The following is a 288,358-nucleotide window of genomic DNA, read 5'->3' as shown; positions in this document are numbered from 1 at the left end:
CCCAAAAAGCAGAGAATATTCACTGTTGATAAATGCACACTGGAAAACATAATCCCAACTATACATACAAGATGATGTGGTCTAAGTTACCTGTTACCACTCAAGAAAGATCTCAGAGTCATTGTGGGTAGTTCTCTGAAAACATCCACTCAATGTACAGCAGCAGTCAAAAAAGCTAACAGAATGTTAGGAACCATTAGGAAAGGGATAAGACAGATCATATCATAGTGCTACTATATGAAGCCATAGTATGCCCACAACTTGAATACTGCATATAGTTCTGGTTGTTCTATCTCAAAAAAGATATATTGGAATTGGAAAAGGTGCAGAAAAGGGCAACAAAAATTATTAGGGGTCTGGAACAGCTTCCATATGAGGGGAGATTAAAAAAGCTGGGACTGTTCAGCTTGGAAAAAGGATGATTAACGGGGGATATGATAGAAGTCTATAAAATCATGAATGGTGTGGAGAAAGTGAATAAGGAAGTGTGATTAACCCCTTCACATAAGCACAAATCAGGGTTCACTCAATAAAATATAGGCAACAAGTTCAAAACAAACATAAGGAAATGCTTAGTCACACTTGGAATTTGTGGAATTTGTTACCACAGTATGTTGTGAAGGCCAAAAGTATAAGTAGGTTCAAAAAATAATTTGATAAGTTCATGGAGGATAGGTCCATCAGTGGCTACTGGCCAAGATGGTCAGGGATGCAGTCCCATGACTTCTAGAAGCTGGGCCTGGGTGATGGAGGGTAGATTCCTCGATGCATTGCCCTGTCCTTTTCACACTGTCTGAAGCATCTGGCACGGTCAGAAGAAAGGATACTGGGCTAGATGGTCCATTGGTCTGACCCAGTATGGCCTTTTTTTTTGTTCTTCAGTTCTTACAAGAGGGGACATTGAGAGCAGAGAAGAAATGGTCTCCTTGCTTTCAGTTCCAATGTCCAGCCCTGGCCTGGTCTACAGCAGCAATTGCAAAGAAAATCCTGCTCAGTCCCCTGCAGCCTTGGGCTGGACTGGAGCATACACAGTGGAGATGGAATCTTTGGAGATTTTAGCTGTTGAACTTTAGCAAGTATCTAATGAGCATGTGCAAACTGCTATTTTTCAAAGGTTTATAGCTTGTCCAAATTCGGGCAGATTTTCACAAGGACAACAAAAACAAACAAACAAACAAAAACCCTACATCCCTGTCAAATTTCACATCCCTGCTCCAAAGCATGAGAACATTAGAGGTTTTCAAATAAATGGTTGACAGAAATTGTTAAAGTCTCATTCTTGGAACCATTTTTGCTGAAATTCAAACAAACATCCTGAAGCAGACATCTGGCATAGGAAATTTCAACCAAAACAGTTAGACTGGCAAAGTTTTAGGCAGCTGAAAACCGGGTCTTACAATGGGACATGTCAGGCATCCTTAATAATAGGCAGCACTATCAGCTCCACCTATAACAACATACACTTTTTTTTTTTAAACTATGTCTCACTATACTTTGCAATTTAAAGCTCTTGCATGGTTGCCTAATTTTAGACCAAAGCATGTTAACAATTCAAAATCAGGTAATGCATTTAACCAGTTGGAACCCAGATCATTTTCAGAGTGGAAGGAGAGGGAATTGTTTTATTTGTTGTTTATGATGCTGTCTGTTTCTGACCACTCTAATGCTCGGCCTCCTCCCCTTAGGCCCCACCCCCACTCCACTCCCATTCTGCCTCATCCCTGCTCCAACTCATGCCCTGCCCTTGCTCCGCCTCCACTCAGCCCTGGCCCCCACTTGGCCCCTCCCACCCACCATCACTCCTCTCCTCTGCTGCGGAGGACAGGAGCAAGCAGGGGACCTCAGGGGAGCGGAGGTGGAAGAGAGGAGTGACTCGGCAAACAGCAGGTGGTGCGCCCTTCAGGGGAAAAGGGATGGGAAGGGGCAGAGCAAGGACAGGCCTTGGGGGGGGAAGAGAAGTAGCGTGGGTGGGAAGAGATGCAGCGTGGGTGAGGCCAAGGGGAAGAGCAGGAGTGGGCCCTTGGGGCAGAGCGCAGGAGGGGCCCCGGCCCAGGCATCTGCACTCGCAAAGGTGATGGGTCAGCAGCTGTTTGTGAAGGTTTAGCCTCCTTCCCTGGCCTATTATATCCCCTGCCCATGATTAAAGGGAGGAAAGGAAGAAAGAGTGGTGGGAGAAACCAGAGCCTGTGACAGAGTTTACAGGCTGAACTAGGAAGGAAGGTTAGCAAAAATAAGGAAAGAACAAGTTAAAAATTACTTCCACAAGTTAGATATCTTAAGTCTCCAGGGCCTGATGAAATACATCTTAGAATACTCAATTTGCTGACTGAGGAGATATCTGAGTCCTTAGTGATTATCTTTGAAAAGTTATGGAAGATGGGAGAGATTCCAAAGGACTGGGAAAGGGCAAATGTAGTGCCAATCTATAGAAAGGGAAATAAGGACAACCCAGGGAATTACAGACCAGTCAGCTTAACTTTAGTACCCAGAAAGATAATGGAGCAAATAATTAAGCAATCAGTTTGCAAACACCTAGAAGATAAGGTGATAAGTAACCATCAGCATAGATTTGTCAAGAACAAGGTTGTGTCAAACCAACCTAATAGCTTTCTGACAGGGTAACAAGCCTTATGGATGGGGGGAAGTGGTAGATGTGGTATATCTTGACTTTAGTAAGGTTTTTGATACTGTCTTGCATGCTCTTCTCATAAACAAATTAGGGAAATACAACCTAGATGGAGCTACTTATTGTAAGGTGGGTGCAAATCATTCCCAGAGAGTAATTATCAGTGGTTCACAGTCAAGCTGGAAGGGCATATCAAGTGGGGTCCCGCAGGAATCCGTTCTAGGTCCGGTTCTGTTCAATATCTTCATCAATGATTTAGAGAATGGCATAGAGAGTACACTTATAAAGTTTGTGGATGGTACCAAGCTTGGAGAGGTTGAAGTGATTTGGGGGATAGGATTAAAATTCAAAATGATCTGGACAAACTGAAGAAATGGTCTGAAGTAAATAGGATGAAATTCAATAAGGACAAATGCAAAGTACTCCACTTAGGAAGGAACAATCAGTTGCACACATAAAAAATGGGAAATTACTTCCTAGGAAGGAGTACTGCAGAAAGGGATCTGGGGGTTATAGTGGATCTTGCAAATCCTGGAAAAATGCACTTGGGAAGTTTTCTCTGAGGCTCCTCAGCTTTTCTACCTCTCCCTCAGGGAAGCTGAGAAGAAAACAAACAAAAGGGAAACCCAGCTGTTGCCACCAGCTAATTGAAAAATATATGCACAGACCTTTTAAGCCACAAAACCAATCAGGTTCTTAAAAAAGATAAATTTTATTAAAAACTAAAAGAAATAAAATACATCTGGAACTTAGGCTTTTGCTAGATTTTAAAAGAGCAATTCCAAAAATTAAGCACCCAAAATGGCTTTCTTGGGGGTTCATCTTAAAGGTTACAGACAATCAAAAGCATCTGGGGTTAACACAGAGGAGTCCTCAAGTCTTACAGAAAATAAAGAAAATAACCTAATTGCATCTATCTAAACATTCCCTGTCCCAATTAATCCTTCTAGGTATGGAAGACAAATTTTCATACCTGGTCCAAACTTTACACAGCATTACAGCTGCACCCATCTCTTTAGCCCAGAGAGACAAAGGGAAAGGTTTTTCCCCCCATTTTAAAAAGTTCTAGCCTTCCCATTGGCTCTTTTGGTCAGGTGCCCACTCCTTTTTCTTTACCTGGGGGACTCTGTTAACCCTTTACAGGTAAAGCAAGCAGAGAACAGCCACCAGGGACTTTATAGCTAACTAGCTGTCTGGGCATCCATAAAGGGAGCTACCCCCCTTCCCCTTCATTTATCACACCATCACTGGAGATTTTTAAGAACAGGTTAGACAAACATCTATCAGGGATAGTCTAGATAATACTTAGTCCTGCCATGAGTGCAGAGGACTGGACTGGATGACCCCTTGAGGTCTCTTCCCATCCTATGTTTCTATGGGTATGTCTACACTACCCGCCAGATCGGCGGGTAGCGATCGATCTATTGGGGATCGATTTATCGCATGTAGTGTAGACGCAATAAATTGATCCCCGATTGCTCTCCCGTCGACTGCTGAACTCCAGCAGTGCGAGAGGTGGAAGCAAAGTCGACGGGGGAGCCGTGGCTGTTGATCCAGCGCAGCGAGGACACGAAGCAAGTAATTTTAATTCCATCTAAGATACGTCAACTTTAGCTACGCTATTCTCGTAGCTGAAGTTGCGTATCTTAGATCGATTTCCCCCCTCCCCCCCAGTGTAGACCAGGCCTATGATTCTATGACTCAAGAAGTGAAAGAGTCAGGGAGTTGACAAATCCAATGTTCAGGAATGTAGGAAGGATAGGAAGGGAGAGAAATGCAGCAGAATATTCTAAAGGATGGAGAGAGCTAGGAACAGTGGGGGAAAGTGAAGAGATGAAATAAAAGAGACAACATGGAGGGAAAAGACTGACATGGAAAGAATAAGGGAACTGGTAACAAGCACTAGTAGTGTTCCAGAAGCTTAGCCATAGAGGATGCTATCAGAGCCAGTAAACTATGAGTAAAAGGCTCAACTGCCACCTTTCAATTACATTGTTACTCTCTGGATAAAAGGTGGGATGAGGAGCAGGGGGTTGTATTTCACCACAAGTCTGAAATCTCTGCTCCTTTTTTGTTTAAAGCTGAATTTTTGTAAGTTTCATGTTCTGTCAAGAATGTGCTCCTGTGCCGCCTCCCAGTCCTTGGGGTCTTGGTGACTGCCTCTGTGCTCTGCATGTGCATTCTGCTGGAGAGTCCTATGGCATGGATTGTAGGAGTTTTTGGTGGAGGGTCTTTAGAGCTTGAATTTGCTTCATCCTACGGTCCACCAAAACTTAACTTTCATGAGTTTTAGCATGTAGCAAGATGCATCAATTTAATCTGGCTTTTTCTTAATTTAATCCCATCGCCAGAGGGTTTCCATCATCTACATGCATGAGTGAGAAAGACTGGGGTGAATGTGATTAGTGCCAAATGTTAGCAAGAGTTGTTCATTCACTTTAACTTCACCCGGTGCCCAGCTGTCACAATGATAGGTGCCCCACATCTGAATAGAAGAACATGATGAGACTTGCTGTGGATGTGTCTCATGACAGTCAAACTCAAAGGACGCGGACATGGATGCCTCACAGCAGGTGGGCAGAGTGTAAAAAAAAGCAACAGCATATTAAGAAATAGTTTTACCATCAAAAGCTGTAGTAAGTACAAAGACTTGTACATCATATAAATGCATTGCTTTTGCAAGGTGCTCCGAATCTCAGATAACACTGTTTCATGTACCAGAAAATGGTGCGCACCAATTCTTTGTCCATGACAATGCAAAAAGGAAAAATTTCTCCTGAAAATTTCACACTCACTGCAGGATCAGAAGAGAAGAGCCACATCAATACTGTCTGTGACTGTACTTGTGGGCATAGACAGATGGAGGCTTGGGGGCACTTCTGTTTCCTCAAAAATTAGGGATTGCATTAACAGTAATGGAAATAGAATCAGGGGGTAGCCGTGTTAGTCTGTATCTACAAAAACAACAAGGAGTCTGGTTCTCCACTTGTGAAGTAACTCCCTGCTCTCCATGTGTCAGTATATAATGCCTGCATCTGTAACTTTCACTCTATGCATCCGAAGAAGTGAGGTTTTTACTCACGAAAGCTTATGCCCAAATAAATCTGTTAGTCTTTAAGGTGCCACCAGACTCCTTGTTGTTTTAGTAATGGAAATAGAGTCTGGAACAGAAGCTCCTTTATCTCATTTTTTTAAAAGTAGACAAATTTGGTCACGGTACTGAACTATTTATCAAGCGTTACTTTTTAAAACATGAGGGGGAAAAACAACAATAACAAAAAAACCCACAATTTACAAATCTGAAAAAGTTTCAGTGACCTTTACCCTAGGTTTCTTTAAATGAATTCTTCTGCAACATCTGTAACTTCTAAGTCCCCAGTCATACATCAGTTGAGATGTGTTTATCCCATTGTGGATCAAAGGCATGGTTTATACGCTATAGAGCACTAAAACTATGCTCATTTACAGCACTTGTTGTTGGTACCACCAAAATCAATTGTATCAACTTCAGCACTATGGAAAATAGCTGATATTCGGTTTAGCTGAATTAACTGAGATATTTCTGAATTGAGTTCATTGATCTTTCTGTAAGCTGACAGTTGACTTGCAACAGATAAAGCTGAGTAATCAGTGGATCAGATCATGGTTGAAATCAGATCCATACACTTGAAACACATCTTGAACTTGCATTTCTGTTGTGTTTGGAGTTATGAAAGTTTCAAGATTTTGAATAACTTTGTAGCCTTTCTGTTCAAAGCTTGATTGAATTCTGGTAAAGTCAATTACCTTGAAGTAGATGTACTTTTAAAATTGCTTTGCTGAATATGGGTAGCTGGGTTCACCTGTCCCTGTATGTGTTTTCTTGGGAACTTTTCTCTTCCTTGGAAGCCCAGGCATTCTCACTGTCTCCAACTTTAAACTTCTCTGGCGGATTTGCTCCCAGAATACATTGTAGCTGTCATCTGGATGCGTGGACTGACATGGAATTAAGTGTTGTCATAAGAGATTGGCCTTCTGTTGAAACATCTGACCCTGGCAGAGTTTTGGACAGATTATCTACCATGTTTAGGATTTTTGATCTAGTTCAATACCAAAGAAAAAAATTACACTTTTCCATTTAAGCTGCTCTGCCACCAATTCAAGCTCTGCTTTCAGGATCTTTCATTGCATCCTTTCCAAATTCCCAAGTTGCACACAGGTAATTCTCAGAAACGGAAGCCAATGCTTCTGCCTAAAGAGGTCATGCTATGATGGTGCTGTTAATACAGCAAGACTAGTATCAAGTGTGGTAACCAGAATGACACAGGAGGAAACATGAGCTGTGTACACGCATTGCAATGGGTGTTTCCTCCTGTGTCATTCTGGTTACCACACTTGATACTAGTCTTGCTGTATTAGCACCATCATAGCATTGTCCATGACAGTTGTTGATCCTCTGATTTAAATTCAATAACATATCTTTAATTACTGATAGGATTACCTTCATTGCTGTACAGGCTACATTGTCCAATAAACTCTTCATGAAACACTCATGTCATTATCCACAGATAACAGGCAAAAAAACAACCAAACAAAAAACTAAAACTAAGAAACCCCCAAACCCACTTGCCATTTGTTGGAGATCTCTGCTTCATCTACCATAGATAAATACCACTTTCCAGAAATTTTCTCCAAAATATCCTGACTTTAAGACCCATGATTTCCATTACCTCAGCCTAGATCAATCCACACAAGCGGTCCATTTCCTGGACACTACTGTGCTAATAAGCGATGGTCACATAAATACCACCCTATACCGGAAACCTACTGACCGCTACACTTACCTACATGCCTCCAGCTTCCATCCAGGACACACCACATGATCCATTGTCTACAGCCAAGCTCTAAGATATAATCGCATTTGCTCCAATCCCTCAGATAGAGACAAGCACCTACAAGATCTCTATCAAGCATTCTTAAAACTACAATACCCACCTGCTGAAGTGAAAAAACAGATTGACAGAGCCAGATGAGTACCCAGAAGTCACCTCCTACAAGACAGGCCCAACAAAGAAAATAACAGAACACCACTAGCTGTCACCTTCAGCCCCCAACTAAAACCTCTCCAGCGCATCATCAGAGATCTACAACCTATCCTGAAAGATGATCCTTTACTCTCACAGATCTTGGGAGACAGACCTGTCCTCGCTTACAGACAACCCCCCAACCTAAAGCAAATACTCACCAGCAACCACACATCACTGAACAAAACCACTGACCCAGGAACCTATCCTTGTAACAAAGCCCGATGCCAACTCTGTCCACATATCTATTCAAGTGACATCATCATAGGACCTAATCACATCAGCCATACCATCAGGGGCTCGTTCACCTGAACATCTACCAATGTGATATATGCCATCATGTGCCAGCAATGCCCCTCTGCCATGTACATTGGCCAAACCGGACAGTCTCTCCGCAAAAGAATTAATGGACACAAATCTGACATCAGGAATCATAATACTCAATACCAGTGGGAGAACACTTTAACCTGTCTGGTTATTCAGTGACAGACCTGCGGGTGGCTATATTACGACAGAAAAACTTCAAAAACAGACTCCAACGAGAGACTGCTGAGCTGGAATTGATATGCAAACTAGACACAATCAACTCAGGATTGAATAAGGACTGGGAATGGCTGAGCCATTACAAACATTGAATCTATCTCCCCTTGTAAGTATTCTCACACTTCTTATCAAACTGTCTGTACTGGGCTAGCTTGATTATCACTTCAAAAGTTTTTTTTCTCTTACTTAATTGGCCTCTCAGAGTTGGTAAGACAACTCCCACCTGTTTATGCTCTCTGTATGTGTGTATATATATCTCCTCAATATTTATTCCACTCTGTATGCATCCGAAGAAGTGGGCTGTAGTCCACAAAAGCTTATGCTCTAATAAATTTGTTAGTCTCTAAGGTGCCACAAGTACTCCTGTTCTTTTTACGGATACAGACTAACACGGCTGCTACTCTGAAACTTGGTCACAATGTTGCTTTGTTGCTGTCTGGGGTCACAGGAAATAGTAAGTCTCAAAATGGCATCTTGCAGGCAAAAAGTTTGGGAATCCGTGCTCTATTGGCTGGCCCAGAAAGGGTGACAATCTACTATTGTTAGCTCAAGTTGCAAAGGTCAGGACAGTGAATCATAAGGTGCTAACCTTGCTGGTGGCCCATTTCTGAGTCAGTATGATTCCACATGATGGAATTTTGTTTTTTCAGTTTGCTTTTTTAATAAGCTAGGAAATTATCTATAAAAAACTAAACTAAAAGAAGATTAAGGTTGGAAAGTCAAGCACTCAAAAGTTAGGAAATGTCAGAATTAAGATTGCCCGTACAGCCATCCCCTGCAAAAACCAGGTCCTAGGCATCCAAAATTAGTGTACTCTTGACATTAATCTTTGTGTCTCCACTTCTCATCTGTAAAACGGAACAGTAATTCCACTTTAGCTCACAGAGGTATTGTGAAAATAATATAACTGATGTTTGTGAAACATTCAGATACTATCGTGATGAACGTCATGGAACAGCCCATGAAGAAATTAATAATTGAGGGTTTGAACAGTGTGTAGGAAATAATGCCTGGGGCCACACATTGAATGAGTAGGGTAATACAAAATATCGAACAGCTCTTATTGAGTGACCACTGTTTCATCCTGTGCACTAAATGAGGGGAGGGTTCTGTGGAAGAATGGTATGAGATCAATGTAAGACTGCATCATACATTTGCACAAGGGGCTAAACGAAGGTTGCACAGGCAGTTCCAAACATTTGAGTGCTTGATTTGCAGTCTTAATGCTCTTTTCATGTCATGGTTACAGGTATGTAATATTGAGATATAGGCCAGGATGCTATGCTATCAGCACAGGCCTTCTCTGATGTGCTTTCTCCCAGTCTGGGTCCACCTTTCAGAAGTTCAAGCAAGTGCCTTTCCAATGCAGTATCTGTCCCCTGAAGACAACCCTTCATCACAATACAGAATCTTCTCACTTTTCCCAGGATTCTCCAGTCCTGGTGTACCTTCCTACCCAATGCATATCTATTCCAGACCCCTGATCATCCACTTTTCTAGTGCAGACGATGGTTGGCGGTGGTAGGTGCTGTTTGTACAGATGCTACTGCTGTGTTTCACTCTGTTATAAATCTAATTGCTTCAATGGTAGATGCTTTCCTTTCCTCTCTTCCTGAATTCTGTGAAATTACTTCAGATTTGTACCAGAGAGGAAAAACTTGTTTTTCTTCCACAGTAAATTGAACCAAACCACCGCCAACAAAAATAGTCAAATTGCAAGATAATCTCAAAAACAATGTTTATCATTGTGACAGACCAACAGTACCCTGAACAAAGCTTATGGAATTAAGATAAACTTTATTCAATTAAATTAAGCATTAACTCTAATTAAGTAGCACCTTTTGGGGTACATTACATTAAAAATAGAATCGTGTATGTCTTGTGGCATTGTATGTACCTTCTCTAGTAGGAAGGGGATTGCTAATGTAATTCCTCCTTTGTTAGCCCTTTGAAATCACCCCTCTGGGGAGAAATGCACGTTAGCACAAACTGGATTCTCCAGAGTCCAACAAACAAAGAAAGGATTTTGAGATAAATAGCCTGGTGTTAAACTGCCCCTTGGTTGGTGTGTGTGTGTGTGTGTGTGTGGGTTGAAGGACTGCTCCTGCCGGAATCCATGTTGGGTGATCTCTAGTAAGCTAATGAACATGTGTTTAGGTTCTTCTATTCATTTGAATATGTTTTCTATGTAATGCTTTTATCTTAACAATATAGTAGGCTTGTTTAGGAAGTACTGTGTGGTACCTAATAACTATAGTAGTTATACCTATTACCCGCCCTGAAGAGAAAGCAAGCAGGCATGCTTGGGTAGCCTGTCTCAGCTGGGAATAGAATCATAGAATATCAGGGTTGTAAGGGACCTCAGGAGGTCATCTAGTCCAACCCCCAGCTCAAAGCAGGATTTTTGCCCCAGATCCCTAAATGGCCTCCTCAAGGATTGAACTCACAACCTGGGTTTAGCAGGCCAATGCTTTTAACACAGCAAAGGCAGGGAACCTTGCAGCCTGGAAATACCCCAGTCAAAGAGAAATACCCCAGTCACCTAAAACAGGCAACGGCTGGGGAGCTGGAAGTCTAAGAATTGGTGCCATTGCTGGACCACTGGTGGGGGAATACAGGATTTGTGTATTCCCCCACCTTCATATTTGTGTAAATGGTTCATCTTGTTCTCTTTTTTTCCAGCTGTGCGCAGTAGGACACCCCAGAGTGCACTGTCCCGTGAGCTGCTGCTGCCACTCTGTGGGTGTCCATCTTCTGGAGCATGCTGTCCTCTGCCAGGACGCTGTGATGTAGCCACCTAGGCTTTCCCAGAATGCACTGATGCAAACACAGTTAGGCTTCATGGCAGGTGCTGATGCACAAATATGGTTGTACTGACTGAAAAGCTGCTGTCTGTGTTTGTTGCTTGTCATTGTGTAAAATGACTGGCCCCTTAACCAGATCCACAATGACAGATAAAAGCTGTAGTGTGGACAGCAGCTTGCTGCTCAGTTTCCTCTGTATAATTGAGTCTTCCCAAATGTCTTTCCAAGGTTCAGAAAGAAATAAATCCCTCAAGAACTCAGGGATAGATCATCCACATTTAAGGAAGAACATTTATTGGGGGTAGAGGCTCACGGAGAACAGATGGAAAACTGGAAGAGACCACAGTGAGTATAAATACCCACCTTAGACAGAACAGTAGCGGGAGCTGAAGATGGGGGATTTTGTTTTCTAATAAAAATAGAGATGGCTTCAGTTCTTTCCTCTCACCCGCTGTGTTCTTGCTGTCTGGGGTGTTTCATATCTATCGCTGTGTCACATGGGGAAGAAGTGTGCTGTGCTGAACTCTGAATCGTTGGATTCCTGTTGAACTCGCTGAGATCTGACAAAGGACATTTTGTTACAATATGTTTACCTTGAAAGTAGACATGCAGCTAAGCTACCAAGTTCCCAGCAAAAGGCTCCTTCATCCTTCTTTAACGTTCTGTCCAAGTGGACAGGATCACTGGCACGTCATCCCTAGAAGCCAGATTTTTAAAGGTAGTTTCTAGGTTTTTGTTTTATTCCATAACAGATTGAGCACTGAGCTACAATTGACTTATTGTTCTCACACCAGCTTAAATGTTAACCTGCAGTTTTTGGTGGGGGCATAAGACTTACAATGTATTTACAGCATCACATGGAGCAAAACAAGAGTTAGGAGATAACTTAAGTGTAGCTATATTTCCTAGTATTGTATCATAGCCAAAAACTGTGTGCTGCTAAACTACAGTGCCATTGTGGTATGAAGAATAGATCCATGTGATCAGATTACTACCTTACAAGGCAAACCTTAATGACATAAAACCCACATCCTCCAGCATTAGCAATTTCATGTTATGAAATATTCACTGTATGTCGTTTTTCACAGCAGCTTTTTATAAAAGCACATGACATGCTATAATTAAGTGCACTGATCCTCTTTCTATGGAGTAATTATTGTACGTATGGATGAGAGATCAGTTTTTCATATGTGTTTATATGAATTGCAGTCAGGGCTTCTGCCCAGAAAACGATGTCAATGCAACATTGTGGATTTTGTTTAGGTTCTTGTACATCCCACATCATCATGGTATCTGAACATCTTTCAAGAGTTTATTAAATGACATGGCTAGTATCTGTTACATGTGGTTCTTTCTTCCCCCCTCTCTTTCCCCAAGGATACATTTCATGTTCCTTATATTTTTAAAATACAATTTTAAAAATGTAGTACATTATCTATAAACTGTGCTCTGTTCCTTTTTATGTGCCTCACACTTAGCGTGGAAGGTGCTGAGATTTGAGGTGGAGCTTGATTCCTTTGGGAGTTCATTGCACTGGCCCCAGAAAAAAATTGTCTCCTGCACAGATGAGCTCTACCCTGGATGCGGACAATTCAATTGTGCCTGAGGAGTGGAGCTGTCGTCTGCGGCCCTTGTCCTGGAGCTGTAGGTGATCATCTATGTTATCCTGGATCTGAGCCACTGAGTGCCTTTAAAAATAAGGATGAGATCTTGAACATGAGACTGTATTCTAGGCACAGTTGCCAAGCTGGGCACAAAAGGTTACCAAACTCAGCAATGCTTCTCACAGCAATTGTAACCTGGCCCCTTAGACATCTTCAGGGGCTGATTTTCTGATATGCTATGATCTCCTGGGCTAAAGGAAGCTGGATGTAGGTTAGAGCAACTATGATGGGGACCCAAAATTGGGGAGATACAAAGGTGGAATAATGTGACCTTTCTACCCAACTCATCCCCATCCTTTTCAGCTTTTCTAGTAGTGAGGACCAGTTCCTAGGTAACAAATTTAGTGTGTAAATATTGAAGTGGTGTCTGATCCACACCACAGCCATGAGAATTTTCCAGATCTCTTAGACTAGATGCTGCTGTTGTTTTTTCTGCGATTGGCTATTGCTTTGGAACTGAAATTACCTGCAGCCTTCTCATTAGCAGGAGTGGACTGGAAAACATTCTGATCAAACTTGGAAAAAAAGTTTGTAAATGTATTTCTTTTGCTGTTTGCTTGGTACTTCCTGCTGCTGTTGATCCATAATACCATCTCCTGCCAAGGGAAGAGCTGGCCATTTGAAATGACTCCATCTCCATTGAGCAGCTGTGCCATTAGGTTTTATTTCTGCAGTGAGTTATCAACTGGATGTAATTCAATCCCCTCTTTCCTCCCACCAACAACAGTCTTCTCATTTTGTGTACAAACAGCAATGGAATTAGACCTCCAGCAGTTCGGAAGGCTAGCTTTCTGTGTGCTAAATTTAATGCAACATGTGTACAACATGTGCAAGAGGTGGGCCAACATTTCTGAATTTCTGCAGCATAGCATAGAAGCCACAATCTATTTCTTCCTTCTCTACAAATCACAATGACCCTAATTCCAATTTAAATAGGGCAGAGGGGAGAAAAAGAGAAGAGCTGCCTATACTAAACTTGGATGCTGGAGTTTGGGTGGGGGGCAGGATACTCCCCCCTAGAAAGTATTTTTAAAACTCCCAAAGCATTGGATCTTGGAGAGGCTGTGTGCGAAGAAGCAGCAGGAGGCCTGAATATTGGGGGTCAAAGATGAAGCTAAGATTACAGGGCAGACAGGGAGGATGGTTTTTTGTTCACCATGATAGAGCAACCTGGGAGAAAACCTTTGTTGCAACAGGGCCAAATCTACAGCCACCAAAGAGCCAGGACTTGGGCTTTCATATATACTGCACAGTCAGGCCCACTGGAGGTGAAACCTTTAATGTGTTCTCAGTGAAGCACTGGCCTGCTGTAGTATAGGGTTACCATTCGTCCGGATTTACCCGGACATGTCCTCCTTTTCGCGCTAAAAATAGCGTCCGGGGGGAATTTGTAAAGCACTCACAATGTCCGGGATTTCCCCCTCCCCCGGCAGAGCGAGCGGCTGGGAGGGCTGCAGAAAAATCCCAGGCTGGACTCCTGAGCAGCTGTAGAGGAGCCGGAGCCGCCCTGCATTCTGAGTTGGCCTCTCCTGCAACCCGGTCCGGCAGCACTGTGCAGGGCCAGGGACCGGGTTTTGTTGTGCAGGGCCAGGGACCGGGTTTTGTTGTGCTGGGGAGCGCAGCCAGGTGTCCGGCTCGGCTCGCACAGAGCCCAACACCCTGTTCTGAGCAGCAGGGTAAGGGGGACCGGGGGCAGGAAGGTTCTGGAGGGGGCAGTCAAGAAACGGGGGGGGGCTTTTGGGGAGGGGTGGAGAAAGTTTTGGGCAGTCAGGGTACAGGTAGGGGGTAGGGTCCTGGGGGGCAGTTGGGGGGGTCTTAGGAGGGGGCAGTTAGGGGACAAGGAACAGGGAGGCTTAGGGGTGGGGTTCTGGAGGGCAGTTAGGAGCAGGGGTCCCAGGAAGGGGCAGTCAGGGGACAAGGAGCAGGGGGGTGGGGAGCTGGGAGTTCTGGGGGGGGGGCTGTCAGGGGGCAGGAGTGGGGAGAGGGATCGGAGCAGTCAGGGGACAGGGAGCAGAGAGGTTTAGATGGGTTGGGAGTTCTGGGGGGGGCTGTCAGGGGGCAGGAGTGCGGAGAGGGATCGGAGCAGTCAGGGGACAGGGAGCAGAGGGGTTTAGATGGGTTGGGAGTTCGGGGGGGGGCTGTCAGGGGGTGGGGAGTGGTTGGATGGGGCGTGGGAGTCCCAGGGGTCTGTCTGGGGGTGGGGGTGTGGATAAGGGTTGGGGCAGTCAGGGGACAAGAGGCAGGGAGGCTTAGATAGGGAGTGGAGTCCTGGGGGGCAGTTAGGGGCAGGGGTCCCAGGAGGGGGCAGTCAGGGGACAAGGAACGGGGGGAGGGTTGGGGGTTCTGGGGGGGCGGGAAGTGGGCGGGGCTAGGGCGGGGCTCCTCCCGTCCTCTTTTTTGCTTGCTGAAATATGGTAACCCTACTGTAGTACTGCCATGCAGATGTGGTCCCTGTTGAGATAGACTTCAAGGCCTGGAGTCTGCCTAGGAGATGAGTAGAAAGGAGCTCTTGGACACCTTCCCTCACTGTGCCCACCTGCAGTTATGCAAGGTCACAACCCCACTCCTGACTGACTGACTGAGCACAGGAAGGATCTGTAGGTAGAGATGGTTCACCTATGTTGTGTGAACAGTTTGTTTGATGAATATATCCCCTTTTTTTCCTGTTTGGCAAGAGTTTGCAAACCAATTTCACATGTTTAAAATAGATGATAAATAGCTTTTACAAATATGCTTTATAGTATTGTGAACCTCATGCATTCAGAAATCAAGAGTCAGGCCCTTCAAAATCATGAGATTGAAATTTTTTTTAACAAGCATGAAAACAATTTGAGGGCTTGTCTTTTTTATTTGTCCTCTGGTTTCAGAGACTTTGGTGTGCACTCGAATCACATTTCCAAGACTGTCTGCAGTCATCATGGCTAGAAGCCTACTTTTTTAAAATGAAAGTTGAAATTCTCACAAAATAACATGATTCCAGGACCTTAGGCTTCCAGAAAAATACCAAGTATCATGAGATGTATGATAAAATCATGAGAGTTGGCGTCTCTGCATTTGATCATTTGATTGTATGCAGTTTCTGTTTGAGCTTGTGATTGGCTGTAAGAGGCATGGTATTGTTTCTGTCCTCTTATTGGATGATCTGATTTTTATAAACTACTTCAACTTTCAGCCCCCAATTGATTTTGAAATTTGCTGTTTTAGCAAAATGTCATAAGAACAAAACTTAGGCCATATGAATATTTGTGAGCAGCTAACAGTGAAGGAGTAAGTATGAAAAGGCCACCTGAAACCTGGTTTCTAATTCAGTGACCTCTGTTTCAAAAATATTTTCACGTTATTTAATCAATTCCAAAACTGGCAACCTCCTTCTGGAAACAAAACAACTCAATTTTTAATACGCTTCTATGGCTAGCCCTGAATTTGACATCTGGCTCCAAAGTCTGTGGTACTTGCTTATGCCTATGAAAAACTCTGGACCTCAATTAGCCGAACACTTTACAAACATGGACACCAGAACCTTGCCAGTGGAGAGCTCCCACTGCTAAATGATACCTTAGCTAGGGTGACAGAGTGTGTCCGTGGAAAGGGGCTTGCCACACAACCCCAGAGGATGCACACTGTTAAAATAAAATATAAGGAAAACAGGAACACGTCAAGAACGGCAGCCTGTGTATTTCAGAGGCAACAAGCAATGCCAAGAAAAACATTGTCCTTGTGCTTCCCAGTTTAAAACAACATTGGAAAAGCAGTTGAAGAAGCTTTCCACTCTGGCTGTAATTCAGCGCCAGTGTGGGTTGAAGGCTTGTATAATTTTTTTTTTAAACTAGACATACTAAAGAAAATACATCTTTTTTTAAAACAAAGGCACAGAGAATTATAGCTTTTGAAGATCAAAACACATTTGTTATCCAGCCCGAAAACAATTCCTGGATGTGGGAAAATCCTGGAAGAAAGCAACAGGAAAATTGTGGCAGCAAAAATACTATTGTAGGTGAGCTAATAACTGATAGATTCATCAGGCTAACATTAGTTGTAAACCTAAATAAGGGCATGTCTACAATTGCAGCGGCACAGCTGCATCGGTGTAGCTGCACTGCTGCAGCGTGTCTGGTGAAGATGCTCTATGCTGCTGGGAGAGAGCTCTCCTGTGAGTATAATAAAACCACCTCTGTCAGCGGCAGAAGCTCTCCCGCTGATGTAGTGCTGTCCACACCAGCTCTTATGTTGGTGTAACGTATGTCGCTCGAGGTGGTTTATTCACATCACTGAGCGACATAACTTCTGCTGACATAAGTTGTAGTGTAGACATAGCCTGAAGTATTAATCTTCCCAGGAGTGATATCTTCGTCCTTGTAGCTGTCAAATGGAGCGCTGGAGACAGAAACCCTTGTTTTACAAAAAGAAGAACAGGAGTACTTGTGGCACCTTAGAGACTTGTTTTACAGTTATCTAAGTGATATCATGACAGTCTTACTGCAGCAGAACAAATACTGTCCCTTTAATGAAGTTATATGGTGTTTTTGCCTTTTACGTATTGCCTAGGGGGATTAGCTCCCCAAAGAACACCGTCCGTTGCAACAGTCATTAACAGCCTAGAAGTGGTACAGTGTTGGAAAAATAGATTTGTTTTTTCAAAACACTGTAATTTTTAGTTCAGATGGAGAAGAGGTGAAAGCTGGTTTGAACTCTAAAGAGCATAAGCCTGGAACAGTAAAAGATTTAGGAGTAAAGCAAGCATCCCTGGCAAAGTGTGTTATCTAGCAAGTTGAGCTGACCTGGAAAGGGAAGAGCAGCAAATAGGCTGGACTGAATGGTGGTAAGAAGGGAGAACTGCAGAACACTGGAATGAGGAGTTAAGGATCATAGGAATTATTGGAATGAAGAGAAGTAACCTAGACCAGAGTCAGCAACAAAATGGAAAGGAAAGGGGAAAGGAGGGAAGCTGAACACCCATCCCACCCCCAAAATGTACTGTATACTGCTTGGCTTTCCAGACCTGCCCTGTTTTCACTTTTCTTCCTTTTCCACTGTGGCAGAGTTTATTTATCTTGGGACAGCACATCCTGTGTGCGCGTTTTCTTTTTTCTTCTTCTTCCTCTTCTTTGTCTGTCTGACAGACATGAGCTGAGCTACAAAGTTCTAATCTGGTTCCAGATGTTCCCAAAGTTTGGAGGAGTTCAGATCCAGGAACAAGGTTCTGGCACTCTTCAAAGCAAGGAGAAACCAGAATGGAGCAGCTGTGGCTGTGTGCCCGGCACCTCTGTTTCATGGAAAAGGATTCACCTCAACCAGCTACATCAAGGTAAAACTTGTGTGCTAGTTACCTAATTGTAAAAATATAACTTGAAACCTGGAATTCTGAAATTAAACAAAACAAAATAATTTTTTTTTCTGAAATGGAACAAAAATTTGAAAGGTCAGATTTTCCTGCAGAATGGGAATTCAGAAATGTTGTTTTGACCATGTAGCAAGGTTTCAGAGGTAGCCTGGAGTCACGGCAGTTTCTCAGGCAGGGAGCTGAGCAGGATGTCGAGGAATGGGGGAGCTGCAGAGCTGAGAACGACTTTTTGCCAAAATTGAAATTTTTCTTCAGAGAATGTTGAATTTGCAGACAGTGAATTTTCCATGGGTAAATCACTGTAACAGAAAATTCCCAACCTGCTCTACTGAGTATTTTTCCTAAAATAGACATGGCCTAGTTAGCACCCATTGAGATGAATGGTGCAGATCATACCTCTCAGAGCTGTTGTTTCAGGTTCCGTACTTTTGCGGGTGTAGCTGATGTTGCTTGGGGGAGCTGGAGTAAGCTATACTGGCGGAAGCACAGTTTTGTTGATATAGCTGTGTCTCCACTGGGAGCACTTTGATGGTATAGCTATAGGTAGATATAGGCCTGCTAGGTATAGCTAGACTGACAAAGCCTGCTAGTGTAAACATAGCTCAAGTCACTTAGGAGCCTAAGTCTTATTGACTTTCAATAACATGTAGAAGCCAAGGTTAAGTGACAAAGTCTCTTCTGAAAATGGGACTTAGGTGCTTTTGAAACTTTACCTCAGAACTAGAGACTTTTTTTTATTATTATTATTATTTTGAATGACCGCTCTGATTCTGCAGACGAAGAAGGCAGCATGACAGACGTGCTGGTTCACTGTACTGGCTGAACCCAAGCCCTGGCTGAAGGAGTGGAGGAAAGAGTTCATGTTTCGGCTTTGGCTGCTGCTCTCCCCTTACCCGCAGTGCTCTGCTCTGCACGTAATGGCAGGATCATTTGGGTGAGGAAGACCTTTGCGGGAAAGGGGGGAAAGTCCTGTTCCTCTTGTCTCTGAGGAGCCGTCGTCCATTGATACAAAAGATTTTGGAGGAGGGGAAGGGTGTTTAATCCTGTTCTAGAATCTACCAGTCCTGGTGCTGCTCCCCTTCCCTCACAATGACAGCCACTCAGCTGCTGCTCCCTGCTTCTCACCCTGGGTTATAACTGCCAGTAGCCCCTTGGAGTTCCTTTGTAAAGGGACTGGGCTTACTTTGCTTTGGGGACAAGTACTCTGCGAGGCAGTAAAGGCCCTCAAAACCCCTTAAAATCTTATCAGTTAAAAAAATGTAAAACCTACATAGAGCGGTTGCTGGTCTCATCCCTCACTGCTTTGCAGAGTCGTCCAGGGACCTATTGAGTGTAGCTGCCTGTTAAAGATCTGCTTAAAAGTTGATCTAATAGGAGAATAATCATGACATGTGTAGACTGTTCGTAACTCACATTGCTCTTCAGGAAAAAATGGACAATTCTGAGATGTTATTGATCCAATAAATAATGTACAATATGAAGACTATAGGGGTAATAAGGTATCACACTGTCTATATTATATTAATAGAAAGGAACTAATGTTAACCATACATAAATTACCTAACTGCTCCTATTAATGACTAGAAAATAATTTCTCCTTGTATTTCATTTCCAAGTGTAATCTGTCATTCCCTTTATTTTACTGAACTGTCCTTACATAGCTAGTGAGCACAGCTGCAGGGTATTTTGAAGGCAAGAAATAAAAGTTTTTTTGCCACTGCCACATCCTAATCACAAGACCAAAGCTTGATGATTGGGCCTTGTCGTCAGAGGCTCCAAATAGTTACATAGTAGGAAATGGCACTTCATAAATTTAAATATCAAGCTGTGCTGTTATCTACATTCAAGGCAGTTTTATGATTATTATTTATCCATTGTGACTACAGTGTGCTAGGAGCTTTGCAGTATGTACTGCTGGACTCATTCCCTGCCCTGTAATACTGACATTTTGGAATTATCACGAGAATGAATGGCTTCTGATCTACTCTTGAAGTTTGTCAGATATTACTCCTATTTATCTTTCTAAAATGAGAAACCAAAATCCTACTTATAATGGGCCCATCTCCAGGGTACATGAGCATCCACAAAATTATACAAACATCTGAAAAACTGTAATACTCCTTCTTCTGCTAATTTTATTCTGGTAGTGTGCGTAGATTTTATTAGTGGAGTTGTCATCTTCAGGTACAGTGATTCTCCCCCACTGTTGAGGATTATTACTGCAGGAAAGCTATTGCCAGGAGATGAATCTTACATTTTTTTTCACGGCAGTGAATCTGGTCAGTGGCCACAGACAATCATGAATAGTGTAATGTGCTTATTACTGTACATGTGCATTACCTCCCTTTAGTGGATGGAATCAGCTTTTCAGGAGTGTGTCACAAGCCCTGCTTCAGAGGAGTGTCCCCACGGCACAGTGCCCCCCTCCCTCCCCGGGCAGTGTAGTTTACACATCATCCTTTGCCCAAGACTGTTCTTAAAGGAGCAATTTAGCCTATTGTAGTCAATGACCTTTGAGTCACATACAATGAATGTCTAGTATTTTTAAACATTGTTGAAGCAAATTACATGGCAAATGAATTATAGGTGACTTGAGTCTGAGTGGATGCCTTACACTTATTTTAGTTTCCTGTCTCCTACTGTCTATTAAGAATGTTCTACTGCAGATTAAAGGCTCACCAAATTTTATTCTTGTAATCATTAGGTATTAATTATTTACAATAACACCCCCCGTGTGCGAGCTGCTTTCCTAACCCTGAAGAAAGATATTTCTCATTCCACGGAGGTCAGACTGTAAGGACAGACAAGCAGAGAGACAAATAAATGGGGGTCACAGGAAAGGAAAAGTGAATGGGAACAATAGACAGATCATATAGAATTGATATACAGGTCAAGTTGATTCACTGGCAGAAATGGGTCTTTTTAAAAGGGGCTTAAACATGGATAGAATAGGGATAGAGTAGGGAAGTGGCAGATAGCCTCATGGAAATCAGATCATCCCCAGGGATTCGTGTGGAAGAAAGCACCGAAGTTGACTTTGGAGAGACAAGCCAGGAGCGCTGACAGAGTGGAGAGGACGGGAGCAACGTGAAGCTTTATGAGGTAGAGGAAGAGTCATGCTAGGGCTTTGAAGGTGGTGACAAACTTAAATGTGGGGTGACAGCAGAGGCAGAGCCAGAGGAAGGATTCAAAGAGAGGAGTTTCATGATCAAATAGACTGGCAAAGAAGATGAGCTTACAGGCTGCATTTTGCACACTTTGACAATGATATCCAAGAACTGAAGACCTAACTACTTTGCTTGGTTTCTATCCTGCAATACATTTTACATTCTCTAGAGTTCCAACAATACACATTCTATTTAATATCTAAAAACGTTTGCTGATTTATTCCTTAACCCAGTGGTTCCCAAACTTGTTCCGCCGCTTGTGCAGGGAAATCCCCTGGCGGGCAGGGGCCAGTTTGTTTACTCGCCGTGTCCGCAGGTTCGGCCAATCGCGGCTCCCAGTGGCCGTGGTTCACTGTTCCAGGCCAATGGGAGCTACTGGAAGCGGTGGCCAGTACGTCCCTCGGCCCGCCACTTCCAGCAGCTCCCATTGGCCTGGAGCAGCGAACTGCGGCCACTGGGGGCTGCGATCAGCCGAACCTGCGGATGCGGCAGGTAAACAAATTGGCCCGGCCCGCCAGGGGCTTTCCCTGCACAAGCGGCGGAACAAGTTTGGGAACCACTGCCTTAACCTATCATGAAGGCCAAACTCTCTTGACTTTCTCTTGAAAGGACTGGAACCACCCAGGTGATGAAGGTGAGCAGGATTTGGTTCTATATTTATATCCTGGGAACAGATGATCCCAGCTTCTATTGGACAAATCGTACCAACCTAAATATGTCACTCCTAAATGTTGTGTATTAAGTCCTACCATAAGACTTACCATAAGGTAGACGCTACATCAAGGAAGCCTCCTGGTACATTGTTTTCATACATCTTACATGCTGAAGGATAGATGGTTGTATATGATTTTAGGCAAGACTGCCGATTTGCAGCTTCTTCAGGAAATTGTAGTGTTCACTCAGACAATATTCTTAGTCTGAAGAGGTGAAACTCATTGCCAAAATGACGGCCACAATTAAAGTTAATTATACAGTTGCTGGAAACAATCAGGGAAAAGATGATTTTTTCACTGTAGACAGTCCACCCACTCCTGGGGTCAGCTAGCCCCACATCCTTGCCATCTCGTACCACAGACCAGAAGGGATTACTTGCTTCCTACCAACCTCTTTCTTTTCTTTTCTTTTCTTTTCTTTTCTTTTCTTTTCTTTTCTTTTCTTTTCTTTTCTTTTGAGGTGGGCAGGGGACATGGAGACAGGAGCCATGGGCAGTAATAAAATAACGTTTAGCACTTACCTTCAAAGTACCTTACAAGCACTATTTCATACCTTCCTTCTGAGAAGTAGGTAAGTGTGTATTATTATCCTCAGTGTACTGAAACTGAGACAGAGAGGTTATGAGGGAACAGTTGTCGGGACTTTCTGGCTCCTGGATCTGTGTTCAGTCCACTAGAATGCACTTCCCTGTCTCGTGGGAGGATATTTTCAGGATGACGGACTGTATTACAAATGCTTTTCACTGAAACTGAATGAGAAAATTACAGAGCATCCCAAGCCCTTTTTTCCTTTCCTCTGAGATGCACTAGGGATGCAGAGCAAGCTGCCAGTAGGGATCCTGGCTCATCAAGCTTCAGGGCTGGGGGAAGGTGAGATGATGAAGATTCATCTACTCCTTGTTGCTGAAGAGTGCAAAGGTTCTAGTGTTTGGTGTTTTGAAGGGATAACACCAGGCTTGTGTGGTTTTGTGGGAGAGTTATCCACCAGGTGTAAGAATACCAACCTCTCACCTCAGACCTGACAAACTCATTACACCAAACATATGTCTTGCAGGATATGTGTCCATAAAGAGTAATGTGTAAGGATTCTACAGAAAGCTTGTAAGTTGTCAAGATTCATAATCATTTCAAGATGTATGGATGGGTAATAGTTAAGGAATAATATATTAATATTTAAAGTATGCTTTATGGACTTGGAGTGAAAAGTAAAGATTAGTTACCAGGTTGTCTTTGGTAATGGCCCACTTGGGCAAGGGGGAGTTGTCACCCTACCCTGTCCAGCTGGCGATGCAATGCAAGGCTCAATTGTTCAGCTTTGTGCAATTCTAAGGCTATGTCTACACTTGCACTTTTGTCGGTAAAACTTTTGTTGGTCAGGGGTGTGGCTAACATAAGTTTCACCAACAAAAGTGCCAGTATGTCAGCGGGAGACGTTCTCCCACCGATAAAGCTACTGCCGCTTGTTGGGGAAGGTTTAATTATGCCAAGGGGAGACCTCTCTCCAGTCGCGGAGGCTTTACAGCGGTACAGCTGTGCTGCTGTAAGGTCTGTAGTGTAGATATAGCCTAAGAGTTTGAATGGGAAACCATCAGAGGCGATGACAGTCTAAACCACTTTACAACAAGACCAGGGTTTGGCCTATCTCTGATTAGAAACAAAAGACTATTTTCAGTATAACAGAGTGAAGAGAAGAAGACTTTGCAAGGGAGCATTCATGAATGCATGGATCCTGGTTTGTTTGAAACCAGCCAGCTCTGCTAAATACTGACCTTTTGGGGGGAAATCTACTCTGTATAGGAAAGGTAATTATTAATAAGTGTAGACCCAGGACTGTATTTTATATTTTGTTCTGTATTGTAACCACTTGTTTCCACCACTCTCTCTTGTTTCTAGTTAAATCTTTATTTTTTCTTAAATAAACCTACTTTTGTTTTATTAGAAATGCCCACAAGTGCTGTGTGCTTTACAGGAACAGTGGTTTAAGGTAAACCTGGTAAGTTGGGGTACACAGCACTTTGGGTGCAGAGGATCTGGAAATTCTGTGAGTAGCTAATGTTGGGACTGAAGATCACCGGGGAATGATTTAGTGTTAACCTGCAAGGTGAGGTTAGGGCTGACACAGCCCAGTGGAGAGTTCTTGAGTGGCTGAAGACTGGTGTTGCCAGGAAGCTCACAGCCAGCTACCATAAGAAAGACTCCCTCTCACTCATGGCAGGGGCTACCATCTGTGAGAGGATGTTCAGGAAGTTTTCCTCCTTCAGAACCTGTTGCTGTGAAGTTTTCTATGGGAGGGAATGATTTAAGCCAAAGAATGAAACCCATTAACTTGTTTTTCCAGCATGTTCTTCCCAAGCCATGCAACTGGTAGGAGTTTCTTGGACTCTGCACACTTTTAATGTGTGTTTTTAAATACTCTACAGCAGTGGTGGGCAATCTGCGGCCCGTGAGCCACACGCGGCCCATCAGGATAATCCACTGGCGGGCCGCGAGACAGTTTGTTTACATTGACCACCTGCAGGCACTGCTGCTCGCAGCTCCAAGTGGTTGCGGTTCACCATTCCTGGGAAGCAGCGGCCTGCATGTCCCCGCTGCCTGCGCCACTTCCCGCAGCTCCCATGGGCCAGGAATGGTGAACCCTGACAGGCTGCCTGCGGCCCGCGGGGCACAGGTTGCCCACCACTGCTCCACAGTGCCTGTGGGTGGCCTATGCTACTTGTCTTTAGTACATAATGGTCAAAGCTTTTCAGCCAAATTGTCAGTGTCCCTATGCAGGTGAGTTAGAGAGGGGAGAGCCTGCATTCCAATCATCTACCTTGGTGTAACATGTGGATGATATTATTTACCTATATTTACAATTTGGAAAGTGCTTTTAAAGATGAAAATCCTGATCCAGCCAAGCACTTCAGCACATGCTTAACTGTGAGTAAATGAAGTCAATGGGACTAATCATGTGCTTAAAGTTAAGCATGTGCTGAAGTGCTTTGCTGGATTAGGGTCAAAAAGCACTGGAAAGAATTGTGTACCGTAACAGACAAACCCAAGAAAAATTCTGTGAGATGTGGGATGCTTTCCTGGAAGTATCTGAATGATCCTATTAAATGCATGGGTCCCCCCTTGCCTCTGTCTCCTCTGTATCCATGTCCTTTCTTCCCCAACTCTATACCCCCGGCTGTCTTTTGCATCTATTCTTTATCTTATCTTAATAAGTTTTCTTTAATTAGTTAGACTTTTATAAACAAATTTGTCTGTTTGTAAATTGTGTAATGCAAATAACTGATTTATTTTTTAACCATTCATATTACATGATAATTAAGCATTTCAAGTATAGCTAAAGTTGAGTAGAAAATGCTTAATATATTGTGAGAAGTTTATGTATTATGAGAATTATATTTATAGTTTATTTTTTCTGTATATATAAAATACAAAATTAATAAAAAAGGACAAAGTCTAAAATATGACATTTTCTGTGGCTCATGTTCCTTGAATATCATTGAGACAAATTTTCCCAATATTTTAAGTGAGTCTCTAGTCCTATGTCATGTTAGTTAAATGTTAAAGAGGATGAGACTTTCATGGGTTAGTCGCTCTTCTCCTCCCACCCTCCCAAAATATCTGCTGTGGGGTTCTTCAACTTTCCTCTGAGGTATCTGCTGCTGGCCACTGTCAGAGAGAAGATGGATTTAATGGACACAAGTCTGGGCCAGTATGGAAATTCCTATGTTCCTTTGTAAATTGTAGTGGTTCCACATGAATAAATTCTCTTTGCTAATTCCTTTTGGAGATGATTGTTAATGAATGGAGGTCTGAAAATCCAGTTGACTTTTCATTATACATGAACACCTTCCTGTGGTGGATAATGTTTCACACTATATTGTCTCTGAAACTAACACTGTTGTTACCCATCTACTTCTCCCTCAGCGATCCACAGAGAGCTCAAAGATTCCACTGCTCTGTGCTCTGCAGTAAAGGAAGACAACAGGGGTGGGCAGGCTCTTACAATGGAAAAAATCACCCTCTCATCAAACCAAGGGCAGGTTAACAAGGATTCTAGCTCAGTTAAAGGCTGCAGTGTCTTTGCCAAGCATAAGAAACAGAATGGTGATAGTCTCAGAGGACCTTGTGGTTCTCTTCACTTGCACATGTATTTTCCACTCTGTGTTGTCCCTGAATTTGACAGATTGGTAGGAAAAGTAGGGAACCTCCTGACTGGAAGTTGTGAGCTGTGGAGTTAATTTAAGTCGTGTATGTTTAATATTTAAGAATCAGCTTGCTAAACTTATGAAGACATAAAGAAAAAGAAGGCAAGGAATGCTCCCTCCCTCTTCTAGAAGCAGAATGATTGGAAAACTTATAATTAATAATCCTGTACTGATCTCAGAACACAGGTATTGGTTTGCGCTTGTTGGAATTTAGCCTGTGCCTTAACAAGTTTCAAAAATATGAGCTCTCCTATAGGCTCATAATGTATGTGTGTATGTATGTATGTATGTATTTATTTATTTTTCTCTTACACACATACACACATCCCTGAGCTGACTAAAAATATACTTATCTATTATTCAGTAATCTCTTCATCTTTCACCCTGCTACTGGGTTGCTTTGTAAAACTTTAACAATAAACACATTTGATTGTAATGAAGATAAACAGCTAGCTCATAAATATAGATTCCTGCTGGAGTACAGATTGTGGAACCCATATATATTTGATCTGAATGGTTGCTTTAAACTCTTTTTAAAGAACGTAACTCTATGAAAATAAGTCACTGCTTGGATTTCACGGGCATTTCGAGTATATAATATAGAACAAATTATTCTTCTAGCCTTACTATAAAACAAAACAAACAAAAGTTATATTGCTAAACAATCGACTAGAAACTAAGTACTCTGGAATAGCAAACAAATCACTCACTAGTACTGAGCAATGAACTGAGTAGAGTTGATTTGACCATTTTTGCCAGAAATGTATGTTCATCATCATAGGTTGTTTAGTCAAAGTCAAAATGATTTCAACAGAGTTTTGGACAGGAAGGTTTCTGAGAGAGACCTGAATTGAAAACTTGACCTTTCTGATCCGAAAAAAGAATATTTTGACAATATTCCATTTTGTGAAAACGTTCTAAAGGTTTTGTTTTCATTCAAAGGTGGAACAAAATCAAATTTCAAAAGTTGTCACAAAATGGAATTGTCCTCCAGTCAGCTCCACTTCTAAGTATTCTGAACACTGACATTATGTAATACTTTTCTTGTAGAGGTACTGTCCAGTAGCACCATTTGTGTAAACAACACTGGTCTACAATTTTTGAGAAGTCGTCTACTTCAGAGATAAAATGTGCTATTTATTATGTATTTTGATGTGCTGAATTCAAATATGACAATTAAAACAACTGATTGGCTACTGTTACTAAGATATTTAAGTTTTTACATTTTATGTCTATGTATATTGTGTAGATAGTAGAGTTTTAATCATAAATTGTAAACCTAGGTCTTTTCATGTGTTTATGGTTGCTTTACATGATAATATTTCACCTGTCCTGTTTATGTAACAATTTAAAAATCATCAAAAGGGTTATATAAATAAAATGTATTATGAAACAAAAGGCAAAAAACTATTATGTACATAGTTTAGTCCTATTCAGTGTCTACTCGGTGCTTCTTGGCTTGTTTCTTGTATTCATTAAATGGAGCATCTCTTGTCACTGTCCAGCAATAGTCTGCAAGCATTGATGGGCTCCATTTGCCCTGATAGCGTTTCTCCATTGTTGCAATGTCCTGGTGAAATCGCTCGCCGTGCTCGTCGCTCACTGCTCCGCAGTTCGGTGGAAAAAAATCTAGATGAGAGTGCAAAAAATGTATCTTTAGTGACATGGTGCAACCAAGGCTTTTGTGTGCCTTGAGGAGGTTTTCCACCAACAACCTGTAGTTGTCTGCCTTGTTGTTTCCAAGAAAATTTATTGCCACTAACTGGAAGGCTTTCCATGCCGTCTTTTCCTTGCCACGCAGTGCATGGTCAAATGCATCATCTCGAAGAAGTTCACAAATCTGAGGACCAACAAAGACACCTTCCTTTATCTTAGCTTCACTTAACCTTGGAAATTTTCCACGGAGGTACTTGAAAGCTGCTTGTGTTTTGTCAATGGCCTTGACCAAGTTCTTCATCAGACCCAGCTTGATGTGTAAGGGTGGTAACAAAATCTTCCTTGATTCAACAAGTGGTGGATGCTGAACACTTTTCCTCCCAGGCTCCAATGACTGTTGGAATGGCCAATCTTTCTTGATGTAGTGGGAATCTATTGCACGACTATCCCATTCACAGAGAAAACAGCTGTACTTTGTGTATCCAGTCTGCAGACCAAGCAAGAGAGCAACAACCTTCAAATCACCACAAAGCTGCCACTGATGTTGGTCATAGTTTATGCACCTCAAAAGTTGTTTCATGTTGTCATAGGTTTCCTTCATATGGACTGCATGACCAACTGGAATTGATAGCAAAACATTGCCATTATGCAGTAAAACAGCTTTAAGACTCGTCTTCAATGAATCAATGAACAGTCTCTACTCATCTGGATCATGAACGATGTTGAGGGCTGCCATCACACCATCGGTGTTGTTGCAGGCTACAAGATCACCTTCCATGAAGAAGAATGGGACAAGATCCTTTTGACGGTCACGGAACATGGAAACCCTAACATCACCTGCCAGGAGTTTCCACTGCTGTAGTCTGGAGCCCAACAGCTCTGCCTTACTCTTGGGTAGTTCCAAATCCCTGACAAGGTCATTCAGTTCACCTTGTGTTATGAGGTATGGTTCAGAGGAGGAGGATGGGAGAAAATGTGGGTCCTGTGACATTGATGGTTCAGGACCAGAAGTTTCATCCTCTTCCTCTTCCTCGTCTGACTCAAGTGAGAATGATTCTGGTGCATCAGGAACCGGCAGTCCTTCTCTGTGGGGTACTGGGCGTATAGCTGATGGAATGTTTGGATAATGCACAGTCCACTTTTTCTTCTTTGACACACCTTTCCCAACTGGAGGCACCATGCAGAAGTCACAATTGCTGGTATGATCTGTTGGCTCTCTCCAAATCATTGGCACTGCAAAAGGCAAAGATTTCCTTTTCCTGTTCAACCACTGGTGAAGATTTGTTGCACAAGTGTTGCAGCATATGTGTGGGGCCCACCTCTTGTCCTGATCTCCAATTTTGCAGCCAAAATAAAGGTGATAGGCTTTCTTAACCATAGTGGTTATACTGCGCTTTTGTGATGCAAAAGTCACTTCACCACAAACATAGCAGAAGTTATCTGCAGTGTTCACACAAGTACGAGGCATCTCTGCTCACTTTGGCTAAACAGAAATGTGTCCCTTTGCAAAATCAATCACTGACAAATAAGAGAGCACGACACTGTATGATTTCTAGAGCTGATATAGGGCAATTTGTTCAGCAGAGTGATGTAAGCTTCGCTATGATTGCATCATCCATGACTTCTAGGAATAACATGATGCAATTCATATCATGTATGAGGTCATACCAGTTTCAGATTGCATCATTCATTGTTTTGCCTAAAAAGCAAGTACTATCTAAACCCAGTCATAGATTTATTCATAGATCAAGTCAAAGATGTATTTTAGTCATTTCTGGTTTAAATTGAGATCCCTTCCCTTTATAACTCACTTATCTTCCGCCATTCCCAAGTCAAGGGTCGTATATACTGATCCAATAGCATATCTTGAAAACTAGAGCCAATCAACAACTTTAAGCATCATTTTCATTCTCAGTGACCCAGAATTAGTAAAGTTTGTCTACATTTATTTCAGAAGCATTTTGGCTGTAGAGCAGTGAATTAAATCTATGGCAGTGTCCACTCTCAGAAAGAATATCCTTAGCTACATGAGGGAATTGCCCAGGTCTCCCCCCAACAACAAAACAAAACAAACAGAAAAACCCTCACACCACATCACTCCTATAGTAGAACTGGAGGGAGCCCTAATGTAGACAAGGCTCTGGCAGCTTCTGATGTGTTATCCACCGTGATAATCAGATTTAACTAACTCTGGTGGCTTCCAGCATTGTTACCACAAAATCTTGTTCACACTAGTGTCCCTCCAGTTCTGCTATGTAAATATGGCCAAAGCGCAAACCATCCGTACTCCCTGTGTCATTGAGTCCCCAGTATTGGAAGTTTAAAATAAATAAATATATAAAAAACCCCAAATGTTCTCATTCATGCTCTTAAGCCTTGTCTATCCTGGGAAAATTCATTGGATTAGAAAATGTGTTACTTAACAGTGATAAGCATGATTTTGCTTTCAGTGTGGAAAAGGACAGTTGTGTTTAATAATGTGCTAGCTGGTTATATGCCACTGGCCTTGCCTGCCCTAACGACAAAACAAGTTTGACCATTGTTAGTTAAAATGTATGAGTTACAATGTTTTCTAACACTGTGTTTTCCCAGTACAGTGAAGGCCTTAGTTTTTCTAGTTTTATCTCCAGTTCCAGATTCCTAATTTTATTGTTGTGGCTGTTTCTCCCGCAGGGAATTTGGAAATGAGATTCAGCATTTACGAAGACCTTAGCTGTAACAGATTTTTAATAATGAAATCAGTGAAACCAATATCTCTAACTATGAATCCTGAATAGTTTAACATAGCTACACAAAATGCGGTTAGTATTTGTTTACTGCTAAATCCCCATCCCAGCCCCTCCTCCCCCGGATTTAACCACTTAGTTGTCCAAAGATGTTCAGTGCAGGTCTAGAAAATACCACTCAGAAGGTCCTATGGATGGCATATGCCACACATTTCATTGAAGCTTTGTGAGGTGCAGTAGATATCACAGGAAACTTTGTGGATCCTGACTGTCCAAGCAGTGGTAAAACAGGTTCAAGCTCTGTAGCCAGTATGAGATTATGATGCTATATCCAAGAGCATATGCTTATTGTTAATTAGGATCAGATGTTTCCTTGGCTGAGACAGCAATAGATGCAATTTCCCTTTAATTGTGTGAAGCGATCTCTCAGTCAAGGCCCAAGAAACAAAGGAAAAACTAGGAGGAGGCGCAAGGGGGTTGATTGTGGGAGAACTCTGTGAAGCAAGAGTTCAGCATCACATGAGTGGGTTCCTGAGAGGTTTTGGAGGGCAGGAGGACCATCTATAGAGAGTCCTTGTGCCTCTGCGTTGACCCTGAAAGTGCCTCTGACTCCCCAGCAGTGTTGTTTGAACTATTCATGTTATTTGACGTTAGTAGGAATTTGCCTAAGTAAGAGCTTCAACATTTGTTTAGGATCCAGCTACTCCAGTGCACATCTCCCTCCCTGCACCATGGTGACAGTTGAAAAGAGCTAATGAAGTCAATAAGTTTTAGAGAAATCAAGAGGCGCACACTTATAAACCTCTCTTGAGTTACGTGTCTGTACATTACATTACCCAAATAGGATAATATGCTTAAAAAAAGTAGTGTCATTTCCTGGGTCTTGTTTGCCAACTATCAGCCTGGAGCAAAATTTTACAGCTGAGTTACAAATGCCTGATAACAGTGTTTATTACGGAAACGCTGCCAGCCACTTAATGACAGTGACACACTAGTCACTTAGTCATTGTAAGACATTGTTGTTAAAATGATTACTACTTTTGCAAATGTGGATACATTTGGTGACTGTGTCTCAGTGATTCTAAGAGTAAAGGGCTAAATGCTGGTTCAGGGCTAGCCAGCTGGCAGTTACTGTGGACAAGCTTCCCCATAAGGTTCTGCCAACAATAATGCCTAATTCGTACATATGCAGTGTAGTTGTAATTACATCGGTCCCAGGATATTAGAGAGACAAGGTGGGTGAGGTAATATGTTTTATGGGACCCCAAAGCTTGTCTCTCTCATCAACAGAAGTTGGTCCAATAAAAGATATTATCTCGTCCATCTTGTCTCTCTAATACTGACATAGGACTTTTCATCTTCAAAGTGCTTTACAGACATTGGGTGAAATCCTACCCTTAAGAACAGTGGCTACTGGTGGCTGTGCATCTGGACCTAGAGTTATCCTGCTGGCTCAGGGAAGGTTGGGTCAAGTCTATTTGTGTGGGGACATTGTTAAATGCCGCTTCAGAAAAGAGCATCATGTGCAGTGGATGCTGTCATACGGCACAACACAGCACACATACTAACTGAATGTGGGTTTGGTTATTTTGTCTGTTCAGCACCTTACACCCCTGTGGAGTTAGGCTGCGGTCATTGATGGGCGTAATAGCCAAGGGCTGCCTTCCTGGGTGAGAAACATGCCGCTATTGAGTGGGTGCACTACTGCTCTTAAACCCTCTCCTCGGCCTAACACATCTGCCGCTGGATTTGGCCCTTTAATGCCATTACATCAGTCACTTCTGACATGCTATCCCAGCCCTGGAGCTCTTCAGAGTAAAGATTGCCAAATCATTGTAGTACTTTTGCAATGTGGATAAATGTCCACCAAGCACTAGACTGAAACCATTCAATCCTTTATCATTTCATAGCAAACTTACAGTAGGGGCAGCCCAATAACAGATAATTTTTGTTTTTTTGGAACTGAGTGGTAACATTTTAATTTAATTTAATAGCCCCTTGGGAGATACTGAGAAAATTCTAGTCTTGCAGATTCAGTATGGATAGCAGCTACTTGGAATTTAGAAAAGAATGAAAATATATTTGCTGGAACAGTCTCTGGTGACACGATGACTCAAAACTCTCCAGGGTAATGTGTTCGGTGCCATTGGCCTGATTTGAGCAGCAGCATATTTTCAGCTAATTTTCAGTCATATAAAAGACCGAAAACCCATTGAAATGTCATGCTTAGCAGTATGTAGCCACTTTTACTTGCCTTAATGAATGCATACAAATAATATTGCAAATTGTGTATTCATACTGTACTGATAAAAGGAATGTGTTCCCAGTTTCCATAAAGCTGCTGAGACACATCACTGTGTTGAAGATAGTCCTCATGCAATCTCTCTTTAATGTTGTAGCAGGGGAAAAAGACAAAGCAATGTATATCAAAGGGTGAAACATGTTATGTTTTCCAGTAAGGAACAGCTGTTCCATGCCATTAACACAATAATGCCGCATCCTGTAGTACCTAGAAATCAGAGGACTTAAAGTGACTTTTGCTTTTAATGCTGAATTACTTGTTTCTTAATTATTGCAAACTTAAGAACTTCTCCTGCTCCGCTGGAAGGCAATGATAAATTACCCATTCAAAGACCTTCCTGTAAGCAGAGGAGTGCCCTTAGTAAAGTTTTTGATGTGAGACTATTTTATCCCAATGTATTAGTTTTTGCAGAAAGGTAAATCACCTAGTGCACACTCTATGTGTTCATAGAAGAAAATGCAGTAGATTCAACAGTTGGATTAATTTCCTGCATACCTGCAAGTCAATTATACACCCAATTTTTTGCATCCACATTGATTTGGTAGAGTGATAATTAGTTAATCAGATCATCAAATGGTACTACGTAAACACCTTACAGAAGTTATTAAATAAAAACATTCAATTTTTATTAAACTTTTGATCTCAAAGAATGGTATAGAGTTTGTTTGACAAGACCTATTTTCCATGAAACTTCTTGGGCCCATCTGTAAAATTAGAATAATAAAAATTACTTTCTCCTACCGTCTTTTCTATTTATACTGTAAGCTCTTCAGGACAGGGACTTTTACTACATATTTGTGTTGTAGCACAATGGGACCCAGATCTAAACTGGATCTTGTGATGGGGCATACTCCCCACACTGGCCCCGAGAGGGCAGAATTAGGCTATGTGGGCCCAATCAGCCCAAAAGGCTGCAAATAGGTCAGATTTAAGCTGGAGGAAGCTAATTAGAAGAAGGCTCACCTAAAGGAATAGGTAGGACTTCTACAAAGCCAGTATATGATCATGCAGTTAAAGACTGTATCATAATTATATGCACAAGGGGGATAAGTTAAGGTTGCATGGGCAATATTAATTTTGGCATTTCCTAACATATGAGTGCTTGACTTTGCAACTTTAATTTTTTTAATGTAGTGTGTGTATGTGAGAGACTTACACACACAGACACAGACACACACACACACACGATGATTTTAACCATGAAGAGCTTGATTTTGCAATGTGCTGATAGCTCTGCATAGTGCTAAGTGCCCCGAACACTTGTTGAACTTGGTAAGCACTGAGGTTGCTCAGCACCTCACTTGACTCCTGACATTTCCATTCTTCGCCTGTTGCTTTCATTTTTGACAGTGCTGTGGCTTAGGGCAGAAAGCTCTTGTCATGCAGGAAGAAAAAAAGAGGACTTGTGCCCTCTATAGGCTTTTCTGCTTATTGCGTGAGTTAATTGACTAGATGTAAATACCTTTAATGGGGGGCATGGATCAGCATTCACATCACACTCCCCATCGGTACCAGGCCTACGTGGACCAAATTCGGTGATGAATCCTGGTCACATGCCACCTGAGGCACATTGCGCATACGCTAAGAAGAAGATACCTTTAGTTAAATCAACACGCAGGCTTGGGAGGCCATGAAAATCTCTTTTCTAAGTAATGCCCCTACTGTAAGTGTTTTCAAAACGTAAAGATTTTATTTTTGTAGCTATTATTTCTCCAAAAGTCATACATGGAACGCTTTTATGGTTTGTTTTTTTAGTGTTATGGATTATTTTCATTTAAATCTATGTATTTTCCTCTTTTGTGTATGTATAGGGTGACCAGATGTCCTGATTTTATAGGGACAGTCCTGATTTTTGGTTCTTTTTTTTATATAGGCTCCTATTACCCCCCACCCTCGTCCTGATTTTTCACATTTGCTGTCTGGTCACCCTGTGTATGTATCTGAATTTAGCACTCATAAGAGGGACCAGACTGACTGTAGACTGAAGCCCTCTATCTGCAGTACAAGTACAGTGTAAGCAGTTTGCCAATGTATCTTAACTTTAACGTGAAGGTCAATGGGGGGGATCAGTTTATATGTCAGTAACCCGTAAAGTAACACTTCAGGGAAGTAATAGGCAATAGAGACTTGGACTTATAAGAAATTGCTCCTCAAGGCAGATTTTGCACTAACAATCGTAAATGTCTTTTCAGGGTGTCATTAGACACTGATAATTAATCCAGATTAATGATAACTTTTTAATATAGGTGGCACAGGTAGGGACACTTGTATCTAAGGGTACCTGATACTTTCTGCTATAAGATCCTGGGTTTAGTTGCTTGCAATTATATCAAACTTGTAATTGTTTAGGCTGAAATTTTCCATATTGGGTGTCTGCCTCAGTTCAAATTTTCTGGGAAAGATTCAGTTAAAATAGTTCAGCCATTTCTAAGAACAAGATTAGGGAAAAAATGTTGTTTCAGCCATTTAAAAAAAATTCTTACAGCTATTTTGTTGATGAATTATATTTAGGGCCCTATGAAATTCATGGTCCATTTTGGTCAATTTTATGGTCATAGGATTTGTAAAATAATAAATTTCATGATTTCAGCTAATTAAATTTGAAATTTCCCGGTGTTGTAATTGCACGGGTCCTGACCCAAAAGGGGTTCGTGGGGGGATCACAAGGTTATTGTAGCAGGGGTTGCGGTACTGCTACCCTTACTTCTGCGCTGCTGCTGGCAGCAGCACTGTCTTCGCAGCTGGGAAGCTGGAGAGCGGCGACTGCTGGCTGGGAGCCCAGCTCTGAAGGCAGAGCCGCCGCCAGCAGCAGCGCAGAATTAAGGATTGCATGTATGGTATTGCCACCTTTACTTTTGCCCTGCTGCCTGCAGAGCTGGGCCCTCAGTCAGCAGCTGCCACTCGCCAGCTGCCCAGCTCTGAAGGCAGCAGCGCAGAAGTAAGGGTGACATGGTATGGTATTGCCACCCTTACTTCTATGCTGCTGCTGGCGGGGTGCTGCCTTCAGAGCTGGGTGCCCAGCCAACATCCGCCACTCTCCGGCCGCCCAGCTCAGAAGACAGCGCAGAAGTAAGGGTGGCAATACTGCGATGCCCCTAAAATAACCCTTATGTACCCCGTGCAACTCCCTTTTGGGCCAGGACCCCCATTTTGAGAAATGCTGGTCTCCCCTGTGAAATCTGTATAGTACAGGGTAAAAGCACACACAAGACCAGATTTCATGGGGGGAGACCAGATTTCATGATCCTTTACACATTTTTCCTGGCCGTGAATTTGGTAGGGCCCTAATTATATTGCACTGTCAGTACTGTGTTCTCTGCTTTCTTTACAATGTATGAAAGAGTTTGTTCCATGCTCCACATTACAGTGCTCTATTGTAGTAAAGGTTGTGTTTATTATGAATTGAAGATATAAATAAATTGCTTAAACTTAAACACACCCCTGCCGAAGATGACAAATACAAGTGCCAAAGGATAGTGCATCAGATAAATAACTGTAATGATTCATGTAGCTTTGAAGCTATGGTAACTGGGGTAAGACGAAACAAGGTGAGTTTCAATAATATCTTGCATATGTATTTGATAATATGTTCAATTTTTATTTTTACGAAGCTGCTCATTAAGTCAGTATTACATGACATAATAAATATTTATACTTATAGTTTCTGATGCACAATACATGGTATGAATCAGATTAATTAAATAGGAGAATTTGGAAAATACATCATTTTCAGGATTTTGGACATCTGTTACATTGGCCAAGAGTGACCACATGAAATACTATGCAGTGAATTGTGTACAATGCCATTCATACAATTTTGTCACAGTGCACTCCTGTTACAGCAATAGAAATGTTTCAATAAAGGTGATGAGGATTAAAGCTGATCAGGTTTTTTTTCAAAATACTTTTTCAGCATAAAATGGCTTTTTGACCAAAGATAACATTTTTGTAGAATATTTTTATTTTGGTCAATGTGCTCTGTTTTTTGACTCTGACTCCCCATCCAAAAACTAAAACCCGAACTATTTTTGGCAAAATATTCGGTTTTCAGATTGTAAAAACTAACTTCTACTGTTTTTTTCTGACAAAACAAATACTTTTAATGACAATTTTAAAAAAATCAAATTTTTAAAATGTTCTGTGGAAAAATAATTGGCACTTTCAAGGAGCTCAAGTTGAGACAACATTTATATACATATATTTACAATAACAGGGCACCTTGAACAGGCATCATTTAACATAATTAATAACACTTCAAATAAAATACTAGCAATACTAAAGCAATAACTTTGAAAGGAACACAGCCAGGAAAACACCTATAGAGACTCCCTTCAACCCCTTCATCATTATGGGAAGCAAACCCTCAGCCCTCTCCAATAGACAAAAAGAAATAGGTAGTGAGTCAGGTAATAATCACCAAGTCAACAGGTTATAGGAAGATTTTGGATTAAACCATGTTTCAAGAAAAGGTGAGGAATTGGTGAGACAGAGGAAGATGAGGGAGTCATTTTTCTATAGAAGGCTGGCCTGTGGCAGCAAAGGATCAATCTATGGCAGGAGAGGATGCCAGAATTAGCATAGCAGAAGGACTGAGGGGGAGTATAGGGACAGATGAGATCACAGCATGGAGTAGATTGGGGTCGGCACCTATGGCATACGTGCCAAACACGGCATGCAAGTCGATTTTGAATGGCATGCGGCTGCCTGCCGCGGTCCCGGCCCCCAGCCCCACTCAGCCCCCCCGCCCACCGCTCTCCCCTGCGGGGGCAGGAGGCAGAAGCTTGGTCCTGCGGCAGCCAAGCTTCCCCACTCCCACGCTTCTTCCCCCAGCGTGGTGCTTTCCTTCCCCTCCTCCTCTCCTTCCCTACGCCGATCGCTGATGGCCCTTGCGAGGGGGAGGGGGATAAATGGCAGCGTGCTTGCTGCTCCGGAGAGGAGGCAGAGAAGAGGTAGGGATGGGGCCGTGGGGAAGGGAGTGGAACAGGGCATATCCCTTCCAGCCCCCTGGCATGAGCCACTCAGGGCAGGGGGCTGGGAGCACCCCAACGGGCCGAGCACCCCAGCCCTCTGCCCTGACCCCTGAAACGCCCCCCCACACACCCAGCCTTCTGCCCTGCACCTCCACACACACCCAGCCCTCTGCCCTGACCCCTGAACTCACCCCCCACATCCAGCCTTCTGCCCTGCACCCCTCAACACCCCCAGCCCTCTGCCCTGACCTCTGAACCCCCGCACACACCCAGCCTTCAGCCATGCACTCTCCACACCCTCCAGCCCTCTGCCCTGACCCCTGAGCCCTCCCACACCCAGCCTTCTGCCCTGCACCCCCCACACCCTCCAGCCCTCTGCTCTGACCCCTGAACCCCCCCCCACACACACACCCAGCCCTCTGCCCTTACCCCTGAAAACACCCCCCCCCCGGTCTGGGGTCCCAGCTGCCGGCCCCTTGCCAGCCGGTGTCCTGGCTGTAGGCCCCGCTCAGCCCGCTGCTGGCCTAGGTGAACAGAACCCGAGGCTGGCAGTGGGCTAAGCAGGCTGGTGGCGTAAGATCAGCATTTTAATTTAATTTTAAATGAAGCTTCTTAAACATTTTGAAAACCTTGTTTACTTTACATACAACAATAGTTTAGTTATATAATATAGACTTATAGAGAGAAACCTTCTAAAAACATTAAAATGTATTACCAGCACGCGAAACTTTAAATTAAAGGGAATAAATGAAGACTCGGCACACCACTTCTGAAAGGTTGCCTACCCCTGGAGTAGATGGTGTAGCCAGAAAAGGGAGATGCAGTTTTTCAGTGGCTAGGATGAGGTGGTTGTGTTTTGTGTGTAAGGATACTATAGCTAGACTTACATAGTTTAGTTCTTTATAATGAAGCCAGAAATCTGCTGTATGTCTCAATACCGGCAGTTGTTGCCAGTTTCTGGAGCACAATGTGTCTAGGAGATTATGATATGAGGCCGTCGTTAGAACTGCAAAACGTTTTGCACATAAAGCCAAACCTTCAGAGAAACAGAGAAAAGATGCTTGGTGAGGCTCTAAAGATCACCCTCCATGTTGGAATGCAGGATTCTGAGACTGCAGAGCAGAACAGCTCCTGCTAACAGCTGGCTCTGGTTTCTGTGGTGTTAGAGTTATGTGAAGTATAACATAAAATTATTTGATTATTAAATGTAAAGGTTTCCTTGCCTTATAGTGAAGAAAACCACTGGTTTTCGACCAGCAACAAAAGTAGCCAGCTCTTCGTCTCCTGTTTTTCTCTATGACAATTGACAAGAGTAGTAAGGCATTGACTAATTTTTCTGGCTCCTAAATATGACCAAAAAGTCTTCTCTCCCCAGTTATTAGCTAGCAAATGAGTTGCCTCTTTTTAGTGCATACCATGCATGACTGCATTGTTAAAACCATTCTTAATCACCCAACGAGATCGATTCTATTGATCACTTCCGCCTTTTAGTGATGTGCATTAAATGTCAACCGTAGCAGTTATGAGTCAGTCTCAGGTCATGTGCTGTGGCAGAATGGGTACATTCTTGACCTTAGTTACAGGAACACTTTGGCTGTTGCTCTCTGTGTCTTCCTAGCAGACCTATAACAAAGATTTTTTTTTTATTTCCTGGCTTTGTGTTTAACTGGAAATCACCATTTTGCAATTGAACTGAGACCAATTCTTGCACATGGCCTCAAAGGGGAGAAAACTATGATGACTGGATGAGTGGCTTTCAACAGAGAATAGAGTAAAGCAATTCCTACTGGCTCAGCAGGAGGGAGACTTTCCTTCTAGAATGCTGTGAGTCATGAGGGCCTCCCTTGATTTCTGCACTAGAGTTGGGCACACTATCCATACCACAAATTCAGCTACTGGGTCTGCTCTGATTTTCTAGAATTCTTTGGGTGTGTCAACAACACAGTGGATGAAGGAGAAATAGATGAGAAAGTAACTTAGAGTTTTAAAAAGCCTTTGACAAAGGCCCTAAAAAGAGGCAGCAGAGTCATGAGGTGATAAGTAAAGTCTCTCATTGCTTACAAACTGCCTAAGGGACAGAAAACAAAGAGAAGGGATAAATGATCAGTTTTCAACTTGGCACAAGTAGGTTGCCACATTTCATGCTCATGCTGAAATAAGGTTCCAGGATTGTCTCTGTGTGTGCCACTCTGAAGTCTAGAATGTCTCTTGAATTTGTGTGAAGTGATGGAAACAGCGACAGGCATGGTTGAGAGCTCTTGTTGATCAGAATATCACCAGGTTCAATTACTGGGATTCACTGTCTGTTACCAGCCTATGTTTAAGTTCTCAGCCATTTTGACTTTATGAATTACAGCCGTGCAACAGCAAGGGCTTTCATCTACACTAAGCATGTATCTATGCTATGCCAAGAGTCTTAGACCATTGTGATATCAGCCACTCTTACTCCACAGCTAATTTGCATGCAACAATTTCATTGGTTGTATGAGGCAGACTGCACAGGTGGATTACTTGGCCCTACTGCCACACCCAAGCAACAGCAGGGGCTTTCGATTACTAGTATAATTATTAACTACATACATATGTTTAATGTTTACGGTTGCAAGTTCAAGCATTAAAAGGTAGGAAGTACCAGAAGTAAAGTTGCCTGTGCAGCATTAATTCAGTCCTTTTGTGCATATGAATTATGATCTAGTTTGTTTACTTTATTACATACTCTTTGTTTTGACTGGCTGAGGTTTGTACAGTTGTACATACTGTACAAACACATAGGAAGATAGGATCCCTTGGTGTAAGAACAGACATATTAGCAAAGCGTCAATACGTTTCTTGTTTGTTATGTTTTCTAGTATTTCCCCCCAAATATCCCCTTCTACCATACCATCACTCTTTCTAGGTACCTCTATCAAAGTGCTTGTCCACGGCTGCCACACTGTGCCTTTTTGCCACCCTGCAACCTCACAGAAATAGATTTAGGGTCAGTGGGGGTGGAGGGTGGAAAGAAAAGCTGCCAGTCAAATGTTGCTTGTGTTGCAGTAACTAAAAGGGCTTGTCTATATTACAACAATTTACTGAATTGCATCTGAAGAAGTGAGGCTTTTTACCCATGAAAGCTTATGCCCAAATAAATCTATTAGTCTTTAAGGTGCCACTGGACTCCTTGTTGAACAATTGACTGTGTTTTGAACAAGGCTGTGAACAAACTAATTAAATGACACAATGCTGACCTCACTGAGTGGTCAGTGTAGATCAAGTCGAATTGTGTTCAGGGTTTAATCACATGATGCTGACCATGATGTGTCCTGATCTATACTGTCAGATAAGTTGTGGTCAGTATCACATCATCTAGTTCAGTTGTTCAGTTTCATTCAAACACTATAAAGTTTTGTAAGATAGATAAGCCCAAAGTATGAAATCCTGGTTCCACTGACTATGGCAAAACTTCCATTGACTTCAGTGGAGCTAGGATTTCACTCAAAATGTCTAAAGGCCTCTTCTGCCTCTTTGCAGTCCTTACTGGCAGCTGGAGCTGCATTCCCCCAAGGGGAAGGTTAGGGAGTAGGGAATCTCCCACCTTGCCTCTGGGGTTCCCCTGAGCTGGGACCAAGCCTCAGCATGTTGCTGCTTTTTTGTTGTTGTTGTTGTAACTTTAGAGGCAGGCAATAAATATTTTTAGTTGACTCTAGAAAGCTCCCCCACAAAAAAATAATTGTATATTATACCGTGAAGCCATTATTTGCCTTGTGTAAGGCAAATAGCTTAAGTTTACAGGGGTGAGCAGACATAGGTACCTGCACATAAATGAAATTACTAAATATAGCAGATGAACAGGAAGCATTGCTTAGGAAGGCACCACTAAGCATCATATTTGAGCCACACTTTGAAATTGTACAGGTTTTAGATTCTCTTTCAAGTGCAGTTATAGACAGAAAAGTGACTGTAAAAATGACACAGAGGGGTTCTATATTTTCACAATGATTTCTAGAACAAATTTGCTTAATATATAAGTCAAAAGATTATTTTTGTATATTGCTAACTCTTCACCTGGAGTAGGGTAGTTGACCTTTCTGCCTCTTAACGTTGTCATTGGTGGAGCTTGCCAACAACCAATTTTTTTTTTTGGTTTGGCCATGGAACTGAAAAAAAATCATTTCAGGTCATTGTGAAACAATAATTTTCAAATTTTTCAGCAAACCAAAGAAAAGTTTCAGGCTGAATGAAACATTTTCTTTGGTTTTGAGGATTTTTTACTTTCTAAAAAAAAGTAAGTCAAATCCTAAATTTGCAAAATGTTTCAGTTGTCCCTAAGCTACATTTTTTGACCAAAAAAAAGTTGTCTGAAAAATTTTGCCCAGCTCTAATCATTAGTAGTAAAGAATTTGCAGTCACATATCGGACTCAGAAATATCCTGCAGAGCAAGGGAAAGTTGTGGCATTTCTGTTAAACAGGGCAATTTTTCTTCAAAGCCCATTCTTCATGTTTGATGCTTCTGGGTGCTGGGAAAGGACAGCATCTGGGGCATGGCACCTTTCTGTGGAATCACCCTCACACTAAAGCGTGGGGATTTCCCTGCATAAGGTACTGCTGGACTATATGGGCATAAAGTCATATGGGGCTCTGCTTGTTCTGTGAATTTTCCATGAGGACATTTTGGGAGTGGTATAAGTAGGGAACGAATAAGAGCACAGATAATGAGGGAACCATGGTGGAGGGCATCCCTGGAAAGTAATGCAGAGATTCTGGACTTCTGCTCAAATAGGTACCCAGGCATCCAGAGGTGTTTCAGTTTCTATTTCCTCTGGGGTCTTGAGACATCTGATAAACTGAGATGCAAATCCCAACCACCTCTGGATGTTCAATGATCAATAGGAAAGCCCCAAAGTTGAAACTTAGCAGCATTTCCTGGCCTTCACATGGGTTTCTTTTGGCTGGGGAGTGATCTGGCCCTCAGCAGATAATGGGATTAAAGATGCATGAGTCCAAACAGTGTGCAGCTGTCTCTTCTATAGCTGTACTGGCCCTGCAGAGAAGTAGTAGCAAAAACTTCTTTTTGTAAGTAAAGTAAACTCACGTGGTTCAAAGATGCACCAGGAAGCAGATATGTTGAGTAACAAGGTATTATTTTACAGGGGCTTTTCTGAGAGTAGCCATGCTCCAAAATAGGTTTTAACTGGGTTTCTGGATAGACACCTTCTTCAGGGGTTAGTTGTGCCTTTAAGATAAAGTCCATAATAAGTGGTGGTGTGGAACCAAAGCGACACAAGGGGAGCATCAGGAGGCATCCTTTATAGGGTGTAGCTTATCCTTGCTTGCGTGCCAGTTGGAGGCTGTGGCCCCAATCCTCCTCCTTGCCTGACTCCCCTTCCCCTCCTTCAGGCTCTGTGTGCTCCTAGGGAAGTATGGTGGAATCAGGCCTTAGGATTCTGCCAGTATTTGACCGAATATTTTAACTTTTGCCTTCTTATTTGGGTTTGCTAGAAACTTGTGAACTATATTCTCAATTGTAAATCAGCATAGTTCCAATACAAACTTCATAGAGCTATGCTGTTTATACCAGCTGAGGATATGTCCAGTATATGCTAACCTAAACAGGAATAATAGGGCCTGATTCTGATCTATATTACTTTTAAACCAGTGTGTAACTCATTTGACTTTGGTGCACTTACTCCTGATTTATATCAGCATAACTGAAATCAGAATCTGGCCCATGGTTTTTAATGTCATGATTACTAGAAGATGAAAAGAAAATAATTAAACAACATTATTAATGAAATAATTAAACAAACCTTCAACATTTCCACAATCATTCACTTTTCTAGCTTGTGCATCTGCTCAACATGATGTTACCAGCAGTGGCAGCAGCCCTACATGATATGTTCCCAAGAAGACAGAAAACTACACAGGCTGGCCCAGTGCAGAGGAAGAAGCTACCAGGAATCTGGTATTTAATTGCTGTTTGTTCTAAGGTGTTTTAAAAAACCATTCAACATCTGGGAGGATGAAATTTTGGCCCCATTGAAGTCAATAGGAGTTTTGTCACTGATGTCAGTGGGGTCAGGATTTGGAAGTATGAAAAACCAACACTCCAGTCAACATTTGTAACATTTTATTGCACATGATTGGGCAAGGCTTTTTTAGTTCAACCTGACTTTTATTTATCAGATATCATTAAAGGTTCAATCCTGAAATGTCTAGTCAAGCAAAACGGCCTCTGATTTTAGTTACAGATGGGGGCAAAGAACAAATTTAAATCTAGATCCAAACTTCCTCAGGGTTTAAGACGGTTTGGACCTTGTGTTCTGATTTGAACCCATCTCTGATTTCAGTGGGCATTTTCACTGAAAAAGGACTACAGAAATGGGCCCTAAAACATATCTTTTCTTTGTGATTGTACTGAGTCATCTATGGAGACAATCCAAGAATGTCTGTATTTTTAAATAAATTGTAGGGCACCTAATTACTACTGTTTATAGGTGTAGGGAAAACTAGTAAATAAGTAAATTAAAACAAATGATTCATGCCCCACTGTCTGTTTTTCTTAGTGTTTTCATGTTAAATTACTATGTTTTGGAGGTGGACAACTTGGCTATAAATAAGCACACCAATGTGAAGCTTAGAATACAAGCTCTTAAACCAGACTGACTTTTTTTTTTTTTTATAAATTTTGGTTTGGACCAATTTGTCTGTTTTAAAAATAACAATAAGGAAAAGAGCAAAACAGAAGTTTTCTGGTAACAGGTGACTCTCTTTTTCATACTTCACCAACCCCTAACAAACTTATGGCCTGCTTTTGCATTCCTTCTCATCACCCAAATCTCCCAGGGAAGTCAGCAGAAGATTTGGCTGCCAGGGTTGTCCATCCAACTTCGGAGTCCAAGGCCAGCACCAGCGGTAACACCACTATAGCACTTAGTGGGGAGGTAAGGAAGCATGCACCTAAGCGTGGCAGTAAGTCTTCCTCTAGGCCTAAGAAAGGAGAGATTCCTTCCTTGAGTTCCAGTCATGAGGATGGAGCACGCCCTAAAGCGCACAAACACGAAAAGAAGCTGCACAAATCGATGGATCCACTGGTACTGAGTACTGATCTGAAAACACAGTCACCATTGGCGTCCCTCATAGCTAGAGAGCCATCCGTTCTGGGAAAAACCATTGCTCCCTATGATGGGGTGTATCAGCCCCGCACTGGTACACAGGGGTTAACCCTTCTCTCTTAGCCGAGGAGGCCCCACTCCCCCAGCTCTGCTGGGCATGCTCCAGCTGGAAGCAGGATATAAAAGCCAGCAGAGCAACTCAGTCTGGGCTGACCGCCGGCAGGGAAGGAGGTGTGTCGCTAGCCCCTGAGGGAGCCTTCTATATCATGGCAGTATCCTCCACTCCAGCTGCCATGGAGCCACCGTTTTCCTGCACCACTCAGCACTCCCCATATCTGTCATGCTGGGCCTACTGGGGATCCTGGCCCCAGTGCCCTCCCTTGGAACCTGTCCCTTCCACCAGGGAGGCTTTGCCTATTTCACCATCTCTGGCGCCTTCGAGTAGATGCCCAGAACCACCATGGAAGATAAGCCATGTCTGGCTCCGATGGTACTGCTGGAACAGGAGAGATTCCTGTTATCCTCACCTGATGTGGCAGTGACTTCAACATTCCCCTCCCCCCACCTCCTCCTGATGACTACTACCAATTCCAGGATCTCCTGTGTAGACTGACTGGAGAGCTTCACATCCCCCTGGAGGAGATCCAAGACACTCAGCATAAGTTGCCGGATAATCATTGGTGCTAAGCAGAGTCACTCCTACCAATCAATGATGCCATCCTCGAGCCAGCTCGTACAGTTGGGCATACATCAGCCTCATGTATGCCTACCCCAAAGGGGGCAGAAAAAAATATTATGTACCAGCCAAGCGGTCTGAGTTTCTGTTCTCACGCCTGACCCCCCAGATTCACTTGTGGTCCAGGCAGCGATGGAACGGGCTAGGCAACAGCATCCATGCTCCATCCCATCTGACACGGAGGGCAAGTGACTGGACCTTTCAGGCTGCAGTCTTCTCTTCATCCAGACTTCAGTTCAGGACTTCAGATTATCAGGCAAGTAATGTATTCTCACCATTTATAACCTATTCAAATGAATTACTAATGCAACACATGTACACAGCAACTACCAACAAAGCCAACATTTATTATGTCTGCTCTCACACAACCCATGAAGAAATAAATGCATTAATATTCATAGAGAGAGGGGACAGTGTTTTGAATCACAGGCATATGAACTTTCATACATTTAGAAAGAACTTCTTCTTATATTTGTTCAGATATGCATTGAAAACATCCAAGGACTCTCCTCTCTTCTGAAAATTACTCAAAAGGATGACTTTTCAGAGAAATTCACTGAACTCCAGTACCATTAAATCCTCACACACATTGAAAATGTATTTTGTTAATTATTACTCAGAGTGCCAAAACGCTAAGTGATTTAAATGACTCGATTGTATATACGTACGACACTCAGATGCCTAGATATTGTGTATATATAATAAAGGGTCCCCTGCTTATCTTTCTGGAATTATAACATTCTCTTGGGAGCTGTTTGGATGATACCTGCAATTGCCTAAACAGTGAGTGGAAGGAGATGACGAAGGAAGAGCTCTTTATAAGATCTGAAACACAGACTAATTATATGGAGGTTAAAAGTGAACAGGTAATAAAATATAGCTATTTTTAACTGCCTACAGCTTGTTCTGCAATGGAATGTTATAAATACTCTTTCTCCGTTTGCCCTTTTTCAGTGCCACTTATGCTAGCGTACATATGAAGACTCTTTAGCACAAGGCAACTCTTTGGAGTAAGAGAGGATTAGAGTGGCGATGTGATAGGTGGGATCAGTGGCAGTTCTTCATAGTGGAATTTGGGCAGAGGAACCTATTGGTTGAAGGCCTTGGCAAGGGATGGGCTAAATGACTCAATAGATCTTTTCCATCTTTAACTCCTATGATATAAATATCTGGACTTATTTTTCACATGAACTGGTGAAAGTTTGGGTTTTTTTTTTTTTTGTCATTGCTCTCTCACATGCTAGCCCTACTAAACTTCTGTCAGTTTTATGCACATCTCTTAAACCACTGCAGCAGAGATACATCTAGTAGAAGTTTGAGCATTCCCAGGAAGTTTGTTCCAGGCTACAAACATTTGTGGTTTCCCCTAGACTGAATCTAAAAAGAGGCTAAAGTGAAAAAAAAATGAAATTCTGGGAGTTCAGACTCACTTAAAAGCAAGATAAATGTAGTCATTGTAATAGTTAATATTAATTATCCTGTGTTAAACTTTAAAATATAGTGCTGCAAGTATGTTAAATTAAATAATCGATGTAGATTTTCATATTTTGGCAAAGTCTTTTCTTTTCACACTAATGATGAGAACTTTTCCATTTGCTCCTAATTGGGCATTATTTTGGTTCCACTGTGGATTTAGTACAGATGAGGGATGATGTACTTTGCAAGTCCTGTGAGCTCTGTCATACAGTGTGGGTTTTTTTTACTTTGTATTAAATGGCCAGCTAGTTCACTAGTATGTTAATATATGTGTGGCCTAAGTCATTGTAATGCACACAAACTAAAGTTAGACCTGTGTACAACTCCTGTGTAGACCTGCCCCTTGTCTTCACGAGACTACAAAAGTTGTGACTGAAACAAAATTAAACTAGAATTTTCTGAAGTCAGATATCTTGTCCACCTTTCTTGTGATTTTCACTTTTATGTTTCTCATTTAAAGCTATTTTAATTGAGGTTCTGTGCATCTTATTAGTATCATACCCTAGCTACTAATGCTTATTTCCTCTGATTTTCAGTCATGTCTATTATTTCTGTTTCTTGTATTGAACTGATTTCTGCCATTGGCCTCTCCAGACTTGGGGATCATGAAAATAGAAATGGTGATGTCTGCAAGAATGGCAAGTTTCTATTCCATTTTCTTGATTAAATGACTGTATATGCTCCCGAGTTGTACTCTATGTAATTTATCAGCCAATATGTATGAACGGTGTATTTAGAGACAAAGAGGACCTATAGCTGAAATCCTCTAGTCATGGCAGTTTTTTCCTTCCTAAATTTGTGTCAATCTAGTTCTTCCTAATTTATATCAGATCAAAGAAATGATTTTAAACTCATGAGATGGGATCTTCAAAAGTTCTTAAGTGATTTAGGAGCACAAGTCCCATTGACTTTCAATAGGGCTTCCACTCCTAAACCACTTAGGGGCTTTTGAATATCCCATCTCATGAATATTTTCTATGTATTTTAGTGCTGTGGTAACTTGTATTGCATGACTACTGATTATGATCTTTAATTTGTTTCTTTTTCTAGTCACTACTTGACCTACTTGAGCTTGTTTATGAAATTTTGGCAATCATGTATTCTTCATTTGCCAAGTCATCTAATGAGTAGTTTAGGTAATCCCTTTTACTATTGTAATTCTATTTTTTTAGAATCCAGTTTCTAGAAGATGTGTTTCTTAATCCATGAGGAGTTCACTGTAGATGATGATCCATGAAGGTTTCTCTGCTGTCCCTTTGGCTGCTATTTCATAAGCACATAGTTGATGTAATAATTTTATAAACATTTGCAAGAGTTAATGTCTTAACTGTGCTGATCTTAGCATGAAGAATGTTAATACTTACATAGAAGCCTTGTTAAGGTCAATAACTCTATATGCTAAATTGTATGATTTCTTGTATTTTTTTAGATGTGGAAAGGGGAAGAAACCTTGATTTGACTGAAAGTACACCTGTTTTATTACTTTATGGAAATCCAGTATTGCAGTTCTTTTTGTTTGTGTGAGGAAAAAATATTTTTTGCATCCTTTTGATCTTTGTTGCATGCTGCATATGGTAGTTTAAAATCTTTACTGTTTTAAATCTTCTATTCTTTCTCTTTTATAGTGGGCAATCCATTTAAACTAGAGGTTTATCTATTTAGCTTAGATTCCTGGGTTGTAAATTAAGTGTACACAGTCAAGAAAAAGAAACTAGAGGTAATTGAAAACAGCTTGATGAAAATATCTGCTAAATATACAGCGACAGTCAAAAGAGCAAGAAAAATGTGAGGGTTTATAAAGAAAGGGTTAGAAAACAAAACCCAAAATATGTTGGCTTTATATAAATCAATAGTATATCCTCATCTGGAATATTGTGTTCAGTGCTGGTGCCAACTCAAAAATACAAGAGAAATATAATGGGTCCAAAAACCAGACAATGAAATGTATTTGAGGCAGGAAGAGACTCCACTGAAGAGAGACTGAAAGGAATAGGACTCTTCAATTTAAAGAGATGATTGGGGACGTTTTAGAGACATGTAAAATAATGTATGGTATAGTGAAGGTCAGTTGCGCATATCTGATTACCCTTTCTCATAGTACAAGACCAAATCATGACGAAAAGGGCATTCAAAGAAACTGACAGGTAACAAATTTATATCTGATAAACTAAATACATTTTTTAACACAACAAATACTTAACCTGTGGAACTTGTTGCCATAAAATGTTGAGGCCAAGAGCTTAGTATGATTAAAACAAAGTATTAGAAATTTAAATGGATAATGAGAACCTCCATGGTTCTATATGGTAGGATAAAAATGAAAGATGACAAACTCCGTTGCATCCAGGCATGCACCAAACAGTAAGGTCCAAATCCACAAAAGGTATTTAGGCTCCCAACATCCACTGTTTTTTGTACAGCACTTAACACAATGGGTTCCTGTTCCATGACTGGGACTTACAGGTGCTGCTGCAATACAGATGATGATGATGATGAATAACTAATTAGGAAATCTGCCTCCTCCGCAGGCAGATTATTCCATAATTGTCAATTATGGGGTTTCTTTCATCTTCCTTTGAAGCACCTGGTATATTGGCTGTAGTTGGAGACATAATACTTGACTATGAGGTGGACTACTGATTTGATCTGGTATGGCAAAACCTGTGTTTCAATCAGTTGTTCCTGCTGAACTATTTGGCAATGAGAGCTGGGCTTTAAAGTGTATATGATGTCAAGTAAATGATCACAGATCACCTAACTAATTAGCTTTGGTTAGTAAATATTTATTACACTAAACCTAATTATTAGTTAAATACAGTTTTATTGTGTCAGTAGTTTATTTGTATCCTTTTTATGTTGTGTTCTAGATGGAAAAATGATAGCTTTAGAACAGATAAGGGTATTGGTTGATGCTGAATAATTTATCCTGTGTTACATTGCTGTTTCAGGGGATCCTTTGACAGCAGGACCCTATGTGCGTTTTGCCTCAGCATTAGTAAATACACTTTCTTTCTACTTGTTGTTCTTTTTGGCCTCATTGTTCGAAAGAAAGGGAAAAATTGTTACAAATTGTGGCCTGTGTTACAGAGGTCAGATTAGGTTATCATAATTTCTCTTCTGGCCTGAAAATCTATGAAAAAATGTAAATAAGAGGCACAGGTGCCAACTTTCCATTGTGCCGGGAGGTACTTGACCCCTGGCCCCTCCCCAGGCCCTGCTCCCACCCCACCCTTCCCTTAAGATCACACCCCAGCTCTGCCCCACCTCTTCCCACCCTGTTCCGCCCCGTCCCCTGAGCCTGCCTCGTACTTGCTTCTCCCCTCACCCCTTCCAGCCTCCTGCACACCGCAAAACAGCTGATTGCGGTGGGCGGGAGGCATGGGGAGGGAGGCGCTGATCTGCGGGGCCCACTGGCAGGCAGAAGGCGCTGGGGGGGCAGGTGCTGATGGTGGGTGCTCAGCACCCACAATTTTTTTTCCCATGGGTGCTCATAGCCCCAGAGTCGGCGCCTATGATAAGAGGCATCATGTATGTTGATGATTATGGATCAAAGTGTACCTGAGAGGAAAAAAGAACTTGTTCTGAGTGTTTTGAAAACCTGATGGTATTTTGCAATGTAGAATTTTCAGTTGAATGCTCAATTAAGTGTGCAATTGCTCATGCAAATTTCCATTTCCAGTAGTACTAGTTCTTATTGAAATTACTCATGCAAAAATATTTTTATTTGAGCATGCAACTGCTCAAGCATCTGTACCATATTTAGTGCTTAAAATACAGCCTTGCTATCTTTCACACCAACAGTTTCTTATTTAACAAAACCAGTAGGGAATGAGTTAAATTTATTTTTTCTCTTACATAGCATGTCTCATCCACATGATGGGAACATTTCCCACAGGAGGTGCCACAGAGTCATATGTAGTACTTGCTTGTAGAAGTTTGTGGGGAAAGTCCCACCCTCTTCCAATCCTCTTCTGATGGGGCAAAAGTGCTGACGAAGTTAGAACCCACAACTAGATTTTTTTGGAATCTTGAAACTTATCACAGGCTAAAGAGCTGCCTGTTGCGTACTGTTGAAGATAAATAGACCAATCAGACACAGGTGAGGATGGCCATTCTGGGGGCAAAGGGTGTGTTGTGCCTCCTGGTTAGATGCACAGACCTGGTGCTGTGATTTAAAAAAAAAGTTTCTTGAAGAGGAAATAAAGTATTAGAAGTAAACAATATTAGAAAATGAGAGGGAAGAAAGTACTGTACTACAAGTAAAAGAGAATTGTCACTATACGTTAGGGACAGATCTTTGTGCATCCAAAACTTCATTTGAAGCCAATTTGCCTAAGTAAGGACCACAAGATTTGCCCTAAGAAAATTAGAAATAGGATGGAATTGAGTGGGTTTAATACAGATCTTCTCCATGAAAAAGAAAGGGAGGCTGTGAAGGATTGTTTGTAGGCAGGACCTTTTATATGCTCAGTTTCTATAGTGTTTACAGATAGGTGAAGCAAGCGGTCTCCAATTACTAGTGACAGTTTGGTGGCATGCGAATCCAGGCATGTGACTGTGAATCTGCCAAGGCAATATATGCAGAAAACCCAGGCTGGTGAGTAAATTTAAAAATTAAGTTTGAGAATGTGTTTACAAGGTTGAGCTGAAAGACTGCATCAAAGGGAAGACCACAACACACAATGGGAAAGTGTCTGAATAAGAAATAGATTTAAATTTGATTTTTTTTCTTTCTGTGGCCTGGACTTGGTTTGGATGAGAGAGTACTTTTTATTTCAATTTCTTGAATTCTTAAGTTGAGATCAATGCTATCTGTAAAAAACCCTAAACTATCCTGAGAAGTAGAAGCCTGATCCAGCAAGATGCTGGAGTCCTCCTCTGTAAGCTCAACATCCTCAGCTCTCTCTAACATCAATGGGAGTTAAGAGTGTTTAGGGCAGTGGTGGGCAGGCACGGCTGCCCGCAGCTCCCATTAGCCAAGAACGGTGAACCGCTGCCACTGGAAGCTGTGGGTGGCCGTTCCTGCGGACGGTCAATGTAAAACTGTCTCACGGCCCACCAGTGGATTACCCTGACAGGCCACAGGTTACCCACCACTGGTTTAAGGTGACCATATTTCCCAAAGAGAAAATGGGACACCCCCAGCTGCTCACCCAAGGCCCCCCACAATGCTGTTGCTGCTCACTGGAACCCTGTAGGCCCCTCCCCGATGCAAGGCTGTTGCGCATGGCTGGAACACTGTGGGGGCCCCTGCATGCTGGAACGCTTCCTCTCCCTCCCAGCCCTGCCTCTCCCGCTGCAGGGGGCCGGTAACTCTGCTTGCCCCCTGCACGTTCTTCCGCACCACACCCTACTTTTTTGACAAAAGTGAGCCCATTTGCTCTTGCCAACTGATCAAATCAGCAAGAGCAAACCAGACAAATGCCTCCTTTTGAAAAAAAGTCGGGATGGCTGGGACAGGGCTTAAAAAAGGGACTGTCTTGGCCAAAATGGGATGTATGGTCACCCTAGTGTTCAGTACTATGCAGGATTGGGCCCAAGGAGACGTGACCATGACACAGAATATTCTAGACTTCCCTCCCACTCCCATCTGTGACATCATGGAATGCCACAGCATTTTCATTGGTTGCAAAGCTCCTGACTGGGAGAACAGCACTATTGTATACAGAGCAAGAGACAGAGTATTAATGATGTCACTAAAGCAACATCAAACATTTTATAGTAAAGACAGCAATTCGACTTTCATTGTAGCTTTTACTGTCTCCAGTAAAGGCCTATTAGCAACTGAAACAAAGATTTTATTTGAGAGAGATTAGTTACAAACTAGAGAATGTGCCACCAGATTAACACTTACTTTTCTTAAGCAACAGACTCTGGACTATGGTGTAACTTCTCAAATTCTTTCTGAAGTGTTTAGCAGTATGCATGGAAGCAGTTAAACTACAAATTAGATTTCCTTGCTTTTCCATTTGCTGCTTCAGAGATAAAAGACAGCAACCATCAGGTAAGTGAAGAACAAATTTATTTGCAAGTCCAACAAAAATCTGGACTATTTGCAGATGTAGAAAAGGAAATAACAACCAAGCTCTCAAAAGTAATTATCAAACCATGTTAAAGAAGCAGTTTAAAAATAATGAAAAACACAAGAGGTAAAAACATCTATTATATCTATTATAAATAAATACTAATTACTTAACTAAATGATCATACTATGCAATAGTCTTACAACTTTATCTTTCTTTAGGAACTGTTGGTCTATCAATCCTGAAACCTAAGAGAGTCAAGGCTGATAGTCTTTGCTTCTAAATTCTCTCTGGATTAGTACAACTGCATTTTTTCTACATTTAAAACAATCCTGGTTCTTTGCCGGTCAGTGGTAGTTTGCCATTGAATCCATTAGGACCAGGATTTGGCCCAGAAAAAACATCTCCAGTCACTGAACACTGAAGCACAGGTTTAAATCTCAGTGAATGGGATTTAAGTGCATGTTTAACTTTTTTGAATTGTGCTTAAGTGAGAAAATTAATTCCTCAGTCATCAGTTGCAGGATAGTTGATTGTCTCCCTAGTCTCTGCAACAGTTCAGCATGTCCTCATGGTAATGTTTGGGGTAACTATTTCGGTGTGTCCACAGCATTTATAGCCATGGTTATACTAGGTATGGTCCTGGGATCCAGTGTTTTAAAAAGGAAGTTTATTAATAGCCCCAACTGGCTTAATGAGAGCAGGCTCCGGGCAGGTGCCACTCTCCTGTCCAGCTTCGCTCCCACTTTTGTCCTATGTCCTTAGCACTAGACAAACATGGTGGGTTAGCTAATAGCTTTTATTGGCCCCATTTCTAGTGCTGGGAGAGCCAGGCTTTGGAGCTGACAGAGCTCTTCTGGCCTAGCTCTCAACAGAAGTGGGTGGGTCCAATAAAGCGATTACCTCGCCCATCTTCTCTGTCTGTCTGGTATCCTGGGCCCAACAGGGCAGCACCAGCCCTGCAACCACCTGCAGTGCAGCGTCCAGTCTGGTCCCGCCCAGTCAATTGTTGCTGCATTTCCTGGGGGGCGACAGCCTGCTCCCCAGTAGGGGCGGAAGGAAGCGGGGGGGGGGCACCCCCATAGGGCCCGGGCAGGCAAACCCAAGCGGGGTGGGTGGAGGGAGCGCGGCCTAGGCTGGGGGAGCGGCGCAGCCCCGTCGGGCCCCGCTCAGCGCCGGTTCCCCTGACTGCGGCCCGCGGGAAGGCCGAGTGAGGCCAGAGCGCTCCCGGCCCAGCCTGCGGGACAGGCCGCCGCTCCCTGGCAGAGGAGAGGCCCCTCCCCCAGGCCGGAGCCGGCCAGGCTCCCCGCCCAGCGGCTGTCTGTCAGTGGCGGAGGCTGGCGCCGCCGTCCCGCCCCTCAGCTGCTGCGGCGGCGGCTCCTCCTCCCGGCGGGCAGCCCCCGCTGTCACCGAGCGTGCGGGCCGGGCGGCGCGGAGAGCGGGTGTCCCCCTCCCCGGCGCCGCGTCCGCAGGCAGCCGGCGGGACCGGGCCGCCGTAGCCATGTTGAGGCGGATTTTGCAGCGGGTAAGAGAGTGACAGCGGCCGGCCCGGGCAGCCGCGTGGGGAGGCGGCTCCGCTTCCTGCTGCCGGCGGCGGCGGGTCAGGGCAGGGGGCAGGCGGCGCGCGTGGCCGCATGGCGCCCCGCGCTCCTGCCTCCCCAGGCCCGGCTGCTTGCGGGTCCCCGCCCTGCCCCTTCGTGGGGGAGGCGGGTGGAGGAAGCACATTCCCTGCTAGACAGGCCCCTCCTCCCCCCGAGCTGTGGGGCAGCCTGCCGGCTGTACGCCCCGGGGGGAGAGTCCTCTCTCCCGTCTCCGCAGCGTCCAGTGCCAGGCAGGATCCAGGCAGTGCCCTCGTCTCCTCCCCCCCAGTCTGGGCTGGGCAGGGCCCCCTCGTGTGTCTCGGATTTGTTTCTGCCCCGCCTGGTGTAGGCCGAGGCCAGGGACTCCAATGGAGGGAGGGAGCGGAGGGATGCAGGCCCAGGACCAGCTCCTCTCCACCTGACTCCAGCTGCAGTAGGTGGTGTCCGCCTGATGCTGGGCCGGAGGCCCGTTCTAGTGTCAAGAGAGGGTTAATGGCAGGGCTCTCTGGCAGGGACGTGTCTCTGTTGTGTTGGGAGACATTACTCACTCTCCGAAGTCTTGTGTTATTAAACATACATTTCTTACATCTCCCTCTGAAGCTCTCCGAGCCATTATACGCTAACACGCTCACAGAAGATCAAAATAAACTCAGGTCACACTGATAGCTCATCTCGATTGGCCTCTTACAATTGGTATGCGTACTTCCACCTTTTCATGTTCTCTGTATGTATAAATATCTTCTGTCTGTGTGTTTCACTCTTTGCATCTGAAGAAGTGAGCTGTAGCCCACGAAAGCTTATGCTGAAATAAATTTGTTAGTCTCTAAGGGTATGTCTATACTTACGCGCTGGTTCGGCGGCTGGCAATCGAACTTCTGGGTTCGATTTATCGTGTCTTGTCTGGACGCGATAAATCGAACCCAGAAGTGCTCCCCGTCGTCTCTGGTATTCCTGCTCGCCGCGAGGAGTACGCGGAGTTGACGGGGGAGCCTGCTTGCCGTGTCTGGACCGTGGTAAGTTTGAACTAAGGTACGTCGACTTCAGCTACGTTAGTCACGTAGCTGAAGTTGCGTACCTTAGTTCGATTTGGGGGGTTAGTGTAGACCAGGCCTAAGGTACCACAAGTACTCCTGTTCTTTTTGCGGATACAGACTAACACGGCTGCTACTTTTAAACCTGTCAAGTCACACAGATTCTGTAACTCAGACCCACAGTAATCCTGGGTAGTATATTTCCATCCTACTCCCCTCTGGGCTCTGGTTAATAAATAAACTCTAAAGTCAATTGAAATACAAATGTAAGCCAGGATACCAAAAACTACCAGCCAGCTGTCTCCTATTTTAGGAATTGGTTCCTGTGTAACTTTAGATAGGTTTAAAAATCAACTTGTGCTATTTGATTCTGAACCCTGTCTCTCCTTCTGCTCTCATCTGCCTTTAAAAAAATCTCAATTGTTTACCTTACCTTGTTGTTGTTACCTGCCCTAATAGGTTGTTTGTGATTTACATGGATGTTGACCATGCAATATTAATGTGCAATAAAAAATAGATGACAAACATGGTTGTCAAAAACATTTGGTTTCCACTGGAGTTAGATAACTGGTTCAAAGTGCACAGGGAATGCCTTCATCTTTAGTGTTCAGCATTGGGATGTACAGAATAGAGTTGAGTCACCCAGCTAGTTGAAAGGGTGTGCTCTAATTCGTGCATAGCTTTCTTGCAATGTCAGTGTCATGTAGAACTTAGTCATGTATAAGTGGTGAAAATAGCCAACTTTGGTATTTGAGACCAGCTTTGAAAATTGCCTGTTTTCACAAGCATATTTGTGGAAGGGTTTGAAGGCTTTTGAAGTTGTTCTAATAATACTCTATGTAAGGAACATGTATTGCAAGAATGATAAATCCTTGTTATATGTGGGAAGGAAGGATATCTGTGTACATGTTGGTGTACTTTGAAGTGTGGGGTGACTGATTTTTCTTGTGCCTCAGACTGTATTTCTGCCATAGTTTCTAATCAATCAAAGTTTTTCCTTTTGCTTATTTAAAAGTTACTGTTTACAAGGAATAGTTTCCTGCCTGAAATATGATTTCCCAAAGAATTAATAAGGTAACAGCAAAAAACAGGGAAACTTTACTTCCGTACTGATCATTTTAGGTATTATTAACATTAGTTGATTTTTTTATTGATTCTGAGAAATGATCTGCTGTTTAGAAAAACTTACACAGTTGCTGGAAATGTGGCCCAAAATATAAATTTAATTAACATGATCTTTTATAAAATCTAAGGCATATATAAATGTTCCCACATTTTTAAAATTTCAGCGAAGACCGTTGTTTTTAAACAAATAAACATTCCCTTGTCGTTTTTGAAACTCAGACTAGAACTAACTGTGAGCAAAAATGAAACTGATTTCATTCATTTTTATTGTTTAAGTAGAAGGAAATACAAAATATAAACAAGAGGCATAGTGACTATGTGAACTTTAAAAAACGTTCTTTTTCTTTGTTATTAGTAACATAGATAAAGAAATGTTTGCTTACAACATATGATTAAGTTCACAGTGTCCCTTTAACAGAAAATTATGTTAAAATTATACAAACAGTTGTATTCATGAGTTACATTAGAAGCAGCTCCTGGTATGCGATTAGGGCCCTACCAAATTCATGGTAATGAAAAATACATCTCAGACCGTGAAATCTGGTGCCCATCTTGGGTTCCTACCCTGCGCAGCACTCCAGCTGCTGGTCCCAGCAGGGGATGGGGAGAGACAAGACTTCCTCTTTCCCTACATGGGCCACTCCTGGGGTGGGTCAGACCCACCTCTGGGAATCTGTCCGAGCTGCAGGAAGCTGTGCGACTTGAGCTGTCCCCTTCCCCCATGCGGAGAGGCTGTGGCTTGAACTGTCTCTCTCTCCCACACACACACCTGTGTGGAGAGGCTGCAGCTCCAGTTGTCAGCCATCCATGCTGCTGGGAAAACTGGACATATGGTAACTCCCCACCCCCAACCCATTTCTGCACTGATGCTGGTGGTGATGGTCCTGGCTTTAGAGCTGGGTTGCTGGCCAGCTCTGAAGGCAGCACCCCTGCCAGCAGCAGGGCAGAAGTAAGGGTGGCAATCCCACAATCTCCCTACAATAACTTTATGGACACCCCCACCCTCTCCCAACTCCTTTTTTAGTTGGGACCTCCATGGTTAGAACACCTGAAATTTCAGATGTAAACAAATGAAAACATGAAATTGACTAATTTAAAAAAAACCCTGGCCATGAAATTGACCAAAGTGTGGACCATGAATTTGGTAGGGGCCTATACTGAGTTGACAAAATATGAGGAGGACTCCTGACTTGCACTGGAGTTAATAACTATCCATAATTTTGTGCTTAGATTGTATGAATACATACTAGGAGTATACACTTCAAAAAGTGAGATATTATGTTTTGAACTGGCTAATTTAAAGCATGTATTGGTTTCTTCTATGCTTTTAAGCGTGTGATATTTGTACACATTTGATTAATAATGAAGTTTAAAATTACACACATTTTGCAGTCACTGAAACAGGTATATTTGCAATATTTTTTTCTTTGTGTCCATAACTTGAATTCGGTTAATGCTCTTTTTTCCTAAGCCAACAGGTAGTCAGGACTAATAGTATATCATGAATCCTGAAAGTGTGTAACATAGGGAAATCTCCACCTTTGTAACCTTTCACTTTGCATAGCAATTATAAGACAGCAGCAACTGAAGCTGCAAAAGCACTGTTTTCATTTCATGCACAATTGTGATCTTTTTCTATGAAAAGTATCCTTTCAGTTTTTTTGATAATAGAAAGTAAACAGAATACTGATTACTATTCATCGTAGGTCATTTTAGTTTTTGAAGTTGGCATAACCAATCAGGGATGCGTGTCTTTTTTCATTCCCCCTCTTTTTTAGCCAAGATGTTGTGTTGGATATAATGGCTTAGTCATCTGTTGTGTGTTGCATCCTGTGTCCTATCTGTTTTTTATATATTGTCTATTAGGCTCCGTTTCTGCAATCAGGTTTGGATGGATGGACCCTTGCATTCATATGGAGCCCCATTGACTTCGTTGGGTCTCCATGTGGATGCAAGGTTCTGCCTGCATGGATCTCATTGCAAGATGGGGGCTGAAGACTTTGTCCTTTGAGGCAGGAGCTGTTTCATTTTACCTGTCTGTAAAGCAGCTGGCATTCTTCAAAATAAGTAAATTATAATATTATAGAGTACACAGTGTTTCTAGGATGTGAATTAGTTTAAGTAATAGCATTGTGTAATTAATTTCAGTGGATAAAAAGTGATGTACTGAGGGCTTGGAATGATCTTATGTAATGTTAGTTTGAAATGTGAAATTACCTTTTAATAACTTGAAAATAGTCCTTTCTCACTAAAATTCTAAAGGAAAAATGAGTTTGTGAATAGGTTTCTTCTTCTTCTTTTAAAAATAGCACACACAACTAGTAAAATAAAGGAACAAAGCTAATGTCCTGAAAATTGTTCAGGAGCAGAGACTTAAACAAGCAGTGCTGTCTTTTTATATTTTGATTCTTGCATTTAATATTTGTTAGGGAATTCAGAATGATTGAACAATAGAAGCCTTATGCTGTATTTAAATCTCTGCTGGGAAAATTGTGTAACTTCATGTTCATATATTGTTTTTTCATTTATTTTTAAAGAGGTTGAGTTAAATCTAATTTGAAAAATGTTTTAAAGGGTACTGCTGATAAATTTGAGTACAGCTATACACAGAGAAGTGACTGTAAAAGTGACATCGTGGGAACCCATGTTTATATTCTCAGTGATTTCATGAGATGTACTAGGTTTCCAAATTTAAAATAAATAAGTAAATATATGTAAAGCATCACCTGATTTTCAAAAGGGAAACTGTTCTCTTCCCCTTCTTTCTTTGTTGTTGGTGGTGATGTTTCTGCATTTGGTTAGCTTCCAGTTTTGATGATACATGAAGAATACTGTGTAATTCACCTTGTTTTTCAGCAGCTGTATTGGCTCTACAGTGCTAATAGTAGTAAACCTGTACTTGTAGTTAAAATAAACAAATATGACTCAGGCACACAGGAAGCAGATCTGTTGAATAAGAAGGTGCTAGTTTTACATAATCATTTTTCCAGCGCTAACCGTACTTCAGTGCTTCAGAATTTTAATCTTGTAAAAATGTTTGTAATAGTTTTATGTATATTTTATGTAGATAGCTTTTCTCTCCCTCCCACCCACACCACAGAAATTTATTCAGGAGTGAATAATTAAAAGACAAACAAACAAGAAAACTAAAAGGGCATCAGCCTTCTTCTATCTTCTTCTGGGTTATATAATATGGACCATACTTATAAAGCTGTGCGTATACACTGTGATGTTCATAGTGCATGGTACAGCAGTGTTTATGCTTGAAGCCTAAACTAAATGTGTTTGTTCTTAAATGATTAGTAATGAAAAGATCAGTTAAAAAGATTCTTTCTCCAATTTACTGATAAAGTCCATGTACACTGTACATTTGAAAGTTGTACTGTGGATTGATTTTGAGGTTTCAGCGTTTTCACAATATCCTACTAAATTTGCATTTAACTTTTTCATGATACTAAGTAGTTTGTCTCTGCTATATTGCTAATGGACATGTACGTTTCTCCAGATTTTGAAGGTTAATTAAAAAAAAAAAAAATAAGCACACACAAACCCCTTTGTAGCATGCTTTTTCCTGTGTTGTAGGCTGGAACTATGTCTGTTTTAAGTAAGCATTTTACTTTCAAAAGGCTAGAAAGATTTTACCATTGTTGTTTAATAACTTTGGCTAGTATTTGCATAACACCAGGAATAAGACGTCTTGCAGTGCATTTCAGTGTGACTATAGCACACCTAAGGTATTTCATAAAGCAGTGACTTTAATCAAGCAAGCAGTAATAACATCTTATGTTATATAGCACCTTTCATCCTGAACATTGCAATAACCATGCATTTGCAGGGCCAAATGCTTTAAAGCAATTTGTGTTTTACAAGCTATCAATATTTAATATGCATAACTCATGTTGAAATGCAGACATCTCTGGGGTGAAGCATGGCAGCTGTTTAACCGTGTACAGTAACATTATGTAAGAATTTACAATGGAAAGAAAATAACATTTTCTTTATCATTAGTTGCTTCAGCAGATCTCTACTCCGGCACAGACGCACATGTTCCAGAAGTGTGGGTCTAAAAGTGTCCACCCTCCCATTATCCCTTTCTTTCCTCCTATGTAGGTAGGCTGCAGAATAGTCTTCTTGCATCACTGCCAAGGGCTAGCAAGTTTGCTCATTTTTCTGTACTTCCATCTTTCTATTCTAAGACTTCACTGCTAAAGTACTTGAAGGAGCATTCTTTGAATTTTAGGTTCTGAAGGATGGAACCAAAGACCTGCTTTCATTGCAAGGGGTCCAGAAAAGGTACATCCCTTAGTGCAGACGCTCTCTTTGTATCAGAAATGTCTATTACCACTTGGGATAAATTGTGTACTGGAGACATTTGAACAGATGGGAACCTAATTGGCTCTGAGGTTTCGAGAATTAAAGTTTCTCTGTTGTTAGGGCCTGTAGGAAAGTCTCTCCATCATCCTCAGAGTTGAGCAGCTTGTGGTTCTAAGAGTACATCTACACTACCCGCCGGATCGGCGGATAGTGGTCGATCTATTGGGGATCGATTTATCGCGTGTAATTTAGACGCGATAAATCGCTCGCCCGTCGACTGCTGAACTCCAGCTCGGCGAGAGGCGGAAGCAAAGTCGACGGGAGCAGCGGCCGTCGATCTCGCGCTGTGGGGACGTGAAGTAAGTGATTCTAAGTTGATCTAAGGTATCTTGACTTCAGCTACGCTATTCTCGTAGCGAAGTTGCGTATCTTAGATTGATCCTGCCCCCCTAGTGTAGACCAGGCTTAAGAATTCCCTTCTCATAAAAAATGGGTTAAACAGCTGATCTGACAGTCTGAAGTTGCTGTTTCTCTATGTGAGAAAAATTTAGTATCTGAGACTCTCCGTCAGTGTGAACATGCATATATCTTCTTTGGGATTCCTCAGTGCCGGGGGGTACAAGAATGATGTCTGGGCATAACCTTTGTTCAGATGGCCACAGCTCATGTACTGTGTGGCAAGGTGCTTCTGCCTCAAATTCATAGAGTTTCAAGGTGAAGAAAAGTAGAGTAATAACAAGATGCAGTATTCTCATTCCTCCTTCCTCCCACTTGTCTAAGATAGATAAGTCTTTCGTCTGGGTATGTGCACATTAGAGAGGAAATTTTGCAATAGGAGTAGGTGGAACAGGCAACATTTTAGTCCTATAAGCTTTTTGGGGAGGGGACCATACTTTTCTTTATTTTATATACAACATCTAGTATTTTGTGTGTATTACAGGAAACAAATTCTTAATAATTATAATTGAAGAGATTTCTTCTCTCTTCCCAGTGGAATCTTTTGATTTTTTCCTCCCCTCTGGATAACACAAAGGTGCTGGGAGCTGTATGATTGTCCTTTTTCAAAGTCCTGATTTCATTAGTTCAAAAACAGATGAAACCTAGAGCACATTAATGGAGCCAAGGATTATTGTCCACTACTTGGATGTTGGCCATTTAAAAATGCACACATACATAACTAGTTCAAAGCCCCTCTTCTTTTCACATTAGTCTCACATAGAATCATATCCTAACTATTAGACCCTACAGATCTTATGGGTGTCAATCTCAGAGGGCTCAATAGCCTAAGGAGTCTTTAAAGTACCGTATATACTCGTTCATAAGCCGAATTTTTTTAGTAAATAAGGGAAGCACCAGAGAAGAGGGTCGGCTCATGAACGGGTATAGAGAGGGAGAGGTGGGACCCAGCCCCCTTCCCCCCCACCCCTCAACAGAGGGAGAAAGGGGAGGCAGCACAGCCAGAAGGGAAGAGGCGGGGCCAGAGTCTCTCCGCTTCTGGCCACGCTGCTCTCCCCGCAGCCTCCGAAGCAGCTGCAGCCGTGCTGCTCTGCCCCGCCCTCCAGAGCAGGCTCTGGCCACGCTGCCGGAGCACGCTGAGGCCGTGCCACCCCGCCCAGCCTGTTGGATTCTTGCTTAATCTTGCTCAACACCCATGATGACTTTGGGCTTGATTATCCTCTCGCTTAGCAAGTGTAACTCCATTGACTTCAGCAGAGCTACTTCTTGTTTATACCAGTATGAGTGGACAATCAGACCCATTGTGAACATCTGAGTCCATGTAGCAATTTTGCTGGTCAAGTACAGAGAACCTTTTCCATTGGTCCCCCTCATCCATGCTGTTGAGGACTCCATTTTGTTGTACTTTACAGTTTGAAGGGCTATTACTATGAGCTATTAAGTTCTTGGTTATAAAATATGGTTCCACCTTTACTTCTGATGAAAACCTAAATCTCCTTCTGCCCACATCCATCTCATATGAAGTTGAGGGGAGAAGTCCTCCCTTTTTCCAACTAGGAACAATAAAGTGGGTGCTAGGATCTTTTCGTTTTAGATTACAGGTTTTTACTCTCATTGCTTTTTCATTCCCATGAAGAAAAGGGGATGTGTCCAATGCTGATCTCAACAAATGTTTGAATAAAACAAAATTTCATATAGTAACGTAATTCCTTCTGTTAGCAAGATTGCTTTGGAGTTGGACACTCAAGATGCATCCTTCACCATATCAAGAAGGCTATGAGATACCTAAGGTTCAAGTTAGGCAACAATAATTTCCCATACAAGTTGCTCCTGTTTGGACACACTGTTCCTTCACCAATTCTTTATTAGTGGCGTTTGCTCACCTCTGTCATCTAGAACTTCAGGAATATTCATACTTAAACAGTTGGTGTATTAGAGCTTATTGCCACAACATGAGATTTGGGCGTGGTTCAGTAATCCCTATCAGAAAGTGCTTCTATGCCTTTACCCTCTGTTCCCTTTACTGCAGCACAGCTGATTCTAGGAGCCCAAATTTGGCCAAGTCTGTTCTTGTTCTCAGATCTCTTTGCTCTGGGGAGAGAATCACTAAGACTCTCACCCTGGCAGTTAGGATCTTTGGACCTTAGTTGAGGAAGAGTTATATTTAGGTGAAATCTAGTAAAATTGATTAGCAAGTTTCCAGATCTTCACATAGTAGACATATGCTTTAGACATAAAAGTATTGCAGTAGTTTGACCTGAAGGTTGACTATTGACTGACAGTAGATGTAGGTGTAGCTCATAGGGTGTGGATGTGAGTTAGAAGCTATTTGTCATCAAGAAAGGAAAGGATAATTAGTGTCTTAAACATATACAAATGCTCTTACATCACATATGATATCATTTAATCTTGTGCTAATATTCCTATGCACGGGGTGTCTCCCCAGGAGTATCAGGAGACTTTCCTGCTCCCTTTCCTGCTGGATATTTCATACCTTTCTAGAAAACAGTGATATCAGCAATTTAGCCCTCCTTGAGTATCTTTCCCATTGCTTTCACAATGTAATATACCTAACCCCTCTTCCCCGAACTGTTCTTATCACATTGCTCCCCACTTTGAATCCCTCTACTGAATCTCCACATGTTAGCAGTACTTTATATAAAAGATATATTAGTTACTGTAAAGAACACTGTCTGCTGGTACAGAAGAATATGTAACATTGTTCATAACTTGTAGGTGCTATTGTGTTATGAACTTCAAATAGCTTCTTGAGTGCAGCTTATCTGCGACATGAAGCTTTTGTCACTTCCTTCAGGGCCTTGCATGATACCTTTGCCCCGCCCTACTTATCTGACCTCCTCATTTTTTGTGTTGCTCCCTGCCCCCTTCATTTCACCAGTGTTGCTAGCCTTGATACCTTGCTTTCCTATAACAGTCTCTACATTCTTCCATCCTACTCCCTACCTGTGGAATGCCCTTTGTGTTTATACTAATCTCCTTTTTAAATCCCAACCCAAGACCTACTTCTGTTGTGAAGTCTTTAGGAAATTAACTGGTTGGTAAGGGTATGTCTACACTACGGGATTAATCCGAATTTATATAATTCGAATTTGGGAAACAGACTGTATAAAGTCGAATGTATGTGGCCACACTAAGCACATTAATTCGGCGGTGTGCGTCCATGTACCGGCCTAGTGTCGATTTCTGGAGCATTGCACTGTGGGTAGCTATCCCATAGCTATCCCATAGTTCCCGCAGTCTCCCCCGCCCATTGGAATTCTGGGTTGAGATCCCAGTGCCTGATGGGACAAAAAACATTGTCGCAGGTGGTTCTGGGTACAGCCTCACCCCTCCCTCCCTCCCTGCATGAAAGCAACGGATGGCAGACAACCATTTCGCGCCTTTTTTCCTGGGTGAACACTGCAGACTCCATACCACGGCAAGCATGGAGCACGCTCAGCTCAAGACAGCAGTTATGAACATTGTAAACACCTTGCGCATTCTCGTGGAGTTTATGCTGAGCCAGGACCAGAAAAATGAGGCAAGGAGGCAGTGGCGGTGGCAGTGGCAGCGCAGCGACCAGCATGATGAGGACATGGACATGGACACGGACACAGAATTCTGTCAAACCGAGGGCGCCGGTGCTTTGGAGATCATGTTGTTAATGGGGCAGGTTCTATCCATGGAACGCCGATTCTGGGCAAGGGAAACAAGTACAGACTGGTGGGACCGCATAGTGTTGCAGGTGTGGGATGATTCCCAGTGGCTGCGAAACTTTCGCATGCATAAGGGCACTTTCATGGAACTTTGTGACTTGCTGTCCCCTGCCCTGAAACGCCAGAATACCAAGATGAGAGCAGCCCTCACAGTTGAGAAGCGAGTGGCGATAGCCCTGTGGAAGCTTGCAATGCCAGACAGCTACCGGTCAGTCGGGAATCAATTTGGAGTGGGCAAATCTACCGTGGGGGCTGCTGTGATGCAAGTAGCCAAAGCAATCACTCAGGTGCTGCTACGAAAGGTAGTGACTCTGGGAAATGTGCAGGTCATAGTGGATGGCTTTGCTGCAATGGGATTCCCTAACTGTGGTGGGGCGATAGATGGAACCCATATCCCTGTCTTGGCACCGGAGCACCAGAGTACCCAGTACATAAACCGCAAGGGGTACTTTTCAATGGTGCTGCAAGCACTTGTGGATCACAAGGGATGTTTCACCAACATCAACGTGGGCTGGCCGGGAAGGGTTCATGACGCTCGCGTCTTCAGGAACACTACTCTGTTTAAAGGGCTGCAGCAAGGGACTTACTTTCCGGACAAGAAAATAACCGTTGGGGATGTTGAAATGCCAATAGTTATTCTTGGGGACCCAGCCTACCCCTTAATGCCATGGCTCATGAAGCCATACACAGGCAGCCTGGACAGGAGTCAGGAGCTGTTCAACTACAGGCTGAGCAAGTGCAGAATGATGGTAGAATGTGCATTTGGCCATTTAAAAGGTCGCTGGCGATCGTTACTGACTTGCTCAGACCTCAGCCAAACCAATCTCCCCATTGTTATCTCTGCTTGCTGTGTGCTCCACAATCTCTGTGAAAGTAAGGGGGAGACCTTTATGGCGGGGTGGGAGGCTGAGGCAAATGGCCTGGCCGCTGATTACGCGCAGCCAGACACCAGGGCGATTAGAAGAGCACACCAGGAAGCGCTGTGCATCAGAGAAGCTTTGAAAACCAGTTTCATGACTGGCCAGGCTACAGTGTGAAATATCTGTTTGTTTCTCCTTCATGAAAACCCGCCCCCTTTATTGACTCATTCTCTGTAAGGAACCCACCCTCCCCCTTCCCCCAGCTTGCTTTCAAACCAAATAAAGTCACTATCGTTTAAAAATCATTTATTCTTTATTAATAGATTATAAAAAGAGGGAGGGAACCCGGGTGGGGTTTGGGAGGAGGATCGGCGGGAAGGAAAAGGCCACTAAAAAAAGGTTAAAAAAATGACAGCCTTTTGCTTGGGATGGCCACTGGGGTGGAATGGGAAGGTGTACAGAGCCTCCCCCCCCGCGTTCTTACACGTCTGGGTGAGGAGGCTATGGAATATGGTGAGGGGGGAGGGGGGTTATACCGGGGCTGTAGCGGCACTCTGTTTTCTGCTGCCGTTCCTGCAGCTCCACTAGACGCCGGAGCATGTCTGTTTGCTCACGCAGCAGCCCCAGCATTGCATCCTGCCTCCTCTGATCTTCGTGCCGCCACCTCTCATCTCGAGCGTCCCTCTTGTCCTCACGTTGGTCCCTCCTGTCCTCACGTTGGTCCCTCATGTCCTCACGTTGGTTCCTCCGGTCGTCACGTTCACTGGCTTCTTTCCTATACTTTGAAACCGTGTCCTTCCACTCATTCAGATGAGCTCTGTCACTGCGGGTGGATTCCATGATTTCTGCGAACATCTCGTCTCGTGTCTTCTTTTTCTGACGCCTTATCTGTGATAGCCTTCGGGACGGAGGAGGGAGGCTTGAAGAATTTGCAGCTGCTGGAGGGAGGGAAAAAAGGAGAGAATTTTTTAAAAAGATACATTTTGCAGAACAATGCTTATACTCTTTCACGGTGACCAACACTATTCGCATTACATAGCACATGTGATTTCTGTGCAAGGTCGCATTTTGCCTCTTAATATTGAGTGCCTGTGGCTTTGCTGCTAGAGATCACAGGTCCGGGCAACGGAATTCGGCTTGCATGCAGCCATGGTAAGCCATTGTCTTTCGGCTTCTGCGCCCTCCTTTCCCTCATACCAAGCAAAGCCCATTGAGTGCTGCGGTTTTCCTGTTAACATTCAGCAGCAGCAGCAGAAAACAAACTACCCCCCCCCATCCAATTCTCTGGATGATCGCTTTACCCCTCCCCCCACCGCATGGCTGGTATCAGGGAAGATCCCTGCTAGCCAAACGCGAAAAGCTCTGGGCCAATTGCCCCCCCCCCCTGCGCTTGGCTAACTGCAGGGAAGGATTTCTTTTCAGCCACAGGCAAACAGCCCAGTAGGAACTGCCACCTCTGTCCCCTTTAATTAAATTCCCGTATTTCAACCAGGTTACCATGAGCGATATCACCCTCCTGAGGATTACACAGCAAGATAAAGAACGGATGTTGCTTGAATGCCAGGAAACACCGGGACCATACGCTGCCAGGCTTTGTCATGAAATGATACCAGATTACTTGCTGCAAGCATGGCGCGGTCAAATGTCCTACCATGGGGGACGGAATAAGGCTGCACTGCCCAGAAACATTGTGGCAAGGCTTTCGGAGTACCTCCAGGAGAGCTTCATGGAGATGTCCCTGGAGGATTTCGGCTCCATCCCCAGACACGTTAACAGACTTTTCCAGTAGCTGTACTGGCTGCGAATGCATCCCAAGTCCTCAGGGCAAAGTAATTATTAAAAACCCTTGCTTTTAAAACAAGTTTTATATTTTAAAAGGTAAACTCACCTGAGGTCCCTTCCATGGGGTCGTGGTCTTGGATACTGGGTTGGGAGGGTACTTCAGTCAGGCTGAGAAAAAGTTCCTGGCTGTTGGGGAGAACGGAGTGCTGGGTGCTCTCTGCAAGCTCGTCCTCCTCCTCCTCCTCCTCTTCTCCATCCGCAGAATCCTCAGGTGTAGCTGATGAGATTATCCCCGCCTCGGAATCCACGGTCAGAGGTGGGGTAGTGGTGGCGGCCCCCCATAGAACTGCATGCAGCTCGTCGTAGAAGCGGCATGTCCGCGGCTCTGACCCGAAGCGACCGTTTGCCTCCTTTGTTTTTTGATAGGCTTGTCTGAGCTCCTTGACTTTCACGCGGCACTGATCTGAGTCCCTATTGTGGCCTCTCTCCATCATGCCCTGGGAGATTTTTTCAAAAGTTTTTGCATTTCGTCTTTTTGAACAAATTTCTGCTAGCACTGAATCCTCTCCCCATATAGCGATCAGATCCAGTACCTCCCGTATGGTCCATGCTGGTGCTCTTTTTTGATTATCGGCCTGCATGGTTACCTGTGCTGATGAGCTATCTGTGGTCACCTGTGCTCTCCACTCTGGGCAAACAGGAAATGAAATTCAAATGTTTGCGGGGCTTTTCCTGTCTACCTGGCCAGTGCATCCGAGTTCAGATTGCTGTCCAGAGCGGTCACAATGGTGCACTGTGGGATAGCTCCCGGAGGCCAATACCATCGAATTGCGGCCACACTAACCCTAATTCGAAATGATAAAATCGATTTTGGCGCTACTCCGCTCGTCGGGGTTGAGTACAGAAATCGATTTAAAGAGCCCTTTATTTCAAATTAAATGGCTTCGTTGTGTGGACGGGTGCTGGGTTAATTCGATTTAACGCTGCTAAATCCGAATTAAAGTCGTAGTGTAGACCAGGCCTAAGAAAGCAATAGATGGTAGCTGGTACAATATAAAAAAATTAGTTATGAGAAATACCAATATAAGTGCCAGGCATCACCTTGATGTATATATCATATTCCTTTCTTCCACCTTTGATCCATTTTTTGCCTTTTAGATTATACATTTTTAGAGGTAGGGGCTATGTCATCATCTTCTGTGGTTAGAAATCTTCTACCATATTATGGATGCTACTGCACTCTAAATAATAATTTTATAGCTAGAATGAGACTGTATTGTTCTCTCATGTTGCTTTTGTCTTCTTTCATGTTTCCAGCAAATAGACTAAGTAACAAACAGGACATAAAATGGATAAACTTGTAGCAGTGGCCATTTCAGCAACAACTAAAGGGGGAGGATGCAACAAGAAGAGGTTCTCTCTTCTCCTATCTCTTGTCATGGTCACCATTGCCCACCTCTGTTAGGTGCAGTGAATTCAGCTAATTTCCCACAACCACTCACCTCATCCTATTTGATCTTCAAAGACTTCTTTAAGGTGTACTGTATGTTAGGAGCAGTACAGTAATTAGATGACGGATTTGATCAGATAGATTTAAAATTATATTTAATTACTAATACAAATCTGTAATCCTGGAGGGGAAAAAAGAAATAGAATATTATTTATAAACGCATATAGAATCTATACTTCAATTTCAAACTAAGGGAGAAAATTACATTGAGGCATCTTTATAAAGGGTTATTTATTGATTTGTTTAAAAGATTTTGGAATTCTTTTCCAAGACAAATAATGTTATGATATTTCTGTTTCTGAAGTATGTAGACAAAACTTATTCCTGTAGCCCTCTCCCTTTAAAATTCTGTATGCAGAAAGTGTGAATACCTTATATAAGATTGCTTACAAAATTACAACATCAGTACTTCATTCACGTTCTAACCCTGTCAATGGAATTCTTAAAGTAAACTTTGAGTTGGCTCTAGATTGGGAGTGATTGATGGTCAACGGTTCAGAGACCAAAAGTAAAATTTTACTATAAGAGTAAACAAATCCTTGTTTTTTCAGAACAATCTGGACCCACACAGAATTTAAGAGGGAGAAAAATGTTATACTATGGAAGAATTTTTTTTTTTGATTGGCTGTTTCAATAACTTTCCTTGCTAAAGTTTGCCTTGTTGAGGATGTTAACTTTCTTTTATGATTCTGATGAAGCAGTGGAACTTTTGAAGTAGGTAAGAGAAGGAAAAATGAATCTCTTGCTGAAAAGTAGGATGAATTGGCTGAGGATTAGTAACCTGAATCTATTTCACGAGACTTTGAATGAAGTAGTGTTTACTTAATTTGTTTACTGGTTTGAAACTGTAATTTGGAAAGAAGCATATACTGGAAGCAAATGAAATATACACCTTCATTTTATAGGATTCCTTGTTGAATAAGCTAGTCTAATTTAATTGGAAGTTTGATCTATGAAGCAGTTTTAACTTGAGTTTTCTACTTATCCTCTATATTGAAATTTGGTGATTTGTAAAGTAATATTTTTTTATTTACTTACTATCATATCAGTGGGCCTACTTTTCTACTGAATAATCTGATAAGTATAAAAACGTTGTTTTAGTTATCAAAACTCCACAATCTGAAGAGGAGTATGTTAGTATTTATTTAATACCTTGTTTAAGAGGCAAAATTTTAATTTCTAGGATTTTTCTATTGAATAACCATTTAACTGTATTTAGCTGTAATTTGAATGATAATAAGTGCAGTTTGGCTTAGTTCTTTATGTATTAAATTCTTATATATTGTTGTGTATTGATCTTTCTAATAAATACTCCTTACTCAAGTGATCATGTCAGGGCTTGGCAGTAAGTATGGATGGTACACTGTTGCATTGACTATTTATGCAGTATTCTTGTCAGTTTATTCAATTTACTATTGATGTAAAATCTTAAAATTATAAATTTATAAAAGACATTCGTTTTTGCAACACAGACTTCAGACTCAGTTTAATAAAATTTATATTTCTTCTGTTTCAGACTCCAGGCAGAGTTGGGTCTCAGAGCTCAGATTCGGATTCCTCTGCAGCCCCAGGAAATGCAGTGGATGTGAACAATGAAAGTACTTCAGAGGTACTGTAGAATAACAATATATGGAACTAGGTTCTTACACTTGGCATCTGATTCACCTCTCTTTGAGAGGGACTTTAATTAGACAAAATCTGTGTAGATGGACAAATGTGTTGTACCAGGAAATTAACAAATGTTTCATAGCATGCATGAATTAGTGAGTTGAATTTGTGAAGTTTTCTAGCTTAAAATGAGCAGACATATTCTCAATAGGCTTCATAGTGAAATGTCAGCACATATGTGGTTAAGTGAGAACAAGAAATATGTAAAATATATTGCTAATATGAAATAATTTCATCTCAGGACTTTGAGTAAAGTGACATGATCCTGTGAATTTGCGTGAGACATCAGTGATTCTACATTTGATATCAAAAAGAACCTGCATATTGGTGTAATATGCTTCAGATACATCAAGAATTGTGGGGTGTCTGCATTTTTATGCAGTCAAGTTGCTCCGAGAACTGATGAAGAACTCAGGTATAGGGCTCGTGCATCACTTGCTTTTTCAAGCTACTCTCTAGTTGTCTTAAGAAATGCCTAAATAAGTTGACTAATGCAGTGACTAGTGGCAGACTGGATTGTTCCTGTAATATAGTATGTTTGAAATTCCCTGTGAGCATGTAGTTAAGTGCAGAGGTGAATTGAATCACTACAATAAAGTATGGTTCCTTTGTGTTGAAGAGTCTAAGTTAATGATAGGTGAATCTCAGAAAGTTCAGATATTTACAGTATCTAACCTCAAAATCTGTTGTGGTCTCCTACCCAACTGGCTTAAAATGTTCCCTTCCTGTGATCCTTCTTTCCATGTACATTGTGATCTGCTGCCCATGTCCCTCATAGCCAGACCCATTGTAGGACATCTTCCTCTCATTATAATCCCATCTGATCATCTAGTATTATATGGAATTGAGAGTCCCAATGGATCATTCATTCTGTTCCAGGCAGGCAGGTTTATCTTTGTAAATCTCCCAACCCAGGGCATTGTAGGATCTGAATGGAGACAATAACTTGGGCCCAACAGAAGATCTGGGGATCTATGTAGACTGTCTGCACTACAGAATTAAATCGATGCAAGTTGTGCCGATGATCATAAACTGCTATAATTACAGCACTCGTGCATGTTCACACAACTCTACTTGTGTTGGCGGAGTGTGTCCACAGTTGGTGCTGCAGCATAGAGAAAGAGAGCAGTGCACTGTGGGTAGCTATCCCATGTCATGCAAGGAACATGACACTGAGGAGCACTTCCTTAATGGAAGCTCTCATAGCTGTGTATAAGTCCAGATGTCCTTAGGGAACCTATCCGAAGGGGTGGTGTGAAAGGGGTACTGCGAGATGCAAAGAATGTGTGTGGAGAGTGTGGGAAGGGCAGGGCACGCAGTTCTGTATAGGCTGCAGGGGAAGGCGAGCACACATGTTCTCTTGTCCTCCATCAGTTTTATCAACTGGTTCACTAAAATACATTCCTAGCCATGCTTCCTCTCCAGGCTATCTATTTTCAATTTTTCATCAATTGTCTTTCTTCATGCCCTGTGCTCAACATCTGTGGTATCTGACGATAGGAGGCCCTCCCTAAATATGTCCTCCTTACTCCTCCTGTGTTGCCTCCTTATCTGGTGGAGGCGCTCTGTTGGTGTGTAAGGGGTTCCCCTGAAGTGCACATCTGCAGAAGCACAAGAAGCAATAAACAGAGGCACTCACAGCATTGAATCATTATAGTTAAATACACCTCTTTCTCACTCACTCTCCCTTGGCAAGCATGCAGCTCATCGAGTGCCCTAAACATGGTGAATTTGGCCCGGGGGTGGGGAGGGAAGGTCCAAGATGGAACAAAGGGTCTACGTGGCTTTTTAAGAGGATCACTGCAAATGACTAGGGACACTATTATAAATTCTGCCACCATTTTCCACAGGTGGGGGTAATTGAAGCCGATATCTCACTCCTGAGGGTAAACAAGGGTGCAAGGGTGCATCTCTGGCATGCGGCTTCAGACCAGGTCTCTATGCTGCTTGTTTGTGTGTCAGTTTGGTCCCTGCACAAGTGATTGCCAATTGGCATGACAGAGTTTCCTACAGTGGGGGAAGAAACAAAGCATTTCTGCCAAGGAATCTTCGGCAGAGGATTGGCAGGTACCTCCAGGAAAATTTCCTAGAGATCTCTCTGGAGGATTCCTGTGAAATCTCAGTGTGAATTAACGAACTTTTCTGCAGGGCCTGCACTGCGTAGCTGTAGGGGAATGGGAAGCAGACGCAAATACTTCTACTCTTGTACATTTCTATCCCTTTACCCACTTCTAGTACACTAAATGAAAGAAAGGACAGCGCTATCTCATGTAACTGAGTAGTATCAAATCAAAATGAATGCTTACCAGAGCTCCCCTCTTGTGTATCATGTGCGCCAGAGCCGGAGTGTTGAGACTGCCTTGAACCCTCTGGACTCGAGAAGAGGTCCTGGCTTGCCACGCCTACAGGACGACCCTGTCACCTGTCCCACCTCATGCTCCAACTCCACTTCCTCATCCACCACTTTGTCTTCTGGGTTCAGTCCGCTGGCCGCTGTCTCCAATTCCCCCTGAAGTATCCATGGGGCTCTTGTTGGTGGAGGAGGGATTGCTGCCGAGGATGGCGTCCAGCTCCTTGTAGAAGTGGCAGATCTTTGGCGCAGCTCCAGAACAATGGTTTGCCTCCCTTGCCTGCTGGTATGCCTGCCTCAGTTCCTTGATCTTCACACGGCACTGATGCATGTCCTGTTCGTGGCCCTTCTCCAACATGCCAAGAGAAATCTGATTGTAGGTATCGAAGTTCCTACGGCTGGAGCAGAGTTGGGACTCCTTTTCCCCACTGACCCAGCAGGTCCAACAACTCTGGTGTACTCCAAGCGGGAACATGTTTGCTGCAGGGAGCCGCCATGGTCAGCTGGGAAGATACAATGTGAACGGTCCATACCTAGCAAACAGGAAGTGGAATTTCAAAAAATCACAGTCCTTTAAAGGAGAGTGGCGGATGCCAGTGTACCTGGCTACAGGGCAGCGGAGTTTGAACTGCTGACTACAGTGGCCAGCTGGGCATTGTGGGACACCTCCTGGAGGCCATTTACAGTAACATAATTAAACACAGTGTCTACAGTGACACTGCGTTGATCTAACTTTGTCGCAAAAAGCTCTACGCCTCTTGTTGAGGTGGTTTTATTTTTGTTGAGTAACAGGAAAGTTAAATCAGTGGGAGGAGCATTGTTGTGTGTACACCTCCATTGTTTTGTTGATGAAAGCTGACTTTTGTTGACAAAACTCTGTAGTGTAGACAAGGCCTTAGATCCCACGAGTCTTCAATAGATATCAGGATTGGGTTGAAGGGGGCTGGAAGAGGAGGAAGCGTTAATTTAATTGAACGGATCCAAGTCTTGGAGTTGCTTTTTTGGGTTAGGACTAGGGCTGAGGTCATGAAGCTGTTTTCAAATCAATATGTCTGAATATCTTATGCCTAAGGTAAATCTGATATGAATATGTAGAATTTTTAAAATCCTCTAAGAAAGAAACACCTTTGTAAATCCTCTCTATTCTTTTCTTCATGTGCTAGGTACACTGTGCAGTGAAAACCCTAAACAGAGAAAATCAGATCAGTGTATCAAGTATCCAGTGTATCACTTATCCAGAAATACATATCCATCTTTGTAACCTCCTCATGTGTTAAATGATAATGCCAGATGTATTGTAGCCCAGCACAGTCTTTCTGCTGTGCAGCATTACCTGTGCATTTACATGGTCCTGGTTTAAAACTAGTAAGACATTTGATTCTGTGTGCATCTATTTGAATGCCCATGTATACACTGGTAACTTTATCTTGCCATTTGGTGTTGAGTATGTGGCATAAACAGCGTAGGTGGAAACTATTTAATTTTTTCTCCTGATGAGCATCAGTTATCCATGTTCTACCAAGTGTGACAGCCCTGCTCAAGCAAAGATGACTGCGCTGGCTGGGCCATCTGAGTAGTTTGGAAGATGGATGCATACCCAAGGACATGCTATACGAGGAGCTATCAGATGGAACAAGAACAACAGGGCGTCTCAAGCTTCGCTATAAATACACATGCAAGCAAAATATGAAGGAATTTGGAATTGATCCTGACCGATGGAAAACCTTGGCAAGTGACTGTAACAAGTGGTGCCAACGTCTCCATCAAGGCATCAAAGTCCATGACAGGAGCTGGCTCCTACAGCTTGAAGAGAAAAGAGCCCATAGGAAGCAAGCAGTTCCCAACCAAGAAACGTACATTTGAAACAGCTGCCAAAGGTCATGCAAATCTCGGATTGGACTATTCAGTCACATGAGACATTGCAAACCATCTACATCATATGTTTTTTTCCCCACACCCCTGGGTGACATAAGTTATACAGACATAAGTGGTAGTGTAGACATAGCCATTGTAAAATACTAGGGCTATGTCATGATACATTATGCATAATGTGCCCCTTTGTAGTGTGGAGCAGTACCAAAGGCCTAGTAAAACTGATGAAAACAATTAACAAAATGAATGTACTGCCTACTGTCAAAGTTCAATGTCTCAGATATGTTTTGTTTTTAATTAACTTAACAACATTCTGTTTGGCTTAAGAAACTTACTGAAAAGTAATAAGCACCAGCTTTGTTTCTTGCAAATAGGCAATAGCATGCTTTTTAAGAATTTTAATACATATTTGACATAAGGTGCTCTTTCTGTTTATATTTTTAGTTTTTTAAAAAATTTACATACCTAAAAGTTACTGTTTCACAGGGCTTCATCTGTCCACTATGTATGAAAATGTGTGTAAGTGCCACTGGTCTGTCTGAACATTACCAGAATGAACACATTGGGACAGAGACAAGAAGACAGGAGCATCATGACCTGCCCGCTGTTACTGTGGGTCTTGTTTATTTTGTTTGAATGGCTTGGTAATGGGTTACTTAAAATAAATGTCCTTCCTTTCTGGTTGCTTGGGTACCAGCCTCTTTCACTTTGTTTCTTGTGATTCCCTGCTGTAAGGAAATATGGGTTGATCTTTTTATGCCTATTTACAATAAGGTATCTCTTGAGATGCCTTCTTTTGTTTTCTTTCTGGTTTGCAGCTGTCTCTCATGGAATTTCTGTAATATCAGAAATTTGCATTCAAATTTTTAAAAACAGTTTTTGCATGATCTCTGAATTAATATATTATTTCTGCATTAGTGAATGTACTTTACTTTTGCATTAGTCACAATAATGAACGTAAGTATAAGATTTGGGAAATTATATATACAGTTAAATGTTTTAGAATTTCTGTTTAACTATCTACTTTACTCTTAAGACAGACTTTTAATGGGAGTCTGGTTTTGAGGTACAGTTATAATTTAGTTAGGAGGAGATATTTCAATAATATTTGGGATGGGGGAATAAGAACTTTTAAAAAACATACAGAATTTTCCCTTTAAACAATTTTACTAAGGAGTTTCAAGTACACTGACAAAATCACAATAAAAAATTTCTTATAAAACAATTCTGAGATTTAGAACACAATCATTATTTTATATCTCTCTGAGCAAATGTAAAAGCTTTTTGTTTAAGTAGCTCTTGTGTTTAGAAGTATATTTAATAATTCTTCGATCCTTCAGTGTGGTGTTAATTTTATGTTGGTCAGTCTTCTGGTAAATCAAGTCATTTTTCCTCAATACTCATGGACATCAGATACTGAAACGATCAGTTGCAGGTGCAACTGTAAGGATCAGTTGCAATTAGTCATGTGTCTAAATTATCAGAAAGGTACAACCCCTCCTCTTCTCCCCCACTCCAGGGGGAAAAGCACCCAAGCTACCCAGGTTCTGCCCTTTCTCCCCTTTTTAGGGGAAGCAAAAGTGGATGGGAACCTGGGAGGCAGTGACCATGAGATGGTCGAGTTCAGGATCCTGACACAAGGAAGAAAGGAGAGCAGTAGAATACGGACCCTGGACTTCAGAAAAGCAGACTTTGACTCCCTCAGGGAACAGATGGGCAGGATCCCCTGGGGGAATAACATGAAGGGCAAAGGGGTCCAGGAGAGCTGGCTGTATTTTAAAGAATCCTTATTGAGGTTGCAGGAACAAACCATCCCGATGTGTAGAAAGAATAGTAAATATTGCAGGCGACCAGCTTGGCTAAACAGTGAAATCCTTGCTGATCTTAAACGCAAAAAAGAAGCTTACAAGAAGTGGAAGATTGGACAAATGACCAGGGAGGAGTATAAAAATATTGCTCAGGCATGCAGGAGTGAAATCAGGAAGGCCAAATCACACTTGGAGTTGCAGTTAGCAAGAGATGTTAAGAGTAACAAGAAGGGTTTCTACAGGTATGTTAGCAAGAAGAAGAAAATCAAGGAAAGTGTGGGCCCCTTACTGAATGAGGGAGGCAACCTAGTGACCGAGGATGTGGAAAAAGCTAATGTACTCAATGATTTTTTTGCCTCTGTCTTCACGCACAAGGTCAGCTCCCAGATTGCTGCACTGGGCAGTACAGCCTGGGGAGAAGGTGACCAGCCCCCTGTGGAGAAAGAAGTGGTTCGGGACTATTTAGAAAAACTGGACGTGCACAAGTCCATGGGGCCGGATGCGCTGCATCCGAGGGTGCTAAAGGAGTTGGCGGGTGAGATTGCAGAGCCATTAGCCATTATTTTTGAAAACTCCTGGCGATCGGGGGAGGTCCCAGATGACTGGAAAAAGGCTAATGTAGTGCCCATCTTTAAAAAAGGGAAGAAGGAGGATCCGGGGAACTACAGGCCAGTCAGCCTCACCTCAGTCCCTGGAAAAATCATGGAGCAGGTCCTCAAGGAATCAATTATGAAACATTTAGAGGAGAGGAAAGTGATCAGGAACAGTCAGCATGGATTCACGAAGGGGAAGTCGTGCCTGACTAACCTAATTGCCTTCTATGATGAGATAACTGGCTCTGTGGATGAGGGGAAAGCAGTGGATGTGTTATTCCTTGACTTTAGCAAAGCTTTTGATACGGTCTCCCACAGTATTCTTGCCGCCAAGTTAAAGAAGTATGGGCTGGATGAATGGACTGTAAGGTGGATAGAAAGCTGGCTAGATCGTCGGGCTCAACGGGTAGTGATCAATGGCTCCATGTCTAGTTGGCAGCCGGTTTCAAGCGGAGTGCCCCAAAGGTCGGTCCTGGGGCCGGTTTTGTTTAATATCTTTATTAATGATCTGGAGGATGGTGTGGACTGCACTCTCAGCAAGTTTGCAGATGACACTAAACTAGGAGGTGTGGTAGATACACTAGAGGGTAGGGATTGGATACAGAGGGACCTAGACAAATTAGAGGATTGGGCCAAAAAAACTGTGATGAGGTTCAACAAGGACAAGTGCAGAGTCCTGCACTTAGGACGGAAGAATCCCATGCACTGCTACAGACTAGGGACCGAATGGCTAGGTAGCAGTTCTGCAGAAAAGGACCTAGGGGTCACAGTGGACGAGAAGCTGGATATGAGTCAACAGTGTGCTCTTGTTGCCAAGAAGGCTAACGGCATTTTGGGCTGTATAAGTAGGGGCATTGCCAGCAGATCGAGGAACGTGATCGTTCCCCTTTATTCGACATTGGTGAGGCCTCATCTGGAATACTGTGTCCAGTTTTGGTCCCCACACTACAAGAAGGATGTGGAAAAATTGGAGAGAGTCCAGCGGAGGGCAACAAAAATGATTAGGGGTCTGGAGCACATGACTTATGAGGAGAGGCTGAGGGAACTGGGATTGTTTAGTCTCCAGAAGAGACAAATGAGGGGGGATTTGATAGCAGCCTTCAACTACCTGAAGGGGGGTTCCAAAGAGGATGGAGCTCGGCTGTTCTCAGTGGTGGCAGATGACAGAACAAGGAGCAATGGTCTCAAGTTGCAGTGGGGGAGGTCCAGGTTGGATATCAGGAAAAACTATTTCACTAGGAGGGTGGTGAAACACTGGAATGCGTTACCTAGGGAGGTGGTGGAGTCTCCTTCCTTGGAGGTTTTTAAGGCCCGGCTTGACAAAGCCCTGGCTGGGATGATTTAGCTGGGAATTGGTCCTGCTTTGAGCAGGGGGTTGGACTAGATGACCTCTTGAGGTCCCTTCCAACTCTGATATTCTATGATTCTATGATTTCTGGAAAATGGTGAATGTTTAAAAAAAAAAATCATTTCCATTCAGGAAAAAAACAACTGCTGCGGAAGAATGGAAATGGGACTATGTGATTTTTGGCCATCTGACGGCCATGTGGTTTGATATACAGGTGGACCTATTTACGTCATGGAGCAACAAGAAAATTATAGCATTTGGCTCCAGATATTGGCACTAGTGGACATTGAGGGTGAACTATTACTTTTTCCTGGGATTAGACTAGCTAATGTGTTTTTCTCCAATTCCATTATGTTCTAGGAAGATCATGGTGGCCAAGTGAGCCTTGTTTCATGCAGCGGGACCTCTGCAAACAAGGGAACCACCTTAGCTGTTCTTGTCACCATTTCAGGATGCTCTTTCCAGGGCTGCCTGGGGAAGATGGAACAGATGTGTGTATTCACAAGCAAATAACAGCCAGGCTTTGTCAGGCTCTCTGATTGGACCCCCTCTGAGCTTTAAGAAAGTCTAAGCTAGGTTGGCTTTTGGGGATGGGCAGTTTGCCACTTATTAAATGAGGCTGGAGTGCAGGGGAGGATCCTTTTGCCTCCCTTCTCCCAGCATCACTTTTGCCTGTGTGTAAAGAGGTCAATTGTTTCAGTGGTGTGAAGTATACAACGTGGTATGTTTTTGCATTTTTATTTCTCCACTGGGAAGTTGATACTATCATTGAAATTTTGTAATTTAAATTATTTTGTCATTTATTGGTACTTTGCAACATTAAATGCTTGCAGGACAGTCCATGCAGAGGAAACTTTACAGCTGGATGACAGTTAAATTAGGGGAAGTGATCTTTGTCCTGTGTTTTGATGACTGGGGAATCTGGGGATAGTGATGTCTCAGGACAGTGAAACTCACCAATTGGGACTCCAGGGATTGCCCTGAGATTACTCTAGGTCTCGTTACAAGGATCGAGTGTATGCTGGCTTACTGTTGAAGTGAGCTGGCCAAATTTTTGTAAGACATATGGCCAAATTGGTCCGTGGACCAGCAGGAGAAGAACTAGGGTACTGCTAATTATCAATTGGAATTAAGTGCTGTCTTTGATTAGGAGATGGGCTGCCCTTACTGCGAGAACTATTCTTTATTTCCCATATCGATGATGATTATGTTAAATAAAGTGAGGTCTTGGTTACCATGCTGTTCAGTCAAAATACAGATGTCTTCCCTAAGGCATGCTTGGCAAATTACCGCTTACCTGTGGCATGTCTGAAGCAACCAGATCTTGAGTGATTGAATTTAGTAGCCTGGAACTTCAGTAAGCTGAACCTTAAACAATGTAGCTACATGCAGAAATTAGTAGGTTTCCTGCTTAATTTGTGGTTATATTTTGAAAAGTAACTGTGTAAAAATAATTTCATAGAATTTTGTTAATTATTCCATATTGAGTCGCTGACCAGTAAAATAATGACTCTCTTCTAATTGGCAAGCCCTGCACACTCACCCTGGCATTTGAAATTCAAACTCAGCTATTTCTGGCTCATGCCTTATCACCAGTAATACAAACTCTACAAGAAGAACTTTGTTAACAGTTAGATTCTGTTCTGGCAAGCACTTAAAAAATATATCTCCTTTTTTCTGAAGCTGCATTGACTTTGCAGGACTACCAGAAGTAAAAAGTAATAGGAACTACCTTTGTTAAAAAATTAAATGGATGAGTTGCTTAATAAAAGTAGGGTATTGAGTAAGTGTCATTTTTATGTAACTTCTCTTATCAGAAATGAGTAAAGTCAGGAACACCTCCATCTCCTTAGAATACAAATAGATATGAAGGATGCAATTAAAAAAAATACATCAGAAGCAGGAAGCCTGCCTGTCAATCAGCGGGTCCACTGGATGATCACGGTGCTAAAGCAGAACTCAAGGAAGACAAGGCCGTTGCAGAGAAGTTAAATGAATACTTTGCAGAGGTCTTCACTGCAGAGGATTTGAGGGAGATTCCCACACCTGACAAATCTTTTTAGGTGACAAATCTGAGGAACTGTCCCAAATTGAGGTGTCCATAGAGGAGATTTTGGACCAAATTGATAAATTAAACAGTAATAAGTCACCAGGAGCAGATGGTATTCACCCAAGAGTTTTGAAGAAACTCAAATATGAAATTACAGAACTACTAACCGTGGTATGTAACCTATCATTTAAATCAGCCTCTGTACCAGATGTCTGGCGGATAGTTAACGGAACACTGATTTTTTTAAAAAGGCTCCAGAGGTGATTCTGGCAATTACAGTCTAGTAAGCCTAACTTCAGCACGAGGCATATTGGTTGAAACAGTAGAAAAGAATATAATTATCAGATACATAGATGAATATGATCTGTTGGGGAAGAGCCAACATGGCTTTTGTAAAGAGAGATCGTGCCTCACCAATCTATTAGAGTTCTTTGAAGTTGTCAACAATCATGCGGACAAGGGTGATCCAGTTGGGATAGTGTACTTGGATTTTCAGAAAGTGTTTGACAAGGTCCTTCACCAAAGGCTCTTATCCCATGACTGCTTACTTTGCTTAAGAGGGAAGGTCCTCTCATGGATCAGTAACTGGTTAAAAAATACAAACAAAACGTAGGAATAAATGGTCAGTTTTCACAGTAGAGAGAGGTAAATAGCAGGGTCCCCTAAGGATCTGTACTGGGAACAGTGCTCAACATAAATGATCTGAAATGGAGATAAAAAGCTACATAGGGATCAGGGCCAGCTCCAGGCAACAGCATAGCAAGCTGGTGCTTGGGGCGGCACATGGAAGAGGGCGGCACGTCCGGCTCTTCAGCGGCAATTCGGCGGCGGGTCCCTCACTCCTTCTCGGCTGGAAGGACCTGCCGCTGAAGAAGTGGTGGCAGTAGAGTCGCGGTGGAAGTGCCGCAGATCGCGATCGCGACTTTTTTGTTGTTGTTGTTGTTGTTGCTTGGGGCCGCAAAAACCCTGGAGACGGCCCTGATAGTGATCTCACAAAACAGGATTACTGGGTAACAAATTGTTGATATCTTCAAAGTAATGCACATTTGAAAACATCCCAACTATACATATAAAATGGTGGGTTCTATATTAGCTGTTACCATTCAAGGCCGAGATCTTGGAGTCGTCATGGATAGTTTTCTGAAAACATCTGCTCAAGGTCCAGCGGCAATCAAAGAAGCTAACAGTGTTAGGAACCACTAGGAAAGGGATAGATAAGACAGAAAATATCACAATGCATTATAGAAATCCATGGTAAACCCACATCTTGAATACTGCATTCAATTGTGGTTGCCCCATCTCCACAAAGACATATTGGAATTGGAAAAGGTACAGAGAAGTGCAACAATAATGATTAGGGGTATGGAATAGCTTCCATATGAGGAGAGAGGGAAAAAAGGCTGGGACTGTTCATCTTAGAAAAGAGATGACTGAGGAGGAATATGATAGAGTTCTATAAAATCATGAATGGTGTGGAGACAATGAATAGGGAAGTGTTATTTATCCCTTCACATAACACATGAACCAGTGGTCACCCAATGAAAATAATAGGCAGCAGGTTTAAAACAAACAAAAGGAAGTACTTCTTCACACAACTCAGTCAGCCTATGAAACTTATTGCCCGGGGATGTTGTGAAGACCAAAAGTAAAACTGGATTAAAAAAAGAATTGGATAAGTTCATGGAGGATAGGTCCATCAGTGACTATTAGCCAAAATGGTCAGGGATGCAGTCCCATGTTCTGGGAGTCCTTATACCTCTGAGTGCCAGATGCTGGGATTGGATGACAGGGGATGGATCACTTGATGATTTCTGTGTTCTGTTCAATCCCTTTGAAGTATCTGGCATTGGCCACTATTGGAAGGCAGGATACTGGGCTAGATGGACCATTGGTCTGACCCAGTGTGGCAGTTCTTATGTTCTAATAAAAATTTGCTTTACATCTAATTGTGATTTGTTGCAAAAAATGCTGTTTGTATTAGGGAGTAAGAGTACTGTTTACAATCTGAAATTTGGTAATTTAGCATAGCTCTTAAATTCTGTGTAGCTGGGGTAACCAATACCAAATTGTACAGCATATTAAAAAAATAAACCACTTCAGTTATATTTATTAGTGTAATATCAGAGGGGATAGAGAATAGAAACTACTTTTGTTTTAAAATATGGTGTTGATGAAAATGGGAGACTAATTGGAGTGATTTTTGAACTAAGATGTTGGAGCAGCACCTGTCTCTAGTGCTCCATATACCATACCAGTGCACCTGAATTCCATCCTGCAAAAACCCTACTATTATATCCCTGAAACTCTTGAGAAGGGACGTAGACTATGACTACAGTACACAGCTTTAGCAACACGCCTGTGTTGCTACAGCTGTGCTGCTAAAAGTCGCGCAAAATAGCCAATATTTGTCGGCTCTCCTGCTGACAGAAAACTTCCATCCCCAACGAGCCGGGTTAGCTTTGTCAGCAGGAGAGCGCTCCTGCTGACAAAGCACTGTTCACACCGGCGTTTGTCTGCAACATTTTTGTCTTTTGGGGTGGGTTTTTTTTAACACCTCTGAAAGACAAAGGTTTTGTTGTTCAATTGCCAGTGTAGACAGAGTCTGAGTGGGGAAGAGGTTGTCCCTGAAAAGATAAGGCCACATTGAAAACTTCACTGTAGGTCTGGCCTGGGATGAGTGGCAAGTGGCTATGAAATTCCAGTATAAAGTCAAGGAGATGATTCTCTATAAAGACTGAAAGCATTATCTACATCATTCCCCCTTCCCTCCAAAGCCAGATGTGAGCAGAAAAAGTAGCAGAGACGCAGAAGCTATTCCGTCCTGTGAATGATCTTCTGTGCTATGTAAACTGTGTCTAGATCAACATTAAAATAGTTCTTTGGAATGGTTAGAGATTAGGAGGCTTCTATAATAGCATTCTGCCAGTAATACTCATTGGTTTTATACAATGTTTATTTCAGTCTGTACACTGGAACTGTTTGTGGGTCTGTATACGTGTGTGGGATGGTGAAGTTTTTGTAACCATTGCAAGTTATATTGGTACAATTAAAAATATATGTATTGTAATTGATCGCAAGGAGTGTTTCTGCCCAGTTCCGCTTTTAGTGTACTGGCTTACTTCCCAAAGAATACTCCATTGCTGCAATGATGCATGAGAATATTAATGCTACCCTAAAACGAATTTGACATTTTAGTTACTTCAAATGGCTTCTGTATTAGTTGCAAGAGGATGACAGGACACCTGGAAATTTAACTAGGTAACCAAGGCTGAATTTTAACTCTTTGAAAAAATTGGCTATAAATGTAGGAAGGATGTTCTGATATAGATCTTGTTGGAAGACTTCTCTTCCAAAGCTGATAAGGTAGCCTGAACTGTTTCCCTGGAGACCACAATGTTTGGTGACGTTTAGGCATTAATGGCACCCTCCTCTACTCAGTTTCTTTAGGATTCCTTTCCCTCTGCCTAAAGAGCAAGTCCCAGACTCTGTAGAAATGTCAATTACAGGAGTTTTTAGGAGTTGCCATGCCATACCATTGCATACCTAATGGTAAATGGAATCTTTGTCTGCTGTGTAATCATGGGATGAAAAATGTTAAATCTATTTCAGATTGCCTCGGTTGTCTTTTGGCAGTTAAAATATTGCATACATTTTTAAATGTATTTCCCCAGTGGTAAATGTGTTTCAGAAGGAATATTATAGGTATTGCAAGAGATACCACGTGGTTACTCTCTCCCTCTCCCCCCCCCAAATATACAAAAGAGCCAATTTAATGAAAATCAGACCCCAGTATGTCTATGCAACAATTTAAGCCCAATTTTGAGCCTGGGCTCACGCCAAGCCCCTCTTGCATTCATATTGCAAATGTGCTAACCGAAGGCTTGAATGCAGGGTCACAGGATCCTGCAGGTTGCAGGGGCCAAGCCAGGGTGGATAAATATAAATGATTTTTTTAAAAAATTGGATTTTTTAATTTAAATTGGATTTTTTTGATAAAATGCTTTTTGAGGAAAAAACCTACCTAAAGATAGTTTTAATTAAAATACATTATAGCTCAAAGATCTCTCATCATGGAATAGGTCTTACAAATTCTAATTCTATAGTATGAGACAATATATTCATGTAATGTTTAAGAAAAGTTTTGTAAATGAGTTCCAGTAATTCCTGGATTAGGGACCCAATCTTATGGGGTTCCAGGGGCTACTGTACAGATTATTTAGGCTAATCTTTCTAGCTATACAATGGGAGTCAGTGCTCAGTCTAGAAGATACCATCAGAGATGCTTAGTTTTGTAGTTCTCAAACTGTGGGTTTGTGTCTCCAGAGATAATGTTTTGTTAACAGCAAAAATGTTTTAAAATCAATAACCAAATAATATATAGAGGTGAGAAAAACAGACCTCAACCCTGTTGTCCCTCTGCAAATTTCTGTATACCGAGTCAATCCCTTACCTCTCTCTAAAAGTGCAAAGTTTCAAAAAGTTCATTGAATAGAAGATTGTTGGGGGTGGAATAGATCTGGACAAGGAGAAGAAGTCTGGAGATAAATGTGAGAAGGGAGGGACAGGCAGTAGAAACAAAAGTGAAACTGTGAGCAGCATATTCCAGAAGTCTTGAGGTCTTTCTGAGTGTAGCCTTCATTGATTTGAGATCTACCATACCATTCTCTCACTAGAAGGGAAAACCTATAATGGCAGCAGGCCGTAAAAGAGACCCAGTTTGGGTCTTGTCTATCTCCTCTGTCTCCGAGTTGTGAAGAATATGTATTAAGGTTATAACAAGAATGCATTTTTATGTAGAAATACATGATTAAATTGAGTCTTCCTGACTAGTTTTTAAATCATGATTTAAATCAATTTGATTTAAATCAAATCCACCGTCGCCAAGCCTGTGTTAAGCTGGCATCTAGGGTCTGAGCCCTATTGATTGCCTGTGTACATGCGGCCACAGCTTGACTCAGGTCCTGTAAGTCCTCTGACTGTATTCCGCAGTTCCTGGCGGCAGAGGAGCAGTGTTGCAGGCAGCCAGCGCAGCATTCTGGAAGCACCATTATTGTCTGGCTGAGCATGCTCCCCCTTCCTCCTCCCATGGCAGTGGCTCTGGCTTCTTCTCACTGCTGCATGGAGCTTACCTGGAGCAGGAGCAAAGCTGATAGGCAGGAGGTGGCTCCAGGCTGCCAGGATGTTGGGGGTCATCCCTCCCCTGGCAGGGCTGCTGCCCCTCCCTGCAGGGCAGCCCCTTGGTCCCTGCTCTGCTCTCTGGCCCTTGCTTCCAGGCCCCCAGCCCTCCCCGGGGCTGCTTGTGCAGAGGAGCTAGGGCAGTGTGCACTGTGATGGCAGCGAATGGGAGCCAGCCCCCAAACTTCCATGCAGCCTCCTGGGGATCCCTTCTCCCTGTCTCCCGGTGTGCAGCAGAGATGGGAATAAGGGATCCCCAGGGGGTGCTGGAGCACCCTGCACCCCAACCTCTGCGGATGCACTTCATTGCTCTGCAGCCGGCAGCAGCCAGGCTGGGGTGTGAGTGCGCCTTTCTTCTGAAACCTACATTTTATGTCAAACGTCAAAACAGACAAATAAATAAAACATAAAACACATTCATTGAGCATCCCATTTTAAAAATTAAGAATTGAAAAGTTTCATTTTGGTAGTTTGACTGCCCTGGAGACTGATGCCCTATTTACCTTCATAACTGGTGCACACAGACATTTTACATAAGAACATAAGAATGGCTGTACTGGGTCAGACCAAGGGTCCATCCAGCCCAGTATCCTGTCTACTGACAGTGGCCAATGCCAGGTGCCCCAGAGGGAGTGAACCTAACAGGTAATGATCAAGTGATCTCTCTCCTGCTCTCCATCACCACTCTCTGACAAACAGAGGCTAGGGACACCATTCCTTACCCATCCTGGCTAATAGCCATTAATGGACTTAACCTCCATGAATTTATCCAGTTCTCTTTTAAACCCTGTTATAGTCCTAGCCTTCACAACCTCCTCAGGCAAGGAGTTCCACAGTTGACTGTGCGCTGTGTGAAGAACTTCCTTTTATTTGTTTTAAACCTATTGCCCATTAATTTCATTTGATGGCCCCTAGTTCTTATATTAGGGGAACAAGTAAATAACTTTTCCTCATTCACTTTTTCCAGATCACTCATGATTTTATATACCTCTATCCTATCCCCCATTAGTCTCCTCTTTTCCAAGCTGAAAAGTCCTAGCCTCTTTAATCTCTCCTCATATGGGACCCATTCCAAACCCCTAATCATTATAGTTACCCTTCTCTGAACCTTTTCCTGCTCATGTGACTCAGCCTGGAGCCGGAGAGCTCAATATTCAGATTAGATGATAGTTCAGTACACCTCTACCCCGAAATAACGCTGTCCTCGGGAGCCAAAAAATCTTACTGCATTATAAGTGAAACCGCGTTATATTGAACTTACTTTGATCCGCCGGAGCGCGCAGCCCCGCCCCCCTGGAGCGCTGCTTTACCGCGTTATATCCGAATTCGTGTTATATCGGGGTAGAGGTGTATAAAGCCTTCTCAAACTGCAGTCATTCTATTGAGACAGCCATCAAAGGAGCTAATTATGCACTTTATGCACTCGTGCTCCATAGGGTCACAAGTCCCATCACTAGCACCACCACAGTTAGGAAACAGGATGGGCAGTAGAGTTTTCCCACAGTGCATCATGTTCCTAGGGCTAGAGTGTCGACACTGGGGGAGGGGGGGGCGCTAGGATCTCTGGTATATGGTTACTTTGACTCGGGTCTGTGCACTGCAGTGTGGGTGCCAGAGTCCTAGGTTTGAACAGGCGCCAGAAAATTTTCAACCTAGGGTTAAAACGCAACGTAGATGCTCAAGCCCAAGGTTTCTTGACATGGGTCAATCAGGTTCTTAAAAAGAAGGCTTTTAATTAAAGGAAAAGGTAAAAATCATCTCTGTAAAATCAGTATGGAAATTAACCTTACAGGGTAATCAAACTTAAAGAGCTCAGAGGACTCCCCTCTAGTCTCAGGTTCAAAGTACAGCAAACAAAGATAAACACTCTAGTAAAAGGTACATTTACAAGTTGAGAAAACAAAGGAAAACTAACACGCCTTGCCTGGCTATTTACTTACAAGTTTGAAATAGGAGAGACTTGTTTAGAAAGATGTGGAGAACCTGGACTGATGTCTGGTCCCTCTCAGTCCCGAGAACGAACACACTCCCAAACAAAGAACACAAACAAAAGCCTTCCCCCCCCCCCCCCCAAGATTTGAAAGTATCTTGTCCCCTTATTGGTCCTTTAGGTCAGATGCCAGCCAGGTTACCTGAGCTTCTTAACCCTTTACAGGGAAAAGGATTTTGGAGTCTCTGGCCAGGAGGGGTTTTATAGTATTGTACACAGGACAGCTGTTACCCTTCCCTTTATAGTTATGATGCTTACATTGCCGTGTAGGCATAGCTTCTGTTACATAAACATCATAGTCTAGATATAAGTGTCTCAGACCCTTATCTTTCTTGCCCCCACTTACAGCTTTAAATTGGCAAAAAATATTTCATGTTATATTTTTTAAAAATAGCTCCCAAGCTGACATTTTGTCCAGTAACTCGATTAGAGGTTGAGTTTTCACAGTTGAACTAAAACCCCTTTATGAAAAGGGTTTGTTAGAAAAGCTCTCTGAAAAGGAAACCAGATTTTCAGATGGCGTAAATTGGCATAGTCCCCATGAAGTCTTCAGCCTCTGCAAGTTACTAATCAAAGTGTCAGTTTGGGAGCTGCTGCTGCTGCTCCTCTTTTTTTTTTTTTTAAATAGTATTTGCTGATTTTAAGCCTTATGGGGCAGGCTGTTAAACAAATGTTAATTCTGCCTTCAATGGCGCTATCCCACTTTGAAATCTTGCCCTGGGTCTATATATCTGAGAAGTAACTTTTGGTCGTGAATATGTTTGTTTTAGCTTTTGTGTCATGCACTATGAGACATGTATATAATAAAAATCCAATTAATTAAACTGCATTTATATTGTGGTCAGCACTTAAATACCTCTCATCTAACTAGGTGATACATGTTTCTGTGAGGGAAGGCATTGAGCAGTTCTGCAGGACATGTAGTTGATCCACTTGCTGTGATAATTGACTGACTTACAACCCATCTCAACTGGATTAATAATTGATTTCTGTGTACATGCAGCACCAAGTGCAAGTCATTTTTCTCTTTTTTGTGACCTATTTTGAAGGTACTGTTCTAAAGGAGGCCGACAATTGTTATAGATGCCCACGTATGCAAGTGGAGGATTTAACTGCACAATGGGAGGTGCACAGCTAAATCCTCCTTATGCCTTCCATCTAAATTTTACCCCACCCCCAAAATGTGATGCTGTTACAGTACATTTGCTTGCTGTCTATGCAGGGCCGGATCCAGGGTTTTTGCAGCCCCAAGCAGCAAAAAACAAAAAACAAAACAAAACAAAAGCCGCGATCGTGATCTGCTCTACCGTCGCCGCTTAATTCTTTGGCGGCAGGCCCTTTGCTCCGAGAGGGAGTGAGGGACCTGCTGCTGAATTGCCGCCGAAGAGCCGGACGTGCCGCCCCTCTCCGTTGGCCGCCCCAAGCACCTGCTTGCTGAGCTGGTGCCTGGAGCTGGCCCTGTGTCTATGCTGAGTGAAAAAAGAATAAAACCTTTGCTTCTGATAGCGACATCAAGTCTGTTGTCAGTGTCACAGTGAGAGCATCCCAGAATTTCTCATTCTTCCACTCTGCAATGAATAGTACATTCTATAATCTACTAATTATAATGCATTAGATGAATAAAAGTATTGTTAGTAAGGTAGGTAGCGAATATATCAACTTTAGATGCACCTTTCATGGCAGCTTGAAGATTAGATACATACAACTTGTATATATAAGTGCTTGCTCACTTAAAAAAAATCTGAACTGAACTGCTGAATGTACTAGAGTCATGGAGATGAATGCTGGGAATTTGGAATAGTTTAGAAAGCAAATAACAGGGTGGATAAAAGTCAATGATTTAAAAAAAAATCAGATTTTTAAATTTAGATTAAACAGGGTTTACTTTCAAAAAATCTATTTAAAATATAACATTTGAAATGGACACTTATGTTAAGGTTTAAATTTAGCTATTAAAATATTAAAACTAGTATTAAGCAGTACATGCTTGCTACTGAGTTTTAAAGAAAGTTAAACCACTGAACTGGTGGAAGTCACTAGCTAAGTACCTTGAAGTAAAATTTGTTGAAGTGCTAAACCAGCTTTTGACAGCAGTAACCTTTTCTGCAGGTGCAGAGAGAATATTTTCTTCATTTCAGTTCAATGACTAGTTCATTCAAAGTCAAGAAACAAATCTGGAGCTGAAAAAGCAAGAAATCTTGTTTTCCTTTTTCCAGTCTGTGACTAAAAATTGAGAGGATGGGTTCTGTTACATCTGAAATCTTGAAGCACATAGTAACCAGAAACAACCAGTTCACTAGCTACAGTTAATACTTCCTTTCTTTAGTAAGACAGTTTGTTTTAAATGCAAAACATGCTTTGATACATTTTTCTTATGTATTTCACCACATTTAAGATAGTTCGATGTAATGATAATTAAAAAATTAAAATGCTGGTTTTGTGCATTTTAATTTAATTTCCATCCAAATAGAGCTTGATACAAATTGCAAATAAAAAATTCATCATCTAGTAAATAAGAAATGTACCATTCACTATTTTTAACATATGTAAAATTTAAGAATCTGAATAAATGTAACGTAAGCAGTATAATTGCTCAAATAAAAGTATATCCTTCTAGTTAGCCCCCCGAAAAAACAAACAATAAAAACCTGGACCAAATGTAAAGTAAAGACTACATTTAGTTGCATATCAACATGTTTTAATGGTTACCATCAAATGAGAACCAACTTTTCTTTGAGAAAATAATTACAAACAATGGTTAAAATTGATTTTTAAAATCAAGTTTTCCTGGCAAATAAGTATGCTAGTTTAGTGTAAATCAGGGATCAGCAACCTTTGGCACGCGGCCCATCAGGGAGATCCACTGGCGGGCTGGGACGGTTTGTTTACCTGCAGGTTTGGCCAATCGCCCACGCCGATTCCTGCAGCCCCCATTGGCCTGGAACGGCAAACCATGGCCAGTGGGAGCTGTGATCGGCCGAACCTGCAGATGCTGGATGCAAACAAACCATCCCAGCCTGCCAGCGGATTTCCCTGATGGGCCGTGTGCCAAAGGATGCTGATTCCTGGTGTAAATGTTTGCTTTTGGGAGGATAATCACAAAAGGGGAAAGTTGTTCATCTGAAGTCTCATTTAGCACAACTACTGAATCCACAATCTGGTGGGCTTTGTTTTGGGAACTTAATATGATAGTAAAAGTAAGGTGTTTGTTTATTTGGAGTTTAATAAATTTTTTAAAAGTTCCCACCTAATCTTTTATAAATACCCTAATTCACTAAGTAAATAAATAGACTAGTCAATTCCGTCAGATTAAATCAGATTTAAGTGTTTATTTTACAAATCAGAAATAACCATGTAACAGCTGTGTTGTTCCAGGGTAAATGCCATCTTAAACATGATATACATACTGTATATGCTACTTAGGTGATTATATTTGACGTTACCAGGTAAAGCTGAGAATATTTAGTACACTATATGCAGTTTAGCTCATAAACTAAGTATTAAAGGCAAAGCTAATTATGTAATCTTGTCATTATATGGTATGTAATTGCTGATTTTGCTGCAAAAGAGTACAAATTATACACAGAATGACAAAGCTTTCAAGGGGAATTATAATTTCATAGTGAAGCTTGCTATCTTAATGTTACAGAAATACAAAGTGAGCTCATGACAGTGCAAGGCACTGAAGGGTAACATGATTTTTAAATATAGCATATGTGAATAGAGAACAAAAAAGACAGAAGGCTTTAATCTCACTTAGAGCAATGCAAATAGGCCTTTGTCTGACATTGTAAAAGGACTTTAAAGTGGGTATAAATTACACTTTCTTCCACTTTAGGGCCTCTTCTTGCCGCTAGAGTAGTGTAAAGGTACTTTAGTGTAAATGAGAATCAGGCCCAGAGTGAAAATATAAAAAGGATAAAGAGCCAGAATAGAGTCCAACCCTTTCCAAACACACAGAGGGCTTGTCTACACTGTTATTTTTTACAGTGAGTTAATTGGTTGTCAGTTAAATTGAGGTATTTTGGGTGCCTGAAATGCCCTGCTGCTGTAGTTCTCAGCCTGGGACACTCACAGCCAACTTACAAGCATGCAGGTCACACCGCGAGTGTCTGTGTGCTGGACAGCTCTGGTTCAGCAGCTCTTACCCCAGCAGCCTGTCTGCGGCTCCGCTCTGGCTTCCACCAGCCTGGGTTACAGTCAGCAAGGTGACCCCAACACACTCCGAATCCCGAATCTCCCCAAAACAGTGTGCCCTGAAATGTTCAGTCCTGGACCATTCAGAGAAATAAGGTTTGTTGCTTCTTCATGGAGACAAAAGTGCATTACATCTTATTAACTTAACTGGGGTAGATACCCCCTTTCCTTCAAACACAGCACTGAGTTGGTATATAGTAAAAATAAAACAAATTTATTAACCATATGACATAGGTTAAGTGATGCCAAGTAAAAGAAATAAAAGTAAAGATGATTACAAGCAAATAAAAGTGAAAACATGCATCTAAAGGGCTAAAACTTGATCTACCAAGGTACAGACTTTGTCGAAGATGGTTTCTCTCACCAATCTTCCTTCTTCCCAGCCATGGCTGATTTTCCCTCAGTCAGGATCTTCCACAGAAGTACAAGCTGCTGCCTTCCCTTGTCTTCCTGTGGAAAGATCTTTGCCTAAGTAGGTTTCTCACTTGTATTCAGGCCCAGAGACTTCAACCCTCCTTGGTTGAAGGACCGATCTTTCTCAGCTTACACGAGTTCTGGCCCCATGTGTTCATCTAGTGATGGATGCCAAAATGGTGTCTGGTCTTGTTTATATCATCCTAAATTCAATGACCTGGTTTTAGGAGGCAGGATGACCTCATGCTGTTCTTCCCTTGTTCCCACCCTCCTGCTGATTTTTATGTAAACAGACCTTCCATTGTTTTTCATCACATCTTGCTCAGTTTCTTGGATACAAGTAGATAGCTGTGATGATTCTCTCTGGGAGAGATCTTTTTCCTCTTTGTTTTGGTCACAGACTGTAAAGCATAATATAAATAAGTATCCATAATTCCTTATGTAGTGTTAATACATACAGTTCACAATGATATTGATCACCAGTGTGTTATAGGCTTTCATAAAACACCTCACTTGATAAACTGCATATACAGTATATTGTATACCCTCAATTGATTAAATTACTTATCACCTGAGGTTCAGACCCTGGTCTTTATAGCCCAAGTAAAGTTTCTCTTCCCTGCTGGAAGCTGTTCCCCCCCCCCCCCCCCCCCGCATGGCTTTGTTTACCTAGTATGTAAATGAGACCTTCATTGTGTCTGCCTGATGACGGGACTGGTCAGAGAAGCAAATACACATTCCTTTGTCTAGGGCAGACCTATTTACCAACTTCCCCAACATGCCTGGCTTAAATACTTTTTAGTCGTCATTCCAGCATATATCCATAATTCTTAATACATGGCATGCACATGCATCACACAAGAATATTAATGATCAGAGAATTATTTGTTTTCCAATGTCATGTTACATCAGTGGTTCTCAAACTTTTGTACTGGTGACCCCTTTCACTTAGCAAGTATCTGAGTGCGACCTCCCTTATAAATTAAAAACACTTTTAAATATATTGAATACCACTATAAATGCTGGAGGCAAAGCAGGGTTTGGGGTGGAGGCTGAAAGCTTGCGACCCCCCCATATAATATCCTCACGACCCCCAGAGGGGTCCTGACCCCCAGTTTGAGAACCTCTGCATTACATGACACCTTTTTGATACAGACAGTAACTACAGTGAGTTAGGGTACACTGAGTTGGTCAGGCCAGCTTAAACTCATTACCTGATAGCAGTGAGCTCCTTGCCTTCTGGCACTCTGATGCTCTTAGCGTCAGACTTCCCCCTCCTACAGAGCTGCAGGAAGGTTAATCACTGACTGACCCAGAGGCAGGTCAGACCCTTCCTTTCTGGACAGGGCATCTGCCATCATATTTTCTTTCCCCTTTAAATAGGGGTTTTGGCACCTCTGTCTGTTTAGTCTACAGGACATAATATCAGAGAGTATCCATCATTTCTTCTTCGAATGATGGTCCCTACTGTATTCCACTCTGGATTATGCATGCACACTATGCGTTACGGAGCTGGAGAGTTTGAAAGTAGTGTCCATTGGTCCATGCATCTGTCCTGGTTCATCTTGTGCCTCTGACTGGGGTGATAAAGGGAAGGGCGGACTGACTGCCTCCAGTTCCTTCTCACTGCTGTATGCTCTGGGTCGGAACCATTAGTGTCCTCAGCTTTGGCTTAATGCTACAAAACAATTGCCATCTCAACTGCTTCATTCGCAATTCAGATTTTACACGGTCATATTGGCAGCAATAATTCCATCACCCTGTGATTCACGGCTCTCAATAGGAAGGACACTTACTTTCACATAGATAGTATCAGAGGGGTAGCCGTGTTAGTCTGTATCCACAAAAATGACAAGGAGTCTGGTGGCACATAGATATTCACCCCACATACAGACACTTTCTTGGATTTAAGCCAGGCGCCGACTATTTTCAGTATAGAGTACTGCCCTTCGACGCAGCAGCCCGTCCCACCCCCAGAGTCTTTGTCAATGTATTTTCAGACATAGTGGCTTATGTCAGACTTCCTTGTCTTTCCATACCATGTCAATTGGCTCCTTGCTGCCAAATCTCACCAGGAAGCCTATGCATCGACCTCTATGATGCTCCACCTCCTTTCTTCACTGGGAATCAGCATAAACACAGAAAAATCTGATCCCTCCCCAATCTCTAGACTTTATCAGGGCAGTCTTGAACTCTGTCACTCCAAGGGTGTACCTGCCCACAGACTGATTCCAGACCATCAGCAATGATTTCCTAGGTCTCATCGCAAGCAACACTCAGGTACTGGTCAAAACATATCTTTCCCTACTTGGCTACATGGCTTTGTGCACTTACATCACCCCATTCGCAAGACTCCACCTTCAGTGCCTGCAAGCTTGGCTACAGTCCTGATACTCCCTAAGCCGCCATTCCATGAACCTTGTGGTGACAGTCCCGACCAATCTACTGTCCTCCCTCCTATGGTGGACAAATCCCCATTATGTATATGTGGGGGTCCCTTTTCTCCTCTCCTCTCCAGAGAAAACTATAATTATGGACGCATCCCTGCTAGTTTGGGGAGCCTATATGAACAGCCACACAGCTCGAGGGGCTAGTGCAGTGATTCTCAAACGTTTGTACTGGTGACTCCTTTCACATAGCAAGCCTCTGAGTGCGACACCCCCTTATAAATTAAAAAACACATTTTTATATATTTAACACCATTATAAATGCTGGAAGAAAAGCAGGGTTTAGGATGGAGGCTGACCAGTCGCGACCCCCCATGTAATAACCTTGCAACCCCCTGAGGGGTCCCGACCCCCAGTTTGAGAACCCCTGGGCTAGTGTATCTTGAAAATCCAGATGCACGTCAATATCCTGTAACTATGAGCAGTACGGAGGGTGTGAGAATACTTTCTCCCATTCATCCACTCTCACTGTGTCCTTATAATGTCAGACAACTCTACGCCTGTCTTCTACCTCAATAAGCAAGGGGGAGCGGGATCGGCCTCCCTGTGTGCGGAAACAATCAACCACTGGAATTGGTACATCAACAATCACATCACACTATCACCCACTTACTTTCCATGAGAGCTGAATGTGCACTCCGACTTCCTCAGTAGACACTTTACACTCGACCACGAATGGGAACTTCACAAAATTTTCACTCTATGGCAGTGGTGGGCAACCTGGCAGTTGCATGCGGGCTGCATGTGGCCTGACAGGGTAATCTGCTGGCAGGCTGCCCAACCATTTGTTTACATTTGCATGGCCGCTCGCAGCTCGTAGTGGCTGCGGTTTGCCCTTCCCAGCCAATGGGAGCTGCGGGCGGCTGTGCAAATGTAAACAAATGATCTGGTGGCCCACCAGCGAATTGTGTAGCTTGGTGTTTTTTTATGTGGAGTTAATTGATTGTCAGTTAAATTGAGGTATTTTAACTTGTCTGCTGAAGGCTGGTCTGGATAGATCACTAATGTTTGTTACAGGGCACATCATGGCAATCATTTAACTTGAGTGTAGACAAGCCGGAGGGAGGGAGGCAATCCAAAAAGAGCAATACTGCGTGAATTTACAGTGAATCTTCTAGAATGTAAACGAATGATGTCAAATTCTTTAGACCAAACAGATCTGATTTTCATGAGGTAGTTATCCATCACTGACTTAGTTAGTTTGCTCACTTTTGCAAGATCAAAAGACATTTTTCCCTAATATTAGTATTGTAGACTCAAACAGGTGTCTGTCTGTTCTGGTAGCGCCTAAGGTCCAACCAACTGGGGGCCCATTATGCTGTACAAACATAGAATAGTAGATGGTCCCTGTCTCAAAGAGCTTACAGTCTAAATAGACAAGATAGATGCAAGTTGGGGGAAAGAGCGTAATACACAAGCAGACTGAACAGTGTGATGACAGCAAACTGCATGTTAGTTCCATGATATTTTTTTTCGGAAGGGAGATTTACTTACATGAGGATCAGCTAACTGGAGAGAAAAGGGAACGGAGGGGAAGGAGGGTGAGGGGGACAGGGGAGGGGTGAAGAGTGTAGGAGGGACAGTGAGCTGAAGTGAAGAGCTGAGACTGTGTGGGAGGGGAGGATTACAGCAAACAATCAATCAGCACAGGGCAGAGAAAGTCAAGTCAAAATTGTGGAAAGTTCTCTGAATGTCCCAAGGTCTCTGCGTTGGCTGCTTCTGCTTCTACTGGCTGGGGTTTCTGGCTGACTCTTCTCTGCGGTTTTCTCCCAAGCCCGCATAAGAGGGAGGTGGGGAGGCTACATCTGGGTCCTAGTGCCTCCAAGAGGTGTGTGTGTGTGTGTGTGGGGAGTGTCTCTCCTGTACAATTGTGTGTCCAGAGGGTTACTGGGGGGAGGGATGGGCTCAGCTGAGCCCCATTTTACCCTTTTCCCCCAGTGCAGCAGCCCCAGCTTTGGCTGCTTCTGCCCCTGCTTGCTGGAGTTTCTGGCTGGCTCTTCTCTGCAATTTTTTTGTTGTCTGATTACTATGAGTGTGGTTCTCCATCCTAGGAAAATCTTTGAAAGGAACAGAACTCTTTTTTAATAAAAACTTTGTGAAAGTGCCTTTTTAACACTGCCTTTCCTCAAACATTTAAAAAAGTGACAGTCCTTTGTGATGCTACATTTCTTAAATTTATAACAACTCTGTGTACTAGTTCTGGGAGTGAAATTTAGCAATAGGTACAATTTTACTGGAGAACTGCACTACATAACGAAATGGGGTGTGTTTTTTATGCTTTCTAGTCTTCTCTACTTTCCATAATGTCAGATAATTAGATAAGTGGTATTTTTTAAGGTAACTACTCTCCTACATTTTATTTTTCCTGTTAAATGGTCCCAATGAATCTCTTGATTAGGATGAAAAGGATGGGAAAAGGCAAAAACTACTGTTGAATTTTCTTTCCTCTATAATAGGGCTTTATTTGTCCTATGTGTATGAAATCTCATGGATCTGCTGAAGAACTTTTCAAGCACTATGAAGTAGTTCACGGATCTGGCATCGATTCAAGTCATGGAGGAGACGAGCATCCTTCACCGAAAAGGTAGAACAATATTAATTTGTGCATATAGTCTTCTGTCAATGTTAAGTATTTCTAATTACATTTAAGCATGTACTAATCTGAACAGTTAATTATGCAATGAAGTATTTAAATCGTAATGCCCCATTTCTAAAATCAATTAAAATATTAGTTTAATACTATGCTAGCTGATACTGGACTGGTGATAGATGAAAATTGGGTTTACATATTGATATTGTTAAATCCATTGGTTACTTTTAATGCTGTTGATCAGTTGGTGCTGTTGACTCTTATGTATGAGGCTGGAGTTGATGGGGGTAGCTCATGGGTGGCTTGATTCCCTTCTTATTTGAGCATTCCCAGAAATTGATTTTGGGCTCTTGTTCCTTGTCCCTGAGGATTCGTTCATGCAAGGTTCCACATAGTTCCATCTTGGCTCCCCTTCTGTTCAATGGATATGTGGGGCTGTTGTAAATTTCAGCCTGTATTACTTCCAGTTTATGCATTCCATGATTTTCGTCTTGGTTGTGCATAGCAATAAGATGGTGAGCAGCTTTTGAGTGTGTTCACATACTGTGTGGGAACACGTGATGCTAATATAATCAAGGTGTAGATTGTATAACTCTGATGGGTTCAACTAATATCTTGACTAGCTGTTGTCTTAGCCGTGGAGCAAACCCTCTGTGATTGATAAAAATGATAAATAATTTAATTAAAACATTGATAACCTATTGAACTCATAAAGAAAAGAACATAAAATTTAACATGCTATGGCTATTAAGTTGGAGTATGTTGTGGGAAAATAAAAATAAAAATATCCAAAACAAAATCCAAAATCTACTTGTCACTGTCTGTGGGTACATCTACACTACAGGGGGGAGTCGATTTAAGATACGCAAATTCAGCTACGTGAATAGCGTAGCTGAATTCGACGTATCACAGCTGACTTACCCCGTTGTGAGGACGGCGGCAAAATCGACCTCTGCGGCTTTTTGTCGGCGGCGCTTACTACCACCTCCGCTGGTGGAGTTAGAGTGCCGATTCGGGGATCGATTGTCGCGTCCTGACGGGACGCGATAAATCGATCCCCGAGAGGTCGATTTCTACCCGCCGATTCAGGCGGGTAGTATAGACCAGACCTCAAGGAAGAAGGAGCTCCCATTTCTTCACAATTGCTATTGGGATAGGCTGAGAGCCATCTTAGGCATTGACAGAAGCAAGGCAGCAGGTCACAAAATAGCAGGGCAGGACATCCATCAAAACCACATTGCTCACAGCCCAGGTCATTGGAGATCTTCTTTTCACACACTGATCTGGAAGCTTCTTCTGACTGACTGTTCTCCAGTTGGCATGGGATCTTGATGACTTCACTAAGCTGAACATGCGCATTCTATTAAATATGTTAGCGGTAGTGGAGCTGTCAAAGAGTCTGACAAGACCCTTTCTCTGTAGCTCAGCAAAGAAAAGAGTCTACACTAACATTTGAGGCTTTTAAATGTTTTGAATGTTTTTTAACATGTTTCTCTTATTACATGTAAAACAAATTATTTCTGCTCAAATTGGTGAAACAACCATTCAATTAAAGTAATAAAAATGGATTTTTCTAGGATATTTTTTAGAAAGTAAACAGTAGCATGACGTAATGATGACATTAAAAATGAATTAGGTGGGGCTAACATTAAATACCCTCCCCAGTCATTCACCAGTTAAGACTTGTGAACATGGGCTAAGGCTGGGGATTAGGCCTTTGGGAAGGTTTGGGTCTTTGGGAAGGTGTGGGTCTGCTCTTAAAAATGAGTCTGTACAATTGGCATTGCAGGTTTCGATGTTTATTTTCATCTGCTTATCAAATGTGCTCAGTTTACAAGTAAAAAGATGGGGATTCTTTTGTTTGCTTTTTTTTCTGTCAACGTGCCAGCTCTGCAAATTCAGCATAGTCTCTGAGAGTCAAGCTGAGTTCTTTCCATCTGGTGTATCATCACCAGTAATTAATAAAGGTTCTATAGGTCAAATCGTGCCCTCAGCAACACCTTGTCTTCAGTGAGGTTGCACAGGTGTAACTGACTGGAATGCGGTAAACAGTTCTGTTGATGATACACAAGATGGATTGAATCCACAGCTCACTCAGTCTTAGTTTTGTGTTTTGTGGGGAAAGAAGACAAAGAACAATACCAATTTACTTTGCTCACTAAAGTGAGTAGATGTGATCCCCAATACACATTTGGGACAGATTTGCTGAGTAAGATAATGTTTTTATAGTCATTTTCACACATCACATAAAAGAGGAACTTAAAGTATATCTGGATCAAGCATCATCCGTCAGATTTAGGAGGGCTGCATAGAAGAAGGCCTGAAGACAGAAGTGGGAGAAGGACTGGGAGTCATGCAGCTCAAGGGGAGCAAAAAGAAATAAGAGTTAGGGCTTGTCTACACAGGAAAGATTTACTAGTTCTTAAGATGATATAGTTATACCAGTATAATTCCCTGTGTGGACACCCTTTAATTGCAGAATAAGGGTGGCCTTTTCAGTTGAACATAAACCTCTTTCCAGAGTGACATAAGCATAAATGCGGAAAAAGACTCTCTTTTACTGAAATGAGTGTCCACACACAGAGTTAAACTGGCACAGTATAAATATATTGGTTTAAATTCGTGCCTCAAGTTATACCAAATAAACTTTTCCATTTAAGGCTTAGAAAGGTGAGATATAGCAGACTATTTTGGAATTGGGCCAGGAAAAGCAGAGTATTGTGAAAAGTGCCATTTTTTAAAATATAAGCCAAAGTATGAATTTAAAGTGACAAAGTTATATCAGTATAACTCCTCTGCGTGAACACTTTTATTCAAGTATAAGAGAGCTTTTTCAGTTTAGCTTAAACCTCTTCCCAACTGACATAAACTAAACTAAAAAAAGCCACTTTTATAAAGAATAAGTGTGTCCACATGGGTGGTTATGGTGGTATAACTATATCTGTATGACTATGTCAGTATAACTGGTAAAACATTCCTATGTAGAGAAGACCTAAATCCCATTATTGCTTTAAATAGATAACTTACAATATAGACATAACTAGTGAGACACTAGTAATATTTATTGGAGATTTTCTTTTCTATTTAGTGACCCTGAATTGTTGTGTAGTGTTTTTTGTATCAGCCTTTGGTTGTGACTGGGGCCTCAGATTATTACTGTATACCAATAATAAGAGTAAGAAATAATGTGTTGTTGGCAGTAATATGGCTGCTACATTCCACATTAAGGGTGGCTGCATTTCTGTGATGTGATGTGATTCTTATGTATATAGTTTTTTAATTAATCAAGGTGAATTGAGATTTTAGGAAGGTGCTATGCAAACTGAGTAATAACTATTTCCTCCTCATATTTTGTTTTCCTGGGTGACTAGAACATCAGGCTTCTGAGTGTAATTTGAGAGTTACAAGCCCCATGGTTTTGAATGTCAGCACACTCAAGCCCTGAAATTGGTGTAACTATTGGACACATTAAATTGCTGTTTGGGTTAAATATTATATAACTGTGTATTTCAGAACAAATAGGATAGCATGCTGTCTCCTAGCATTGCCCCTTGACATTATCTGGGAAATGAGGGGGAACTAACCTGCACTTTTAATAACATGGACTATAACACAGCTAAACATTTTAATACACTATCTTGCAATTCTAAAGTTCTATTATTTAGTTGATACAATCAAGTAAAACAGAATATAGGTCTAAATCAGTTTATTTGCATATTTAACCCTTCTAATGTTTTGGGGTCTGTTTGACCCCAACGCACACAAAAATGTAAATAAAAATTGTTATGACAAACCTGTACTTCTTCATATGTTAAGTATGCTCAAACTAGGATGGGGTCAATCTTTCCACATTGGGTTTATTATCTTACCTATTGTGATTTTTGTGTTTAAAAAAAGGTCACCAAAAAGGTAATGGGGTCAGTTAGACCACCTCAATGTTAGTCAATGGGAAAAATGAAAGTACAACACTTTCAAGGTCTTTGGGGGTCTCCTGACCCCCAAATACATACCGTATTTTCCGGCGTATAAGACGACATTTTAACCCAGGAAAATCTTCTCCGAAATCGGGGGTCGTCTTATACGCCGGGTGCTGAAACCTCCGAGCTGAATCTGCGGCACCACATATGTCTCCCGGGCTGCTGCGGCTGCCTCCGCTCCCTCCCACCCTGACAGGAGCGTGGGAACCAGCTGCGGCTGCTGCGGAGTGCCCGGGCGGGGGGATCCCTACGGGGAAAGGGAGCCACGATCCGCACGGGAGCAGGCCAGGGGCGGATCGGGGCGAACAGCGGAGGGCGGGAGGGCATCTTGCCCCAAGGGGTGACGGCTCCCGGACAGAGAGAGTGAGCGAGCCGGGAGCCATCGAGGCTCAGCTGATTAAGACCTGGGGTCCCCGGCGCCTTTGATCTCCGCTTATCAAAGCGAGCCCTCAGCAAGCCTCGCTTGACACGCTGAGCGAACACAGTCCCGGCTCCAGAGACAGCGCTGAGCCCTATCAGCTGCCGAGCCAGTGCGCCGGACGCTGTGTTGTGCGGGAAGCCAGGCAAGCCGGGTCCCCTGCAGCCCCAGCCCGCGGGGCCCAGAGGGCTGCGAACCAGCCCCACATGGGGGGAGGGAGAGCACTGCCACGTGCCCAATCGCACCGGACACCGCACCATGGGGGGAGGGGGGGCTGCTCTTGTCTGTGTGTAATGTGCAGGCTGGCACGGCACCGACCCTGCGGCGAAGCGCGGGGCGGGGGGGAATTAGCCGGGCACGTTACTGAAGTCCAAGCCCATGGCCAGAGCTCGTGCAGCGCAGCCCGCTCGCTTCCAGGGCTCCTAAGTAGCCAGCACGTCTCTTCTGGTGCACGTCCTGGGCAGGGCAGCCCGAGCGGCTGGCTCTGCTTGTAGGTAACCAAGGGGCGGACTGGCTTGATTTGGAGCCGACTGTTACAGCTCTGCGGAAGCACAGGGCTGGGAGTCTTATGGGAAGTGCCGCAGGGTGGCCCCAGGGAAGCGCTGCGCTAAATGAGAGCAGAGAGGCGGGAATCCCGCCTTTTAATGGATGAGAGCGCGCAGCCAGGGCCGGGAATAAATGATTCTGGGAATAAACCCAGAGCTAAAGAAGCGCCCTGCGTATGCGCCAAAACTTGTCTCTTACGCCCTGTTGGTCCAATGAAAGATACTACCTCGCTAATAGCCTGGGGTCCACACAGCTACAACACTTGCAAAAAAAGTGTGCATCAGACATGCTTCCCTGTTCAAACAGATTTTCTTCCTCATAGCAAAGCCCTAATGTGCTATGCCAAGCCTATGTTTATTTCCTATTAGCCGAGATAAGCTTGCCTGGAAACTACTGTTTTTACTTTCTCAGATCTCGCTCCTGGCGAGCATGTGCGAGATCTGAGAGGCAGAGAAGGAGGTAATAGGATACAAGGGCGGGCCAGACAGGTGAAAGAGGCGTGTTTGTCTACTGCTCTGATTGTCTTGGAGACAGGGAGGGCTGGGCAGGCAGGGAGAGCTGTGTGGAAGCAGAGAAAGAACTGACAGGAAGGGGATGCAATGCTGACCAATCCAAGCAGGCTTTGTATACAACAACCAGCCAATCGCCGTTAAGGTACATCGCTTGCCGTGATTGGCTGGTTGTTGTATACTGGGTCCCACATACAGTACAGCACCAGTATCTGTACCTGTTCATACAGTACAACACCAGTACATACAGTACAGTATACAAATGTCCAACAGTCAAAACCCCATCATGGCTCCACCAGCAAGAAGAAAGAAATATGAAGCCAGTTTCAAACTTAAAGTTGTAAACTTTGCCATGGAACATAATAACTGCGCTGCTGCAAGACAATATGGAGTAACAGAAAAGATGGTTCGGGACTGGAAAGCAAATGAAAAAGCATTAAAGAGTATGCCAAGGGGTAAGTGTGCATTAAGAAGAGGCACCCCACATTGGCCAGAACTCGAAAAACATGTAGCAGACATGGTGAATGAGCATCGCCAAAATGGTTATGTAGTGACACGAAATAAAATACGTTTGTTTGCACTTCAGTGGGCCAAATCTAACCCAGATCACAGCAACAGATTTAAGGCCACTGTATCCTGGTGTACTAGATTCATGGAAAGGCATAATATGGTACTGAGGCAAAAGACGAAAATTGCCCAAAAATTACCTGCAGATCTTGATAGCAAAGTAAATAGTTTCCATCGATACATAATAAAACAGCGCACTAAACATGGCTATGCGTTAAGTAGTATTGGAAATATGGATGAAACTCCAATGAATTTTGATATGTTTGGAAATAAAACTGTCCATCAAAAAGGTGAAAAAACAATTTTAATTAAAACAACAGGACATGAGAAGTCCAGTTTTACAGTGGTACTAGGATGCACAGCTGATGGCGGCAAACTGAGACCAATGATTATTTTTAAAAGAAAAACAATGCCGAAACTCAAGTTCCCTGTTGGTTGTTTTGTACATGTGAATGAAAAAGGCTGGATGGATGAAGAAGGGGTAAAGCTATGGCTTGATAATGTATGGAGCAGGCGACCAGGTGGACTTATTCAAAAACGTAGTCTACTGGTGTGGGATATGTTCAGGGCTCATTTAACTCCCAGCACCAAGCAAAGGCTTGCAAGACTAAACACAGATGTGGCAGTTATTCCTGCAGGATTGACATCGTTGGTACAGCCACTGGATGTGTGCCTAAACAAGCCATTTAAAGATCGCATTCGAGAACAGTGGAGTGAATGGATGGTTAGCGGCGAAAAGTCATTCACAAAAGGAGGAAACATGCGTGCTCCACAGTTGGATGTTTTGTGCAAGTTTGTCATAAAAGCCTGGAATGATATTGATGCAGAAACAGTAATCAAGTCTTTCAAGAAGTGTGGCATATCAAATTCATTAGATGGTATGGAGGACGACTACTTGTGGCAAGATGAAGAGGAAGCCGAAGCTGAGACCACACCATCTGATACGGAATTCGATCCATACGATGACTGCCTCACAAATGTATCACAAGATGTCATTGATGTACTTATGATATCAGATGACGAACAGGAGGATTTTGAAGGCTTTTAAAGGGAAACTGTCACGCCAGCAAACCCTGTAAAAATACCGTAGCTTGCAGTTATGATGGGCGTTGCTAACTCGCCAGGGACTTGCCCGGCACTTGCTCTCTCTCTATTGTTTGTTATCTTCCTCCTATCATCATCAGTTCCAGTTTGGTTGACAGCTTAGAAAACAAACAGCATGGCAGCTCCCATGTGTTTATTGTCTTATCCTTCCTTTCAGCTTTAGAGTGAATTAGGAAAAGTTTAATCCACTTGCACTGTTTTATGTTTACATGTTTGATGACAAACAGCCTTATGTTTATAAGTGACAGTTTTCCTGCTAAGTACCTGCATGTCATAAGCATTTGAATTAAAATTACCATATTGAAATCAAATCTGATGTTTTTTTAATTTTTATTTGGTGTGCATTGGAAGAGGGGTAGTCTTATACGGCGAGTATATCCCAAACTCTATATTTTAACTGGAAAAGTTGGGGGGTCGTCTTATACGCCCAGTCGTCTTATACACCGGAAAATACGGTAATAAAATAAATAAAACATGATAGGCAAACCACTGGCTGTTTTTTTCTTTAAGTATTCTCTAAGTATGATAAGGACAACTTGTTAGCACTGGTTTTATCTTCATATCCTATTGTGGTTTTAGTGTAGCAAAAAAGGTCATTCAAAAGTTATTAGGGTCAGTTAGACTTGAAATTAATTATGCAACTATTCCAGCACAGATTGTTTTTATGTTGAGGCAGCAATTATGATATGATTATATCAGTCTTTCAGCATTGTTTTTATCTTCTCTGTTTCAGTGTTTTTTGTTTTTCAAAAAAAAAAAAAAAAAAAAAAAGCAAGCACCAAAAGGTTCTTGAGAATCTGTGAGAGTCCAGATAACATTTGGCTTATGTATCATCACAGTTGTCCAGCAAATTGAGTTTCTTTGAAGATAATGCCATCACATTGGTTTTCTGGGAAGCCTACAGTTGCTAGGAAGAGTTTCTGGGGATGCAACGATTGTCAGATGCATTTTCTGAAAAATCTATGCTTGACAGATGCTGTGGCTGGGGCAGAGACGCACTATTGGATTGCATATGCACATTGCATGTCTGAAGGCATATGTTGTTTAGATTTTGTTGAATCACAATACATCTATGAATAAGAGGTGAATGTTTCTCAGGGACCTGGGTACAGAAATTTTTTGCCCACTGGTACATGAAAGGAACATTCCAGCCTTGCCTAAGGCATCTAGGGAAGTAGTGTCTAGTATCCTGAAAAAAGAAGAACAGGAGTACTTGTGGCACCTTAGAGACTAACAAATTTATTAGAGCATAAGCTTTCGTGGACTACAGCCCACTTCTTCAGATGCATATCATCGGTATGCATCCGAAGAAGTGGGCTGTAGTCCACGAAAGCTTATGCTCTAATAAATTTGTTAGTCTTTAAGGTGCCACAAGTACTCCTGTTCTTCTTTTTGCGGATACATACTAACACGGCTGCTACTCTGAAACCTCTAGTATCCTGGATACTGATCCAGAGACTAATGGGGAAGATGTTGCATCTGTTCCAGGGAATGAGATAGAAAAACACATCAAAAATGTGTGAAGTGTAAAAACTTACTATTTTTAGAAGGTATGTCAGTTATTAGCTCCATTTGTTCAAAGTAGTAGGCCATTTATTGCAATTTTGCTGTGTTTGTGCCTTTTATATTGTTGCTGTTGCTATCTATTTTCATTGTCTAAACATGGGGTCAGTTAGCCCCCAATACCTGTAGAGTGTGTTCCTTTCTTAAAAAACGTGTTTCATCATGGGGTCAGTTAGACCCCAGCACAAGTACTGTGTAATGTGCTTCTTTGAATAATGTCCTTAGGTGTGCTCCACTGCAGGTGTGCTTGCATCTCTGTGCTGTTGATGAATCAGTTAGTTCATGTGAAACAGGGAGGTTACCTTAAGAATGAATTTTGGATGTGGCCAGAGTGTAACATTGTCCCGAAAGAATACTGTGAAGGGGGGATGTGCACCAGAGCCGCTATTTCTCCTTGTCTCCTGGCCGAAGTAATTGCTATCAGGAAGGCCATTTTCATTGAGAGATATGTAAGTGAATAGGTGGCCCTGGGTTCAAAAGGAGGCCTCTCAACACCAGGTTTAAGTCCCATGTGGGAGTAGGAAGTCAAGGGGGCTTAGCACATTGCCTAGTCTTGTGGCACAGCACAAGGAGAGACCGTGCATGTGTGGGCCTAACGGACACTGCTACCGAAGTTCTCTGATCAGCAGCCCAGAGAAGCAAGCACACCTATAGTGGAGCACCCATAAGGACACACATCTTGAAGAACCATTGTTACTGCACGAGGTGAGTAACTACTTCTTCTGAATCTAGAAAGTTTTAACTTATTCATAATTTTATAGTTCATTGGTTACAAGTAAAGTCAGTTTTAAACACATCCCATGTGTTATCTCCAATTTTCACATATTAGGGGTCTCCAAGACCCCAATATGGAAATAGTTGAGTTATTTTTGGTCCAATACAAGGGTGAAAAGAAAATTCCATAAACCTTAGTGCAATTACTCATTCTGAGAATAGACCAAAAACATTAGACTGAAAATTATTAAGATATTTAAGGTGACTATGCACTTTTTAAATCTGGTGATTAGTGTGAAAATGATGGATGGCAGTTCAGTTTGTGTTGCATTTTTTATTTTTTGAAATTTAAGACTGCATTAAGACACTGATCAAATGTGAGGTGTCCTGTATCCAGCTTATTTAATAACAAATCTGAACAGGAACTATTGCATGTACTGGAAGTTTAATCAACAAAATGTAACCATGACTTATTAATTTCTCAACTCCCGGATCTTTATTCAGCAATGAAATATCACTACTCCGACAAGAAGTCCAAGATTTGCAAGCTTCACTTAAGGTTGGAAATTAATTTTACTTGAATATAGTTCATGGTTTCAAATTGTGAAGTGTGCTAGCAGCTTACATTGCGAGCCTGTAATACACTTTCTCTCCCCTCCCTTTGTCTAGGAGGAGAGATGGTATTCAGAAGAGCTGAAGAAAGAATTAGAAAAAGTGCAGCGCCAGCAAGTAATTGCTTTAAAATACTTGAAGCAGGTTTACAACAAGCAGTTTATTATCATCTTTGACATTGAAGATTAATACCTTGTTGTAAGGCACGTGGCCCAATTCAATTAGTTCCATAAATTGATTCCTGAAGTGTTTTAAAAAATCAGTTGAATATGCAATGAAATAAATGTGTATGAGGTTAAAGGTGCTATGATTGTTCATTACTACATGCCCTTTAATTTCCAATCAGATTTTTCCTGACAGTAGGCCCATTCAGACCATGCTCAGTTTATAAATACATGTATTTATCTGTAGTGAATTATTGCTTCCAAAGTATTTCTGAAAATGGCAATAGAATCTTAAAAACTCGCAAAACCTTCTCCAAAAACACCCATCAAACAAAGTTAATTGTAACCTCTTGCACCTTATTAAACTTGCCTCCTGAAACAATGGAGCTCTAATTTATTTTCATATATAGCAGAGTTGCTTCAGAACTGATTTATACAAACCTCAGAAATAGGCATTGGGGTGAATTTCGCTCTATATGTGAAGGATTAAAAGTATAGAATTGCTTGAACCTTTTGGGAAAATCTGTCTTTCCTTTCGTTGCTGCTGCTTCTCTTGCACGTAATAGTGCATATAACAACATATATTGCTGTAGAGGCAGATTTCAATATAACAGAAGGCTCGTTAGCATTGGAGTCTTGCTGTTCTGCATCAGTATGATAGCTAAGTGATATAAGAGGATGGCTAGTCGTCTTGGCCTTTTCTGTCCTAAATTGCTCTGCAGCATTGAAGCACATCAGTCTATTTTCGTAACCATTCTAAGAGGCTTCAAGTATGAAATTCTTTCAAATGCTCAGGAAATGTCTGCTATTGAAACTTTTGTTATTACCTTTACTCTGTCTAATGACACACTTATTCTTCATTTTTTCTTTTCTTAAGGAATCTAAGCCTGATGGAGTGACAACTGCTGCGTCTACAGGTGAGAAATATTTTAATAAAGAAGTTTCTACATTGCATTGAAATACTACAGTTCTCTGTGTTAGAAAAATTAAGTTAAGTGAAACTTCAGACTTGATGAAAAATACTGTTTCCTATATTAAAAGGCTAAAATGGTGCAATTATGTAATGTCTTCTCTTGCCTACATTTTTTTTCAATAAGTTTATAGGGACACGTAAGGTTGCCTTGTTCATTTTTAGAGTAAAGAAACATTAAAAAAAAGGTTGATTGGTTCTATTATTTCTAGGATAAAGGAGGTGAAATTATTGTGACCATAAAAGTACTTCTGATCATGGTTTTGATTTCTGAACAAGTTCTTAATCATTTTAAATATCCAACCAGCCATTGTGCTGAGGAAGACAGAGTGATTGTTGACATTTGAATTACACCAATTGTCAGTGCTCATTCTGTTTACTTCAGTGCCAGTCTTCCCTACTTGCTGCCAAAGAAAACACTTTTTAAAAAATCTGCATGTTCTTAATTTTTTTGTTCCATGTTATATTTGCATGAGACACTCATCAAATAATAACTTTCTTATGTGTACACACACAATCTCTGGCTGATCCTTATTAAATAACTTCTGACTGCACCTCAGGGCTCAGAAATTAGCAGTGTACAAAAAGTGACCAAAATGGATAAACTAATTTCCATTGGTTAGCTAGATTATGAGCTCAATCCTGCAAAGTGCTGTGCTCACTGTCCTATTCCAGCAAAGCACTTGAGCACATGCTTAACTTTAAGCATATGAACAGTTCTGTTGAAGTGAATTGAAGGTTAAGTGAGCTTTGGTGAGTTACTCATTTGTAATGCTCTTTTATCAATATAAGTTTCTGTGTAACCTCTGATTTTAGTTTTCTCAATAAATACTACTGTTTTTGAGCTAGAATCATTAGAACGGCAACTTGAAGAGACCCAAGTAGAAAATTTTAATATTAAGCAGATGAAAGACCTGTTTGAGCAAAAAGCCGCACAGCTGGCTACTGAGATTGTAGGTAAGTACATAAAATTATTATGCAATCGGTTCTTCTTTTAATTAAAACCTGAATGAATGATCTTTTGCATAACTTCCTTCTTTACTAGATATTAAGGCAAAGTATGATGAGGAAATGAGTCTTCGAGAAAGTGCAGAGCAGAAAGTGACAAACCTGATGCAAGAACTACAGAAAGAGAGAGCCATAATAGAAGATTTAAAGACTGAATTGGTAATTCATACCACATTATTTATTTATTTATTTATTTATTTATTCGGCCTTTCCCAAATGAGAGGGAGAGAGTTTTTAGTCATTTGCCCATTCTAAACATAATCTTAAAATAGACTATCATTGTTTACTTGGACAGTGATTTATTTTTGAGAGAAAGAGCGGCTCAGAAAATCCCTTCTTCTAAACTATCTATTCCATTGCTCTAAACTTCCAATAACTTCCCAGCCAAGGAATGTATATTTTGCCTGCTCTGTTTATTCAGTTATTTGCATTATTGCTAGGTATGTATGACATGATGCTTGTTTGTGCTCTGTTCAGAGGCCTCTGTGTGGCTTCCCTCATTTCAGGACTTTCATAAACAAAATATTAATCCTCATACGTGTTTTATTTAGGCCTAATTTTGCAACCCTTACTGTCGATGATTAGAATATACTCATGTGAATAGATCCATTGTTGTTGACTTCAATGGGTGTCTCTATATTAGCCTTTTTCCCCTCATGTTTTTCACTGTTGCTGTCACCGGGCAACTGCATTCATAACAGCAGCTCTGCCCAGACCTCGGTGATGTGCTGGTTAAAGGCTGGCACCTGTCATCACTTTGTCTACACTGGTGTTACCGTTGTTGCTCTTGGCTGCCCAGGGCACACGTATTCCAAGAGTGTGGCTCCACAGAGGCAAAATACTAAAGAAAAGTTATTCCTAGTAACCCTTTTTCACAATCATGGTCTAAGAGGAAGCTACCTAGCAGCCTTTCTTCCACATAAGGAAAAGCAGAGTAGCCAGAAGGCGCTTTCTAGCCTCCTGTCATCTTCATTCACTCACTCAACTGAGAAACTTGGGCTCTGGATTTTTCTTTTCCTCTTCTGTATTGCTGTTGATTAGTGGACTTTCTTCATTTCTCTGTCTGCCACTGCAATCCTTCATCTGCGCAATCTCACTCTCCTGGACATTTTGCCTCTGTCCCTCCTTCTATCCTTCCTCTCTCTGTCCCGTCTCATCTTTATTCTCTTTCCTGTTCCCTGTCCAACACCAACAGTCCCTTCCTCCCACCCACTTCAGCTCCAAGTGCTACTTTCCCCTCCAAAAGCCGACCTGAAACTTTTTTGGGGTAACACATATGAAACAAATATGTAAACAACCCATCCGTCCATGGAACTAACATGATGTATGGCTTTATGCAGTGGTGGTGTTGCTGTGTTGGTCCCAGAGTATTAGCAATACAAGGTGGGTGAGGTAATATCTTTTATTGAACCAACATCCGTTGGTGAGAGAGACAAGGTTTGAGCTACATAGAGCTCTTCTTCTTCTCTGGGAAATGTACTCAAAGTGTCACAGCTAAATACAAGGTGGAACAGATTGTTTAGCATAAATAGCTAACACATATTTCAAGGGACCATTCAAGGTGAAGTAGCCTGTTAACAGCTCTCCAGTCACGGGGGCATTTACTGCACTGGATAAGGTACACCATAGGTTGTGATAGGCATGTGTAGGACCCATGGACCTTGAAAGATGTGTTGTGGGGAGTGTTGATTATAGCAGAAATGGAGATATGTCTACAGTTTTGCATCTGTTCTGACAATGTCTGGTGCTACTTTGAGTTGGTGGGCCCTGATCTGCATGGAGCTTGCGTCTGATGAGGAGCTTGGAGAGTGATTGGGGGCTTGTTTGAAGACCAGAGGAGGAGGTTCAGGAAAGGTTTATTTCAGGATAATGTCCACATTGAGTATAAGTTGTAATTGTTTGATGATATCCCGTATGGGTTCTAGTGTGGTGTGGTAGGTGAAAAGTACTGTTGTGCGGTCGGAGGGGGTTTTATTTCTGTATTGAAGCAGGTTCTCTCAGGGTGTTTGGATGGCCCATTCCATGATGCTATCTACTTCTCTGGTGGAGAGTCCTTGTTTGGTGAAGGTGGTTTTAAGTGTATATATCCTGGACTCTCTCCTCAGAGCATATTCTTTGGTATCTGAGTATCTGGAAATATGTGTTAACTACTAGGCTAAACAATCTGTTCCACCTTGCATTTAGCTGTGACGTTGTGAGTACATTTCCCAAACCTGACAGAGTGCTCTGTGTAAGCTCAAAAGCTTGTCTCTCTCACCAACAGAAGTTGATCCAATAAAATATATTACCTCATCCACCTTCTCCCTGTGATGTATAGCTGCGATTACCACCCTGGCTGCTTTTCCTGTAAGGTTTATCTTTTCCTTCCACTCCTCATCTGTTCTGTTGTTCTTTTATATTGTAAGTTTTCAGGGCAGGGACTCTGTCTTTATGAAAGTGAAAACAGTGCCTAATGCCCCACTCCTGATTGGGGTCTTTGGGTGCTACAGCAATATATATGATAAAAACAGTGATAAATAATACCATTCTTTGTTTAGATGAGAAATGAAAGTGTATTTGAAAATAAAGGGTCTGGAAATAACCCAAAATAGTTTCAGCAGGAAATCTTAAATGAATTTGGAAGCTTTTGCAGAGAGTGAATATGAAGTGATACTGAAAACATATCTGTCAGTATTAGAAATCCTTATAGGTAGTAATTATTGTTATGCTGCCTTTCAGCTGCAAAGGCCTGGTGTGGAGGATGTTTCTGTTTTAAAGAAGGAGCTGGTCCAAGTTCAGACATTGATGGACAAGATGACTTTGGAGCGTGAGAGAGAATCAGAGAAGCTGAAAGATGAGTGCAAGCATTTGCAGGCAGAGTATGCAAACTCAGAGGTAATGAAGCCAAACAAAAAGGCTTAGAACATGTTTTAGCTTTGTTGTGATTTTCATATTATAATGATGAATGTTAATCCATCACACTGAATAGAACTTTGCTTTCTTCCCTAACTAGTCTGGTAGGGAGTGTTTCATTAGATTAGAGTAAATTGATACAATCTGTGCATTGGATCCAGACACGAAATCTTTTTTAAAAAATTCTCTTTTTAGCATGAAAAGTTAGTTTTGTACAGCCATGTAGAGGAGAAGCAACCTCCCCTGCTGGTATATGTTGTGATCTCTCCAGCGAGACAGGGAAACAGACAGAGCAATAAATTTCTGCCTCAAAAAGAAAAAAATTATTTTGAGCTTTCCTAAATTGTGCGCTGTAATACAGAGACAGAAACTAATTGTTACCTAAGGTTATGGTTGCTACTTAACATTAAAATTGAAACATATGTTTACAAAACAGGGTTACAGTTTTAAATAACCCCCTAAGCATGTAAATATATGAAAATGAACCATTAATGCGAGGTAGATAACTATTCAAATGTTCTCACAGTTCATATAGTCCCTTAAATAAATGTACATGTGTTTGTAGAATATGCATTGACTTTTAAAAATCAGTGTAAATTCTGCACAATTTTTCCAGCATTAACCTGTTAATCAGAAGCCTTTTGACACTTACCCTTTATCACATCTATATTTTGCATATAAATTACAAACCTTAAAATCACTCACATACTCCCCCTGCCCTCCTCCCCCACAATATCCTTCAGTTCACCTGCTTATTATTGGCCATAGAAACCAACATTTTGCCTATTATCCTCCATATACAAACCAGAAACTAGGCTCTTGCCAATCCCAACTACCTGTTTTGGCCAATAGACACCAATATATTATGTCTCATCCTTCATGGTCAGACCAGAGGCACAACTATTTTTCTTCATCCACTATTCCATTCTGAGGTTGAAAACAAAATCTGTTACTTCCACCTTAATTATATGTCCTGGAAATATATAGCCCTATATCACCCCATGCCCTTTTTTCCTGTTTATCTTTTCAAAGTGAGACTCCACATTTCATATGATATACAGATTGTAGGTGGGTTTTTCAGAAGTGCTCAGCATTGGGCTAACCAGCATCTGTTGAACTCAATGGGAGCAGAATTAGACCAGTGTTGACTGATCTGAAAATACTTAACAATATTTACCCAATCATGCTGTACTCAATAGGGCACAGATCTCAGTATAACCTTTTGATTAAATTAAGCTAGTACATTACCTAATTACCTAGGAAGAAGAGAAAGCGGGTCAAAGAAACTTGGAGAATGTTTGGTGTTTTCATCTGTAACCAGTGATTTCAAATATTCTTAAAACTGTTGTTGTTCCAATAAGCATTTCCTGTTAAATGTTAGGTGGGTAGATAATGGGAGTCTGAATTAAGGTTGTTTTTGGAATGTGCAATGTGATTTTATTTTTACACATGCATGTTTATTTCAGAGAATGTCTGAACTGTGAGGATACTTGAATATTTATCTTCCTTCCTTTAACTATTCATTTCCAGACTTTTAAATGTTTAGGCTTTTTTAAACTGGAACAATCCTTGGCGTGAATATGTTTGCGCTTCAGCGAGAGGTAGCAATCTTATCACCTATAACCTTGCTGTAATTTTTGCCTTGGATCAATGAATTTTGGTGAGGAGATGCTTGTGCTAAAAGTAACAAAATTATCTGTTTGTTAATTTCCTTCTTTTGAATATAGGGCCAATATGGAACTTAGGAGCTCTGCAAGGTCCCTACTCCACCATGACTGTGTTTTTCCCTATCCTGTACAGCTCAGATAAGCTTATAAGTTTTGCAAGTTACCCCTAGTTCATGCTGTTCTAGAGGCCTTTGCAATGGTGCAGAATAACTGGCCCCTTTAAACCCTCTCCCGCCACGGGTTCATCTGCCCTGTGGAATTTTGGAGCTCCACAGATTCCAGTGCCTGCCTTCCTCTGCCCTGCAGAGCTTTAGGGATGTGTGGAGTAACCAGTTCTCTTGGCCTTGTATTGTTTCTAAACTCCTCAGGGTTCCTGATATCTTCCCTTCTTTCCTTGCCCTGCAGAGACTGTACAAGGCATTCATGGGGCCACATGAATTGTATAGAGAGTACAGTATTCTACCAAACAATAAGTCCAGTATTTTCTTACTCAAGTTTAAAATATTTAGACTAAGGAGAATCCATTCACATACTTGATCAAACATGTATGTGAAGAAAAGAATGTCGCAGTTGGGACCCTGAGTATACAGTAACTCCTCGCTTAACATTGTAGTTATGTTCCTGAAAAATGCTACTTTAAGCGAAACAATGTTAAGCGAATCCAATTTCCCCATAAGAATGAATGTAAAATGTGTGTGTGTGTGGGGGGGTGGTTTAGATTCCAGGGAAATTTTTTTTGCCAGACAAGACTATATTTTATATATATATGTATATACACAGTATAAGTTTTAAACAAACAATTTAATACTGTACACAGCAATGATGATTGTGAAGCCTGGTTGAGGTGGTGAAGTCAGAGGGTGGGATATTTCCCAGGGAATGCCTTACTGCTAAATGTTGAACTAGCACTCAGCTGAGCCCTCAAGGGTTAACACGTTGTTAATGTAGCCTCACACTCTACAAGGCAGCACAAATGGAGGGAGGGGAGACAGCATGGCAGAGAGAGACAGACACTCACACTGTATGTGTGAGAGAGAGAGAGAGAGAGACACGCATCACCCCTTTAAGTATGCTGACCCCACTCTGAGTACACTACCTTTTTAAGTAGATCAGCAAGTTGAGACAGCAGCTGCTGCTGGCAGGCTCCCTCCGTCTTGAGCCCTGTCGTGTCCACTCCCTTCCCCCCGCTCTATGGAGATGGGGGGCAGGAGGACACGCCTGCTTGGCAGCTGCCGCACAGGGAACTTAGGGGAGTGGGGAACTGATAGGGGGACTTCCGGTCCACTCTGGTTCCAAGCCCCCACCAGCTAGCTCCAATGGGCTGCTCTTTCTGCAAGCAGTGGACAAAGCAGGTGGCTGTCAAACAACATTATAATGGAGCATTGCACAACTTTAAATGAGCATGTTCTCTAATTGATTAGCGATGTAACAATGAAACAGCATTAATCAGGATGACTTTAAGTGAGGAATTACTGTAATTGGTTATGTGGCCATGTAAATTGCTGCCTCATTTTTGAAGTATCACAATTGTACTTCAGAATTTAAACTTTCATTTCAAAATATTGGCTATCAAGTCCGTCTGTTTCAAAGACAATCTGAAAGTGTAAGCTGAACATAAAGTGATGTCTGCCAAATTTTGCAGAGCTAGCTCTAACAGAAATATGAACTGCTGCTGTTCATCCAAATGATGGATTTACATATCAAAATGGCTAACTATTTCACGGTGTATCATTTAGTAGAAACAATCTAATGTTCATTGTCACTCTTGTTGGACATAGTAGCAGATATAGGGGAGAAGGGTTGCATTGGTGTAGCTAGTTATTCTCATGCATATATATGGGAAATCTTGGTGGGGTTGTGTGACTAAATTTCCAGTAAAGTGTTTTCAGTGACATTAGCTATCTATGAAAAATTTGGATAGGTATTGTTTAACCAAAGACAACTGGTATCATTTAAGTGCTAAAGTAAGTAGCGGTAATTCATTCTTCTATAAAATGTTGCTATCTCCTCTGCATCATAACCTTTAACATAGCAGTGACTATAATGTGAGACAGGTTAACTACATTAAAATAAAACGTTGCTGTCTATGAGAAGTGATATTAGATCTAATAGATTTTAAAATCAGTAGCCTGAATTCCACTTAGCTTTTAAAAACTAATAAAATGTGTTTGTGAAAAGTGCTAGATTGAGAACACTGGAAACTGATGCCCTCCACCCATGGAATGTATATAGTAATGGTGGTGAAAGCTTCCCCAAGCCTGTGATTCAGCCCTGTTCTTGAGGGCTGAGAGAGTAATTCAGTCTCTGACTATTCAGTCTGTGGAGCACGAGGAAGTTATCTGTATTATTTTCTGACAATCACATTTGCCTCAGTTTACCTGCTGGATATTATGCTGCCTGACTTCATGGAATTAAATCAGAGGAGGTTGTTAGGAGGGAACTAATGGGAAATGAAACAGTGACAGAGATAAGATACCTCCAGAGAGAATACAAAGGGTCCTTAAGGGAACAGTGAAAGGCCCGTTAATTGGGAAATGCCTATCTGCCTGGCTTCATCCAGGCTAGCAGGTTAATTTCTCCCACGTCCAAGCCAAGGATCAAAGGGATACAACTTAGAGAATTTTTCAGTTGACCAGAGCTCAAAGAGCCGGGAAGCGAAAAATTCTCTAAGTTGTATCCCTTTGATCCTTGGCTTGGACGTGGGAGAAATTATACTAAACTATGAAAGACCCTAGCCTAGAAAGGCAGGGGAGTGAATAGGCAGCAGTGGTTGAAGAGAAGTCTCTATGTACGTCTCCACTATGTTTGAAAATCCATGGTAGCGAGTCTCAAACCTTGGGTCTATAGACATGGACTTGCACTATAGCACTAAAAACAGCAGTGTAGATATTGCGGCTTGGGCTGGAGCTAGGACTCTAAGGCCTGGGTGAGGAGGTGGGCCGCAGCCTCCCCTTTTTACCAGCCATATTAACATGGGCTTCAGAGCCTGAACCTGAATGTCTACACAACTGTTTTTAGTGTGAGCCCACGTCTGTAGACCCGAGCTTTGAGACTTGCTGCCGCGGGTTTAAAAACACAATGTAGATGTACCCTCTGATAGTGAGACACAGACAGAGTGTAGCAGGGGCTGACTGTCACTCCCAAACCAGCAATAGGGGGTGGCTGGGCTGAATGGGACTTACATAAAACTTGCACAGAAAGAATAAAGTTTAGGTAAGACCCAGGGATATGGGCTTTTTATTGTTTTATCTCTTTCTCTACTTGCTGTGCACCCTTGAGTGAATAAACAATTCCTTGTTTTGAAGAAGCTGTTTGAGTCACTTTAATCAGCCCATGTCACTGGCCCTGGAGGAAAAGGGCTTACAGTAGTTAAACACAGTTGGGCCTGTTGTGTTAACACAGTTGGTAAACAAGGGGCTGCAGCCCAGAGATCCATTCTGAGAGAGGTAGGATGTGTGGTTCCACGCAAAAAGCGGGGAAGGTAGTGAAACCTGTCACCAGACGGATGCACTCATGAGGGATCAAAAGGGGTCTGAAGCACAGCTCATCCTGTAACTATAACACAGTCCTTGGTCTTTTTGCTTAGAATGCTAAGAGTGCAGATTGAGAATCTAACTAAAATAGCATTAAGAACTCAAACTATATCTTCTCATGTTCATAGTATTGGTTTCCAGAGAATGTAATTTTTTAAAAAGAGAACTGTATAGCCTGAATTGAGAGAATAAGAAAAAAATCTTACTATTTTCCTTTAAATACTGAGAAAACTAAGTAGTTTTGAGATGAACAAATTTACCATTTCCATATTTGTGGCATTTCTGCTCTAAATGTGGCTTTGTGTTTGTCATCTTGTGCTTGGGTTTTTTGGCCTTCATTGCTAAGGAACTAAATTATCATTTTGGCATTAACTAATTAAAAACTGTTGAAAGAATTCTAATTTTTCATATTTAAAAATCACTGATCCAACTGTATTCTGAGCTCTTCTTTTGCGATTCTAACCATCTCGCCTTCTTATTCATTGGATATTGTATGTTGTGCTTGTTATGGAGTTATACCTGAAAACATGGCAAGTTGCTGTCTTAGTTAGATTATGAGGATCCCAAAAACATCTCTAATTATTCCATGTTTAGTTTCTCACTATAGTGAATCCCACATAATAAATTTTCTCTGCGGCACCTAAAACACGTAAGACGTACTCCAAAAGCCTTTGAAATCAATGGAAAGACATGGTTAACTTTACACACTGTGCTTAACTTCATTCACTGTGGATAGTGTCAGTGCAGTCAAGTTTAGCATGTGTGTGAATCTTTGCAGGCACTCATTTCAGTTATTTATATATGGGATAATTGCCTACATGGCATAAGACACCTGCTAGATTGTTGATATTGTTTCCAGTGCATATTAACATGAGTAGGGGGTATTAGCATGAGTAAATATATGAGTATTTCTGTATAAAGTGCCTTTGTTGTGATAAAAGTCAAGATTGTCTCTTTAAATAAAGGCATAGAAAGATAATGTTTTACTATAGATTTTTGAAGAATTGTACCTAAAACTTTTATCACTGCCTGCTTCCACATTTCATCCATCATTTTATTTTATTTTTTCTGCTTTCTAATGGAGACACTTACATTTGAGGTAATTTTTTTGTGAAAGCTTTTTCTCATTACATTGTAATGCTGTAGTCTCAAGATAACATCAAGACCTTGTTAAACAGTTCCTGTTTGCTTATTGGTTTATTAATCAAATAAACACATCAGACAGCACGTATTTTAAATAATTATTCAACCTCACTTTGTTGCTGTTTAACTAAACATGAGATTTTGTTTTGAACAATGGCTGGCAGAACTGTATCTTGAAATATATTTACAGTAACTCTTCTATGTAGGTTCTTGGTCTGTTTCTGGTTTAAACAGCTGCAACAGTGTTTGACAAATTTGTGCACATTTTTGCATTTGCACTATCACTTCTACAAAATGTCCGTGTACTTTTCTGGATACTCTCACAAAACAGTGTATTTGCAAATTAGAGATCCCATGTTGTATAGTGACAACTCTGCAACTACAACAGTATAAAGTGTGCCATTATGAAAAGTCAGAGTTAATAGCAAAATATATTTTTACAATTAATGTGTTTATACATTCTCTTTGCTCTTCCCAAAAATGTATCCTATTTTATGAACAAGACTGCTTCTTTCTGGTAACTTTTGTTACTTGCACAAAATAGCGTAAACTTTCATGGGATGTGCTATTCTTTTTCTAAAAAAGAAATTATCAAATTAACATCTGTACTTGTGACCAGAAATCTGTGACTAGAATAACTTAAGGGAAGGAAAAGCATTTATAACAAATAATGCCATTGGTGTACTATGTGTTTCAAAGATAACACAACGTGCATTTTATTTTTCTCATTTATCTTTAAAATGCAGAACGCTGATGTTTCTCCATATCTTTCTTTGTTGCAGAAAGATTGAAACAAAGAGTAAAAGCAAGTGAATTGGACTTGTTAGCCATTGGATGGTTTGCTTCAGACACATCTTAATTAGGAAGCTCAGTATTAACTCACATTTTATTAAAAGCAGTTACCTTTGTCTTCCACTTTAAGGACCAGATTGTGCCACCTAAATCCATGCATAGCGGGGATCCTCCACACACTTATTTCCTTCCTTCCCCATCACCTTGTCCCCTCCCCCACCCTCTCTTTCCCCCTCACCATTTCCTGTGTGCCATGCTGAGATTTCTCTGCAGTCTGGGGTCTTTGCCAGGGGAGGAGATGGGGAGTGGGTGATGCACATTGTGCATCTGTCTCTCAGAAATTAGCCCTTAAAGATGAGAGCCCAGGGCAACCATTGCTATCTGTCTAAGGTACTTATGCCCTCATCACTGTAGTATCTGAACATCGCACAGTCATTAATGTAGTTATCTTTACATCACTCCTGTGAGGTAGGGAACTGTTGTTATCCCCACTTTACAGATAGGGAAATGAGATACAGGGTAGATTAAGTGACTTGTCCAAACTCACACAGGAAGTCGACGGCAGAACTGGGATCTGAACCTGGTGTCTTAAGTCCCTTCTAGTGCCCTATCCACTTGACCATTCTTCCTGGCTGGGTAGAGATCTTGGCAACACTGCTGAAATGGAGCCAAGGGATTCCAGTTCCACTGAGAATCAGAGCCATCGGAGACACAAGGCCTCCATGCAGATCCTTTGGGATCTGCCAGGTTTGGGGCTGGGCTCCTTGGCCTTTTCCACTGGAGCGGGCAAGCAACCATCTTCCTGATGGGATGATGTGAAAGGATCTCAGCAAGGGGGTTCCCCCCCTGCCCCCGGTATTTCCATGGGTAGTGATCTGGGCCAAAATTTGCACATATCGTTCATGCAAATTAAAAAGACATTCTTTTTTGCAAGCTGGTTTATATGCTCCCCCCCCCCCGACCTCCTGTCTATATTTGGGCTATCAATGTAATTGATTATTAATCGTAACTGTTTTTAATTTTTTTTTTTATTAAGGCCACCATAAATCAGCTAAGGGCTGAGCTTGCAAAAGGCCCTCAGGAGGTTGCTGTGTATGTGCAGGAACAACAAAAACTTCAAAGTTCAGTTAATGAATTAGCACAGAAAAACCAGGTAAGAGTTTTATTATTAATCACATTTGTAAAACTGGTATTTATGTGAAAATGTACAATCTGGCTCTTGTGTCACAAACTGCATTTTAGAGTGTTAACCAAAGAGTTTAACAAATACATCATTGTGGCATCAAAAGTTAAGCCTTTCCTGATTGTTCACTATCCCGATTAGCCTGAAGGGGGTAATAAATTTACAATACTGTAGTACATTTGAAGGATTTTATCTTACATTATAACTTTTAAAGATAGTCATGTCCATTACAGTTATAATTGTAGTTTTCTAATATCTGCCATTTACACTCTATATAGTATTGCCAAAACAAGCATTAAAAAATCATTAGTAAGTTCCCAAAATATTAGGAGATTGGCTTAAAAATAATTACATTTAAAAGGAAATTATATACTTTTGGGGGTTCTTTTTATATGCCATCTGGTTCCTGAGCCTTTAGGTCATACACAGGTCACATTTTGAAGCTTTTCACAACTGTGAAGGCTAGGAACTTATTTATTTATTTTTTATAATAAAAGCTGAGATTCTCAGCTTGAAGAGCCAGGGTTTTCAGAAAAACATCAAATATTGCAAAATTTATGATAAAATCCTGAGTTGGCATCAAGAAGAACAGGAGTACTTGTGGCACCTTAGAGACTAACAAATTTATTAGAGCATAAGCTTTCGTGGACTACAGCCCACTTCTTCGGATGCATCATTTCATATGTAATATATAAATGAACACACACATGTACAATAGAAACTCAGAGTTACGAACACCTGAGTTACAAAGTGACCAACCACACACCTCATTTGGAAGCAGAAGTTTGCAGCAGCAGAGACAGGAAAAAAAGAAAAGAAAAAGCAAAAACACCACAGTACTGTGTTAAACGTAAACTACTAAAAAAATAAAGGGAAAGTTTAAAAAAAAAAAATTGACAAGACAAGGAAACTGTTTCTGTGCTTGTTTCACTTAAACAGAGATGGTTAAAAGCAGCATTTTTCTTCTGTGTAGTAAAGTTTAAAAGCTGTACTAAGTAGTGTCCAGTTGTAAACTTCTGAAAGAACAACCATAATGTTTTATTGAGAGTTATGAACATTTCAGAGTTAAGAACAACCTCCATTCCAAAGGTGTTTGTAACTTTGAGGTTCTATTGTGTATTCCCTAAAGAAGAAGTGGGGAAAAATAGTAAAAGGAGACCGAAGAGAAAGAGGAGACAGGAAAACAAATCAGAGAATTTTTCTACAATTTTATGGTTGTTTCCCCATTATAACGCATGTTTGTGAACATATAAAACATTTGAATGTATTTGTACTATATGGTGACAGGTTTCCGAGTGGTAGCCGTGTTAGTCTGTATCAGCAAAAAGAACGAGGAGTACTTGTGGCACCTTAGAGACTAACAAATTTATATGCAAAAGAATAAATGGACACTAATCAGATGTCAAGAATTATAACATTCCAAAACCAGTCGGAGAACACTTCAGCCTCCCTGGTCACTCGATTTCAGACCTCAAAGTCGCAATACTCCAACAAAAAAACTTCAAAAACAGACTGCAACAAGAAACTGCAGAATTGGAATTAATTTGCAAGCTGGACACCATGAAATTAGGCTTGAATAAAGACTGGGAGTGGATGGGTCATTACACAAAGTAAAAACTATTCCCCATGCTATTTTTTCCCCCCTACCGTTATTCACACCTTCTTGTCAACTGTTGGAAATGGGCCATCCTGATTATCACCACAAAAGTTTTTTTTCTCCTGCTAATAGCCACCTTAATTAATTACTCTCATTATAATTGGTATGGCAACACCCATTTTTTCATGTTCTCTGTCTATCTTCCTACTGTATTTTTCACTGCATGTATCCGATGAAGTGGGTTTTAGCCCACGAAAGCTTGTGCTCAAATAAATTTGTTAGTCTCTAAGGTGCCACAAGTACTCCTCGTTCTTTTTGTATTATATATGATTATAATTTTCTGTGTGTGCATTTGTGTATGTATATTTATTTATGTGGTGGCAACATTAGTAGTTTAGGGTAGGCCTGTGAAATAATTCTCCCCACTTGTTGGAATTATTTATATTTGAAATTATTTATATTAATGTGGGAAACCACCAAACTCTAATTTAACCACAAATTCCTTTATTAAATCCAAAGACCAAATGGTGTGTGTACAATTGCTCCAAACATGCCTAAAAAGCCTCAATAATAAGCAGTTTACTACATCCAACCAGTAACAAAACATTTATAAAGATTTGGTCAAGATATTTATAAATGGGCTAAACCCAAGGATGCTTAGAACCATATTTGTTGGCTCCAATGTGGTCAGGCAAGTAGTGGCAATGAATCCTTTGAGTTTACTTTTTTTTTATACTCTTCAACAAATAAGTACTGTCATTGCAAATTACTGTCTTCAGTTACAACCAATTTGAGACAATTTCCCCTTATTTCTAGTCCTTATTCAGCTAAGATTTACAGCTTCCTTTCCTCCCCTCCTTCTTGCAGTCTGACAGTTTGTTCTGGATTCACACAGACTTCAATGCTGGTGTGTGGGGTGGGAAGGGCCAAGCTGGCTCATTTTAAGGCAGATTCTTTTTGTCTTATTTAAAACCATTTGCACTCACCCCTATTGGTCAGAGGCCTTCTTTTTAGAAGCTTTTCCTTTATATCATTTGTTATTCTTTGAACAGACATCTTCCTTATTTTATTTCTTGTGTCCTTATCCTTTCCTTCTACTTGCTAGTCAGGGCCTTCCTTTACAACACACACATCTTTTCGTAACCAAACTCAAGCTAACAGTAATTCTTTAATTTCATATTTATTGAACACCACCCGAAGCCTAACCAATTGCTGTCTACGAGTATTTATTTATTTTTGGCCAAATTATGACATAGCTAATGCAGTGGTGTAGGGGTGTCCGTATACAGCTAGTAGTGCTGAAGGGGAAGCAGACTGTGCAGGACCACTGTGTCCTGTCCTTGTGCCAGCTAAGTGGGAAGGGCAGAAGAAGGCAAGGATAGGTTAGAGCTGTGCCAGTGTGTTGGGGAGCATACACTGCTTCCTCTGGGTAAAGGCCCAGCATGATTTACTCTCTTCTTGGAGCAGCAGGGAGACTCCTGGGGCAGGAGTAACAAGGTGTTGCCCATACCTTTGAGCTCATGGCAAAGTCACAATTGAGCCGTTTATTGTCACATCACTCTGCACTAACGATTTAGTGGAGGGCTGCACTTTCAAGTTAACTGACACATTTAACATAAAAATGTGTATTGCGGGCTATCCAGGTCCTCCCCCAACCTTTCTGCTACAGAAGTGGTCCTATATCTATGTTTGTATCTCAATGTAAGTGCATATGTGAGTGTGTATTTCGATGTATGGGTATATATGTAGAGAACACCATAGATGTGGTAGTCGTAACCATGTGCTCAATTAACATGCCTGCCTCACTTGCTCTCTGCTCATTAATGCATCTCAACTGGGCTTATTTCTGATTTTCCTCATCATTAAATAGATTTAAACAGCCATGTTAACCTGACAGATAAATATTTTTTTCTTTCCTTGACTTGTGGAATTTCCCCTCTAAAATCACAAGCAGTACTCCTGGAATGTAATATGTTTAAAGCTCAATGTGTTGCGACTCCATAGAGCTGTAAATGGGAGCATTATAACACAGAAAAAAGGAGAATCCCAGCTTGCCAGTGGGAGTCAGCATTTGATTCTAATTATGGAAGGTCTCAAGTTATCCAGTTTCAAAGCCCTGTTGATTTTAGATAAAACTCTTTTAGGTTACTTTTAGGGTTCTTTGTGGCTTACTCTGAGGCTGCCCTGTACAGTTGGACTTAAGGCAAGTGAATCGCTCGTTTTTCAGTTGTCTCTTTAAAAAAACTCCTAGTAAAAAAAACCTTTAAAATTTTTTTTTCCGTTAACCTGTGTGGCATATGCAAAAACATGGTGGGTTGGTAGGGTATAAAGTTTTCCTCAGGACATGTTTAGACCCGTATAACTTCTTCAGGCTTCACTGCTAATGAGTAATGTGCCATCTCAAACTCTTGCTAATAAATCCTTTATACTACACCACAACATTGTGTATTCTCTGCATATTTTATTTTATCCAAGTTCTTATACTTTACACATCACCATGATATCAGAGTGCCTATTTTATATATCTATATCTATGTCTATGTCTATGTCTATATCTATATCTATATCTATATATAAAATATTACATATATATATAATATATAAAATATAATCACAACTCATGTTTAGTTAGTGTAGTCAATGAAGCATTTCAGTGTGTTATTAAACATCTCTGTTATTTTGAAAGCTATATACCTTTTTCTCATCAGCTGTAGCCTGTGTGAGTGACGTAATTTATTCCTCCTCTGTGGAGATGAAGCATTTTTTCCATGGCTCTGTATTTATTTCACTATTGTATAAATGTCTTGTGAATAAATCCAAGACATGTTTACTGTATTTGGCAAATCATTCAACATATAAAAGGCAGGCTTTTCTTTTTTCTCTAACTTCATTTTTTTAAATGTTACATATTTCCTCTCCTCACAGTTGCTTTTGTAATTCTGCATTGCCAAAAAATTTGGATAAATTCCCCCTGCAAAGCATAATGCTCCACTGAATGTTTTATTGTATTATCTACTATTCTGCCAAAACAAAACTGGGACAAATCAACATGGAAAACGTTCAGGTCAAGTTTGTCATAGTGATGTTAACTCTTAACTTGGAAGCTTAGCAGATGCCTATGCAATATTCCTACTCTTACATTAATGTGAAGTGCACAATAAAAGTACAGGCTTGTAACCCCAAAGTCTCCTACATCATAACTCTGAATACTACCTAGTGACCAGTGCTGTCCAGATGCTTTTCTTTGTTTGCATACTCCCACAATGTCTGTCTCTGTGTGTGTATGTGGAGATAAGCAAGACCAAATATGGAATTCAGTTGTGATGGAGCACTTCCTTAGAAGGATGAATCATAGTACTTGGTGTGTTGCTGGCAGAGTAGTTATTATATAGCACATTGCCCAAATAGTGTCTTGGGAAAGGAAGCATATTCATATTTAGGAAAATAGAACATAGAATGTCAGTGGGGGGCAGGGACTGAGACCAAACACTAGTTTAATGTAGTTTAATGTAGAAATAACATTTGCCAAGGAATATAGTAAGATGCAGTTTAAAATTTCTTTATACTTCGCTTGTGATAGTATGATGTAAATCTGAGGCAGACCTATAATAGATAGTGAGAATTAGCATCTTATTTCACTTCCACAAACCAGCAGAGTTTAATCATATATGAAGAATGCATTGAAACTGATACACAGTATATTTAATTCCCTATATTTAATGGAATGACAGCAGATTGATGAATAAAATGACTAATCTGTAGTCAAAATGGGAAGATAAATCAGAAATCAAGGGAAGAGTCCTCAGCTCTGTCGAGTTCATGCTCAGTGCAGTTGAGATGGTGTGGCGGGGTGGCTCCAAGCCACCTTTTGATGCCCCCAGTCCTGGGGCTGTCACAGCTTAAATGACCCACAAAGTGACTTATAGCAGCCTAAGAGTGCTCTAATTTGCAGCATCTGAAGTAGCCTCTTAAAACCACTCTGTCAGCCAAGAACTGGCTAGAATACTGTGTTCCTTGGTCATGCCCCTGATTTGCCGTCACTCCAGTAAACCCTATACTGGGTGTGAGTGGGTGCTTGGAATCATCAGCTGCCTCTACAGGGCAGCTTTCCTGATACCTTGTACTGTCCTATGTTGACGGTCTGGCCACAGAACTAGAAACGTTATGAAAAGCTTCTTAAATGATGCAAAAACTTTACTTTTAATCTCCTTGTAAACATGTGGGGGTGGGGGGGAGTTTGAGCATTGGCCTGCTAAACCCAGGATTGTGAGCTCAATCCTTGAGGGGGTGACTTGGGGAAAAAATCTGTCTGGGGATTGGTCCTGCTTTGAGCAGGGGGTTGGCCTCCTGAGGTCCCTTTCAACCCTGATATTCTATGATTCTATGCACTTTTGGAAAAGATAGACAACAGATATTCATGCAGAGTGGAATATATTGGGTTTTAGTTTGTATGTCCATTAAGCTTCCAGCGTAGCCCAGGACAGTCTCTTTGTGTATGCATCCAGATGTTGAGATCATGTAAAGTCTGATTTAGAAGAATGTTATTCTTACAGTGATATCTTCCAGCAGCTGCATCACAATGAGCAGCGATGAATACGTCAATGCAGGCCTTTACTTTAGGAGAGGAATCTACTTCCTCTAATTTTTAAAGTAAAACAATGAACTTTGAGAATAGTAGGAATTTGTGAGGAAGGAAACAGACATCTGGAATTTCGGTCAAGTGGCTGCAACTCTATTAATCCCATAACAGAACATAGATAACTGGATAAATTCATGGTGGTGAAGTCCATTAATGGCTATTAGCCAGGACGGGTAAGGAATGGTGTCCCTAGCCTCTGTCTGACAGAGGATGGAGATGGATGGCAGGAGAGAGATCACTTGATCATTGCCTGTTAGGTTCACTCCCTCTGGGGCACCTGGCATTGGCCACTGTCGGTAGACAGGATACTGGGCTAGATGGACCTTTGGTCTGACCCGGTACGGCCTTTCTTATGTTCTTATGTAACAGGATAATTTATCAGGCCAGCCTGTGTTGACCACAGTGGAAAATGGGGGAAGGCAACAGGCACTGTATTGTCACATGGATTCTCCCCCTCTTTTTGTAGCTCAAATCCAGAGCATCACAGTTCCAGGGATCAAATTGCTTGTATAAAACCAAGGCCCCTTAGAGCCTACATTACTCCCAATGCCTATAATGTCGTATTGCCCAGAACAGCCTAATGCTAGAAAAAACAATACGCCTCTTAGGATGGCTCAGGCTTCCCTGCAAATCTAGCCCCTTTTCCTAGGAAAGGTGTGTTAATGGGAAAGGGGCTTCATCTGAAACCTGCTGCCAGAGCCTTTCACCGCTGCCTCCCCACTGCCAGAGCTCTTCCTTGCTGCTTTGTGAGAGCCTTTCCTACTGCCTCAGATTTTCCCTGCTGTGGGGAACAACTCCTGCCGTTTCGAGTCGCTGGTAAGCTACTGTGCTAAAAATAGCAGTGTAGACACAGGTGGCACTGCTTGGGCCTGTAGAGAGCTGTGTAGAGTATATGCCCTATACTGCCCAGTTCTGGAGTGTCTTTATTCACCTAAGTATTGCCTCACTATCTACATTGCTGTTTATACCCATGCTATGCGGCATACATTGTATGTACTCTACACACCGCTTTAAGTTTAGACATAAGCTCAGGTACAAGTGATAATACTTCAAATAAACATTCATTGTTAGCTGTTTCACTATTCATCCCAGCATGGAAGGAGTGAGAGGAAGTATCATATTAAGTAGATGTACACAAACTCCTCTTGTGTGACTGCTCATTTTGGCTAGGTGTTAGAATGCGTGGGGGGTCGAAGGGGAGCATATTTTGGTTCGTTTTCCTGAAGCGGAACTGCGATCCCAAAAGTTTGGGAAATACTGCAGTAAAGCAATTATAAATGCCACTTTATTATGTAAACATAGTATCTAATATCCTGAGACCAACGCAACAACAATGGCACTGCACACATTATGATGTGCCTTTCCCAGTGTTAATTCAAAATTAAACTATGCCAGGGATCTCTCTTTCAAATTCTGTCATTCATCTTTAAGGTGCATGAAAATGTTCAGCGTCTCATTACTTCTTTGAAGCACCTTTACATTGATTACTATAAAAATACCTTCTGAGGGTTACAAATGTATTGTGATAATCTGCATATGAAACTGCTATAATGCTGTTATAAATATGCATATTAGAAATCAGGTTGTGAAAAAGGTGCTATGCTTGTGCTCCTGTGCTGAACCTGTTTTCCTGGTGTTAAGAAGGCTAGCTAGAGTTTTTGTTTTTCTAAAGGTTAAAACATACTAATTCACACCATAAACTCAGGGTGAAATTGTGGTACCATTGTAGTCAATTGGTGTTTTGCCACTGATATCATTGGGGCCAGGATTTTACCCGTATAACCTTAAAAACAGACATTCTGTATGTATTGTTTATTGCATATATAATACATATTATAATATAATCATGTAACTAAAAATAGTTATTTTGTTTTTCTAGAACTGTTGTGGAAAATGTTATTGCCAGGCTAGAATTCACATTCAAACTTCAGCCTGGAGCAAATTTTCTTGGCCAAGTTTTAAGCCTTAGCAAGTATATTTTATAATGGAAACTCTGAGGGGACTATAATTATATTCGTTCTAATGTGAGCTGCTACTGCCGAGCCATTTGCCAGATTGCAACATAACTTAAAAACTGATGTACCGAAGAATAACTCTCCCCTCCCTCCAAACTTGTTAAAAAGCAAGTAAACTAGTATAAAAGGACTTTTTGCCCTTTTAAATTTGATGAAATTTAACAGTAGTTAAACTCTGTATCCTCAAAATTAGTCTTGAATAGTGTTTTAATTTTCTGTTAAACTAACCAAAGCAAAATCAATTTGGGATTGCTTAGATGCTATGAAGAAGTGTGCTTTAAAAATGCCCAACATAGCTAGAATTACAGTTCTTTCTGGGTCTTCTCTTGAACCTATATATTCCAGGAATTGCAGAACATAAATCACCAACTGACGCTTTTGACACTAAACTTGTGAGTGCTGGGATTTTTCAAGCTGCCAGCCAGCTGAATTCTTAGAAATGTTTTGTTTAAAGAGGAGCTGAAAAACAGAGTATGCAGTTAAACTGCGGGGAGAACATTGGTAGCGGAAAGATGCACACAGAGATGCTACGATGGGACAGGAAGTTAAGAATTCAGTTATACCTACATGGGGATTTTAGGGAGACAATGAATTCCCTGAGCTGGAATTTTACTATGACACCCAGGAAGACAGCTGATAAATTTCAAAAAGTGCCATTGGCTATTTAAGGACAATGGTTAAGATCTTGGCTTTAGTTCTCTCTTTGAAAGATGGCACCTCCAGCAGGAAAATGGCCTCTATTGCTGAGGCATTGATCAATACTGATTCAGAGGCCTTGCTGCTTGCAAAATGAATTTTGCTAAAGTGTGGTGAGAAAAAATTGAGACTCCAGAGCTCCTCTTCACTAAAAGGCCACTCTTAAATTTGTGGTGTGTTCAAGTTAAAAACAAACAACCCTCCTGAGTTGACTTGTATGCAGAGTTTTATTTTCCAACAGAAAAGTCTGGCTTGAGGGAGTTAGCAGAACACTAACATGTTAAAACAGGCTAAATTCTGAATCATATTATGAGTTTGGTGGTTTCATGCTATTATCATTTTTAATGTCGCACGCTGCACTCATTTTGGCAGTCTCTGTTCAAGAGAAGCTCATAGAATATCAGGGTTGGAAGGGAGCTCAGTTAGTCCAACCTCCAGCTCAAAGCAGGACCAATCCCCAGACAGATTTTTGCCCCAAATCCCTAAATGGCCCCCTCAAGGATTGAACTCACAACCCTGGGTTTAGCAGGCCAATACTCAAGCCACTGAGCTAGCCCTCCCCCCAAGCAGTAACATGGTTACCGCCGTCCCTGGGTGGGCTTGAACCAACATCCTTTCGGTTAACAGATGAATGCGCTGACCCATTGCACCATAGAGACACACATTTTGAATATTTGGGGATGTTGCACTTCTCTTGAGATGTGATAGGGCAAAATGAGGAAACTTCTTGAAAAAGTGAGGGTATGATGCCTTATACCAGTGGTTTTCAACCTGTGGTCCATGGACCCCTGTGGGTCCGCAGATTGTCTAAGATTTCCAAAGGGATCCGTACCTCCATTTGAAAATTTGTAGGGGTCCGCAAATGAAAAAAGGTTGACAACCACTGCCTTACACAGAATTACAGGTGAGGCAGTGGCCCACAAATTTAAACATACAGAGAAGTACATGAAAGGGTGAGGTACCTCTGACATACAAATAATTTTTAGCTGTCACAAAGCAATTTACCAAACACATGCATGAGCTTCAGTAACATAGAAGCTCAGTTGTTTCAGTAAAACAAATCAGTCTTCAAGATGTAGAAATAGTGGCACCTGAATCAGTTACCAGAAGACTAGAAAAAGGGCTTATGTAAGGAGTAAAGGAAAAGTGTTAGTTTCAGTCCAGAAAGCAACTTTACTGAGCACAGTTTAAAATATATAGAGAGCAAGGGAGCCTGAAAATGGGAATTATAATTGTAACGGTATGCTATATGGACTCTGGCATTGACTGCTATAATATGAAATAGAAATTAAAATGTAGAATTATTGGCAGACTTATTTCATGTCTCAACTCAATTTTGGAGATTATTAGTGTGAGAGACTTGTTCATTGCTCTGGATAAACTCTTGTGAGGAAATGTGAGTAATAACAGTTGATCAGATGTAAGCAGAATTGTAATTTAATTTCCATTTAATTGCTGTTATAGAGTCTGACAGAAAAGCTGCTGAAGAAAGAACTTGATTACACCCAGTTAGAAGAAAGGCACTATGAAGAATCAGTGAGTAAAAAAAATATGCAGGCAAGCCTTCACCAAAAGGACCTGGACCTGGAACAGCTTCGAGCAAGGCTGTCTGCCTCTGAAGCCTCATTGCAGAGAGTACAGACAGAACTGGGTGAGAAGGGGGAAGCAAGCCACAAACTTAAGGAAGAATTGTCAGAAATAGAGACAAAGTATCAGCATCTCAAGGCAGAGTTTAAACAGCTACAACAGCAGAGAGAGGAAAAAGAACAACATAGCCTACAACTGCAGAGTGAGCTTAATCAGGTGTGGTGCCTTCAAAAATATTATTTTCATTCATATTATTCTTCTCAATACTACACTTTTCTCTATATATTTGTGTATATGTAATATAGAGCTTCTGTGTGTGTCTGTGATATCTACATTTAAAATCTCCGGGAACTACAGTGCTCTGTGTGTATGTGTACACATTTGTTTATTGGAGGGGGGAAATGCAAACATGCTGCTAAATGTGTATTTCCTGGCTCTTATAAATGAAAAATAAATTTCAGGTGTCATGTTTTGGCATGTTAGAGAACTAAGCAAAGAACACAAAGAAAGATGAGGTAAAGGTAAAAGAGGGAGTACAGAAACTTACTCTGATCAGTACTGTCATACCTGAAACTAGTTATAGGGCCAGACACTTAGTTGGAGCAAGTTGGCGTAGAGTTGTGCTCGCTTACACCAGATGAGGGTCTGGTCCATAATTCATATTGTTTTAGTTTTGTATCTCTAAGATTACTAATGCTGTCTGTTTAAAATAATTAAATTTTCTGCTCTGTGTGAAAGGAACCTCTAATTCCTTTAACCTTGTAAATAGTTCTTTATAAGTAGCTTTCCATTTTTTAAGAATAATACTCTTCTTAATCTAAATTAGCCGTAGAGCTTATTTCTTGTTTTCAGAGGGCTTGTCTGCATTGTGCCTTAATCCACATCAGCTGGAGTGTAAATTCTAATGCATGCTGCTGGGTCAGGAACTCACTGGCTCATGTGGACCCTGCTGGTGCACACTAAAAGTTCCCTAGTGCATGTTAATATAGTCCCATTTCAAACAGCACTACATTAACATCCACTAAAGAACTTTTAGTGTGCACCTGCAGGGTCCACACAGGTCAGTTAGTGTGCAACATGCTGGTGCATGTTAGAATTTATACCCCAGCTGATGCAGACTAAGGCATTGACTGGACAAGCCCTGAGAGTCAGAGAAATCAATAATTTCCAAATTCATCATGCCCTTACCCATGAATACGGATCTTGAGGCATATCTGTGATATTCCTCTCCTGTTGGGGGTTCTTAGGTAACTGACCATTGCACTATGCACCCCACCCCTTCCCTTTTTTTGTGTGTGTTTTTTTTTTTGTTCTGATCACATTCTTTTCCTGACTCTAGGTGTGGAGTATTGGCAAAAGAAAATGCTACTTAGATTACTTAGTTTTCTTGCCATATATGAAAGTGATCAAGCCTTCCTCATGTGTCTAAAAGTTTTGCAAGGCTGTAAATAACAAAGAGCAAGTAATATTGTTTCTGCTGGCTCAGAGTAGAGTAAGTTGTAATGGGATGAAGTAGTACAAAAGAAAGTTTTGGTTGAATATTGGGAAAGTTTCCTAGTTGTAAAGCTTGTTAGACTGTAGGATAGTATAGAAGAAGTAGTGGAAACCCCATTGTTTGATTCCTTAAAAAATGTACTAAGCAGTGAATGTATTATAGAGAAGAACTCTGCATGACTAGAGGAACAACATAAAGTCCTAATAGTTTTTTTCAATTTCTAATGTCTGTTTCTGTGATTTGAGCCTTTATATTGGAATGCATATAGTAAACAGTCCCATAGTCCTTTCACATGCTAAATCCTATGGAGTATAATCAGAGCTACTTTCATAGAGCTGTGGGATTGACCCACTATTATTCAATGTTAGATGAAAGTTGACTTTGAGGTGCAGTTTTGTTTGATCTTTGTTTTGTTGGGTGCCTCTTTGTGTGTAGTATGTGAGATCAGAGAGATGTTTGTGTTTCAAGAATCATGCTCAATACTTCAATAAGAAATCTGTGGTTCATTCCAGCTTGGTTTACTTTACTTTTAGGCCTGTGCTTTTACAGCTTTCCCTTTTTCATAAAGTAATTTAAATAAATATGTTGGCTTGATGCCCACCCACAAGCCTGTAATAAATTACACCTTAACCTATGCATGCATACTTTCTACTGGAATCTCCTGTGGTTTGGCAAGAATCCAAGTTTAATGGGGAAAAAAAAAAAAGCTGATGCTTGGAGATGTGCTGAAGTTTGCAGTTTCATCCATATGCTTAGGAATCCTGATGGGTGACATTGCAGCCATCTTTCTAGACCGCAAAGAATACAATTTCTGAAAGCACAACCAACTGGCAGAGTTCAGCTGGAAACTGGTTTCAGACTAGGAGGGCGTGCTCCAGCTAAGCAGGGCTTGTGAAAGGATTTTTGGTGGGGAAAAAAAACTTGGATTGCCTAATAAATTTCTAGGAAAGGAAGTGTAGATGACACAAATCTGCCGGTGATACCATCAGAAAGGAATTTAGTCCAACTAAGAAAACCTGCCTGAAGGGGGATCACTGGAGTTCCCAAGATTGTCTGTTGAGACCAGTGGTCCCCAAACTGTGAAGCACTCCCCTGTAGGGGGGCTTGGAGGAATGTTTGGGGGGCATGTGTGGCGGGGCCCAGGCCAGCCCCCACGGGGACGGAGAGGAAGCACCACCCATCCCTGCTCTGCCCCTATCTCCCTTCCTGGCCCCCCCGGCCCTAACCTTGGCCCCACTCCTGACTGCAGTTCTGCTCCTGGCCCCAACCACAGTTCCTGGCCGTGGCCCTGCTCCCAGGCCCCCTCTGGTTCCTGACCATGGCTCTGTGTGTGCATGTGTGTGTATACCAGTCAGGGGGAGAGGGAAATCAGTAAAAAAAGTTTGCGGACCACTGATTTAGACATGGTGGAGGGAGGACTTTAGGGTGGATTGAGAGATTCTGAGTCTATTCATGATACAGTAACTGGTTACTCATAGAAAGAGAGATTTGTCTTAGTTTTTCCAGTTTCTTCTCTAATCGCTTTGTACAGTTCCCATATATTTCGTATTGTTGTTCACTTAGCAGTCTTAGCTCATAGTTTTGAATATTGGAAATAGGTTTATAGCTATCTTTTTATTTCCCTCTTACCTGTGACTGGAGATGATCATTGCAAGGGTGTAGCCTACTAGGGTATGTCTACACTGCAATTAACTGCCTGCAGCTGGCCTAAGCCAGCTGACTCGGGCTCACAGGTCCCGGGCTCAAAAATCTCAGGCTAAAGGGCTGTTTAATTGTGGTCTAGATGTTTGGGCTCAGGCAGCAGGCTGAGCTCTGGGACCCTAACACCTCGTGGGGTCCTAGAGCCGGAGCTCCAGCCTAAGCCCAAACGTCTACATCGCAATTAAACAGATACCAGTTAAGATTCAGTCACAGTATACTTTTTTTCGCGTGTGAGATTTTACCTCAAATGAAGCTGAGGTTGTTGGTGTGTTGAAAGCTTTAATATCCTATCTGGTCCTAAAGTCAGCAGTGTTTCTTTTAATTTAAAATTAAATTAAAAAAATGAGAAATAGTATTTTAAATGTTGAATTTTTGAAAGGTATCTTTATGTGTATGCAATGTAATTATTTTAATACATGGAATATAGCACACACAGTTCATTAGGATTAATCATTTCTTCGGGGCTGAAGGAAAATTTGTGGATGATCTGTTTACGGCAGTGGTGGGCAACCTGTGGGCTGCATGCGGCCCATCCGGGTAATCTGATTGCAGGCTGCGAGACATTCTGCTGATGTTGACCATCTGCAGGCATGGCCCCCTGCAGCTCCCAGTGGCCATGGTTCACCATTCCCCACCGCTTCCCGCAGCTCCCATTGACTGGGAGCTGCGGGGGGCTGTGCCTGCGGACGGTCAACATCAGCAAAATGGCTCACGTCCCGCAATCAGATTACCCTGTTGGGCCCCAGGTTGCCCACCACTGGTTTATGGCCACAGTTCGATTGTTCCTAACATGTTATTACGTGATATTGTTCATGATGACATAATGAATTGCCATTTGCTGAATGGCTAAACATGGTTTATATGGTAACCCACCTCATTCTGTAGTGGAGAAAGCCCATGTGCCCTCTTATCAAAATTGTCTCAAACAGTTGTCGGCCCAGATCCTGGAGAGTTCCATGTGCTTCTGCAAGGTACAGGGCACCCTCAACTGCCATTCTAGCCGGCAGTTGGAGACCTCAGAACATTACAGGGTTATCCCTTAGTCTTCAGCAGGAAATGCTCATTACTTAAAACAGCAAGTCTGTGAGTGATGTTAACACTTCTGATACAGTAGTTTTAAAAAGTACGGTTTCTCTATTTTGTTTCCATTTTGCTTGATGATGACTGGAACGGGACTCTGACAGCGTAGCTGATAGTTTCACTTGTTTATGGAGAACCCAAAATTGTGCGTTACAGAGAATATAAAAATATAAGTTGGTCCTGGCCCTGATCTTGTAATGACTTGGATGGACCCATGTGCTTGCATGCAGCTCATTGCAGGATAAGGACTTAATTTTTTATGTGATATGGTGAGTGAGAGTAACAAACAGTTGAGAGATGGGGGGAGAAAAGAAAAGGGTTTCAATAAAAAGATGATCCAGTTTCTCCATTTTTGGTATGTGCACATCTCTGTGGATTGGTTAAGTGCATGTCTGTACAACATACTTTTTTGAGGTGACCTGACAGAAATGGGTTTCACTGAGTTATTTGAAAGAGGAGAGGCTGTTGGTATGGTTAGGCAAACAGGGATTAGAAGAATGTTCCACATAAGGTGGTTTTGCATGAGGAAGGCTCTGAGACAGTAATTGAGGGATGCGGAGTGGTGGGATGCAGGGGGAGAGGAGAAAAGGAAAATATAACCCTCTCTTTTCCTTAGAAGTGATAGCTGCTAATAAATATTGGTTTTATCATGCAACTTTGAACATGATAGCCTACTAATTGGTCATATCTTTTTAACTCCAGAGATTTTTTTTCTTTATAAGTAAAATCAGTAATAAGTACATTCTACTCGCTATGGTAATGTCTTTGGTTATACAGCCCTATTAGCTTAAAGTTCATCACATGTCCACACTGCGCCACACCATTCCCCACAGAAGTCAATGGTTTAAGAGCTTTTGGCCATATACTCTGCCTCTTGCTTCTATAGACTAATTTTTTGTGACATTAAAGCAGAAAATAGGTATTGTGCTTAGCAGTATCTTACAGGAAAAAATAAAATGCATTTTGATCACATTGTATATTAAAGGGACCTTTATAAAGGTTAATAGTGTTTTTTAAATAAATGGTTAATCAATTTATATAGCTTGTTAGAATCCAATAGGTCAATAAGTTGCATATAACCATGGCTTGTTACCATCTATAGCCCCTTCTTCTAACATAGAATCATAGGACTGGAAGGGACCTTGAGAGGTCATCTAGTCCAGTCCCCTGGACTCATGGCAGGACCAGGTATTATCTAGACCATTCCTGACAGGTGTTTGTCGAACCTGCTCTTAAAAATCTCCAAGGATGGAGATTCTACAACCTCCCTAGACAATTTATTCCAGTGCTTAACCACCCTGACTGGAAGTTTTTTCTAATGTCCAACCTAAACCTCCCTTTCTGCAATTTAAGCCCATTGCTTCTTGTCCTATCTTCAGAGGTTAAGAAAAACAATTCTTCTCCCTCCTCCTTGTAACAACCTTTTACGTACTTGAAAACTGTTATCATGTCCCCTCTCAGTCTTCTCTTTTCCAGACTAAACAAACCCAACTTTCTCAATCTTCCCTCAGAGGTAATGTTTTCTAGACCTTTAATCATTTTTGTTGCTCTTCTCTGGACTTTCTCCAATTTGTCCACACCCTTCCTGAAACGTGGCACCCAGAACTGGACACAATACTCCAGTTGAGGCCTAATCAGCATGGAGTAGAGTGGAAGAATTACTTCTCGTGTCTTGCTTACAACACTCTGCTAATACATCCCAGAACGATGTTCGCTTTTTTTGCAACAGCATTACAATGTTGACTCATATTTAGCTTGTGGTCCGCTATGACCCCCAAATCCCTTACCGCAGTACTCCTTCCTAGGCAGTCATTTCCCATTTTGTATGTGTGCAACTGATTGTTCCTTCTTCAACGGAGTACTTTGTATTTGTCCTTATTGGATTTCATCTTATTTACTTCAGACCATTTCTCCAGATCATTTTGAATTTTAATCCTAACCTCCAAAGCACTTGCAACCCCTCCCAGCTTGGTATCGTCTGCAAACTTTAAAAGTGTACTCTCTATGCCATTATCTAAATCATTGATAAAGATATTGAACAGAACCGGACCCAGAACTGATCCCTCCGGGACCCCACTCGTTATGTCCTTCCAGCATGACTTGAACCATTGATAACTACACTCTGGTAATGGTTTTCCAACCGTTTTGCACCCACCTTATAGTAGCTCCATCTAGATTGCATTTCCCTAGTTTGTTTATGAGAAGGTCATGCGAAACAGTATCAAAAGCTTTACTAAAGTCAAGATATACCTACCTGGTCTTCTGCTTTCCCCCATCCACAAGGCTTGTTACCCTGTCAAAGAAAGCTATCAGGTTGGTTCGTTTTTCTTTTTTGACTCTCACTTATCACCTTATTATCTTCTAGATGTTTGCAAATTGATTGCTTAATTATTTGCTCCTTTATCTTTCCGGGTACAAAGTTGACTGGTCTGTAATTCCTGGGTTGTCCTTATTTCCCTTTTTATAGATTTTTTTATAGATTTATAACCATCTACAACACATGTTGCTCATGTCTCCAACAGGCTTATAAAACCTACTAATTATTTATTGAATATACATTGTTTATAAACGTGTGTTTAAAAAAATGTGACCTTCATTTCTGTAACATGTAAAATGTTGTTATACTTCTGCTGATTTTTTTTTTTCTGGAGCTTTCTTCTTACCTTTGGTGTTTTCTCCCAACATCCGGGTACAAATGACATCAGCGGTTAAGCTGTTCCTGCAAACTTTCCCAAGTTTGCTCAACTCTTGTGCATATTTTTAGAAGGAAATTACATTAGCAATTTACCACAACTTCTTGCCTCCAACCACACACACAAATTACTAGTGTTACTATGTCACAATTACTAATAGTCCATCACCCACAGGTGGAATGATTTTTAATTTACAGTGGCTAATAGTATGGACTTATAAAGGGAAATAACTTAGCTTCAGATATTTTTATCAACTGATGTAAGTGCTCCAGTTAGGTGGAAGTAATTTTTCTACTGTAAGGTCTGACCCATTCAATGTTTTGCATTGAAATACTTCTGTCTTACTCTGTAGTTACCTGTCGCTCCAGAATCCACAAAATGGAAGCTCACATGTGTATGTCGGTTGGTATTCAGTAGTGTGTAGGAGTGGGTAGGACGTAAATAATAGCTTGAGGTTTCAGATGGAAGAAAAATTTGTTTGCATGGATGCCTGTTTCTAGCAAATAACTGTAAAGAAAGCCCTCGGCTCCTTTAGCTGATGACAGCGTCATAGAATATCAGGGTTGGAAGGGACCTCAGGAGGTCATCTAGTCCAATCCCCTGCTCAAAGCAGGACCAATCCCCAACTAAATCAACCCAGCCAGGGCTTTGTCAAGCCTGACCTTAAAAACCTCTAAGGAAGGAGATTCCATCACCTCCCTAGGTAACCCATTCCACTGCTTCACCACCTTCCTAGTGAAAAAGTTTTTCCTAATATCCAACCTAAACCTCCCTCACTGCAACTTGAGACCATTACTCCTTGTTCTGTCATCTGCTACCACTGAGAACAATCTAGATCCATCCTCTTTGGAACCTCCTTTCAGGTAGTTGAAAGCAGCTATCAAATCCCCCCTCATTCTTCTTTTCTGCAGACTAAACAATCCCAGTTCCCTCAGCCTCTCCTCACAAGTCATGTGCTCCAGCTCCCTAATCATTTTTGTTGCCCTCCACTGGACTCTTTCCAATTTTTCCACATCCTTCTTGTAGTGTGGGTCCCAAAACTGGAAACACTATTCCAGATGAGGTCTCACCAATGCCGAATAGAGGGGAATGATCACGTCCCTCGATCTACTGGCAATGCTCCTACTTATACAGCCCAAAATGCCATTAACATTCTTGGCAACAAGGGCACACTGTCAACTCATATCCAGCTTCTCGTCCACTGTAACCCCTAGGTCCTTTTCTGCAGAACTGCTGCCTAGCCATTCGTTCCCTAGTCTGTAGCAGTGCATGGGATTCTTCTGTCCTAAGTGCAGGACTCTGCACTTGTCCTTGTTGAAGCTCATCAGATTTCTTTTGGCCCAATCCTCTAATTTGCCTAGGTTCTTACTTTGTACTCTCCGGGGAAGTTTCCCATGCATCAGCCGATCCAAGAGAGTGGGTTACAAGTCCTATGGAATGAGCTGGGGAGTAAGCTACAAAAGGGCATGTGACCATAGGACCCTCCTAAAGATCTAGCACATCTTATAGACAGAGTCCATACATCAGCCTCCCTTGTAGTGGAGGAATGCCAGGCGCTCATGGTGAGCTGAAAACACAAGTCCCACTCGCCCAGATAATGCAGAACACCATGATATTGGAACCAGTGTAGCCAGTAAAAGCTTAGAGCATGAGCCATTGGAGAGCATAGGAATGCTGATTTACTCTGAGCTCTATGTAAGATGTTGGTTCAGCCATTGCTATTTTACATGATAAATATTTTATGCATTTGGTGGGGGATGGAATTTAATCCTGTTTTTTCTCTGTGTAAGGCTACATAGCTCATATAGAGGGGCTTCTATAAAGGGGTGAGGCTGCTTCTTCATAGCCTCACTTCCCACCTTCTGAACATACCACCCCTTTTGAGCCTATGTTCCTGCATGTGCACGTGGCTGGTATGATTTAGCTCAGGTATATGAGAATAATTCCCAAGATATTGTAGTCATACCATTCTTGTGTGATTAAAAAGCATGATGAAAATTACTATATTGTGTGGATAATGAGTCTGAAGTACAGTGTAGTGGCTGGAAAACTGAGACCAGTATTTTCTTCCAGTTGCACAGTAAACTTCTGGAGACAGAACGCCAGCTAGGGGAAGCACATGGTCGACTTAAAGAACAGAGACAACTCTCTAGTGAAAAACTGATGGACAAGGAACAGCAGGTGGCTGATCTGCAGTTAAAACTTTCTCGTGCTGAAGAGGAGGTAGGAGTGATGCACCTGATCAGATTTCACCTTTGTTGTAGTGATGGTTTGTGTATTCTACTTCTCATGTTGGTGTTTACAGAGTTTGTGTCCAACTGACAGCTTTGACTAAGTTTGTTAAAACGTAATTGCATTTTTAAAAAATCCTCATTAAAAAAAATCCACTATTTTTCTTTTGGCAAAATAGTCTATAGGACAGTTACTTTTTTGTTTTTAGAAGGCTAAGAATTATTTCCTTGCCTAGAGCCTAAAACTGCGAGGTGATTTACAGAGAAATAAAGGATATAGCCCAGGCACTTGAGGACTTTGAGGCTATGGGTCTGAGCATGCAAAAAGATCCCCAGGCACAGAAACTTATGCCGTGCATAGCAGAGTTTTGTGTATGCATATATTTTTATGGGATCAGGGTCCAATTGAAGAAGTAATTGACATAACGTGATTATAGTGAATAATGTGTAGGGGGGAATTGGTGTCAGAAAACAGTAATTTTACTACTCTATTAATAGGTCAAGTTTTTTTTGCAATAGGGCTCTACCTTAGTAACAAATATTTGTTGTTGACCTGTTTATATTAGCTATATGCAGATGTGCCAAATATCTAAGAGTGGTACATTTTCAAAGTTTTACACTACAGTTTAGCAAACACCTCCACTCTTAGACTTTAATGAAAGTCATACAGCTAACACTGTGCAATGCTTTGCATGTTGGCTCCAGAAAGTCTGTTAAGGTAAGTAGAGCATAAGGGCAGGTGTATACTTAAAACGCTGCATCAGCACAACTGCATTGATGCAGCTGCGCTACTGCAGCGCTTTAATGAAGACGCTCTATGCTGATGGGAAAGAGCTGTCCCATCGGCGTAGTTAATCCACCTCCCTTAGAGGCAGTAGCTATGCTGACGGAAAAAGGTCTCCCACTGACATAGCGCTGTCTAAACCGGGGATTAGGTCTGTATAACTACGTCGCTCAGGGGTGTGGATTTTTCACACCTCTGAGCGACGTAGTTATACCATTGTAAGTCTGTAGAGTGGACCAGCCCTAAGTTGCTACTAAAACTGCTAATGATAATTAGCACTTAGTATACTTTATGAATATAAATTACTTTGACCAACTTATCCATAGGAAAAAAGACTAAATATCCTTTAACAGTTTGGTGTTAAGATGTAAAATAATGCATGTCTGACACTTGAGATAATTTTCGTTATTTAGAATTTGCCTACTGTCAGTGTTGAGAAGTACTTCAGTGCTTTGTTCTTTGCTATAGAATTGGTATGACAAATTACTACTTTTACATCTGTTTGAAATGTTAAATTGTTTAGTGTAGTCTTTCAGTATTAGAGTAAATGATAAATGTTATTGAACTACTGAATTGTGCTTGTCAGTTTTCAGTCAACAGTCCGTGACTGTTTTTTTAAGCTAAAGGAAAAAGCAGCAAATTGCACCGAATTACAGCATCAGTTAGATAAAGCAAAACAGCAGCATCAGGAGCAACAAACTCTTCAGCAAAGCACTACAGCAAAACTCCGAGAAGCCCAGGTAAAAAAAAAAAAACAAAAAACCCCACACATTCTTTTCAAACTAGTATACTGCAGCAGTTAATATTGCCGATGCATTGCCACATGTAAGCTGCATGATTTCCTAATGTATAACATTATCTTTTTTTAATTAAATAACATTAAAGGAATTTATAATTTCAAAATAGAATATGTAGTAAGTATTCGTGAAATTCGATATCTAACATTTCATGCATCAGGAATAACATTTAAAGTACCTATACTTAAAGAAACTATTTAATGCATTTTTAGAATGATTTGGAACAAGTACTGCGTCAGATAGGAGATAAGGACCAAAAAATTCAAAACCTTGAGGCCTTGCTACAAAAGAGTAAAGAGAACATCACCATGTTAGAAAAAGAAAGAGAGGACTTGTATGCGAAAATTCAAGCAGGGGAAGGAGAAACTGCAGTTCTTAACCAGCTGCAAGAGAAAAATCATACTTTGCAAGAGCAGGTAAGAAATGCAAAAGCCTCCAATACCCTTAAGAAAGTTTGTGTAAGAAGAGTCTCCTTTGTTTCTGTCTCCCAGTCTGCAGCTTCAGCCTCCACTGTACTTTGCTCTTGGATACTGTATTGCTTTAGCATCTCTTTATAAAATTCACAAGATTTCTGTGACTCCCTTCCCCCCCCCTTCTTGTTGTGATAGCGATACATTTTGGTGCTTCGCATCCAGGTGCACAAGTTGTGCCCTTGGATATGAAGGATGGTGTGCATACAGACAATCAAAATGATTTATAATTATTTTTTCTTACCTCTGTGGAAATCTAATTGATAACCTATTTGAACAAGAAAACACATAACATACACTGAATATGATTTAATGAAAAGATCTTTGAAGTTGGAATTTACAATCACAGTGTACCATCTGAAAGGTACATTATTAGATATTGTTAAGGAATTTTTAAAGTAATTTTAGCTGCATACTCTTTTAAAATATATATGTGTATTTATATACGCACACATATATTTTAAAAAAAGCTATGCTGGAATTAGTACTACTTGTGCATACAATTTTTACTTCATATTTTTGCAAAAGGTAACACGATTGTATGTTAGTGACTCTTTTTTGTACTTTGAGGAATTTTTTTAGTATACTGTTTAAAATACCAGTATGGTAATATTGTTGCACACTTACTAACAAAGGTTATTAGAACACCGTGTTCTCCTTTCCCAGCATATGTGCAACACATCACTAGTAATTAGAGCTGAATGTGAGTTCTCTGGCATATAGTCCATAGTGTATGCTACTGGTACAAATAAGATAGAAATGTACTAGTTCCCAATACCAGCTGTTACCTGTTTGTAAGGGAAAGAACACCTGTGTCTTTTATGAGCTACTTGAAAAATATTTTGGTAGCAAACACATGTCAATTTTTTGAGAGTAATTAATGGATGTTTTTTGCCATACTTGCTGTAAACTTATAATAAAATATACACAATATATAGAATACTAATATGAATTAAATGGAGTTCAATTCATGTTTATTGCAGACATAGAGCTTTGAAACTAGCAAAGATTAAATTGATAGGGATATATTATTTTCTGGATGGCCACGTGTAACTCACATTAGTGTTAATGGTAATGTGGAAATACCCTTATCCTGAAGAGTTTATAATCCAAGGTACTGATCATATTAACATTTATACACATGTCAGTGGGACTACTCATGTTGTGTAAAGTAAAGCAAGAGCATAAGTGTTTGCAGGGTCAGGCCTTAAGAAGACAGGTGAAACGTGAAGGGTGGAGGGAGAGGGATACAATCAAATGTATATAATTTTCTATTAATGGAGTTACTTGTAAATTCTTGGCAATTACATTCTATATTCAAGGAGCAAGTGCTGTATGTTGCATTTTTCATACTGTTATGAGCTGGGAGAAACCTTATGTGTCAAGCTAAAACCTCATTCAAATTGATGAGTGAACATGCAAAATAAAGCCCAATAGCATCTGACCAGAATCTAGCACCATGTGGGTGGAGGTTTTACTGGGTATTATGACCAGGAGTATGTGGGAGAAAGTAAGGGTGAGAGCACACAGAAATAGAGAGCAGACAAGAACAGAGAGAAGGAGAGGCAAAAAAGCCAAGCAGGAGCCTGTGACCATGAAAAAAGCTAGAGAGCTTTTGGATTGTTGGCTAAAGAGGTTTGTGGGCTATAAGCTTAGAAACTGCTCCTTTTGTTCTTGGCTCCCTCTGTATTCAGAGGCCTGTCACTTTGTACATTCCTTCCAATAAACAGGACCGCAGCAAATAAAATACCATCAAATTCTGCTTCCAGCTGGAACATCCCCAGGGCCCCAAACTGACTATCTACTCAGGTGGAAAAGAGGCAATAATACATAACCAAAGGGTTGAATCCAGGCCTTCAATGCAAAGCTCAACTCAGCCTAACTATTGAACCACAATTGGTGCCTCCATGATGTGTTTATATTATTTTTCTTATAAATAAAGCAAGAGTCAACCATCCTCATCTGTCTCTCAACCTAGCCAACACTAACTGGGTATACACAAAAGGATACACACTCACAGTGTTATATGAGAGTGATCATGCTTGCTGGCTTTGAATTTCTTGTCAAAATAGTTATGCTTTTAAAAGTTGGGGTCACTCACGTATTGCACACAAAAAATAAATGCATTGTTGTTGTCCACAAAGAGAAACTTTGTAGAATCAATAAGTGGTGAAGTTGATCAGTATTGGGGCTTCATAACCAAGACAACATGTTTTGAATTTTAGGGTGTTTTTAATTTTGCCTTTGGACTTTTAATTGGCAGCTTATTTATATTGTAGGTAACTCAGCTAACAGAAAAGCTGAAGAATCAATCGGAAAGCCATAAACAAGCCCAAGAGAATTTGCATGAGCAGGTGCAAGAGCAGAAGGCACATCTGAGAGCTGCTCAAGACCGTGTGCTCTCCCTAGAAACAAGCATTGGTGAACTAAGTAGTCAGCTAAATGAAAGCAAAGAGAAAGTATCCCAGCTTGATTTACAGGTAATTTGCCTTTGTACTATATCCTAATGAAAAAAATCCATCTGCACTTCATCATGGAAAAAGGTGGCCTTTGTTGAATATACAAGGCTAGTAGGCTAAGATTCTACTAAAGTTTGCTTGTTTTGTGAGCAACAAATGGCCAAATAAAGTGCAATAAGCAAGATATAATCCAGCAAGACATCAGCGGTTCTAAGATATAAGGATTGCAGCCAAAAAAAACCAAAAAAAAAAACCACACACACACCAAAAAGAACACAACCACCACCAAGGAATCAACGAAGGAGAAGTTATGTCTCCTTAAAAGACTCAGACTTGCTGTGTGCATTAAGGCTAAGAAGCCTATCTGAAAACTGTTTTAATGGTTCTACAGTCCACATGCCAGGGTGATTTCCCCTGACTAAAAGGAGAACTGGATTGGACCCCATAACTCAGGGTATATCTACACTTATCGTGGATCGACGCTGCGGCGATCGATCCACCGGGGGTCAATGTAGTGGGTCTAATGAAGACCTGCTAAATCAACCGCAGATTGCTCTCCCATCAACTCCGGTATTCCACCAGAACAAGAAGCATAAGGCAAATTGACGGGAGAGTTTCTCCCGTTGACCCAGCGCAGTGTAGATACTGCAATAAGTCAGCCGAAGCTACATCGACTCCAGCTATGTTATTCATGTAGCTGGAGTTGCGTAACTTAGGTGGACGTAACCCCGTAGTGTAGACCTGCCTTAAGAGAAGAACAATTATTCGTAACTTTATTTTATTTTGTTCCATTTTGTCTTCAACTGCCTAAACTTTGTTGATAACTTGTGGTTTAGCTATGATTTCTGTGTCCAACATTTCATCATGTCAGAATTACTAATAATTAGCAATAAATAGCTAGTATTAAAGCGCTTGTTAGTAGGAAGAAAATTTGAGTTAAAAGCAGCTGCAATCAAGAATTCTTTATGATCTTCATATTACAAACATTGTAACACTCTTCTTTTCAGATAAAAGCAAAGACTGAATTACTGCTTTCAGCAGAAGCATCAAAAGCCGCTCAAAGAGCAGATCTTCAGAATCATTTGGACACAGCCCAGAATGCACTGCAAGATAAACAACAGGTAGGAGAAATTAATGCTACTAGATCATCTAAGATAACCTTCATACAAAACCAAAAGGACAATTTGGTTTGGGGAAAAAAAATCAAAGTCCTTGTGGATTTGCATTTGCGTTGGAGACATTATTCAGAATTTGAATATGTGATATATTTTGTCCTGTTTGCTATATGCAGGGCCCTGTATATTGTAATGTATGGAATTGACTGTGAAATCCACCCCTGCTGCAGAAATGTACTCTAGAATCTAAGCTTCCATGTTAGAATAGAATAGTTTCTAACCTGTGTGATTATGAAGAGAGACTTTACAAAGTATACTGAGTGTAAAACAAAGCAATGTTGTTTTTCTGGAGTTTGCAGATTCAAGATAAAAAAACAGACTTCAGCTAAATGAAGAAACATACTTTTTTATTCCAAAATCAGTGTGTACACACACACATTTGCATTAAAATAAAAAAGGGATGAATTAAAACCAATTTAGTTACTTTGGTGAAAGTCTGTGTGCACTCCATCCCTAAATCAGCACGTCTCATTGGGGTGCTAATATTGAAAACGAATGATAACAAATTAACTGTCAACATGGTTAATTATTTTGCTGCTGATTATTTCAGTAAAAACATTCACAATTTCAAACCACTTCAAAAGTAACACCAGCTCCCATGCCTTCTCGGGTGGAGAATTGAATATTAACATAAATAGCACAAGTCCTTCTGTAGTGATTTTCATTTTCATATTTAATTAATTAAAAATCTCCCAGATTTTATTTTAAATGAAGCTGCTGACGAATTTGTCAGTCTCTTGCATCAGTGTGTTGCATAAGTTAGGTCCAGCTCACCATAAAACTTGTGGACTTTTGACTATCAGCAGTATGTGTTCCGCTTCTGGTAGAAAATAATATTGTTCCATGTTGAACCAATAGTTTTCAAACTATGATCCGTAAGCCATTGGTGTCTGTGGAGAGTTGACTGGTCACATGGTATTGGATGTCCTTGTTCCTGCTAAATTTAATCTACTGCTACAAATAGGTTAATATTATGTTCCCGTGCACACAATAGCAAAAAATTAAAAAAATTTTTGCTCATGAAAAAGTTCTGCCTTAAAAGCAATTTGAAAAGAATAAGGTATTAAATATGCTGTTTTTCTCCAGTATAACATGTGCATTTTTAAAAATTTCATATGAACATTTTAGACAAGTAAATATTTAGGCATGTGTTTAGAGAACTCTTTAATAATTTAAAAAATACTCATCCTTTAATAAAAGTAACCATTTTCAATTATATTTTACTTCATAGGAATTAAATAAGGTCAACACTCAGTTAGATCAGGTTACAGCTACGCTGCACGACAAGCAAGAATATTGTACACAGCTGGAAGCCAATCTTAAAGAGTATAAAGAGAAACGTCTTTATTTCGAACAGAAAACGGAGGAGCAAGAGGGACAGCTTAAGGTTTGTATTCAGAAATGAAGAACCTGAGTTTATAAAACTAGTTTTCACCATGTAAAGCAACAAAATTGTTTCATAATGCATGTGACAGCAGTGCGGAAATTGCAGGAGGAGAATGGCCAGCCACCTAAAAAGTAGTGTAGATAGTATTCTCTTTTCCCAGTGTTTCCTTTTTCAGCTGATGAATGAGAAAGTGGGGTTATGCCATAACTGCCTCCGCTGCCCCAGTCTCCTTCCCCTCCAATGGGTACCCTGAATATAATTCATGGAGAATATTAAGAGATGAGACATAAACCACTTCCTAATTTCAGAGCTCTCATATTTGTGGTGAATAAAGTTACTTGAAGTTTATATAAAGTGCATAAGTGTTTGCAGGATCAGACCCTAATGTACACACATCTTCAGTGTATTACATTTGAGGCAGGAGGCAAAAAGCTAGAATACAGTAACATGAGAAGTGTATACAATTGCACAAAGCTGGAGTATGTTCCATTTATAAATTATTGGGTTATTTTTAGATTACAGTATTTTAAGCGTCTTACAGATATTTGACCACATTCAAATATAGAAGTATGTTTAATTTTAAATGTATGTGAAGACTAGGGGTGAGATCCTTACCCCTGCTGTAGCCCCTTTATACCTGGAGGTTGGAGATATTTATGAACAATTGAGTGAATTTTCACTCTGGTGGTTGTGTAATGGTAACTGTAGCTTTTTCTTTTCTTTTACAGAAACTTGAAGCTGACATTCTTGAGGTTAAAGCAAGCAAAGAACAAGCTCTTCAGGAGCTACAACAGCAACGGCAGCAGTGTACAGAACTAGGTCTCAGAACAACAGAACTGACTAAACAACTTGAAGCAGAAAGAGAAGTGTATGCTAACAGTGTTTAATGCATTACTTTTCAGACCTAGAGACCTAGATTCAAATTTGAATTGTTCTATAAGAACAAACAAATGCATGTTTATACTCTTAGACTAGAATTGAAATTATTATTCACCTTCATGATCACCAGACCTCACCTAAAACACTAGAGTAACCCTACATCTCAGTGGGGGCTTCTGCATCTTTTCCCCCACAGGGGAGAGAAGCATTGCCTTGTTTGACTTGCACTTCAGCCATCAGTTTTCACCCCATAGATGAGTCACCAAGTACTGTGACTTAACCTGTGTGGGTTGAGATGCCCCCAGTGTACTTCCTCCATCTCTTCTGTACACTCTATCTAGATCCCACTTGTTGTATCAGCAGCAGAAAGCTGGTCATCAGCAAACAACCTTTTACTGTTATACCACCCTCTGAAAAATTAGGGGGTTCTTCCCAGCATGGGGCTCAGATCTTTAATATGTATATAAATGAGATATTCATCATCACCACCTATATCTGATATATGGGTAAGAGGAGGTTATATTATCATAGAACAAATGAGAATATTGGAATTCATATGCTTGACTAAGCGGATTTAAGTTTTGTGTGATAAATGGGTAAGGGAGATTCAACCCATAGGTGGAAAGTTAGTGGGGATACAGGATAGCATTAAAGCTGGTGTGGGAATCTTATTGCAAATGCAATTTCTCCAGCACTTAGCACAAACAAAAACTACTACAAAATATATTTGGTAATGCTGTTGTGTTGAAGGTCAGTCTCTCAACTTTTAACTTTGTCTGGGAATAATGTGTGTGAGACTCTTTCATAGAACCAAAGGGTATGTTGCCAGTTGATGGATCTGAATATATTAACCTGTTCAGAAATCTGCTGAGTAAAAAACCTTAATTTGGGGTTTTATACATCTTGATTTACAATTTGCATGTTAGCTCTCCAGGGGTAGTTCATAGGTGTAATGTTTAAAGAAGAACCACCAGCCTGAAAATGGGACTTCAGAGTATGTCATTCATTTAAGTGTAGAAACGAAACATCAATATATCATCTGAAAAAACATGTTTTAAATTAGTAGAACAATTAATGTATTTGATTATAGAGAGTAGATTTAATTACACAAAACAACTTATCAATAATTTTTTTAAGTTTTGTGTTTCACTGTTCTCCTTTGTATTTGCACAGTGTATCTAGTACTAAATTGGATTTGGAGAAGAAATCTGATGCCCTGGAACAAGCAAAACAGCAAATATCAAAGCAAGGGGAAGAAAAAGCAAGCCTTAAACGGGACCTTGAGAAATTAAATCAAGAGACAAATAAACAACATAAGGAACTAGATGGCAAGATTCAAGCAGCAACATCAGAGCTGCAGAAAATGAAGTTGGAGAAAGAAACTTTATTGAAAGACCTTACAGTTACCAAAGACAAATTATCAAAAACCATTGAATCCTTGAAGGATATAAAAGATGAATTGGAAAAGGAGAAACAGAAAGGAAAAGCCGCTGTAGCAGAAATGGTTAGTTGTGGATTTAATCAGACATCCAGTATTGGGTATTTTTCAGTTTGCTCATTCATGTTTGTCAGTTCTGCTTTGCATTCTAGTATGAAAACTGCTCATATTTATTGCAAAGATGATGGCACCAACTGTGGAAATTGAGATTGCCTTAAGAAAAACAAAACTGAGATATAATTGTAAGTCCTGAATTAAGTTGTGGCTGGATGTTTTTACTGGTAAACATTGGTTCATACCAGAAACCAGACCCCTTTAGTTGCTTATTAATAGAAAGAAAACCACAGACAGTGATGAGCATTGAAACAATTATATGTGAAATGTGGAAAACACTGGACAGCCCTATAAAAACATAGGTTGTGAAACTTTGCCAAAATGCAACCCACATTTGAGAACAATGAAGTCAGTTTTTCTTAACCTATTATAGTTTTGGTTTTCTAATCTGTTTCATGCAGAACACATTGGTGCACTTGTTATGGGGGTGATGGAAGATTGCTGGTTCTGGTAAGCATAATGGTGTCTGGAGAGACAATTATTCTATGCAATGTTGTAGCCATGTTGTTCCCAAGATATTAGAGACACAAAGTGGGTGAGGTCATATCTTTTATTGACCAATTTCTGTTGGTGAGAGAGATAAGCTTTTGAGCTTACATAAGTTTACAGAGCTGAAGAAGAGTTCTGTAAGCTCTCACCAACAGAAGTTGGACCAATAAAAGATATTACCTCACCCACTTTGTCTCTAATATCTTGGGAACAGCATGGCTACAACATTACATAGAATAATTGTCTGTCATTTTGGGAAATATCACACACTTGCAAGACCTGTCTGAAAGCTAAGTGATTCCAACGACCTAAGAAGCGGCAGTATGGAAGCAAAATGCTTGGCCAGGAGTCCATTATTGTAATAAAAGTGACCCTTACTATTACTGTGTTTAAAACGATAATCCCCGTTTTTTTTTTTTTTTTAAACTTTGGCTGCTTATAGCAGCATCAGCTAGTACAGTAGCAATACATATTTTGTGAATTTTCTATGTTTAAAATGTATTGTACGGGTATTTTTCCCAATTTCTTTTTCTGTTTTGCGTCAGACCATCTCTCAGCTCCCATGTGTGATTGTTATTTTTATTTCCACTCAAAAGTAATCTGTATTTACAATTACAAATACCATTTCTCCCCACCTTCTATCCCTTTTATAAAAAGCCCTTTTGTTTCTTCTTTAACAAATGCCGATGATTGCAATGTTTTACAAAGGCAGGTCTACACTTAAAATGATTGCAGCGGCGCCACTGTAGTGCTTCATTGAAGATGCTAGTATGCTGACAGGAGAGCTTCTCCCATCAACGTAGTTAACCCACCTCTGTGAGAAACGGCCGCTGTGTGAAGGAGAGAAGCCTTCCTGTCGACGTAACGCTGACTAAACTGGGGGTTAGGTCGGTATAACTGAGTTGCTCAGGGATGTGGATTTTTCACACCCCTGAGCGATACAGTTATCCTGAGGTAAGTTTATAGTGTAGACCTTACCTTATAGTGTAATTAGCTACTTCTGCTTAATTATTTACATTTACTCTAATAACTGGAAGGGTTTACTCCTCAGTTTATACTATTAAAAATAAGGTCCATATCCTACTTCCAGGGAAGTCCATGGGAGTTTTGCCATTGATTTCAGGGAGTAGGATTTGGACCTAAAGAAAGAGAGAGAGAGAGTGAGTGTGTGTGACAGAGAGAGAGAGATACGTTAAGAGATTTTTAGATCACATTACTACAAAGGTTCCAATTCTGCCATCCTTACTTACTCTGTGTAATACCTTACTCCAGAATTAATAAAGATGGTGTTTTGAGCCTATACTGTTCCCTGACAAGGGGAAGAATCTCAGTATTTATTGGTACCCTAAGGGGAATCACCCTTCCCTGCCTTAAAACAGCTATCCTTGTGGTTCCACTTCTGAGCTGCCAATCTAGGCCTCAATTGAGAAAAGCATCCCTATTCAGGAAAGCTCTTCAGCACATTCGTAAGACCCAGGGACTTAAATGCTATTTAAGCACATGCTTAACTTTAAGAGTAAATAGCATTTAAGTCCATGGGTCTTAGGAATGTGCTGAAGTGCTTTCCTGAATCTGGGCCTTGGTGACCTGGGAAGAATGACTAGGACTGGGTTCTAAACAGTTATAGTTTATAGCACACTGCGAGGATATTTCTGTGCCGAATACAGATTCTGATTTAAGAGAATGCAAGTGTTCTTTCTTGGTAGTTTGTAGTTTTTGTAATAATAGCTGAAATGCATTCGGTAAAGTTGACAAAAAATGCTCACTAGGTAATCTGTTTTTTAGGAAAAATCTTGCCAAGAAACTAAACACCAGCTTCAAGTACAGACAGAGTCTGTAGCTAAAGAACGGAATGAGTTGAAAAACTCACTGGAAAAACAGGAAGGGGTAAGATTACTAATTCCCAATTACAAAAAATAAAAATATATCAATGACAGCTTTTCCAATCACATATGCAGAGATCAGATTGGAGGGGGGAAAAAGTAGTGGTATTCTTCCAAGCCCTATGCAGTTGACACCAAAACCAGATGACAGTCACAGAAGATTGTGTGTATTCTAATATGATCATTCCTGGTTTTGGTGCGCTCTTCGTACAATACATACAGTGACAACATGATCATTGTCCCTCTGCTTTCTTACATTTTTTGAAATAGTTAACTATGTTAACATGTAACTTGTCATTAGTTTTCTGAGTTAACATCTCTCTTAAACGAATAGTGACAGTTCACACCTCTCAGATCTGTTGTTTCAAGCTTAGTTAGACATCTCCATACCATTGTATGTATTGTTTTATCAGTACGCTGTTTGGGAGAAAATTTTCAGAAACTCTTGAGAGATTTAGTTGTTTTTGAAAATCTCCCCGTAGGAGGTTATCTTTGTAACTATAGGGACCTTTTAAAAAATGAAAACGTACATTCTAGAGCACAGGATAGCCACGTCAACGATAAAGGATCTGCTGCCAAGCAACTGTGGAGTGGCCCGGTTTAGCCCTTCCATGAAAAAAAGTGATGTACAATTAGATGTTAGCTGTAAATAATGTATTTGATGTACCGCAACACAAACTAATAATGATTAAGGTAAAGATAATATGCAGTTTTTTTATATTTTTAAATATAGATTTCTAAGCAGCTGACAATTGAGCTTGATGCGGCACGAGGACAAATACTGGAGATTCAGGGTGTCCTAAAAGAGAAGGAAAAGAATGAGCAGCATCTCCAAGGAAAGCTGAAAGAACTGAAGGAATCGTTTGATCAGAAGAAAAGGCAAACTGAAACACAGCAAGCTGAATTAAAAGGTGCCCTTTTAGAAAAGGTAGTTCTGGCTTCTCTTCATTCCTCTTCCTTACAAAGGAAATTAGTATTAACTCTGATGCAGGCTCCTGTTTTATGTCATTATGTGGGTGATAAAATAGCTATTTATTGTAGCTGAAATGTGTTACTGGGAATGGTAAGGTCAGGATGCAGAACTGAGCCCATCAAATATTGTTCAAGGTCAAAACTATAAAAATGTTGAATAGAAGGCCCAAATAGTGAATTATGGATTATGCAAGTAGTACACCTGTCATCAAATTGATAAAAATAGCTAGACCTGCTGTGTTCATTCTACTGCATCTGTATGCAATGTGGCAAGAGTTGCCATCTTGTCGCATAGCAGCATGCAGTTTCGTGAGAATAATTTAGACAAGAGTCCTCAGCATTTTGGAGCATCAGTGGTGGTTTTAAACAACGCATTTTGTATTGTAAGAAGAGAATAGAGAGTCTTAATGACCATATGAAACGTGAACTATGATGAAAAAGTTCAAACTCCATATAGCTTTAGGGATGTTAGTGTCATGTGCTGTACTATTAAATGATGTCTGCACTCAGTCTTTCATTTATCATATAAAGTATTGCAGTGGCTTTTTGTTGTTCTGCCCATGGAAACTACAGGGTTTGGAAATACTGTTTAGATGTTTGAAAACTGGCCTTCCCGTGTTTAATTATTCTCTTGTTGTTAGTCATTTATTTTTTTTATTATATAGCAAGTAAATCACAATATATTAATGTAAGAAATAATATGATTTAATAATGTGACCTTGTTCAAATTTTGTAGCTGGGATAAATCATAGCTATAAGTATTGCAGAGTAAATCAAGAGAAAAGATTTATTGAAATAATTATGCTTATTTAATTAACATTTCTTAAAAATTAGTTTAACAAAATTGAGATAGCAAATAATCCATATTTTACATTTTATCTTACATGCCTGCTTTGTACTGTAAAATATAAATCCAGGATTCGTATGTGTGTTTCAGGCAGAACTAGAGAATAAATTACAGCAGCAGGTAACATTATCTGCACAGGAGCTTAAATCAGAGAAAGGAAAACTAGTAGAGCTACAGAAGATCCATGAAAAAGATCAGGAAAATATGAAAAAACTTCAGCTGGATCTTTATGGTAAAGAATCTGAGCTGTTGGCAACAAGGCAAGACCTTAAGGTACAGTGTCTTTTTAAAGTCATAAGTGACTTAATAATGTTTGTCTTCAGGATGAATAGAAAGAAGCAAAGTGAGAGCAATGTGAAGAAAAAACTCTCTTGCTATATATAGAATTGTATTGTGTTCTTTCCCTCAGGACACAGTATATGTTGGCATTAATTTAAATGCCAAGTATTTTTGCCTGATGTACCTAGAATGCCCTTCTAGTTCACAAGTGTTTTGTAGCAGTGCTGTTGTCTGAGCTTTGGGAACAAGGTGAAGGATTTAGGAGTACTGAGTTCTTTCTTTATACATTCCACTCTTTGTAAAGCTTGTCCCCAGTCTTACCCCTGCATAGTTCCCAATCTGTGGAAACAGAAATACAACTAATGGTATCCATTTCTGCCAGCTTGCAAGGGACCAACCCCAAGAGTATTTCCCTCCCCCACAATTTAGTGCCTTTTTGACTCCTTTGTATGGACGTAACAGGCTTCGACAGTGCTCCTCAGCTTGCATTCCTGCAACAAACCCATTTAGTCTGTGTTGTTCTACAGGTGACCCAGTTGTTTTGGCAAATTTACATACTATTTTCATTCAAGATACATTTTTAAAGGGATTTCTCTTTAGTGGGACCTATTTTACATATAAAGTGATGCAGCCATACCATCTTGAGTCAAATGCCAAATCTAAGTAGACCCTGACATTGTCAGTGCTTGGATTGGAGACCTCCAAGAAAGCCCAAGTACTGCTGGAACTGGTGTTGGAGAGTCAGTAAATAGTGCTTTTTCCTCTCAGTCAGTACTCATAGTCGAGGAGTCATAGAATTAAAACCGGAAGTGACCACTAGTTCTTCTCTTGTGACAGCCTGTATATCACAGGCCACCACCACCATCCAGCACCCACACACTAAACCAAACACCCAAAATTAGACTTACGTATTACAGCCCACAGGAGATTAGACCATTATGTGCCACAGGCAGAAAATAGGGATGACTGACTGAAGCAGTGCCCCAGCAAGTGTTAGGAAATATGGTGCTAAAGGAGTTATCTTTAGGGTGAGTTGCAAAACAATTGGCCCTGATCATGTGTAGTCATTAAAGGTTCTATGGCCCTTTCTGGAAAGAAAGGTCTATTAGCCTTGTGTCTTGGCCAAACTGCAGTGCTCATAGACTCTAAGATCAGGAGGGACCATCATGATCGTCTAGTTTGACCTCCTGCACATTGCAGGGCACAGAACCTCACCCATCCACTCCTTTAATAAACCTATAACCTCTGGCTGAGTTAGTGAAGTACTCAAACCATGATTAAAAGACTAAAAGTTACAAAGAATCCGCCATTTACCATAGTTTAAACCTACAAGAGAACCATGCCCCATGATGCAATGGAAGGCAAATTCTCCCCCTCGCCCCCCCAGGTTTTCTGCCAACCTGACTTGGGGGAAAATTCCTTCCCAATTCAAAATATGGCAATGAGTTAGACCCTGATCATGTGATCAAGACTCACCAGCCAGACACCTGGGCAAGAATTCTCTGTGGTAACTCAGAGCCCTCCCATTCTAGTGTCCCATCACCAGCCATTGGAGATATATGCTGCTAGCAGTTGCAGATACCATCCCCTCCATAAACTTATCAAGCTCTGTCTGAAGCCAGTTAGGTTTTTGCCCCCACTGCTCCCCTTGGAAGGCCGCTCCAGAACTTCTTTCTTCTGGTGGTTAGAAACCTTTGTCTAATTTCAAGCCTAAACTTGTCAATAACCAGTTTATATCCATTTGTTTTTGTGTCCACATTGGCTCTTAACTTAAATAACTCCTTTCTCTTCTTCATATTTATCCCTCTAATGTATTTATAGAGGGCAATCATATCTCCCCTTTTTTTGGTTAGGCTAAACAAGCGAAGCTCTTTGAGTCTCCTCTGATCATCCTAGTAGCCCTTCTCTGTATCTGTTCTAGTTTGAATTCATCCTTCTTAAACATGGGAGACCAGAATTGCATACAGTATTCCAGATGAAGTCTCACCAGTGCCTTGTACAATGGTACTAACACTTGTCTGTATTGGAAATACCTTGCCTGATGCATCCTAGGACTGCATTAACCTTTTTCTTGGCCGCATCACATTGGTGGCTCATAATCATCCTGTGATCAACCAGTACACCAGGTCTTTCTCCTCCTCTGTCACCTCCAAATGATAAGTCCCCAACTTATAGCAAAAATTCTTGTTGTTAGTCCCTAAGTGCATGACTTTGCACTATTAAATTCCATCCCATGTCTCTTATTCCAGTTTTTAAAGTCCTCCAGATCTTCTTGTATGATATTTCGGTCACTGTCTGTATTGGCAACTTCTTTGAGTAGTGTCCCTATGGGTGCTCCACTGTAAGTGTCCCTATGAATGCTCACAGTTGGGAATTCAAGGACACAACCTGGGGGTCAGAGGAGGTTGGCAATAACAAGAAAACAAGGTTACCAGTCTTAGCAAATGTATAATTTTATAAATTTTAAGATTGTGGTTCTATTGTGCTAAAATGCCGTACAAACATGGAGGCAGTGTATGGGTTTTTGTTTTATAAGAATATCATCACTGAACAAGACAGTTTAATAAAATGCTAAAAGACCACTGTAAAATATAGCTAAATTAAAAAGATGTAAAAAACAAAACAAAAATCCTATTGAGAAAATTCCAAATAATGATCAAAAGATCAATTTATTCTTAGACCACACAAAGAATACAATTGACTATGAACACATCCTTCTAAACTGTTTTCACCTTGGTACTTATGTGCTAAATATACAAAACCAGTAGAGCAAAGATTTGGAGAGTCTTTATTTTTCCTTTTCCTCTCAGAGGATATTTTGTCATGTCATGGTGACACATCCCATGTTATATTATAAGTAAAGTCCTCCTAGTTTCCTCAGATACTGTTTCCTTTAATTGGAATTCTGGAGCCTTGTTGCAATTGATGTCACGGCCACCATAAATATTTAGAAATACATGACAGAGAGTGCAACTTAATGGAAAAGTAGGCCAAAAAATGTATTGCAAGTGGAAGTAGATTGATAAATATTTAGGGTTGCAAATTATATTTGCTAAAGAAGGTGGAATTTTCTTTTTAAAGAAAAACTAAGGATGCTTTATAAACTAACTAAACTTTTTGATGGCTGCAGAATATAATGGGCTTGGCCCACAGTTACGGAAATGCAATGCAGTTCAGTCTTTTGTGACTCGTAGTAAACAAGTGTGTCCCTATTTAGTGTTTTTAATCTACTATGCAAAATAGATAGGCTCCAAAGATGATATAAGCAAAATATTTGGGGGGTAGTTCCTGAGATTCCTGTATGTTCTCTGAAGCTGAAGGCTAAGAATGATGTGCACAACTAATAGGGCTGTTTTTACCTGAGGACACGTAAAGAAAAACAAAAACATTATTGCTCCAAGAGCCCATCAGTATTTTATTCTTTAACATCTTGACCTCTTCCCCATCCCCTGCCCAACTTCATCTGCTGGGAGACGGCTCCAGTCTTTTGTGCGGTGGGCTGGCCCTGAGGGAGTTACTCCTCACTGAGGCACTAATAGATGATGATCCTCATTCTAAGATCAAGTGCTAATGATTGGGTATCTGTGTAGAACATTTCAGTTCAGTTCTTTTGTGACTGTGATTAGCAAAGCAGGTCCCCATCAGAATTGCGAGTGTGACTTGCCAGTTCTCTGCTGTTCCTGTGGACATTGGCTTCAGTTTGGGCAGTGTTTCTGTTTCCTTTTGTTCATTTGCCATTTTCCCCTTTCAGCCTTTGTGATTTCTCTTGAAATTGCAAACTCCTGGTGTATAGAAAAGCTATCACAGATCAATTTTGGAGGTTTAAAATTTCTGATTTTTCTGTCATTCTAAGGACTGCACATGGCAAGCAGTGCACCTTTCCATGCAAAGGGATGTGAAAAAATGTTACACAAAATTTAAAATGTTTAAAAATTATTAAGAAACTGTTCTCTAAAATGTATATTTGAAAATACATGAGGGAGTGTGAGTTGATGGTAGAGAGATTTTGCTATTCCTAATCCAGCCATTCCAAACTCATACCAAGAAGGCATACAACCCTATGCCGTCATCCATATATTATGAATGGCAGTGGCCGCAATTGGTGTCCAGGAAACCTAGGCCTTTCTCACTGTTGCAGTGCCTGTGAAGAGTGGTTTGGTTTCCAGGTACATTTTTGGTTTTTTGTTTGTTTCTGTAAAGGGAATCATCCTGAGACAGCACTTAAGAGAGAAATTTAGAACTCAGGATACATTTAAAATATGTTGAATTTCAGAGGTGAAATTCTGTCTCTATGGAAGGTGATGGGAGTTTTGCCATTGACTACAATGAGACCAGGGATTTACAGTTTGACCTTTCATATGTGGAAAACCAAAACAATCAGTTTTGTTACTGGAAAAGGTTTTCTTCCACCTGTTCCCATTCTTCCTTCTCTGCTTTCACTTCCATAGTCAACCTGTAGAACTCTTTGCCAGAGGATGTTGTGAAGGCCAAGACTATAACAGGATTCAAAAAAGAACTAGATAAATTCATGGAAGATAGTTCTATCAATGGCTATTAGCCAGGATGGGCAGGGATCGTGTCCTTAGCCTCTATATGCCAGAAGCTGGGAATGTGCGATAGGTGATTGATCGCTTGATGATTACCTGTTCTGTTCATTCCCTCTGAAGAACCTGGCATTGGCCACTGTCGGAAGACAGGACACTGGGCTAGATGGACCTTTGGTCTGGCCCAGTATGACAGTTCTTATGTTCTTATGTACTGGGTCTAATAGTTACAGCTGCTGGGGTTTCCTAGAGCAGTGGAGGCTCTGGGGTGGTTTCCTGCCTGGCACTCACCCCAAAGTAGCGGCTCTTGCAGCTCCTATGCTGTGGGGCTGTCTGGGCTTGGCTGTCTGCTCCAGGTGTTGCAACCTCCAGGGTTGCAGCACCGCTCTGATTCGACCCTGCCCCCTGCTTGGACCTGGCTCATGGGATTGCAGTGCCACTCACTCAATTTTGGTCTTCCCGAACTCCCATTATCATGACAGATGGGATAACCCTAAGTAGTGCTGGGACCCCAGCGGTTGCAATGCCTGAAGCAGAGAGGCAAGCTCAGTCAGCCACATGGGACAGGAGCCACAGGAGCTGTCACATGACTCTTCAAAACCCAATTTTGGATCCCAGCCCTGTCCTACGTAGAGCATTGGTGCAAAGCAAAATGGAAGCTGTTCTCATAGTTAACTTTATTAGACCTAGTGGTCATCATTATTTTTCCCAGTTGTTTTTTTTTCATTTGCTGAACCTTTGTGATTTTTTATATTTGTTCTAAATCTCCTGTTATCTCTCCCCTTAAACACATCTTTTTGTTTGATTTTTTTTCATTATAAGTTCCTGATCCTGCAAATGGTTACACTTGTAAGTAGTCTCATTGACATCATGGGACTACTCTTGTGCATAACCATATGCAGGTTTGGGATCTGCCATTTTAAATCTCTTTGTAAATGTTTTGAATGATTTATCGAATTTGTGACATCACAAAAAGGGGAAAAGCTGCGACCTGTTTTTCATGAGTTTCATATGACAATGTATAGTTACAATCTCAGTACAGAAACTCTGTTTCTAACCATTTTTATCATTTCATAAAGGTGAAATGCAAAGAAAAAGTGCCTGTTGTTGTTACCAGACTTCCCTGTATTAACTCTGTATCATCAGCTTTGAAATAGGGCGCCCGACTATAGTTCTTCTAAGTTAGAACAAGTTCACTTTTTGGGCTGAAAGCATAGCTAGATTATGAGAGTAGAGAAGGAACAAGGCTGATACTGCAGGTCTGTTAATATTAATTAAAAATAGTTCTAAGAACTATTTTCAGACTCTCTTATTTTTGCTTAAAAAAAGGGAGGGGGGGGGGGGGAAATGTTCCTACCCTCCTTAACCCAGGACATGCTGTATAGCTTTTATTGCAGTATAAATTTAGAAAGCATGTGTTTTAGATTAAGAAAGTGAAGAAATCATTTGTGTTCTCCATAGGCAGTGATCTAAAAAACAATGGTGACACAGAAGTAGTATTTTGATATTCAGATGTTAAAGTAGTAGAATCGCTAAAGCCAGGCAATTCTTGTAGCAGAATTTCATCTTCTGAAATGCAAAATTTACCACTCATAGGCTACATAAAACTAGGGGCCTTGCTTAATATTAATAATAAATACACCTGAGTCAGAACCACAGAATTTGGATTGCATCTGGATCCAAAGTTTGTGTGGGGGTTCAGGTCCAGGGTTTTGGTTTGGCCCCATCGCTACAAGGAAGTATCTCATTCATGGTGTGTTGAAACATCTGGAGTCATTTTGTACAATACAGATCTTTGAAACACATAAACTAGATGATCTTGAATGTTTTTCTTGTCACTTCAGGTCTTTTAATAGAAAAAGGATAGTCATTGCAAAGCAGTGATTAGTCCACATGGTGTCAAAACCAGTTTTGTTAAAGAGAAGTTTAAACAAACTTGATTAGGTCTGAATGTGAGATACCCTCACTGTTAGCCTTCACTTTAGCTAAATAAAAATATCTTTGGAATGGCTAAATGGTTAACACAACTTGGCACACGGACTCTGGGAGGCCAAGGTTTCAGACAGATATGAAGATAGATGGCCTCAAGCCATGTGGATGATATGAACTGAAGTGGCATGTATAGAGAGGCTGGGTAGGATTGGAGGGCATGAGTTGAGCTGTACTGATAGCACCATCTGCTGGTGTGAGAATGGAATATCATTGTTAAACTACTGAGCCATTTCCTGACCTTCCTAGCTAAAGGAATCAGTCTGCTGTGGAAGCTGCACTATGATGAAAAGCAGATCATGGGAGTTCAAGGGAAATTTTATAGCTTGAGATATTTAGGTGACAGTGTTCCATGAAGGCTAGCCTTAGATCAGACAATTGCTCTGGTGAACCCAATTCCTCCTCTCCTTATCAATATAATTAAAGTAATGAAGGGATGGTTAACATCAAAGCCTTTATTTTAATAGGGAACATATGTTATGTCACTTTAGCCAAGGTGAAAAGATTTGGTGTAATCTGAAGGGGTGGATGGTGGGACAGAGGTGCACACAATAATGTTTTAAAAGTCAAATTTGAATTAATGTAGATTGAAAAGAAAATATGACACGTGTGTGTGTGTATATATATATGTGCGTGTATATAAAATACACGCACCTCTATACATTACAATTTAATACATACTTTTTCAGTTTAAAAAATTGCCTTGTGCCTCCCCCCACAAAAATGGCACCAAACCAATTCACTTTGGCTAAAGTTAAAGTTATAGAAAGGATATGTTCCTTTTTAAAAATAAGGGTGTTGATCTCTTGCAATTCTTTAACTGTATTGATGGTGTGTGTGAGGGGAATGGATGGATGGATTTGATATGACCAATTCAAACAAATTATATTCTTTTTTAATATATGTAAATTGGGGGAACTTTATATTGTTTACAAAAATTGCTCTTTTTTTCAAAAAGTTACATTTTCTGTAAGTGAATGTGTAGTGCTCATGAAAATGAGGAACTGCTAGCCCTGGACTGGATCGAATTAAACAAATAGATAGTGTATGAGATCTTGCAAATGCACCTCAGTCTTGGCCTGGATGCTTTTCTAATCTAGTCCTGGTCTCTTCCATAGACGATGCCAGCAGTAGAATGTATTTGGGGAATTACCTTGCTTCATAGCATAGTCTTCCTGGTTGGTGTTTTTTTTTATTTGACCTTTCCTCTCTGTGTATTTGCTTGTAATGCTTCCCTCCCATCCCCCACTCCCTCAAATTCAGATTACACATGTAATAAAAACGGCAGAAAGGCTAGTGCACCTAAGCCACTGTCACCTTGTACATATGTCCTCAGAATATTTTCTAATGCCTCCTCTGCTTGTCCCATCCCCTGTTTAAGAACATTCTAATAAATATCCCATTGATCTCATTACTTACCCAATTTGTACTTTGTTTTATTCCTTATTCAAGAATTTAAGATTAAACTAGAATTAACCTGTTAAAACCGAAAATGAAGGGCCCTATTTCCTGGGAATTTATCAGTGTTTATTACTATAACAACAAAAATAGGTGAAAATCAGTGGGAAAAACTATTAATCATTTTTCTGGGTAAATATCAGGGGTTATTTTGGTGGACGGAAGGAGAGGGGAAAAAAGTATTCAGTAGATTAATGGTTTGATGAATGAATTCAATATGATTTGCTACAGAACTAAAACAGCACTCAAAACACGATGTCACCTCTGAGTTTAAGAAAACAATATATCTCTAATCTGAAAATAAAACTTTTCATTTCAATAAACAGTTTACTGTTGTAGACTTAGAGCTATTAGTCTTTAAATATTTGCATTTAATAATTGGGCCACACCATTTGCAGTGCAAATACTCAACTTCATCCCTTTTCTCCTGTTTTTGTTTGTTTTAAAACTTTTGAATATTTCCTTGTGTTCTGAATCTGACACAGATTTTCATTTTCTTCCCATTTTAGTGTGTCAGATCTTTAAACCATTATCTTCCAACAGCTTGAAATGTGTGCATGGTGGGCGTGAGATTCATCAGTACGTTCAGATGTGCACACACTTCAGAGCTTGCGTGCATGCCTGTTTATTGTGTATCTTCTAGACTAATACATCACCTTACTTCAACAAACAGCTTTGCATATACACACACCGACTAATGTATTCTTGTAAAATAGATATATATCATGCACTATATTCTATTTTTGTAATAGAACAAGTTATTTTTTATATATTTGAATGATACAAAGGTAGGGTGAACATCAGGAAAAAAACAAATAATACTTTTTTGTAAAACCTGGGATTTTTTAGTTTAAAAATCAGTTTAAACTGAAAACAAAGGAGCTTATCTGTTAAGTATTCATACTTGTGTAGCAGTATTATAGCTATAAGCTAGATAGGATCTAAGATGTCAGTGTGGACATTAATACTTAAGCTGGTCTGACATTCCATCCAGTAACGGAGGGTACTGCTACTCATACAGAAAGAGAGTTACACAAACAGTGTGTTATACATTGGAGTGATTATCTGTTCATTTAAAGAATATTTACTACTGTTGAAGAGGATACTAGTTAGAAGAGGACACTGTAATGCACATGTTAAAACTGGCCCATTAAAAATAATAGGTGAAATTGTAAGGGGCAGAACTCCCATTGATTTTGGTTGGGCAGTTTTTCACCCAGTATTAAAATGTAATATCTGAGTTGTTATCGTTGTTGAGTTCTGGCAGTCTCCCACATCATAATGGCCTTTGCAAGAACTAATGGGCAAAATTCCCATTGACATCAGTGGGGCCAGGATTTCACTGCATGTTTTGAACAGGGTTTAGTGTCCACTTAAAATATCTTGGGAGATATTTCCATAGCTCTACTGTTGGGCTGTGTTCTGTTTTGTTACCAGATACTGAAGCAGGTTTTAATGACTTACGTGCTTTTCCTTTTTACCTGGCTTTGAATATGGTTTGGGATATGCTTATTGTTTAAGTTTCGTAAAGAGAATATGCCTTTTTATAAGGTAGTATCCCTCTGTGCTTAAATCCCAACATAATCCTCTTACTGAAGCTTTGTGATTCTAAGAGGTAACAATAAATCTGACCTTAAGCGTTGTTCAGTTATTTATATATTTGTTTACTGAAAAACAGGTCGTTTTTCTGATATTCCTTAGTTCTAGTGTCTTGAGTCACCATCTGTTCCTTCCATTGATGTAGCCAACCCTGCTTTCAAACACTACTGTTGAAATGCTCCTGTTACAAAAGTAGTATCACCAACCTCAAGGGCTCAGAATTTATGAACTGGGCTTACACATCACGAAATCGAAAAATATTGAGGCTTTTTATTTGCTTCTGTCTTTTCAAGCTTTTCTGCACCACCATGAGAGCTAGAATTGTTTTTAAACTGAGATACTCCTGCAATCTCATGATTCCAGCAAGCTGAGGCTTTAAGAAGAACACCAAATATTGTGAGACTTCTGAAACATCACAAGAGTTTGGAACACTGGAACAGTAGCCACATTTTACTTTGAGCGAGAGGAGATGAGGCGTTTAACAAACACATACTCTATGAAGGGGATAAAATCTTTAGTTTTAGTTTTAACACTTAAATTAAGATACTACAAAAAACTTATTTGGTGGAAATTAAGTGGTTATCAGCTGTGTTGAGCAAAAAATATTTGTAGGTGCTAGCATCGATGAGTAGTGAGCCTTAAGTAAGTCTTGTCTGCACCAGACTTTTTTCCTTTAAATTTACCATTAATGGTAGCAATGACTGGAATTTTAATTGTACATACACAGACCAAGAAGCTCTAAAAATTGGTGAGAGAAAACGTAGCAGTCAGCCTATGCTCTACTGTATACGGTGTAAATATTTTTGAATAATGTCATTCAATAAATTTGCAATAATTACTTGTATTATATGGAATTTGGAAGTTAAAGTGCAGTCTACTATGTGCTCTAATTTACACACAGCAAGTGCCACTTAATTAAGAAGTGGTTAATAGAGATGTCTTCTTAATTGGGACTTGAACCAGTTTTATATAATTTGTGTGTTAACACACCTAGCACCTCTTCACATAATTTATCTCCCCCCTTTGCTCTTGCTTAGCTCAGACACTGTCCTCAAAATACCTTTTGGAAATGAATTGCAACCTCTTTTGTCCATGACAAAGTGTTGAAATTATTACTTCTGCTCCTGATTTGCCCTCCCCTAAGATAAAGTTCAGTTTGTTTCTCTTGTAATTGCTCAACAGCTGTTAATTACAACAGTTACCTTATTATTACTTATGTGTTTTACTGTTGCTCTCACAATGTTATAGGCATTGTCCCAACAAGAGGATGTAAAGAACTTACTTTCCAAGAAGACAGGTTAGACATATGAGGGAAAGAGAGAAACCATAAAAAGTTTGGGACTTTGCTACAAGACAGGTGGGATTTTCAAAAACACTCATGATGGGCCTAACTCTCTTCCCGTTGAAGTCTATGGAAAAACTCAACAGGAACAGAGTTAAGATAGCACTGAATGTTTCTGAAAAATCTCATCCTACCACTTTACCTATTTCTCATCTGTACAACTACCTGTAATCATAGGGCAATTCAAGTGCCTGAAGAAATAAGTTTATTTGTTTTTCATTAATTTTTTTACTGTGTATTTTCCTTCTTTTCTTCTTGATGCATTTGAAACATGTAAACTCCAACTCCTATTACTGGAAACATTATTGGAGAAGTTTTTCTTTCCCCAGAAGTCAGTCTACTAACTATGTTCTACTGAAATTTTAAAATGAAATACTACACACCAGAAGCTGGTCTTTCCATGCAGATGCATAACAAGTATTTAAATTATTGTGACTAATGTGGAGATCTTGAAATAGCTTTGACAGATGATTTTCAGAACTGTTTTTTTAATTAGTCCACAGAGGAGAAACTTGCCCTGGCTCAGGAGGAATTAGTTTCAAACAGAAATCAAATTGGTAACCTTAATCAGTTGATCCAAGAACTTAAGACTATAAAGGCTACTCTGGAGCAGGATGCATCAAAGAAAGAACAGCAGCTGAAAGAACAGAACAAAATGTTACAGGAAATCCAGAAAGACAAGGTAACTTACTTTTCCCATTACCTTTCTCCTCTTTCCTGTTTTCTAATGGAAACCTATTTAGAAATATGCCAGAACTTCTCAATGTATACTTGCACTTACAGCAGTTTATTGGACCACTGATACATAAAAGATTTTAAACAAATAGTTGAAATGGCAGAATATATTAAAACAATTTCAGCATAAGTTAAATATCCCCGAGGGGCCATGTACTGAACAAAATGAATGTGAAAAGAAAAAACAGATTATTGATTTTAAAGCTGAAACTAAATGATAGGGTTTCTCTAAGATCAGACAAAATAATTGTGGCTGGAGATCTGATACAATCATTCTCCCATCAACAATCTTTGTAATCAAGAGGTTTTTGATAACTGTGAGTCTGGATGAGGTCCCATTTTTCCTTTGATGTTTTTTTTTCAAGGTTTTGAAAGAAAAAGATTTGGCTAATGAAAAATCTAAAACAACAGATCTCCAGGAAATAAAGAGTAAGCTGGAAAAAGACAGTACTAAATTGAGTGAAGAGCTTAGGACCTGCAAGCAAGAATTTGAGAAGGTATGTTGAGACACAAATTGGAACTACAGATAGTAATAAGAATATGCACGAACGTAACACGTTCAGTCAGAGAATCTCAAATTGCTTTGCAATTATGGGTATTACTATCTCCATTTTACACATGAAGGAACTCAAACACAGAGGGATTAAGGCCCATATCTACAAAAGTACTTAGGAGCCTAACTCCCACATCAGACACCCAAGTCTAAACTTTAGGCACCACTGAGATCTTCAAAATCTCTGGTCAGCTCCCACCTAACTCTGGAGGTGCCTACATTTTTTCTGTAAAAGTCCCCCAGGTGCCAAAGTTTCTGCCAGTGGGTAAGTACATAACACCTCAGTCTAGACTTCCAGGCACCTATTCTCATGGCTAAGCCCCAGCAGAATCCTCAAACCAGGTGAAGATAGATGTCCCCGCCTATCTTGTGTGGCCCAGTCCAGTTGGTGTTCTCAGAGCACTGGGCTATGGGTTATTCTGATGGGGATCAGTGTCTCTTCTTGAAGCTGTTCTACTGAGTATAAATAATTAAATATGCTTTGGGCCAGAGAGTGAGAATGACTCTATAGCCTTGTGGGTAGGGTACTCTCCTGCAATGCAGGAGACACAAGTTCAATTTCCCTCTCCATATCAGGCAGAGAGGTTAATTGAACTGGGGTCTACTGTGTACACTAACCACTGGGCTAAAGATTATAAGGGAGGCCATCCCATCCCATCTGCTCCTTGGCTGTTTTGTGAGGAGCTAGATGTGTGTTGCCATCACTTCTGTAAGAAACAGCTTATGCACCTGACTCCAGGAGTGGGTCCCTGGCTGTGGGTTGCAAGCAGAGATAGGTGTATTTTTCCAGCCCAGACTGAGTCGCCTCACTAGGACCCACCTTTCTCCTCAGCATCTCCCATTGACTGCTTTAGCCGGCTCCCTGTCTAGTGTGCTAGCTTCTGTGGATCCCATTCTTAGATGCCTATCTCTCCCCATGTATTCTATAGGGAGCCTAGGTACCTTAACTAGGGTTTGTAGATTCCACTGAGGTGGCAAGCAGGGCCGGCTCCAGGCACCATCGAAGGAAGCAGGTGCTTGGGGGGCCAATGGAAAGGGCGGCATGTCTGGGTCTTTGGCAGCAATTCGGTGGCGGGTCCCTCACTCCCTCTCGGAGGGAAGGACGCGCCGCTGAATTGCCACTGAAGAATGAAGCAGCGCGGTAGAGCTGCCGCCGAAGTGCTGCCGATCACGGCTTTATCTTTTCTTTTCTTTTTTTTTCCCCCCGCTTCGCCACTTGGGGCGGCAAAAAAGCTGGAGCCGGCCCTGGTGGCAAGGGCCTAAAAGTTAGGAGTTGCAATCCCTAAGTCCCTTTGTGGATTAGGCCTAAGTCATTTCTCCATGGTCACACAGCAAGACTGGGTCAGTTGGTTGTGATCCAAGTCTCCTGACTTCAAATTCTGTACTCTAACCTCTAGACCCTGTTGTCTGCTTTTATATAGATGACTCTAAGCAATTAAATATCCAGGCTTTCTCCCAATGTTTTAATAAAATGTGAACAAGAGGAAAAGTTCTCACTCTGTGTCCCCAAATTCTGAGAAGTGAGGAAATTAAACAGCCTCTTCCAGCCTTACAACAAAACAAGAAACAAACCAAAATCCCAAAGTAAAACCAACATCTTAGTTTTATTAAGGTACATGTTCTCACTGATAACTTCACACTTTACATGGCTTTCCTTATCGGGGTGGGGGGGGGGGGGGATTTTAAGCTGTTTTTGAATGGTTGTGTCCAACCTGAACTCTGATTTTTAAAAGCGACACTCCTAATTAAAAAAAAAATTGTACATTCATTAAAAATGTACCTACCTGTCACTCTTAAGTGCTTGTAATTTATTGCAACATTAAAATACCAAACCAATATTAGTTAAACCAATTTTGTTGAAACTACTTTAAAAATCACTCTTGAGGCAAGACTTGTATCTTTTTTAAGGATACTTCACTTTCAAAAAAAAAAAAAAAAAAGAGAGAGAGATAGAAAAGGAAGAGAAAAGATTAGAGGATGGAGTTACTTTTTTGTAGTCTTTGTTTGTATTATAAATGCTAGTTACATTTAACATCTCTAAAACTTTTCTGTCTCTTCTGAAATCTGACACTTTTAAAAGACAGCCTGGTTACATTTTCTACATTTAATTACATATTATATTTATTAATAGTAATTTATTTGCTTCTGCTGGCCTCCCCAATGCTGTAGGTGGTTTTGTGAGTATAAAAGAAGACACAGTCCATCCCACAAAGAGCTTACAATCTAATAAAAGTAAATTAATTTTAAAATAGCCTGAATATTCATAAGTTCTATGGAAATACAAAAAAAAATTATGGCTTTCAGATGTTCTTTTGTGATCCAGTGTCTAAAAATGATGGTTACTTCCAGAGAATTCAATGCCCAATGCATTTTGATTTTGGGAACACTAACTATAATTGTCACACACTTCCTGAAACCTCTGTGCTAAAAAAAGAAGGAATTTATAGAGCTGCAGAGAATTTTAAAACATACACAAACTGGGATGTCAGCTTAATATTTACCTCTTGTTCTCTGTGGTTGCAGTCAGACTGAAACCGAAAACATCTCCACTTATGAAATCAAGTATGGCCATATCATCCACTCATGGATTTGAAAGTAGAAAAAAGACTTTATCCTTGTGATGTTTTGTCTTGACTTTCAGTGGAATGTGTCCTATGAAAAACTATCACCCCTTATTCATCAGAATAATACATTTTTATTGGGCTGTGGATTTAAAGAAGAATGATTCGTGTCAAATTAAGTTATTCCATCTATTTTAGAAGCTATTTCCAGTACAATATGTAGGTAAATATTTACAAACTTAAGACCTATAGAAACTCTCCCATGCAATAATTGTTTTCAATTGATTAAATAAATAAATAAATATAAATTCCCTTCTTGCCACCACAGGGTTTGTAACTCTCACCTTTTGACACCTACCTAGTGCAGAAAACCTGACAGTGAAATTTATTAGAATCCAACTTACAGAAAAGTGAAATTGACAAACCTACTACTTAACAGAAAGCCAGAAAGTAAGCAAACAATAATTTCCACTATTTTAATGGAGAAGTACATTAGAATTTTTTTTTTCTGTTTGTAGGAATCTAAGATGTAATTTGTAACCTAGGTAGCTAACTTAAACACTGTCAGTTGATATTTTGTGCCGTAAAGGCATTTGCTCTCCTATCCCAGGGAATAGTTATCCTCAGTCTGAAGTTAGTTCACAGATAAGTTTTACCATTTTATTTTTAGATCCTATGTGATCGTTTAAACTTGTATTTTAACAGGAGGTGACAAATCTAAAGGATGCGAAGCAGCTATTGATTCAACAGAAATTAGAGCTGCAGGGCAAAGTAGATAACATGAATTTAGCTCTTGAACAGGAGAAGAAGAATCAGCAAATTATCAAAGATCAGCTGAAAAAAAAAGAGGAAGAACTGAAGAAGGAATGTGTTGAGATTGAAACTAAACTGGTGAGCATGTAAAGAATTTATGTGTCTTTAGCACGTCTCTGGTTCCTTTCAAAGAGGGAGGGAGGCAGACTTAATTTTAATCTCATGGCATTTACATTTTTAATCAATGATTTGTAAATATTTCCAAAAACCTTCAACGTGAGACAGATTATATTGTAGGAAAACTCAGATACAATAGGCTAAGCACTATTTTGACAAATAGGTATAAATCCATAGTGGGACCATAAACAGGCATTTGTTTAGTATAATAGCCGTTTATTAATTAAAACTAACTTAGTTTTGAAATTGTAAGTACATGGTTTTTCATTTCTCTGCCTCAGTTGAACAATACTAGAAGGGCAGAATCTAGTTTTCTTTCACTTATAAGGAACATTGTTCCATTAGAAAAAGTGACTCTTTGAAAAGACATGCCCGAATAACTCCCTGCTAGCTGTAAAATATCAAAAATGGTTTTGCAGATGTATCAGAGATAAGTGTTACCATCATTTTAATTTTGATGTGAGTTGATAACACACCAACCTGGTTACAAACTCAGAGCTATTTGATAGGTCATTGTTCAATGTTTTCTTTTTTCTCAGCGCACAGAGATAAAAGAGAAAGAAGAAGAAAACAGAAAACGTGAGGAGGTGGAAGCCAAGCTCACCATGCAGATCACAGCTCTGAATGAAAATCTCGCTACAATGAAGAAAGAGTGGCAGAGCAGTCAAAGGAGGGTCAGTGAGCTAGAGAAACAGACGGATGATTTGCGTGGGGAGATTGCAGTTTTAGAAGCAACAGTACAAAATAATCAGGATGAGAGGAGAGCATTGCTGGAGAGGTAAGTCAGGGAGTGTAATGTGGGTGTGTGCTTTCGGTTGCTTATTAGGAAAGTGATAAATTAAAATTTGAAAAATAGTGTTTCAGTCTTCCTAGTGTTCTACGTACATTTTGTATGTATTGTACTGCTCCCAGTGCTCCAGGTAGGGGTTTCCAGAGAGTGAAGGCTCCCCTCCATAACCCCAGCAAGTCTTAGTAGGCTGCTCAGTCAACCAGCTAACCAAACAAGAGCCTCCGCACCCTGTGGGCTTTGTGATGGAGTGCCCACCTCCTGCAAACTTTGGCAGGCGCATCATAAGTTGCTCCTCATGAGACTCAAGATGCTCACCAAGGCCCCTAAACCATGTTGACCTCAAGAGGCTTGTGTCCATCCCCTGCAAGTCCTTAATTGAGCTCTTTTGCAGCCTCTCCAAAGCCATCCTGCACACATGCAAGCATTAGGAGGGACAGTCAGTAGTCTCCATGAATCTTAGAAGGCCTTGCAGAGGGGACTTCCATAATCTGAGTTGGTTCCTTGGGGCTCCCTCCACTGAGAATCCTCTGTCTCAGAGTCAGAATAGGTTCATCAACTTCCCAGTGATCTAGAACAGACTTGTCATCCCCCTATAATATAAAAGAGGCTTTTGGGCTTTCAGATGTGGCCACCGGTGACCCTTCTAGGACTCAGCATATGGTTGGGCCCCTTGTGAACCTCTTAAAGCTTGTAAAGAGAATAGACGTGCTTCTCAGACTCACTAGATGTTCCCCTCTCCTACAGGCCTCTTGGTTTCCCATCCTAGGCTTTTGACCTCTTAAGATCCCTCCTGCTACCTCTACTACATATCTCCTAAACTCTGCAGAAGCAGAGCTCTTTTTCTTCTGATTGCAGGAGGCCTGCAGGAGAAGGGGAGGGGGACTGAATGAGAGCAATGTGCTTGCAGGATTGGAGGCCATCCTGAGGTCTGCATGAGGGAAGAACCCACTTGTGAGATGAAGGAAACCTTTTATGAGGGTATCTGTGGGGAAACTCTTCTTCTGACCATCAAGCTTCCTTAACAAATTGTGTTTTGAGCTTTAGGTCTGCAAGGAAAAAGGCTAGAAACTTTTTTTAAATAGCTGCTTAAATCTCCAGCAACAGTCCCCGTGCTGTGCTAAACTCATCAGAGCCAGTTTTCTGCAACAGTGTTACAAACACAGAAATGAAAACATTTTGAAAATAGGCTTTAACCAATTACATTTTGTACCTGGGCATTAAATTGTGGCTAGGAAGGGACCCCAGTAAACCAGGTTCTTCTTTGACTGTCGTCTGCATATTGCCACTCTTGGGATATGCGCCGACCGGTGCCATTGAATGGTACAAACTTACACTAGCAATGCCTATTCTGAGCATTCGTATGCCCCCTCCATACACCTCCCATCAGTGTTTGAGCATATTCTGAGAATAGGGCTATAAAAGGGGGCACGGAAGCAGTTACTGCCTCAGTTCCTTCCAAGCACTACCACAGGTGCATGTGAGCCTTCTTCAGCATACAAAATTGAAGAGTGCCCAGTCAACAAAAACCTCAGACCTGCTTCCAGAAAAGGAACATGGTAACAGAAATGGCCTTAGACAATATGCGTTCCATGCCTGAGGCCTCTTTGGAACCAGGATCTTCGGTTCTGAAGAAGAAGCAAGACCAAGCACCTTTCTGGGTCTTGCATTGTCTTCTGTTCAGAGAACTCATCAGATCCTTCAGATTGCAAACATGCGGATGTGAGACAGATCGGAGACCAACATGACTCTGTTGGGTCAGGACCTATAAATGGATAGATCTCTCTCTTGTATCAGCACTGATACCTTCAGTGATGGTTTCCACTTAGGTACCCGTGGAACTGCATTTATCAGATCAGTTTCACGCTTCCTCAGCAGAAGAGAGAGATTTGGATAAGGATCCAACACAATGCTTTCCCTCTCACAAAAAACAGAGTGGATTCCTCAACATATGGATCTTCTGCGATGCTACTACTTCCTCCCCGAATACCCAGAAAGACTCTCTCACCCTTGTTGCTACCATGGATCCCTACCTCTCTCATATCTTGTTCCTTGTCAGTTCTGGGTTTCAATCCACATTTAGAAAAGGAGATGGATACATCAGTCTACCTGCAGCCTCGACCTCAAGGCTGTTTTTGTGACAAAGATTATTGGAAGTTGATGTTTCCTCATTACTATGAGATGCTACAGAACTGGACAAATTGGCATGAGTAGCAAGTATCTTCCTGGATGCATTGGCCACACTAGCCAATTCCAGGGCTTCCATTTCAACCTCATTCAGCTGCGATGACCTTGATTCCACATTGAGGCAAGGAAACTTCAGCACATACTAATGTGTTGGATCCAAGGCATTCAGATCCTACACCAGTGGATCTGAGACCAAGAGATAGGTCCCCTACAAAAATTCAGGATATTCTCTGTGATGAGGAAGAAGTTGATGTGTTTTCACAAGCTGGTATTGTGCATCAGGACTTAGAACCCACAGGCAAATCCTCCCCTGAGGAAAACGTTGGAGTAGCCTCATCTCCCTCACCATCTGAACTACAGGAGTCAGTTAGCAGAATGGTGTCTAAGTTAAAATTACCTTCAGTTTACTCCAGGAAACTCCTTATTCTGTTTTTCGATACTGGGGAATACATCTACTGAGAAAGTATCTCTGCCTCTTTGGGAAGGTCTCTGCCAGGCAGCAAAATCAGCATGGAATGCTCTTATCTTCATATCAACTGATTGCTAAGAAAGCTGATTGGTTGTATGAGATCCCATATGAAGAGTTTTCTTTTTTTCCATGTTCATTTTCCCTTTAACTCTCTTGTGGTAGCTGCAACAATGCAACGTTCAAGAATGGGACATTTACATTCTACTCCTTTGGCAGAAAAGGGAAATAATTAGATTGCTTGGAAGAACGGTATTTTTTTCAGCTTCTCTGAACATGAGAATAACTAACTACCTAACTGTCCTGCACAGATAACAGTTTCACTTCTAGGACAAGATCTCTCTTTTTTACAAAGAATCTTCCTGAGGAACACTGCAGCCTGTCTAATGCTCTTATTAAAGAGGGTCTAAATGTTGCTATGCATGCATTGAGAGTGTCTTTTGATGCTTTGGATACATCATCAAGATCAGGACGATATTAGTTGCAGCAGTAACTATTCACAGACATGCATGGTTACCCACCTCTTCTCTGCCCTAAGAAATGAGGTTGAAGATTGAAGATCTTCCTTTTGAGAGGGATGATCCATTTGGCTCAAAAGTGGATGAATTGTTAGAGAAAATGAAAGAGACTAGACAGCTGCCAGGTCCCTGAGTCTCTTACAGCTTTATAAGAGAAGAATTCCTACACCTGCCTTCAGATATCAAAGAGAATATTATGCTCATTATTCTTCATATTCCAACAGAGGTAGACAATACTACCAGTAGCAATAACAACAGCAGTCATCATCATCCTAACACCAGTATAGAAGGCATCCAGTTAAGTCTAAGCTGAGACAAAAGAGTTCATCCTCCACTACTTCTGACAGATAGACCTTCAGTTTGACATGGGGTTAGAGAGCAGCAAACCAACTTTAGATTCCATCCCCCTATTCTTTGGAGACTGTTTATGCCAGTGTTTGAAATCAACTTTTTACTCGGGGAAAGACTGATAGAAGAGGTTCTGGTAAATTTCAGAATTCGGAGTTTCTACTCCCACTGTTTCCTAATCCAAAGATTACAAGGTCTTTGCCTAGTCTTGGCTCTGAGGAAGCTAAGCACATATATTTGAAAGTTTCACTTTAGAATGTTAACTCTGGGTTCCATTATTGTGTCCCTTTCTTTGGTTTGCTGCTTTTGACATAAAAGATGCTTGATTTCATATTTCGATAAAACCATCGTGCAGGAAGTACCTGTGTTTCATCATAGACCAGAACCATTTCCAGTACAAGGTCTTTCCTTTAGTGTTTCCACTGCACCCAGAGTCTTTACAAAATGCCTGTGAATAGTGGCAGCTTTTCTGAGAAGAAAAGGGTGTGACACTACACCACATATTCATCATAGTGAAATTATTATGATATGATTATGGCATGATTCAGATACATTTTGTACAAGAGGGGTCATGTCAGATATCATTGAAAAAGTTATGATTTGCTGAATATGATTATCTTATTTGTATGCATGTATCATTTTTGTATCTGAAGTTATGAATATTGACTATGGACCTGTATTTCAAATGTGCTTCCTCTGGAAAACTCCTAGAGCTAGCCTTTCAGGTACAACAATGATGAAGCTAGACAGTGCTAATGACTCATCAACAAAGACAGTAGGCTGTGAAAAAGCTTAGCCTTCCTATAAATGTTTCAGTCAGCCTGTAAGTAATGGCTGCTATGACTCAGCAAGGGCACATGACCAGATCACATGATACTGAACTCCATTTTGGTTACCTGTATTTTTTGACACACTGGACTTGGAACTGTTTTTGGAACAAAGGATTCCCGCCATATGTAATAGCTATATAAGTTGGGGTGTGACATCGTCTAGGGACCTCACTCCTCTAGGGTGATCAGATGTCCCGATTTTATAGGGACAGTCCCGATTTTGGGGTCTTTTTCTTATATAGGTTCCTATTATCCCCTGCCCCCATCCCGATTTTTCACACTTGCTGTCTGGTCACCCTACACTCCTCACACAAGAGAACTCCTGGAAACACCTGACGAACAAAGACTGAACTAGGGGAAGTGTGGGTCCCAAGCTAAAAGGATTTCTAGCCTTTGTATGGAAACCTGGTGGACTGCTTGTATCATCAGCCAGGGTGAGAAATTGCTAATTCATATCCAATCTTTCTAGTAGTTTAGGCTTAGTTTGTGGTTTTGTTTATTTGCTAGGTAATCTGCTTTAATCTGTTTGCTATCACTTAAAATCTATCTATCTTTTTGTAGCTAATAAACTGATGTTTTGTATCTAAACCAGTGTACCTTTGAGTGAAGTGTCTGGGGAAAAACGTCAGCCTAACACAGGCTTGTTGCATATCTTTCCCACATTGAGGGGAGAGCGAACTATTTATGATCTTACATTGTACAGATCCCTGTGCAGTGCAAGATGGTATAATTTTGCGTTTATGCTCCAGCAGGGGGCGTGTGCCTGGGAAGCTGGGAGATTGTCTGATGTTGCACTCAGGTAGCTCAGTTTAGGTGAGCGGTGCCACCTGCTGTCGTGTTGGATGATAACAGGGCCTGGTGAGGTTGGCTGTGTCTCGAACCAAGCAGTGTGAAAATAGAGCCAACTCAGCTGTGTGTCTGAGAGGCGCGCAGCGGTTCCCATGGTTCACGGACTGCACCCCGGGGGTGACATCCCGTCACAAAGGGATTTTCATGTTTCTGTGTCTTTGATTGTCTCCTAAAAGCAGCTTCCAGTGAAAAGAAATCACTGCCAATGCCTTCACAGTTCCTGAAGATGTCCTATACCATTCAGTTTCTCTTTCAGAATCCATTTCAGAAAGTGAAGTTCTTCCTCTTCTTACTAGGTCTCATGGCATCAATGACATGTCACACCCTGTGTGAGACTAAAGATGAGACCTCTTCAACATTGGGTGACAGGAAACTTTAAATCTGGAGTTCACAACTTGAAGCTAATAATTACTATTCTAAACAAAATCCAGAAAACTCTTATGGTGTATGGATCAGGATCATGTAATGAAGGGAGTGAGGTTCAGCTCTCCATCACCTTCCATGATAATTACAACAGATGCCTCAAAAACAGGTTGGGGTGCACAGGGCTCTGGAACCAACACAAGTCTTCCCTTTATATCAGTGTGCTGGAGCTAAGAGCATTCAGATTTTTCCACCCTCAGATGAAAGGATACGTTGTTCAGGTAGCCACAGACAATATGACAGCAATGTATTATATAAACAAACAGGGAGGAGCCCACACTTCACAGCTTTGCAAGGAGTCAATAAAGCTTTGGGAGTGGTAAATTCTTCGTGAGGTGTATATGGTAGCTCTGCATGTAGCAGAATCCTTCAACCAGTTAGTGGACCAACTGAGCAGAAAATCCTCCCACATGCACAAATGGACCTTAAAGGATACTGTAACCAGGGACATTTTTGCTCTGTGGGTTACTCCAAATATAGATCTGTTTGCCACAAAGTTCAACACTAAATGCTGTTTGTTTTGTTTGAGGACAGGAGCAGACCCACATTCTCTAACTCAGGGATCAGCAACCTTTGGCACGGGGCCCGTCAGGGAAATCCACTGGCGGACTGGGACGGTTTGTTTACCTGCAGCGTCCGAAGGTTCGGCTGATCGCAGCTCCCACTGGCCGCGGTTCGCCATTCCAGGCCAATGGGGGCTGCGGGAAGTGGCAGCCAGCACATTCCTCAGCCCGCGCCACTTCCCGCAGCCCCCATTGGCCTGGAATGGCGAACCGCGGCCAGTGGGAGCTGCGATCAGCCGAACCTTCGGACGCTGCAGGTAAACAAACCGTCGCAGCCCGCCAGCGGATTTCCCTGGTAGGCCGCATGCCAAAGGTTGCTGATCCCTGATCTGAAATCCTTATATACTGCTGACTAAACTGTCCAAAGAGTGGGAGTGTGCAGAGGACACTCAAAGAAGAAATGAAGGTTAGTTGCCCATAAGCAAGGTTCTTTAAGGTGGACTTTATATATTCACACACCCTGCCCCCCTTCCCCTCTCCTGCAAAGGCCTAACTATTCGGGCTCTTCATTAGCAGTGGAAGAAACTGAGCCAGTGACTGTTGCCACACACCCCTTTATAGTCCTGCCCTCGGAACATGCTCAGACGCTGAGGGGAGGACGCGGGGGGGTGCGTGAACATTCAGCTAGGCACTGCTAGTCGAAGGCTGTACTGTTCAATAGCACCGGTTGGCGAACATCCCAAGAATGTGAATATGTACAGTACGTCTTGAAGAACCTTGGTTACAGGCAAATAACCTTCATTTTTTTCCTTTCACCTCCTTTCTGTTTGATTTGCTGCATAGGAGCCTGCCAGAATTGCTGCTGCTGCTTAATGAGACTGTCCTGTTCTGCACTTGTGCAGAGCAGCAAGCTCCAGCTGGTGGGAGTGCATTCAGTCCTGAACCCCCTCTGAAATCTGGGCCCTGCTGCCCCTCATTTGGCACTCCCTCTGAGAGTGAGGCTCAGATGTGATCTTAGGTTAATTGTTAAAATACTACGTCAGTTTCCCAGCCAAGAAATACAATGGTTAATTACGGTGATATATTTATTTGTTATGGATACATGGCCAAACCTTTCAGTGGTGACGTTTTGCCAAATAGGATAGGAATTGCTTTGTATACGTTTAATTTGCTACTTGCTATCCATCTTCAGGTGTATTAAAAGTGAGGGAGAAATTGAAAAGCTTCAAGCCAAACTCCTGGAACTGAAAAAAAAGCTGGACAATACAACTGCAGCAATGCAAGAGCTAGGCCGAGAAAACCAATCGCTACAGGTATAAATCACATTGTGGTGACTAAGCATGCTCTTATCAATATATAGTGATGGAAACTATTTTGACTTGAATAGTGTATTGTCACTCCAGACGTGTTAAAATGAGGCCCAGTGCACCTCAGGAGGCAGTTGATATCAATGGGAACTTTTATGTAAGTTCAGAATTCAGCCCATAGTTTGGACTTCAGAAAGTTCTTTTTTATTTAAATAACTGTGAGCTGGCATTCTAACGCTGAGTCGCCATGACTAATCCTCAGTGTTTTAACCTGATGCGTACAGCATGTGTGATGTAGTAGAGGACATTAATAAGAAATGGACTTGCATTTAAAAAAGTCTCTATTTGTTTTATTCATCCAGATCAAACACACACAAGCCCTAAACAGGAAATGGGCAGAAGACAATGAGGTACAGAACTGTATGGCCTGTGGGAAAGGCTTCTCAGTGACAGTCAGAAGGGTATGTGTGCCTTTGTGGGGATTCTCTAGAACTTTTTTTCTTTCTGAACTGTTTTGGAGTTGAAGCAAAGTTAAAGAGCATCTTTAAAAGGTACTCCTAAACCTCAATACAGCTCAGAAACATAGATGGTTTGTATTGTTTCAGATGTTATAAATAAACTGCTCAAGGCTTTGTCTACACACAGGTTTTGTGCTGCTTTAACTATATCTGTGTAGAACTAGATATAGTTGAAGTGGTACAACTGCCTCGTGTGGACACAGGTTTTACCAATATAAAGGTACTTACATCATTATGGCTTATTTCTGTAAATTTAAATTCAGGCCTGATGTAAATGAGTGTAATTGTGTTGAAATCAATAGTGATACTCGCTTACATCAGGCATGACTTTAGTGTGATATTTTGGTTTTGAAGTACTTTTTTAAGCACTGACTAGATCTAGAAATACAAGATTTACACACAGCTCTGTCAGTGTAATCCTGTCCTGCTTCCCCTCCAATCATTTGCAGTCCTTTGGTGTTTCCTGAGTCACAGTTCAGGGAAACTGCACCTGTTGTTTCTTCTCACTGGTTCAGCAAGGGCACCCACTCTGTTTCCAGCTCCCCAGGTGTTGCTTTTCTTGGGTGGAGACAGGAGTCTCTCTCCCTTCTGACCGGGGCATTCCCAGACTGGACAGTTCCCTGCCTTCACTGTATCAATCCCAGCACAGACAGATACCCTAGGACACCAGACATCTGTCTTTTCAGAGACAGATAACAGTGTAATTGCTACACATATAAGTTACCACACAGTTCTTTGTAATCAAATCCATTTTATTCTTAAGGTAAAAGTATTACAGAGAAAACATACTAAAAACAACAAAAGAACCTACATGCATGCTAATAAGTTTGTCAGAATTCATCCCAGCTCTCACATGGGCTCTGGCAAATGCAGTCATTTAATATCCCATCGTAGGGGCATCCTTGTGGTTACAAGTTCATCAGAGCTTCAGCTCAGAACAAGCACATAGTCTTAAGAGGTCTCAGCAGGCAAAATCTTTCCAAGGATTGGGGCCCTGTCCGTTGGAAGAAGGCCATGAGCCAGATTAAAACCCAGACTTTTGTCCAAAAGTCTTTTCTGTTGATCCCCGGAGAATCCAGTTTGAACTAGTATATGCATTTCGCCTAGGAGGATGGCTTTAGAGACTGATAATGGAAAAAGTTCATTAGCATCCCCACCTTCCTACTACAGAAGGTGTATACAATGCCACAACAACAGGTACACAATTGCATTTTTAATACAACGTCCACACAGGTGTTAACCTAATTCAGTAAGGTTTAATTTAAGCTTCACTGAGTTATCTTAATTCTATAAGATTTGTTCAGTATATGATAGGATATAGTCTATCACAGCTGCTAATTGTATTGAATTATAGGGTGGTTTCAGCCAATTGATTAAGTCCATGAAACATGCATCTCATGGACCTAAACAAGATTGAGGGTAAAAGTTTCAAGTAACTCTTAAATCCCATTAAAAGTAATTTAGGAGCCTATGAGTCCTTAAAAGTCAATGAGACTTAGGCTCCTAAGCCACTTAAACACCTCTGAAAATGTTACCCTTATGCCCTTTAGAGATGGAGTTGTATATAAATCCAAAGTGCCATTTAGCCTCCAATGTTAAAAATTTAAATGCACATCTGAAATGAAAAAAATGTAATTGATCTGATACTTTATGTAGTAATTTATTTTCATGTACTGTGCCCACTATGCTGTATTGACAATTCAGTATCTGTTGTTTTCATCTTTCACAGCATCACTGTAGACACTGTGGAAATATCTTTTGCGCTGAGTGCTCCGCAAAGAATGCCTTAACTCCTTCTTCTAAGAAGCCTGTCCGTGTCTGTGATACTTGTTTTAACGACTTACAAGGATAACTGGTTATCTCAAATGGCACTTAAACATTACGCTAGAATTAGAATTTCTGTTGATGCACTTCGTACAGCACTCAGACTACTATTCAGTTTGAACAATGATTGTAACACTTGCAGAATTGAGTATATTTTAAAATGTTTTATCGATACTAAGTAAAACTATTGTATTTTTTGTGAGACGGGCTCAGATCATCCTCAGCTTATTGCCATTTACCCAGGAAAGAGCTTTTATGTCTACGTTAGGAACACCCAGTTATTTGTAAATAAAGTTTAAACAGAGAAGTAACAATGTATTTTTTTAATCTTTAATTTTTGTGTTCAGAAGAAACATGTACGTGATACTGCAGTTTTTGTTTCTTTCAAAACAGTAAGTTGCAAAAATTTGCAAGGATTTTGTGCATCAAATATTGCTGTTTCAGTGGCATAATTACATTTTAATTGTTGCATTTGATTGCATAACTAACATTCTTTTAAATCCCCTAGTAATTTCTTTAGGAGTTTTTCTCCTCTCTTGCTCTTGAATTTTTCTCTCTAAGGCTCCAACCCTGCAATGGGGGCAAACAGCTGTATCCACATGGAACCCTGCTGACCTGCATGGGGCTCTGTGTGGACACAGCAGTCTGGCCACATAGAGCTTATTGCAATATCAGTGCCTAAATCATTGCCCAGCTACAGCATTTGGATATTGGAGTATGTTTACACATACTGTAACGTACTAGCATTTTTACAGACAAGCTAGAAACAGGACTGCAAGTTTGGCTTCTGTTCTAGGAATAAGCAACAAAGGGTCCTGTGGCACCTTTAAGACTAACAGAAGTATCGGAGCATAAGCTTTTGTGGGTGAATGCCCACTTCATCAGACGCAAGCTTATGCTCCCCACGAAAGCTTATGCTCCAACAATACTTCTGTTAGTCTTAAAGGTGCCACAGGACCCTCTGTTGCTTTTTACAGATTCAGATTAACACGGCTATCCCTCTGATACTTGTTCTAGGAATGTTGCATAAAGCTCTCCCATATTGATTTATAGATTTGTTGAATAGAATATAACTTTCTAGATTTTCCTATCTGTGGACATATAAAAAAATTATCCTCCATTCTATTCTTTTTCTTTCCCTACTAACTATAGAAGCCCTTAAAGGTCCTTGGTTGGTCTTTGAGGAACACCCAACTGTCCTATGCTAGGTTTCCTACTAATGACGTACATTTGGAGACTCAAGCATTTTATATGATCTTCTTTTTGTCCCCCACATTAACTGGAAGAAGTTGGGATTACTCTCTCCCTAACTGACTTGGTCTTTCCACTGCTTCTCCTGAACCTGTGGTGCTGGCATTTTTCTTAATCCTGGGTCTTTCTTGGTACAATAGTTTCATGATTTGGCTTGCTCAGAATGGTGGTTGAACCTGCTGCTGTTTTATTTATATACAAAACAGTCAGACTTAATTAAGAGGTGAGGATACGATTTTAGACTTCGTTACTGTCATATTTTCTTCTCCCTACTTGTGCTGGAGGAGTTTTTAAAAGCGATGCATATATGTACCTCTCTTTGTTGTGTAGGCAGAAAAAGTAAAATGTACATACCTGTAATTTTTCCTTCTCCGAAGTGGGCTCCTGCTGCTCTATGATCCATTGCACCTGGATTATTCCTCATCTTCCAGACCCATTGCCTCTCTAGCTCCCCCGATAACTGCCCAAGGTAAAAAGACTAACTATAAGTTCTAATGAATAAATATTATGAAAGATTAGCCATCTCCATTCATGCCATCTTATCGAAGGCATGAATTAACAACCTCAGAAATGGTAGTGTAACCCTCAGTTTATTGAGCTCTCCAGCCTCATGGGTGTGAAGACCCTGCTGCTTCTACGGCAACAGCTTTTGCGTCTGCCCCATTCTATATGACCTGCCCCTTGAAGAGATAGGGAATGTTTTTAAAACAAACAAACCCGCTATCTGCACATTTATAGAGGCAGGTATTAAGGGGGGAAAGAGTAAAGTTGGGCATGAGCACTCATGCTTGAAGTCCCTTACTCATGCAGTAATACTCTGTGAGCTTTAAAGCCTTTTTTTAAAAGTGGGATTTACAGATATACAACAAAATTATGTACTCTCCTTCCTTAATGCTTAGTGCAAGATCACAGACCTGGCAGGCTGGTGGTCTGAGCAACTGGACACTCTCAGCAGTGTTGCTGGCAGGCCAGGCCAATATGGTACGCATGAAGGGAAAGTGGAAGGAGAAAAATTTAGTTGCACCTCTGCCTGTAGATTCCAGCTGTCATGGGTAAGAAAAACAATTGGCTGGTGTAGTACAAAGGCAGGTGAGGTAAAACCCACTGACCTAAAGGAGGCCAGACAGGAAAGAGAAGGTCTATTGGCAGTGGTAGGTTAGCAGAGAGAGGCCATGCTGCATAAACCACATGTGAAGGAGCTGAAAGGGGGAATATAGTCAGTGCTCAGAACCCTCAGGCTGCTCTGATATAGTGGTGACTGGTAATAAATATGGTGAATCTGAGCCATTGGAGTGGGGATTTTTTGAAACTAGTTAACTGTAGGAGTCAGAACTGCCCTCAGGAAGAGGGGGCTGACAGAGGGGGGAAGGGCTGCAGGATGCCAAGCACAAGAAGAACTGGCTAAGGCTTTTTCTGGAACAACCTTGCTGGTTTCCTGCAGACTCTTGTTGTCCAAAGATCCTTCATCTACTAGGAGGCACCAAGGAGAAAGAGAAATATAAAACATTATAATGGAAAAAAAGCTCCAACTGGAGATAAAGACCTGGAGGAAGCTTCTGTGAGCAGATTTGAGACACTAAAGAGTTAGAGAGGCAGTCACTTTTATGAGTGACTTCACCTGCTGGTACTGGTATGTGATGCTAAAGAGAGAGAGGTGTGTGGGGTTTTGTTTGTGTGTTTTTTGTTTTTAAAGAGAATCCCTACCCCATCCCACCCCGGTTCTTGGAAGATATGAACTAACCCAGTTGTAATGGATCCTGGAGTACCAGGTGCTCATTAGGAGGAATAGTTTTGTCACTCTTTGAATGACTTAGACTATTGAGATCATCTCACTGGAAAATCTTTTCTTAGTGAAGTAGGAAAAGATTTTTGGAAACAAAAATGTGAAGTAGCTTTTTGCAGATTATTGCCAAAAATGATTGCCATTTGCCAAACTGTTGCTTGACATAAAAGAAGTGATCCCTAAAGCAGAATATTCTCCAGAGCGCAGTAGGGGCCCCATGAAACTCAAGTACTTTCTAGTTTGTTAATGTAATTTAAATGCAATATGGGAATAAATGCTTCTTATAACATTTGAAATTTCTGACAAATACCTGGAGATAGAAAGGAAAATGCTGGAGCTTAAGACCAGAAGGAAAATAAACATTGTCTAGAGTGATGAGTGAAAGCTCTATAATGACACTATGATTGGAAGAGGTTGAGAACTGATGAATTAATTCATTGCAACCTCCGAAAACCTCTGGAGGAGTAGGAAATAGCATTGTCACTTGCACTATGCACTTTTTTCTTTCTAGTATAACTGAATATAATATACAATAAATGGAATGGCAATTTTGAATGCATAGATGTAGTAATCAATCCACAGTGGGAGGTATTCTTAGCTGGATTGCTCATTGAACTATATAACTCCCCTTTGTTAAGGGGAGTTGCACTCATAATTTCTCTGCACCCTAGGGGAGCATAACCCAAGGACACACATAACAAAGGAATTGACATGGTCTTTAAAAAGCACGGCTGTGTTTATAAAGCTGTATCTTAAGATTTAAAATGATATATGAATTGTACATATTTAAAAAAAAAATCATGCCAATCAGTTTTCATTCTCCAAGTAGGAACTCTTGTACTCACCTTAGGTTATAGGGTAAGTTTGAAACTAACATATATACACAGTTACACCAGAAGTCACTAAATGGTTTACTTTTCAGAAATAGTAATAACAGAAAAGTAAAATCCTTGTAGAGAAACGTGTACCTTTATTTGTCAGTCCCCACCCCCACCCCCGGGCTCTAAATAAAGCCATTTGCATTTTTAGAGAGAGGAAACATAACACACCACTTACATTAAGATTTTAAGAAAACAAAGAGATTTACTAGTAGTAAACATTAACCATTTCTTTCTTTGTCCACAGCATACCATATTATACTATGCACTCATCATACAGCAGGTTCATGAGTATCTTTTCACTGGATTACATAGAGTACATTCGAAGATATTAAATGGGAAAACTCTCTGGTGTTAACCCTCTCTGAACAGTGTTGTTTTAGAAGCAAAACATTTGGTGAAGTTTCCTCTCCCCCCTCCTCCCAAATTTAAAAATCAAACCCCAGTCTTTTTTGCATGCCTTTTGGGGTGGGGTGGTTAGAGGGGTGAAGAGAGCGGCTTGTGGAGAGTACGTTTATTGTTTATATGTCAACGGGCCAGTGCTGGCCGGTCCAGAGGCTCCTGCTGTTGGCTCTATTGCAAAGTACTTTGTTGTATCACCTTGTTAAATCCCAACTCCTGGCACCAAAGGGATATTATAAGACTGTCTCACTGGGTTAGTGAATACCGGAACTTTTTATAGAAATGTGTCCAAAATGCTGCTTGTATAGGATTTGTCACTTTTGTAAGAAAATAAAAAAAAATAAAAAAAAAATCCAGCCCACCACTCGATGCCATATATGATTTTATTTAAACTACCTCTCAGTGTGTAATTCAACCAAGTAGTCCAATTTAATAGGGTTTCCTCACTGTAGTGTTATGTAACAGTTATAGAGACTGCCAAATTTGCAAGTGTCTGTCACCAAAAAAACCAAAAAAATAGTCTTTTAGTCTTTTGTGTATGTTTAAACAGTATCCACTAATTTCTAATTATTGTAGACTCGGTCGTTCTTTTTTACCTCTGTAGTTTTAATCCTACAACTCTAGCAGTTGGAGAGGAAATAAATCACTACCGCAAACTTTTATAGTTATGGTCTGTTGGGTTACAACGGTTGTATAGGGAGCTTTGTCATAGCATCATCCACTAATTAATCCACTCTTAATTTAGCCTTTTTTCCCCAGTACTCTAGATATGAACTTCATGAATAGATTTCTGTAATGGATGCGTGCTACAAATTATATTGCCTCGTTTGCCTCTTTTCTGAATTTTAATGATCAGTTTATTATCGTTGCAGATGTGAATATTGGGCATAAAATTGACTAATTTTCTGTGTAATTGTATAAAATAGAATTGAAAAAAAGCTTTGTTTTTAACCCACTATTTAGAGATAATGTATTAAGTTTGCCTTATGATGCAGTTTTACCTACGGAACACTGCACTTCTTTTAAACTGGGTCATACACTCCTAATGGGCATACTACAAAACTTACGTATGTGTAGATAGACTTTGCATGAACATTTTTTCATCAACTTGATTTTTAAGTCTTACTTTCAGTGTTGTGTTTACTAATTGTGATCATGTAGTTGTGCCTTATATTGTGAAAGAGTTTAGTCCAGTATGCACTGCAATTTCTAAACTCTGCAATTGGGTGATGACTAAGGTTGTGGACAAGAAAATGATACCATGCATCAACTAATTCTGTATAAAGTATGATGGACAGATGCTTGTTGAAATGTTACTTTTGTTTTCTAATCTGCTAAAGGAATGATAATAAAATTAGATCTTTCTAATAGACCAGTTTTGTAATTTTCACACTTACCTTATCCCATCTTAAACAACATTATTTTGAACTGTGGGTTGTATTAGTTTAAAAACTGATCATCAGGAATCAAGAAACTGGAGAGCACACTTGGCTTTCCATTTTCTTGCTCTTGGAGGAACTGCCAAGAAACTTTTCACTATTGCAAGGCGGTGATAAGGGCCATTATTTAATCAATTTCAGCCTTCAGCAATTTCATTCAGAGTGATTTGCTTTTCCCCTCTATCTCAAAATCTGTCTCCACACTCAGTTACTAGAGGTGGCTATTGTGTATATTGGACACTGGCCGAGTAGTGTGTAGCAGTCAGTCCCTTCTGTCATTGACAGTGTTACCTTTGTATTATGTCCAGTGTAGTCTGTATTGCTTTGGCATGAGTGAGAGAGGCTCAAAGACTGCTTCCTACTCTAACAGACATCTTTTAGTTTGCACCTGAACACCCTTTTGTAGGTCTGTCTTCACTGCAGTGTTAACCTGAGCGATCGGCACTCAGGTCTAAGCACCAAGATTATCCCAGTTTGGGTGTAAGCAGCCACATTGTAAAGCCATACCTAAATTACTGTCTGCTCAGTGGTGCTATACAAACCCATGTGAGGTGCTAGGACTTCTGGGATCATAGCCCATGGTTCTTAGTGCTGCATTAAGCTGGGCAGCTCTGATTGTTTCCTAGTGAATTGTGGGAGAACTTGTTTGTCCGCACGGGGGCGGCGGGGTGGGGGTGGGGGAGGAACACTGGAGGACTATCAGCACTCAAATGATGGAGTCTGAGTCCTCACTGGAAAGTGAATGGGTTACCAGCACAGGAATAAGCAGCCCTTGGACTTCAGCATGTAACTCAGGACAGGCCAGCTAGCCTGGGTGTAGAGCCAGCACCACACAGAGAGGGATTTGTGTGTTGACAGCAGCTAGGATAGGGGTAACACTAGGGTTACCATATGTCCGGATTTTCCCGGACATGTCCGGCTTTTTGGGCCTCAAATCCCCGTCCGGGAGGAAATCCAAAAAAGCCGGACATATCCGGGAAAATAGGGAGGGAGGGAGGCACCGGCTGTGCTTGGCCGGGGGCCGGAGCCGCCGGGGCCGGCAGTGCGGGGCTGGAGCCGGCGGTGCGGAGCTGGCGGTGCAGGGCCGGCAGTGCGGGGCTGGAGGCAGCGGTGCGGAGCTGGTGATGCAGGGCCAGCAGTGCGGGGCCGGCGGTGCGGGGCCGGCGGCCGGGGCCGGCGGTGCGGGGCCGGCGGCCGGGGCCGGCGGTGCGGGGCCGGGGGCTGGGGCCGGCAGTGCTCGGGCCGAGTCCGGCGGTGCAGAGCCGGCGGTGCAGGGCCGGGGTAGGCGGTGCTTGGACGAGGGCCGGGACCGGGCCAGGGGTGCTCGGCTGGGGGCCGGGTGGTGCTCGGCCGGGGGCCGGGCCGGGGCCGGCGGTGCGGAGCCGGCACTGCAGGGCCGGGGTCGGGGGCCAGCGGTGCTCGGCCGGGGGTCGGGCTGGGGTCGGGGGCCGGCGGTGCTCCGCCGGGGGCCCGAGCCAAGCCAGGCGGGAGACGCCGGGACCAGAGCCTCTTGGCCTGGGCCGGCCAGCTGCCGGAGAGAGCCGCTCGGCCGGGGGGGCCAGACTGGACCGCGCCCCCCCCCTAGCTTGCCTGCTGCTTCAGGCTTCCCGCGAATCAAATGTTCGTGGGAAGCAGGGGAGGGGAAGGGGCAGGGGGAGCGAAGCGTCCAGGGGAGGGGGCGGAGTTGGGGCGGGGCGGGGAAGGGGCTGGGGCAGGGGGCGGGGAAGAGGCGGAGTTGGGCCGGGGCCCGTGGAGTGTCCTCTTTTTGGACACTTAAAATATGGTAACCCTAGGTAACACCCCAGTAAGAGTCTGAGTTAACATTGCAGTGAAGACAAGCACTAAAACTGATGGTTTCTACTGAAAATTTTATATCCTGGGGTTGAATATTCAAATTCTTCTACACATTCATGATCAGCATTGTATGCATAGTCTACATAGTCATCAATAGAGCCGTGTGAATTTCCTCTTATGTGGTATAATTTTTCATTTTATTTTAATTTTTGGAAACTTTTTGTTGTTTTGTTTTATCCATTCTCCCCCCATGGCCCGGGGGCAGGGTTGGCAGAGCGAGCCCACCCTACCCTCACCCCACAGTGATGGCTCCTGTCCCACGAAACTGGACCTAAATTCCTGCTCCTGGTGTTGCAGCCGGGTGTTTCAGGTTGCAGTGCCACTCACATTTGGCTCGGCTGCCTCTCCGTCATCACGTCAGAGGGGCGATAGGGCCAAATTTGAGTGAGTAGCATTTTATTTTGTTTGAATTGTTGTTTTTCATTTTATTTGGTGTTATTTTGCATTTGTGAAACACAAAATCACATGGGGCTCTAATTTTCAGTATGATCCTGTAATCCTTCCTTGTGCTTACACTGAGTCTCGTAATCTGGTCCTGAGTAAATCTAAAATATGCTCTTACGTTCTGCAGCTGTTTGAATGTAAACCCTGTAGGTACTTTGCCTCCTTATAATTTATCTTAAGAAACTGATCCTGTGTAGCATGTAGATATGTTGGTTTATCCTGAGTGTTTGGTTTGACCACTGAAGTATTAGGACACACTGAACTATCTCAATCGAAAGTGAATACTTCGTTTCTGAAGTGAAATGACTCATAGACTTTAAGGTCAGAAGGGACCATTATGATCATGGAGCTATCTAAGAAAGGTAAGAAGTAGCCATCCAAATCCCAAAGCGTAATCACTGATTGAGGTCCAATATTGAAGAATGAGAGCTCTGACAACTCTAGAACAATACATTATCTTTGGGGAAACCACCCATGTGAGGTCTGTTGACCAATTTAGCCAAAGTGAGACGCCTTGACATTTATTCCTTCTTTAGGTAAAAGACCTTCTGTGCAATGTGATTTCATTCTGATTACACTGCTCTACAGCCAAAATGCTTCTAAAATAAATGTAGTCAAACTTTACTAATTCTGGGTCACTGAGAACGAAAATGATGCTTAAAATTGTTGATTGGCTCTAGTTTTCAAGATATGCTATTGGGTCAGTATATACAACCCTTGACTTGGGAATGGTGGAGGATAAGTGAGTTATAAAGGGAAGGGATCTCAATTTAAACCAGAAATGACTAAAATACATCTTTGACTGGATCTATGAATAAATCTATGACTGGGTTTGGACAGTACTTGCTTTTTAGGCAATGATGCGATCTGAAGCTGGTATTGCGTCATACATGATATGAATTGCATCATGTTATTCCTAGAAGTCATGGATGATGCAATCATAACGAAGCTTACATCACTCTGCTGAACAAATTGCCCTATATCAGCTCTAGAAATCATACAGTGTCGTGCTCTCTTATTTGTCAGTGTTTGATTTTGCAAAGGGACACATTTCTGTTTAGCCAAAGTGAGCAGAGATGCCTCGTACTTGTGTGAACAGTGCAGATAACTTCTGCTATGTTTGTGGTGAAGTGACTTTTGCATCACAAAAGCGCAGTATAACCACTATGGTTAAGAAAGCCTATCACCTTTATTTTGTCTGCAAAACTGGAGATCAGGACAAGAGGTGGGCCCCAGACATATTCTGCAACACTTGTGCAACAAATCTTCGCCAGTGGTTGAACAGGAAAAGGAAATCTATGCCTTTTGCAGTGCCAATGATTTGGAGAGAGCCAAAAGATCATACCAGCAATTGTTACTTCTGCATGGTGCCTCCAGTTGGGAAAGGTGTGTCAAAGAAGAAAAAGTGGACTGTGCATTATCCAAACATTCCATCAGCTATACGCCCAGTACCCACGGAGGAGGACTGCCGGTTCCTGATGCACCAGAATCATTCTCACTTGAGTCAGACGAGGAAGAGGATGAAACTTCTGGGCCTGAACCATCAATGTCACAGGACCCACATTTTCTCCCATCCTCCTCCTCTGAACCATCAATGTCACCTGGACACACATTTTCCAAGATAATTTCCCCTCTTCTGCTATCAGTGGAATAACAGCAGCAAGGCAGCACACCCCTGTGGCTAGAGCAGAGGTGGGCAAACTACGGCGGCCCACGGGACCCTCCTGCCCGGCCCCGGAGCTCCTGCCCGAGGAGGCTAGCCCCCGGCTCCTCCCCCGCTGATCCCCCTCTTCCGCAACCTCAGCTCACTGTGCTGCCGGTGCAATGCTCTGGGTAGCGGGGCTGCGAGTTCCTGGTGCAGCACAGCTGCAAAGCTGCTGCCTGACCCGGTGCTATGAGCTGCACTGTGGCATGGCTGGCTCCAGCCGGGTGACGCAGCTGCCTGTCCTGGTGCTCTGGGCAACGTGGCTGTAGCGCCGCCAGCCACCAGTGCTCCAGGCAGCATGGTAAGGGGGCAGGGAGCAGGGGAGGTTGGATAGAGGGGAGGGGAGTTTGGGGTGATGGTCAGGGGGCAGGGGTGTGGATAAGGATTAGGGCAGTCAGAGGGTGGGGAATGGGGGGTTGAATGGGGGCAGGGGTCCGGTGGGGGCAGTCAGGAATGAGAGGAGGGGTTGGATGGGGCGGCTGGGGACAGTCAGGGGCGGGGGTTCCAGGGGTGGTCAAGGGACAGGGAGCGGGAGGGGGCGGGTAGATGGGAGCAGGAGTCCTGGGGAGGGGCTGTCAGGGGGCAAGAAGTGGGGGGGGGTTGGATGGGGGTGGGGGCCGGGCCACGCCTGGCTGTTTGGGGAGGCACAGCCTCCTTTACCTGGCCCTCCATACAATTTCCGAAACCCAATATGGCCCTCAGGCCAAAAAGTTTGCCTGCCCCTGGGCCAGAGCCTTCCTCTGAGAGAAGCTAGAGGGCACCCAAGAATGATTAAGTTGTTCCACTGAGCTCACTATCCCACCTTGTCTGTTTTATTTCTAGCTCCATTTTGGCCAAGATGCACCATGCCCAGCCCCCAACCAGTCAGGTCATAGGGCCATTGTTACCAGAAACTAACAAGGATTGTTAAAAGAAATCATTTTGCTACCACCATGTAAACTGGCTTCAAAATGGATCTGTCAATTTTGCATTTACACAATTAAATTTCAGAGGATTCAGATGGCAAACAGAAAAAGGAGCTTTTCTGAGTTTCGTGTCCGTTGGCATAATTGGAGACCGCAGTTTCTATCTCTGACATCCATGTTTTCTGTAAGAGGAAAAATAATGCTTGATAAACCCTGAGGACCTAAAAAAGTTTTAATAACTAAAATACCTGAACTTTAGTGTCTTGAATCTATAAAAATACATTGTACAGTGTTTGATGGGGCACCTTCTCCAAGCTTACTTCTAGAAGAGAAGGTTGATTTATGTTCATAAGTTGTTCCATAAACCTGGGATCCAGATTCTCCAGTCTGGCTCAGGGCATATTACGCTGCATAAGCTGTGCAAAGTGGCCTTAAAACAACCAAGATCCCTGTGGATTGCGAAACTCTCTGCCGCCTCCTGCACCAGCCATCTCCTCACTCCCATCATCCGAGGAGGAACATGGGTAAGAGGTGGAGCTTCAAAACTCATGATTCTTCATTGGAGTAAGGTCTGTTACAGACCTTATGCCGGAGTAGGCCCCCTGCTATCCCCATTTATTCCAAGGCCATTCACTCAAGTATTCACACAGTGGAGAATCAGGGCCCGGGTTTTGTTTAGTAACACGAATAACTTTTCTACAATCCAAAAATAGGAACTTTTCACTGTTGATTAGCCTACATGTGCAAAGAGTGGAGCATAGGTTACAATATCAAGCAGATAAAGGGCAGAACAAAATTGAACCACAATACAAGTTCAGTTCAACTACCATGCAGTCTCTAGCTTTCCCATAGAAAACATGATTGAGAAGCCATGGTGTAATATTCCCAGCTGGGCTTCTAACTGCGCGGTAGTGCAGAGATGACACTGGTCATATCTGTGGATGGTGTCTTGGGCAACAGACAGTCTTCCTTGTTAATACTGTTACTCTGTCTATCCTAGCACTTGTGTCAGTAAAATGTATGTCACTCAGGGGTGTGAAAAAAACATCCCGGAGAGACCTAAGTTGCACTGACTAAAGCGCTGGTGTGGACAACGCTATGTCGATGGGAGATGCTCTCCCGCTGATATAGCTGCTGCCACTCGTTGCGGGTGATTTAATCATGCCAGCGGAAGAGCTCTCTCCTGCTCTTCCTTAGAGCCTTACAGCAACACAGCTGCAGTGGTACAGCTGTGCCACTGTAAGGTCTCTAGTGTAGACGTGGCCTTAGATCAGTCAGCTGTCAGAGCAGTTGGTCATGAGATACTGCTTGTGTGCTTATGACATCCGATGAGCATTGACAGACATACTAAGATAGCACCAATTTTTTTGTTGGATCACAGAGGGTCGCTACAGGTAGCTGCTGCTCCTCTCAGAGAGCTCTTCTATGTGGTGTCCAAGGTTCGATCTCATCTTCCTTCCTACATGATATATGTGTCAGACCTCTAGAAGAAATAAACCCCTGTGGCCTTCAGTGCTATGAGTATACTTATGGCCTCCAGATCTACATTCTCTTATCCTCAAAAGCAGATCACTTCCTCGGGTCGCAGAGCCTTGTGAGAGAAACACCTAGGTGAAAATCACCTGGCTAAAAGGGCAGCACAGAAGTGTTGCTGGTTGGGAAGAGAGCAGTGCTCTGAAGATCCATAATGGAGAGCATTGGTGGTGCAGATGGTGTGAGTCTCAGGGACCTAATGGACTCCTCACTGCTCCAGGACACCAAATGAAAAGTAATACTCAGAAATGTCTCTTCCCACCTAAATGGCCAGAAGGCTAATAACTGAGCTCCTGTGTCCTATCAGATACAGAGCTAACCATGACTGCGTCATCATCTCCAAAGTCAGATAGTGTAGCACTGTATTCAGGGAAGACATTAGGGGCAAAAAACCTGTTTTTAAGGATGTTTTCTCACTGAATGAATTAAATAAACCTGTTTTAAAAATAGAAAGCTAGAAAAACAACTGCAGTCATGTGCAACTCTAAGGAACCCGCATATAAGTCATGAACAATGTTTGAATACTGGATCTTTTCTGTTTCTAGCACAGACCTCTCTCTAACTTTTCATCTAAGGGAGTAATGGTTATCTTGTCTGTGGAGCAGCCAGAGTGGGGGAGGAGGGTGACAGACGTACTTTGAAGTGGGTGATCCTGCCAGGAGACACCTCTCATGAACACCTCCTGTCAGGTGCGAACCTGCACTCTCTTTTTCTCTCTCTCTCTCTCTCTCTCTCTGCTCCCAGCGCCCCCTGACAGCTTGTTAATCTTCAATGGCTCAGCCCTCTGGCCAGGTCACACACAATCAATATGTGAACAAACAAACAAACTCTTTCCGGAGTAAAAAAATAAGTCCAACAGGGCCTATCATTGAGCCCTGGTTGGTATCTGCAGCCCTGTCACTGGGCTCAATTCTCAGCCCTTCTGGGCTAACTTTAGGCCCATCTCTGCCCTGGTATGGAGCAGTGCCCACAGGGCTGTCTCCCTGGAGACTCTTTGCCTTATCAGTGCTTCTCGACCCAGCTTTCCAGCCATGTTACTCCTTCAAGGTCAGTCCCCTTCTGCGGGTAACAGAGTTCAACAAAGGGTTGGTGCTCTACAGAGTCATCAGTCATGTCCTTGAACCCTTTAAACTCTAGCTTTGTGCTTGGGCTTCTACATGAGTACTGTAATTACAAACTCTATAACAGTGGAAGATCTGTTTAGGGAAGAGAGTAAATCAGGTCATATTTCTGTCAGATATAGTTGCTTAAGTAAAATTCTCTTTAGGAGAGATCTTTCCTTCGATAAATGTAATTTTAAAAAGGTCTTGTAAAATACAGGACTTACTTTGACCATCTCTGTTTGTGCTTGTAGTAAGAAGACTCCGATGCACTGTTGATATCTATTTTCATGTTGTATTACAAAAGCATTTCGCAGCCCAAGGACTATAAAACAAAACAAAGCAAATGAAAGAACACACACAAGGTAAGCCACCTTATCAAAATCCCATCAGATTGATTCACTATATATCAATCATATCTTTGTATCTCCTTGGAAAATCAGCTTTTCTGATTGGTTATTAGGGAAACACATGCTGGCAGTTTGAATTTTATGTTATGAAAAAAATAGCCTCAAATTATTTCAAAAAGTTGGTTCTGCAATTAGCTGCTTTTGAGTCTTGTTCAGGGGGGAAATGCTCTAAAGAGACATGCTATGTGCTTATTGAAAATACTTGGGGAGATTCTGTGCTGAGCCCAAGAGACAAAGCAAAGAACTTGCAGCCCAGGGGAAAGGGGTGGGTCCATGGTGGCTTTAAACCACCTGTGCACCATCCTGACACTGGGATGCTCCCATGGCTGGAGAGGTCCCAGGTGTAACTTAAACAGCCTGTGTGAGTTATGGCTGCCCTATAGACTCCTTACTTAGACTTAGAGTCTCCTGTGCCTAGTGTCACATAAGGCAACCCATTTTTCCCACTGCTATCTGTCCAGAGCAAGATGTTTGACTCCATCAGATGTTGCCATAGTGGAGACAACTTCCTTTTTGATCATCCTACGATAGGTCATTCTTTGTCCTGCATGGCTTCTCTTCCCACCAGTGGAAGCCAACCTAAGATGCATCTTGTCCTTCTGCCATGGGGTAGCCTGATGACCTGGCTGAACCACCGTAACCATCTCTGTCTGATTATTCAGTCCCCAGTGTGCTTACAAAGTTTCTTCTTAAAAAGCACTGCTGAAATTCATTCAGCTTTCTCTTGTACCTTTCCACCATCTGCCACGTTTCCAAGGTGTACAATTGTGTGGGAGGACAATAGCATTATACAATCTCATTTTAGTGTGTAGATGTATCTTCTTACTCTTCCAGATGTTTGTCAAATGGGAAAATAATCCGCTGGCTTTGCTGATTCTTCCTTCACTTCTTTAGCGAGCTGACCATTAGCAATATTGTACTGCCAAGAAGGCTGAAGTCCTTAATTCTTTCTTACTCTTTTCCATCAATCACATATCAACCAGTGTTGGCAGCATTCTCCCTATCTCCATGATCTTAATCTTCTGTGTACTGATAAGTCCCAATTTGGCAGCTTCTGTTTTTTTGCTCATAAAGAGTCTTTTCATTCCATCCAAATTGGTATCCAACACGACTGTATCATCTGCAAAATCTAGGTCTTTCAGCGTATCTCTTGCCCAAATAACACCAGTGATCTGGGCAGCAGCCATTACTCTTCTCATCACAAAGTCCGTGACAATGCAGAAGAGAAGTGGGGAGAGTATGCAACTTTGTCTTGCACCACCAGTAACAATCAGTGTCTCCATTCTGTGTCCTGACACAGCAGGCACACTCATCATACAAAGCTTTTATCCAATTAAATATGTGAAAACAGGGGCTGAATGAATGCCTCCCTGACAGCTAGCTGGGAGGGGAGGAGACTATGGGTGTGTTATGTAAATACAGTTTGCTCCTGCTCTGTTTACATGTTCATCAGATACAGCTGTGTCAAAGGATCAACTGTGGCTGGTGTTGGGTACAAGTCACCTTAGTACTGAATGCAGGGGTAGTGAAATATGGTTACCAATGTTGTAATTATTGTAGGAATACAGGAAAGCAGGACTGTGCTTAACCTGTCCCAAATGAGTGTGTGTGGGGGGGTACCCTCAGTTGAAAGAACCTCATTAAGCAGGGGCTTGAATGTCAGAGCCCTGTGAAAGTAAGAGGGGTGGGGATAGGAGTCCCGGTGTCCTGGTCAGGAGGCTGCACAACCCCCCTTCCCATCCCCCCCAGGGTCCTCTCCAGACTGGCTTAATCTGTTCTTCCCCCTTTCAAAGAATAGAGCTAAATAGGCTTCATTAGAAGCCTCTCTTGTTATTTTAATTGTTCAATCAGAGCTGAAACCACTTGTGGTAGGACTGTGTTTCTGCCCTGCTGAGAGCTAAAATCATGAGAGCTGAAATCACTTGAGAGGGGGCAGTGTTTCTGCCCAGCCTGCAAAAGAGCTGAAAATCACTGAGACACTGATGTGCAGACGTCACAGCAGAGGCAGAAGGTGACTGACAGACAGCTGGTGAATGAGTGACCAGCAGGGCGGCGGTGGAGATGCGTGATGAGCGGCCAGCAGGGTGGCTGGTGGAGACGTGTGACGAGTGGCCAGCAGGGCGGCGGCAGAGAGGTGCAATGAGCAGCCAGGTGGGTGGCTGGTGAAGGGGTGCGGCAAGAGCAGTGAGCAGGCGGCCGGTGAGCAGCCAGCAGAGCGAGTAAGATGCCTCTTTACCCCCCACCCAGGATGGGAGGTGAACTCTGCAGATGCACCTCTGAACTCTGGGTCTGCACTGACCAAGGACAACAACTGTGAGTGGGGTGCAGAGAAGGGTCGGGCATGTGAAAGGGACTTTTGGGTTGATGGACTTAAGACCCTGAAGGGAAAAGGACACTGCCCAACTTACTTGGCCTTTTATTCATGGTTTATGTTTATGAACCCTATTTGTGGTGTTTTCCCAAATTAACTCCGAGTTAATTCCTCCTCTTATTAAAAGTTTATTTTCTACACTTGGACTCTGCTTGCGAGTGGGGAAGTATTGCCCCAGGGATGGTATGTAATTTTCCCAGGTTACTGGGTGGGACTTGAGCCAGTTCTGTTTCGTATCGATGGAAAGGAACCCCTAGATATTGAACCTGGCCCTGGTTGCTGCTGGCTCCACCTGGTAGAAGGGTTACACATGTTTGCTGAAATTCCACAGAGTTTCAGGATCTTCTAGACAGATTCTTTATCAAACAGTTTTATAAATTCAATTAAATTGAAAACCATCTTCTGCTGATATTCTAAGCCCTTCTCAATAAGTTTTGGGAAGGCGGAAACCTGGTCTGAACACCACCCAGTGGGTTGAAATCCCTGATGTTCTTCCTAAGTAATGGAGATATCCCATCTCCTAGAACTGGAAGGAACCCTGAAAGGTCATCGAGTCCAGCCCCCTGCCTTCACTAGCAGGACCAAGTACTGATTTTGCCCCAGATCCCTAAGTGGCCCCCTCAAGGATTGAACTCACAACCCTGGGTTTAGCAGGCCAATGCTCAAACCACTGAGCTATCCCCCCCCCCTTGTACTTTGGCAATGGCAGTTTTCATCCTATTCAAACTGATAATGCCAAATGCTTTTCCAGGTACAGATAGGAGTGTCACCCCTCTCCAATGAACACAAATAAGCTGGTGCCCCTCTTTAGGGATCATGCAGATAACACCTCTTAGGCTTCAGCACTGCCTGGAATCTGCACAGCACTCCATGTTGTGGTCTGGCCCCCAGCATGCTCCTGACATCAAGGCTTATGATAGGATCCTCTGAAAGATAGTCTTGTGGTTGTCTTCTGCAGTGCCTGCTCTGGGCAAATCTTCCTCTAATCAGTTAATGGGGCTTTGAGAGACCCTTTATGCTACCCTGGCCCTTTGACCTGACATAAAGGGGCCAAAGTGGGGTGAAGAGCTTTCGTACGTTTCCTTAAGATTTTCCATCAAAACAGAGTGGAATCAATTATAATTGAAGTAAGAAAGTAACTTAGACCTTTTAAAAAGGAAAAGCAAAATGGAAAGGTTTTAAAGGTTGGTGTTCCAAGCAATGTCGCTATGCAGTAAATAAGGGGTTGTCTACACAGCATTTTGGAGTGAGCCGCCCACCCTGAGTCAGTAGACCTGGATTAGCTATGTAGATGGTGTTTGGAAGTTGCAGCTTGGTCTGGAGCACAGGCTATGAAGCCCATCCCCCGCCCCAAAGGTTCAGAGCCCGAGCCTCAACTTCAAAGTGCTGACTACACAGCTATTTTTAGCATATTCATGTGAGTCTATCGACTGGCCGGGGAGGCTTGCTCCAAAATGCGGTAGACGTATCCTTAAGTGCTCTCAGGTGACATAACTCTTTGTCAGATGCTCTATTCTTTTTTCACATTGGAAATTCACGGGGGTGTTGAGATCATAGACATCGTTGATTTATTGCTGTTATGTAGTAAATTCCTTGCAGACATTACTTCACACAGATGCAGCACTGCCTCTAATGCTGAAGGTTGATTTCAATTCCAAGATGGGACTGTAAGTGGCCCTAATTCAATAGAACTCTTGGGCATGGGTTTATCTTTAAGCGTGTCTCTAATCCCATCTCTGTCCAGCAAAGCATGTGCTGAATCATCTGGGATTTCAATGCAGAGCACAGCTGTGCTTGGTTTTGTTCCTGTGTTCAGTGGTGTGTACACCAGACATTTCTCTACCCAAATGGCCCACACTGCACAATCCCCTCTGACTTCAATGGAGCCAGGATTTCATCCCAAATACTTAGATCTGAGAAGTTGTTATGGGGACTTTCCCTGGTGCCTTGCATTTTGGGCTGCAGTTTCCCTATTACACCCTTTCTCCCTCCTGGGGTATGTGCTGGGGTAGCATTGCAACACTGAGCCTTGAAGTGGGCCCAATTCTGATATCATTAATTGTTTTTATTCCCTGCTTCCATTAATGAGTGAGAGCAGAACCTGGCCCATTTATTTTATATTTAGTACTGCTGGGAGGACAGAGCAAAATTCAATCTGAGAGTGCGGGGTGGGATCACCTCCCTGCAAATGATGCCCCTGGCCTGAGGTTAGCTTTTAAAAGCATATATCCCAGAGGGCAATGCAGAGGTCAGGCTGCCAAGACACGCCAATCATCTCTAAATTTGCTGTGTTTGAGGTACCTTTTTGAGAACCATTTAGTTCACACCATTTGCTTTGGAGCTGTGTGCTTTTATGTAGTATTTGCTCTTATAAAATGCCTCTCATCAAAGTGCCAGTCACCGCAAGAGACTCTCAATAACATCAATGACAGAGAATCTACACTTCACAGCAGTGAAGATTAGTAATCTTTACTGGAGCAGCATATCTGTGTCTGTAAGGAAGGATCCTTCCAGCCTACAGGCATAGGATTCTCAACAGAGAGAGATCATAAGGAATTGCAAAGTTTAAATTCCGAGCAGAGATGTTAAAAGGCACGTTGCTCCTTATGTACCTTCAAAGACAGATTTCCACTATTACTCCTATATCTCTAGTACATGGCCCTGGTGTTTGAGTATAGCTTTGCCTTTAGGACAGGCTTCCTAGCATTATGAGGGTAAGACGTCTCATCATTGGACTGATATGTGGCAGGCTTGAGGCTAGAATTAGTGTGTGTAATTATACAGCTCTTGTCTGCTGATAGAATTCTGCTCTGAAGGGTACTTCCTTACAATTGCAATGGACTATTTCTGCAGTCAGCTGGATTTCTTTCCAGGATAGGATCTGCCTTCAGTAATGTGACAGATGTGCTATATTTATCAGATTACAAATCAAGCTTCCACCTATGATTAATTTGACCACTGCCGGTCAGCATAACCCAATAAAAATACAGCTCTGAGAGCATTCCTCAAAATATTAAACACTCGAAAGTTACCAGCAGTGAACTCTATCCTGCAGGCTGCACATAAATTTCCGTCACTTCCATTCTGTTTTCACAAGCTCACAACTTTCTAGGACATTTATCTTTTGGGCTGAAAATTGCCATTCTCTGTTCATTGTTTAAAGAAAGAAACCCTGCCAATGGATTTTTTTTTTTTTTTTTTAAATCAGGGTCAGATCACGGATGGCTGCAGTGTGAACTGTAAACTCTTTGGGGCCTGGGCAGCTTTTTCTGTGTTTGCACAGCAGCTAACGCAATGGGGCCCTGGACTAGGACTGTGGTCCTTGACACTATTGCAATACAAAGAAAAGCTGCTCCGGACACAATCTGTAACAAGCAGTGTGTGCGCTGGTAGGCTTGAGGGTAGGAGAAAATGTGAAAATAAAGCAGCACTGGATTGAAAATTGCTTCTGGATTAGGCTCAGCGTTTTAGCAGAATTCGTTAAATCCCCATTAAATATTCTTCCATGCAGCATGAGAGGCACAGCGTCTGCTCCTCTCGGATCACTGCGGAGACAGCTTTAATGGGAGTGATTGTAAATATCTCATTAAAACTTGCAGCCAAATTGTCCCCATGAGCTCCCATAACATTGCAGACGAATAAACTGAGGGGAAATTTTGAATCCTGCTACTTTTAGGGGTGGCGGCAATATTCTGTATATTCTAAGATTTCTTTTTAAAAAATACCCCGCTCTCAAACCCTGCCCCCCATGTCTCCTTTTTCTGTTGCAGAGGGTACAACTCTCACAATGGAATCCGCTGTGCTGCTGCTGTTAGTTCAGCCTTGAAGAAACTCTTCTCTAGCAGCTGGGAACTCCCCTACTGCATCCACTTCAGTGGGGCCTAGACATCAAAATCCAAGTGGGGAACTACTTAACCTTATTAGGCACAGAAAATATTTTCTCAAATCATTAGGAAATTATATAAAAATGCCTCTGCTAATGCTAGTGCTGAGCACAGGCCATTCCTTAATGCCAGAAGGAATCTGCTGATGTTATAAATGTTTTGCACTCTGACACCAGCACTAGCCAGTTACTTAACTCTAAAAATCCCACTGCCAGACCCTGAGGGAGTCTCGGGGGTGGGCTCTGTCACATCATATCCCAGATCATAGGCAGTGGAATCACCCACTGCTGCAAAGTTCCCAAATGGATCCTCGCAGGCTTCAGTCCCCACAACTGGCTTTTAGAAAACATTTGATGGGGTAGTATAACACTGACAGACCCCAGTCGTCGGTGGGTGAGATCGAACCTGGGACCTCAGGAGCTAAATACATGAGCCTCTACTGCATGAGCTAAAAGCCATCTGCCCCTTACCTAAGGCTGTAGAGCAGACTCATTAATCTCTAAGGGTACATCTATACTACCCGCCGGAACAGTGGGTAGTGATCGATCTATCGGGGATTGATTTATCGCGTCTAGTGTAGACGCGATAAAATCAATCCCCGATCGCTCTGCCATCGACTCCGGAACTCCAGCTCGCAATAGGCGGAAGCGGAGTCGATGCGGGAGTGGCACTGGTCGACTCGCCGCTGTCCTCACGACCAGCTACATCCACCTAAGATACGCCGACTTCAGCTATGCTATTCGAGTAGTTGAAGTTGCGTATCTTAGGTCGACCCCCCCGCCCCAGTGTAGACCTAGCCTAAGTGGTCTTGGTGCCACTAGAGGGGACAGAGCTCCACACCCAAGAGGTGTGTGGGTTACAGTAGCTCATATCTTCTCCTATCTACTTGTCCTTGCACTAGTCCCAGAGATCCTACTTCTGAGTTTGGTGTAATGCCAGCCCATATGGCTACCACTGGAAAAAGCCCATGAAAAAATTGCTCACAAATCTCGTAAACTACCAGGTCTGAATAAGGACTTTAAAGTCACTTTTGGTGGCCCTGCCCTGGGAGTTGCAATTGACTCTTAATGTGGCCAGATTGACAATATTTGGATGCATGATGGTACACAAGGCAGGTGTTTTGCAGAACACTATGAAAGGGTGTAGGGTTTTTTTTGTATATATTTAATTAGAGGCTGTGAATGTAAAGCCCCATGAGCTACCATGGATTGTCCAGGATTGGGGTAGTGCAAGTCCTCCTGGCCCCCAAAGAAGATTTGTCTTTTTTCCCCAACTCAAGATCCTCCCAGGCCATGTTTAACTGTTGACCTGGAAGTCAGCCACTTGTGGGGAGAAACTTAATGATACTCACATTAATAACTGAATTTTGGAATATTAAAAGTCAGAGTCCTGCCAATAAATTACAAGAATGAAATTCAGTATTGTTGTAAAATCATAGAATAGAATAATAGAATCATAGAATATCAGGGTTGGAAGGGACCTCAGGAGGTCATCTAGTTCAACCCCCTGCTCAAAGCAGAAGCAATCCCCAACTAAATCATCCAGTCGTGTTGGTCCCAGGTTATTAGAAAGAAAAGATGGGTGAGGTAATATCTTTTACTGGACCAACTTCTGTTGGTGAGAGAGACAAGTTTTGAGCTTACATAAAGCACTCTTTCAGGTCTGGGAAATCTGTCCCACTTTTCTTTTCGCTGTGATGCTTGGAGCACCTTTCCCAGACCTGAAGACAAGCTCAGTGTAGCTCGAAAGCTTGTCTCTCTCATCAACAAAAGTTGGTCCAATAAAAGATATTCCCTCACCCACCTTGTCTCTCTAAGAATGAAATTCTTCATTTAAACTGAGCCCCCAGGATGAAATTATGCTGTAACACCAACACTGGAGACTGAGTGATTCAGTTCTAACCCTTGGTGCCTTTTACAAGAAATTAGGCTGCCTACCTATGTTCACGGGGAGGAGCTCTCTACTGCCTGTGCCTCTCCTCCTGTTTGATGTTGTTACTTTGCACTACTCTGAACTCATAACTAATGTAGCATGTGAAGGAACCTTTATGCTTAAGGTCTTCTGCTCAGATCAGAAGCCACTACATCTGTCATGTGATAGCATTATCCTCATTATTATTATTTATTATTGTTAAGTACCAGTGATGTGTCCAGCATTTGTACCAGACACAAAAATGAAGTCAGTCCCTTCCCTGGGGGTGGGGGTGGGGAGAGGGGAAGGGCGTGTCACTCTAAAACACAGACTCAGAGGAGACAGGATGCACTAAGAGACCAGAGAGGGAGTTAAGTTACAGTTTAATGAGTTATTCTGAATGACTATTTTCTGCAGCGTGACATGGTGATAGAGAGGTGTTCTGGGATGATTAGGGTTTGTGGGCATTGTGGTTTTTAGGAAGGATCTGAATGGGAAGGAAGTGGAGACCCGGTGTCCCGGGATATAGAGGTGTCCCATGCACAGTGGGCAGCATGGAAATCGCACAGAGACAGGAATGGCAGAAGTCAACAAGTGGGGCATTAAGGCTACATTAACTGATGGACTGAAGGGGGGATGTAGGCGGGGGGGGGGAGAGTGGGGAAGAGACACACAGCTCAACACTTTGATGATGTGGTTCCAGATCTGCTGCAGCTTTTACATGTGATCTGATAGAGCACTAGCTGGACAGCTGAAGTACTGTACACTGGCAAACATTTCAATACATTGCAATAGTCCAGCTCATTGGATTTCTCATATTACATGCCCAAGAGGTTTCTTGAGCAATAAGAATCTGTGTATGCCCAAACTAGCACATTGAAGATCAGAGAGGCAGATGTTGCCCTTACCTTCACCTACTGGCTGCAGTGCAAGTCACAGGCCATTTGTTTGCTGGATTTAGACTGTGTTGGTAGGGAGATGCATTTAGACACACGCACAGAGACAGACAGTGTCTGCAGCAGGTTTAAGGAGCCACTGTTTTTTAATTCTGAAGCTAGTGCTTTTATCTCCTTGTTAGTTGTGTTTGTTCTCTTTGCTGCCTGGCTTGGCAGTGGTGCGGAATGCCAATGAGTCAGGATGGATGAACTTCGAGGCTAGCATAAATTCTGTGGGTTTCAGGTTTGTTTTTAATATCTGTGGATTTGGGGGGCTAGATTGCTCAGTGGACAAGCAGTAGGATTTTGATAGTTAACTTGACTTGAATGCGGGATCGAAACATTTTTAACAGATGGCCCTGTGTTATTTCTATAACTCAGCATTGGGCTCTAGGAGGCTCTAAACTGTAGCGAGCATTAAAGGTGGTAAACTCCCCTCCCAAAACTCTAGGGTCACTTTATAGGGCTCCATAGCCCTGGGAGAAAGTGGCCACTCTCTATAGGATTCTCCTTCTCTCCAAAGCCACAGGGAAAAGCAACACAAATTACAATAGCTAGGCTCCCGTGACTTGCATGGCTTCCGCTGTCATCCTTGGAACTCCTCCCACTCCCTACTCCTATGATTCAGGAGGCAAGTGATTCTCATGGGAACTCTCTGGTGACAGGCCTCCCTTAGGAGCCATTCAATGCTGGGGCAAGAGGGAGGTGAGTGGGCGGGTGCATGTGGTGCAAAGACCAGGGGCTCTATGTATACACTGTACATAGAAAGCTGCCTTACAAAATATACAAAATGCATTAAACATACCTGTCACATGGAATGGATCAATATTTTTGAGTGTCAGTCTGTCTAGTGGAATGGGCTGGTCCAGGACTGTACAAGAACCACCATCTTTTACCAAAGACTGCAGCTCAGGAGAAAAGGAAGGGCATACAGGTATTAAACCAATGTCTGAGCCCCCGTATTTCTGAAAATGGAAAGGAAAAGCACTTGATTATATAGTCACCAAACTCCTCTGTATGTTTTCAAACTCTAGCCACTATACATCTCTCACAATTTGTTTTCCCCACAGAATGTGCTTAGAGGCCTCATGTATATACTCAAGTATCCAGGGGTGGCTCCAGACACCAGCACAGCAAGCGCGTGCCTGGGGTGGGAAGCCGCGGGGGGCCGCGTGCCGGTCGCCGTGAGGGCGGCACTCAGGCAGCCTTCGGCGGCATGCCTGCAGGAGATCTGCCGGTCCCGCGGCTTCGGCGGCAATTCGGCAGCGGATATGCCGAAGGCACGGGACCGGCAGATCACCCGCAGAAACGCTGCAGAATCCGCGTGACTAGCAGACCGCCCGCAGGCATGCCACTGAAGGCCGCCTGACTGCCGTGCTTGGGGCGGCAAAAAACATAGAACCGCCCCTGCAAGTATCAGGGGATAGCCGTGTTAGTCTGTATCCACAAAAACAACGAGTCCGGTGGCACCTTAAAGACTAAAAGATTTATTTGGGCATAAGCTTTCGTGGGTAAAAAACCACTTCTTCAGATGAAAGTCTTTCACTCCATGCATCTGAAGAAGTGAGGTTTTTTACCCACGAAAGCTTATGCCCAAATAAATCTTTTAGTCTTTAAGGTGCCACCGGACTCCTTGTTGTTCATGTATATACTAAGCCTCAAAATAAAACATTTTTCTGTTATCGTCTGAACAACCTCCAAAGTATGCAGCTAACCTGCATATTAAAAATCAAAGCCAAGCCCAAGTGCTCAAAACAAACCATACTAGTTTTTTCAAATGCCTTATTTAACACAGGTTACTGTTCTCTTCACACTTGTGGGTTTATCGCTGCTAGAAAATACGCCAAGTGTAGAACCCTGTGCAGTCCATAGGGGTGGCTCGGTACTGACGCCTGTAATGAGGGATTTGCAAAGGGCCACACACGTGATGCAGCGCCTCTGAAACATGATTCACGCATACATAGGGCAAACCCTCCTATGGGGGCCTGCATGTGTGGTTCAGAGCAGTGGTTCTCACCCTTTCCAGACTACTGTGCCCCTTTCGGGGGTCTGATTTGTCTTGCGTACCCCAAATTTCACCTCACTTAAACTACATGCTTACAAAATCAGACATAAAAATGTCACAGCACACTATTACTGAACAATTGCTTTCTCATTTTGTCTGTGTGAAGTTTTAGTTTGTACTGACTGCTAGTGCTTTTTATGTAGCCCGTAGTAAAACTAGGCAAATATCTAGAAGAGTTGATGTACCCCCGGGAAGACTGCTGCGTACCCCCAGGGGTACACATACTCCTGTTGAGAACCACATGACTGGGAATGTGACTGTCATGGTGTTGCTGACATAGACTCTAATCTGTGCTCTTTCAAAACCTATAAAATGTGACAACTGCTGTCTGTTTAAAACCACGTCTAATTCAGACAGTGTCTCCTGCAATCATCTATTGCATTACAGCATGTCACCTTTGCTAAGTCATTACATGATCTTCATAAATTTAACTGACTTTGTACTCAAAAAGAAGAACAGGAGTACTTGTGGCACCTTAGAGACTAACAAATTTATTAGAGCATAAGCTTTCGTGGACTACAGCCCACACTGGAGCCTCAAATGCCTAATGCCTGTTCGGTGGTGAATAATTAATAATACCTAGCTTTTATATAGTGCATTTCATCAGCAGACCTCAAAGTGCCTTACAAAGGAAGTATCCTTGCTCTCATTTTATGCCTGGCAAGGGCAATGGCAGAAATAGAACCCAGAGCTTCTGAGTATGTTGCTATTCTTTCCACGAGGGTAACATTTTCACTGTTTCTCTCTGCTTTTCCCCTTTAGCTCCCAAAGGTTCTGATTTCTTTACACAAAAGGGATTATAGGATTGATATGTGCCATTAAAGTGCCCAGCACATTTCAGAAGATGATGTTGGCTTTAGAGATCCAGTATGTTGCGTATGGGAACTGGGGGAATGGTAAAGGAATTAAAGAAATATCCAATAATACACACCTTGGACACCATATCAGGCCTATAACATCACACCTTTATACACATCTCCTGTCATTTAAATTGCCCTGAAGAACTACTGTGGTGTATATTACTCTTTGCTATTTATATTAAAAAATATATTACTATCCTTCATATACATTATTCCACTTGCATGTTTCTCTTTAAAATAATTCTTCCAATATACTTGCATAAATATTTTCCAGGCTGCAAAAAACACATACAGTAAGTGTGACTGTTTCTGCCCATTGTTACCTTTTTGTTACGTTTAGTTTTGGTAATTAATAGGAAATCATTGAATAGAAAGAGGTAGACATCAAGGATCCTTGTACTTTCTGAGGAGAAAAACAAAACAGTAGCATGATTGTTTTGAGGAACTGCAATTTCTATTCTAAAGCAGATCTTAAGCACGTTTTAAGCAGACCTCCAAATGTGGCACTCCACCACTCATTGTCTCTTTTGTGTTCTCACACACTCCAGACTTGAAAGGCATTCTGCTTTGTCATTTTGGCCATTCATAATTGTGGCACATTGCAGCCACATTATCATAAAAGACCAGCAGTTTCTCATTGCCAAAATAACTCAGATCATATATCTTCGAACACAGCTACAAAGAGCAGCATGCTGTCAACCAAACAACTGGGTCACCAGGGAATATTAACCCTATGGCAACTGCAGACACATAATTAGGGCAAATTCCAGTGTTCATCTGGATTCCTTAAAAATAGTTGTACAAAGTCTCACCCCATTGTGCCTACATGATACAGCCCAGATTTTCATGTTGATGGCATTATAAAGGTCCTTCAGTAACTACACAACGTAGAGTGGACTCAACTTCCATCACTACCTTGGCGGTAAGAGAAGAAATAGTGAAACAAAAGTCTTTTAAGAGGAAGTTATTTTTTATAAGTATGTATTGAAGTCTTCAAGGTGGAGGCCCCGGTCCTGATTGGGGCTTCTAGGTGTTCTGGTAGTATAAACAATGAGTGATCATGCATCAGAAGCAAAGGGATGGTTTCAAAGGGAAATAGGGAAACCCCAGGATCCTGGAATGTGGCAAACCATTTAGAGCTCTGGGAGTCTGTTGGATCGAATGCCCAGAGGGTGGAGCTTGCACCTCAGTCTATCGTTGGGGCTCCCTCTACAGATTTCCAATCTGCTGTTGTTTCTTTTTATTTCTTGCATGGTCCTGTCTCGCTACTCTAGTCTCTTCCAGAATCACTTCCTTTCTCTTTTGCAGACCTTATCCTTTCCCGCCTTTTCCTCTTGTCTGTCCCTGTTCTCTCTTACCAGCAATATTCTTATTGTATAACGCTTAGCTGTATTGACTCCAGTCCACACCCTTTCATGTTATCACTGGCCACTCATAAGCCTTTTATATCTGGTGTCTTCACCCCGCCTGTTACTTCTGATACCCAAGATAGGAGTACTCCAGGGCCAGCATTAAATAAAATGTTAACTTCAGAAGGTGTGGTGCCGTTGGGAAATTCCATACTCAGAATGTTTGTCTTGAAATGAACAATCTCTCAAAATGCATTTCTATTCTCAGTGTTACAGGTCAGGACTGGGACAGCCAGAACTTTCACTTACAGGCAATCTGGAGAATGGGAAAATAGTTCATTGAGTGCTTGTTCTGAAATGTTTTAGTTTGGAAACGACTTGGTTTATTTCAGGAGGCAACACCAATAGCTACTAGAGGTTAACGATGTCATGGACTAGCCACTTGTAGGAAGCAGGGCTGGATTAAAGATTTTGGGGAGCCCCCTAACTGAAGTGGGAGGCCTGCAGGGGGAATAATTGGAGGGTGCCCATCCTGCACTTACCCCACAGTGGCTCCTGTCCTGCACTGGCTCTTGACACAGCGTGCAGGCGGGGCCCTTCCCCCCCCTACAATGCCACACCCCGCTGCTTCCTGGCCCCAGGGTTTTTGTGTGTGTGTTGTTTTTCCTCTGGGTGGTCAGGTTGCCCCTGAGATGGGGGCTCTGTGCAAGTGAACTGAGTGCACATTGGTTAATCGGGCTGGCTGGAAGGCTGTGGGAGCTACAATGAGAATCCCCCTTTATCTCACCAGGGATTCAGGATACTACAAACAGTACACCACCAAGTAACATGAGACTCCCCATCTTATTTGTTTAAAACTTACTTTCCTTGGGCCTCTTAAGGCCCAAGTATCATATTCAAGCTCTTGTATAATTTTTGTCATAGCTCCTTCATGCTTAGCAGTGGTATATATTTGATCACATAGTATTACCTGGATTATACTGATGTACATTTTTTATTGTAAACTCTATCCAGTAGTCTGTCTAATCTATGTACAGTAACTAATCTGTTATGTTTTATTCAATTTGTGCTAGGTACTTTTGCCCATTATTGTCTTACAATTTCTACAGTGGCTGCACCTAATATGTTTCCTTTGATTTTGTGCTGGTGGGGGAAGGTATTGTGAGCTTGAGCAAGTATTTCTTCTACTTATAACAACATAAGGATAATTGATCCTTTGAATCCATTTGCTGCTGGGAATTGAGGTTTTCATTTTGAAGGTGGTGAGGTTTGTGGCCAGCCTGACTTTCAGCCATGAGTCCCAGAGATGTGAGCCAGCTACTAAGAACTGCGTCTTCCACATACCATCCCTAATATTCATATGTGGTGCATTATGCTGAGATGGTGTGGCAGGCTCCAGTTGGGATTTCTGGGCCCTCGTCTGTTTGCTTCTGATTCCCAATACTGCTTTAACATAAGGTTTTGATTACACTATTTTAGAATGGTAGGAGGAGACATTTTAGTCATGGAATGTCCAGTGAAGTAAACCTGTTTCTTAGGATGGAAGCTATGATCAACATTTTACTCATTTTCCTTTTGGTTTCAAGGTGTAATAAGAAACAACTCAGTTTTGAGAGAATTATCTCAGAGTAAAAATGCTGGGCACCTCAGGGTGTTGACACTGGGCTTGGAGACACACAGCACACCTCAGTATCAGACTGTGTGTGTTTTTAAATCTGTGTCTTTAGGAGATACTTTCCCATTTTCAGCATCTCAACTTGGTTAGAATTATGTTTATTCATTTTCATCTTGAAAATGAAAAGATCAAGAAATATTGCCAAACCACGCGCTCTCTCAGATTGCTTATGTTAGCTAAAAGAAGTTAAGCTTGCAAATTTATTTCTGCAAGATTTAGGGACATGCCATCCTATCTGTCTTCAATGTAAATTTCTTCCTGCAAGAAATGTAGATCCTTGATAAGTACCAGTACTTAATCTCATCACAGTGGACAGCTCAGGTGATGGGGGTTGCTGGCTGAAAGTTTGGGGATGAGAGGAAGAGCTGGATTAAAAAAACTTGTGCTCTGCCCCCTTCCACCAAACCCTCCCAAACAATAGCAATGAATTTTTGTAAGTTAAAAAAGAATTGTATTAATTCTTATGCCCCAACCATTACACCTGTTCTACCACCTTACATTTTCATCTCCCTGTTACTGGCCTGTGTCTGTGGGGGAAGGAGAAATCTTAGTCTGGTCCCCTCATCCCCAGTTTGATGATAGTTGTGAGGGTAGGAGAAAGGTGAATCACAACTTCTACACCTTATTCTCTTTGCCTCAGTGCCCGGCTGCACTAATCAGGGAATTTTAAACTGAAGACTTTTTTCTCATGCCTAAACCACCACTGAGCCCTTTATCCCACCCCAGTGTGCTGTTCTCAGTGCCTCTTCTGTGCTCTGTCTTCCTTGCACTTGGATAAGGACGGGGATGCTGATGCTGCCCAGTCTCTACCTCACACTCAGGTAGGGATGAGCATGCTCAGATAGGGATGTTGACTTATTCATCCAATGAGACAAACCTGCACATCTTTACAACATGATGCTTGTGCTGCAGAGATACGACATTGTGTTATGTTGTGCCACAGCAACACAATGTGATGCTGCTGGGATTGATGTGAAGGACATGTTCCAATGCTGTAATATACTGCAGCTGGGCAAGATCATGTCACTGGTGGGATAGTCTCAAGAGTCCCCCGTTTCAATAAGCTTTTCCTCGCTAGCAGTGGGCACAATCTAGTGTGGTAACACCTTCCTCCTTGAAGACATCCACCAAGGCTAATCCCTTAGAAAAATTGTTTATAATTTAGGAGGGATGAAAAAAATGTTTTTTTAATTCTTTCCTTAATCTTGCGTATGGCACCTAGATACTAGTAAAGCGATGGATGCATTAGAACTGCTTAGATACCTAGATCAATTACACAATAACAAGGACGCCTTTTTACAAATCAGTCTCAACTTCCTCTGTGTTCCCTGAGCCACAATCCTGAATATCACAATAAAAAAACAGCTCTGAAATTTGGACATTGGCCAGTCAAGCTGATTCCGTCAGCATTTAGCAGGTTGGCCATCCAGATGTGACAATAACCAATCACACAGATTACTCTCCTCTTGGCAGTTTAGCTATTTCTCACTCGCTGTATAACATGTTGCATATTTGTTTTTCTTTGATCCACATTTCTAATTAATCAGTGGGGCACAGATCCGTGCTGTATTGACCATACAGAATATGGTGCTGTAATGCTGGCACATGAATAAAATGGCATTTACCTGCAAGAGTTAACCTCCCTTCATGAAGAAGCTGTCTGTTTGAGGAAGACAAGATGTTTTCACTCATGTTTTCTCTTAAAATATGTTTCAGACACTTGGAAGAAAAAATAGAAAAGAGAATCATACAAATTTGACCTGGAACTGGAAATTGACCAATTGTTAAGGAGTCTGAGAAATACTCTTCGTATTTGTAGGATGTGCAGGTTTATATCAAACTAAGCATGGCCGACAACTACCAACTTATCCTGGCCAGGGTTTTTTCAGCAATACTATGGATTAAACAAATTTAATTATTTGAAAATTCAAACTGGGGTCATCTTCTTTAGAGTGAATTTAGTGAATTTAACAGCACTGAACATCAAGGTGAGCCCCACTTAGCAACTGTACCATAATGTTACTTAATGGCAGGCTTCAAAGTCAAGGGGAGGTCAATGGGTCACCTCAGCAGAAAGCAGAACACATTCTCATGGAAAATTAATATTTTTACATTATTCAAATGCTAACCTGTGAATTTCTTAGTTTCATCCTGGGAAGTGGGGAAGGTGAACAATTTTGCATGGTTTTACCTCAAAACCAGCTAATAGAGGAATAATAATAAGTAAGATTTGTATCAATCCTATATGATTCTTGGGTTGGGATACTGCTTCAGCTCCCTGGAGTAAGCAGCGTGGATCTCCCATAGATTGTTGGGCCAGGTGACATTCCATCCTTAGAGCCAAGTGCAGTAGAAACCCTTTCCACCTCCCAAAAGACAGACCCTGAACTTCAGAAGGGGAAAGGAGGACTCTGGTTACTGCCAGAGATGCGGCAGCAGGGAATAGTCCTTCTCTCCAGCCCTGAACTACTTGTGTGAGTAAAGCTAAGCACAAAGAGGTTAAGTTTTTCAAGGCTAACAACATCTGTGCACACGTGTCTGTCCAGTGCTTAGCACGATGGAGCCTACTCTTGATTGGGGCATCTACATACTACCAGAATATAAAAATAATAATAATGTACATCTACATTAGTTAGAATACAGAGATGATTATCATCTTTAGACCACAACACTAAGGCTGGGCAAATGTAGGAACTATATGAAAATTTTCTTCACAGAAAAAGTCCTCAGGCTAACATTTATATAGTGGTGAATACACTGCTTACCTCTGGGAGAAAGAACTTTTTGTCACGATCCCAAAGTGGAGGCCAAATTATAACCTCTTGCAGCTGCCTAAATTTCTGAAAATTGTCCAGCCATTTTACTTTACCTTCAAGATCTCCTGAAAAATACAAAATATCAATTATCCCCATGGTTGACAACAAGCTTGAGATATGATGAATGCCTTTAACAGTGCTAGACTGCAGTGGAAGTAGAAGGACTCTGGCCTAGACCCTTAAAGGTGTTTAGCTGGCTAACTCCCAGTGATTTCAGTGGGAGTTTGTGGCACTCTGTACCTCAAAGCAACACCCTGGAACCCCCATATTCATCACTGTCATATAATTATGATATGTTTTGTACAAAGTATGCCTTGTGAGGCATCATTTTAAAAGTCTTGATCTATTGAATATTAATATCCTATTGGATTGTACGTGCTATCATTGTATGGGAAGTTATGAAGTTTTGTTACGTGTGTGTTACTGAAATATGCTGTGAGGTTGGGAACATCCACAACCAGCCTTTCAGGTACGAATATGGAGTAGCCAGTCGTGCTGACAGCCCATTAAAGAGAATCCACTATCCCAGGAACTGTATACGATGGAGATTTCTCATGGAGAGGGCATATATAATGGAGACTGCTTGACCGATGTGGGCAGACCTTTACATCACAAGCAAACATCTTTTCAGCAAACTGGAAGAAACTATAGAAGAGGGGAAGTGACATCATCACTTGGCCTCATTCCTGCCACACTCAACACCTGAAAACACATCTGGAGGACAAAGACTTTGAATTGGGGAGTATGGTCCCAGGCTGGAGGAGAGTTCCAGTGTGTGTACTGAAGATCTGTGATCTCTTTGTACCATCTGTCAGGGTAAGACACTGCTTTATTCAAATCCTGTTTAGTTTGTAGCACTCACTGTGAATTTATTTTATTTCTTAGGTAACCAACTTTGATCTTTAAAAAGCAACAGAGGGCCCTGTGGCACCTTTAAGACTAACAGAAGTATTGGGAGCATAAGCTTTCGTGGGTAAGAACCTCACTGCATCTGAAGAAGTGAGGTTCTTACCCACGAAAGCTTATGCTCCCAATACTTCTGTTAGTCTTAAAGGTGCCACAGGACCCTCTGTTACTTTTTACAGATTCAAACTAACACGGCTACCCCTCTGAACTTTGATCTTTACTCTTACTACTTATAATCACTGAAAATCTATCTTTCTGTAGTTAATACATTTGTTTTATATTTTACTTAAAACAGTGTATTTTGGTTGAAGTGTTTGGGAAATCTCAGCCCAGGTTACAAAGACTAGTGTTTGTCCTCTCCACATCAGGGGAGGGGCAGTCTGGGTAATGAACTTACACTGGCCAGGCTTCTGACCAGGGAAAGACAATATATGCTGGGGGTGTAAGGCTGGAAAGCTGAAGGGAATTGGCTGGAGCCTTTCTATTATTGGTTCATGAGTAGCTGGGAGAAGCATTCATGGAACTCAGTCAGGTGTGTCCCTGCCTGTGGATGTCTGTGTAAGCGTAGTACGTGCCAGAGTTTTGTAGCTTGCCAATGGCATCACAGTGTGAGGGATACCCCAGGTTGGTGGGACAGAAGGCTCAGAGGTCCCACAGTCCAAGTTGCAACCCTGGAACCAGAATTAGCCACCTAAAAACCTTTGAGGAGCTGGGCCTTTGGGGCTTGCAAGGTTGGGCCCAAAGCTTAAATCCTGGCTCTATTGAGGTCAATTGCAAAACTTCTCTTGACTTCAGCGAGGCCAGGATTTCACCCCATGTGTTTAAACAGGTTTTAATACACTGTTGTGATATTTTGGATGTCATATTACCAGTTTGTTACTGGAAAAATGTCTGACTCTAAAGCAGGGCCGGCTTTAGGCCGATTCAGCCGATTCGGCTGAATTGGGCCCCGTGCCAAGAGGGCCCCGCGCTGCAGTTGTCCGCCCCGCCCCCAGCTCACTTCCCCCTCCTCCCATCCCCTGCACGCCCCGCCCCCTCCCCTGCTTCCCGCGAATCAGAGATTCGCGGGAAGTCTGAGACGAAGCAGGGGCGGGCCAGCAGCACTAGGTAAGCTGGGGTGGGGGCGCGAGAAGGGCTCCGGGGAGGCGCGGCCCATTCCCGCAGGCCCCAGCGGCTCTGGCCCGGCTTGGCTCCGGCCCGGCCCGGTCCCCGCAGCTCGGCTCCCCCGTCCCCCCCGCGGCGCGGCTCGGCTCGGCTCCCCCGTCCCAGTCCCCCCCCGCGGCGCGGCTCCCCCGTCCCCCCCGCGGTGCGGCTCGGGTCCCCCGTCCCCGTCCCCCCCGCGGCGCGGCTCGGGTCCCCCCGTCCCCGTCCCCCCCGCGGCGCGGCTCGGGTCCCCCCGTCCCCGTCCCCCCCACGGCGCGGCTCGGGTCCCCCCGTCCCCCCCGCGGCGCGGCTCGGGTCCCCCCGTCCCCCCCGCGGCGCGACTCGGGTCCCCCCCGCAGTGCGGCTCGGGTCCCCCCCGCGGCGCGGCGCGGCTCGGGTCCCCCCATCCCCGTCCCCCCCGCGGCGCAGCGGGGCTCGGGTCCCCCCGTCCCGTCCCCCCCCCCGCAGCGCGGCTCGGGTCCTGGGGGCGGGGCTTGCTGCAAGCCCCACCCCCAGGAATCGGGCCCCGCTCTTGCTAAAGCCGGCCCTGCTCTAAAGATTCACTTATTATTTTGTCTTAAACTTCAATTAAAAAAACTTGATATTCCAAATTGGACTCCAGTAGCATGAGAAAGTTCTTTACTGGTTTAATTAAGGGTAAATTAGCTTTTATCATTTAGGGTCTGATTCAAAAGCCATTGGAATCAATGAGAATCTTTAAGAACAAACTTTAAAAGGAAGGATGGTTTTGTGATTCAAGCACTGGACTGGGACTCAGGAGATCTATTCACAGTGTGTAAAGCGAAGCACGTGTGTTAGTCTGCAGGATCAGAGCCTTAAAGAGCAAAACTTCAATATTACTCCTAATTTTGCATGCAACATTGCAGTGTGCACACACACTCAGCAAGGAAGGGAACGCTGGAGGTAAAGTTACCCCTCACACCATCCCAGCAAGGCAGGTAAGTTGTAATGTCACAGATAAGGACATTAAGGCAAACAGGCTAAGTGGCCCAAAGCCACTTCCTGATTTGTAATCCTGGGCAGAGATCACTGGTCCAGGCATACGCCAATAGGTATGTTCACTTTCTATCTATTAATACTCTCATTGATTTCAGTGGGAGCTGGATCGGGGCACTGGAGAATAAGTTTGTCTTATAACGCGCTTCAGAGCTATCAGATATTTAAAGCTGCAAATTGTGGGTTTCAGGAAATGATTGAATGAATAGGTTATTTATGTAAAATAGAATCCAGTATAAAAACCCATCCATTTTTTTTCTGCATAAGCTGGAGAAAGTTTTCCTTAGCTGAGATGGCTCCCTAGGTACCTTACATGTAAAGACTGTCATTCTGAGAAAGGTTGTTGGCATAATATGCCCCTTGTGTGTGGAATTTTATTCTTTTAAGGATTAAACCCTCCGAATCCTTCCCAGACATGACTCCATCTCAAAGACCTCTTTGTTTGAGATATTACTTGATTTGTTCCCATTTGTGAACTACTCTCAGCTGTTCGCATGTCAATGCAAATGATTCTCTGTGAATACAAGTGACTGACTGATTTATGTGCTGTATTACCATCCTGAGGGAAGACTTTGACAATATGAGAATGGTACCAGGCAATTTTGAGAAAAAGAGAAGTACTCAAAGGGATCGCAATGAGTTTTTCATGCCACCAATCACATCTTCAAACAGTAAATAAAACCAACCTCATTTACATTTGAACCTCAAGTGCGTAAACCCTCGGAGAAAATGATAAACAGAGAACTTGACTTTTAATCTCAGCTACTTACGTAAGGACTTTTCCACCTTTTCCTTAATAGAGAGGATGGTGGCTTTCTGTGCTGCATCAGTGCTTCTCTTCCAGATGTTGTTAAGGAGGAGGGGATATCGGGTCAGTCTGTGTAAAGGAGCCACCAGCAGTTCTGGCAGATGTAGTCGTTTGCACTGTTCATTTTGTTCACACCACTACTGAATATAAAGAAAGCCTGTTTTAGGATCTACGAACTCGCGTTGCTTTCTGACAAAGCCGTTAATAAGCAATTAGCTGCATCATCAGCTGACTGAAGTGAACTGGGGATCCACTTGTGATGAAGCCAATTCAGTTCCCAGTGAAGTCAATGGAAAGGCTCCCTTTCACTTCAAGAGGAGCTGAATCAGCCCCACAGATTAATCTTTGGTATAGATAACTTCACATTTCAGGCATTATACTAATTCCTAAGAATACGTTTCTTCACTATAAGAAGAACAGGAGTACTTGTGGCACCTTAGAGACTAACAAATTTATTAGAGCATAAGCTTTAGTCTCTAAGGTGCCACAAGTACTCCTGTTCTTCTTTTTGCGGATACAGACTAACACGGCTGTTACTCTGAAACCTTTCTTCACTATATCATTTAATCTTATCAAGAAAAATCTCAATTGGGGATTCCTCCAGAGCCATTTCCTCTCCAATGTTCGACTGCTTATAAAAGAGTGAGTTTTGCCCTTAGATGGGTGTCTGTTGCCCCTGGGGGACTCCTTGTGGTACTCGAGCTATTCAGACCCCAAATGCCCCTAGAAGGGGCAGGACACCTGGCTACCACCCTGGAGCTGCCCATAAGAGTGAGCTCATTTTTCAGGTTTAAATAGAGTAAAATCTGAAAGCTGAGCAAGTTTGAAATGATGGTGTCCATTATTTAGTATTTATGTAGGCTATTGGTCTGTGTGATGCTAAAGATAAATAAAAATGGCAGGCCCTATCCCATGCAGTGTATGGGGGGCTAAATTCGGTTAGTGTAAATCTGGATTAACACCACTGATTTCAGATATATGCAGTGTAACTAAGAGCAGAATTTGACCACTCGTGCTCACTTTAGCAGTCCATAAACAATAACTCTTCAAGCTTGGCAAGAGTTTAAGTCAAGTCAATGGAGATACAGCTACATGACGGGGAAAAGCCAAGCCACTAAATGTAGTATTGTTGTGCTAGCCTCCCAGTCTCTCTCTTCTTCCCAACTGGTTTCAGATACAGTAAAACAAAATCAGAGGGGAGCCATGTTAGTCTGGATCTGTAAAAAGCAACAAAGAGTCCTGTGGCACCTTATAGACTAACAGATGTATTGGAGCATCAGCTTTCATGGGTGAATACCCACTTCATCAGACGTTAGACGCGTCTGACGAAGTGGGTATTCACCCACAAAATCTTATGCTCCAATACATCTGTTAGTCTATAAGGTGCCACAGGACCCTTTGTTACATTTTGTTTTACTGGAAAAAGCATCTCAAGGGGTAAAAATGACATTTACATCTATGAGCTGCTGTTTTAGTTCCATCCTGTGCACTCAAGGAGATTCTCTTCCCTTCCAGATGGGTCACAGAGATATAAATATTCAAAGGGGGGAAAAGCATTCAAGTGTTCTCCCTCGGGTTAAATGAAAACTCTACCAACTCCCTTCTCACAGGCTCACAAAAACACGCAAAAGCACTACCATGCTTTTTCATTACATTCATATGTTTGGTACTGTTAGCTTGGTTTAAACACATGCTTTTAACTTCCATCTGCAAAGAGAATTCAGACTCAGAATGAAGTAATAAAGCACGCATCTTATTCTGAATGTTGTGCTTGTAAAGTCTGATATGACCATGTGAATATAAACACGGCTTCAAATAAAGACAGAGCTTAAGTGACAAAACCACCACACCAGCCTCTCCCAGTTCACACAAAAGCCTCTTGAATCTCCTGTTGCTCAGGTGTGCCAACGATTGTGTGTTTTGTATAAGTTTCATGCTATTTGGTGTTCTCATTAAAGTAGCAGCTCCTGGAGTCAAGTGATTATATAAAAATCTCAGCTTTCATTTTTTTAAAAGTAAGTTTTTATCCCTCTTGGTTGCAGAGAAAAGCTTGAAGATGTGGCCTGAACAGATCCTAAAGGCTCAAAAATAAGAAGGGAAATAAAAAGAATCCCATATTTATTATTTTTAAGATCACTTGATTTTTAAACCCATCTTCGGATTTTTGGGGGCCTGACTCATGATTTTTGAATGCCTGAGGTTGGCAATACTTACTCCCTGTCTGCACATACTGTTGGAGTGGCTGGGTCCTTTCGGGCTTCCACATTTTATGTTTCTATTTTAAATGTTCCTAAGGCTAGCGTGTGAACCTGTTCCTTGCACTGGTGAGCAGTTACTTGTAAGAATAGGCCCACTGAAGCTCACGTAACTACTCATCAGAGTCACCAATGGCAGTAACAGGGTCACAGTCTGGCCCTAAGGCAGCGTGGCCCTAAGCAGCAGCCCATGGCAACAAGTCTCAGAGTCTGGGTGGACAGATTCAGACCAGCGGGGTTCTGGCTACCGTGCTAGAAATAGCTGTGGAGACAGCACTTTTAAGATGAGGCTCAGGCTGGAGCTTTGGCTCTGAAGCCCACGCCGCTCCTAGGCAGGGCCGGCTCCAGGCACCAGCCCACCAAGCATGTGGCTCTCCGCCCTGCTCCCAGCACTCTGGCCGCCGGGGAGAGCGGAGAGCCTCGGCCGGGCTCGCCGCCCTCCTCCTGGCGCTCTGGCCGCCGGGGGCTCTCCGCCTTCCCCCCGGCGCTCTGGCCGCCGGGGAGAGTGGCCCTCCTCACGGCGCTCTGGCCGCCGAGGAGAGCGGTGAGCCCCGGCTGGGCTCTTCGCCCTCCTCCCGGTGCTCTGGCCGTCGGGGGCTCTCCACCTTCCCCCCGGTGCTCTGGCCCTGCTCCTAGGCTTCAGAGCTCCAGCCCAAACTGCAGCATCTACACAGATAATTTTAGTCCTGAGTCTGTTGATCCAGGCTTGGAGGCTCACTGCCATGGGCTGTGTAGCTGGCAACCTAAATCACAGAATCTGAGATTTGTTACAAGGTCTGATCTTTGAGTAGATAATACATAAGACAGAAAATCCACAAACCCCTTAAAAATAGGCAGATATTTTAGCTTCTTCCCTCAGTGTTGGGAAATCCCAAGAGGGGATCATTGCATTAGTTACTTAGTTATGTCAATTGCTTCACTCTCACCCCAGTGTTTCCAGATATCACAGGACATTATACACCAGCCAATCCTGCTGCTCCTACCCTGAGATAGGAGGTAACATATGACAGGTTTGGATTAACAGCCCACCTGTTTGACCTGCCCCGGTTGGAAGCTAGTTCTAACATCTAATAATTCTGTATTTTATAGGTTGCACTAATTGAATGTGCATTAAGACGCAGTTGCCATTGGAAAAGCACTGTATGAATGTAGTGGATGAAAACCTGGTGCCATTGAAGGTGCTCATGTCAATGGAAATTTTGCCTATGACTTCAATGGAGCTAGGATTCCACCCAGTATATTTAAACCTGTGGTATCATTAGCATTTCAAGAAAAAAGGCATAGACTGTTATCTAAAATAGAATATAGGCTTTTCCAATTTGTTTTTAAAGACAGGATAGGATGGTTGAAGACTCAACAAAGAGAGCAAAACCAACACTTTACTTTCAGATAGATTCCAAAATCTTCTCTCTGCCTTAGGTTCTCCAAGTAAAAGATGGCTGAGGTGTAATGAAGGCAGTAAATCTGGTGTGTCTGGCAGAGGTTACCTTGAAAATACTGCAAGACAAAAGATTTAGAAGTTTAACAAGATTGAAAAAGAGGAATGTCAAAGTGAGGGGCAAAATAATGGGGTAAACAATCTAAGGAGGGAGGGATAGCTCAGTGGTTTGAGCATTGGCCTGTTAAACCTAAGGTTGTGAGTTCAATCCTTGAGGGGGCCACTTAGGGATCTGGGGTAAAATCAGTACTTGGTCCTGCTAGTGAAAGCAGGGGGCTGGACTCGACGACCTTTCAAGGTTCCTTCCAGTTCTATGAGATAGGTATATCTCCATATATTAGTTTTTATAAGGTATGTTTTGCCAGAGATTTGATTGTAACAGGGAAAATTGGGCTACAATAGAGAGTAAACTTGCCAAAGAAAACTACTTTCTTAAAGAATCCTGCCACAACTCTGGCAATTCTATGGGCATCTGCAGTGTTGAGACTTTGCTGCAGGAAAAATAAAGTAGATGATAAAAAATGCTAGGCTACGGAACAGCTTTGCATAGCCTCATATTTAGGAATGTACTAAGGTATCAACGTGTGTTAGAGGCACTTACAAATTTGGAGTGAAATCTTGTCCCCAGTGAAGTCAATGGCAAACTCTCATTGATTTCAGCGGGGCCAGGATTTCACCCATTGAGTGAAAGAAGAGTGAATGTATCTCTGAAGCTCCCATTGGACAGCTTGATTCCTCCTAGTAGATGATCTAGGTCTTTTAGTAAAAGTGGAATGCGACCAAGAAAGCAGTTTCACTTTCTTCACTACATTAAGAGTCCTACTACAGAGCATTTCTGATCATGTTACCTTTGTGAGTACAGAGATGAAATCCAGGGAGGATTCAGATGCAGTGACATGGTCCTTTATAATTTTGAAAAAATCGGTCACAAAACTGAGACTCACCTAGTCAAGGAAAGAAAAAAAAATTAGTTTGTCTGCTCTTCTGAGCTTTATTTTTACCACTAAATCTTTTTAAAGTCCAGATCCTGCAACTGACTCCATACCCAATAGAGCCCTGTATCTGCACGAAGCTCCATTGACTGACTTTAACTTAAGCACTTAAACCATGATTCTGAAAGGGACTGTGCCTGCTGACTTAATCAGAAGTTAAAACAATCCTGTTAAAAACACCTACTTAGGCCTTGTCAAACACTGTTTAACAAAAATGATGAAACGAGATTACATTTTTCCAATTACATTTATTTTAGAACAGTAGCTACATAATTAATGTGAATATTAAACACAAATTAACATTGGGAATTACAGAAATAAATGCTGTACACTGATCTGATGTGACAGAACACTGTAGCTGCACTGTGATTAAAGAGGTCTTCAAACTCATTTGGAAAGCAATTGTAATTTATATTCAACCTTATTTCAATTTCCTGAAGATAATGAAAAACATTTATTTAAAACTGCAAAGGGACCAGAATGCAAGCAAGGCATTCTCCCAAACTGAGTTCTTTAAAAATATTTTCACTTAGATTCTAGTGGTTCTATCTGAATCTTCACATCTTGTACATCCATAGAAAAATTTACTATGAAATCTACATTTACCATGCAGTGGTATCAGGGATCTACAGTATTCCTGTAGAGTCAGAATTGAAAATAACTGCTGTATCTCCAGTACCATAGTAAACTACATTAAAATGCTGGGATTTAAATTTTAACCACTATAGTTTGTTTAGCAAATTTGTGGGCCTACTTAGCTTCGGGGAGTTGCTCGTGGTACAGTATGCATTCTAGCATGTTGGCAAGGTGTATTTTAAATATTTCACAACATAAAGTTCTTTTATGGCAAGAGTGTCAGTGTCATTTTCCCCACATTTGACCATAATGGATGTTACAATATTATATACACATGCAAAGATTTAAAAAAACGATAATGGAAAAAGTATTAAAAACAACACTCAATCATGACTGTATCGTAATCAACCCTCCGGTGTGTTCATCCTGTAAACTGCACATAATTCAACCCCCTCCCTTGTCTCACCCCACAATAGGGCCAGGCAAAGACTTGATGCACGCTTATTCTGATGTTTAGTTTATTGGTTGTTTCTGTAGGGAGGCCAGGGGGAACTGAGGTCATAAGTCTCTTCTTGGAGTAACAATTATTATTTTCATTATGATGTCGTATTATGGTGTGACGGGGCATGCATGCCCTACACTGGGATTGCAGGGATTAATTCCTCTATTTGGGCCGAAGAGGCTATGCCCCCTCGACGCTGCTGGGCATGCTCCAGTTGGAGACCAGGTGTAAAAGGGAACAGCCCTGCTCATTCAGGGCGAACCATTGGAGAGGGAGGAGGTGTGCTGCAGGCTCTGCTGAAGGATCGCTGGCACTTCACAATGCGGAGGCTAGCCAGATGGCAGCGACCGATGACCCCAAGGCTCCAGATGCCACAGAGGGAGGAGAAACCATGGGAACCCTGAGACGACAAACCACGGAGAAGCGGGTTGGAAGCAACCCAGGGAATCTTTGCGGAGAGGTGGTTGTAGAACCAGAGACTAGCTCAGCGTGTTTTGGCTGGATCCCTGGGCTGGTGGCGCGCAACCCTGCTACTGACAGGGCCCTGGGCTGGGACCCGGTGGAGAGGGAGGGCCCGGGTTCCCCTACGCTGGCTGCCACCCACCCTGGGATTGCGGCCCGTCTCACCAGTTCTATTGACTCTGGCCACCAAGCTGCAAAGCCCTGATCGTGAGGGCAGCTCTATTGACTCTGGCTGTTAGGCCACCCCTCCCTGATAGAGAAAGTGAGTATATTGACTTTGCTTGTTAGGCTGCACTACTCTGGGACCCAGAGGGGTCACTCAGAAATGGCCGTGGGGCTATAAAGACGTTTGCCTCATCCCAAAAGGGGATGGAGAATGCATGACCCACGACATACAGTGACATCAAAGGGCTCAGACTATATAGAGGCCCAGTGGGCTAGGCACTGCATAAAGTAAAAATCAGGGCCTTGTCTTGAAGCAATTACACTCTAAATAGACAAGAAAGATATTGGGTGGGGGAGGAAACACAGACACAGAGAGATGAACTGATTGGGCCAATGTCACTCAGCAAGCAAATGGCACAGATGGGAGTAAAATCAACATCTCCTGACTGTCAGTATCTACTAGCTCATACTGCCTCTCACCAATAGAGCTCTAATAATAATACTTAGCCCTCTGTGTGTTCAAGCCACTGTGCAGACACTGATTAATCTTTGCAATCCTTATTATAGAAGGCAAACACTCTCTATGCTGGTAGAAGAAGAGCAACAAAAATGAGATGTCAATAACCATGGGAAGTGTAACTTTGAGGAGGAAAACTGCAACGCACTGTTTTCTTAATACAGTAGCATTTGATCTTAGTGATCATCTTCTGCAGTGCTCATTCACTAACAGAGTCAGAAACTGTTCCCAAATGCCACCCCCTATTCAGTCAGGGTGATGTATTTGCTCTTATACCAATAATTTTGTATTCAGTGAAAAGAATCCGTCTGGAAATAATTTCTTCTGTCTTATGTGATGCTGTCAAAGGTAGGACAGAGTTTTGTTTGCCATTAACGCTGGGTAACAACTATTTCAGCTTGAAGGAATGTCAGGTATGATCAGTTGCAATCTTGACTAACTTGTCTTGGCATTAAAATGCCTTGCAGAGAATGCTGTCCTTGCAAAATGGAGATCTTAGACCAAGTTTTCTGCTTTGCTGAGTTTACACTCAGGGTGGGTGGTACTAAGGATCCCTGAGTCTTTTCCTGGCCCCAGCACAAGTCAGAGCAGTGTAGGGACTACTTTAACTTGCACACGTTGGAAAAGAGTCTCCAAGGGGACTGACCACCAGCTGAGAATAGACAAAGCACAGAGCACTCCGGATGTGTCTTCTCTCCACCTTGCCCCAGAAGCTGCAGGGTGAGTAGCACACGAGACAAGCATGTCACCTGGGGAATCCCTAGCTGGGGAGATGTGGGTGGTTTCTGTTCCCTTTGTCCTTATGGAGTAGCACAAAGGGACCATAGTGTAGCAGACACTTCATGTCTATGCACTTGTTTGATACGGGAAATTCACTGTTGTATGGATCAGGCTGTTGTGATTGTTCTGCCCTAATGTTTGTATACTGAGGACTGCCAAAACCCATGATTTAACAAGACTCTATTTGAAAGAGCTAATTCCAAACTCGTCTTTTGACATTTACTTCAAAACAGGAAACGATCAGACTACAGCCATAACCAAAACTCAAATTGCTCTATGCCTGTTCATGAAATCATTTGGACTGATGATGCCTCATCCAAATTGTTTTGCCAAAGAGAGAGGGGGAAAGTGTCCTTAGGGTCAAGTTCAAGATACAGACACTGAAATCTGGGTCTGGCAATTCTTTGCGTTCCTCTTTTTTTAATTATGCTTCAGCTTTTGATCTAAATCAGATTTCTTTTTTTCCCCTCACCTGGTTTAACTCCTCCAAGTTTGCAAAAAGTCCCCACAAATCCACATCCACGAGGAACTCATTGTTTTGCAGGTATTTTAGCGTATTCACAAATATCTTTAAAAAAGACAATAAAGCCATATTATTTATTATCTGTATTAATTCAACATTAACAAACCAATTAATTTGCAGAGGGCAGATAGATTTACCATATATTCCTTCATAAGCCGTAATTTGACTGGCAGACTACAAAATGGCTGGGCTCACACCATTTTGGAGCAAGTCTTTCATGGCCTGCACAAAGCCTAAAAATAACAGGTTTTGGGCAGGAACTATGCAGTGACTGAAGTGAGAGACTCCGTACACAGACAGCCCACTGACTGCAACGTAGCCCCATCGTGGCAGTTATTCTATTCTGTGGTCGGGAATGGGGGCTGAGGCCTCTTTAGACCTGGTGGTCATGAACCCTGTCCTCTAACCTAGGCCCACCCCAACTCTTTCCGTCTACCTCCAGGTTGCTCTGTATGCTCCAGCATGGGGGGTGGAAGAGTGCCACTAAGCAACTGAATGGCTGTAGGGCCAAGGCTTTGAGAGGCTGGGTGGCTTGTTCAGTTTCTCCTCTTTTAGGGTGAATTTCAGTGGCGCTGAATGAATACTGAATACATTACACACCAGCTGCTGTAGCTTGGCTCTTTGGGTGTTGCACTGACTTACTGTGATTTCTACCAAACAATGGCCCCAAAGCAGCTAAAAATGAGCTGAGAAATATAATTATTTAATAGAAATGGCTTTATGTGAAAACATGAATAGAATGCCTACTGATGTTGCCCAAGGTGCTAGGGGAGGGGTGAAGAAAGTGAATGCTGATGCTTATCCCTGCATTGGTCTAGCTGCCATGAACTAATGATCTGAGAGCCTGAGAAAAAAGCCACTTGAGGAGGAAACGCTCCATAGTCTCAAATCTCGGCAGAGCTTAATTAGAACAAGGGGAACATTTAATAGTGAGAAATATTTAGAGCAGCAAGAAATAAATGGAACTGTGAGAGTTGACAAACTCTTTCATAAGCACATTTGTTTTCGCTATGGAGGATAATTAAAAATGGGGATGGGATCGGGGAGGGGAGGCTGTATCATTTGTGAGCCACACAGGGCCTACTACTGTATCTACCTGTCTTTCTCTCAAGTTCTTACTCCTCACTCATCACCATGGAGTCTGCGTGCCTTGTAATACCCCCGCCTAGCAGAAGAACCGCTTGCAGTTAGCTGAGCTCCTCAGCGATCCTCTACCACTTCCACTCTTTAAACAAATGTTTCTAGATGGCAGGACACTCATCCTGGCTTTTCCCAACTGTCCCATAACCACCCTCTCCCCATTTCTGACCACCATAATGGAGCTCTCTGTGCTCTTCCTCATCCACCTGACTTTGGAGCATTTTTTTCTATAACTAAATGACCTTTTCAGCATGAAACATGCTTTTTAAAAATGCTGTTCCTCCCTGGACCCTATCCTCCTTCCTTTGAGAAACCAGTGGTAGAGGTGGTGAGAGAGAGAGAGAGAGTGTGTGTGTGTGTGTGTGTGTGTGGAAACCCTCTTGATAGATCTTCCTTTATCACCTATAAAGGGCTACTGCGTGACCTAACTGTCAGTCATGCAATCTTACCACAGCTTGTTCAACTTTGAAGATGCTCCTAATTTTCCTCAGGATAAGGTTACGTTTGATTTTATTTTTTCTGCAGGGTGGGAGGAGAGCTTGAAATCCTAGAATTACTGCAATGCTAGAATTTTGCATTTTCAGGTTCTAGTCTGGATAACACAGTTACAACCCGTTAGTCCTCTTCAAGCTAAGCTATTAAAAGCCAGGAGTACAAAATGAAATGGGCTAGCAATAATGGAAAGTATAGCGATATGAGTCTGAAAGGGGGAGTTGAGAGAGAGTGAAAGACAGACTAAAATGGCCTCTGATCAGGGCCGGCTCCAGGGTTTTGGCCGCCCCGAGCGGGGAAAAAAAAAAAAAAAAAAAAAGCCGCGATCGGCTCTCCGAGAAGGAGAGAGGGACCCGCCGACGATTTACCGCCAAAGAGCCGGACGTGCTGCCCCTCTCCATTGGCTGCCCCAAGCACCTGCTTGCTGCGCTGGTGCCTGGAGCCGGCCCTGCCTCTGATACTACTGGGAGTACAGAACGCACAGAACCAAGAGAGCAAAACACTGAGAAGAGGTACACAGAGGAAAAGATTTCATCAGGATGAAATGAAAACCAGAGAATTGTGGAAACATGTTTAGAAAACAAGACACGAGGAGCACAAAAGTATACAGCACAAAAGTACAAGTAATTTCCATTGAGATATAAAGAAGGAGAGGTTATAGATGACTTTCTTCTTGCCCCATTGACAGCAGGACAAGTCCCATGTTTAATCTACTGGAGAAATAAATCCAAAGTTACCATCTTGAGAACCAGTAAGCGATCCAGAAAGTAACTGCATTCACTTGTAAAAAGTTCCCACATAGCTTCTTCTTTCTTCATTTCTAATGGATCATCAGTGTCTTTCTCCTCAGTCTGTTGAGTCATTATCATTTCATGCCAAGTTTTATTCTGTTGATTGGAGGAGGGGGCAGGGGAAGGAAAAAACCTTACACATTTCATGCAAAATAGCTGACTGATTCATAAACTGCTGCAATCTTTATGCGATGTATTAACATACAATATAAATAATAGAATCAGAGAAATGAAAGGCTTCGAGAAGTCATCAAGTGCAGCCCCGTGTGCTGTGGAAGAACCAAGTAAACCTGGCCTGGATAACAACAGTTCTCAGCCTTTGGTTGGATGTTTAATAGTTAAAAAATAAAAATCTTGACATTTTACTCTTGAGTATTACAAATCATATATATAATAATAGTAGTGCAAAATAATAATAGCACCTTCCATCCAAGGATCAGGGCGGTTTGCAAACATTACTGAATTTAACCTCACATCATCCCTCTAAAGCAGAGGTGTATTATTATATCTGTTTTTCAGATGGTGAAATCAAGGAACAGAGACCTTCACAGGGTATCTACACTGCAGCTGGGAGAGAGCCTCCCCGTGTGGAGGGAGACACTCGAGTTAGCTTTGCTTGAGCCAGCACACTAACAATTGCAGTGTGATCATTGCAGCATGGGAGGGGTTCGGGCTAGCCCCGCCGAACTCTGACCCACCAGCTCAGGCAGCTTGAACTTGGGGAGTTAGCCTGAGCCACTTCCAAGGTGCAACATCCACACTGCTCTTTTTAGGGGGCTAGCTTGAGCGAAGCTAGTGTGACTCTCTCCCGAGGCTGGGAGGCATGTTCTGAGCTGCAGTGTAGACATACCCTAAGTGACCACGGGCACATGAAGCCTGGCAGACCTGGGCATAAATCCCGAATTGCCTGACTCCTAGACTTCTGTCTTAACCACAAGACTAACCATCTTCTGTTGTAACAATTGTACCCTAAATTTATATACAGATTCTGCATGTAGATTGCCTATGTCGATTACTGGCATGGAAAAGATTAATTTTAAAAGGGACACAAAGAAGGGAAAATAGTTTTGAGTCCATTGGAGAGGACTATCAGTGTAATATACAGAGTATTGCAGTACCTTAAAACTGTGAAACTCGTATCCGCTGCAGTCTGTGATCTTAATGGTTGAAAGACAGTTTTTCAGATCAGACATTTGCTTTTGTTTGTCTTTACTCTGTTAAAAGATAAATTCTATAGGTTATAATTTAAAGAGGTAAATAATATGCTTATTAGCTTCAGTAATTTTGTTTTAATCTGCAAGGACCTCACCCTAATGTTTGGTTTCTTTGCCAACCCACGTACACATAGCCAGTGAAAGGAGTGTAGATGCGGCGCTGTCATTTGCTTCTACATATTGGATATGGATAGGAGCCAATGTCAAGGTGGCTCTTTGGCACAATGAGATTGAGTTGTACAGTGCGGTAGTCTTTGACTGTTGCTAACCCAGAATATCACAAGTGATAATGAGCTATTCTCAAAACCCATCTAGGAATAAACTCAACTTGCTTTGCTCATGCAAAAATCAGTGATATGTGACCAGGAAATCTATGAGGGTAAAAACATTTTCAAAATATTTTAATAAACTACATATTTAAAGTGACACTGTCTGGTCAAATTTGACATAACATTTAGGGTGCTTTTTTGTGTGTGTAAAAATAAGATTTTATGAACCCGAAAAGAGATTTTTCCATGAAATGAATAATAATAATAATTAATAAAAGCCTCAATGGAATTTTTAAAAAACAAACAAACATTGCTTGTAGCATTTGCACACCAAACCTCACAACATTATGCTTAGTGCCACAAATATTTTAGAGTTTCAAAGTGAATGTTGACTTGACTGTGTTTCATATTGGCTTTCAGAGACCATTTGGGGGCTTGTACTTAATACTCTCAAAAATTAATTTTAAGGCGAATGCTGGAATATTTGCCAAAAGCACCTTTTGAAATGTGTATTTCATTATAATGTTTGAAATTCACAGTTTGATCTGTGACGGTCAGTTCCATAAGATGTTCTATCAGTGAGCAGAAACAATATTATGTGCATTTTCTAATTAAGGCACTGATCCTGCAAACACGTAGGCATGTGCTTAACTTTTATGTCCATGAATAATCCCAGTGAACTCACTTTTGAGTGAACATCAAAATTAATAACAAATGTTTCTTGCAATTTGAATAGCTTGTTTGAGTTTGTTGCAAATTTTAAATATTTGAACCTCAAAATTCTCAGTCTCAGGTTACAATCCAACAAATACTTATGCACATGCTTAACTTTCAACATGCAAATAGTCCCATTCAAAAAGAGCCAAATGTTAGCGGTGTGGTCCTGGCAGACTAAAACCATAATAATGTAGCCAATTATTTATGCCTTTAAAGAATTAACATGTGAATAATTTATTTACCTTTAAACAAAGTAAAAACAAACAAAAGCAAATATCAGATCTAGAAAATTGGCTTTCAACCATTAAGATTACAGAATGCAACAGATATCCGTTTCACAGTTTTTACTAAGGTATTGAACTCAAGCAGACCACTCCTAGGTTAAGCTATATATGCATTAGTGTTTGCAGGATTGGCACCTATAATTGTAAGGATTATAAAGTGAAAGTGAATAAGGAAAAGTTATTTACTTGTTCCCATAATATAAGAACTAGGGGCCACCAAATGAAATTAATGGGCAACAGGTTTAAAACAAATAAAAGGAAGTTATTCACACAGCGCACAGTCAACCTGTGGAACTCCTTGCCTGAGGAGGTTGTGAAGGCTAGGACTATAACAGGGTTTAAAAGAGAACTGGATAAATTCATGGAGGTTAAGTCCATTAATGGCTATTAGCCAGGATGAGTAAGGAATGGTGTCCCTAGCCTCTGTTTGTCCGAGGGTGAGATGGATGGCAGGAGAGAACCTGTTAGGGTCACTCCCTCTGGGGACTTGGCATTGGTCACTGTCAGTAGACAGTATACTGGGCTGGGTGGACCTTTGGTCTGACTCAGTATGGCCGTTCTTATATTCTTATGATTTTGAAGTTAAAATACCTAATATTTGCAACAAACTCTCATATGCTATTTGACTGGAGATGGAAATATTTGTCAAGAAATTTGTGAATAACTTTGACAAATACAACTGAGAATTTAGTTAACAGAAAAATTCAGTGCAAATTGCTCACTCATCCTTAATTATGAGAACAGGAAGGTGAAATTGACTAACTAAAAGTGAAATTTACTCATCTATTTTCATTATACAAGCTGCCAGGAAACCAATGAATAAATAAAAAACCTAAGCAGATAAAAGTAAAATAAATGTAAAGTATTTACAATTTTTTAATAGTTTAGTTGTGGTTGGCAACCTAGAAAGGAAATTAAGGTGGTCTTTTTTTTTTTTTTTTTACGTGATTATTGACCTGTTCAAATAAAGTTTCAATCTGCATCTACAGTGGTGTAACAGAAATCAGCTTTCCCTTAGAGTTCAACTTTACCCTAGACAGAGACGTACATTTACAGTGTATGTGTGATTTAATAACAATAAATATGACAGATTTCTATAGTGCTTTTACTGCTCTGAGGGAGCAAACAAGTTTGAAGCCTCATTAGCTACCACAGCAGCATAGGAATCTGAATTTGGTTTGAACCTCCTACAGTGGAGTCACTAATGAGAATAATTATATAGACCATTTATTACCATCTGAAACCAAAGAAAGTGAATGTTATGGTAACTACTGTATTGCTACTAAAGAAACAAAATGGGACAATGAGCTGATATAAACAAGGATACAGAAATTGTATCTCCTATGGAAAAACATTTTCATAGTTTAGTCATTTATTTATGTGAACAAATATATGCACATACTGAAACAGTACAGAAAATATGGGATCCTTATCATTTTCCTGGTTTAATAATGCAAGCCATATATTCAGAAATATTTATTTTAAACAGTTTGGTAGCATCTGGTATTGGAGCTACAGGAAGAATTTTTATTCCCCATTGGTATTTGGGTGGTGGATGGCGGGGAGGAGTGGAGAATGCTTCAGAAGTTTTTCAAATGAAGTATCATTGATTTATTTATTGAAAAAGCCACTCTGAAAATTGTCTGCACTTGTTTCATTGCTTTGTCCTAATTTCTTAAATCCCACTTATGCCAATGGGATTTAAGCACATGCTTAATTGCCCTGCTGAACTGAGGTCTAAATTGACAAGTAAACAGGAATGTTTGTGCTCATGCAGGGAGAACAAAATTAGAAGCAACTGCTAGCTCCAGTGGTGCAATGGGTTAGCGCAGGGTATTAATAGAGCTGTGCTGGATGGAGTGATGCTGAGGTGGTAAGTTCAAACCTCACCTGGAGCACTAGTTTGGGGGGAGGGATAGCTCAGTGGTTTGAGCATTGGCCTGCTAAACCCAGGGTTGTGAGTTCAATCCTTGAAGGGCCTACTTAGGGATCTGGGGCAAAAATCTATCTGGGGATTGGTCCTGCTTTGAGCCGGGGGTTGGACTAGATGACCTCCTGAAGTCCCTTCCAATCCTGATATTCTATGATTCTATGAAGACATGGCTCAAAAGTTAATCACCTTAGCCTAGATCCTAGTCCGTGTGTGTGTAAATAAATAGTAATAAAATGGAGAAAAGTTGTTCTCTCCTGCCACAGAGGGCAGGACAAGAGTCAATGGGTTCAAACTACAGCAGAGCAGATTTAGATTAAATCTCAGGAAAAAACTTCCTAACTGTAAGAGCAGCAGGACAATGGAACAGATGGGCTTGGGAGATTTTCAAAAGGAGGCTGGAGAGCCATCTGTCTTGGATGGTAGACACAACAAATCCTGCATCTTGGGAGGAGTTAGACTAGATAAGCAGTTCTCAACTCAGGGGCTGCACACAGGTTTCAGGGGGTCCGCAAAGATACATCTAATATTACAGAAATAGTAAGTACCGGTAAAAGCAAGGAAATGCGTTATATTATCTTTTGTTTTAGCTTGTGAATTTTCCCTATGCTAAGAGGGAGGTTTATTCCTGTTCTTGTGTAACTTTAAAGTTTTGCCTAGAGGGGAATTCTCTGTGTTTTAAATCTTATTGCCCTGTAAAATTACCTTCCATCCTGATTTTACAGAAGTGCTTCTTTTACTTTTTTCTTTATAATAAAGTTCTGTTTTTAAGAATCTGATTGGGTTTTTAGTGTCCTAAAAACCCCAGGGTCTGGTCTGTGCTTACCTTGGTTACCTATTTGGTTGGTATATTATTCTCAAGCCTCCCCAGGAAAGGCTGTGAAGGGGCTTGGTGGGATCTTTTGGGGAAACAGGAACTCCAAGTGGTCCTTTTCCTGAATCTTTGTCTAACTCGCTTGGTGATGGCAGCGATACTGTCGAAGGACAAGGAATTTTGCCTTGGGGAAGTTTTTAACCTAAGCTGGTGGAATATAAGCTTAGGGGCTCTTTCATGAGGGTGCCCACATCTGTACCCCAGAGTTCAGAGTGGGGAGGGAACTCTGACAGTAAACTATTAATTTAATCTTACCCATCAGTCTAGCTACGTAGGTACTTATAGCCCTGATCACTGTACTGACTGAGTGCCTAAAGGAGCAGTAGGTTAATTTTAAATCTTTGATTAAAGTTAAAGCACTTACTTTAAACATCTTTGGTTTCCTCAGAAGATCATTTTGATTTTGTGACTAATATTTTTCAAAATTACTCGTTGACAATAAATAAAATAAAATAAAAAAAAACTCCAAGATCTAATTGCGCATAGGCAGGTGACTAACTTTCAATGACCCCATATACATCTACAAATGGAAACAGCAGATCCTTTCAGTACAAATTCACATATTATTTCATTCAGAGACACTTGAGAAATTTTATATACACAAATGGATCAGGAACAAGGTCTGTGCTAGCAGATTGTATTGTAAGAGTGGGAACTTAGAGACAGGGTTAGGCTGGCTTTGTTCTCAGTAGGGGTCTTCAACTATTGGTAAATAGTATTAGTTCAACACATCAAATTTGTTTCATTGCAGCATGTTTCCTTCAATTAACATCACTGATAAAGTGATTTTTGACTCCAATACAGTAGGATACTTTAACAGGTACTTAACTTTAAGTATTTGAGTAGTCCTGTTGTTAACTTCTTGGCCTCAATGACATGTGGCCATAGGAAAGCAAGAACTTTACAAGATTAAAAAGGAATTGGACGGTTGCATGAATATCTAGAATTTTTACAAGATTAAAAAGGAATTGGACGGTTGCATGAATATCTAGAATTTTTGTAATTAAAGCCAACAAAAAATGTTGGAAGTGTTATTAAGCCTTGCGCTTCAGGGTTTAAACCAATTTATATTTATTAGAAATCAGGATGAGACCTATGTAGGGGGCAGATCACTCCACAGATTACCTGGCTGAATTGAGGCATTTATTTTTGATTTCACCAGCCCTCTGCCTTTCTTCAGAGATAGTAAAATGAATAACTAAGTTAGCCTTTCACAGCTTTAATCTGTGGGAAACTATTACAGGAAAAATTATGTTGTGAAATACTCACAGCTCCTTTTCTGGCGAACGGCCACCTTGGTTTTTTGGACTCTAATGGGTGAAATTAAAACACATAAATTGCTGGGTACAAAAACAAAAGGAAGATCATTAATATTATTTTGTGGCTCTTTTTTTTTTGAAGGAGACATATAAAATTCTTAAGGAGAAGAAATAATTTATACTTAACTAAAATTTAACAGCTGTGTACAGGCAGTTTGTGAGGTTGAGCTAAACCCATTGATAGCTTTTGGAACAGGTCCCATGTGCAATAGTGATGTGTACCAATGACTGGATTTTCAGAGTTGCTGAGTGCTCACAATTCTCATTGTCAATGTGAGTTGCAGGTGCTCAGCACTGCTAAAAACCCAGCTACATGACTGCAAGTTAATTTCTTACCATGACATGGTCATTAGACTTCACGTTAGTTCTTTAAAATGACATCATTCAACTTTCAAGAACACTAGGCATATCTGTTAATTATAGCATCTAAGGTCTTGTCCACTAAGCCGTGGTCTACACTGGGGGGGGAGATCGATCTAAGTTACGCAACTTCAGCTACGTGAATAACGTAGCTGAAGTCGACGTACTTAGATCGACTTACCGCGGTGTCTTCACTGCGGTAGGTCAACTGCTGACGCTCCCCCGTCGACTCTGCCTGCGCCTCTCACAGAGCTGGAGTACAGGAGTCAATGGGAGAGCACTCGGGGGTTGATTTATTGCATCTAGACTAGACTAGACGCGATAAATCGACCCCCGCTGGATCGATCGCTGCCCGCCAATCTGGCGGGTAGTGTAGACATACCCATAGGGTACATCTACACTACAGCGGGGAGTCGATTTAAGATACGCAAATTCAGCTACGTGAATAATGTAGCTGAATTCGACGTATTGCAGCCGACTTACCCCATTGTGAGGACGGCGGCAAAATCGACTTCTGCCGCTTTTTGTCGGCGGCGCTTACTACCACCTCTGCTGGTGGAGTTAGAGTGCCGATTCGGGGATTGATTGTCGCGTCCCGACGGGACGTGATAAATCGATCCCCGAGAGGTCGATTTCTACCCGCCGATTCAGGCGGGTAGTAAAGACCAGACCATAGATAAGTTTTCTTGCCTAATTATACCACTATAGTTATACCGGTATAACTTCCCATGTGGACACTCTCTCTCTTATTCCAGAATAATTATATTGGTATAGTTATACCAGTAAATTTCCCCATGTAAACAAATCCTAATAACTTAGGCCCTGATTCATGAACGCATGTGCTTAAGTATCATTGTATTAAAATTGAAGTTCAAAACCACATTTTAAAATCATGATTTAGACAACTGTCAATTTAATAGTTCCAAAATAATATCCCATAGGACTGTGCATCATTTGGTAGCCCTTAATAGCTCACTACACCTAGCCTAATTCCTGACCTTTTTAATGGCTGAGGAACCTAAGGACTTGTCTACACTGTTGCTTAAGTTGATATAACTTACGTCGCTCAGGATTGTGAAAAAGCCACCCCCAGAGTGACACAAGTTACACGGACCTACGCCTTGTCCACACCAGTGCGAAGTCGGTGGGAGATGCTCTCCTGCCAACAGAGCTTCTGCCTCTCATTGAGGTGAAGTAATTATGCCGACGGGAGAGCGTTCTCCTATAGTGCATCTTCAGCAGATGCGCTACAGAGGTGCAGCTGTGCCAATGTAGTATAGTAGTGTAGATTAGCCCTAAGAAAAAAATCTATATTTGCCTGGGATTGAGAAAAGCGGCGAAGTGTCAAGCAATAGGAATATTAAGCCTCTGATATCTATAGTTTGACTCACCTTATTTATCTCATAGAATTTCTTTTGGAGTACGTGGCTTAAAAACTAACGATGATGCTAAACACCAGTACCACTGTAGGCAGAAGTCACTGATCAACTGTATTATACAGCTGATCAGCAAAGAAGATTGATAAGAGTAAATCCACAGTGAATTTTCATATTCACACCTGGCAGTTTCAACTCTGAATGTCTGAATCCTGAGGGGTGTTGGTTTATGCCTCAAGTATAATTTAACTTTTTTTTAAAATATAAATTTATGACTGGTTTAAAAGAATCAAAACCCACCCTGTACTTGACCTGCATTTAACAGCAGTGATGAGCGTTGCAGGTAGTCAGCAGCATCGTCTGACACTAGGAGGTCTCCAGGGAACACTTCAAGTCCAGGCAAGCTTACCACCACAGAGCTACGTCTGCGTTCTGCTGATCTACATGAACTACAAAAGAAAAAACTTCAGAGCCTCTCCTAGTATTATTACATAGGTGATTTATTTCGTGCTTATTGCTAATAATAAGCAACAGCAAGCAAAAAACTCCAAAGACACACTTGGGCTCTGTATAATACATTAAAAAAATCAATAATTTAATGAGCAGAAAACTGGACCCCATGCAGAAAACGCCCTGCTCTCTCTTGCTGGCACTAACATTGTCACTCCTAAAACAACCGGCATGCCAGACACATCCTAAGAAGTCTCAAAAGACAAAGCATTAAAATATACAGTGCTGTAATAATTTTCCCCACTACTTGTGATGCTATATAAAAAGAATGATAACCAGGTGTACAACCAATGTGTCACCACTGTTGCACAGTTGCACTAAATCTGATACAAAGTATGTTATGTAAGGTATAAATGCAGAAGTTGTAATCTGCAAAATTTGATAATCCTGTTTATATGCATGTATCATCTTTGTATCTGAAGTTAAGAATATTTTCTATGTATTTGTATCTCAAACATGTGTTGTGCTCCTGGGTGATACCCCCAGACAGATATTCATCAACACTAGCCAGCCTGAAGAACAATCAACTATTCCAGGGACCCTCCTGAAAACATCTGATGACTCAGCAAGGCATGTAAGGACATGTGATCTAAGACTCCATCTTTTACCAGTATCATGTGACCTTTTCCCATGCTCACGTGACCCTGGACCCCATGTTGGCCAGTAACTTTCCATGCACATGGGCTGAGCTATAAACTGCAAGCTGTGACATGACTGCTTTGTCTTCATTCCTGCTCCACATCTCTGGACGTGATTTCTAACAAAGGAAAGCTTTGAACAATGGACTGAGGACCCCCAATCTAATGGTGAATGAGAGCGACTTATTGCAAGCTAGCAGATTTAACATCACTGCTATTATTCTCACCTGCAAACTGTGAAATCAGTTGTAATGTGTATGATTCCTTTAACCAATTAATAACTCTCTTCTTTTCTTTTTATATTAATAAACCTTTAGTTTTTAGTTATTAAAGGAACTGGCTACAGCATGATATTTGGTAAGATCTAAAGAATATGTATTGACTTGCGGGAGTGGCTGATCCTTTGGAATTAGAAGAACCTTACATATGATGACTCTGGTTTTCAGGAACCTCTCATCAAAAAGACTTGATATCTGAGTGGTGGGAGGGGCTGGATTGCCTAAGGACGCTATGTTCTTACTTTCTTGTCAAGCAGTGTGGTGATACAGGAACTCACTTTTACTGGCTTGGTGAACTCTGTTAGAACAACCAATAGTTTGGGGTATATTTGTCCTATTTTTTATCAGTTTGCCCCGAATGTGGCATTCTCAGTTGCGACTCACACCAGGCATGACCCACACTGTTCCTTTTACAATGGATTAAAATAAAATGGAGTCCTGCAGCATGTTTTCTTTATAATGTATCGGGTCTTACACAGTCCCACTGAATTACTGTATACCGTATTAATAGGTAACGGGTAAAAAGATGCCTATAAATTAGCCAAAAGGAGCATTTAATAAAAGAATAAAGAATCTTGTCTAGTAAGATACCCATAGAGTTTACAACCAAGTCCAGGGATTGAACATTTAGGAGCGGAGAAACAAAAGGTTAAAGTTCTTGCAGAAGCATTTAAATGCATTCAGTGATTCACTTTGAAGCCCCTACAAGAGAGTGCTTGAATAAAGAATAGGATAGCAGCACACTGGGATGTTAACTAAGTCCACACATGGATGTAGGTGCCTTTGGGCTGCATGGATAAAGAGGGCTGATTTAATCTTTGACGTAACTCAGCTGATTTAAAAAAAAGCTAGAAAATCTGAAAAGAATTTCATGGGATTTTTAAAAAGTTTGAGTATACCTTTGTATATTTCACTTCCTTTTGGCCGTTTTGCGATGTTTTCATGTTCATAAATCTCTAGATAGTGTTCAGTCAAATTTGGTAATTACTCAAACATTTTCTAACACTCTTAATTTGCAGTATAATATGCCTTAACATGCTTGCTGGTATAAGGCAAGCAGCTCTTTCCAACTGTTGTTACTAACAGAAGGCTATTCCATTTTTTGTTAGAGCTGATGCCAGGGGAAGTGGGAATTGTTAATTTAAATGTAAGTATATGTATTTGACTGAATTTCATTTTCAAATGTATTGTTAATGTTTGGGTTTATAGTGAGGCTCCGAGATTTATTTTTCATGTAATCCAAAACTAATACTTAGATTGTAAACTCTTTGAACTGGGACCTTTTATCATGTGGCTATGAACACAATGCCTAGCACAGTGTCCTGACTGGACTCTCAACATCCTACTGCATTGCAAATGTTAAATAACAGGCATGGTCCTAGAGCCCAGTTTTAAAACTGCTTCTGAAACGACTTCTAATTCTAGTCACGGTAACCTTGAAGACACTTATTTTACAGTACAAGCCAGCTGCTGCAGCATAATGGGCAATAAACAACTTCATGTGGTATAACGGCTAAACTGTAAAGATTGGCCGATTTCCATCAGCTTGGATTCATGATACCAATTTAGAAAATTCTGTTACTGATCTTAAAAAGTAGCTAATGATAGTCAGTTTTGACTCTGAATGCTAGGTTATTGACAACAGTGATGACAAACAACCAGTAGCGCTTTGTCATTCTTGGTAATCAAATTAAACGGTAGCATAATCAAAAATCAGGATAAAGTTCTTCATTTTCAAAGACACGTGCACCTAACTGAGCTCATCATTTAGGTGTGCAAATCTCCTACATGGATATGCAAGCTGAGGATACACGTGTGTATGTCTACCATACACATAGGCGGGCAACCCCAACTTGGATGTATGCATCAGTGACTTGCATGCCTAAATCATGCATGCACACGTAGATGTATACATCTGTGACCAGCTGAGCCAAAGTTTATATTGGGTTCTTTTGTTGGTTTTACTGGAGGAAAAAAGTTGCAATCTTGCGCAACTGAATTACTGGAGTTGGAGTTCTCTACATAGAAATGCAGCATTTCACCATTATTTTCTGCCTACAGAGTGTTTGTAGGTGTGCATTTTCTTCAGGATTTTTTTTTTCTTAGGAGGAGGAGAAGAATTTCATGCTTAAGTGCTTGAATGAAAGGATTGTGTTTACCATAGAGACGAACTGAAGCGCAACAAGGGTTGCAAATATTTGTGCAATAATTCTTCCTTTAAATCTGGTTTGCCAGTGAAACAACACAATGTCAACGGTTTGTATTACAAAGTTATAGAAAATGATTAAAAACCTTTAAGTAAATCAGGATCTGGAAAAATCAAACATACACTATGTACAATTTCTCCTAGCAATGGAATGAAACTTCACATGGTATGTTTTTAAGGTGTGCACTTTGATGTGTTCCTAATTTTCTCTTAACTACACCTGTAATACATCTCAGATGTGACAGGGAATACGTGACCTATATCGTGCACCATATTTGATTTTAAAAATGCTTTCAAAGCTGTTATTAGAATAAATCTAATTTATGTAAGAATAAAAACAATTAGATCACAAAGATCAGCATTGTAGGATGTGTGCAGCACTAAATTAGAACGTGGCATACTCCAACAATATTATAAGGAAGTTCATTTGGAGGGCACAAGGGAATGAACAGGATTTCAAAAATGGACTGGCCTGTATCCAATATCCCACTGAAAATGGACTGTCCTGTTTACACTTGAGAATGAGAGGCGCGTCTCTTGGGAGGGGGGAGGGGGAGGAGCGATCATTTGGGTAGTAAATTCCTCAGCATGTCAATGGAATGGGGTAGGGTGAAGATGAATTCATAGTAAACTGAGAGGAAAAGGCAAGTCCATTAGGATTGCAGGTGCAGGGGTATGTCTCTGCCCTATAGGCTCTTCTGACTGATCTGTGAAGTAGTGCTAAGGGTGTACAGCCAGCCCTCACAGCAATCTTCTAACTGAAAAATTCTCTGATGTTCCACTAGTGTTTCTTCTGGCTGTGATACCCAGAGATTAGGGTTGAATTAACTGATTTGGATAAAATCAGTTGAATAAATGCTTTGCTGAGAACTTGAACCAAATCCGATTACTGAACTTCAAAATTTTGTTTAAAACAAAAGAAAACACTAACTTTTTTTTTTTCTTACAGTCTACATATCTTAATTTTGGCCAGAATGAGAAGTAGAGATAATGATGTACCATCAAAATCATAAAATATTCTCACAGTATTTCCTATCCATGAGTATATGACTCATTCTGTAAGGTTTCCACTCTGATTTCTTGATTAAACAGGTCCAGATGAGACTGGATGTAAATCAGATACACTCGGAGAGCCAGATTCTCATATGGTGTAAATTAATACAGCTCCAATGAAATCAACTAAATTACCCCAGCTGAAGCTCTGAGTAGTGAGTACTAAACTTTTGTCCAATTCAATCATCAGAAGTTTTCAAATTTACCCACTAGCAGATAGATTTTAGCAGAACTATATCTCCGGCTCATACAAACATTCATGCTATTACTGGGCCTGTATCTATGCAGTGTTGCTCTGACACAGACAGACCAGAATGGCTATTCCCATAGTAACTGTTAGTCTGCTATTTGCTGAAAGCTCCAAAGACTGAAATATGGGTTGGGATTTACAGCAAATCAGAAAATTTGGGGAATTGGCCCATCCATGAGCCATATGCTTTTAAAAACATGCACATTCACACTGGAACATGTCTTAGGAATTTCCTTCCCATGTGAGGCATTGAACAAATTCACCTCCACTTTTGACATTCACTCACTCCCTTAGGTATTGGCAGGACTCTAATGTAAGTCCTATTAAAATGTAGTCATGAACTCATCACTTGAATGTTGTTTGTGAGGCTATTCCTGCTGTTTAGTTTAGTTTCTGGCCATCTAGAAGCATCACCAACCTAGCATTAACAGTCTTACTGGTCCTGCACCTTCCATGTATCCCACCTAAAATTTTCAAGGTACTGTTCATTAAAATGATTATAACACCAGGAAACAAGGAACTGATATGTAGGGATGTGCTGGTGGTGCTTATTTTGTTTTATGTTCTTGTTTAGGGTGACCAGTAGCAACTGTGAGAAAACAGGACAGGAGGTGGGGGGTAATAGGCGCCTATATAAGAAAAAGTCCCCCCAAAATGGGACTGTCCCTTTAAAAACGGGACATCTGGTCACCCTATTCTTGTTGCTATTTTTGTTTGTTGTGTACGTAAAATTCAGGTGCGCAAATATTTACAGAAAGGAGACACAAAAGGAGTATAAGTGTGGCTGAAGCAAATTCAGTTTGAAATTCAAGTGAATATTCCCTGAAAATTCTTTGTGGTATTCACTCAAATCTTCTAAGAGCTTAGTGAGATCGGTTACAGCAAACTGCACTTTACAACTCCATATCATGTCAGCAAGCTGCTGTGCTAACTCTTCAAAGAAGAGAATCCAAGTATTCGTTTTGGTCTGGAGGGTTAACAATCGCTTCACCCAGCAATAATCCTCAATCTGATTCTCTTGTGAGAACAATACAGAGCTGTTCTGGTAATTATTCTCCAAAGCTATGTTAGAAAAAAAGTCACTCAAGATTTTGGGATGTTTTACGTTCTTCAGCAGATGAAATCTGACACTAGTTAATCCAAATGGCTAGACCTGCTTAGCAATTCAAACCTATTGTGTAGCTGATCCAGACAGTCCAACTAAAACATTGTGCAAACATATCAGGGCATGCCAGAGAGAGGGCCTCTCAAATAAATCTCATTAACAAGCTTCAGTATAAACTAACCAGTCATCCTGTAATTTAAATGTGAGTTTTCCATGCATGTGCGTACAGTGAGCGTTCCACTAATTGGACTAAATTTAAAAGAATAATGGATTTCAGCTTAGAATAAGCTAAAACAAATACTTACGTACCTTGATATAAGTAGTTCCTCTTTCTGAAAGAAAGTGAGAAATTGTTGTTACTTGTTATGAAAGAAAATAATCTAGTCTTTTTTAAGGAGCGTTTCCTATGGAAATATGATTCCAGACTCAAATATGGGTCTAATTGATTATTTCCTGAAAGGTGTTTATGAGGCAATGGGGCCAGAACTTATTTGATAGCAATAATATCTTTCTATTTTTGAGGGAAAAAATAAAGTAAAACTATTTAGATTTAAATAAAAAATACGCTTTGGGCCCTGATTCAGTACAGCATTTAAACACATGCTTAAGTCCACCTTTATTCAGCAAAGCATGTGCTTAAGTGCTTTGTGGAATGGGGCTGGACTGACTCACATAGAATAATAGAACCAAAGAACTGGAAGGGACCTCAAGAGGTCATCTAGTCCTGTCCCCTGCACTCAAGGCAGGACTAAGTATTATCTAGACCATCCCTGACAGGTATTTGTCCAACCTGCTCTTAAAAATCCTCTATGATGGAGATTCCACAACCTCCCTAGGCAATTTATTCCATGCTTAAAGTTAATCATTTACTGAAGTGTTTTGCTAATTCAGGGCCTTAGTCACCAATTGTGAAGGAGAAACCTTCCTTCCTAACTAACATAGATATTGGTCTATTTAAGCAATGGGACCCAGGTCAGGCTGTGGTTAAATCGGACAGGCCCTGGTTTAGTTTGCCCATAATTTACTTTGAGATATAATTCAAGCATACAGAGCTGAAAAAGGGGACGGAATATTCCATTCTAGCTCATGTTACCTGAGCACATGCCTGCTGAGTAGTGTTAAGCTGGGAAACTTGTTCTCTCCCAGGCAAGGTAGCAGTGTTGACCGTCCACACTTTTTGAAACACTGGCTCAGAACTACCATTGCTGAGCTGATCTTTTCGATGTGGTAGCTTTGATTTGAGGTCAAAAGTCTCCAAAGCAGCTAATGGAGTTTCAGAGTTTTCTTTGGAAGACAGCAATTTTTCATGAATGCAGGAGGGTAATGAAAATGAGGAAGAGGAATAGTACATAGTACACCGAGGTGGACTTTTACAAATATGCCGCAGTGAACCAGCGTGCTCCCTCTGGCTTCCCAACCTAGTGCCATCAAAGCACTCCTGAAGTCCTGAAGCTTGTGAGACGGAGGCCACACTATTTCTTAACCGCCTTAGCGTTGGGGAGGTGGAAATTCTGCCTGGAGCATGCCTGTCAAACTGGAAAGCTGCACTGTAGCTTTCCTCGTGCTCCTTCGATGGAACCTTTAGCAGGATTGGAGGCTCACCGCAACTTCTTCTCTGGATGCAGCCAACTGGTGACATTTTACAGTCCATACCAATTGAGATAGCCCTTGTTTCGCAGGGCTGGAAGATGTCACTTTCTGAGTCACTGTTTCCTGACAAATCAACATTCTCTTCATGTGGGTCAATCTTCTTGTTTAGATGACATTCTGCTTTGAGGTAAGTTTCTTCATCCAGTTCCAGAGAATAATCACAAACTGGTTGTTGCATCCTTTAGCTACAGCATGCAGATCTCTAGCTGTTATCAGTTACAAAGAACACAATCAGAAAAGAAATCTCCATTCTCAAACGGAATGTTCCCAATTTAACCTCATGTACTTCATATCCCTTTTTAATTTATTATTATCTCTTGTTGAAAACCAGGTGCTGTTTAAGAATAGGACTGAAAAACAAATTCCTGACCACTATTCATTGATGTCACAAAGCTCTTTTAAATCATTATTTGTATTTACTATATGGTGACATGTTCAGTTCTTGTGTAACTGCATTTACTAAAGTCAATGGAATTCAATATAACTCTAAGTCAATGCAGTTGGCCCAGGGATAAATTTGACCTATGGATTTAAATGGTCAAAAGTGACTCGTGATTTTTGGGTGCTCAACTTGAAATGCCTTAAAGGGACCTGCTTTTCAGAGGGATAGTCAGCACTTTCTGAAAATGAGATGCCTCACGTTGTGCACCAAAAATCACTAGTCACTTTTGAAAATTAAAACATTCATGTTCATTAGCAGAAAAGGGCTTCTTTCCTATTTAAGGGACTCAAAAACTGTCTCTGTCTCTCACTGCATATTATAACAGCTACATAACTGCATGGTAGAATGGGTGTTCTATAAACACCTCCTAAAGAGCCAGGTGTAGAAAATACGTCAGGTTGAAAAATCTAGCTTTGATTGGTATCTCTGTTTCCTTGTTAGAACTTTTGATTCTCCTTTCTTCACATACATTCTTTCCGTGTTTATGTGCACTTACATTTAATATGCCAGCATGTACAAATAAAGAAATAGAGATAGATACATAGATAAGGATGCATATGTGTAATTATAGCCCAGTGTGTGCAAATGCTAAACATCTCACCATAAAAAAGAACAATAATTGTTGAGTACTATTGAACTTTGAGCATTTTGAGAATTGATTGGTACAAAGTTAGTTCATGCAGGGGCTCCTGTAGTTTAAGATGACTGGGGAAATCTAAAATGTTCAATGGTCCTTAAATTCATCCTTCCACCTCTAGTATGAGGCTTTGTGTGTATTCTCCTTATTAGTATGATGGTCTGTGACATAATATATGTCATTATAGTACTGTTCTCCAGAATCAGAATCAGCAATTTATGGTAGGACTGCCTTTCCATGGACTATTGCATTTGATGCTCTCCTGGAAAATGCCATGTGAATCTAAGGTACTTTGTTCAGTGCTCAGATATAACAATGGTGGGCACTGTAGATATACCTGTAAAAGATATGGACTCTCACCTCCCCTGATCATTCCTCTATAGCAATTTTTCTCCATATGAATATTCAGATTTTCTTATAAGGCAGTTTCGCTTGTAGCATAGAGGGCTTTAGGATGGATATCTGAAAAGACCCTGTTCTAAAAGGTTTCAGGAGCAAATAAGAATTTCATGAGCTCAGAGGCCCTGTAGTAGGGCGGCTGCTCCACTCCTGGAGAACAGGGGTTAAAACAGCCAAGCTAGGCTGATTGGGGAAGCAGCCACAGCTGTGGCCAGCTCAATTAGGGCCCAGCTGGCCCTGATAAGAGGGCTGTGGGCCAGAAGCTGGAGGAGTCTCTCTCCAGCCTTAGAGGGAGAAAGATTTGGCTGCCTGGGAGCTCAGGGTATAGGGAATGGGGCCTGAGAAAAGGCAAGAGGAGCAGGAGAGATCCAGCTTGGTAAATCCTCAGGTTGCGGGCCTTGCTAAAAGGCCAAAACAGCTACTGGGGTTGCAGAGGCTGCTGCCCGGGCTTACGCAGAGGCAGCTGGTCTGAACCCCTTGCTAGTGATGAGTGGTCATTACAGACTGCAATCCGCCCCCGTGAGCGGGGGCTAGATGGTGACTGGCAGTAGCCACTAAGGCAAGGTGGGGATAGAGGGTTGGGGGCTCCCCTGGGAGGGGAGACCCAGATTGTGGATTATTGCTGGGGGCAGAACCCTGAGGTAAATGGGCACTGGGTCCGGGTGGGACATGGGGCCAGCGGCAGGCAAGACACCGGCCAGGAGGCGGCGCTCCATATGCTGGAGAGCTAATTCCCAAGACAACTATCAGGAGGCGCGGTGGCGGTGAGTCTTTCTTCGCTACAGGCCCTGATTGAGCAAAGTACAAAGGCATATGCTTAACTTTAAGCTTGAGTAGTACCTTTACTTTCAATGAGACTAATTATGTGTTTAAGATTAAGGATATAGCTAAGTACTTTGCTTGATTGGGGCCAGAGTCTCTTAATTTTTCTTAAGTCTTTTTCTACCAAGAAGTGAGACTACAGCACTATACTCTTGGCAATTTATCTGGTAATTAAGTGTAATAATCTGTTTTATGTTTCATAATGTATGAAGGTATAGTTCCCAGATACTACGGTAATAGTCCCTCTAGAAATGGATTGATAGGTAAGAAAATAATTGATGATAAACTAGTTATTTAACAAATGTGGCCTCTCATTTTGTCAACAGAATATCTGCAAACCATTCAGGATTTCCCCAAATCTATTTATTAGTTGTTTATTCAAACATATGCTGGCTTTTTACCCCGTTTGATTGAATGTGGCTTGTGAAATTTGATCTGGTATGGCTTAGTTTTAAATGGATAATCATGTGGTATTGTTTCTGTTCTCTCATTGGATACATCTACCAATACTTTTGACCCAAATTCGTGAAGGTGCAAACTTAAAATCTATTTTTTTGCGACTTCTGATGTATGCAACTTTTACATTTGCTTTCCATAAACATTTGGGCCAATCCAATCACTCAAAAGATTGCAGGAAGCAAATGCAAATTCCCATCTTGAACATGATGGAAATGAATTAATCACAACTGTGATGAATATCCATATATATTTTTTTTTTGCCTTATTTACCCATCTTTGAGAGAGAGGGAAAAAAAATCAAAGCATGTGCTCATTAAAACTGATACACTTGGAACCCACATGCTCCATAAATCATGCACAAAATCAGTGTTATTTCCCTGATTTTCATCTAGGCTGTAATAGCACAAGGTTGTAGTGAGATCTTCTATTACTATGGCTTCATGATCTTTTCAGCATTTATTAGTATACTGTGAAGTATTATAAATAAAACTAAGCTACATTCACTGAATAAATGAACAGAAGTATATTTTGTGATGCATTACATTTGTTCTTTTAATAAGTGAAACCACTTGGTTGTCTATCTGCAGAATTCTATAATTCGCAATAGGGCTTCCAGATATTAGTATGAATTAAAGTTTTTACTGTGTAGACTTTATTTTTGTTAAACATATATGCTTATGAAGCACAATTTGAATTAACACTTATTCCCCGGAAAGCTCTTACATTAAACGAAACATATAATAAATTTCAGTAGTTTTTTTGAAACTAGGAATCAAGAAACTCTTCTCAGCAACATAATCTTGACAAAGCAAAACATGATATAAGAAAAGGACATACTCTAGGTCATACTCTAGGTCATTAAACTTACTGCTTTATACAGCTGAAGAATTGGTTTCATTCTCAAATTGTCAACTTTCAATCTGTTCACATCCTCTGCAAATATAACAAAAATAAAATAAAAATGTCAAACATTTAACTTGCTTCACTGTATATTGGACTCAGCCGAAGCGATACCTTTTTCTCTTCCTAAGCTTCCTTGCTGAGTGCTGAAATAGGGAACTAGTTTTTCTTCTTGTAGATTCAACGTTTCTAGGGGATTTGTTTATCGGAGAGGTCAGACGGAGTGGCTTCAGGATCCATGCCAGTTTACAAACGGTAACATGATCCATTTTAACACAAGATTAACAGTATTCACTCTCTAGAATAATTGTCTCTCCTCTTTGCTTTTCATTTTCCCTTTCTCTGCATAGATTTGCATAGATTTGTACTGATAAGGTTTGGCAATGGAAATCTTCCTCAGGTAAGGAATAGGTATCAAAAGCAGATGAAATTCTAAGGAACGATTAAATCCTGTTTCTATGCAAGTGTCTTAAGCAATTAGAGCTGTCTGAATTAATCATTGTGAATAATTTAATCAATGAATTCAGCACTTTTATTCTGTTCATGAATGATCAGCAATCAGGTTGGGATTCTAACAAGTATGTTCACAATTGTTTGAATTATATGTGTGGAAAAATTGTCTATGGATTATTCAAGAACTAGTCTAAGTATTTGCAATTCTTTATTCACTGCTATACAACTGATCAGCTAAGCTACCTGATATCATTTCCAATCTGTGATTGGATGCTTAAAACTGAAGTCTTGTTTATTTGTTCACAAATTATCCACATATCATAATTGTTCAAATCTATTGTGCAAGCAATAAAATTTTTCAAATGGCTGAGCAAACACTGCCAGTGCAAATATTCTCAGTGATGTATATTTGTACTAGAATTTGACACTTTTCACCTTTAAACATTTTTGCAAATAGAAAAGTCACCCAACCCAAAGGTACATGAATAAGTGTCTGATCCATTACTGACTGAAGTCAGTGGAAAGACTCCCACTGAATTCAGTGGAGACTGGATTAAGGTCCCAAGGGGAGAAGGCAAATTGGAAAGTTTTATTCACAAGAATACTCATAAATGTTTTCTGTTTTCATCTGGCTCAGCTAGTAATAAAAAGAAATGGGAAAAACTTTCCCTTCCCTCATTGATCTTGAAACATCCTTTATGACCTAGGTGGATTTGTTTTAAATAGAAAATTTTGAATCCGCAAATAAGGCCACGTTTTTCCACCCTCAGCTTGTCCTTTAAATTGATATCAGATGAGGGGGAGCAGATCATCTTCATGAAATGCAGACAAATATCTGTTCTGATGATGTGGAGGCCACCCTGCCTTCTGGCTTCTAAAAAAACATTCTTTATAATTAACTCTACCTTGTCTCAGGGCAGGCCTCCCTTCTCCCCTCATCGTCAGTGCTGTCAAAAGGAAGCTGCTTTTGGGTATGGACTCCCGAGTGTTGCAACAAGAGAGAGAAACCTACTTATCACTCTGGAGAGACTATAGTCTGCCACTACCAAATAAGTCTCTTGCAAAAGTAAGTAGGCTGAGACCCTGAGAAGACTGAATCCATTAGTGTCTGTTCTGTGGGTGTCAGAGTTGATCATTAACAGTAGATCATTCTACTCTATTCGGGTTCTTACACCAGGCCCATCACTGTGGTATTTGGTGTCTGTGGAACTTTTCCTATGATCGCTCTCTGTTGCTACCACAAGTGCAACTCTGCCAGTGTCTGTAATGGTGGGTGTATTATTCTGGACAGAACTCCCAGTAGCTGCCAGCATTTAAAACATTTCTGTCTAACTGACCAGAGCAGGTCTAACCGAAACACCCCTTCAAACTCTGGAACCCATTGGCCCCTTGAATATCATAGTGCTCTTACTCTAGGTACCACCAATATATAGGTCAGATCCTTAGCTGGTATAAATTGGCAAAGTTCCATTGACTTAAATGGAGCGACACCAATTTACACCAGCTGTGGCTCTGGCTCTATATCCCAAACAACTTATCAAATTTCAGACTATATTTTGAATATATGAATGGATGATTTTGACCCTTTAGCTGCATACTGCACTCAGTCTTTGTTTTATGCCATTCCCAAGAAGCATTAAATCTCATTAGATTACTTTACCTAATGGGTAAAATGCTTATATTAAATAAAGATTAGTTTCTCCTGGCTGAAATATTAGTTGCCAGGATTTCTACTTAACCCATGGGTGTGAGAGTAGTTTACACACTTGGAAGCCAAGAGAGGTTGTCTGTCAGCTATGGTATACAGTAACTCCTCGCTTAACGTTGTAATTATGTTCCTGAAAAATGTGACTTTAAGCAAAACTATGTTAAGCAAATCCGATTTTCCCCATAAGAATCAATGTAAATGGGGGGGGGAGGGAGAGGGAGAGAGGTTTAGGTTCCAGAGAGAGAGATATCTATATAATATATACACACACACAGTAAGTTTTTAAACAAAAAAATTAATACTGTACACAGCAATGATTGTGAAACTTGGTTGAGGTGGTGAAGTCAGAGGGTGGGATATTTCCCAGGGAATGCCTTACTACTAAATGATGAACTAGCACTCAGCTGAGCCCTCAAGGGTTAACATGTTGTTGTTAATGTAGCCTCATACTCTACAAGGCAGCACAAATGGAGGGACGGGAGACAGCATGGCAGGCAGAGACACAAACCCTGTGTGGGTGGGAGAGAGAGAGACATGCATTGCCCCTTTAAGTATGCTGACCCTACTCTAAGTACATTGCCTTTAAAAAGATCCGGAAGTTGAGACAGTAGCTGCGGCCAGCAAGCTTTCTCCATCCTGAACCCTGTCCTGTCCGCCCTGCTCTATATGGAGAAGGGGTAAGCGGGGGGCAGGAGTAGGGGGGGAGGGGGACACCCTGACATTAACCCCAATCTTCTCCCCCCCCACCCCCACCTGCACAGCAAGCAGGAGGCTTCCGTGAGCAGCTCCAAGGCAGAGGGCAGGAGCAGCACATGGCAGTGGTGGGAGGGACAGCTGAACTGCCAGCAATTGATAGCCTGCTGGGCGGCTGCTGTGCGGGGAGCTGATGGGGAGTTGGGGGCTGCCAGTCCACCCTGGTTCCAAGCCCTCACCAGCTAGCTGCAATGGGCTGCTCTTCCTGCAAGCAGTGGACAAAGCAGACGGCTGCCAAACAACATTATAAGGAAGCATTGCGCAACTTTAAACGAGCATGTTCCCTAATTGATCAGCAACGTAACAACGTTAACCGGGACAACTTTAAGTGAGGAGTTACTGTAATTGTATGCAGTGCACATAAGCATTCATTGAGAGCTTAATTACTGTGTCCAGTATGTTGCAAAGCAAAATATTCTAGTTTAATAGGTATGAGATTACACAATTGATGAAGTCTGAGTACAGTAGAATCTCAGAGTTACGAACACCTTGGGAACGGAGGTGGCTTGTAACTCTGAACAAAACATTATGGTTGTTCTTTCAAAAGTTTACAACTGAACATTGACCTAATATAGCTATGAAACTTTACTATGCAGAAGAAAAATGCTGCTTTCCCTTTATTTTTTTAGTAGTTTATGTTCAAAACTGCACTGTACTGTATTTGCTTTTTATTATTTTTTCTTTTTGTGTGTCTGCCTGACTGTATAATTCTAGTTTCAAATGAGGTGTATGGTTGACTGGTCAGTTTGTAACTCTGGGGTTTGTAACTCTGAGGTTCTACTGTACCTCTAAGTCCCGCTTTTCTTCCACTATTGGTGCATTTGCTGTTTGACACTGAGTTGGGTAGTTCTTACTATTCTGAAGTAACGCAGATGTCATGGTGGTCTTTAAATGTCAAATAAACGTACTTCATAACAGCCAGAGGATTTATTTAATGTATTTATTTCTAATTACTTCTTGGTTCTGAAGGCAACCATTTCAGCCGTTTTCAGTGTGTGACAGGGAATATGACAGGGAACATCTTGTCTGTGATATTTGTGTTGGAAAGACCCTAATAGAGGAAAAATAGCATTAAAAAAGGAAATGTGCATTAACATATTATTTTCCCTTGCAATTAAGAGCAAATGCTGCCCTTTGGGCCCAGCCCAAGTTACCAGGCTGTGTGCTGGGAAAAGCAAAGGAAGTGTGTGTGTGTGTGTGTGGTGGTGGTGTTGATCAAATATTGTACCACAGGCCATAGAACAGTAAGCCTATGGCTGTTCTGCATTGCATGAATGGTGGAGATGAATGGCTGGATGATGGCTCCACTTCCCTGTCCCCATGTTGCTCCCTTTCTCAGCTCTGCTCTGTTGTGTGAAGGAGGCCCTCAGATCCTGTCTCACTTATAGCAATGCAGTAGTTCTGCTGCATGCACCTGTGCAGAGCGGGTGCAGGGAGAGAATCCTCTTTAATTATGAAAAATGTGCTACTAAGGAGTTTAAAAGGACTTGAAGAGGCCAGAGAGTACCTTAAATTCAAACAGTCTTATTTAAATACCACTGACAGAGCAATAAATAAATCTCCACTGATTTCACCATTTGCTCCTCATGATTCAAGCTTCAAAAGATTGAATTTGCCCTAAGTTCAAAGATCTAGTGGCTTGTTATCCAACATACAGTTACTTCAAATGCCAAATGATAAAAAGAATCTAATTATGCTTTACTCCAAAGTAATTGGTGCAAACAATAAGGAAAAATGGAAAAAGAAAAAAATAGCAGTTGGATGTTGTGACAGTGTACCCCATAAGGCTTTATAGGGGCGGGGTGCTTATAAATGTATGTGACATAACTGGAATATGTTTTGTGTTGCCTGTGCCATGTAATATATCTCCGTAAAAGTTACGGTCTACTATATCTATTCATCCTATCTGTACACATATATCATTTTTCTACTTGAGATTAAGAATATGGGCTGTATACTTGCTTGGCTTCTAAGTAAGCTTTGTGAGGCATTTGATCAGTTTCTTTAGGAAGGAATTTGCAAGGTTAAGTACCTGATCAGGGAGCACTTGGGGAACAATGCATCTTGGAATGCTCCAATCCACATAAGAAGTCTTCCTGGAGACATACAAGATACCATGTGGACAATGGCTTTGGCCTGTAAAGCCTGAGTCATGCAGGGACATGTGACTTGCCCAGGTGACTCCAGAACTCCATCTTGGAGCTGGACTTTGCATAGGAGAGGGGTCTCCACCTACAAGAGTCTATTTAAACCTGTGGGAGACCCCTCCATTTTGTCTTCATCTGGCTAAAGAAGGAGCCTCTCCAATCCCCCCTCCCCAGGATACTTGAAGGAAACTGCAACAAAGAACAGTAACTATAGGGGGTGTGAATGATTGCTGGACCTAGACTAAAAGAAGATTAGCCTGTAAAAGGGAGCATTCTGGAACTGGTGAGGATCTTATCTGTATTTAGTTTGATTAGACATAGATTTGCGCATTTTATTTTATTTTGCTTGGTGACTTACTTTGTTCTGCCTGTTACTACTTGGAACCACTTAAATCCTACTGTCTGTATTTAATAAAATCACTTTCTACTTAGTAATTAACTCAGTAGGTGTTAATACCTGGGGGAGCAAACAGCTGTGCCTATCTCTCTATCAGTGTTATAGAGGGCGAACAATTTATGAGTTTACCCTGTATAGCTTTATACAGGGTAAAATGGATTTATTTGGGTTTAGACCCCATTGGGAGTTGGGCATCTGAGTGCTAAAGACAAGGACACTTCTGTGAGCTGTTTTCAGGTAAACTTGCAGCTTTGGGGCAAGTGATTCAGACCCTGGATCTGTGTTGGAGCAGACAGGAGTATCTGGCTCAGCAAGACAGGGTGCTGGAGTCCTGAGCTGGCAGGGAAAACAGGAATAGAAGTAATCTTGGTACATTGGGTGGCAGCTCCCAAGGGGGGTTCTGTAATCCAACCCGTCACAGATGTCTATAAAGATGGAGTGAAAGTAAAATGTGCTTTTTTTTTTTTTTTTTTTTTTTTTTAAATGTAACCGGAAAGAACTATAGCTGAGGTACTGAATAGACAGAATATCATGAAAATGTGGAGACACAAACCCATTTTTTCATATCCCAGAATATTGAAAGACAAACTTCCTGTTTACACTGTAAATAACTATTGAAACATAGTTCTTTTACCATAGAGAAAAACAAATACAGAGTATCAGAGGGGTAGCCGTGTTAGTCTGGATCTGTAAAAAGCAACAGAGAGTCCTGTGGCACCTTTAAAACTAACAGATGTACTGGAGCATAAGCTTTTGTGCATGCTGCGTCTGACGAAGTGAGTATTCACCCATGAAAGCTTATGCTCCAATACATGTTAGTCTTAAAGGACTCTGTTGCTTTTAACAAATAGAGAACTTTCTATGGCTGTCTGCACTGCACACTACTGGCAATGGCATGTAGGGTGTGTAGCTATGCATTGCAGTGAAAAGCAGGCTGTGTCCACACTGTGGTATGTAGCTACCCGTGTCCATGAAAGGCTCCTGTGTGGGGAGGCAGTGGGGAAAGGCTCCTGCAGGGGAAGCTGTCAAAGGCAGAGACATTTTCTATTGTCTCCCACCTGCCAGATCCTTTCCCCACTGCTGGAGCCTTTCCCTGTGGTGGGCAAAGATTCCAGTAGTGGGGAGGTGGTGGGACATTACACTGCTAAAAGTAGCAGCGTAGATGAGAAAGGCACTGCTTGGGCATGTAGAGACCCATGTAGGGCACATACCTACAGGGTTCAGACCTGTCTTTGCTTTAGTTGCCTAAGCAGTGCCTCACCGTCTACACTGCTCTTTATCCCCGTTCTGAGTATAATGCATAGAATCTATGTACTGCCCTAAAGACATACCCTAAATGTAGTGTTTTTATTTTTATATAATATATATCACACATGCAACCTCACTCCATAAGAAATTCCCTCATTAAAATGTATTTGTGCCATGGGGGCTTCTCAGTGATTAACTACATGCACTAAACACACTGTACACCATAAATATACACACAAACTATCTGAAAAGAATGTGATTAAGGTTGCAAAGTCAAGCACTCATAAAGCGAGGAAATGCCAGAATTAAGATTACATGTGCAACCTTAATTTGTGCTTGCCCATTATGATATGGTCTTTAATTACACAATCACATACTAATTTTTGAATAGTAACTGTAGGGAATTCAGAACCACAGAAACTTCAGGGGATTTGGCTGGAAAGGTCTAGCAGGGCTCGAGCATGTGCAAAGTGCAATTTTTCAATTTAGCCAAATTTGGATTGCTTTTTCACAGGAACAGTCAAAGGCACACCCCTGTCAAATTTCAAGTCCCTGCTCCAAAACAGGAGCTTCTCAAATAAAAAGTTGTCAGAATTTTTGTTAACATGGGCAAAATAATATACTTTTCACTAGCCTCATTCTCTAAAATGGCTGAACTGTTTTGGCTGAAGTTTCCCAAAACCTTCAGCCTGAGGCAGATAGCCATTATTGAAAATTTCAGCCCAAATGGTTAAAGTTAGGCAAAGTTACAAGGAGCTGAAAACAGGGTTGTATAATGGGAAGTGTCAGGCAACATTAATAATGGGAAGTTCTACCAGCCTGACCTATAATACATATAATTAATAATATTTAGTACTTTTATCTATAGCTATCCATACATTTTATAAAAGTGGGTAAATATTGTTTTCTATTGTACATGAATATATAGAGCTAGAATCCATCTGACATATGATATATGCAAAGTGGGCTGTGGTCCATGAAAGCTTATGCTCTAATAAATTTGTTAGTCTCTAAGGTGCCACAAGTACTCCTGTTCTTCTTTTTGCGGATACAGACTAACACGGCTGCTACTCTGAAACCTGTCATTATAAACACTGTAGACGACAAATGAAAATATGACCCACAGAATAAAAAAGCCAGCCCCCCAGTAATATTGTAAGATGAATATGCAACTAAACCCAAATGCCAACTGTGTTTTTCAGCACCAACGGCCCAAACAGCCATTTAACTGCATATCCATATGAAAACCTCAACAGAAAAAAATAGTGTAACTCCTACTGTAAGAAAGGGATGTGGATAGTTTAGAAAGGATAATCTTCCTAGTTCTTACCAACAGCTGCTATCTTCCAACATGTTAGTGTATCACCATAAACAAGGGAAAATGACCTCAGGCAGGCTCCTATCATTGATATTTAATTATCAAACAGTGGCATGCAAATACAAAGCTTACTTCAGGAGTAAATGATATGAAAAATAAAGGGAGGGAGGCACTCCCTTACTGTACTCTTGTTTAGGAATGTGTATGTAATATTCTGAAACGTGTAGGTTTTTCTGATTGTCTGAGGAGAATGTAACTACACAAAAAGAGCATACTAACCCCCTGTAAGCACTTTGTGTAATCTCCCTTTATATAGGGTTGAAGAATGCAATTGGTGTTACAAAAAGAATAACTTACAGTTCCTTTAAAACAGAATGTTTCCAAAGCGTTTTACAGAATATATATAGAGCTTGCCACCAGAACTAGCCAGGTCCTAGGTAGAATGCTAGAGTTAATTAACACATACCAACACTATGCTACAGGAAGTGCAGAAGAATATCCTCTTTCAGTTGAAACTTCAGGGGAATTTGAGTATGAAGAAAGACGTTACCCTGCTGGGAATTAGCCAAAACAAATTCAATGAATGGATCATTTAAAAATCTGCTGCTGTCATTCCACAAAATCAGTATGCTCCAAAAAGTCCATGAGAAATTAAAAAAGATTGTAAATAGTTCTGTAGTGTTTGGGGCTAAATGTAGGTCATGCAACTTAGTTGGGCACTGGCACCAATGTAATTTCCAATGCACTGTGCTGGACAGCAAAGACATTTATTTTTAAGCAACCAACCCTGCAATCCCTTGGCATGAGGAACTCTCCTTGATAGCAGCAAGACCAACTGATAGAGGGCTTGCAGGATTAGTCTGGCATAGAGTCATCTTGAGGACCTCCAGATATCTCACAGGAAATAGTCTAGAGAAAGACTAAGTTGATTCTCAACCTATTTGGGCTCAGGACCTATTTGTAAATGTTTATGGCATGTTGGAATTCAGTAAATAGTCTGTGGGTGGAGGCTCTGGAGCAGAGCCATAACTAGGCATTTTAGCACCTGGGGTGAACAAGCATATTTGCACCAACGACCAGCAGCGATATGTGGGGGGGCATGCAGGGTCACATGCCCCCCCAGATTTTTTGGTTGTACTCCCCGCAAACCAGACAGGCTGGCTGGCTCACTGAGGTGACGCAAGGAGCGGAGGTAGCGCGCCTTCTCCAAGCCCCTCTATGCGGGACTGGCCCAAGCTCCCTGGCATTGCCAGCCCGAGTCACCCCATAACCTTTGCACCCTTGGCAGCTGTCTTGCTCTGCTTACAGCCTTGCCCTGGGGTAGTTTTGGTCAGATCCTGTCCCCCGTGGAGGGAGGGGGGTTGGGTTCTGCCCACCATTCACCCCACAGTAGCGGTTCCTGCAGTTCCTGTGCTGTGGGACTGGCTGGGCTTGGTTCTCTGCTCCAGTCATTGCAATCTCCGGGGCTATTAATAATAATTAATAAGGTTAAAAAATGTCATAAGGAGAGTAATGGATCACTGAGTGCTGGCTGGTGTTATATGCAAAGAGGACAAATGTCCTAATCTTGTTGGTATTCACTGACTATGATTCTAAGCAGAGAATGAATGGTATGGTTTACTTTCTCCATTTCTCACAGGATGGGCAACATTGATCCTCACCTTGCTTATCTGGAGATGTCGGCAAATCTTGTCTAACAATCATGGTTCAAGTTCCTTCTCCTGATCACTGCAGATGTAGTTGGGTGGGCTGAACTGCAACACTTTCATCAGTGCATCTGGAACTGACTCAATCTTTTTATCCTTCAGTGGTTGTGTCACCATGTACTTTGAGAAGGTGTTATGCATTACCAACAAATACCGATTTTCATCGGGTGTTTCTGGTGGAGGGCCTTTCAAGTCAATCTGTATGTGCTCCCAGGGTTTACTAGATTGGGACATTGCCCTTAAAGGAGTTCTTCCTCTTCTTGCTGGCACTTTCCTTTCTTGACAGGAAAGTACACTGTCCTTAACATCTGCAGCCATGCTCAGCTACGTGGCTCTGTGTCTTTTCATACACCAGGTAGCTTGCCAATGACACTTCAGTACAGTTTTCTGTAAGCTTGCTGGCAAGACAAGTCTGTTACCTTCATACACCACCAAGTTGGTAACCAGAGCCCAGATCAATAGATAATCGTTCCTGAATGGCATTGAACTTCCCCAGGCAGGTTCTCCTTCTGTAGCTCTGTTGGCACACCAGACATAACTCAGGGTCCTTAGACTGTTCTTGCCAGATGTGCTCACAAGACCAGCTTGAGTCTATTCTCACTGCCTTCCCCCACTGAGTGCATCTGCAACCATATTTTGCTTTACAGGTTTATGGTGAACTGTGAATGTATATTCAGACAGTTTGTGTATCAATTTTCACAGGCATCCTTCTGGGCGGTGCTTCATAAGGAGCCACTGCAGTGCCCGCTGGCATGTGTACACTGTGAATTCTGTACCTGCTAAGCAGGGACAATGGGCCTTGAGGGCCTCCACAATAGCTAAACGCTCCATTTCTGTAGCTGAGCACTAAGTTTTTCTCTCTCATTTAATTTCCGACTTTCAAAAGCCACTGTGCAAACTGAATTAATCCATTTGTTCAAATGTAAATCCAACAGCAAGTTTTGAGGCATCCCAGGTTACCATGAGTGGACAGGGAATTTAAACACAGCATGGTTTAGCAGTCCTTCCTTCAGTAACTCAAATACTGTTTGGTATCCCTCCATCCAGACAAAATTGTCCTTAGTTAGGTGGTATAATGGTGCTGCCTGCTCTGAATATTTAAAAAAAAAAAAAAAAAAAAAAAAGTCTTCTATAGAATTCTCAGAGGCCTGCAAGCTTCTGTACTTCCTCCAGGTTTGTATAATGTTCAGTTTCTGGGGCTCCAACCCACTTTCACTGTATGTCCTAGGAAGGTAATGTGACTCCTTGCAAACTGACATTTGTGCAAGTTTAAACCCTAACTCCTTAAAAAGCTTTAGAATCCTGTCCATGTCTACCAGATATTCCTCCCATGTTTTATGGAAACAAATGAAGTCATCTAAGAGCGTGAGGATGTCTTCAGTTCTCACAATTTGGGTCAGATCATTTACTCTCTACTGGTACTGCGTCCCTGGTATATTTACTACATCTCTGGTGCATTCATGAGACTGAAAGACATTCTGCAGAATTGAAATAGTCCCATAGGGTGTCACAAAGGCAGAGTTCTCTCAATCCTCAGGTGCCACTTTAATCTGATGGTTTCTAGACGCCAAATCAAAATCGCTAAAATATTTTGCTCCTGACATTGTGTCCAGTGTTTAATTTTATTTCATAAACATCTATGTCACAGCTTGGTAAATCTGTGGGCAGAAGAATAAGGCCCTAAAAAGAAGGGACTCATGTTCACATCGTTATGGATATTGTATATGGGCCATTGTGAAGACAGTTGCTTACAGGTCAGTCATGGGATGGCCCACTGGTGAAACATGTAGGGTGAAATCCTGACCCTGTTGAAGTCAATGGGATTTTTTACATTGACTTCAAAGGAGCTAGGATTTCATCCCCAACCAGATGGCTTTCGTGCTGGCCAGCTCCACATTGGATATCATAATGAAACATACAGCAATGGGAATTAAAAGACCTCTGAACAAGACAACACTGCTTTAATTTGATATTAATTTATCCAAAAGGATGGATTTACTGGATAAGTAAATCCTGCCAACACAGGATCTGCAACTAAAGAATGGTACATGCTTCTATTCACTCATCAGTGACTTCCTGCATGATAACCTTAGTAATGAAAATGATAGGAGTGCCATTAACTATCTACATGTACTTTGCCCTTTCTATATATGCCCGTAAAACCGACTCATTGTCAAGTGGAGACCAAAGGAAGCGAAGTTGTACAATGTCCTCAATAAAAGTCTGTTCTCATGAAGTTTATTCGAGTAGCAGAATCTGAGTGTCACAAGATTTAACTCTCAGAATAATTAGTTAAATGTAGCAAGCTACCTCTGTTCTAAAAACAGATGCCACATCATGCTGATAAAGGGGAAACATGTTTTGATGCAGTTCTTTAACTGGTAGCCAGATGTAGTTATTAGTGCTTGTCTCGTAGTTAATGCTAACTCAGCCTCATCTCTGCATTGCTTTCCCATTCCCAGATTTTGCTATGGAGATATAAACCCATCTGGTCCCATAGTATTTGCCAGTGAAATTTTGAGATGCAAACGTGGGTGCAAAGTTTATAATACTTGCACCTGAAACATGAAGTATTCTCAAAGTGTAAGTTTCTGAAATTAGCAGAAAACTAAATTTTGAAACGAAGTATGATATTAATGCAATGTTATGACTGATAGATAAATCTGGAACTCTAAAGTCATGGCTCCCATTGCAAATGTTACACAGCCTGCCTATGCACATATAAGGGTTTACGCTCAACTGGCATAGTCAACTGAAGTCACTGAAATCAATGGAGCTACTCTGATTTACACTGGCTGAGGAACTGGCTATAGTATTTTGTATTACCCAACCATATATAGTGACATATGTGCAGTGTGGTCAAGTAACCATTAAGCCAGGAACCATCACTTTGACCTTCTTGACACCTGTGCATTTACATTCTCAATGGCAACATTGGATTAGCATAGTATTTTGCATTGAAGGAAGCAAAGATAAATGCTCCAGAAGGAACCATATCAAGGCTGGCAGGGAAATACTCTCTGTTATGCAAGATTTGCTAGGATTACATGTTGTTAGATTAACATGCTTTCTTTAGTGCTAGATTAAGAGGTAGGGGGGAAATAGGGTGGTTATTTTTTTTAAATGAAAAGACAGGTGAAGATACAGTTGACACAGTAGTTGTCTTTCTGCCATGTGACAATTTTCTTAGCACACTCTTTGACTCAAATTAAAAAGCATCTTGGAAATTATTACAATAAAGATGACTTCCGAGTTCCTCTTTGGTGCTGACAGTGCCTATCAGAGAGCTATTTTATTGACTGTAATCTTATTAGGATACTTGGTTAATGCACTTAAGAACATACCACAAAGGCAAGTGAAAGAAGACAGCTATGAATTTAATCCTATGGTTTACCTCTCAAATATAAAACATAGCCCCATGTATGATGCAGGGACCCCTTAGTGCCAGCTGGAAGAGGCCACATGGGATGCCCAGGATGTTACAGGAATCCCCTGGATTGGATATATGCATAATAATTCACTAAAGAGTGACATGTGAGGTCTTTACCAAGAGCCAGTAGCCCAGTTGTTGTCATAATCATTGTGAAATGTATGTATGGATCATATTTAAGGAGTTGTGTTCTAGTCTGAAAATTATGTTCTTAAGGCAGGTAACCAGGAGGTGACATGTCTTAGACAGGTTCCTTTTAGGCAGGGGGTTACAGATGCTTATCTCTCTGTCTGTTCATTGTGCGCCTTCCAGTGTATACCTATTTGCATAGTGAGCCAGTTGCTGGTTAACAGACAACAAAATCTGTAAGTAAGAAGTATAAAGGAAAAAACAACCAGCCAGGGAGCTTCCTGTTTATCAATAAGAATAATGGATTGTTCTTCTATATCTAGGGGTGCAGACAGACACCCTGGATCTTTCACTGAAGGGCAAGTTGACAGAGTGACTTGTCTCATGAATGGAAGATTACAGCCAAGCCTGGCTGTAAAACGCTGGGAGGACTTTGGGTGAGCATTGCTCTATAAAACATGAAAGTAACTAGTTAAGTAATTCTAGGTTCTAGAATGCATCTTATGATTTTATTTTATGTGCAATCATTTGTTTCCAATACTTCTACTGGCTATCACTTTAATAATCTCTATACTTTGTTATATAAACTTTTTTACTTGTTTTCCTATAAACATATCTGAGTAATGATCTGAGAGAGAACTGGGATGTACTGCTTCTTTGGAAACAACAAATCTGTGTATGCTGCTGGTGTCCAGTGGAACAGGGGGTGGTCACTCCAAGGGACAGTCAGAGGGCTGGAGTTTGCCTATCGCTAACCTGTAGAGCAGTGGCTCTCAAACTTTTGTACTGGTGACCCCTTTCATATACCAAGCCTCTGTGTGTGTGTGTGTGACCCCCCTTATAAATGAAACACACTTAATATATTTAACAACATTATAAATGCTGAAGGCAAAGCAGGGTTTGGAATGGAGGCCGACACCTCCCGACCCCCCATGTAATAACCTTGCGGCCCCCTGAGGGATCGCGACCCCCAGTTTGAGAACCCCTGCTAGAGAGAGAGAGAGAGAGAGAGAGAGAGAGCAGGGCCTGCGTAGGCCTAGAGGGGTGTGCTTGTGTTACCTATGGCATGTAGAGTTGGGGAGCTGACCCCCGGCAGGCACAGCCGAGGCTCCTTCATGCTAAGGACAGGTGGTAGTGAGGTGCCACGCAACCCTAGGTCCCCCGGGAAGCTTCACGGTATGTGATCATGTAAGTACAAAGGCCTTGTTCATATAGAACATGAACCATCTATTGTGTGAATAGTTCTAATAAAATCTCCAGTTCTTCATTATGGGCAGATGCAGAATAATACTACTATTGTAGATGACCTAGCTGAGAGCATCACAATGAGACTCATCATTTTCCCTAGATAGCATTTTGGCATTCTTGATATTCCTTGACGCTGTTTTCAATATTTAATAATTTGTTAGTGATTAGTTACCTTAAAAAACCCTATCAACATATTCATTCTTAATCTTTCCTTTTTAGATCTCATGATATTTCTGTGTGGCACCACTATAGTTATAGTTAGAAACTACCGTGGATATTTCTACTTGGGACGAAAGTTCTGCAGTTTCAAAGGATTTGCTGTCGTCAACTACTTTGGTAAGCAACAGCCAAGTGACACATGTATCCTCCTCAGTTCTAATACATGAAATTTTGTATGTGTTAGGTTAGGAAAAGACAACTGTTCATGTTGGGTTGTTAAAAAGTCCAAAAGAAGAATTAACCTAGCAATATTTTTACAGGGCTCATTTTCTGTTAACTTTAAAAAAAAAAAAAAAAAAAAATTCACAACTCAATGTAACTTTCTAAACAGCGAGACAGGTAAATGAATGGAATGCCATAGGGCTAAGTAGGTTTGTTATAACACTGCTTAATCTTTGCTTTCCATCTTGAATTGTGACTCCTACTTTGAATCTATTAACCATTCGCAAAGGACAGATTCTGCCAGCTTTTCTCATGCTGAGAAACAAATTACTTGGTGAGGAACTCCACGGACACCTGTAGTGATGTGGGCTGATGTATTCCCATCTTGGATATCAGGCACCCTCTCTTATTGCCTGTGAAAGAAGGTAACCAGTATTGTCAATACTAATAATATTATTTTTTTTTAAAATAAGTAAATAAAACTAAATACAAATCTAATGTATTCATGCTTCAAAATATCCCCTTTAAATATAGTGGGTAAACTTAGCGGGAGGGATAATAGCCCCTTAAAACAATAGTAAGAATAGCAAAAAAATATTAATTTTACTACAAATCTATCCTTTCCACTAAAGGGAAGAAAAGACCAACCAACCAAAACCCCTAAACCAACAACAATAACCCACAGAGAACCAGAAAGTCAAATGAAAAGTGCCATATTTGATCAGGAGACCTGAATGTCTGATGTTTGTTAAAGAAGATTATATTTTAGCCACTTGTTTAACTACAAATCAAGATAACACTTAGTCAGAACAACAGTATCAATCTGGACCACGGGTCACCCAATGAAATTAATAGGCAGCAGCTTTAAAACAATAACAAAAATTAAGCACTTCACACAAAGCAGTCAATCTATGGGACTTGTTACCAGGGGATGTTTTCAAGGCCCAAACTATAATGGGGTTCAAAAAAGATTTAGATAAGTTCATGGAGGATAGGTCCATCAATGGCTATTAACCAAGATGATCAGGGATACAACCCCATACTTTGGGTGTCCCTAAGCCTTTGACTGTCAAACTCAGACTGGACACTGGGGATGGACCATTCAATAATTGCCATTTTGTTCATTCCCTCTAAAGCCTCTGGCATTGGCCATCATCAGAAGACAGGATACTGAGCTAAATAGACTATTGGTCTGATCCAGTATGGCCGTTCTTATGTTCTTAAAATGTCTCAATCTCATATTTTGATTAATAATTTCTTATGGGCTTTTTTCCCCACACTTATGAGATTTTTCTGTTTGGAAAAAATGGCTAAATTCTGGTGATTGATAGAGATTAGTATACACCAGGGATGAAATCCTGGCCTCATTGAAGTTAATGGGAGTTTTGCCATTGACTTCAGTGGGGCAAGGACTTTACCCCAGATACTTTCAATCGTTCAATAATGCCTTGCTATGAAACTTGCAGGCGGGTGTATGAATTAACCTTTAAACATTTTGATCTGATGGTTGCTCATATTATTTCTTGTAATTTGTCAAGTGTGGTCCCTGTCTTAGCCTATGAAAGATACAATATGGTATGGTAACTTACTGGAGATCTTAAGCGGAGTCTAAAGAGAGGTTACCAGCTACTTGTTTTCCTCTGTCTCATCTGGCCAGTGTCACCACTCTTTGGCTGGAGCTCTTGTATTCCTGAAGGAGTCCAAATCTCCTGCCCCATTAGAAGTTGGGAAGAAAGATCCTGGAGCAACTGTAGATACTAGATTGCCTATTTCATAGCCTGCCTCATTCTTCCTATACTAATCACTGGATTTTCTTAGGACAGTGCCTTCAGTTCATTACATAAGGTAGAAAGCAACAGAGTCTCCTGTGGCACCTTTAAGACTAACAGATGTATTGGAGCATAAGCTTTCGTGGGTGAATACCCACTTCGTCAGACACATGGGTATTCACCCACGAAAGCTTATGCTCCAATACATCTGTTAGTCTTAAAGGTGCCACAGGACTCTCTGTTGCTTTTTACAGATCCAGACTAACACAGCTACCCCTCCGATACTTGATACATAAGGTAGGTTTCAATTTATGCTTTTGCTGACTGTTTATAGTACCTGTTCAGTACCTTGCTCTTTCTGTACAGGCATTCTTAACATACAGTGTAAACATGCCTTTTTTTTGACGTATTGAAATGATTTGATTATTTTTAGGTCTGGTGAAATATTTTCAAAATTTAGATTACGTTTTTTTGTGCTTTTTTTTTAAATTTTGATGAAAGGTTTTCAGGAAAAAAATGCATGCGTATTATGTTTGATTAGATTTTTTTATTTTATTTTATTTTTTTGCAGAATATATTCTGCATTTTTGACCAGCTCTATTTATTTTGTTGTACAACTTTCCATATTTCACTTTATTTCTAGCTTATCTGAATCTCTTTGATCGGGAAAACAGGCTGCAAATCTCATGAGAACAGGCCATTTTATAATATTTCAGCTTGTGAAAAGTTAATACAGTCTAAGGGGATGCTTGTGGCATGTCCCTCTCACAGAAGCCCTGGGTTCCTCAACACAAGTATTGCTATGGAAGTGGGTGACCCTGGACTTAAATCACCTAATCTGCATCCGCTGTGTAGCTTCACTAATAGAAAAAGAATATTTGAAAGTGACCTTGGTGCTTTTTTAGTGATGTGCAAACTGGACCTGAAATGGTCTTGTTAAGACCACACCAAAAAATCAGATTTTTGTTTTACTTTAGAAATTGAGATCTTGTGCATCAAGGAATACTTTATGGCAGCTAAGAAGTGAAATTACGGCATAATAACATCCCAGAGACCAAAAGCTGAGCAAACCCAGAGGGGAAGGGAATCTTAGGGCATGTCTACACTACGAAATTAGGTCAAATTTATTTAAGTCGACATTTAGCCTCTGATTTTACGTAGTCAATGCTGCATGTCCCCACTATGCACAGTCCGTCGGCGGAGCGCATCCTCACTACCATGGCTAGCATCGACTTAGGGAGAGATGCACTGTGGGCAGCTATCCCACAGTTCCTGCTGCCGACTGGAACTCTGGGTTAGGATCCCAATGCCTGATGGGACAAAAACATTTCCACAAGTTGTTTTGGGTACATATTGTCAGCCTCCCATGATGCACTTGCCCCCTCCCTCCCTGAAAGCAACGGCAAACAATCATTTTTGCGCCTAAGCCTGGGTTACTCTTGCAGATGCCATAGCATGGCAAGCATGACCCCGCTCAGCTGTACACTGTTGTTGTGAGCATTGCAAACACCTCGTGCATTGTCCTGCGGTATTTACAGAGCCTAGCCAGGAGCCACCAGGCAGAAGAATGTGATGCCATACAAATAGCTGTGCTGGAAGCCATGGAATGGAGCAATTTGCACATGCTGGCGGTGGCAGCCAGGCTTGTTGACATGGTAGAACATCGCTCCTGGGCCCAGGAAACGAGCACAGACTGGTGGGACCGCATCGTGATGCAGGTATGGGATGAGGAGCAGTGGTTGCATAACTTTTGAATGTGTAAGGCCACTTTCATGGACTTTGTGAATTGCTTTCCCCAGCCCTGAAGTGCATAAATACCAAAATGAGATCTGCTCTGACAGTTGAAAAGTGAGTGGCAATAGCCCTGTGGAAGCTTGCAACGCCAGATTGCTACTGGCCAGTTGGGAATCAGTTTGGAGTGGGTAAATCTACCGTGGGGTCTGCTGTGATCCAAGAGACCAGGGCAATCAATTCACTTCTGCTAAGAAGGGTAGTGACTCTGGGAAATGTGCAGGACACAGTGGATGGCTTTGCTACGTTCAGGTTCCCTAACTGTGGTGGGGTGATAGACGGAACACACATCCCTATCTTGGCAACAGACCACCTTGCTAAAGAGTACATAAACTGCAAGGGGTACTTCTCAAGGGTGCTGCAAGCACTGGTGGATCACAAGGGCTGTTTCACCAACATCAACGTGGGATGGTCGGGAAAGGATACCTGACGCTCGCATGTTTAGGAACTCTGGTCTGTTCAGAAATCTGCAAGAAGGAACTTTCTTCCCAGACCGGAAAATTACCGTTGGTGATGTTGAAATGCCAATAGTTATCCTTGGAGACCCAGCCTACCCCTTGTTCTCGTGGCTCATGAAGCTGTACACAGGCAGCTTGGACAGTAGTAAGGAGCAGTTCAACCATAGGCTGAGCAAGTGCAGAATGGCGGTGGAACGTGCCTTTGGACATTTAAAGGGGCGCTGACACAGTTTACTCAATAGGTTAGACCTCAGCAAAAGCAATAGTCCCATTGTTGTTGCTGCTTGCTGTGTGCTCCATAATATCTGTGAAAGTAGGGGGAAAGTTTCTGGTGTAGTGGGGGGTTGGGGCAGATTTCCTCGCAGCCCATTTTGAGCATCCAGACAAAAGGGCAATAAGAAAAGCACTGCATCTCCGAGAGGCTTTGAAAACAAGTTTCATGAATGATCCAACACTGATGTGACAGCTGTGTGGTGTTCCTTACCAACCTGCCCTATTTTTTGCATGTACTGTTCTGTAAACTAAACCCCCACCAACCACAGCGTGCACAGTGAATAAAGAGCCCCTTGTCCTCAATTCATGCATTTTTATTATGCTAACAAAGACAGCAATGAATAGCAAAGATAACCCAGATCTAAGGGCCTGATAACATAGCAGGGAAGAGGCAAGGACATGTAGCTTATGTAACCCTTCTGCTAGGTGGCGCCAACAGCACCAAGGGCCAGGTTCAGTATCTAAGGGTTTCAACAATACACCACAAAACCAGCTCAAGCCCCCACTCAGTGACCTGGGACAATTACACACCACCCCTTGGGCACCTCTAAGAGGCAATACTTCACCTCTCGCAAGCACAGAGTCTGAGTGTAGCAAAATCTTTTAATAAATGGAGGGAATTAACTCCGCATTAATTTGGGAAAACACCGCAACTAGGGTTCATAAACACAAACCATGAGCAAAAGACTCACCCCCAAGTAAGTTGGGCAGTGTCCTTTTCCCCTCATGGTCTCAAGTCCAGCAACCCAAAAGTCCCTTTAATGTACCCATCCCTTCTCTGTACCCCACTCAGAGTTGCTCTCCTTGGTCAGTGCAGCCCCAGAGTTCAGAGGTTCATCCGCAGAGTTCACCTCCCGCAGTGTGTGGAAGGCAGAGGGGAGGTAAGGAGGCACTTTACATAGGGTTACCATATTTTGTGCCTCCCAAAGGAGGACACTCCACGGGGGCCCGCCCCCAGCCCCGCCCCAACTCCGCCCCCTCCCCAAAGTCTCCACCCCCTCCCCTGCTTCCCGTGAACATTTGAGTCGCGGGAAGCCTGAAGCAGGTAAGGGGGAGTGTGGGGGGGAGGAGGCGCGGTCCAGGCTGTCCCCGGCCCTGGGGTGCCGGCCCCGGCCCACCACCCCCGGCCCGGCCTGGCACCGCCGGCCCGGCCCCCGAGTCCCCGGCCCGGCTGGCGCCCCCGATCCCCCCACCGGAGCCCCCGGCCCCGCCGACCCGACCGGTCCCGGCCCGGCCGACCCGACCGGCCCCGCCGGAGGCCCCGGCCCGACCCGACCGGCCCCGCCGGAGGCCCCGGCCCCGCCGGAGGCCCCGGCCCGACCCGACCCGGCCCGGCTCCGCCGGAGGCCCCGGCCCGGCCCCGGCCCGGCCGACCCGACCCGGCCCGGCTCCGCCGGAGGCCCCGGCCCGGCCCCGGCCCGGCCGACCCAGCCCGACCCGGCCCGGCCCCGCCGGAGGCCCCGGCCCGGCCGACCCGGCCCGGCCCCGCCGGAGGCCCCGGCCCGGCCGACCCGGCCCGGCCCCGCCGGAGGCCCCGGCCGACCCGGCCCGACCCGGCCCGGCCCCGCCGGAGGCCCCGGCCCGGCCGACCCGGCCCGACCCGGCCCGGCCCCGCCGGAGGCCCCGGCCCGGCCGACCCGGCCCGACCCGGCCCGGCCCCGCCGGAGGCCCCGGCCCGGCCGACCCGGCCCGGCCCGGCCCGGCCCCGCCGGAGGCCCCGGCCCGGCCGACCCGGCCCGGCCCGGCCCCGCCGGAGGCCCCGGCCCGGCCGACCCGGCCCGACCCGGCCCGGCCCCGCCGGAGGCCCCGGCCCGGCCCCGCCCCGCCGGAGTCCCCGGCCCGGCCGGAGGCCCGGCCCCGGCCCGGCCCCGCCGGAGGCCCCGGCCCGGCCGACCCAGCCCGACCGGCCCCGCCGGAGGCCCCGGCCCAGCCGACCCAGCCCGACCGGCCCCGCCGGAGGCCCCGGCCCGGCCGACCCGATCCGGCCCCGCCGGAGCCCCCGAGCGCCCAGCCCCGGAGCCCCCGGCCAGGCACCGCACCGCGGGCCCGGCCCGAGCCCCCGGCCCGATCCCCGAGCACCCGCACCGCCGGCCGGCATGTCCCGATTTTCCCGGACATGTCCGGCTTTTTGGGCTTTCCCCCCGGACGGGGATTTGGAGCCCAAAAAGCCGGACATGTCCGGGAAAATCCGGACGTATGGTAACCCTACTTTACATGCTGCACTGCTCTGGCACTCACTCGTTGCCCCACTTTCACTGTCTAGCAATCAGAGGTGTGGGAATGAGAGCCTTCTGCTCCATGAACCATCCCCTGGAGTTGAGTTCAAGGGATAATGGAGTTTCCTCTTCTCCCCCCACCCCACCCGCATTCTGGGATGGCTGGGAGAGGAGGATATGGAACTTGGTGAGGAGAGCAGCTGGTTCAGCATTGGGTGCAATGGGACTCTAAGGTCTAGCTGCCTTTCCTGCACCTCAGAAGCCTCAACAGGTCTGTTTGCTCCCCTATAATCTGCAACATCTCCTCTTGCATGTTGCCCTCTTGTTCCCTGCATGCTTTCCTGCCCTCTTGCAGTGTGCATACTCCCCGACTGTGTAAGCCTCCATGCATTCAGCTGGGCCCTGTCAGTCTCGGAGGAGTGTATCAAATCACAAAAGATGTCTTCCTTTCTCTGCTTTTTTTGCCTTCTAATCTGGGACAGCCTTTGTGCTGATGTGGAGGAAGTACCCACCGACAAGGTTGCAGCTGCAAGGAAAAACATATATTGTTGGAAACAGAAGGTTAACTATTGCAATGAATGAAATACTTCATAGCAGTAAATACATTTCCTGAGGTACACTGCCACATTTGTCTTTTAAAAGAAGCACCTACCAGTAAGGTACAACACATGGCAGAGCGCTGGGCAGCATATTTCAGTTTGCAGGCAGGCATGGTGAGCACACAAGAAAGGGTAGGCAGTGTCAGGGCACACCGGGGGACGTTTTTTGGTGGGGAAACTCTTGGTACATAAATAGGCTTTTCTGGGGAGCACCCTTTGCATAGCTGGATGGGCCATCACTGTATCCAATTGTTTACCTCAGATTAAACATTAACCACAGTTGCATTTAACCCCAGTAGTGTGAATAGAAGTGTGCACTCACCAGAGGTGTCTTCCCCACCATCACAGTCCCTCAACAGTTGGTCCTGGGAGGGGATAGGCTCCAGAGTTAGAAAAGGTCCTGGCTGTCGGGGAGAATGGATCCTTCGCTTGCCTGCTGCACATTCTCCTCCTCCTCCTTTTCCTCATTAACAATGTCCTCCTTGTTGTTGCCTAGGGCCGCCTGGGACCCCTTTGCGGTATTCACGGGGAGTTTTGGGGTACTGGTGGGATCCCCACCTAGAATTGCATGCAGCCGCTCATAGAAGCGGCATGTCTGTGGCTCAGAACCAGAGCGACTCTTCACCTCCCTTGTCTTCCGGTATGATTGCCTGAGCTTCTTTATTTTCACACGGGACTGCTGTGTGTCCCTAGTGTAGCCTTTGTCCCCCATGCTCCTGTGTGATTTTGATATAGACGTCAGTCTTTCTTCTGCTGGTTTGGAGCTCTGCCTGCACAGACTCTTCTCCCCACACAGCAATCAGATCCAGGCAGTGGCGTAGCCAGGTTCTAACATCAGGGGGAGCGAACACATTAAAAAAAGGAGCCACCTGACATATCAAATTACTAATTACATACTTTTAAATTCATTATACATATTTATTTGTACTTAAAATAAAAACACAAGAATGATCCAGCAACGGAAGGGTTTGCACAGCTGGCATTTTGCAGGAGAACTTTAGATTATACTTAGATATACTTTAGATTCTAGAAAATAAATGACAGAATACAGTAGTTTATAATTGGCCAGTATTTTTTTAAACCTGTGACATTTTTTCCAGTTACTAATTTACTTTTAAATATCAATGAAATGCACTTTATTTATAATAGATCGTAATACTAAAGTCAACAAAAAGGAATGACAAATACAAGTTTTATGAGAATTGGTGAGCAAACATCTCATAGCTCTTCAGGGTTGGACAAAGCAGTATTTTCCCTTAAAGTAGCTTTATTCATGGGGTTTTTTTTAAACAAAAGACATCTCTATGACACAGGTTGGAAGTCTAACATTTTTGAAACACTGAGTACTGAAAGTTAGGGTTTTTAACCAATTTAAGCTGTGTACACCTCCCCCCCCCAAAAAACCAAACCTCTTCCTGCTTTCCTACCACCAGTTCTGTTACTGCAGGAATGAAATCTAGACATCCTGTAAAATAGCTAGTTCCACATTGTTCTTCAAACCTCAGATCAGAGAAACGCAGCTTTGCATTTGAGATACTATATGACTGTACACATCTGAAGAAGTGAGGTTCTTACCCATGAAAGCTTATGCTCCCAATACTTCTGTTAGTCTTAAAGGTGCCACAGGACCCTCTGTTGCTTTTTACAGATTCAGACTAACACGGCTATCCCTCTGATATATGACTGTAGTACAGTTTGCACTGCCTGCATCTACACTGACATCAGGAGAAGAGGACAAGACTGTCCCTAGCATCAAGCACAGACAGTCGTCTTAGGAGGGCTGTAGTAGACTTTAAGAATAACGTGTTCTTTAGTTACACTCACTCTGCTTTGTCATGTCTAAGTTGGACATTTTCCCAGCTTCTTTGTGGGGATGACAGCATGTTGTCAGGATTGGGCTGGGTCCTAAATAGAACCTCTGTGCGTTCATAAAGTTCCCTTGGCCTAATTGGAACTGGTGCACAAGGGGAGAAAAGGCTACAAAATTGTTTTTAAGCTCTGAGCAATTATAACACCCCTTATAGTGCCAGTATCACTAAGAGGATTTGTGCTGGATTATATCGAATAATAACATGATCTAATGCTGCACAAACACCACAGTCCACAGCAGGCCTGATTCTTCAAAGTCATCAAATTTGGGAGAAGGGGGGGGGGGAAAGAATCAAGGATGGGGGAACTTTAGCTGTAGTGTCATTTCTTGATTTATTTTTTTTAAAAGCAAAGAATAAGTCTTAAATGAATGTTACAATTTACATGTGAAATTAACAAAAGCAAGGAAACTCAAAGCTACCCAGCTGCCACTTCAACCTCAGCTCACCCCGTTGTACAGAGATATTGTAACGGTCTCAGAATAGCATGTGATCACATATGGCATAATACTAAGGCTCAACAGGTGACTGAAGGATGGAACAAAGAGCCCTAATGCTAAATCTTTGTATCTCTAGGTTTAGATTTTTTTTTTAATGCTATTTTAAGAAGGCTAAGTTTTCCTTTCTTTTGGGGTTATTTTAATTGTAATATGATGGTGTGGGTAGACCCCAACTGGTGTAGGGAGAAAATTAGCCTGTCCCTAAACAAGAGATTTATATGGGTCTGCCCTCAGTGTAGGGATTTCAGAGGCGCAGGGCTATGCAGCTAGTGATCATCTTACCCTCAGAAAGATGGAAGTGACAGTTTATATGAATGGCAGGAAGGATGATATTGTGATTAAGGTTATGGACTGGTAGTCTGGAGATCTTGCTTCAGTTCCATGTCTGCTACAGACGGTGTGTGACCTTGGGCACTGCACTTCATCTCTGTACCTCAGTTCCTCAACTGGTAAAACGGGAATAGCATTTTCCTGCCTTATTGGCCAGGGGGGTTTGTGAAAATATCAGGGGTTCTGAGCACCTTGTAATTAATGTAACGGGAGCTATATGGAGTACTTCAGCTAGATAGAAGGGAGAGAACTTGGAAATTGTGGAGCTACAGGGAGAAGAAACTGAATTTAGAGCTTCTGAGGACCTGTCTATTGTCTTCAACAGTCTCATGAATTTAAGCTACCTCAGCTCTACAGCATCTATCTCAAAGGGACCTATAATGTTATAGACTCAAATATCCATACAGCAAGAAAACAAAATCTGTACTGATTTAGTGACCTTCACCTTACCCCGCTCCCCGAGAGCTGCAGCACTCATGCAGTTAGAGTGAATCTGGGGACAACTCACTATCACACTCACACACACGCGGATATGTGAAGGGTCAGCATCACGGAGGTGTATTACATCACTGGGGCTCCCTGAAGCTTCCCTGCCAGTGTCATGAGCGCAGCAAAGTGCTGAGCAGCGTCCACAGGCATTTCCCCCTCAGAGCCCCTTTTTGCCTCCATTCACCAGGGCCCTGCTCTGAGGCCACCATTCGCTATGGGTGCCACCGCCGCCCCCAGCGGGCGAGGAAAGGCCAAGGCAATGGGAAAGAAACTGAGTCTCCTACCGGGGCTGCCGGAGCAGTCAGCGAGCACCAGCAGAGAGGCCTGGCACTGGCCCCTGGCCACGGCAGGGACCCGACGCGCTGCCAGGCCAGCCAGGAGGAACGCACCAACCCGGGGTCGCTGAGCACAGCGCCCCTCACCCTACCCCGGCCTCCCACTAACCGGCCCCAGTCTGACCTCAGCCCCCCTCGCCACGCTGGGGGGGCTGCGCTGCTGCCCCTTCCCCTCCCAGCAGAGGCCACCCCGGCTTAGGGAGCCTCCTACTCCTCATCTCCGGAGAGCCAGGCAGCTGCCTGCAGCCCCGGAGCGAGCTAGCAGGGCTGGGGATGGGGGAAGGCAGTGGGGAGCCCAGAGCCAGCCAGCGGCAGCATGCAAAACCTGGCTCCAGATTTCGAGTCTGGAGCCCAGTGCTGGCTGTGTGGAAAGGCGCAGCTTTTGCAAATGTGCTCAGGGGGGAGCGGCCGCTTCCTCTGCACCCCACTAGCTACGCATTGTGTCTACACTACCCTTAATTCGACCCTGGAAGGTTGACACTACTCCTCTCGCAGAGGTGGAGTACAGGCATCAATTTTACAAGTCCTTTAGGTCAGCAGAAAGGGCTCGGTAGTGTAGCCACGCACATTATAAATTTGACCTAATGCGGCATATGTGGCTCTAATGCCGTAGTGTAGACTTTTTAAAACACTTTGATTTTGTTTGGAGTTAAATAGGCACTAAAAACAATCACTTTGGAAAAATATTGCCATTTGTTAAAGAGTCAACCCCCCTGTACCTTCAATTAAGGTGTAAAACCTCATAATACACACACTCTAATGCTCCTCTTCAGCAAAATTAGGGAACATCGGGGTTGACATTGGTGAGATTTTTAGGTTAAAAACAAGCAGAAAAAAAACTTAAAATAAAAAGGTCCTCCTTATACATAATAAAGAAGCAAAAAAGGGCACAAACCCAATTTAAAAAAAGAAAAGAAAAACTTTTCACGTTTCCATTAAAGAAAAAAAATATTTAAAATAGCCATCAACAAATTGTCAAAATAGTAATAGGAAGCTTCAGTACTGGAATAAAAAATTTAAATATGTGGGGTTTTTTTGTTTGGTTGGTTTTTTTGACAAACAAGTAGGAACATCAACATTGTAACAAAGTATTTACACGAAGAGAAATTCAGACATGCAAGTGTGAGGTCAGTACTATAGTTAAGCACTTATTTTAAGCTGAACAGAAACACAACTTCAAAACTGAATGAAGCAGAAAAGAGATGGAGCTGTAACTAAAATAAAAATATTCTACCAACTTCGAAAGGTTGGCTGAGACTCACAAGCTTTGTTTATGGCACTTCCGATGAATAACTCTTATAGTCAGCAGACGATGCCATCTGCAGTACGCCAGCAGCATTTCTGTTGCCAAAAAAGAAAAGCAAATGTACTGAAGCTGCCAAGATCACATAACACTCACGCTACACATAAAATAATGCATTTTCAAAATTCATTGCTTATTTGTGAAAGTATTTCCTACAATTTCCAACTACAATAACACACTGCTTAAAATATAGGAAAGCTGTTTAAAACGGCAAAAATGGCATTGTGCCTGAAACTTAAGGGAATAAAAATTCTTGGGTGAAATCCTGGTCCCACTGAAGTGAATGGAAAAAAACTCCTATTGATTTCAAGGGAGCCAGCATTCTACTCTTGGCATTTACATTTTGTTTATACAGGGCTAGATGTAGAGCACTTCTAAGATCAGAACCAGGGTATTCAAGAGAGGAAGGAAGGTCTTGTGGTTAAGGATTTGCATTGCGATCTGCATTCAGTTCTTGGTGCTGCTGTGCATTTCCTGTGTCATGCTGCCCTTGTTCCTTAATCTGTCTGTGCTTCAGTTCCTCATTTGTAAAGTGGGGATAAGAACGCTTTGTTTCTTCCATGCTTTATTTTTCTTGTCTATTCAGACTGTAAACTCTTCAGAGAAGGAACAGGCTGCAGTAACACTGAAGTGTCTAATGCAGCGGGACCCTGATATTAGATGGGGCACTAGTTGCTACTGTAATACACAAATAATATTGCTGTTAGTAGTCAGGCATATTAGAAATAATAAATAAATGAGGTCACCAGCCTCAGCAGGAAAGATATGAGTAGCACTCCTTCTGAGAATTTTGTCCTCCCCATTAATGATAAATTAATCCTATTTAGTTTGTTAGGCTGTCCCCCTCACTAACTAATTCACAGGGATTCCTGCCCCTCTGATATTGCTCCCTACTTAATACCCTGCAATGAAACTAGAAGAACTTTTAAGGTTATTTATAGTACATATGTAGGTCAAGATTTTGAAATGTAACTAGTGTTTTTAGATGTCTCAATTTTGGGGGTGCCCAACTTGAGACACCTTATAAGGGACTAATTTCACTGGTCTACAATTTTTGAGAAGTCGTCTGCTTCAGAGATAATGTGCTATTTATTATGTATTTTGATGTGCTGAATTCAAATATGACAATTAAAACAACTGATTGGCTACTGTTTCTAAAATATTTGTTTTTACATTTTATGTCTATGCATTTTGTGTAGATAGAGGTTTACAATTTATGATTAAAACTAGGTCTTTTCATGTGTTTATGGTTGCTTTACATGATATTTCACCTGTCCTGTTTATGTAACAATTTAAAAATCAGCAAAAGGGTTATATAAATAAAATTTATTATGAAACAAAAGGCAAAAAACTATTATGTACACAGTTTAGTCCTATTCAGCGTCTACTCAGTGCTTCTTGGCTTGTCTCTTGTATTCATTAAATGGAGCATCTCTTGTCACTGTCCAGCAATAGTCTGCAAGCATTGATGGGCTCCATTTGCTCTGATAGCGTTTCTCCATTGTTGCAATGTCCTGGTGAAATCGCTCACCGTGCTCGTCGCTCACTGCTCCGCAGTTCGGTGGAAAAAAATCTAGATGAGAGTGCAAAAAATGTATCTTTAGTGACATGTTGCAACCAAGGCTTTTGTATGCCTTGAGGAGGTTTTCCACCAACAACCTGTAGTTGTCTGTCTTGTTGTTTCCGAGAAAATTTATTGCCACTAACTGGAAGGCTTTCCAGGCCATCTTTTCCTTGCCTCGGAGTGCATGGTCAAATGCATCATCTTGAAGAAGTTCACGAATCTGAGGACCAACAAAGACACCTTCCTTTATCTTAGCTTCAATTAACCTTGGAAATTTTCCACAGAGGTACTTGAAAGCTGCTTGTGTTTTGTCAGTGGCCTTGACAAAATTCTTCATCAGACCCAGCTTGATGTGTAAGGGTGGTAACAAAATCTTCCTTGATTCAACAAGTGGTGGATGCTGAACACTTTCCCTCCCAGGCTCCAATGACTGTCCGAGTGGCCAATCTTTCTTGATGTAGTGGGAATCTCTTGCACGACTATCCCATTCGCAGAGAAAACAGCAGTACTTTGTGTATCCAGTCTGCAGACCAAGCAAGAGAGCAACAACCTTCAAATCGCCACAAAGCTGCCGCTGATGTTGGTCATAGTTTATGCACCTCAAAAGTTGTTTCATGTTGTCATAGGTTTCCTTCATATGGACTGCATGACCAACTGGAATTGATGGCAAAACATTGCCATTATGCAGTAAAACAGCTTTAAGACTCGTCTTCGATGAATCAATGAACAGTCTCCACTCATCTGGATCGTGAACGATGTTGAGGGCTGCCATCACACCATCGATGTTGTTGCAGGCTACAAGATCATCTTCCATGAAGAAGAATGGGACAAGATCCTTTTGACGGTCACTGAACATGGAAACCCTAACATCACCTGCCAGGAGATTCCACTGCTGCAGTCTGGAGCCCAACAGCTCTGCCTTATTCTTGGGTAGTTCCAAATCCCTGACAAGGTCATTCAGTTCACCTTGTGTTATGAGGTGTGGTTCAGAGGAGGAGGATGGGAGAAAATGTGGGTCCTGTGACATTGATGGTTCAGGACCAGAAGTTTCATCCTCTTCCTCGTCTGACTCAAGTGAGAATGATTCTGATGCATCAGGAACCGGCAGTCCTTCTCCGTGGGGTACTGGGCGTATAGCCGATGGAATGTTTGGATAATGCACAGTCCACTATTTCTTCTTTGACACCTTTCCCAACTGGAGGCACCATGCAGAAGTAACAATTGCTGGTATGATCTTTTGGCTCTCTCCAAATCATTGGCACTGCAAAAGGCATAGATTTCCTTTTCCTGTTCAACCACTGGCAAAGATTTGTTGCACAAGTGTTGCAGCATATGTGTGGGGCCCACCTCTTGTCCTGATCTCCAATTTTGCAGCCAAAATAAAGGTGATAGGCTTTCTTAACCATAGTGGTTATACTGCACTTTTGTGATGCAAAAGTCACTTCACCACAAACATAGCAGAAGTTATCTGCACTGTTCACACAAGTACGAGGCATCTCTGCTCCCTTTGGCTAAACAGAAATGTGTCCCTTTGCAAAATCAAACACTGACAAAGAAGAGAGCACGACACTGTATGATTTCTAGAGCTGATATAGGGCAATTTGTTCAGCAGAGTGATGTAAGTTTCATTATGATTGCATCATCCATGACTTCTAGGAATAACATGGTGCAATTCATATCATGTATGATGCAATACCAGCTTCAGATTGCATCATTCATTGTTTTGCCTAAAAAGCAAGTACTGTCCATATCCAGTCATAGATTTATTCATAGATCAAGTCAAAGATGTATTTTAGTCATTTCTGGTTTAAATTGAGATCCCTTCCCTTTATAACTCACTTATCCTCCGCCAATCCCAAGTCAAGGGTCGTATATACTGACCCAATAGCATATCTTGAAAACTAGAGCCAATCAACAATGTTGTGCATCATTTTCGTTCTCAGTAACCCATAATTAGTAAAGTTTGACTACATTTATTTCAGAAGCATTTTGGTTATAGAGCAGTGTTTTCAGAGGATGGGAGCTCAATACATCCTGAAAATTAGGTCAATTTAAGGAATCTTACATTGGGTATCCAGAAGTTGAGAGAGTTCCAAGCTGTGGGTGATGGTACTTGCTATGGTGATGGCTTTTCTGATCTGCTGGTTGCCATACTCTAGCTTTGCTGTTGTCATTGATCCAGCACATAACATTTCACCTCTAGCTGCAAAGTGCCAATGCATTTTGGTAAGACCAGTCTTGTTTGCAGCCCAATCATATGCCTTTTCTTCAACAAGCAGGTAACACACTAAACATCAGTCACTTAAATGTTACGAATACGGAGACTTGAACTGAAGGGTGGCCTTGTTGTTTGGTGCTAATGATCTAATTATTTGGTAACTCATCTTTTTATAAAGAGGTTAAGTGGTTTATTACAATGGGGCAGTAATACCACTACAGTTATTAAATAATCTCTGTATCATACACGCTCCTGCTCTCACACACACACGTCACTCTCCCCAAGGAGCCCTATTCCTTTGCTGAAAGATATAGGAATCAATGGGAGTACTTGAATCCGATGTGTTAATCAGTCCTCACTTAGGCTACGTCTACCTTAGGAGCTAGGGGTGTGATTCCCTCACTCATGTACACCGACTTTTGCTAGCTCTCATTGAGTAAGCATGAGTATACATAGCAGGGTAGTATGGAGGCATGGCTGAGCTGTGCTGAGTTCATATCTACTGATTTCAGGCCTATTTGTGCTAGTGCCTTCGCTGCCACAACTGCAGCTACACTGTCGTTCATACTCATGCTAGCTCAATGAGAGCTAGTGTGAGTGTGTGTACGTGAGCAGGGCAAATCACACGCCCCAGGTCATAATGTAGACATAGACCAAGAGTGAAAAACATGCTGTGCAGAGGGCTAGCACAAGGCCATGCACAAATAAGTCCCACTTAAGGCTCCAGTTCTGTAACTGATAGGGTACGTCTACATTACCCACCGGATCGGCAGGTAGCGATCGATCTATTGGGGATCGATTTATCGCATCTAGTGTAGACATGATAAATCGATCCCCGAGCGCTCTGCCGTCGACTCTGGAACTCCACCGCGGCGAGAGGTGGAAGCGGAGTCGACGGGGGAGCGGCAGCCGTCAATCCCGCACCGCGAGGACGCAAAGTAAGTGATTCTAAGTCGATCTAAGATACGTCGACTTCAGCTATATTATTCTTGTAGCTGAAGTTGCGTATCTTAGATCGATTTTCGATTTCCCCCCCCCCCCGCAGTGTAGACCAGGCCATAGTGTGTAGGTGTAGGGTGACCAGACAGCAAGTGTGAAAAAACGGGATGGGATGGGGGGTAATAGCAGCCTATGTAAGAAAAAGACCCAAAAATTGGGATTGTCCCTATGAAATTGGGGCATCTGGTCACCCTATGTAGGTGAGTGCTTGTGCCTTTGTAGAGCCCTATTGTTGACTCAGTGGTCCACTTGTATTGTAAATTACTACTCAGTGTCACTAAAGGTGGCAGGATTTGGTCCAAAACGTTTTAAAGTTTTAGCTCTAAATGTAATTTTGCATCCCACCTATTTCTGTCTTCTGGTTGATAGAAGTAGTTACTTTAGCAGTTTATTTTAAATATTACCATTGCTTAGTTTGGCTCAATCAAATCAGACAATTCTTTTTTATCACTGTTTGTTACACTACAACTTAAAAACAATCCAGAATGAATGATCTAGTAGAGACTTAAATCAAGAGCTATTATAGATATTCATCCTTGTTCTGCCTGAAGCTCTGAATTATTTTAAAATGCTCTCTTAGGATACCGAGAATAAAATAATTTATCACCATTCCCATTACCCTTAAAAAGAATAACAAATACCATAGCTTCAAAAATGTCCATGTAGGGGCTATTCATATATCAGCTACTTGAGAAGAAAGATATACTGCATAAGAAGGGTGATGACAGCTGTCGGAGAATGCATACAGTAGCCCTCCAGGGAGAGACAGAGAAAAAATCCTGCCCCTCAGATGGGGGAGGCAGAGAGAAACATAAATACTTCCTGTCAAAGATGGTAATCTAAATCACTCTTGGTAAAAAAAAACCCAAAAAACTGCTTTATAATAAGTACAGTTGTGGAAATGCATCTAAGTGCCATTGACCCAAGAAATTTTTGAAAAATTAAGGTGAAATCCAGGCTTCAAAGTCAGTGGGAATTTTGCCAATGATTTCAGTGAGGCCAGAATTTCATCCTAAAAATTAAAACCTTCCCTTTTCCCCCCATCTCATTCTTTGCCCATGTAGCAAAGTGAGACTCACCAGCACAGTGCCTCCTGCTGGTTGTCCTGGGAATTAGCTCGATTCCAGCTCGGAGTGCCCTCTGCTGGCTGGTGGCTCACCTGCCGTTTTACCTCGGGGTTCTGCCCCAGCAGTACCCTGCCACGCTTTGGGTCTCCCCTCCCAGGGGAACCCCCAACCCTCTCACTCACTTTGTCTCAGTGGCTACTGCCAGTCATTATCTAGCCCCCGCTCACTGGGGCAAACTGCAGTTTCTCATGGCCACTCATCATTGGCAAGGGGGTTTGGACCAGCTACCTCTGCAGCCCCAGTACCTTCTTTAGGCCTTGCACAAGGCCTGCAGCCTGGGAGTTGCCAGGCTGGAGCTCCCCAGCTCCTCCCACCTTTCCCCAGCACTGCTCCATCTCTGCTACCCTGCTCCCAGGCAGCTAGGTCCTTCTCTCTCCCCACTACTAGAGAGACTGCCCTAGCTCCTGGCTTACAGCCCTTTTATAGGGTCAGCTGTATCTTAATTGGGCATGGCCCCAGCTGTGGCTGCCTTCCCAATCAGCCTACCCTATTGGCTCCCCAGGGCAGCCCTTTCCCAGGGCTGTTTTAATCCCTTCAGAGCCAGAGCGGGGTGACCGCCCCGCTACAGCCCGTTAAGATTCTCTAGCTTCTTTATTCTGATAATTTTGCTTTGTAAGCAGCTAGAGAGTGAACGTTACAACACAAATTGGGTACATTAACCAAAGAGCAAAATGATCACAATTGGTCCTAATCTGGGTTATGCGGTTACCACATGTAGATGGACATTTTGTGAGGGCAAAGCAGGTAGTTAGAAACCCAGCTTCCTATTTGGTGTGCACTTTTGGAGAGTATTTGCGTATGAAAATTTAGTGTCCAGACTGAAAATATTGAAAACCTGGCCTGAAGTATGTCTATCTATGTATTGTAATATGGCTATAATTTTGAATAATCCATTGGTATTGAATGGTACATATATTAGCGGTGCAAACAGTGATTGGCCCTTTCCTGCAAGATGAAGAACACCTATTTCAAGATGCTGATCAATTTTCACTAACTTTAACGAGAGGGGCTTAGCATCAGTATCTTGAAATGCTGGGTCTTAAGGAATTTATATTATGGAGGAACTGGTTGTGGCTCCAAAGTTAAGGTTAAATTGAGTCTTGCATGTAAAACAGCGATTTAACTTCTTTGATACATATATGAAGAATGTAATGTTTCTTTGCCAATCTTATACACCTTAATCTTTGAGTTGAAAATTAATTTTCTAAGAATTTACAAGTCATTCTGTTTGAGTTAACATTGATTTTACAATGGATCCTTTAAGAAGTATAGAATCCTAGGTAAGATCATTTTTTGTCTGGGTGCAGTTAATAACAGAATAATAAAAACTCTTCAAACTTTCCATATATTTAAAACTTATAGAAATCTAGTGCATAGGCTACATTAAAAAAATAGTAAGTACAGTTCTTGTATCTTTGTCATGATTGAAGACCAACAAATAGAGCCAAGTCAATAACAACTCAGATCACTCTTAAGAGGGGCCATTGTGACATCAGAACTAACTCAACCAGTCATAAAATTTTCTTAGCTGATTTATGTGCTAAATTTTTATTAATTGAAATGAGTCAGGAATGTAGGTGGGCAGTATGCAAGTTGGAAGTGTTCACTGGTAGATTAGTTGACCCTCAGAAATCACAGATTGGCCCCAACTATTACTGTTAAGAGTAGTGTGACTTCATGTAAACAAAACAAAGGCCAGATTCACCCATATATACTGGCTGTTTTGCACTGCTCCAGTGACACAAAGTAGCTGTAATCCTCATGTAACTGGCCAGTAGGCTCCAGATGCTTGTGCTGCTCCAGAATGTCAGTGCCTACAGGTGAATTTGTCCTTAAAAATTAAAATACACACAAATAATTTAAGGCTGATACTCCATCTTCAATTTGTTATAAATATCACATGCTAGCATTCTCTTTGATATTTCTCATTTAATGTTCATGTATGAAACTTGTAATAGTTTAAAAAATTCCTACATTAAACTGAAATTAAAGTTGAGAGTACATATCAGTAATTCAAGGGTTAAAAATATCATAGAGATGTAGCAACTGTTCCCAAACTAAGAACTGTAAACCCAAGAATTCAAAATTAAGGTTAAATTTAAGAGAAATCCAAATATGCTACAGTATGTAAATGCACAATTAAAGCACCAAAGCAAATCTACCTCTGACCTGTAGTAACACCATGAGAGGGAAGGCATGAGAAATTAATCTCTTTAAAAATCAGATTTCTTCAACTCTGGCATTTTTTTGTTCATGGTCCCAATCATAACTGTACAGTTATTGCATGGCATTGCGACACGGTAGAGTTAAGTTCTTACTGAAGTAATCTTTTTGCAGTTAAGTCTCTTGTAAAGGGCCACCACTAACTTGAAATCTTTATGACTTTTTCAGAAGTGCCTAAATATCTTAAAAGCCTGGTTCCATTTTCAAAAGTGACTTAGATGCTCATAAAACCAAATCCCATTGATTTTCAAGGAGTTGTAGGCCCATAAGGGCCACAGTTTTAAAGGTATTTGGGTGCCTAAAGATATAGATTGCAAATCTCATTAGGCACCTATCTGTATCTAAATACTTTTAAAAATATGTGCCCAAGTGCCTAAGTCACTTTTGAAAATGGGACTTAGGAGCCTAAGACACTGAGGCCCTGTTAAAAGTGTTACCTCCAGTCAATTTTTAAAAACGTGAATTAAATGTCATTTCAGGCAGTACTTTTGGCTCCAAGTCTTTTTGTCAATTGTTGTGTCTTTTCATTTCCTGTTTTGACATATGTTTTTCTCTTCCCTTTTACTATGCGAAAGGCCCCACACAAGCAGTAGGAGAAAGAAATTAACTATGGCCACAGCCCTGTAATTAGATATGTGAATTGAGGGTTCTATGCTCGTACAGAGGCCTGTTGAAAACAGAGACTCCATCCGGGCCAGGGGTATATGCTAACACACACGCTCTCAGGGTTGCATATTTTTATAGTGCAGGTTGTGCCCCTGCCAGTCAGATGGGGTGCTGCAGGTGAGCCCTGCCTCCATTCATTTTCCTGCACCTGGAATATAAGCAAGCCCAAGCAGGCCTTCAAGTGTTAAAGAGCACTCTCTCCTTGGAGAGGTGTATGCCTCATTTATTTAACAGAAAAGAACACCACAAAACATAAGTGAGACCTTCAGTCAGAGCTGCTCCACTGGAAAACCCTCCGCCTCTGGGTTAATCTGTTTTATGTCTTGCCCCTTTGGCCATGGAACGCTCTACAGCTGAATTCCTTGGCTGGAGCTTAGGCCTCTGCTTGGTGTTCTGCTACTTGCAATTCTTCCCCCAACAGTGCATTGCTCTTCACTGAGTAAGTCCCTAGTAGCTCCCTGGCAGGTCCTACACCCAGTATGTTCTCCTAGACTGCTCCTGTCCCTTCCCTAGGAGCACTTTCTTTCTGGGATGGCTCCTGTCTTTGTGAACCCCTTTCTCCCTGGGAGTGTCTTCTGTAACTGAACTCAGGCAACCTTTTTATTAGGTCCAGGGTGGCTGGTGAAGCTTCCCCTTGGGAAGGCTAGCCCCCTTCCATGCCTCTTTCGGCAAGGTCCTGCCTCTTCTGGCCAAGGCCATGCCCCCCCCCCCCAATCGCTTAGCTGCATAAAACCCTTATTTCAGTCCTTAGTGGCCCGATGAAGGCCCTAAAAACAGCTATTAACAGAGGGTCCAAGAGACAGAGCATGGGAACGTAAGCTAAGATCATACAGTATGTTTCTTATGCCCATCTCTGTCACTTATTTATCATGTGGCCTTGGGCAAGTCATGCAACTTTTCTGCCTGAGTTAATCCATCTAAAAATGGGATGAGGAAGATGAGAATTATTATCTATTTGGGTCTTGTGAATTCATAAGCTAATGTTTGTTCAGTGCTTCAGAAAATCCTATATGAATACTGGATAGTTTCATAACAGGAGTTAGTTGTACACTTTTATAGACAGGAGAATGCCAAATATTTAAAAATCAATTAGTGAATCCTAATTATTAGGCATTTTTGACTATCTATTGTCCTGTCTCAATGTTAATAGCTTCCAAAATTCGACAACAAAAGAGTCTTGCATTGAAATCATCTAGTTAACAAAAACAAATAATGTAAGTGCAAATTGAGGAACAAACTACAATGTCCAGATGTGGTTTACCGGAGTGTTGAAATAAACAGATCTTGACAGATGTGTGTGCATTGCTTCAAAATAGAATTCCTCAGCTTTTTGCCTGCTTTTTCACATTAAGCTACATCAGCTAATCAGCCAGGATGTAACACATGGTCTGGTTTCAATTTTGTGAATAGTGGCTGTGATGGGGTGTTCACTCCACATTAGCATAGAAAGGATTAATGAGGCTGAGATGGGACCAGTTAATGAATAGGTCACACCTGAGGGGAATTAGGTGGCATAAGTAACCCCTGACTGATGATGGAGCCCAGCTGAGAAAGAACAGGAGGGGCTAGTATAAAGCCAGGAAGATGACAGAAGGAAAGGGCTGTGTGAGGAAGTCTGCAGTCATCCTCTGGGCATTAGAGAGGGAAAGGAGGAAACCCAGGGGCAGAGTAGAAACTCTGGGGATCCAGACCCTGAAGGTAGGGCTTACCCAGAAGGGTGGTCGAGTGAAAGCCTGAGAGAGGCAGAATTGGAAAAGGCTCGTCAGCAAGTTTTAAGATGGTGCAGACCTTGGCCACTGATTAGAGGATCCCTGAGATGGAAGTTAGAGCAAAGAGCAGGCCTGGTTTCCCCTACCAGTCACTGGGGAAGTGGTGCAGTCAGTGCAGTGGATTTGGAGACTGCCTGGGGTGGTTTGTCCTATCGGACTTTGATACCTCCAGAAGGGGAAAACACATAGTGACCTGGCCAGAGGGTTAAGCCATGAAGAAGGAGTAACTAAGTCATGAAGAAAGAGCACTGTGTGTCCAGGAGAACAAGAGGGGATATGGTGTGAACAACTAATGGAAGGGGGCATCTGACCAGAGTGGAGCTAATGCCACCAGGAGGCAGCCAGCAGTGGGTGGTCCCCATGACAGGGCTTACCCAGGTTTTTTTTTAACATTGTGGAGGACAATAATTGAATGGACAAATTGACAGTGAACAGCAAGCTGAATGGCTAGTGTTGTCATGGTGTTCATTGTCATACATGTGCTGAAATGGTAATTATGGCTGTGTTAGTCAGGAATAGGTCTAACAGGAAAGATTGAGAAACTTGCCATGGACTAGCTAATAGTCCAGTGGCGAGGGCACTCACATGGGAGATCTGGGTTCAAGACAAGTCCTTGCTCTGCATCAGGAAATGTGCGGAGAATCGGGGGGCTCCGCTCCATCTGGGCATAGGCGGGGAGCGGTGGGGTTGGGCTGCCACTGCCTCGTCAGCTGGACTCTCTCACAGACAGCTGCCGTGCTGCACGGAGGCAGCGACCCTGAGTGGCCACCCTCAGCCAGTGTGAGAAGTAACTCCATCCCGCCCCTTCCACTCCCCTCCTGGGCCTGGCTGCTGAGGAAAGCAGCCAAACCAGCCAGAAACCTGCCAAAGGGAGGGGCAGTGGGAGAAGGACAGAACCCTTCCCCACCCCACCCTAGGTAACTCTGGCAGGGAAAGCGTGGTGGCCCTGGGCTGGGCGCAGAGTGGGGATTGCGGGGGAAGGCACCGGGTGCAGAGACGCTCTGCTCAGCTGAAGGTAGGGGCATTGCCTGTGCCCCCCTTCCCCCTCCTGAGGCATCCACGAGGCTGTGGGAGCTCCGGGAGGACACTGGTGCTCTGAATCTCCCTGGGCCAGGACTGGGCCCAGCCCAGGGGCATATGCTCCCTGCGCCTGTGGCCCCAGTCCCCCAGAAACCAGTGGGATTGGCTGCCCTGGCCAGGGAGGTGGGGTGGAAGGTAGAGGCCACGTGTAGGGCGGTCACGTGTCCCCCTCTACATTGTGCTCCCTCACTATCAGCAAGGAGTTGTCTCTGGCTGCAGGGTCCTGCAGAGGAATTGTCGACTCTCCAGGCTGTTGGGATCTTGAACCTGGATGACGCTGCAGCCGACCAGCTGACCGCAGAGGCTGATGGGGACTCTGAGCTGCTGCAGTCGAGGAGATGCCAGAGATGGGCTTTATGGTAGGAAGTGATCCTGGGAATGTGTTAGGAGCCGATGCTGGAACCCTTAATAGGGAGTCTACCGGTTTTCAGGGCCCTACACTTGCCACTAGGCATGGCTACCGGGGACTCCTGATATAGACTGAGTGTTTGCTTTGCTGTGCCCAGGAGCTACAAACTGATTGTTTGTTCTCCCCACCCCAGGGGCTAAAGACTGGTTGTTTGCTCTGCCCTGCCCAGAGGGTCAGAGCTCCAACTGCTTTTGGTTGCCTCAGCCAGGAAGTGCAGGAGTGACGGACAGGTTATTTGCTCTGCCCCACCAGCGGTCCTGAGCCCCTTGATCATGATTGTTTCATACAACAGGGAATCCCAAGAACTTGGTGACATGATGTGTGAACCCCCCACTGGGCAAATGGGGGCAACCACCCGCTCGACATGCTGAGCCCCTATGACACTCTGCTTCCCAAGCCTTGAGTGCAGCCCATCTTACTAATATTGTCTATCACCACTGTCACAGTTCAGTTCAGGCTTTGTAGCCTTCTAACATAATGCCAATAGATGACACCACCTGCAACTGGACAACACCTGATGCTGAATGGTAGTTAAGTAACTTTGCAAACCTCAGGAAGTGCCAATGCCTTCTGACAGATGAGCACCTGAGGAGGGTAGTGAGACCTTCGATGAAGGAAATGCCATTGAAAAGTGAAAGAGTTACATCATGATTTAGCCAACAGCAGCCACAAATCAGAGGAAAGGCAACAGGAAACTACCCTCTGTACTTTCTCCCAGAAAAACTATTATGGCAGAACAAAGGCAAATCAGTCCATGTGTGGTGCTGGATGGTGAGACCCTCCAGGTGAGAAGGCACAACAAATTCTATTGGGGAGGAGGCTCCAGGCATTAAGAGTACAGACTATGGTTATCATGGTGCTGTACCAAATTCTTCAGGAAGTATAGTGCCTGATGCTTGCACCAAGGAAAAGAATGACCCAAACCTTCAGAAATGAATCACCAGAATAGAAACATGGAAGTGAGGAGTACGTATGAAGAGAAGCCTACCATTGTGATCAAAGAATTGTAAAGATGTAAGATATAAATATGTGGAATATCAGAGCTGTATTGGAACGGTATGGGCATTTGAGGATAATGGATGGGTACACAGCATACTATTCAGAATCCAAGAAAAGGAGAGAAAATGGGGTCACATTTATCTTATCCAAGGAGACATCAAAAATGTGTGGTTGGATATAATCCAGACAATGACAGAATTGTTACAATTTGCCTTCAAGCGAAGCCAGTCAATACATCAATCATACAGTTTGTGCCTCTATAACAGAAGCTGATGACCACACAATTGAAGAGTTTTATGAACAATTTGACGAGACACTCACTAAAACACCAAGTAAAGCTAAAACCTTGTTTTTGGGGCCGTGAATGCAAAAGTTGGAGCTGTAAGATCTCATAAAGAAGTAATGGGAAACAATGGTCTGAGTTCACAAAATGAGAGAGGAGTGTGCTTAGTTGAATTCTGCTGCTCTAATCATCTGGTCATTACAAACACCGTCTTCACCCCCCATCCTGGTCATTTATGCAGGTGGAGGTCACCTTATGTTATGACAAAGAACCAAATTGACTGTGTAATGATACAGCAAAGCTGTAGATAGAGTGTCCAATGGACAAAGACTTTCCCAAATGCAGACTGTAGGTCAGACTATCAGGTGTTACCCTCAAACATAAAATTAAAATTTTAAAAGATACAATATTCAACAGGTCCATTGTGTTTGACTTGTCCAGAATCAACAAAAATTACATAACTGCTGTCCAGGTTAAGTTTGAGACTTGGCTTAGGTGAGAGAAGAAAACAAGTCAAATGAACTTTGGAGTAAAATGAAAACTACTATGTTCGAAACTGCCAAAACACACATTTTGAAAAGTCCATCTTAGATTGCACCATGGTTAACTGAGAAGGTGTTTGAGCTGGTGGAAAAATGACTCAGAGTGAAAGAGGATGGTTTGGAGATAGAAAAACATAGAAAAGACTATAATGGACTGAGCAGACAAATTCAAAGCCAGAATAGATGAGAAGAATGACTATATAATGGCAAAATGTATGCAACCTGAGAATTATAAGAAGGTATGTTTACAGTGGCCAGACGTCTTACCAAAAGGTTTTGTCCATGATGAAACACAATAAAAGATAAATGATGGGAGAGTCCTCACTGAAGGTGATCATATTAAATGCAGCTGGAGAGATTACTGTGCCAATCTGAATGTCTCACCACAGCCACTCATAATACAAGACAACAGAAAAGAGAGTATGAAGCTGGAGCCATCAATTCTGTGAGAGGAAGCTGTGCCTGCAGTTATGAAGATGAAACCTGGGGAAGCACTGGGGTAGATAATATGGCTCCAAACTGTTTAAAGTGATTAATGCACGCA

The 288,358-nt window shown here is 41.9% G+C and overlaps 2 protein-coding genes and 1 pseudogene across 4 annotated transcripts; 2 read left to right on the top strand and 1 right to left on the bottom strand.

Annotated features, from left to right (window-relative positions):
- Positions 1-54,488: 54,488 nt before the first annotated feature.
- Positions 54,489-184,059, top strand: EEA1 (early endosome antigen 1). Of its 3 annotated transcripts, XM_054027948.1 has the most exons (30): positions 54,489-54,626; positions 70,992-71,084; positions 75,852-75,977; positions 97,844-97,971; positions 107,880-107,934; positions 108,045-108,104; positions 109,029-109,068; positions 109,971-110,078; positions 110,167-110,288; positions 112,848-113,003; positions 121,193-121,309; positions 131,751-132,089; positions 140,916-141,065; positions 142,478-142,597; positions 142,867-143,070; positions 145,404-145,604; positions 146,591-146,704; positions 147,990-148,145; positions 148,874-149,013; positions 150,198-150,528; positions 152,851-152,952; positions 153,682-153,876; positions 154,858-155,040; positions 166,475-166,660; positions 167,079-167,210; positions 170,533-170,718; positions 171,297-171,535; positions 178,861-178,981; positions 179,338-179,436; positions 181,223-184,059. In XM_054027948.1, exons 1-30 carry the CDS (start codon positions 54,603-54,605, stop codon positions 181,343-181,345), a joined length of 4,350 nt encoding a protein of 1,449 aa, XP_053883923.1. In that variant the 5' UTR covers positions 54,489-54,602; the 3' UTR covers positions 181,346-184,059. The 3 variants fall into 3 exon arrangements, with proteins under 3 accessions (XP_053883923.1, XP_053883928.1, XP_053883936.1); XM_054027953.1 differs by lacking the exon at positions 75,852-75,977; XM_054027961.1 differs by lacking the exons at positions 54,489-54,626; positions 70,992-71,084; positions 75,852-75,977; positions 107,880-107,934; positions 108,045-108,104 and having other exon boundaries at positions 97,897-97,971.
- Positions 184,060-192,052: 7,993 nt separating this feature from the next.
- PLEKHG7 (pleckstrin homology and RhoGEF domain containing G7) lies at positions 192,053-243,605 on the bottom strand. Its single transcript, XM_054042021.1, has 16 exons — positions 242,871-243,605; positions 242,087-242,109; positions 236,038-236,186; positions 233,952-233,992; positions 228,513-228,608; positions 227,341-227,490; positions 224,921-225,016; positions 221,303-221,398; positions 220,400-220,513; positions 216,724-216,898; positions 212,837-212,952; positions 211,697-211,790; positions 207,371-207,450; positions 204,928-205,087; positions 194,839-194,936; positions 192,053-192,160 (listed from the first exon to the last, which is right to left on the bottom strand). Exons 1-16 carry the CDS (start codon positions 243,603-243,605, stop codon positions 192,053-192,055), a joined length of 2,331 nt encoding a protein of 776 aa, XP_053897996.1.
- Positions 243,606-261,652: 18,047 nt separating this feature from the next.
- Positions 261,653-287,353, top strand: LOC128843725 (pinopsin-like; annotated as a pseudogene).
- The last annotated feature ends 1,005 nt before the right edge of the window (positions 287,354-288,358 follow it).

Source organism: Malaclemys terrapin, chromosome 1, assembly GCF_027887155.1.
Source record: "Malaclemys terrapin pileata isolate rMalTer1 chromosome 1, rMalTer1.hap1, whole genome shotgun sequence".
Taxonomy (NCBI): Eukaryota; Metazoa; Chordata; order Testudines; family Emydidae; genus Malaclemys; species Malaclemys terrapin.
The sequence above is the reverse complement of the archived record's forward strand: the minus strand, read 5'-3'. Positions and strand labels throughout refer to the sequence as shown.

What these genes read in the sequence shown, in the direction of transcription:
- PLEKHG7 (XM_054042021.1), bottom strand. Translation starts at nt 243,605, where the DNA reads ATGCAACAACCAGTTTGTGATTATTCTCTGGAACTGGATGAAGAAACT. An exon ending in ACTTGGAGGAGTTAAACCAG is followed by an intron (nt 221,399 to 224,920) that starts GTGAGGGGAAAA and finishes TTCCTTGACTAG; the next exon opens with GTGAGTCTCAGTTTTGTGAC. An exon ending in AAAAGTTCTTTCTCCCAGAG is followed by an intron (nt 211,791 to 212,836) that starts GTAAGCAGTGTA and finishes TTTTCTTCCAAG; the next exon opens with TGTCTGAAACATATTTTAAG.
- EEA1 (XM_054027948.1), top strand. Translation starts at nt 54,603, where the DNA reads ATGTTGAGGCGGATTTTGCAGCGG. An exon ending in GACAACTGCTGCGTCTACAG is followed by an intron (nt 109,069 to 109,970) that starts GTGAGAAATATT and finishes TTTTTGAGCTAG; the next exon opens with AATCATTAGAACGGCAACTT. An exon ending in CAAAACTCCGAGAAGCCCAG is followed by an intron (nt 142,598 to 142,866) that starts GTAAAAAAAAAA and finishes ATGCATTTTTAG; the next exon opens with AATGATTTGGAACAAGTACT.